At 38.9% G+C, this 223,022-nt stretch overlaps 1 protein-coding gene across 2 annotated transcripts; it reads left to right on the top strand.

The window, feature by feature from the left end:
* The first annotated feature begins 6,986 nt into the window (after window positions 1-6,986).
* On the top strand, window positions 6,987-171,357 carry PLD5 (phospholipase D family member 5). 2 transcript variants are annotated; one of them, XM_041404405.1, is made up of 10 exons: window positions 6,987-7,172; window positions 74,334-74,470; window positions 112,964-113,132; window positions 121,075-121,189; window positions 143,052-143,179; window positions 161,055-161,252; window positions 164,385-164,524; window positions 166,290-166,455; window positions 169,733-169,847; window positions 171,122-171,357. In XM_041404405.1, exons 1-10 carry the CDS (start codon window positions 6,987-6,989, stop codon window positions 171,355-171,357), a joined length of 1,590 nt encoding a protein of 529 aa, XP_041260339.1. The 2 variants fall into 2 exon arrangements, with proteins under 2 accessions (XP_041260339.1, XP_041260340.1); XM_041404406.1 differs by lacking the exon at window positions 6,987-7,172 and having other exon boundaries at window positions 74,334-74,477.
* The last annotated feature ends 51,665 nt before the right edge of the window (window positions 171,358-223,022 follow it).

Genomic DNA, 223,022 nt, shown 5'->3' on the forward strand with positions numbered 1-223,022 from the left:
TGTGTTAAAAAAGTTAGGATTATTTGAAAGTATACTTTTTATGGTATAAAAATATTTTGTAAGTAAAAAATGTCTTATATGTCTTTGGATAGTTCCTGTTTTAATACCTTTTGTGCTGAAAATTTTGCTGAGTAAGTGGAAACATACACTACAGAGATACTCTGCTATTTAAAAAAAAAAAAAAGAGAAGTCTTTGTGCTATTTTGTTCTTTTTGAAATACATTTCTTTCTTTGCACCGTATTAATCCTTGTGAGAATATACTTATATGAGATTTCAGAGAGTTAATGTTAGAGCCTGTTCTTTCCTTACACTGCCCTACCCATCCATCCTCAAAAGAATATTCACTAATGTTTCCTTCTCTTTGTTTTACTTTCCCCATACCCTAATTGAAGTTTCTTTATTTTCTCTACATACTTTTTTTTAAAATTTATGTAGTAGCATTCAGGCATTGGGACAGACTGCTCAGGGAAGTGGCAGAATCACCATACCTGGAAGTATTCAAAAGGCGTGTGGATGGGACACTTGGGGATATAGTTAATTGGTGAACAAAGTGTTAAAGGTTTGATTCAATTATTTTAGAGATCTTTTCCAACCTTAATGATTCTATGATTCTAAGGTTGTTCAATTTTTTCTCTCCTGTTCCTCCCTACATCTCAAATTATGCAGATGTAGAGAATATATCCCTTGTTATCAACAAAAAATTATGTATGTGTTGAAAATAGAAGGGAAAAAGCATTCCTCTATCCCTGAACAATTGTTAAAAACATTGTCCTTTACAGTTTTTTGTCTGCTGACTGCCACTTCTCTGGAACAATTTCAACAACTCACTTCAGAGCAAGACTCCTTGAGAGCTCCGATCTTGTCAGAATTCTGCTTATTGCACTTAGCTGCACCAACCAGATAAATTCAGCATGAAAAACCCAAGCTGAGATAGATGTGAACCTGCCCAGTAAACAGACAAAAAAAAAAAAAACAGGACCCTTCCCACAAATGTAAAGAGTCTCATTCTCCCGGTAAGTGAGCACCTATTACTTGCTGGAGATTTATTTTAAACAAATGTAGGCCAAATTTTGCCCCTTGGTCACAGGTTCATTATACAATTATTTTTGTTTCATGACTCCGGTGGGGACATAGAGGTGGAATAGAGGACAGAATTCGGCCCAGTTAGTAAGTATACCACTAATGAATATTATTTTAAGGTGCAAAATGAAATCTTGTCTGGATAAGATTATTGAGGCCCAGAACTGAAAGTGTTCTTCAGCAATGTATGTTTGGGTGTGGGGGAAGGGATGAAGGAGAGTGGAAAGGGCAAAGGCAGAATTTGGTTTGAGATAGAAGATATATATTATCTCACAATCCCTAGTGAAAGTGAGAGTGTCCCAGTCCATGCTGGTATCCATGCAGCTCATGACAGATCCAAGGGACCAGTTTAGCAGCCTCTTAAGTTAGATGGAGATAAAAGGAGGCCACAGGAGAAACATTCTAGGCTTGGTGTTCTAGGTGAAGTGGATATTTTGATGATACTTACAGAATAACATTTGTTTCAAATGGAAGATGGATTAGTTGATGCCTCAGGTATTTTTTATTTGGTTTCTAAAGCAAACAAAGTTTATGTAATTCTACTATTTGTCTATCAATCCCAGACTGTGTTCTGGGACATGCTTTATTTCAACTAAATCTGACAGACAAGAGATGTCTCAAGACTAAAGACGTTCCTAACACATGGTTGTTATGTGTTAGGGTTTGTTATGTTTGTTATGTGTGGTTTTTTGTGGGGGTTTTGTTGTGTTTGTTTGGGGTTTAGGATTTTTTTGTTTGTTGCTGATTTTTGTTTATTTTGAATGAGAGATCATGAAAAGAAGAAAGAGTTTGAGGTTAAAATTTCATGCAAGAGACACAGAAGAGTTTGGTTAATAGTTGAATTCAGAAAGGGAGGGCTAAAGCAGGGAACATTATCAGTATTAGATGATGTTTCCATGTTATTTCTGAGGTAGGTGTCTGATGTGTTCATAACCTGAAATCTGAAGCACCTCCAACTCCAAAATTTCCCCTTAACTTTTGATTTGACCCTCCCATTTCATACTTCTAGCTGCAGTTCTTGTCCAAAAATTGAAGATAAAGGTATAAAGGTTTCATATTGTGCTGCATAGGATTTGACAAAGAAACAATGCACAAATTATTTATAAATCTCAATGTAGCAGTATAGCTTTTTTCTTACTTTTTTCCTACTGCACATCTAGTGACTTTTACTATTCTGACCTTGTGCTTGGCTCAGTAGGGCATTGCACTATAGGGGGAAAAAAAAAATCTCTTTTTTCTTTCTTTTATTTTCCCCTCTCTGGTCCTTCCCTTTTGCAAACCCATGTGTCAATGATAGGCAGCTGCTTCCAGGATGTAGTAGCAGATAGGCTTGGAGACATGGCCAGTATATCAGCATAGAGAAAACAGCTTGCTGCAATGGGTTTTTCTTTGTAGGCTGATGAATTAGGGGAGCTAGGAAGGAGCTGGTGTTTTGGTAAGTCTAAAAACTGTTTGAAAGATGATTAATTTAATCTGTAACAGGCCAGTGTTACTGGGAGGTTAAAAAGATCTGCCCATTTGAGTGTTTTTGTCAATACCTAGATGAGAAAGCAAATTAGGCTGAGCTGGGTAAGCAGGTGACAGTTCCCTTCCCACCTGGCTGCCTGGCCCAGCACTGCTACTGGAGCTGGTGTCAGTCACAGCCCTCTGACTGGACAGCAGCTGAAGCCTGCAAGGCAATTCCTGCCTGCTGTTTTGGTCAGGTGTGGTACATTCTAAAAAGTGGGTCAGTGCTTGTGTGCAGCCCAGCTCTGCATTAGAAATTAGTACTTTGTAAGGAGGCTTTGAATCTATTACAGGTGCATGCATGCAAGTATTGCTATGCAACAAAAATAAAGTTTTGCTATAGGAGTTTTTATAGTTTTAAGTATATGCCATTTGCTGATAAAATGTCTAAGGTTCTTGTAAATATGTTGAATTGCTAGAACCCCTTCATTTAAAAAAAAATGTGTTTAAAAAGCTGGAGCACAGGGAAGAGGTCCTTTAAAACTTATCTAGATAAGACTTTTGGAAGAAATAGAAGCTGTCTTTTTAAAAAAGTAAATCTGTTGAAGCCCTACCTACATGTTTCCACTTATATCCTAATTTTCTTTGTATTGGCCTGAGTTAACTCTGCCCCCTACAGCATTCATCCTGTTGGTATAGAAAATGGAAAATTCTGTAGATTGCTTTAAATGAGTTCCTCTGAATCTTGATAAGATGGGCAGCGAATTGAAGAAAACTGTAGCCTGAACCATGGTAAGGTAAAATCATATAATGAATGATACGCATGACTTGCATCTATTGCTAATTATATAAGTGTGATGTTTGTAATTTCAGTCATCCTTGCTGCTGTAGTCATCTGGGCATGGAAGCAAAGGGCCTTGACAGGAGCAGGTGTTTGGATAATTCTGAAAATTGCGTGGAAGAGAAAGACAGCAGTTTAATCCAGCTCATACAGCCAATTGGAATTGCTTATCTACTACAGAACTGATTGAATTTTAATGAGTTGAATTATCTTTGAATTAAGTTGGTTGATATGCTTGTGGTTGTTTGAACAAAACTGGGGGGGGGGATTGCATAGATCTAACCTGGAAATAAACTGGAATGCGAAATCTGGAAAACAGTTCTTTACTCTTTTCAAATTAGATTAATGACCATGTATTCACTAGGGACTGACATTGTATTCTTAGCTTATTACTTTGCCTGAGTAAAATTTTTATGAAAACACAATAATTTACAGTCATTAGATTATGTTTTCCCACTAGAAATCTTTTCTGCTTGGGGTCAGCAAGCAAGAAAGGCTTAGCAAGCATAGCTTGTTCGCACGATTTTAACAGACTTTTTCCAGGCTTCTTTTTTTGCCTTTTCTCTCTTATTCCTAGTGAGAGTAGGACTGAGATAATAATAATGTTGGCAGTAGTAGTAGTAGAAAGCAGCACACCTACATGTCAAAGAGGGTGTTTGGAAAGAGGAGCAAACTCTCTCTTTATAGCCTAGAGACTAAAAGCAACTTTAGAACTCCATTATCTGGCTGTCCTGGATAGGCAGAAAGACGTTCCTCTGGCAGTTGAGAAGGTCTGCTGGTAGTGCAGCTAGGGAAGGTAGGATAAATTAACCCTACCCAATAGCTAACTAAAAAGCCTTAATGCAGTACATATGGGGGAATAAGACAATGCCTTGTACTCAAGTACAGTGGCACATTGATTCTGTTACAGTATTAAGGGATGGGGGGCAAAGCAGGTGGCAACTTCAAAGCGACATTAACAACTTCTTTATGAATATTTGCAAGGAGCAAAACTAAGAAAGATCAGAAGGATGAAGAAAAGGTTGAAGTGCTTCATGTACTGCTAGAGAAACAATGTGAAAATTCTTACCCAAAAGCAGCATAAAGCAGGCTCTCCTGATTTATTGCACATGCAGTTTTCTAAGAACGCTGTATATACATGTATGTATACGTACACCTGTTGGGATATTATATATTTGAAGAAACAAAGAGGATCTTTTGTTTTCCCTTCTTTTCCTTTCTTCTGACTGAATGTATGCATTTATTCCAGTCCTTTGGGAATAGGTGCATGTATGAGCATACAGAATTCCTAAATGGGCATCTGCAGCTCAAGTTCAGTTCAGCAGATCTCTAATCAAGTTATTCTGCGTGAGCTTAAAACTGCTGCAGCTGAGATGTGCCATACATTAAATCTCAGTGCCTTCCAGTGTGTCCTGCATGCAGCAGGATCACATAGGTCTCTTTCTTGATCCAGGTGTTTTGAGGCTGTATTGACAATCCTGGAAATACCTACATTTCCTAACTGAAGAAACTAGAAAGTTAATAGAAAGAAAACTACAAGTCCTTTATACTGGTGAGTGAAAAGTATATAATATTGATGGTTCTGGTTGTTAGCATTTTGTTACATTCATTTTTGTAGTATTATTTAGGTAAGGATTTTGAAATTGTGTTTCTAGTTTTAGAGGAAGATGCTGTAATTTATGTTCCTATCAAACCTCTGCTACTGTTGAGTTTATTTTTCCAGTATTTCACAAATATACTACTATTATCTATTATAAATAATCCTCAATTATGAGTTGTGATGTGAGTTTTGCCTTATCTTTAGAATCTTGACAGGAAAAAAATTAATTATCTGTCTGGTTTCTGGTTGTTATTTTACAGTAATAAACCTTAAATCTAATCATAAGGATATTTTAAATTTACTTTTTCATCAGATGGAAGTAGCACTCTGTAGATCAAGTGATTAGCAGAGGGCTCCTCTGTAATTTTCGCAGAAATTTGTCTGGTTGAACTTCTTTACCATTCAAAAGCTATTATCAGTTAACTGCATTCGAGTGTAGACCTCTAGTTCAGCATCCCTTTATCAGAATAGCGACATCAGTGTAGTTGTGTAGCAGGGGGAAAAAAAAAATCTGCAGATGCTGATGTATCAGTCATACATACTCAGAGTCACTTATTTCCAAAAGACTGGAATATATGCAAACACTTGCCCCATGACAAATATTGACCAGGAAACTGAAATGTTGTTCTGAGCTCCAGTAAATATTTCTTGATACGCAGTGTGAGAAAGTTTTCTTGTCTATACCTAATATAGCTTTACAGAGTGTGTGGGCAGTTAGCGAGGTGGCTTTTCATAGTGTGAAAAAGGAAAGTCCTTTTTTCTGCTGAAACACGTTTGAGCTAAATAGCAACACACATCAACTTCTACTAAAAGAGGTGGCAGCGGACTATAGAAACCACCCTAGAAGGTCTTTTTATTTTATGAGAGAAATCCTAGATGCCAGGGATCTACGAATGTGGGCATCCCAGCGACCCTGTCCATCGGGACCACAGAAGAGGTTCGATTCCTGAGGTCTGGTGCCGGCTGAGCCGCTGCGGCGGCGGGGGCTTCCAAGCGGGACTCGGACCCGGACCGGAGCCGAGCCAGGGCTTTCTCCTTCTGGTCAGGCGAAGTGCGCTCCTGGCTGCCCCGGCGAAAGGGCCGGCAGCTCGGTCTGGTTACGCCCGAGAGAACCGTGAGCCCCTGCCCAGGGAGGGAGGGGACGCGGTGACGGCGAGGTGCTGCGGGAGAGGCCCGGCGGTGGCCCCGGCGGCCGCAGCCCCGCATCCCCCGCTGGCCGCGGCGGGGCCGGGCGGCGTGAGGGGCACAGCCCACCCCGGGATGGGCTGGGCAGGGCAGCGGGCGGCGGCCCCGGGAGCTCCGCCGTGGGGAGATCGGACAAAGGCTTCCAGGAGAGGGAGTGGCAAGCGGCCGCCCAGCCCTCGGCGGGCTGCGGGCGGGTCGGTGCCGCCGGGACGAGGGGAGAGCAGACGAGACAACTTCCCCAGGGGTACGGGGGGCCCCAGGAGGGCGGCGGCAGCTCCTGTCAAAAGGAAGGGGCTCTCCCGTGCCGCTGGCTGCTCCCCCGAAGGTGGCTGCGGGGAGGGGAGGCGGGGGAGGAGCCGGGCTCATCCCCAGGCGGGCGGCGGCCCCTCCACTGCGCCAACCTGCAGGCGGGCTGGAGGCGGCAGCCCCGCCCGGCCTCGGCTGCCGGGGCCGCGCCGCCCCTCGCCTCCGTCCCGGGCAGAGCCGCAGGCTGCCGCTTCCCGCTGCGTCGGTCCTGGACTGCAGCTTCCTGGCGGCCAGGGCAACAAGCAGCGGCATCTTGGAGCGTCTTCTTTCCCGAGTGCCCCTTCATCTCTCCCCAGCCCGCTCCTCTCTCGTACCTGCAGCCTTCCTTTCTTTCTCCCTCCACTCCTACCTTATCTCTGCTTGTCTCCCCCTTCTCTTACCATTTTCTGGTTTTAAGGGTTTTTTTGATTTCCTTCTCTTTCTTCTTCTCCCATTCTGTCCCTTTTTGGACCATCTTCGTTTAGTACCTCTTAATTTCTTGATTTCTTCTGATTTTTTCCCCTTGGACTTTGCCTTGTCATGTCAAGATGGAAGTCAGGCATGACTGGCTCTCCTCATCCCCCCATGAGGGCTTCGAGCAGATGAGGCTGAAGAGCAGACCCAGGGAGCCTTCCCCAAGCCTCACCAGAGTAGGTGCGAACTTCTACAGCACTGTCAAGCAGCAGGACTACAGTGCCAGTGTCTGGCTGAGGAGGAAAGACAAACTGGAGCACGTAAGCCAGCTTCTTTATCCCCCCACTTTTTAAGATTTTTTTATTATTATTTTTATTTCTGGACCTCTGTCTATGTACTCTGTTAGGCTATCTGTCAGCTGGGACTCCAGAAGAAAAGTGTTGCTCCAGTAGTTGGGCATGGCATTTCCCAAATGATAGAGAAAGGAGCTATTTAGAGGTCCCATAGTGGTCAGATCTGGGATAAATGGGATGTCAGTACTGTTCCAAGCTACTTACAAGTATCCTTCTAACTGGAAATATTTTTTAACATTCTTGGATGATTCCTTCTTCTACTCCAGCAAATTCAGCACTGATGTGGGAGGAAAAAGATTGGGATGGTGCAGATGGAGGTTAGAACATTTATCTCACGGTGATTATAATGCAGTTCTAGAATAGCTAAAAGAACTGGTGGTTGGGTTTTTGTTTGTTTGTTTTGTTTTTAATTTTAGATGTGATTTTCATCCTCCCCCTCCCCCATCTTTTCCTTCTCCATGCATGGGACTTTGAACATGCTCTACCTATGTGGGGTAGAGATTTCCTTCAAGACTTTTCTTGCTGCAGCAGTAGTACATGACTTAACTGTGTTTGAGGCCACAATAAGACTGATATTGTGGATAGCTCTAGTGAATATTTTATGAGAATTTAAGGTGCTTCAAAGTGTTCCTGTCTCAGATGATGTTTGAAAGCATTCTTCATGTTACTTGTAACAGCAAGGAAATGGATTGAGATGACCTGCATGCTATGTAAGTTTCCTGAATAGCTTATTAGGTGAAACCCATTGTTAGAGTGTACAGTACAATCAAGACAGGGAAGTAGCTGCATTTACAGGGATGCAAAAGAATGTGGATGGGCTTGCATAATGCAACAGTCTGCTGTTCTTTACATTAGTGAGTAATTTGCAATCACAGTCACATTGACTTCAAGAGGTACAGGAAAATATTTCTTCTGGTACAGCCACCTCAAGTCTCTTTGAATAGAAATGGTCTGATAAGAAGGATAAATTGTCTTTATTACATGAAAATCCTAGATGGCATAGTAGAGTCCTTTGTAGAGGAAACCTGAAAGAAGGTCCTTTACCAAGTAGTTCATAGACTGTAACCCTCTCTTCCCCCTAACCTGCAGAGAGTATTTTATCCCTCTTAGTGAAATCTCAAACTTGACTTGTTTATACTTCCGGGGAAATGACAAGAACTGATGGTCTTTTGGAAAGATCACATTTCAAATGTTGAGGAAGGTACTGAATTCTGTCTGCCTTTTAACACAATTTTGTGATTCTTCACACTGACAAGGCTTCAGTAGTAAGCTTGTAGTTGAAGTATTCTCCCATTGTCAATCAAGAATAAAGGTCAGTGCCTTATCTTTGTACAACTAAAACATCGAAAGCACAGAAATCTGAGCTGTGTCTTTTGTAACAGATTTTAACATGTTGATATCTGTGATCAAATGAATAATTATTAATTGCAGGGTGGATTAATCTGTCAACAGTTTGATATCTGGTAGCTGAATGGTCAGATACCTTTATATTAAACCTTACCACAATATTAGCAGGAAGAAAGAAAATAGCCTTTAACTTGCCTGAAGATTGAAAGTGCAAAACCTTTATTTTGTGTGTGGTTTTGTTGCCTTTTTTTTTTTTTTTTTTGGTTGTTGTTGTTCCTGGGGGTTATTATTATTTTTATTAAGTCAGTATTTTGTCACAAGAGTAGTCTTCAATATCCCTGCAGCATTTGTGTGAAAAGCTTTCTCTGTAATCTGTAATGCATGTTCTTCTGGGGGTTTCCCTCTCATTGATCCAGTTATTTTTACTCCCACAGCCTATTTAAACAATGCAAAGTGAAACAAATTGGAGCATTGATATCCCTTGCTTCCAATAAAATATTTATTTAATTTACATTTATTTTGGCTACCCCAAAGTACACTGATATGCTAATGGTAGATACATGAAAATACTTTTTTTATGGTTTAAGGCAACTGCATTACTCATGAGTGTTTAACAGATAGGCTATTGCATGAATATAAATGAAATGTCTATTTAATTATAAATTCTATTTTGCTTATACAGTTTTAGAGCAAGGTTGTTATTTTTTGTATTCAGATGAAATTTTGAGAGTTTTGAGTGTTCTCTTGCAAGAGAAGTTATTTCCTACACTCCACTCTTCCACTCCAGGAGACAAACCAATTACTTTGAGATGCTTCATTTTGAATGGGATACTCATTGGCATACCATCGCTTATGGCCAATAATGAAGATATTCATATCCTCCATCCACCTCACAAAGTTTGCATAACATTTCATTACAGCTCCCTCTGAGATAATCATGTTACTTGAAACTTACAAAGAAAATCAAAATCCAGGGAGTGAGCATTCATGGAGGCACTGAATTTAAAAGTATGTAATCACAGACTTGATGCTGTACAATGACAGGCTAGGCAGAAGAGGGGTATAGAGTATCTAGTGAGTGCAAGTCAAGGTACACATGAACAGATTTTGAAATTTCACATGTACTCTTTCAGTATTGTGGAGGGGATTGAGTTTTGCTTCATTGAAATGATTTCTTAAATTGATTTCTGTTGAAGCAGGGATGAAATTGGGCCAGCACATTTTGTTCATTACTTACAGTAAGACCTTGTAGGCCACTGTAGGTATTTTATACTGACTTTTTGTAGAAGTGAATATCCTAACTTAATCATGTGCAACACTTACTAATCCATATCCAGTTTGATGAGTTAAAAAACATCTTCTGAAGCCAATTTGTATCAAATTATGTAAAAAGATTCTCAAATATAGAAACAGTTTGTTTCCGGATCTCAACACTGTAGCAAAGTTGTGGGGTTTGGTGTTGTGGTTTTTGGTTTGTTTTAGGCTTTTTCTTATACAGATGTCAAGTTGAGGACTGTGATAAAGAGATTCAAGAGTATGGTAAAGAGGTTCAAAATTCAACTGTTTTATCTCTTCTGAAAGCACAGGACGAGTTCAGATGCACAAATATGATCTGGTTTCTGTAAAACTGATCAATATTTAATTATTGGCTGACCATAGAGGAAGTAAAAATCTGTAACATCCTACTGGTGTCTTGCTAATTAATTGTTCTTCAAATGGATCTTAATATAGTGTGGCTCATTGGCTAGCTGATTTTGTAGGGTTTTCTTTTTCCAAGTGGCAGCAACACAGCTTGTACTATAAAAGATTTGAACACAACCCACCTCTGTTCTTTTGAGAACTCAGATGCTGAATTTAAGATTAAATTAATTTGCTGCAACATGTTTGAAGGCCCAGTGAGGAGTTTTTGCTGAAGTGAAGCCTCAGGTACATGCATGCTGTACCCAGTGTGCTGAAGAGCCATACTGTTAATGGAGGAATTTACAAGAGATGTGGGGAACTCCAACTGTAGATGTGGCCTTAGTGATGTTTGCCTGAAATTCCTGCAGAGCTGAAATTGTTCAGATTCCATGTATTTGCTTCAACTAGTTCCTTGTGCCTCTTAGTAAAATTGTTTCCCTGGTATTGGAAGTGTTGGAGAAAACAGATGAGTGAAATATTCTTAAATTCTTCTTTGCATAGTGGGTTTTTTAAAATTTGTTTGTTTCTTTCTCTTTGTCTGGTGCCTTTTTAAATTAATTGTGAATTCATTAAGAGTAAAAGGAGGAGGTAGGGATTGGGAAAAAGTAGCTCATGTGGTAAGCTTTGGCTGATAGGAGTTATTGGGTCTGGTTTAATTTGCAGCAGCTCTCCATCATGTCCCTGCATCCCACAGTAATGACAGTTATTGAATAGCTGCTTTCCTGGTACCTCAGCAAAGAATTATAGAGAACTTAATTTTAGATAATAAAAGGTTCAAACTGAACAGATTTCTTTCTAAGGTACAAGAGAAATGCTTCAAGCATATATTTGTTTTTTACAAATACAAGTATTCATTCTCAAGGATGTAGTGGTAGTCTTTCTCTAATAATGTCTAAATTTAATTATTTGCTTAATTATGGTAAAAGATTTAAAAAATTCTCTTTTAAGAAACTGGTCCAAAACTAACTTCTGGGGAGACCTGACATTAGGACAGTGTTATTTCCTGGCAATCCTCAGTCTGTTATTTTTGAAGAATCACAATTAAGAGAAGTTATTGACAATTATTGCATAATTTTTTGGGTTTTTTAAATTGAGGATCTGATCAGCACCAAGGGCAATGTTGGGATTTTCCGATTCTAAGTGCTCTTGCTGTTATTTGACCAGTTGATGCTGTTGGACAGCACACTGCTATGCCTTTGGCAGCATTGCTGCCCAGGGAGAAAAGTGGCCATGAGGTACAGGGATAGCAGTGTCACTTGGCAGCAGAGGCAGATATCTAATATGCAAGTGTTAGGCTTAAGACAGTTTACAAAAATGCCTGACAAGCGTAGCCAGAATATTTTTCAGAGGTGCACAAGCAAATAATAAATAAAATACAGCTTTAATTCACCTGTCATAATACCTTTATAAAAGTTGAAATTCTAAATCCCATTTTGCCAATTAATTTTTATTATTCAAAAATTAGTAAGTCTGCTAGGCAGCTTTTGCTTTTCTCTTCTTTTTTTTATGATATTGGAAATCCTTAACAAAAGCTTTATTGGACAGTTTCCAAGTGCATTTCTGCTCCTGCATTAAAATTATCACTAATGTTAAATGTCAGAAGACAAATTTGTAATCTCCAGAAGGATGCAGAAGACACTGTGTGCATAGCTATAGTCTTCAATACCTAAACAAAGAAGGTGGACATAGCTTGATATAAAGCACATAGCAGGAGTAGAACCCAGTGAAGCCAAATCAGTTGCTGGACAGTGGCAGTGGCTTCAGTTTAAGGAAGAATAATGCAAGGTTATAAATCAGAATTCAAAAAACATTCCCATATTCCCAAAACAGCCCTAGTCTTGAAGTAAATGCAAACACGTCTTCTTTTGAGTTAAATGAGTTCATAGAATCACAGACTATCCTGATTTGGAAGAGATTCACAGGAATCATCTATGAGTCCCACTCCTGGTCCAGCATAGGACACCCCAAGGATCACACCAAGTACCTGAGAGTGTTGTCCAAACACTTGTAGAACTCTGTCAGGCTGGTGCTGTGACCACTTCCCTGGGGAGCCAGTTCCAGTCCAGCCACCCTCTGGGAGAAGAACCTTTATCTAATATCCAACCTAAACCTTCCCTGACACAACTTCCGGCCATTCCCTCAGGTCCTGTTGCTGGTCACCAGAGAAAAGAGCTTGCTCCTCTGCTTTCTCTCATGAGGAATTTGTAGATGACTGTGGGGTCTCTCCTCAGTCTTCTCCAGGCTGGACAATCAAGCAACGTCAGCCACTTTTTTATGGCTTTCCCTCCAGGCCTTTCACCATGTTTGTTGCCCTCCTTTGGACTCACTTTAGGAGCTTTATTTCTTTCTTATATTGTGGCACCCAGAGCTGCACACAGCACTCGAGGTCAGGCTGCAGCACAATCCCCTGCCTCCCTGACCAGCGATGCTGTGCTTGGTGCAGTTGTCAGATCTTTTGCAATAGGCAAGTATAAATAATTTGTCATCTGCAATAATGTTAGATACCAAAGTGCATGGCTTGTGCCATGTAGGAAGGTACATAGATGGGGACAATTCAGAGGGTTCTACACAGTTAGTTTTCAATATTTGAAGCTTTTTGGTGGTGTGGTTGCAGATTATAATTCCAAATGTCTGTCTGGTCCTGGAGATGGATATCTATATTTAGGTTTTGTCATTAAAACCAAAGGAACAAACTCAATTGAGTTAGAGGGATTTGGGCTTTTTCTCAACAGGAGACTGGTATGTGGATTGCCTGCCTGGAGCAGTGGTACTTAGCATGAGTTGTGACTCTTGCTGAAGTAGTAGCATGCAGTTTACTTCACTGCTGACAGACTGTGTGTGGAGGGGAATTTTTATGTTCAAATGCTGATTTCCTTGCAGGTGTCTTTCTCCAGTAATGTTTTGTAGACAAACATAATTAGAGAAAATAAATGTTCAGAAAAGTGGAAAAAGGGGACCAAAATAATTGAGCAGTGTTGGGAGATACTGAATAACATTTTAGAGAGAAAAAATATAAAATGTTTTCTTTTGAAAAGGAAGGGGAATTTCAAATGTTATGTAATTTGTTACTGTAGTTACCACACAAAAAAGTAATTTTGTATTGCAAAGCAGTGAAAATATGATACTTAATAGTTTTTTTTTCTCTTTTTAGTCACAGTGGGTTAACCTTGGTTTTCTGCCAGCTGCCCACCAAGCCACTCTCTCCCCCTCCTCAACAGGACAGGAGGAGAACATGAGATAAAAAATCTTGTAGCTTGAGATAAAGATGAAGAGATGACCAATTACTGTTGCAGGCAAAACACCCAACTTAGGGAAAATTAATTTCATCTCTTTCAATTCAAGATAGGATAGGATAGGATAGTGAGAAACAAGGATAAGACTAAAATCGCCTTCTCTCCTCCCCATATTTTTCCAGGCTCAGCTTCAGTCCTTTGTTCCTGAATCTTCAACCTCTTTCCCCTCAATCCCCTAAGTGGCACAGAGTATTGGGAAATGGGGGCTGTAGTCAGTTCATAACACTTTGTCACTCCTTCTTCTTCACAGTTCCCTGATGTGGTGGGGGATCCCTGCCATGGGATATAGTCCCTCTCAAATTATTCCAGTGTGGGTCCTCCACACAAGCTGTAGCTCTTCAAAAACTACCAGTGTGGGTCCTCTCTATGGGGTGCACTCCAGGAATTAACTGCCCCAGCATGGGCCCTCCCATGGGCTGCACTACACTTCCTGCTCCTTTGTGGGTTCTCCACTGGCTACAGCTTCCTTCAGAGCACATCCACCTGCTCTGGCAGGGGCTGCAGTGCGTAGCTGCTCTACCTGCTCTGGTGTGGCTCTCCATGGACTGCAGGGGGACAGCCTGCTCTCTTTGTGGGCAGCAGCAGAATCTCTGCTGCAGCACCTGGTGTGCCTCCTTGCTGTTCTCCTTCACTGACCTTGGTATCTGCAGAACTGTTTCTCTCACATTTTTCTTGCTCCTCTCCCATAGCTCCTAGACAGCAGGTTTTTTTTTTTTTTTTTTAACTCATATGTGTTGTCAACAGAGGCACCAGCCTGTCCTATTGATGGGTCCAGCTTTGGCAAAGAGCAGGTTTGTCATGGAGCCAGCTGGAACTGGCAGTGGCCTGCATGGGGCAGCCAGTGGTCTCACAGAGGCCACCTCTGCAGTGTCTCCTCGCCCCCCAAAACCTAGCCATGTAAACCAAATACACTAATCCTAGGAGCAGCTCTTCTTTTTCTGGTGTATGAGAAAACCATTCAACATTGCATTAATTTAACGCATTAGTTCTGATGATTTCAACATCAGTCACTTTCAAAGTCCAAATCTCTAAAGCTAAATTTAAAATATTTGAGAGGCTCATTGGCTGTAACAAGCTTAATTTATAGTGTCTGACTATGTTGTTGCACAGGAATACACAATAAAGTTTCAAAGTTGCTCTTAAAATTAATTTCTATATGCATAAGGAAATTAATTTATATTTCAGTTCAGCCCATTCAAGACTTCTTAGAAATGAAGATTTCTGGTTTCTGAAAAAAACCCCATATATCTTAGTCTACAGTTCTTCCAGATGTTAACTTCAGTGTATGTATAGGAAAGGTGCTTTCCCCTACTTTGCTTGTCCTAATGCTACCAGAATTAAGGAAAATCCAAATTAGTTTTTTGCTACTGTCATTGTTTATTTTAACAGCATTTACCATCCTTGTTTAAGCATTTTGAAAAAGGAGCTGCAGAAACTTGCAGCTTAATCTCCTTGTCTGTTACACAACTAAATACTCTGCAGTCTTCAGTGATTTGGTCTTGTAGCTGACCATTGACTGTAACACACCTAAGGGTAGTGGCAGTATTTATAACACTGGGCAAATTATGCTTCATGAATATCTCCTCACAGATGCTATCAGTTCACCGTCTGTAGACGATGCCAAAGAAGCTACGTGCTATGACTGGTTGTGTGTTTAGCTTAGACTTTCTTCCATTCCATAAGCAGGAATGCTAAAATACTGAAGGTAAGATAACTTTACCAGACTATCAAAAGGATGGAAACAACTGGCCAGCTCATGCCAGTGATTAATAAACCTTGCTTTATTGCTGTTCGCAATGGGAAATAATGTACTCTTCATTGTTCCTGAACAAGTCCTGCATTGGCAGTAGACTCTCTAGATCTATCTCCCCTGATGGAATGTTTTCTTGAGGCACAAGAAGTGGGTTTCTAACAGCCCACCTCTTGCTTTGCTTTTTTTGTAACATTATTTCAGGTCTGATTTCCATGCCTTTTTATAGTTTTATTACTGAGAGGAAAAAAATAGGCACCCTGCTAATGTCATACAAGGTCCATATATCTATATACACCAAATAGCTCCTCTATTGTATTTCAGAGTCTGAAAAGAGGTTTCTTAAAATGAAATTTGGATGCAATTTTTAAAGATTTTGCACTCCTAGGTGACAGCTGGTAGAGTGAAAAAGTGTAACATTCATTTTCCCATGCAGTGACAGTCCTCTAATATCTGTAAGATTGTGTAGTCTGAGTGGACAATCAAGTTGTTTTCAACTTGCCCCTCACAGTTTCTGGGAACAAAAGTAGATTGCCTGAGGATCTATCTCTGCTAGACAATAAGTGTCTTCTGGGATCCATGTTCCCTGGGCAGCCAAATCCAGCACTTGTGCTGCTGCTTGCTTGAGATCTCCCTGCCCATGTGGCAGAAATGAGCTGGGTGTGTACCTAGGTGCTCCCTTGCCTGGTGGGGATGCAGCTATCCATTCATTGAGAAATGAGGTGCTCACAGATTCCCTGGTCATTTATGTTTCAAGGGAAGGCAGTTAACCCACTGTCACCTCAAGTGACAAATGCTGGGCTTCTTGCGGTTGCTTGTGGGCAGAGTGGCCACTCAGCTAAAAAATGTGTGGAGGGAGTTGGGAGAAGCTCAGAAATTCAGGAGGGAGAAGAGAGGAAATGAGTGATACATTGGTGCCTCTTAAGTGAACTGATTTAATCAGAAAATATTTTTTATTAGATTAGAAAATTATTCCTAGGGTTTGCTGGAGTGCTTATCCATCAAAAGTTAGTTTAATTTTTTTTTTCTTAATAGGATTTTCTCCTCAGAATTCTTTAACTTTTATAAAGGCTTTCCAAATATAATATAGGATTTGAATATTTTTATAGGGATTTGTCTTCTTTTGTTTTGATCAATGCACTGTGAATTTGACTGTGTAGATAGTATCTAGCCCTGGACAAAGAAATATCAGAGTGGTATTTTTAGTAATTCTACTTTGGCTTGCTCTCTGAAGATGAAAAAAATTTCCCAACTTTTCCCCACTTTTGCACAACAGGTAAAATCCACTATGTGCAGTATTTGTAGGTGAATAAAGTGCATTTTGTTAATTTCTCATCTTAAAACCAAGATTTTGAGAGAGCTTAGTAAGTTTCATTTTTGGCTGCATGATGTCAACATAATCAGCAGCTTATTTTGTAACTGATAAAGTTGTTGCAGCTCATAAATACCAGTCATTCTATTTTTATTTTTGTTGCTATTCATGTATGTTTATTTACAGTTGTAATTAAATGTTTAATGGAATAATAAAGCTTATGTATTTGAGAATTGCTGCTAATAAAACAAATAGTGATTTAGATAATTCCTGGCATTCTGATACATTAAATAGGCTGGATTTTCCCAAGGCATTTTTAACTGTTTGGGGCAGAACCAAATGTGGAGCAGTGACAAGATAGTGATACTGACCAACTTAAAGATCATGATCCTGTTGTTACTGCAGGACAGGCATATGTACTTGGGGTTGTACTCTAACTTAGTTTTCTAAAAGCCAGTTTATGCTGTAAAAAGCCTGCCATAATGAGCAGATTTGTATTTGTTTTGAAAGACAGGAATGTGTAAAAGTTAATAAGGTCTTCAGCAGTTCCAGACACAATAAACATGCCTTACTCTGCTTTTCATGTTACAGAAATTCTGCTGCTGTCCATTAACTTTCATGACTGATCTTTTCTAGGCAGGGTTTTATTTTGTTAAGGGAATATGCTTTATGGGCTGAACAAACTTCAGGCGTTACCTCAGCTGAGGCTATTTGCTTCTGAGAATGGTGTTTAAGGTGACACTATTTCCTAAATGCAGCTTGTGCACTTCTGTTTGATCTTCTTCCAAAACCATGATCCATTGACTTCATTACTATGGATTCAAGTTGTATATGAGCTCCTTGAGAGAAGACTGTAAAGACTACATCAGCTCAGCTGTCATGGATTTGGAGCTAAAAACCAAGCTCAGTATCTCATGCTAAGCAGCTGGAGGAAAAATATGTCTTGGAATCTTCACTTTTTCTTGAGATTTAAGTCTCAGGATCATCAGGCTGATTGCTGTATAAATTATTTGAGAACACTTTGCAGTTAGCACAGGGCCATCAGAAGAACAGAAGTTATCCTAATAGAACAGAAAGGATGTAAAAAACTGGAATATCTATGGGAATATGAAAAAAATACCCCGTGCTGCCCATTTGCTATTGCCTTTGGAACAAAGTGTTTCAAAGGTTTCAAGCCAATGGATTGGCAGGCAGCACACTGTTTTCTTTCTTGCCCTGAATCAGTACATTCCATAACTTCTTCCTGCTTATTAAAGAATTGTCTTAGGCCTGCAGCTGTGTGTTTAGTCCTATATGCTCTAATACTGAAGGCAGCTTTCTACTTACTTTGTGATCTTGAATGCCTTGTGGAAAAGTAGTTTCCCCGAGTTTTCAACAGGATACGTGGTGCTAAATTCAGGTAGGATAGTGATACTCTTTGTATCATTTAGACATGGCTTCAGTCATGGTTTGAAGTGTTTGCTAAACTGTACAAATTCTCTATGTATCTTTTCTTGGAAAACCAGTGAGATAGTGTGACATCTGACTTTTGCTATTGTCTAGGTAGAGTTGCTCTGAGTCATGCATGCAATCCTGTACATAAGTGCTGCTTAGAACAATATTGGATAAAGTATATTCAATTCTGCTTCTCTGTTGGAACTGTGCTTTTTAGATCCTTGAAAAGATGTATCTTTTGAGTAACTCCTGTTACATCAATAAAGACTACATACTTCCCCTGGTTAGTGCAATGGATGAGATGGTTGTAAGAAATGATGACTTGGAAATGAATTACTTAAAACATGGAGACAAAAAGATCATTGATAAATGAAAGCCAAACAATTTTGAAATTATTTGCAATTTTAAACTATTTTTTGAGTGACTTATTTGTAGAATGTGAACCAAATCTTTGATGCTGAAGACTGATTGGTGCTTATTTGGAATGTTGCGAGCATCAAAATACATCAATACACCAAATGCTGTTTTCAGGCTTTTACAGTGTAAACAATTTATTGTTTGAATAACAATTCCTTTGTGTCTAGCATGAAACAAAACCCTTAAGTGTTTTGGAAAACGTTACCCTTTTGAACAATGCAATTTCCTTTGCCAGCGTGAGCTGTTGTCCCTGCAGACTTTTCTTTCAATTCCCCATTGGGCTTGTGGTGGGCAGCTAACCCCTTCTGTGTTACTTTATCCCATTTTCTGCAATATTGTTCTCTTTAAGCCTTTTTGTCATGGCTTAGCAGCATCAAACTCCTGCTGCAGAAAGCTGGAATGTGCCACACTGTATTCTCTGGCTCTGTCTATATGATCTTAATGCACATCAGCCTAAATCAGTTTGTTTCTGCTACCATATGACAGCTGAGACCTTAGTCTGCTGGAAATTTCAATTTTTAAAAATACTTTTTTTTCCAGTTTGTTCACTTTCTTCCTCTAGTGTGTGTCTGTGCTAGGGCTCTTGCAGGCGTTCTGTTTGTATTTGCTCCTATCCATTTTTTACAAGACACTGTGTTGCACAACTGTTTCCCTTTTTACTTCTCCAAGGTTGGGTTTACCTACCCAAGGCCCTTGGTTTTTAATTTTTTTCCTATTTATATAATCTCATAAATTCTTTCATGATGCTTATTTTTAAATAATGTTTTCTTTATTCCCTTGTCCCCGTGCTCTTGCTCTGTCATCTCAAACTCCTCTAACAAATCCACAGCCTTGTTTTGATATTGCATGCCATGTTCTGCAATGCACCTTGTGTGAAACACCCAGGGAAAATATGGTGAGCAAAATATATGTAGGATTTGCAAGAATGTGCTTCTCTTACAATGTTTATACATAATTTTTGTTCTGGCAGGGCAACACTTTCTGAAGTTCATAAGTGATTTAAACTCATAAATCCCAAATATGCACTTCTGAAAACCCTGAAGTTGCAAGGAAGATGGAAGTTTGAGTGAGTGTGAGTTGGCTGACAGCCTTGCAAGTGTGGTCTATGGATCCTGTAATATAAAGGGCAATGATTACATGAAGAGTAATAAAACTTTTCACCACCAGTGTGACTTCATTGTGTCAGCCAACAGCATGTTCTTTCAGAATGTCTTTTAAGTAAATAAGGGTTCTGAATTTTTTTTTACATGCAGAGAAATACAAGCAATTGTACCATTGTGTCTTGAAAGGGATGAAAAAGCTGTTTCTTTTTCTTATGGAATCTGTTTTTCAAGTGATTGCACATTTATTTCTGTTTTTCAGGAATAGAAAACTGAGAGTGCATCTTTTCAAGTTAGTTTGTGCAGGTAGTAAATTTTTCTCTGGTCAAGTGAGCAATTTGTAGCAGATGTAGAAATACCTGTTTATTATGGAAGTACCACTGTATAGTAATACCTTCTGATTTACAGGCCACAGTACCTAAGACACACATGAAGTACTTGAAATTTTTGTATGTTTTAGCTCTCAGGTTATGACTGTATGTTGTATTTTTGTTGTTTTGGGCTTTTAAAATATATTGCTTAAATAAGGGGGGGGGGGGGGGGGGGGGGGGGGGGGGTGAGTGGTGTGGGTTTTTTGAAAGGCTGTAAGATCCCTTCCTGTTTGGACTAAATCTGGTTGTTCTATTTAAGCTGATGCTTTCTATGATTTCTTTTTTTGCTAAAAGTCTCTCCCTAACAGCTGTTTGCATTTTGGGTTTTTTTAAATGTGTGTTTCTCCAGTATTTGCAAGATTAAAAATATTTTATAAGAACCTTTGGGAATACTTGTTGCTTTGTTTATTTACTTAATGATTCTGTGTGGCATCAAATGTTCTCAGTTTATTTCTGGGCATTATTAATTTTTGATAACATATCTGGCTAATTTATTCATGCTCATAATGTGGAATTCCTGACTTGAGTAGAACAGCTTGATGAGGAGTCAGTTACTGATGGTTGTTCAATTGTTACCACCATGAAGGAAACACTTTCCCAAAACACCATTCTAGATAATAATTGCATGTCTAATTTGAGATATGATGATGGCAATGTAGTCTGAAAACAGCAAAACTACTGGCAGTGGCCTCTCTTCTGTGAGTTACTTTGGTTTTACAATAGCTTGTTCTAGATCTACTTAATTAAATTTAATTTCTATATATGTGCATACTTTTAATTATTGAGTATGATATTGTAACAGTTAGCTTTTTTTAGTTGTATTTATTGCACATTTACTATTCATTGTGTTGCTTTCTTCTTTAAAAAAAAAAAAAAAAACAAAAAAACCAAAAAACCAAAAACCGAAATTGATGGCTTGGCAGCAGAAGAAAGGTTCTCTTGTTGTATTGTCCTGGCTGCTCTGCTGTGAAGGGAGAGATGAGTGATTTTTGGAAACAACTGAGCCATGAGGCTCAGAGAAGCTTTTAAGGTGGAGGTGGGGCAAGCAGAGAGGGAGAGGAACAATGAAGCTTGAATAAAAAAAGGGAAACCACAGGCTGGAAGATTGCTGAAAGGAGCAGAGAACTTGCTTGTAGGAGTACACAGAAAGATGGAAGCTCTTTTAGGGTTCTGGAGTAGAAAACATGATTGTTCAACTCAGCCTTTGGAAGTTTTGACTTGGATAGCCAAGTCAGAGGAAAAGACCAGCTGTGCAAGATGAAAGGGCCAAAATGTGGGTTTTTTCAGATTTTTCCATGCAGTAGATTTTAGTTCTGGATTCCGTTTTAGGTTAGTACACTTGGGGAAGCAATTACAAATAGAGTTGTGTAGGTTTGTTTTTTGTTTTTTTCTTCCTGCTGTTTGGTTTTGTCTGTTCTTTTGCTATCCTCACAGTGGCAGACTCACTGATTTCTCCTGAAGACTCTGTCTGAAACTCCACCATTAATCTCCACATACAAACTGGCCAAATATTGCAACAAGACAAGAAGAGTAAAAGCGATTTTTGTGATTGACTCCTTGGAATAGTGGGTTCCAAAAACATACATGGATGTTGATGTAGAGATTGATTTTCTTTTTTCAATGTATTGGTATAATGGACACTAGTATTTTCCTGAGACATGTGGATTCATTGGTTCATTGAACTAACTTCTGTTGCATACTTTTAAGTGAAGGATGTGGAAGCTACAGAAACCACCAAAAAGTGGTTAGGTATTTGGAGTTAATAGAGGTCACTCTTATTTTCTACAAGCTGGAGATATTCTAATTGTGAGTTAATTTTATCAAAGTCATAATGCATCTGACAAGTTCTTTAGGATTTTCTGTTGGTTTAAATTATTTATTTGCAGTTTGCTGTGTATGACTGGACACAAATAATGCTGTCTTCACCTTGCTCTCTATTTTTTTTTTTTATTTTCTGTTTGCAGAGAAGGCACATGAGTAATTTCTAGATGGCCATAGGAATGCTTTAGACATAAGTCTTTGCAAATATACATTTGTACAAACATTTCTGAGGTGAGGTCTTTTTTCAACCCCAAAAAACCTTATTCCAAAGTTTGTATGTACATATGTCACCGAAAACAGGTAAAACATAATGGTCTCACCTGATTTATTTAAATGTTCTTATTCTGATATACAGGGTTTTTGGTTTCTTACTGTGGTCTTTATGTCAGGTAAGTTGTCATTTATTTATGTAAAGATTCAATCAGTTTTTATACCACTTTGCAAAGAAAAACTACATTAAAAGTAAAATTCCTTCCTGAGGACTCTAAAGCAAAGATTACAGAAATTAAATAATATTTTTTCTTTGTTATTGCCTACCATATAGTCTGTAAGGTTGTTGGTCTACTTGAAACACGTAGGGAGAACAATACAGTCACTTCAGTCATGATTTTTTTCATGTCAATAACCCATTACATGCTATGACTAGTCTCCATTTGTCATTTCAGTGACAACACTTTCTGAGCGTTGAAATGCCTTCCTTCCTATGGTGTTTCATGAGCACTTTCACTTGATAAGGGAAACAGTAGTTGATGCTGATATTTCAGATAATCAGAAAGCTTTTATTTTCTTCCTTCCTCTCCTATATGTTGTGGGAAGAAGGATATAAAGAGTACAGATAAGAACATCAGGTCTGATGGGGAAATGTGTTTTATGACCTAGACTTGCCTCCAAACACAGTATCAATGCCACATATGTCAATAGCAAGAGTTTCAATTCTTACATTGCTTTCACGAAGTTTGCATTTGCAACAAAATTGTTGGTTGCAGATAAAAGGCATTGGATTGTTGCAAGTTTGAAATAATACCAGTTCTTTCATTTTCTCTCAATCCTGAATTCCTGACTGTGTATGCATCCTAATGGACTAATTTCAGAGGGAGGGGAAGTCCAACCTGTTTGCAAAAAGTTCTTCGACACTCTTAGGAAGCTGTGTTTTCCCCTATGTAATAAGGTTTGAGGGAATAAAGGTGTGCATTTTAAACTGGCCTTTTCCTTTTGTCTTGTCTTTTGGGATCTTAAACATAGGACTAGTTTATTTTCTTTCATACTCCAGAGGCAGACTATCTTATTCTTGCAGACCTCAAGAGAAGTTATATACCACTTAGAAAACTTGTTCCTGAGATTTTTTTAAAGTTTTTGTTATCTGATTTAATTTGGTGTGACTTTTAGTGTCTATGGTGTTGTTACACCACTGCAACCTTTTTATACTCGTTGGATTGTATGGGAGACTGCCATAAGCCTTGCCAGTGTCCAGCAATGCAATATGATTGCTTTCCTTTTGTCCATGGAGTTCAGAGTCATATCACACAGAGGGCATTCAGGTTAGTTGAATACAATTTGCTCTTGGTAAATCTAGGTGACGTCCACATAATCTTCCTCACTTGTTGCCTTCTCTCTTCAAGTATGAAAAGTCTGGCCTCTCAGTCTGACCAATTCAGTCTGGCCAATTCCTGAGCTTGACCTCACTTTGAATGTGGGCAATTTTTTTGCCATTTCCAACTCTAATAAAGAAGTGGGTATAATTTCTCCCCTGCACCTGCTCTTAAGTGCACCTGGCTATTACCTTTCTGAGATTACTCCCAAGGCAAGCTGTCTGCATTTAGGCTGACTTTAACTTTGCTTGAGAGATTTCAGAACATATTTGAGACTAATTCTTTTTGTAGTAGAGAAAAAGAGTATCTAATAGTAGAAGTACTTATTTGGGAATCTGTGGGATCTCAGCACATCACTGTGGATGTGCAGAGACACCAGGGGAGCCCCTGGGGGGCTCGGAAACCCTGGAATGATGCCAAAAGGGTTTGGTGGTTGGATTTCGACCCATCAAAAGGAGAAGAACCTGTGACGGAGGAAATGAGAACTTCTTGGGTGTGAATGATACCTTTATGGAGGGAAATATAAATTTTAGAAAAATAGGTACAGGGGGGGTCATGAAGGCAAGATGGAGGATTCAGGGCGTGGTCCTGTGTTCTTCTTTCTTCTTCATGTCTTCCATTTTGTGTGGTGATGTTGGCACTTGGAGATTGGTTCGTAGTGAAAGTGCACTTGTCTATAAGGATGAATAGTGTTGGGAAATGAAGGTAAATATGTCACACGTAATTTTTACTATAAAAGACACAACCACCCTGTGGGCGGGGGAGAGTGCACTCGACTGTCCTGCTGAGCGGACCTCGGCTGGGCAAAGAGAAAACTTTGTAGATAAGAGATAATAAACAGAACTGAAGACCGAGAATTTGAGAGTCCAGACTCATCCTTCGCAATCGCGGCCGCCCAGAACCACCTTTCCCTGTGTCGGGGCAGAGACACATAACAGCGGACCTCGACAAGAATCAAAATGTTGACCCAGTTTCCTTATATGCCAGAAGTTTCTTCTGTTGCAAAGTTAGCTTTGCTTAGCTTCCTGCATTTTCCAGGAAAATGGCTAGCCTTTGAAAGAGTGATGGAAATGAGCAGAGAAAGTATTACTTAATTTTCACTTCATTATGCTTTTATATTCAGTTTCTGGATTCAGTCTCTTGAAGTTGGCCTAGTGTAAAGAAACGTTTTGGGCATAGACAGGGAATAAAATCTCAGGATAGTATCTCAGGACTACTCCTTTTAAGGACAGAATGGAAACAGGTTTTGTGTTTTTCTTGTGACCTTGGACAAGGTACCATACTCTTACTGCAACTTCTTCCTCTCTATGTATAATGGACTAATAGCATTGCTCAGCTTTCTGTAAGGGTTCTGGGGATGTGTCCAGTAAAGATGATAAAATATACACATGGACAAGTTGTAAACCATGTGAATAGTTACCAGCTTACCAGAATAGGTAATTTTAGATGCAATTCTAAGTATGTTTAGATGCAATTCTAAGCATGTCTCCTCTGTGGGTTGATAGTGAAATGGGGTTAGCCACATTTCTTGTGTTGCTGCTGGTGATCTTGTGACCAGAGGCTAAGATGATCAACTTGCTGATTTTTATCAAAAGTTTAATTCATTTTTTTGCCAAATGGAATTGCTTCCTTTATTTCAGATGGGTGAAATGATGTAGCATTCATGTTGCTGAAGAGTGAGCAAATTTGATGAAAAGAAAGGAGCAGGAATGTGAGAATATAAGAGGAACTGATCATAAACCTCCCTTTTGATGGTTGGTTGAAATGCAAAGCAATTTGGCATCTTTAGAGATATGTTTGAATTCATCTTGGCCTCACACAGAGAATGCTTTTTGGTGTCTTTTTTTTCAGAGTAGGAACCTGGATGGATGGCTCTGGCAGGCTGTTGCAGTACACAATGATATTCGAGGACAAATTACTTCAATTACTTGTTTGCTCCATGTCAATATGAACATTAGCCATTAAGCAGTTAGCTTTCATAAAGTGAAATTTGACTTACCCTAATCCAAAGCATAAAAGGTAAAATATTTCCCAAAGTGACAGGACTAGGTTATTTTTGTAGATCTGCCTACTGACTTTTGAGGTAGGGCTCTGTGCTTGGGACTTCTTGAATTTACAAGATGTGTCCTCACTGCATTGAGGAACTTGGGCCTAAGAGCAAATTGAAGCATATAATTGTGTTCTGACAGGTGGAAACTTAACTGCTATCATAGTACATTTTAGCATTTTGCTAGGGCTCCTTCTTAGGCTTATTTATCTGAGCAAGGGCTTTTGTTTGGCTTCAGGGTAAAGGACAGTCTAGGTCCTAGTTTTGAAAGGCAATATTAATATGAACAATTCTTAATAACAGCTGCTTCAGAGCGCCTTAATATGATGTTATGCAAATTCAAATTTCTTGTCTTCTAGCATACTGATTTAGCTATTGTTTCTTTTCAGGAAGGGTAAAACTTTGAGGCATGTGTTATTAGACTTTTTTGATTAAACTTGCATTGCTAGTACAAATTCATAATATTACTTACCAGTCAATTTCCCACATAAAGTTCTTCTTATCTGTCTCCTTTGAAGAGTGCACTTATTAAAACTCAGGCACACAGGACACCCACGCTCCAATAACTTTGATAGCATTTATTAGTATTTGCATACTCTATGTGGCCATAGCTTCACACAGGTTGGAGAGCTTATCCTCAAATACTTGGATAAACAGTGCAAGATGTCACTGGACACCACTGATAACTCTGTGTCCATTGTCTTTACATCTGCTTCTCTTCAGACATTTTTACATACTGATAAATTCCCTTAACTATCTTCTTCATGGCCCTTTGCTTGACTCTCTCCAGCAGCCCCATATTTCTGGGGAGCCCAGGACTGGACACAGCACTGCAGCTGTGGCCTCACCAGGGCTGAGTAGAGGGGGAAAGATCCCCTCTCTTGACCTGCCAGCAATGCCCCTTCTGATGTAGCCCAGGATACTGCTGGTCCTGTTGGCCACAAGGGTATCTTGGTGTCTATCAGCATCCCCAGGGCCTCTTCTGCAAAGCGGCTTTCCAGCTGCCTGCCCCCAGCACATACTGACACAGAAACTGCTGAGGTTGTCCCTCTTCAGGCACAGGAATTTGCAGTTCCTTTTGTTGAACTTCTTGGGGTTCCTCCAGGCTGTCAGTGTTCCTCTGGATGGCAGCACAACCCTCAGGCATCTCAGCCACTCCTCCCAATTCTGTATCATTGCAGACTTGCTGAGGCATACTCTGCTCTGTTATCCACCACCACTCTCTGGGCCTGACCCTTCAGCCACTTTTCAGTCCTCACTGAAAAGTCTGCTCATCCAGCCCATATTTAATCAGATTCCCTATGAGGATCTTGCAGGAGACTTTGAAAGATCAAGCACCAAAGCATGTTTATTCTTGAACAGATCTGTAAAATGGAAACAAATTACCAGCTCATTTCATTTTTCTCAAGTCATTGGAGTAATTTAAACAAACAGGTGGTCTTTAAGAGATAATTATTAAAATATTTAGTTACATTTCTCTGTAATTTTATAAAATACATTTTTTTCATTAAATTGTAACCTACATATGCAAACAGTGTGGCACAGAAACCTATTAACTATTAAGCTGTTGCACTGATAAAAGATCAGTGCAACAGCTGATCAAACTCAACAAAAATACATGTAATAGGTGTATTTTCTGAGAATATAAAGGTTGCTTTGCTGGGAAATGGAAAAGAAGAAAAATTGCATAATAAGATAATGTATATACTTTATGTCAACTTTTACAGTCGTGTATGTTTTATAATTGGATTGCTGGAAGCATGCCCATGAAATATCTCCCTGTTTTAAGTAAATCATAAAAACAAGACTGAAAGGAAGATTGGCACTCACAGAGTTCATGCTTATACCTCTGGAATACATTAGCTATAACTCAGTGTAATACTGAATGATGGATAAGATTATATTTTATCATCAGTGTAAAGACTTAATCATCAGGTTAAAGACTTAAAATAGTAGTTTCCTGTAAAAAAGTATTTAGAACTTGGTATTCTTGCATTTTTGCCAGAGTTATGACTAATGTATCTAATATTTTTCATTACAGTTAATATAAAAATGGTGATATTTTGTTCTTTGCTTACAAAATTACCAAGTCCCCGTAGGTTATAATACATTTATTATTACTTTTTATGTTTGGTTTTATTGTTTTATCTTGAAATAAGCTGAAGATCTTCAGTTCAAAGTAACTGCTGCCTCTTGCATGCAAATGTAGCCTGCAGTATAATTGTATTAGAATTTTGAAATAAAGCAGGTGTGCAAATTGTTTCTCAGGAAATAAGTAAGCTCATTCTTACTGTTAATGTGTTTTTCTGTTAGCTTGTCTTATATTCCAGTCGACTTGTGCCTGCTTATTTCTCTAGGACATAATCCAAAGCCATTGAAAACTCTGCTAATTCCAATGAACTTGAGATCAAGGCCTTAAAATTATCCATTTTAGACTCTGTGGGAAGAAATGTTGATGGCTTACGTGGTGCTAATTACTGTGGAGCCCTTGTCTTGAGGGCTTTAGGCTGTGTTTCATTTCTAAGTTTATATTCAGCACAGACACTGACTTGGTCTTTAATTTGTCATAGTTTGAAATGGAGTCCTTTTCTTTGTAAGTGTGTTGCATTACATTTAGGAGTTGGGGCTTTGGTCGTGGTATGCTTTTTGCATTTGTTTGTTGGTTTCTTTTCTTGCTATTTGAACAAGAATGAGTAACTCTGTTCTTAAAGTATACCTTCCCCCCTCTATTAAAACACTTTAATAATAACAGAAACCTGACATAATTACATTACCATTTTTTCAGAAAATGAATGTTACCTTTATTTCATTTTTTAAAATGGTGCAAGTAGGGCATATAGTTTTAAGTACTTTTACACTTCTGTGAGTCTGTATGCTAAAGCAAGCAAGTACTAGTTTGTGATTTTAAAAAATAAAATTTAAATATATAACAAGATCACTTGTCCTGCCTGCCTAACACCTACCTTGAGCTCTTCAGGTGATTTATAACCTGTTTACATTCTGCACTGTTTGCAATCTGGAGTCCCAGTGTTTCCAGTTCCTACAGGTTTGGAGTACTGCAGAGTAGGGTCATGGTGCAGTAGGTGAGGGACTGTATAAATCAGGCAGTATTCAAAGAATCTTTATGGTGGCTGCACTCCTATTCTTCAGAGAGATAATTCTGTTTATTAAATTTTTCAGAAAACTGAGTCATTCAGTCACTTTTTAGTAAGATGGAATTTGAAAAAGCAGCTTGGTAAAAATGTGTTGCTATCAATCAGCAACTGTAGTTTTTGTCTAAGTAAAAAAAGATAGAGACTAGGTAAAAATGCATGAGTACAATAATTCAAAGAATGATTGACTGTCTTGAGTTACAGGCTGCAACAAATATGCTTTGCTTACAAAGTGTATCAGACAACACCTGTTTTATGTTCATTATTATCAAACTTCTATTACAGAAAGTGTGGTTTTTCACTTTTGTTGTTGGGATTTATTCATTGAAAAATAGTGATTTGTTGTACACCTCTGTGAAGGCACATATGCCAGTTAAAACAAAAAACAACCATTCCTGTCTCGTTTGATAATGCTGTCAGACTACTTCAGGTTGCCAACTTCCTTATTCTTCCCTGCTTATTAAGGCTATATTTTCACCTTTTTTTTTTTTTTTTTTTTTTTTTTTTTTTTTTTTAGTTAATGCCTGTGCAGTAACACAGAGTTTGACAGTTTTTTACATTGCTACAGATTTGCCCATGTTGTGGTGGATGTCCAAAGGATAATGTTACAAATAAAGGCAGAAAAGTATGAAAACCATGCCTTTATTTTGGATAGAAGGAGAATCTGAACAATTTCGGATGATTCACTTTATCTTCACATTAAGAAAAGCCCCATAGCTCAGGAGACTGTGATAGCCACTTAATATAATATTTAGTATGTATTCAGTGCTTTGAAAATGTTCAGGTTACCATTGAAGCATCTGTCTATTCTGTGAAATTGTTATCTGTTTTTTATTCAACTGCAAATGTTGCTTTGGTTCAAACTGAGTAGTAAACCTGCATCTAACTCTACAAATTTGAAGATATGTAGACATCTGTCATCAATTTTGCAGTTCTAGTAGCAGTGAAGATGGAGAGATTTGGAACTGGGATTATCTTTAGAACACATTCAGAGATTTGGACTGGCTTCACAGGTCATAGCAACAAAGTTGGACAGGTTCCAGGCTCACTGTATGACACAATCTTAATTTATGAACATATGGATCCTAATCTCACAGAAACAGAATTGTGTAAAAGCATGTAGAGAAAGTTGGAGGTCACCTTTATATTTTCAACAGCATATTGTATAATGTGGATTAGCATTCTGTACCAAGATTAGGGCCTTTTATGCAGCATGCTGTGCAAATGCCATGAGGCCTTGTCAGGAAGGCTGAGGAGGTGAAATAAAGGCAGAGAATGGCAATTTGTCTCAGTTTGTTTGGTTTGGATTTAAATTAGCTCTCTAACTCCTAGATTAATGTCCTAGCCACTATATTTCAGTTTTGGGCTTGTCTTTTTTTATTGTGCCTGTAAGGAGAGGCACACTGCCCTCACTTTTCATCTAGCCCTGGCATTTGCAGACTTATGTCTACAATCACAAATAGTACAGAAGCAATATAAAATTCTAATTAAGGTACACTCATCATTTAGCTAAAAATAAACTCTTCAGGAAAACAAAGGGTTTGCATTTGCATAACATATCTTACAATTTCAGCTCGTAGGATTGAAGCTCTGGTCTTTGGATTGGGGAGGATATGGTTTTGGATTTTTCCCCAGAAATATATTCTGTTTTCTTCTTAGATCAGGACTGAGTTAGCTGGAGATTCTCCTGTGTTCAGAGGGCTCAATAAAGTTTTGAAAGCAGCCTACTGAAAAGTGGGCAGAAGCGATTTCCAATGGGAATATGTTGAAGTATAACTTTCTTCTCTGAGAGACTGGTTTTCATGAAGTAATGAACTACCTTGTTTTGAGAGAAAGAGATAGAATGTAAAACTGGTATCAACAATTCCCTTCAGGTTATAAGAGATTAGAATATAATCCAAATGTAGTTAGTTTATTTGTAAAGATATAGCAAAGAAAAAATTCAAGTATTTAGATCTGTGGGAAGAAATTTATAACTCTGACTAGTCTGATTTGTGGTTTTTAATAGTTCCAGTAAACTGTGTTCATGCTGTGGCTTTTTCTCCAATTAGTGGTCAAATTATTTATAGCAGATTCAAAGGCTGATACTGTCTTAAGGAAATTCATATGTACAGGAAGCTTTATTTTGTTGGCTACATAAACATTGTAGTTCTTGTAAATAATGAAAATTATTACATTTCCCTCTCTCTCCTGCCCAAAAAAGACTTATCAAGATAGGAAGTATTATATATATATATCATACAGAGGATTTTAATTGATTTTAAAATTAAGTCTGAGCGTTGGATCTTTGAAGTTCTTTATTCAAGAAGATGCCTTTAAAGACAGGCTTCTCTCTTCTGTAAAGCAATGTGTACAGCAACCAGGTGCAATGTGGATGTATTTCCAATCACGCTTTTACTATTCAGATGTCTGACTTGTGGGTTCTTCAACCCCTTGTGTGAGGTATTTGGATCTGCTCCCATTGATGCTTATCCAGTAGAAGCTGAAAAGACAACATTAAACAAATGTAATATGGAGAGCACTGCTGGATGCTACTTTAGTATGCTGTTAAATTTAGTAGTCATAGTTTTTGCACGTCATCAGGGCAGAATCTTCCAATACTTTGGAAGTAGTGGTGGTATTGCTCTTGCAATGTGTGCCATCCTCTCTGTATATTTCTCAGTCCTCAGTTATGCAAAGATTATTTTTGTTTTCCTGGCAGGTCACTCTCAATCTCGCCACACCATATTTTTCAGCTGTGTAAAAAATTGGGACATAGCAACAAGTAAAACACAGTTGAAACTACTGAGACTGTATATGCCCTGTGGCAGCAAAGAATTGGGCCAGGAAGAATACCTAGGCCTTAATTACCTCTGGATGCCTTAAAATCATTAGATGATTAAGCTATTAATGAACTTAAGCTGTGCCTTCAGTTCAGCTTGACCAGTAATAAGTTCATTAAGTTACTCATCACTCGACGTTAAATTTCAGCTACACTGCTAAAAAGTGGCTTTAATTTAAATTACTATAAATGCATATTATTCCTTTATTCCTCTGCCAGTACAGTGTAATGATTATATGCATCAGGCACAGTATATTCTTGTTTTTGCACATTCTTTATTTGTCTCATGCTGCACTGCAAAATTTTTTTACTTTGCTACTCAACCACTATTCCACTGTCTAGTCACTTCCTGCTAGCCTGAAAAACACGGCTTTACAAGCAGTGATCACTTTTCATCTGGAAGATATGTCCAGAGAAGTCAAGCAGCCTTGATTTTGGCTTTGGGATTTTTGCTGCCTTATTGATCACTTTTCTTTCTCATTTTTCTTTCCTAACTGAAGCTCTTACATCATCCTACCAGCTGACTCCAGAGAAGCACTAGACACATTTCATTTGAGAAGTAAGCAATGCTTTGGCGACAAAGAGCAAGTCTGTGACTGTTCATGTGTGAAGTTATATCTGATTTAATAATTTATTTCTCCATAGAGTCTTTTGAGTTGGACACTAACTCCATCTATGGTGGCTTCAGGCAGGTTGCAACATTCTCTCTTTGTTAAGACCTGTCTAACACGAAGTTCTCCATATTATTCACATTGCTCTCTTTTTCTGGTTGCCTGTCCTGACAATCAGCTTTCTTGCAAAATAGTTGTACTGTGTCCGCCTGGGATGTAATTAATTTTTTTCACAGTGCTGTGTGTTACTGTGTTTTGGATATATAGCTAAAACAGCGCTGATAGTGTACTAATTGGCTATTGCTGAAGAGTGTTTGCACAGCAGAGGTCTTTGTTTCTCCATCTCCCCTCAAATTCAGTAGTAAAGTAGGGGAGAAGGCTGGGATGGGCTACAGCTATGACTGCTTACTTGGCAATAGAAACTGGGGGTAAAAGAAGGAGGGTGTGGGGGCGTGTGAGTGTTTCCCTGGTGGTTGTTGCTTGAAGGGTATCCACACTTGTGGGAGGTAGTGAGTGTCTTCAAGTCACTTGCTGCTTTGGAGGTGGTGTGTCCCCTCTTTCCTTAACCTGTTAAGCTGTCTTTATTTGATCCACAAGTTTCCTTGCTTTGTTCTTCGTTTTGTTTCCTGTGTGCCACAGAGAGGGGTGAAGTGAGTGAACAGCAGTATGGGTGTTGATCTTCTGACCAGGGTCATCCCCCCACAGTAGTTTATGTAAGCATAAACCATTTGCAGGCCTGGTTGGAGCAGTGTTGCTCCCCTGTCTTTTGTGACTGTTAGGCCAAGAGTATCTGTGTATAAGCAGATGGTCACTCTGATCTGTGTGGGTCTGTACTTTGAAGTTCTTGGCTGTTAGGCTGGCAGCTCTGTGCATCAGCCTCCAGAGTGAGATAACCTGTTCTTTCTCAGCAACTTATTTTGTTTAAAAACATAGATTTACAGAGTTTATTGTAAGACTCTTGACTTCATTTTTTCATAGGTCAGAGCCTCTTACCTCTCAGGACATGGAATAATCCATCTTGTGATCCTATGTGAAATGGACAGGTTTTAAGCTTGGTCAAATGAGTGAAAGAATTGGTCTGTTGATCTCAACTGTATTTGGCCTTAATTAGTTTAGGGTAAAGCCATAATAACTCACTATTCCTCTATCTTTTAAGCCAGCGGTCCACCCCTTAAATCAGTTTTCTCCTTTTTGCAACATGGATAATATTTTGGTGAAAGAATTCAGAAGCTTGTGCAGAGTTCTTAGAATCTTTTGAAAGACCTTGCAACTAAAATCAGCTCTTCCCTATTCTTCCTTCTTGCATTCTTAGCACAAGTGGGCCAGGTTGTCATCCACTGCTATGATCAGATTTTCAAATGATCTGTCATTTCCAGAGCTTGTTTCTGTTCAGCTGTCTGGCTACTTGCTGTGCCTTTTCACAAAATGCTATCAGGTAAGGGGGATATGGAGCTTGCATATGTCTTTCAGCACTGTGCAGGTCCATTTTTTGCTCAGCCTGTGCTGGAGATGCATATTGTGTACACCTACACTTCGCAAGTTTTCACAAATCTGTAGCAGTCATTTGCCTGCTTGATTTCTGCTCATGACTCTTCATTTGGAAGTAGGTTTAAATCAGCATCACCTGCTTCATAGTATCTGGTACCTGAGCAAGTGCTGGTGCTGTTTCAATTTCTTTCTTAAGACTCGTTCCTTCCCTGAGAACCACTTGTGCAGACTCACGTGTTGCTTTTCAAAGTAGGTTATAGCTGTTACTGAGCTTCTTACACTGGAATAGTTTGGCACTCTCCTGGCCCTGTTGCTTGGGACTTGCCATGTCTGACAGGCACTGTGTCACACAGGAATATGAGCCCTAGACATCCAGTTCCTTTCTGAGCATTTTCTCGTCCATATGACCCTGCAGTAGTACTCTGCTCTGCCTCCCATTCCATCTGGAGTTTTCCAGAGCCATCCATCTCTAGCATGTGTGTCAGGCATTTGCTTTCTTGGGACAATTTTGGAGAGGTGCCATGGTCAAGGAAGTCCAACAGATATAGGTCACCTTTATCTATAGTATTCCTGAGGTCACAGAAAGCCCTGAAAATCTCCTTGGAGGCTGCTCCATTTTCTCCGCTTCTGTATTTGACTGTTTTCAACTTAGTGGTAGCACCTTTTCTCTTTCTGCCATTTCGTCCCTCTTCTACCAAAGTTTGAGACTGGCATTAGTCAGAGTATTGCAGCAGAATGAAACGTCTTTTATGATCCAGTAAAATCATATTAAGTATAATTTCACATGGAAACAAAAGGTAATTACATCAACACAGCTAATGTTGTTTCATGGGAGGCCAAATACTAATTGGCTATTTTTAGTGTCTGCATTACGTAGGCTCTTTCCATAAAAACGCTGCCTTCCTAAGTACTCGCGGCAGCCTCTGTACCGACCGCTCTTGCCCGGGCTGCTGGAGCGAGCTCGGGTGCGCGCCGCCGGTGCCGCCGCGGGCCCGCGCTCGCCTCTCCCGCCGCCGGCAGCGCGCCCGCGGTGCTGCACCGCCCCCCGGCGGCCGCGGGCCGAGGCGCGCCTCTGCTTCCCGCCCGGAGTTCGGGCACGGACCCCTGCGGCCTTGGAAGTTTGTAAGGGAAACGCTGTCCTGGCAACCTTATTTCTCAGTGACCGAAATGAATTGTTTGCTGAGTTACGCTGATTGTACTCTCGGTATTTAAAGGCTGTGTCCGATCTTCACTGATGATGAAAAAAAGCAAATTTTTGTTTCCTTTTGACAAAAATAATAGGATCATGCTCTTTGTACTTGGCTTTTTTTTTTTTTTTTTTGTAGAAACGTCTCTTGAGCTACTTTGTGATGGAAGGATTGCTGCAAACTTGCAAAATAGTGATTTCTGATTCGTGCTCAAAATACCATATACTTCTTTAAATGGAACTCCTTCAACATCTGCTTTTGGCTTTAAAATGTCATTGCAGTGTGTGCTAATTTCAGTGGTTAGATCAAGAAATGCTGTGCTGCTCTGAGTAGTTTGGCTGCAGCCTGCAGAGAAATAGTAGCATCGCCTCTTTTGACACTGATGACAGAAAGTGGAAGCTGCCACCGCTCAGAGCAGCTCTGCATCTCGCTCTGTGCCCCGTGTCCCCCAGCATCTCCCTGGAGTGAAGTGGCTCTTGTAGCCCACCTGGCTGCTCCAGGGGAAGGAGTGGTGGGAGACCGAGTCTCTGTGCAGCATTCTCAGGAGCTGTGCAGAGAGGGGGTCTATTAACTCCATTTTCCTTTATGAGATTTTGAGGACAGGGATTCATGTGCATATGAGAGAAAGAGATGAATACAGCTCTGTTTTTAAGTTGATACCTGTCTCTGCTGTTTAGGCAATACACAGGCCCAAATCTGTGTGAAACTTGAGCTGGGGTGGTGTGACCCCTCAGAACAGTGGCAGAAAGAGGTTGTAATTATTGTTTTCGGCCCTTGGAGATTTTCTTGGCCACTGAATCACTGTAAAAATAGAAAGACTTGTTCCAGGCAGCTGGACTCTGGGAGGCAGCACTCATATGTTTTTTCAGCTGCATCAGATAGATAAGGAGGCTTTCTATTTCTCTGTCTCTTTTTTGTCTTTTTTTTTTTTAATGCAATGGACATTATTTTGCAACTGTTCTTACCTTTAACTCACACCTTCAGCTCCTCAAAAATAAAGGGAAAATATTTCTTTGAAACAAGTAAGCATTGTGTGTGCTTGATGGCAATGACAGCCCATCATCCTCTGTATATTGATACTGCTCATTTAAGTAGCTGCCATCTGCTCCAGTTGTGACCTGTGAGCTGGCACATCATTTTAGGACTGGGTAATGTTAAACATCCAGGGCCATGTTTTAATCTTTGGTTACTGCTTGAGCAGAGTTGAATTGGTAGGGAGCCTCTTCTATTCTGTAGATGCTGTACCAATTTCCTAAGATCTGAATGTATTCCTGCTGTGTGATGTCCAAATCTCTACAAGCAGAATTTTGCATAAAAGTTTTCTTTCCTGCAAGGCCAGTCGAGCATCTTAATCTTTTTTCTGCTTCAGAACATTATTTGAAGTATTTGAGGCTGTGCTTTTATAGGTCCTCTTGAAGAACAGGATTTTACCACTGGAAAGTTTCATTGATATTCATATATGAATTGTGAGCAAGTGATTTCAGGATGTAGCTTATATCTGAGATTTTGGTAAAGCTTCTTGCAAGGTGAAATACTGCTGTGTTTGTGAAAGAGTAGCAGAGTAGATGGGGATATCAGTCTTTGATTTTTAGTGTTGTTGGTTGTTTTCTGAGCTAGCTATTTATTTGTAGATCTACCAAGTCTTGAAGATGAGATACTGTGAAGTTCTGCCCCTCTATGCACCCTACCCTGCCCCTGCCAACTCTCTTCTTCTGTCTTTCTGCTTTCTCTCTCTTTCTTTCCCACTTTTTTTCCTGCAAATCCTGTTGCTTTTCGATGTTGCGAATGAAACTGATGAACAATGAAGAGCTGATAATGGCATTTATCGTTGTATCATTTGGTTTTGGAGTTCTTGTTCTAGTTAGATTTTTGGAGGCATGGAGAATGTTTGTGTTTGGTTGACTTTTTTAGCCCATAGAATTACAGCATTTTACCAATTTACACTCAGAGTGCACTTTGGACATATTTATTCTCAGCAAAAAAAAAAATCATCAAAGTCTTTTATTGATAAATTTCATGTTTTGTCTGGCTGTCTTTGAAGTTTTGTATCTGTTTTGGTTTGCTGATTTTTAGAATTTCTACAGACATATATAATCTCGTTTGTTTTCATTTTGTGATGCCAAATAATGTTACATGGTTTTGTCGTATTACTTACCGAGCTGTGGTTTATTTTTATCTATTTACAACAAATTGTTCATAGATACTTTCATTATTTTTTACAACTTATGGGGAGAGAAAATTCTTCATAACTCTAAGGACAATTTGGACAGACTTACAGAGTGCCCCAAGAGAGCCGTAATTGTATGTCCCCGACGCTTTGTGGCATCTCAAACAAATCCAAAACAACTCAACAATTGTGCATTTTAATTTATAAGGATTTTTCATTTAATGAAAAACAGAATTTTTTTTTAAACTCTTCTCTCCAGACAACAATCAAATGCCAAAATAAAAGAAATTCTATCGGGACAAAAATTCAATTCTTTGATCAGTTGCTTTATGTTTGGTACCAGTTAGTGCAACCATTCACTTGTTGCTGATTGAGGGCTCTAGTCTGAGTGGTGACATGTTGCAAAGAACACTTGTGAAATAACTTGTATTGCCATATCTAACCTATTTTCATCACAAAAGATAGATTACTTTTAATCCAACTTAACTTTTTTCAGCTTTGTTACGTATTCCTTGATCATTTAGAACATTCAAGGGCATCCTTATGTCATCTAAATAAGTGTTTAAATTATGTGGCCTGCTAACTACATTTCTACAGGGACCTAAAGAATGTATCAAATGCCTTTGAGAGCTTTATTTTTATTTTTGAAATAGCCTCCAAAGCAAGGAGCTCATGTTGGCAATTAATATGGTGAGAGGGGTGAAGTCTGGCAATAGGGTTGTAACCAGTCAGCAAGGATTAAATTACAGATTTTAATACAAACTTAGGAAGGAATTGGTTTCCTCATAAAAAGGACAAAATCTGGACCTGTCTGGAAAATTTAAGCTCCCATTGCTTGTGAATCTTTCAAGAATTGAAGGGAGAAAAAAAAAATCTTTAAGGCTTATAGATGTAGAAGTGGGAGTTCACATTGAAACTTTTGCAGTTATATCAGTACATAACTCTTTCCCTTGGTGGTCACTTCTTTTTCTGTATTAGAAGGAGTTCAAAGTAAATGGAAAAGGCGGCTTTGTTTTGAAGCAGGTGTGCTAATGCTGAAGTTAGTCAACGTGAATTTTTTTTTCTGCCTGTATAGGTGCATGATAGCATTTTTTCTGTATAGAAATATCTTTTAGTTGAATTCAGGAGGTGATATCTGTGCTTGAATTTGGGAGGTATGTGTTTTAAATGTGAGAAGACTGTGACAGAATTCATTCTGAAATTTGTATGCATTCAATAATTGAATTAAAATTTTGTCTGATGCAAAATTAAATTTTTTGTTAAAAAATTGAAGTATTCTGGCTTCATTGACTGAAAGGCAGAGTTGTTGCGTGTATGGATAGGGCCATGCTACCCTGTCCCATACACATTTTGTGTAGAAACATGCAGGAGCACTAACTGGCTGCATGTATTCATCTGCATCTGATCACTATCCCAGCGGATATCTTTGTGATCATAAGGGTTTCATAAATTTCAAGGATTACAGGAAAGGTTTCTGTAGACTAATAAGATGACTGAAAACTTTCTGATGGAAAAGTTTTTACTTCTGTAGCCAGATTGATTGCGATCAAATTGTTTCACAGAATTCCCTGTTGGGTCTCAGTGAATTGTTTATGGACACTGCCCGAGTTCTGGTGTGGCACTGGGCACTGACCAATCCGTGCATCTTCTGCTCCTTCCATGCTGCTGATACTGCTCAAGACAAGGTATCTGTAGACAGCTTTCTGGTCAAACAATGAAACTACGGCTGTCTACTGATTTTCTTTGTCCTGTAACCTATCTTGTATACTGCTGTCCATCTTTCTTCCTGAAATTTTGTCTCTCTTGGTTTCATAGAACCTGGTTTGCTTGTTTTTTCCCCCTTCTATCTTCTTAATCAGCCTTTCAGTACCTCTTTCCACTTCATCTTGCTATTTTTCTTAGGGATTGAGCTGTGGTCCTTTTATTTGCATCAGACAAGTTCATCTGTAAATACAAGTCAAATTCATCTTTGCCATGATGCCTTGCCATGCAAATGTTTTTTTTTAGCTCTGGCTGAAGAAGAAGGGCCTGGAATAAAGAGAGCTTCTTTTGGCTGTTCAGCTAGATATCAACAGCTCAACATGGCTGAAACAGGCCTCCTGCAGACTCCCCTCCTGCTGCTTCCTTGTCACTCTAGAAAACAACCTAATCTTTCCATGGTGTTCATAACACGTGTCATTTATTACTTTGTTCTTTCTCTAAGTGCAGAAACTACACTGTCAGTGTTATTGATGATTAAATCTTATTTTTTAATGTAATTTCTTAAAGTAAGTTCATTGCTGTTTCCACAAACATTTGAATTTTCCATCCAGCTCTTCTTCACCTATTAAACAGGCTTGCCAATTAGTCCAGCATCCTTTTCCTTGCATTCTTCAGGTCAGTCCTGCACTTCCATACCCATTCAGATTCAGTGAAAATCATTATTGTTTCCTTTTGCAAACAATAGAAAAAACCCACAGATATCTCTTCTGAATTTATTTTCCCTCCTTGCACAGAACATGGTCTTCACTTTTCTAGAGCTTTATAAACTCTCTGTTGTTGCAGAAACTTCACACCATCCTCTTTCATTATTCATTAAAATTTCAGGCTCAGTTTTACACTCTCTTAGTACAATAACATGCTTTCTTCTTGAGAGCATCTCCAAGGTGGTCTCCATAGCCTTTTGATAATCCTTTCTTTAAAATGCCTTTGTTGTGAGGTCCAAAAAGCTTGGGAATTATTCTAAGTACTTGTTAAACTAGCCAGTAATCTGACTTGGTTCCCTTTGCCTCCTTCTTAGTCACCTCTTACTGTGAGGTGGTATTTGATAACACCATGGAGTCAGGACTGCCTGTTCAGTTAACTTTTGGGTTTTTATGGGTTTTTATAGATTTTTTGTTTGTTTGTTTGCTTGCTTTGGTTTTGTTTTGTTTGGACTTTTTCAAATTTTATTTTATTACACAAAACACAGAAGCATCCTGAGCTACCACTGAGGACATTAAGATGGTTATAATGTTAACTGAGTAATTAATCATAGTTGTAGCATTGCAGGGAAATATGCTGTGAAATATGCTGTGTGAAATTTGTTCTTGAGAGGAGTGGCAGTAGAAGTGCCAGTTGATCGTTTCATCCCTTTGGAACTTACCACCTTATCTTTCCCAGGGAAAAAAGTGTTAAAAAAAAAAAAAAAGCCAACAAAGAGCAACCACATTGCAAATAAAAGATGCTCTTAGCTAATCTGAAGGGGCATTTGGCTGCCTCACAAAAACACTGTGTATTTTGGCAGTTAGGAGCTTTGGCTTAGGAAGATCCATGTTTGGAATAACAGGGTGTGTTGCAAGTCAAAATTCAGGTATCTTGGCTGAGATGTATGCGTAATCTGGCATGATGCCTTTCTGCACTGTGCCTGGCTATAGCAAATGCCAAAGTCCCTTGTGAACAATATATGAATCTCATTTTAGGGGAGAAAAAAGAGAAGAAGGGAAAAGGGAGCCAGGATTTATTTTAACATTTAGTGGATATTAAAAAAAACAAGTATCAAGAAGCAAAACATTTCCATGAAGCATTCACTGTGGAAATTCTGCAACTTCTTGTTGCAAACCTCTTTATCACTTGGATTGGCTGATTTCCAGAGCATCAAGGCTAGGAATTGAGGGACTGAAATATAATCAGTGGTGATACATTTTAACCACATAAAACATTCTCTGCTTCCAAAGCCTCCAGTGTCTCTAGTAAGCAGTGCAACAGCAACAGCTCCTTGCTGCTGAACTCCAGAGACGTGGAAAATACTGGATCAGGATGGTAAGAAGCTCTTTACTTTTTCATCACATCAAGGTTATTGCTCTTTAAAAAATGTTTATAAGATGATGAAATTAGTAAAGGTCAGTATTTAAAACAAAAAAAAAATCCAATATGTAAGATGCAAAGGAATTATGATTTTTTCTGCAAGACAACAGCAATGCAAGTTGGTGACAAATATATCTGGCACTGAACGTGTTGTGCAGCTTATATAAAATCTTTTAAGACTGGGAAAGATTGCTGATGAGTATTTGATGTAAATTGTAAGTCTGTCAACTTGGTTTATTTCAGAAGGACAGCTGTATGGGCTTTTTAAATGATTTTGGATTAATAATCTCTGACACTTTATGCATAAAAATATAAATGAACCTATGCCAATCACTCATGCAGGCTGTATGTTTATATGGTTTCTTTCATAGGGGTTTTGGGGTTTTGTTTTTTATAAAGAAGCAGATCTGCTCAGTACATGTCTTTGACTTTTAGAGAGCTATGAAGTTTTTATTTTTCTGGGTTTTCAAACCATGAAAACCTGTTAATTACATTGTTTCTCTAGTGCTTTTATTTGGTGGGAAAGATAACCAGGGAAAAGTTTTCAGAATAATGATTTTATTATTTGTACCAATTTAAATATTCTGGTCTAAACATTAAAACAATAGAAGTAGAATATAAAGCACATAAATATGGGATCTAAATATAGTGTAAGTTGATACCAATACTATTAATGGTTTTAAAAATGCCTGAGTAGAATAAAAATATGCACATTAGCATTTTTCTACGTATTAAAGTATTGGAGGGAGGAAGCATATCTTGGGAGTGTTTACTCCCAAGACTCGTCAAGACTGTTTTGTTGGGATTTTTTGGGGGTTGGGGGTGGGTGTTGACTGAAATAAACATCAAGCCCAGTGTCCTGTATGGAAATTCAGCCGTTCATTTTAAGGGCATAATAAGTCCAGGAATTTTTTGATTAGGACATTACAGTACGTCAGAGAGAAAGGTAAACAAATTACTAAATAAGTCTGAAGAGCCCTGAAATACATTTACTTGACAGTCCAGCTTGATGTGTAGGGAATTATTCTCTTTGTGATTCAAATGGAAGAGAGAAGATTTTTTCCAGAATAACTATGAGAGTTTGAAAAGTGTACAGCAAATGTGAAACAACATTAGATTTATATTTTCTGTCTTTGTTGTGTATTTTGTTCTTTCTCAGCAGTACAAAAATTTAAAAACCTTAAGACTATCACTAAATTCTTTCTGATCTTTTCCTTTTCTAAGTGGTTTCACTGATATAAAAGTCATGAAGCCAATCATGTTATCGTAGCCTATATGTTTCATGTTAGACCTTGCACTTTGATGTGTTAAAAATTTATGGTTTTCCTCCTCAGTATGCAGAATAGATTGCAAAATCAATAATTCAATGGCAAGCAGGCTGTAAGGTTCTTGGAAAGATGTTTAGTGTGAATCTACATGTGGTGGTTATTGTTGTTATAATTATTAATATTGGTTGTTGTTGCTGTTAATATTACTGTTGCTTTTTTTTGGACAAAAATCCCCTATGCTGAGTAACCATTAAACAGTACTGTTTTACTGAAGAGACTTGAATATACTGTTGTTTCTTGTTAGAGAAGACTGTGCCCATAGTTACTTTTATCTTGCATCTAAATTTTCTTACAGGAAAATGCTGGAGGTAGGAGTTCAGGCTTAATTTGCCTATTGTGATCATAGAACATAATTAATAACAAATGATGTTACATATATTTCCACTTTTGTGGTTCTCTAGTTGCTACATAAGTCAAATGCAGATTATGCTTCTGTACCAGCAAGTTAATAAAAATATTTCCTTCTAGAAAAATAACGTTCGTGTACTGCCACATACTTGCTGTTAATAAAGTTTTAGCCAATGTAAACTTACATTGTGTCTTGTTTGACATGGATTAGTTCAGTAACTAAAGCAGTGAGTTCACAAGGGATCTATTTCTTTCAATTTGGATGGCCTGGGAAAGGGTCTTGCATAAGTTACTGAAGGAAAAAAAAAAAAGTAAAAAAAGAAAAGAAACCTACACCACACACATCTCCCAAAGGTGTACCCTTAATAGTAGTCAGCAATGTAATAAATTACATTACTAGTCCAGAGGGAACAGCCTCTCACTTAAAATTTTTAGATGATATGATGTCTTGTAGAATGTAAATAGTAAATGGTCTTAAAGAAGCCCAAATTGCAAGCTGTCAAATGCATTAGATATCAGGTTTAATTATTCAAAGTGTTTTTTCTAGTTAGTCTAAAGAACAAAAATAAAATTATAAATAATGTATTGGCTTTACCAGAAAAACTAAAAAGTTATAGACATGACTAGCACAGTTCTATATAAACTGTATAAATTCTAATAAAGTAGAATTAGTGAAAGGGATATGTTTGGTATGGCAAAGTTCATTTGCCGTGTCTTCCTGGTGCAGAATTTAAAAAAGCTTATTTAACAATTGGATGTATTATTCCTCCAGATGGATTTAGGCTAAACATTTTTTTTTTCATTTCAGTTACTAAATTGAAGTCTGATAATCTGTGCCTGAAAATGTAATCCTTATTTAAAGAGGTATATTATAAATATATAAGCTGTGGACTTTATATGTAATATAAAATATGTTTAAGGAAAGGGAATATAGCTTTGCATCTGCTATGAACTTGATTCAAGACTAAATAATATTCTCAGGTTTTGTTCTTTTATGTTATTCTGCCAGTTTTCTGGTAAAAAATAAGTTTGTTCATTCAGAAGTACTCATGCTGACAGTAGTCAGAAGGAATCTGCTGCACTATAACTTTGTGCATGTGTTTGGTATTAACTAACATGTCCCAAGTAACTGTTGGCACAGTTTGGTTTAGGTTAAAAAACTGCATATCAGGCAATTTACCATGCCATTAAGTCTGGCACTCTTCTAGAGTGAAGTACACTCTTGCATGCTCCATAAATATTGTTTGTGAAAGATGAAAATAAACCATGTTGAACTTTTATTGAAATATAATGTTGAAATATCTCCAGATATATCTATATATGTGTTAGCATTTACATGTAATGAAATAAGTTTGTATTTTAAAATCTCAGCATCCATGTTTATGGAGCCTGAATAATTTCAGTGAATAAAATATGTCAGCAGGCAAGTTTTATGCAAGAAGAGTATTTTTTTAGGTGATGGGGGATTATGTTTTTAAGCCATTTGCCTTTTGATTCTACAATCAACCTACTATGCAGATCAGGTTTTGCTCACTGAAATCCATCTTTTAAGCTGTGCCATTACACTGGTAGTATAACTTAAAATTAGTTGCTCTCAGGAAGTTATAAATTATTTGCTGTGTTTTGCATAATGTATTGGCATGCCTGCTGCATCTGTGCTCAAGACAGGGTTTTATTCCTTCAGCCATGGGATATATGAAAAACTGTTTAAAATGGATGCTTATAGCATTAGTCTATCCTTTTGGCTTTGATCTGGTTGTGCCATCAGAAATGAAGTTGATGAAAATGAAGGCAGGGAAAAGGTCATTCTGGTCTCTAGGTGAAATAATTGATGGGAGCAGCTTCCAGAGGAATACAGCTTTAATGAAAAGGTGGCTGGATATTTTTCTGCATCTGCTTAATGTTTGCATTGTGGCGTTTGCAGTGTTTTGAAATATCAGGACAGAATTATGTTTCCCATATATCTTAGGACCCTCATAGCAACATGGTGTTTTGCCTCACATAATTGTTCTTGTCCTTCATGACTATACTGAGAATACTGAAAACAATTAAGGTTGAGACTTACCATGGACCTTGTATGTAAAAGAAGTCTAGGGAAGAAAAAAAGGTACTGACAACTTTATACCCACCTGATACTGTGCAGATGCAGGAAGAGCAAGTTATGGAGTTGTGCTCTGAAGGATATGTTCCAGTGCTTGTATAAGGAGTGTGCTCTAAGCAGAGCTGAGGATGGGTAATATGTAGTGATGGGTAATATGTAGTGGTGGGAGACATGGTGCAGTTTGGGTAGATTTTTTGGTTTGCTTCCCTACACAGAGTGCTGATGAGAAGCTGCCATTTCTAAAGGAATTCTCTAGATGTTGTACTAGAGTTTTCAGTCTACTGTAAATCTGTTGTTATAAATATTTCATTTAGATGTTTTTCAGTGTTGTGGTGTGGCCTGGGGATACACAGCCCATAGGCAGCTCTATTGTATCTTTTGATTATGAAGTTTCAGCTTGGAGACGAGAGCTGTCTACTCCCCTGGCCCTGTGCTGGGACACCACTCTTCTCACCAATATACACCTTGCATATCTGACTAGAGGTTTCGAATTCATAAAGATTTTTGGAACCCACAGCAGAAGGTTGGTAATCTCTGCTGTTGGTCCTTATTCAGTCAAAGGTGGTAGATAAATCTGGTGGTGAATCCCCAAGACTTCTGACTCCATTACCATAATAGGGTCCTTTTTTTAAATAACCATGGCTTTAACTTCATAGTGCTAACCTTTTGAATAGCTCAGAGAATTTGAGATCTTGTGTTGCAGCCTTTAGCCTTTTTTCCTCTTATGTGATGTGGCTTTCATGACAGGACTTCTGTGATAATTTTCCCTGTCATAGGATAGGAGGTGTGGTGCATGTGTGTCAGGTTACCAGACTAAAGGCTCTAAGGTTGCTGACATGTTCTTCCTGTTAACTGGACATACACATGTCTAGTAACAGGGAGAACTCTGTCTTAGCCATATAATGGGGATTTATTTGGTCAGGTAATGACTAAGACTACCTAGTCATTTGGAAGAAATGGCAAGTAAGAAGATGTTATAAGACTACACCTCTGATTTAGCTTCTTTTCCTGCAAATACCTACTTTTAGCAGGTTTTGTTGTGGTTCTTCCTTTTCAGAAAGAAAAAAAATCTATCTGATGTGGTAAAGATTTTACCAGCAGTAATTCTAGAGATTAAGTTTTGAAAAATATGTACTTGATTTGGGACAAACATGTTGTCTGGGCCATTTGGTCTTGAGTAACTAAAGAGGTACTGCAGACCTCTAAATCATTCACATAAAAATGATCTTCCAACAACTCAAACTGGCCTACAAAATTTATGTCAGATAAGGAAATGTTCCTCATGTATTTTTTCTTTTAATTGAAGAAATAGAAGGGACTAATTTTAGAGAGTGCTTGATAACTTAAGGTCTTTTAAGTCAAATAAACTTTTAGATTCTCTTCTGACTAAACTTGTTGTGTGCATTAATGTTAATTTTCCTATTTTTCTCTTTGAAGGATTGTCAAAAGTATTAGGCGTGTTTAAAAAAAATTTTTTTTGTACTACTCCTCATTCCACTATTACAGAGTGGAATCTATCACAAAATCAGCACTTGCATCTAATAATTCCTCTGCTATGGCACAGGTGGAAGAAAAATGGTTTCCTTGTACATGCAAAGCATGAAAAAGTGAGTTCTGTGTGAAGGATGAATACAGCACACTAGGGATGTTTTAGGCAGAATATATGAAGGTCTCTCCTAACATTTGTTTGCTGCAGAGATTGTAATGAAATGATACTTGTAGCTGGCTGTTACCTCTTTGTGCACCGGGGCTGCTTGTAGCCTGCATGTCCTCTGCTCATCAATGCTGGTGTGGTCCTGTAGTCAGCAAGTGGAGTTCCCTTTACTCCAGCTGTGCCTTTTGTTTTCAAGGTCATTCATGTATTCATCATCCAAAGCCAACTGCTTCATTTGGTCTTCTAGGAAGTTGAAGAAGAGCTTGAAAGACTGAGTCCCACAAGAGTTTTCTGTCTTAGTGATCCTGGTGGGTTTGACAGGTTTGAGATTGACAGCTAATTGCCGTGTTGCTAGGTTCCGAGAAAGGCGGCAGTCATAATTCTGGGTTTAAGTGTGTTAAAACAAACAAAAAACTACTAGGAAACTGTTATTGTGGATGTAGTTTTGTATAGTGTGGATTGAGAACACATGCTGTAGGGTGGCAGCAGTTTAATCCTTTGATGCTTGCAATTAACAGCATTTGTTGTGTGCCATAGAACAAATATCTTGCGTGTTCTTTCCTTTTGAAGATAATAAAAACAAAACACATCCATGAGTTTAATATTTGTAACTTTCACCAAATGTGTATTTATGTATTTTACTTACATAAAATAGGGATAGGGATAGGGAGTAGTTCCACAGCCTAATAAGACACATTAATTTAGAGTGACTTGCTTGGAAAAACATAAACAGATTTAAGAGTGTACCAGCATAAACATGAATCCTTCTACTGCATCATTTTCAGAACTCCTTGAAGTCATGGCAAATGCAAGCCAAGTGAATAAAACAGTTTTAATGTAGTGCATCATAACGTGGAACATGCAATTTATAAACTGTTATAGAAAGAAGTTTATTATACAATATTTTAAAATTTCATATGACTTTGTGAAACATTCGTTTTTGTAGCAGATTTTGTTGTCAGCATATCACAAGTTCCCAAAATGCTACACCTCTTTTATAAATTTACTAACAGAGTTGGCTTCACTGTTGATTAAGTCTCTTTTTAGTAAAAAGAAATGTAAAAATATTTGTGGGAGAATCTAAAAGGTGGAAAAAGGCTAAAATACTTTAAATTCTTATTCTATTCCTGTAGAGTGACCTTAATAGTTTTACTGGTTGTTTCAGCCTCATGGATTTTCTAGTCCAGGTTCATGGAAGTCATGCATTTGCTGTGGATCATTTTAATGCTCCAGTGAAATATTCTCTCTGATCTGTGTCAGTGGGGGTAGGGAAGCACATAAAATATAAGCTTCCAGTCAGTGATGAGAGAGTAGGAGGATTTTTCATGAACAATATAATTAAATTCATGCATGTAAAAGATACCTGCAAGGTGCTGCTTGAGAAACTACTTTATAGCAATAGATAATTACAGGGAAAAAATTACTTTCCTGGAATAATAGTACATAATACTAATTTATCAGTGGTATAAAGGTTTTCTAAGCAGTTTGTTTCCCATCTGTAACACAACATTTTTTTTTTTCTGATAATCTTTGTCTTCAGCAAAATAATTTTTGATCAAAATTTTTGTTGAACATATTATACTGGAATTTTAATACAGCCCTAATATAGGCCACTGTTGTAAACATTTGTTTCATAGCTTAAAAGTTATTTGCTCTTCCAGAAGTATGAGAACCATGGAAATTCTCCAAAGTCTAGATTTTCCTGTATGTTTAATACAGTTTTAATTACGTGCATATTTGCCGCTGCTGTGGATCATATCCATGTTTGTTTAAAGGTATCCAGAAGAGGTGATGATATTAATTCACCTGCTGCTAAATACTCTCCTACTTAGAAAGTAACTCGGCAGTGACTCAGACTTAAGAAATGAAAACAGAGTCAGTTGCTTAGGGCAAGTGCTCACTCCTTGGTGTGATGTGTTGAGAGGTTTCTGGGATTAATTGCATTCTAAGCCAACCAAAAAAGTGTTCAGTTCTCCTCCTCCTCCCCACTGTTTCTTCATTTTCTGTGGGAAGAAAAAGGCTTCAGTAGATTTTGTTTTAGCAGTCTCCAAACGAAGCTGTAGGCAGTGTGTGTGGTAACATTTGTTTGTAAGAATGGGCATCTTAGATACACCTGGAAATTCTTGGTCAAAAATACATGTTATGGGCGGTGCTCTTAGTGTTGCCCAAAGAAATCCTTGTCGTGAGAAGCTGGAGTCTCCTGGGGATGCTGCGTGATGCACTGACCCTCATCTAGGAGCTCTGACAGGAGATCAGGGGCCAAGGCTGCCACTCTCTGCCCTGACCTGCCTGGGACCATGGCTGGGGCATCTTCACTAAGAGTTCACTGTGGAACATTTTGGTTCTAGGCCTGATTGAAGTGCTGTGGAGAGTATATAGTGAAAAGTAATTGGCACAGCAGTTAATCTTTGGGGAAGGTTAATTGAAAGATGGTACTTTGAGTCAGCATTAATTTCAAGGAGGAATCCTGACCAAAACCATGAAGCTGATTTTTTTCAGGAATTAAGAGGCCATCTCAGCTTAAAAAAGTCAGTGCTGTTAGTTTTAATGGTCAAAGTGAGACCCACAACTGAATATGGCAAACTTGCAGAATCTCTTCTATTTTCATAGTGGCATGTATATTTTCTCCTGAGTCTCTGATCTCAGACGATGTTGTGTAAATGCAAATGTATTTTTTTAAAATCAAAAGCACAATTTCTGAATGGACAGGGTAGTCTGAGGAAATAGACTACAGGAAATAGCAGAAGGAAATAGCAGAAGACCATGCTTAGCTTAAGATTTTTACTATCTTTAGGGCCTGACACTCACTAGGCTGCAGAGAGAAGCATATTATTTTTTGTTATAAACACCCTTCTCTGTTAAATTCTAAAATAGTTGTTTCCCGGAGGAGGTTTGGAATAGAAACTGATGTACCTGATAGTTAATTAAAATTCAGTGTTGTTTGTTCTTGCTTAAATTAGTGAAAAAACCCCAAACCTTGCAGGAAACACCACAGAGAATAACATTCTGACATTTCAAATTATTTTTAAAGATGAGAATTCCCATGGCTCAATTCTTTAAAGAGTTGGAACATAATTCAAGTTCTTCTTTGCCACCTGCCACTTTTTTTTTTTTTTTTTCATTTTTAGCATGTGTATTTTCTCTCATAGGAAAATAAAGGGAATGAACACCTCATTTCCCTTTTTACACAGGTTTTTTTCTGAATCCTAGTTACTGAACTACATGCACACATCACTTCTATTATATCACTGTAAACCACCTGCACAAATGCATACCTAGCAGGAGACCAATTGTTTCATTAAGTTACACCAGAATCTGGCTGGTATTGTTGTCCAAACCAGAGAAAACCATGCGTAACTGGTTTTGTTTGTAATGTGAAGTTACTGATTAGCCAGCTAATATTTTCTTTCCCATGCTCACAGCCTCCCACAACAGAAAGATGCAAAAAACTAGTATAAAAATAAGGTTTTAAGCTACGACAATGAGATCTCCAGATGTCTGATTCCTTGGTTTAGAAAACTGCACAAGAGCTTATCTATTCTTGAAATAAAGATGATTTAGATAGTCCAAATCGTCTTTCACAATCTCCCATCTGCTAGGCTGTGCATTTCATTTTCATGTAAATAAAATTTCTAAGTAATTCTTCAAATCCTTGCTGCACAGTTCATTACAGAGATCTCTTGCTTGCTAATACTTACTGCCAGAAGGCAAAAGGACTGATAAACCATGTGGAGCACTCATTGGAGGCTTGCAAGGCAGGAACTCTCTCATGAAGAGGGGAATGTTACAGTGGATTTATGTCTAGCATTAACCACTTCACCTGTATTATTTCCCTGTTGTCCCTTTCAAGAAATGCAGATACCTAATGAGGGGGATGGTAAAGGAAATTTTCCAAGCTTCATTTTTTGATTTCTGCCACGAATTTCACTGCTAAGTCAGACCATTGGATTTTAGGCTGTCCTTTCATGTCATGTACTCTCTCACAGTGGACTGGATTCATACCTGTGTTTAGGTAGGCAGACCTCTAGTCTTAATGCTTAAATTGAGAGTCTTACATTGTGATCTTTGCTTTCACTTCAGTCTGACATTTTATGGGTACTGACATGTTGGCAAATCAAGCCCTTTTTGTACTTTATACCGAAGTCACAACTGGAGAAGAGGAAGAATCATACTGACTTACATTTCCAAAACTTGACTGACTTGCTTACTTCACTAGAGGTGCAGTTAATCAAAACAGATGCAACTCAGAACACCTGGAAGTTGTGCAACTCTTAAATGTCTAAATGTAGATTTTAAGAATCTAATTTTAAGCAGGCAGATTTGATCAGTTTGCCCCATCGTTACCCAGGAAACCACTTAATTACTATGCCTTTGCTTCAGCCCTCTGCATGTAGCTTTTAAAACATTTTGTTATAATTTTTCTTTTCTTTTGTCTTAAGCTAGTGTTTGTAGAAAGGGCTGGCTTGACAGCTCTGGCAAATGAAATAGTCTGCCTGCCCACGGAATATGTGCTCCCTAGACAGTGGCAGTCCAAACTTCCACATGCTGTTTTTTCAGTGTGCTACAACTATCCTTGGGGGAGTGGAGATAGGAGAGAGGAAGTAGGGTCCTTTTACATTCAGGTCTGTGCCACCAAAATGTGCAAGTGTTGTCAGGAAAAATGGCCTGTATTTTCCTTCTAGCACAGAAAACAGGCAGCTCAAAAATGGATGAGCTCAAGCTTTGGAAAACCCATAAGTAGTCTGTAAGCTATCATCAAGATCACAAATTCAATCCTGTTGTGTTGCAGTTAGCACTGATGACAGATGATCTCGTGAACTGAACAGAGTTTTCCTTGCTCAGTGCCAAGACAAAAGGATTTTTAAAGAGTTCTGAGTTCTGCTGAGCCTTCAACAAAAACTCCAGGAAAGATATTTGCGTGGATGTGGGAAATAGAGGAATTTAAAATATTAAGACTGCATCTTCTTGTGTTTCCCTTTAAGAATGCTGTTCTTAGCACATACAGTTCATTACTTCAGTTTGTCTTGCGGATGACTTTTTTTGAGATACATGTATTAGATGAACTATGATAGCTGCAAATCACCTAGTGTCCCAAGAGACAGTCAGTCTTTTCAGCACAGGACTGTGTATTTGATTTGAAAATGGTTTACAGGCCTCCTGGTTCATTTAGCTAGTAGCCTGAAAATCATGGAAGACCACTGACAGAATCATATGGATGTTCTTTAGTGATCAATGTGAATTCACAAATGTTTCAACAAAACTGGCAAGGCAGCACAAATTTAACATATCCATGACATCTTTCAATTTCAGAAATCTTTGCTCTGCTATGACTGAAAATGGAAATACAGAAGGACCATTTACATCATCCAAAATAAAGTGTCTGGCTGAAATAGCTACAATACTTCATAATCACAGTTGTTCTCTGTAGTTACACAAGAGGTTATCCAGGAATTTGTCAATACCACCTCTACTCAAAGCAGCTGAATGCTCCAGGCTCATGTTGCTGCCATGCCCCAGGCCATGCAACCCCATCCTTTTCTCCAGCCAATGTCATCACTTGTAATGAACTAATTCCAGGAGTTGCTTGCTTGAAAAATAACCATGAGGTTTGGACTTTTGAGGTGAAAGACATTGTCTGCTGTGAGGGAGAGTTTTGCAGACTTTGATTTGGCAAGGAATCTGTGATTGGGCTTGTAAAGGCGAGAGCATTGCTAAGCAGAAATGAAAATGACAGTATGTTAAGACTGTGAAAGCACAAAATAAATGGAATTTACTCTCTGGTCATGAAAGTCACTTGGGGTACTTTTGTTCTCTGAATGCTGTTTTGACTTAGAGAATCATTTCTCATAGCTTTTTGTGTCAGACTGTGCTATCAGTCTGAGAAACAGATGGAAATTCTACTGGATTTCCTTCTGCAGACTGTAAAACAAAGATGTTTAAATTACTGCTACTCTGAACTAATGAACCTTTTCAGCATCTAAGATTCATTGTTGTTTTTAATGTTACTTTGAGAAATTCATGGTTCATTTATATAACTTTAACTGTGCTATCAGCATTGGTCTTGTACATACTGCTCTCCTTTAAATGAAGAGAAGCAGGGACAGTGCATAGGAGAAAATGGAACACATCTCACTCATCATCTGGATTATACAATTCCTACCTGAAGAATGAATATTTTACAAAGCAAAGAGCACTATGCTTTGCTGTCTTGATGCCTACATATTGTTCTTAAGTTTTAGAAAGCAGTAATCCAGAAAAGAACTAGAGAGTAAGTTTGCATTTGAAGGTATAAAGAATATGGTTCTGTTGTGGATATGTTAGAATGTATTTATAAATTGGAAATGAGATCCTGCTTCATAACACTAAAATTTTTAATTTTTCAAACCTAATAAGCCCTTTGTGTGTATGTGTATGTGTGTGTAACTGATTTTTAAATTTAAATTTGTTACTTTTCTCCTATTTAAATAGCTTCCTTTTTTACTGGTTCTCTGATTCTAAAATTGTGGCCAGATAAACTCTGAATTATTCACAGATTTGATGTAGATTGTATGTTTTTACTGCTAAGTGGTTTGTCTACTGGAAGTACCCCTCATATCTGAACAAGGAAGAAAGAGACTAGATTTAGAGCATGGGAGTGCTGAAAAAATGCAGAATAGTCTAGAATATCTTCTTCGCTTTGTTGATATTGGCTTAAGAAATAGCCAGAAAATGCCCAGCTGCAATGGATTGCCTGTATTTATTTCTCCTCTGTGTTGGTCAACCATCAGCAGATGCATTTTACCGAGCCATAAGATGGTGATGACAGTTTTCTTCTCTAGGCAGTTTATTAGTTGCTAATTCTGTTTAGTAGGAACTTGGATCAATTACAGCCTTGTCAAGTTTCCAGTGGGACTAGCAGATCTTTTTCATTCACTTTAATGATATTGACATAGTGAATTTTGTGCCAGTTCCATTAATTTCAGTGAAACTTGCTTTGCCCACTGACATTGAGTGTGTGTTTTTTCCTATTTGCTGAGACATTTACAAGCCTGTCATAATTATGCCAACTTAAGGAGCTTGAAACCTATCCTTTTAACTGTTCTTTCCCAGTAGAGATGAGTATATCTTCCTTTTGTTGTAACCAGAATCTATTCAAAATGAGCAAAAGCTGAGTTTGTGTTATAGGCAAAATAGAGATAATAAAGACTTCTCAGGTGGCTTGATGGAGTACTGCCAAAATTAATTAATCTTCTGTTATTATTTGGGAAAGGAGAGCAGGCCATATAGCCAAAGTACACAGTACCTTTGTGCATGCAGTTATTGAGACTCATTTGCATTGCTGCTTGTGTTTATATGAAAGGTTTATATAAATCACATAAATCCATAGATATAAGAGCTCTTCATATAGTGGACAAGCACTACTTTTTCTAGATAAACTTAATTCTTAAAGTAGAAAGCAAGGAGAATTCAGTCTGCTGTCTTCATGAATCTAATGTATTTGCTAGCTGGAAGCTGAGTTTTGGCACAGAACACGTGGCAGTGTGTGGCACTGGGGAGCTCCAAGGTCCTGTACAATAATAAAAAAAAGTGTCCTCTGAAGGCTAGGACTAATACATTAGTAGCTGGATTTAGATTGATACCATTTCTTCTTTCATAGATATTATCAGATGTTGTTTGCATTACATCAGTGTTAACTCTAGCTTTATTTTTTAACATTTGAGCCATTTTGTTGAATTCATGTTGGTGCTGTTTGTAGGTAGTTGTAATTGCTGTTGTTTTCATTGAAGTCATAAACTTTAATGAACCCATACAACTCTTGTCATAAATTAGATACAAATGGTTTTAAATTTTGACAGATTTATGTAAAGGACTTTCTCTGTCTTTCTTCTCTTCCTATGTCACAAATAAAATCTACTGATCAGCCCTAAGGTTTAATTTTTTATGCGAGTATTACCTCTCCTTTGTAATGGTGACTGGATAAAGCTGACAAGTGAAAGTTAATGTTCACTGTACTATGATGTGCAGGAAGAAAGTAATCTTGAAAATGTTCTTCAGAATAGTTATGCTGGAGGCTATGAGAAGATATTTCCATGAAAGCCTCCTGGACAGTGATACTTCAGGCTCACTAAAAGCTTAACACACTGATCCCTAATGAACACTCTGAAATTGTGAGAAATGCAAGACAGTTCAGTTAAACATTTTTTGCCATTTATTCCAATCTTATGGCATAGAAGGAGTGTGACTTCATTGATGTGTTTAAGGCAAATGATTACAGAATTAGATTGTATGGTCATTCTTCATGTAAAATATTAGGGCAGCTTACATGTCATCACTCAGCAGTGAGATCTCTGGATCCCTAAAGCAGGAGCAGCTGAGACCTCACTGTCACCCATCACAGCCTGTGTGCAGTGCAGTAACCTCTTCCTTGTGCCTGCAAGAGGGTGTCCTCTGGTGCAGATTTTGAGGGATCAGTGACTGCATTGCCTTGCTGTGGGAGGCGTAGGCTGCTTTGTGCAGTGGGCCCTACTGGCCAGAGTGCCACATGTGCCAGGGGCACCCCTGGGAAGCAGAGTCCAGCAGGAATGGGGCTCTTACTGGTGGGGGTCTGTCAGGGCAGGGCCCCTCTCACCAGCCCAGCCAGGGAGGAGGGCACCTGGGGGCAGCCCTGGTGCTCCACGTTGTGCTGCAGGCAGCCCTGGCTCAGCAGTGCCAGGGCAGGGCAGGGCTGTGGGGAGCTGCAGACCAGCCCTGCTGGGGCAGGGTCTGACATCTCTGGTAGCTGACATGGGCTCCTGGAACGTGGGCTGGTAGGAGGAGACGTGGGGTCTGTCTGGGACCTGTAATGTTCTGTTACGTTCCTTGAAGCTCTTGAATGCAAATTCTAGAAAATTCAGTGTTTGTATTTTTTGCCATAAGTGACTGTGTTACTAATATTGAGTGAGCAGTGTGTCTTACAACAATATTGCCCTGAAATACAGTCTTGGAGTGTTTAGCCAGAGTTGTTCTCCAGGAAAGGACTACCAAGGACCTCAACAGTAGCTGTGTTGTTCAGGCTAAACATCTGGCCAGCCTTGTATCCTATCTTTGACAGGACCCTGGCAAAGTGGGGAGAATATAGACCAAATCATGTATTTTCCAGTTTCTAGAGTTGGCATTTCTCTTCACTGCATCCCAGGGCTTTTCTCCATGAAGAAAACCCATAAATACTCGCTTCCAAATCTGTGTAAGCTTCTCTCACCTGTGTGTCTTGTGACATAGTGTTCTACAGCTTAACAATGCCTTGAGTACCCTTTTTTTGTTTGTTCATTCAAACTTGCCAACAAAATTAATTTAATGCCCTCTAATGTGTTTATTGGAAGAGACAGTGAATAACTCTTTCATAGTCATCTTTTCCATGCTGCTTATGAATTTGTAGTTCTGTCACATTCCTCTGTTAGTCATGTCTTTTTCCAAGATGAAGATTACCAGTTTATTTAATCTTTCTTTATATAGAAACATTGTATGCTTTGATTGTCCTTTTTACCTATTTCTATACCTCTTCCAGTTGTTCTGTGATTTTTGAAATGAGTGAACCAGAACTTTGTGACTTTCAGGGTTTAGGTCCACAAATGTACAAAAATTCACAATGTGAAGAAATTTTCTTTGGTGTTCTGCTCCCTCTCTAGTAAATTCAGCTTGCCTTTTTTACCTCCAGACACTAATTTGATGTTTCCATAAGTTTACATGCTAAATCTGTCATCTTGCTTCTAACCATCTATGGATGGTTATAGTTTAAAAATAATTTAGTGGTTATAGTTTAAAAATAATTTTGAGGCAAATAAAATCAGAAATGTGTGCATTTTTCTGCACTATAAGTAGCATAGAGTGTTTCAATATTGGACTGTTATTTTGGAATTAGGTGTCACTGCTGCATAGGTTTTTATATGTTATTATAGATGGAATAAGTTGTAAGAGCCATAAGAGCTGTGGTCATGGACTGGGACATGCTGAAACTATTGGAAGTTTCCAGGTGTTTATTAAAAATGACAATCTAAAATGGTAGATGGAAATTGCTTATGCTACTCCTCCAGTTTTGGCACTGTCCTGTATTCTTAGGGGACTTTGATGTTGTTTTCTGACACTTCTGACAGCAGTCAAAAGATTTTTGTAGAACATACTGAAGCCTTCCAGGCTATTTGAGTGAAGGTGTTGAGGCATGCTACAAAGCCTCAATGCATCTTTATTCTCCTGTGCAAATATATCTTTTCAAAGATGAGACAGGGAACTTGCTGGAATTGAGGGAGAATCAGTGAGTGGTAGCAAAAAGTTAATAACATTGCAGAAGAAATAGCAAAATTTACTGTGATTGTGATATTCCAATATGAAAATATGGGAATTTATTCCTTGGTTGTACCAGACACTTATGAAGGGATACCTTCTGAAGATATATTTATAGAGGTATACCATACACAGATAAACAGGGGAAAATAGATAAAAGAAATTTCTGCATAGCTCCTTTGTGGAAGAATTCTTTGAATATCAGACGCACCATGACAGGATTTTTTTTCCTTCATTATGCTATATGTTCCAACATCAAGGCCATGGAGAGTGAGCACGGTTACAGTAGTTCCTGTGATAGTGCTGAAGCCCTCATCCTGGGCATCCTTGGGGATATGAGCATGTGGCTTCAGATCTTTTGCTAGATTTGCCTGAAAGTCAATATATCATCTTCAGGGAAATTCAGCAACAAATACAAGTAATATTTTTGTAGTGTTCATCTTTTCACTTTTCTAAAGGTAGTTCTTTAAATTTACTTGTCTTATCACTATAGTCAGTGATATGCATATAACAATCCAACTTTTGTCTTCCTTTTCTTTTCTCCTCAATCGCATAGACTTGCCTCATTCTAATCCACAGGTCAGAGAGGCTGAAAAGGATGGGTTGGGACCTGTAATATTACATACGGGAACCACATTCTTAATTTTTCTGGCTCTGTGTGTACATTGGAGAAACAAATAATAAAGATTTTTCAATTTTTTTTCTTAGCAGCACTGGTTGTTGCAGACAGCCCACTACCTCCCATCTCAGTTTTAATCACCTCATAGAATAAGCTAAGATTACTGTTCAGAAAGATGGCCTTAAATGACTTCATTATCCTAAACTGCCTTTGGAATGCCATCATCCTAGTGAACATTAATTCACTTTGATGGCATTTTGGTGTTGCCCTAAAGACGTTCCAGCTCTTTGAATAATGATTAGGCAGGGCTGTTCTCTTCCCCTGTCTTACCACAGCAGTGCACCTTGGTTTGTCTACACATTAGGTACCCTCCCTGAAGTAGCCCTGTGAGCTTTATGACAGCTCAGCATAGAGGCTGGAGAGGCTTGCTTTTCAGGAAGGGTGCCATCCAAATAATTAGTTAAATTTTTAAACAACTGTTGGACCACATGCTGTGTTGAGTCCTGTGATTAACTAAAGCAAGATGACTGCAATTTTTTCAAACTGTTTCTTGTTTTTGTATTTTTTTTAATTCTGTTGAAGGTTTTTTTAACCTTCAGAAAGTTTCTTTTCTCTCTCAAACGTGTAGATCTTCATTTCAGTTGAGAAGGTTACCTGGGTGCTTTCTTTCTGCTTGTGATTCTTCAGAGTCTAACAGAGTACTGGAAAATTCTTGCATCAAGCCAAAAAACCTGAGATGCTTTTAGTCAAGTAATCATTTACAGTCTCTGAGTCCATTCTTACATAGCAAAGAGATAAATTGCCAGTCTTGCCATCTACAAAGCAATTTGCACAGCTACAAAACATCAGAAAGGGAATATATTAATTTCTGCAGATATAGCAAATAGATGCAATGTCCTTGAAGGGATCTCTGGATAAGCATGAGCATATTTATTGAATTTATAAATTGCTAGGTAATTTCCTTTAGTTTGAATTATTGTGGCTTTGATGGAAACTAATTATTTTCCCCCTCATGTTTAATAAAATAGTTTATATACTTCTCAGGCAGGGCTGCTAAGCTTTATAATAACCTTTTGCAAACTAGTTCAGTTTATTATTAATATGTAGTTGAGATAGCAAGCTTAGTTAGCTTCCAGTTTACCCTTTTTTAATGTAAGAATTGAGCTGAAGGCCATGCAAGAAGCAGATAGATCAGAATGACATGTATTTAAATGTTTTCATCTTCACTAAATAACTGTCTAGAAGTTGCAGCCATGAAGGAGCTAAGAAGAACAAGGGCTGAAATCTGTTCATGTTTATATTAGCACAAGTTTTGAAGAAAGTCCATGAACTTTGTAAGGTTATTATGGCAGTACCTATATGATAGCAGTACACAGTTGCAAACTGAAAAAGAAGTTATTGTAACACTTTATTGTTCAGGTTGTTCACTTAGTAACTCAGCAGCTGAGTGCAAAGCTAATGTTCAGAAAGAAATTGAACCTTGCAGTCCTAGCAGACAAAGGATGTTGTTTTGCCATTTGGTGTTTCCCCAAGAGGAGCAAAGTTGTCACAAGAAAACAATATCTAAAACTTTTGCATGTTGTGGAAAGTTTCCTAAAGAATATAGAGAAGAAAGGGACAAAGAAAACTATAAACATGTTAAAAAGTCTTAGCAGCAAAGGAAAATGAAATTGCAATCTATTCTTGGTAATATGTCATAGGGTAAATATGTAATAGGGTAGTATCTAAATATTCCATGAAATGCCAGATGCTTTGAAGCATCAATTAAATTTTGGTCAAGTCTTTTGTATTCAAAGTATAAATCAAGCTGATGACTGTACACCATATCTTTATATATTTAGTGTAATCTCAAAATGGGATCAAGAGGTTTGTCTAGCAGAGAGCCATGTTAAACAGGAGTGCTTGAGCTATGAGTGTGCTACCTGCCTGTACAATATGAATGTGCCAAAATGAATGTGGTAGATCATAGCCACAATTTCATGTCCTTGGAAAAATCTGAATTTGAGCTCAGTGACATGGATGAGTTTTAGCTTGGGCATATATCTAATTGTACACTTAGGGCCTCAGGGAAAACGAGTTTTCTTCCAGAAAACTGGAAAACTGTTCATAGACAGATAGAATAGACAAAAGGCAAAGAATTTAAACAATGAATTGCATATTACCCCTGAAAAAGTTGTTTTGACTGAGTGACTTTTATGTGATCATAGTCTGCATTTTAATGCCCCTGAAAAAGAAAGGCCACCGTTTGATTATTTGAAGGAAATTTATCACATTTTTATAGTGTATTTATGGCTTTTGCAATATAAATCCAGCTGTATTCTTTCTGAAGGTTAAGCTTAGCCTTGTTCCTTTTGAAGACAGTGGCAAAATTGTTATTATACACGGAGGCTTTTTCAAAGCCAATAGCAAATTCAATACAGAAGAAAGGTGGGTAGCCAAGAAAGGCAGGAGCAGATGGGCAGTTTGCCATCAGTATAACAATGGGGAACGTGAGAAATGTCATAGATCATGGCTCATACTGTGAATTAAATCTGCCTTGGGGGAGTGCTAGCAAGCGTGGTGGCTATTTAGTAGGTAAAGACAGCCTTTCAGAGCAACCCTCTCGCCAGTGACTCCTTGCTGAATGTAACCAGTGTGGTGAGCTTACTGCAAAGCGTCATTTTTAGTGATAGAATGTTTTGGTGCATTTGTGGACATTTCTGTCTGTAATGCATGCACATGCACATTTTTAGGTCAAAGCTGCTACAAAATTTTGTCCTTTGCTGTATATTTAGAATACATATTCCAAGCATCTCTGCTGTGTGTTTGCAGAGTTAGGTTGTAATGAGGTCTGTGCATCTTCCCCATATCTCTCCATAGATAGAAGAAAAGGGAATTTTGACCACAGATCATTAATTTCTCTCTGTGAAATTTGTTTGGATGTAGTCTGGACAGCACTGATGACTTACAAAAGCTATTGTAAGTGATCTGTAGATGAGCCCCTGAACTGTATTAAATATTACTGCTTACTTGACTTTCATTGCAATTACAATTTTTTGGATTAAAAAAAAAAATAGTTGTGGGTTTCCATTGTAGCTCTTGATGTCTGGCAAGGTTTCAGTGACCAAGAAATTTTGGGAACTATTACATGCTTTTGATATACAATGACATTTGCCCAGAAATAAGCTCTGTAGGAAATATATGATATGTGTACACATGCATATCTCTTACAAATGCCAACAAAGATATCTATTGATTTGCATGGCTACCAGGAGTTCAGTGCATGTCAGTCCACAAAATGAAAATTTTTTTAGTTTATGCGCCAAGGCTTTCTGTGTAACTGTTTTTGTGGAAATCTCTTAATAGATTAATATGGGAATAAATTCCTATAATTAAAAAGTAATCTCTACATAGACGTGAACATGGAGTATCAATCTGCTGATAATATGAGCACATGTGGCCTTTCATACAGCTTCTGCTCCTGTTCAAATGTTGTCTATTATCTCAGAAAAAAATAATAATAGTTTATTTTCAATGTGCTGTGGAAGAACCACATACCTAGTGTGTCTATACCACTGGAGATTTTATTAATTTTTTTTTATAAATAGCTAGGAAACTAAGAAAAGCAATTAGTTACATTTCCTATACCGAGGGAATCTGGATGTGAAGAATTATGGGAATCACTGTTGTCTCAACAAGTGTGTACAGGGACACATGGTGACACAGAGTAATCTGGAAATGTTACCAGTTTATACTGAGTTTGCTATTTTTGAGAAGTAGAGTATCTATGTACATTGCTTAAAATTATACTTGTTAAAATATTGCACATTCAGAAAACAAATATGGACCCAATTTTACTTGAATTTCATAGGTTATTTTACCAGAATACACAGTAAACACTGTATTGATTTTTATTCATGTGGAATATATTTAAGCCTTAAGCAACACATGCAAAAATTATTAGGACTAAGCAGTTTTTTGTAAGTACAATGTGCATGTGTTACACAGCTATTGCTTTCAGCAAATAACTTAAAATGCAAATTAATATGACAATGTAAGATCTGCATATCTCCAATTACTTCCAAAATGCTAGAAATTAGTTTGCATTTTGCTGCTTTCTGAGAAGTGAGGAAACTTCCATATTTTGAGACCTCTTTGAACATTATTTTATGAACATTTCTGATAGTGTGGGAAAATAAATGCAGATGTCTGTGTAAATTTTATAGAACTTAACAAAATGGCTGTTTTCTTCAGTGAGAGCTTCTAATAAACTGTTGCTACTACTTCTAGACTGGGAATGAGTCTGTCACCCTGAGACTGAAATTTCACAGATAAATCTCGTTACCTTCCTCTGGGTGCTTTGCAATTTTATGGCTTCATACTGTATTGAAAACTTAAGCTGCACTTTATTTTTCAGTTTAGAAAGGGCTTGTAAAGTATTGTAAGACAAACCTGTGCCCATAACAATTTGCATCAGTTGATAGCCTGCCATAAGAGGCTTTTGTTCCAAAACATTTAGTTTCTTTTCCTCCTAAGAAAGTATTCCTGAAGAAAGTTTGTTGTCAAAAAAAAAAAAAAAATACTGGACTTCAGAGTAGGATGAAAGGTGATAATGGTTAGTGGCACTCTTTGGCAGGCAGTCACTCTTTCCTGGAACTCTGTCTGGTCCATCATCATCTCTGTTGGAGAGGTGCAATACACCTCCTCTTGCTTTCAGGAGCATTGAATCTTTACTGAGGTATTTGTACCACCACCATGTCAAACTGCAGTGTGGCTGTTTTATATTCAAGGTTCATCTTCATCTCTCTCACTATTTTTACTTTTTTGGGATTCTCTGCTACAGAACTGAGAATAAGAAGACAGAATTTCACTGTACCTTCATTCCATGTTTTATTTTACAGAATAATTAAAATTCAAAACTGGCAATCATTAAAAAATTTGTAGTGATTGCCTACTTTAAAACAATAATAAAACTGGACACACATTCAGCTAAGCCAGAACGTTTTATGGTTTTCATGGAGACAGCCATGTCCCTGGATAGATATTTTAATTAATTTATTTTTAACCAGTAATGTATATTGGATATTGTATTTAATCTCTAAGATTGTCTTCCTATTGAACTGAGACTTTTGTGGTCATGGCTGCACATGTAAATATGTGTATTCATGTGAATTCATAGTTTTTCTTCTGAATAGCTTCTAAATTCATAGGTTGACTTAAATATTATGTAATACAAAGGAGGAGTTCTTCCGTTTTCAAGTCAGATATCATGATATTTGAAAGTGAGATGAGGGAAAGATATTCTCTGCCACCTAGTAATGGGAAATGTTTTACATAACTGGGCTCTGTTTTATCTAGTTTTTTGATTACTTGAATGCAAAAAACATTGAAGGACAAATAGAAAATATAGGAAGCCAAGTTAACATTTTTTTTGTTTGCCCAGTCAGTTATAATATTGATAGATTGCCCTTCTATATCTTGTTGAGGAGATTTTTATTTTTAAAAATTATTTTATTTATCCTATAAACAGACTAAGAAAATAAAAATAAATATTTTGGCTCAGTAGTAGAACAATAGGCAATGAGCCCAATTCAGTAGAATGCTACAGTAATACATTAAACAAAGAAAAGAATAGGACAAAGCCTTTTCCACAAAGGTAGCAAATGAGAAAAACATCTGTGAAATCAAACCTGACAAAATGCCGTAAATCAGGACACCTTGATATCTCAGCATATCAGAAGGAGTCTGACCTTATTAATATGGAAATAAGGCAGCACAGGAAGGGCAAACAGCAGGGAGCATTGCTGCTGGTAGAAGAGGTATCTGGTAATTCCAATGAGAGTGAAAAGTTAATCAGAGTACAGTAGTTTTTACTCTGCTGCTGCAGGAACCTGGTTGCAGCTCTCTCTAGAAAAATAATCTCTTTGATCCTTCAAAACTAGGTCCTGCTGATGCTGATTTTTTCATTTCTCCCCTCAAGATATCCATTATCTTCTGCTGGTTCTGAATCCTGGTGTCGATGTTGTGCAGCTTTTGTCTGCACTGTATGAAGGCAGAATCGTGTAAGATGGCAGAATAGAGTGGGGGCTGGTTAGCTGGAGTGAGACAATGACAGTGATTAATTGGTTTTTGTTGTTTGGTGAAACAGAGAAAGGGGAAAGGATTAATATAGTTGATATAGTGAAAAAAGAAAACATCCAGGAGCAATTTACTTTGCCCAGTTAACTTGATTCTCTTACCTTTATCTCCTCCACCCATAATGGTGTGTGTTTACTCCACTAGGAGTAGAAAAAATACTTCTACAATGAGTACAGATGGTAGAGGGAAGTAGAAGATGGAGGTCTTAAATGCCTGCTGCTGTTTGTTTCTTGTCTTTATTTCTCTTGGTGTTCTTTTTTGTTTGATTGCTTGGTATATATTTGTGTGTGCTTATAAAATTATTGTATTTGTAAATATCCAAATATTTGTTCATTTCTTGCGATTCAGGGAAGCTGAAGTCAACATGGCAGTCCCATCTTTACTCATAATATTACATATTACTCAGCCAGTAAAGAATTTTCTGTCAAGTAGAGTTACTTAAAATATAGTATGAACACTGTCATTTAATTCAAATACAGAATTCTGTAGGATAAAAACCACAGTGCCTAAATTACCTCTTGAGTCTTTCACAGGAAAGAAACCATAGATCGGATACACTTAATCACTATAATTAACTAGTTTACCTTTATATCTCTGATTAGCTGCAGATCATAAGCCTCTGTTTTCCTTTATCTCTCTTTACAGTAGAATATAATTCCTATTGTGAATGTCACATTGGTTGTGCTCTCTGTGACAATGAAATTAACTTCTTGGCCAGATGGCAAATCTATTAGTTCAACATGTACTTGCAGTGTAGTTAAAAATTCAGAATGAGCTAAAATTAAATGCTTCCCATATGAGATAATTTCTTTTCCTGAACTTGTTTTAATTTATAACAGAGTTAACAGAACTTTTTCTTTAAGTGTATCTTGTCAGAATGAGTGACAGAAAACTTTAAAAAAAAATTAATCTGAAATATTCTCAATTTGCTGTTTATACTTTATGAAAGATAAACCGGTAATTTGTGATTTATGTACCAAAATTCGTTAGTATGTCCAGGTTCAGTTGCACCACCTGCCTTTGACTGTAGAATTATTGCTTTATAGGAACTTAATGTGATAATGCTGTAATTGATGGTAGATATATTCTTAGCCTTTTCCAATTGCAGGATTAAATGCTAAAATCTCATTGCAAAGCTTTAACGTAATGTATTTTGCCCTGTCAATTTGGGTAAGAAGACACATGCTCCAGGTAGAGTGATGAATTTGTAATTCTACAGAACTGCACTTGAGCTCAAATTTGTGTCTAACAACCTCCCTGATGGAGTCTATGTGCCAGTAGCCACAACTTTTTATTTTTAGTCTTTTTTTTTTTGTCTTGTCTCATTTTGAAAGTATCTTAGCAAAACAAAGCTGTGTGTATGAAGCTTGAGCAGACTGTACATATGATCATTTAATGTGCCAAAAAGGATGGATGCAAATACTGTGAATAAACTTTCTTCATTGCTTTAAAATCTTCCTTACTTTCTCTTAAAGCTTTATTAGCAGCACTGTTATATAAAACACTTTCTTGAAAGAAAGTGACTTCTAGTTGAAGCTGTACTGTCAGTGTCTTACATTACTTAACTGAGTACATTACTAGAATTTTTTTTTTTAGTTACTAATCATACAAAAGTAAATTATAATTAATTTTGAACATAACAGAGGCATTGCCATTTGTAAATTGGAGTATTGTAATGTAGTGTAATTGTAATGTAAATTAGTGTAAATCAGTGTATTCATCTATATATAGTCTGGTCTGCCTTCATGCTGCTACTTTGCACTGCCTACTTCTAATTTGTCTTTGTGGTTTAGAGACAGATTTATGTTGGATGTTTATGGTCATTATTACATCTCTGTGTGTATAAATATACATATTTAAGAATATTGATATATACACAGACACACACACACAGATTAATAACTGTTCTGCAACAAGAATCTACATTACAAATGCTGATTTCAGGAACCATGGCACACACGTGGGTAAGACGCGCACAGATGTTTTGCTGCTTTTTGGATGCTTCATTGATGTGGAGTGATCTGTCACAGACATGCTTCCACTGATACTGTTAGGTTTACTGTATTTTCTTTTAAAAAGGTCCTTAACACATAAAAAATTATTTATCCTGTGCTCAGAAAATAGCTGCCCAACATTTTGCTGATCTCCTTTGTCAGGGAGTCTGAAACTCTTTGATGTTGTAATGGTAGATACTATAGTTTGCCAGAGTACACCCTGTCCTGTCCTCTGCTCCCAAATGCTTCCTGTCCTGTATTCAACCTGTTAAAATATACTGAATGTCTGGATGTTGCCATCTAAATAAACTGCCTTTAGTCTGGAATGTGCCTTAATAGCATGGCAGGGTTATCATTAAAATTTAGAACAATTATAGCTGTTATATATGGCTCCTTTAGGATCCTTACCTGAAAACCTAAAGCTGTCTTAGTTATTGTAATCCTGCCTAGTCTGGTGCAGAATTATGCTGCCAGAACAACATATGTTAGACTGATCCAGGGGAATTGGGATGAAATCACTCTGGAATCATTGTAGCCAGTGGACACTGTGTGTCCACTGTGTGGACAAAGTGTTCTAGCTCACTTTTGTATTCAAAAGCAACCAGATGAAAATAAAATCTGAAATAAAACTTGAAATAACAAGCATGACTTCAAGTACTTCAAATGTGGGATGTCCTCACTTTTTTGATGAGACATTTAAAATTAGTCTGAAATATCTAAGAGGAAAAGTTTTGAGCCTGTTTAACCAGCAACTAAGAAAAAAATTACAATTTTTCCCTTCTTTTTAACTTAAAACATTCCATTTAAATTTCATAGAAATATAATTCATCTTTAGATTAAAAGTTGAACACGTACAATAAACAATTAATTCCACAAGAGATTTAATAAATTCTTGAGTCAAGGTTAGTACAAAAATGTGATTTTGATGAATACAAGCAAAGTATTGTTGGCTAGGGACAGATGCAATATGGTAAGTTACTGCAACTCCTTGTTTTGTGTCCATGGAAGATTCTAATTTATAGAGATTCTGATATTCCTGTCTAGTTTTTCATCAGGAATTAAGACTTTCAGCATCAAAATTAAACTGAGTGTTGAGAGAAGTAGGCCTACATTTCAGAGTAGGGCTTTTTAACTGCTTGGTTTGCATGCTGTAGACACCAGATACACAAAGGGTGTAAAATTTTAAAGAGCATTTTCTGCTAGAAAATGGACTTCTACACTCTAGGCCAGTCTTTTTATCATCTGTTATATACCCCCCAGCCAGTTGTAGTCTGATGATTGTAATTGATTTTAAATGGACTGTTCTGCAATATATTAATGGTTTGCTTCTTCGTGTAGTTATTAATTTCATTCTTTCTCAAAATACTGCCTTATGGGATCCAGATTTTGATGGGAAATAATAGACCAAATGTTTGTTTGCTCAGTTATTAGTTGCTGGGTTTCACCTGATTTTTGAAGAGTTCAGTTTTTAATTATATTTGTGAAATGAAGTTGTACATAGAAAGTCTATCTGTACATAAAAGATGTAATATATTAAAGTACTGTATGTGGAACACAATTTTTTGGTGCTTTTTTTGTTTGGTTTTGTCCTGGTTGTAATGGCTGTAATGCTAGCTGTGGTAGGAGCCTTTATTTAGAGGATCCAGGTTTAAAGATGCACAAAGAGATATTGGAATATAGAAATCTTACTCACATTGTTTTTTCATACTAATGAAGTATTAATATTCTTCTGAGTTGGCTGTTCAAGCCAGGTTCAGATTGTTCAATACAATTGAACAGATTGTTCAATACAATTGTTATTTATTTTTCTCTTTTCAGGAGACAATAGATTTGAGTAGAATGTTATTTTTAGGGTAGACAATGGCTTTTTTTTTAATGTTGCCAAATTATAATACTGCCTTACATTATGCTGAAGGCTGAGTCGATATATCATGAATGAGAAGTCAGGGCCCAATTTTGGGAAAATAGCACATGAACTCAGGCTTTTCACCCCTTCTCGTATTCTAGTTTTGGTTGACAAATTGCATCAGAGGTTAGTTGGTTATGTGCTGGAAACCTTTTTTTCTTACAGACATCACATTCTGAATGTTAATATCCTTCTGCAGTACAGAACTCTGTGTGGAGGAGGTCCAGATAAGTAACCTCTGAGACCTTGGATTTCTTCCAAAGTAGTTTATTGGTTTTCTATTTATAGCCTGTCCATGTGTTATGTGCCTGAGCTGTTGGATCAAAGGTTTGTTCAGAGAGCAGTGAAGCCAAAGCAGCTGCCTCACTGAGTGTGTGCTCAGGGACCACAGCCCCGTGCCCAGGGCAGGGATTCCTCCTACCCCTGTTCCACAAGGCTGCTTGCTGCTGAGCCCTGGTTGTGAGGGAAGGCAAAACTTTGGACTGTCTTTCCCTTGGTAGAGGCACTTATTTGTGTCTTTCTCAGCCAAATCTACCTGCATATGTATCGTCAAAGATTTCTGAGATAATTATATTATTTTAATCCTTCTGTATTAATCTGATTCAAAAGTAACTGGGCAGACAGGGAGACAAAGGCCAGTGTACATTCTTGTTTGCTTGGAAACCACATTAAAGGATGTGTTGTTTGGAGAATCAGTTAGTGATTCTCTTTTTTCTGTGGGTAACTATAGGACTAAATATTTACTGTTGACTCTGCTTTAAACTGTCTGCATTCAGTCTTGAAAGGCAAACAAAATATGCCAACTTGAAGTGGAAGCTGAGTATTTTTGCCTTGCATGCAGTTCAGGCATCATAGCAGGATATAGAAATCGAAGTCAACACAATGTGACATGATGTGACATGACCAGGTTGTTCTCTGCTATAATTCTTGATTCCTTCTGCAGAAAAATAAAACTATTTAAGAATGTAGAAAATACATTCTGCAGCTCGCACTCACAGCATGTCTAGTCCTGTACTGTGTGCCTACCAGTGGGCAATGTCATGATTCCCATCATCTCTGGCAGAGGGCACATCCCAGCCTGTTTTCTCTAGCATCTGATGAGGATGTATTTTTGAAAGCTTTGTCTAATCTCTTTTTAAACCTCCTGCTGCTGTTTGCTTTCACGGCCTCCCGTGGCAACAAATTCCAGATGCTTAATATCATCTTCATAAAAAAGTACTTTATCTTTTTGAAACTTAACTCCTGAAGTTTGAATAAACATCCACTATTTCTGGAATTGTAGTACTTGGTGGATAATTCTGCCTTCACTATACCTGATGTTCATGTGTAAATATTGTACCCCCTGGTCATATTTCTTCTTCTCTCCAAACTATGAACTCCTACTCTTTTTTGGCCTGCCTTCCTAAACATCTGTTCCAGCCTGTTAATAGTTTTGGTTATTCTTTTTCCTGGTGGTTTCTCCATTCCTGTATATATTGCAACTGCTTGATCCTACCTGCTTCTAGCTCTTTTCTCTTCCTTTATTGAAATTTATCATATTTTTGTTGACATACTCTTTAAAGAGTCAAGAACATTTTTAAATTCTAATCTGGTCTTCAATTTGTACTGCTTTGGTTTCGATTGAAAACTTAATAAGCACTTTCCATTTCTATTCCAGAATTTAGATTGTTAATGGAGGCATGAGCAAAACCAGATACAAAGCAGAATCCTCTGAATCCATTCTAAATGCACAATCCATTCTAAAATGTCCTCCCATTTTTTCAATGAGCTTGATTTTTCAACCAGCTTTATACCTCTCCTGTGATAATCTGGAAATAGTTGCTCTGGTTTGTAAGAAAGTTTTTAATAAAGGTGAGAGTATACATTATTTTCAGCTTCTCCATTAGGACAATAGGGCTTGTGACTAGGAAAGATATAAGTCAGGCTTGATCAATATGACTTTTGCATGACAAAGCTTCTTACCTGCTAGACATCTATGTATTTTCTAGAGACTGAAGCTAGAATAACTATTGTTTCCCAACCTCTACTGCCTGATCACCATTTTTTCTTGAATATGGGTAACACTTTTGCTTTTTCCAGGCTTCTGATACTTCACTCAGGCTTGTGAGTTTTCAGAGGTGAGTCCTAAAGGTTCTGTTAGTTTCAGCTACTACCTTCAATATCCAAGGTTGAAACCAACTAGGTCCAGCCAGTTTTAAAATATTTAACTTACCTTAGCAATCTGTTCCTTTTAAAGAGGATTTTAAGTGTTGATTGGCATTAATCATACTAGCTGGGAGAATCAAGGCTGCAATGAAGATTATTAGTGTATGCAGATTCCAGATTAAGGGGAAATATAATATAGTATAGTAATGTTAATAGTAATACTGACATAATGGTAATAATGTTATAGTAATGTTATTAATAGTAATAGTAATGTTTTTCTCTAATAAACGCACATGACCAAGGCTAATCAGGAATGATTGCTAATTCTTCAAGTCCAGTTCCTTGCTGTCTTTGGCAGGTGTATTGCATCACCCCATAGAACCTGACTCATAAACAGCTCGTTAAGGGCTATCAAACAGTCATGGGTGTTGCAGATGAGTGCTTTTGGTGTCACATTTGTGTTCACGTGTGTTGCAGAAAAGAGCAGACTAATGAAATGACCAAAGATGCGAAAGCTGCCTCTTAGAGCCTGTATTATTGTGGTGTATAAGTATTGCTTCTTCAGTCTGTAAATGGGTGTAAAAAAATGAAGCACAAGTTCAAAGCCATGACAAGTTTTGTTATGTAGTCAGTTTTATCAGTAGACACAGCATTGCAATTTCATGGCTCCTTTTTTTTGGGAGAAGACATTCTTGTACTGCATTGGAGGAAGCATAAATTCCTGATTTAAATTTCAGTCTCAAAGAAATGCCTGTTGTTTGTGAAGAAACTGAAAGCTTCAGGAGCCAGTGTAGTGTTCTTAACAGCTTTTGAGCAATGTGAGTACAGTAAAGATGGAGACCTTTTTCTTGCTCTTATTCTCAATTCTGCATGGGTATCACAGGCTCTGATAAGCTTAATTGACATAGGCTATCCTTTTTCATAATAATAAACAAGCAGGTCCTTCCCAGATTAAACTTTAGTCTGAATAGTACTGTACTGAATAACCATTGTGCAGCTTTTGGCTTTTCTTCTCACTCTCTCCCTAGATGTATAACAGCATGAAAAAATTCCCATGCTCTGTTTTAGTAATGCAGTGTTTTGGTGGATTTATTTTAACTTAGGTATTGTTTAAGTTAGTTGAGCCAGGTGAAAGAAACACATTTGACTCACAGTATTTTTGATAGTCTTTGTTCCTGCAGTAGTTTCTTTCCCAATCTTCCTTAAGCCCTGAACAAATCTTTCTTTCATGCAATAGAATTTCTGGGCTTGCCCATCAGTACCGTCAAACTTGTAGGGGGTCTGGCCCTGGGCCTCTTAGCATCTATAACAGCCTTTAAATATGTAAAAGAGAATTAAATGCTCTGTTCACTCTTTTCCATGAGTACAGGAAGGAAAAAAAGTATTGTTGCAGCATAAAAGACTTAAGTTTGGCATCAGTCAGGTGCTTATATATGGGATGGGGTTGCCTGAAAAGACTACAGGATCTTTTTCAACTCTAGATTTTTAAGGACAGGCTAAACAAATATCTGTTGGAATTAATATTTGTACAAATTAACCATGTATATGGATAGAAGGACTGCATAAGTTTTAGAGATCCCTGTGTTCTGTAATTAAGTGTTGAAGACTGAAAGCTTGAATGCTGGGGCATTTACTGGAGGAAACAGAAGGACAGGTCTCATAAGTTCAGATGGATCCCAATTGCCAAGGGGATGTGCAACAAGACAGAACCAAACACTCTGCCCAAGCCCACTGACACAGGGGTCTGCTCAGGCAGCCTAGCAGGTCCCTTCTAGTGTGTCAGTGGTGTGAGCGCTTTGATTTTGGATTCTTTCATGATGCCTGCTATTCCTTGCACGTAGACGCACACAGATGATGGTATAATAGATCAGGGATATGGTCTACCCTAATCTGTTTCAGTTGGGAAAAGGTTATTTGAAAATGGTCAGCATTGTGGCAAAGCGTGTGAAAATAAAGTCTTATTACCGTTGTGAAAAGATAGGCTCAGAAGGCTGATTTGATGGAAGTAGCTGTTTTTTCTTCATTCTTTTCTAGTATAAATATGAATTTTAGTATAAACAATTTCCAAACATTAATTTATAATGTAATATATGCAATGACAAACCCACCACTCAGCAGGAGTAAGTTCAACATGAACTGTGAAACTTTTTTAAATCTTCTTTACTCTCTTTAAATTTTTTTTACTTGCCTTTACTTGACCCTTCTGACCTGTGGCTGAAAACATAGAGTTAGGAGGATGACAAATTTGGAATCTTTGCTTTATGTTATTTACTATTTTGTGCTGTTTTGAGTTCAAAGAAAAACTACTGTCATCACAGGGGGTTTTTTGAATTTTGATTTAAAAGGTTCCCTATGCTATTTGTAACCATACAGTTAAGCTGGTATTTAAGAAAAAGTGAGATAATTAATCCATTATCATTGTCAAAGACAACTGCATAATATAAAGGATCTGTGAAATAAGAGCAGTAAAATAGGTTTGTGTGGTTCTGTCTTTATTTTAGTGCTGGTAGAATAGCAGTGTTCTTACTAATGGTACTAAGCTTGTGCTGCTTGCAGTGAGCAGTACTTACAAAATGCGGAGCTTGACAAGCTGTATCCATGAAAGAACAGGGATTTAAACTTCATACAATTTTCAGCTATGACACAGAAGTCAGGAAACCTTGAATATGTTCCCCAAAATTATGTGGAATGGAAATTAAAGTTAGATTAGGAGGATCCATTCAGAATTATTTTGACTTTCCCTTTCCATAGCGCTTTAACATGAGCACCTAGAAATTGCTGCCATAGGATTTCCTGGTATTTAACTTTAAGCATCTGTTGCAGCTGCCCATTTTCCCCCACAACCCCTCCTCCTTGTGATACCATGTTATTGTTGGTTCTCTGTAGTTTTATATTGATTTGGCCTTCAAGCTTTAAGCAGGCTGAGAGGTTTCCAGAGGTGTGTTGTGACTTACAACACTGTGGCCATCTTTCAGTGAAGCATCTCCTGCTGTCTCTGTGAGTACTGGCCCAGCCTTGGAGGCTGATGCGGTCCCTGCTGGTCCAGTGATCCCAGTACTCTCTGTGGTTGTTGTGCAGCTTGCATGGAAGCATAACAAGAAGATAGGAGTTACTCCCTGGAGCAATAGCATGAAGTCTTTCACACAGTGTGGCAGCTAGGATGCTTGTGCTACAAATTTATCCAGAGTAACTCAAAATTAGTCCCAGGATGTAGAATGGCAGCATTTAGCCTGACTTGGGAGGAAAAAGAGTCCTGTGGTTGTGAGCCCTCCTGGGTCACATCCTGTGCTCCTGGGGATTAGAAAACAAGCCCGGGCTCTTTTTGGTTTGCTGGTTATGGGAGTAGCTTTGCTGTCTTGCTGCCATGGGATACGTTCAGCACGTGGAGGAACCTGTATCAAAGAATTTATGTGAATGCACTTGCAGTACTGCAGAAACCTGCATGAGACAATGGTCATCCTAACAGCAGGCTGAAGTGTCCTGATGAAGAAATGGCATAGAGCCGTGTCCCAGACCTGAATACCTACTTTTCTTCGGCACTTCTTAGTTTTTCTTGCTAGTAGTATGAGGCAATGAGAGTGTTTAACAATTTTTTCCTAAGTCCCACTGTGCAGACTTAGTTCTGGACATCCAGGTGCAGTAATTTACATTTCTTTTCAAATGTTGCCATGATTCTACTTAGCAGCAGGAAAAAAAAAACTTTCCAAATTTTCTTTCATGAGTTGTCTTTGTTATGGCTGAAGAACATTTTTTATGCTGCATTCTGGTAAGATTTTAGTTAATATAATAGAAATACAGATTTAAATATATATTTGAAATGTATAAAAGTGTCTAATATGCATTGCATTTAAAATATGCTTATAACCTGAACCACACATTTGGTATTACTGTTAAAAGCTACATTTGTCACTAAATTTTGGATTAGATTTTCCTGTTTGTCTGAAGAAGTTGTTTGCTGTGTTTTGTATTTTCACAGACTGAAATAAAATCTTTATATCTTATTTATTCTGAAATGAAACATGAACATGTTTTTCCTGAGAAGTGCACTAGCTGGAAAGTATTGGAATTTTTTTATTTAAAATAAAAGTTAGACCTTTTCTTTAGGTGTATGGGAAAATATTCTTATTACTCTGAAACTTATTGCCTCTTAAACAAAAATAAGGAACAATGGATATACTGTGAAATTGGTTATCAGCTGCAATGTTTTTTCCTTTCCCTTACATTTTTCATGCTTTCCTGCTTTCCCATTCCTTTATGAGGCCTTTTCCTCCATGTGACATTTTAATTATGGAGCAATAATGAAAATTAAGAAAATTACTGTTGCAACAGAAGTTAGACGTTGATGTTTTTATATATATGGGTGTGGTCTTGTTTAAATTTACTTCAGCAGGAAAAAGCACAGTATATTTGTTTGAACATTTGGTTTCAGAATAGAATATACTTTGTGTTTATGCAGCTATGTAAATTGCATGTCAAGAGACTGTCTTTAGGAGGTTTCACATTTATCTAGGGTGCTACCAGATGCATCTGATTTATTACTACAAGATTTCATAAGGTACTGCTATGCCATGTTTTAATATTTAATCTGAGATGTGGAAGGCATTGCCTATTGTACTGGGCAACAGCCTTCCATTGTTTCCTTGAATCCCATTTATCATCTGTGAATTTGTGTTCATTATATTATACATATTGTGGGGCAAGGACTTTCCAAAGTGTCTGAGTGGCTGTGACAGTCATAATGACAATGTCGGGTACTTTTGTAGCGATAGGAAAAAAAAGACTTTGCTCTTCAGTCTTCTTGCAATGACATGTTTTATTTCAACCAAACACAACAAAACTTTTAAGTGCCATCCCGAGTGTGTACTTTACCTGTGAGCCACAATCAGAAAATACGTTGTTAATGTAGGAGTCATTATTTTAATGCGTAATGCTTTCCTTGTGGTACAAACAGAAAGCAGTTTAAATTATGAATATTATTTGTGATATGAATTATTAAACAGTGTCTGAGAGATTTAAAATACATCTCAAGGTGATACATGAAGGGCAGTTTTGAGAGTGTTTTCATCTTGAGGTGTGTTTCATGTTGACAGCTATTGCAGTAAGGTCTTCAAAGAAATTTAGATCTTACGTAAAAGTTTCAGAGTCGCAAGTCGTTGACTAGAATGTGCTCATGGCATTAAAACTTTTTTTAATCTTAATCTCTTTCAGTCCCAGCAAAGATGCATTGTGATCTTTGCACTGGTATGCTGCTTTGCAATTCTGGTTGCACTGATATTTTCGGCAGTGGATATTATGGGAGAAGATGAGGATGGACTCTCAGAAAAGAACTGTCAAAATAACTGTCGGTAAGAGGTAACAAACAAAACTTCTCTTTCGGGGTGGAAAGGAACATATGTGTGTTATATAAGGTCATGAAGTAATTGCTATGGTCCTGTGGTGTTATTGGGAAGAGCGCCTAACAGGAAGAAATGGTTTCTCATTTTGGAGGTTAGTTAAACAAAGCACACTTTTTGAAGTTATTTTTTGTGGTATGTTTTGAGCAAGACCCTTATGTTAGATCAATTATTTTGAAAGCCTGAGCCAAAGCCCATTATGTTTCAGTAATTGAGTACTGAGGTGGATCACATAGTTCCCAATTCTTTCATGTCTATTTCTCATCAAGACTGCCTCTTTCTTTCTTTCCCCAGAAAGGTCACTGATGCCTTTTGACCTAAGATTGCTGTCCCTTCTGTGTAGGAGGAGATTTTCTATTTCCTGTTTGATGCATTCCTGTTATAGACACAGTGGCTTACCTATGAACTGTAAAGGAAACTAGTGATATTATCAGAAAGATGAGTGTTGAAAGTGTTGGATTAAGATTTGCCTCAGGCACCTGCCATGGCTGTGTATATCTTTTAACTCTTGGTCCTGTTAGTTTTAAGTAGGTGATTAGTTTTTCGGACCTTTCATTTCCTGATTGTGAATTTCATTTTGCTGCTCCTCACTGTCAGCTTCCTCCATTAATCAGTTCATTAGTGATGACCAGTGCTTTTCCTGGATCGTCTTCTGGGCCTTTTCTGTCCACCAAGATGATGTAAAAAACATTTGTAGGCTTTATTCCCAGTTGTATTCTGTTTGGGATTTTATCAAAACTTTTAATTTCATACAGAGCACCCACTCTGATCCACTGTGCGAAAAAACCCATCATAGTTAAATAACTTCACAGAAATCCATTCTAATCTTATCATGGAATTGCTGGAGTGGGAGAGGCCTCTGGGCATCCTCCAGTCCATGACCCCACTCAGAACAGTCAGCTCCAGCAGGTTGCTCAGACATGTGCACAGTCATGCTCCAAGGATGGACTCCACAGCCTTTCTGGACAGCCTGTTCCAGTGTTTGTGCAGAACCTACCTGCCAATGGTTGGATATACATTGGGTAGGAGCTAATTGACATTGGAATTTTAAAATAATTTAATGAAAGATTAATGTTTATTTGAGCTTTTGATCCTTATTTCTGTTATTCTTTGTTCATTTTGTGTGAAGACTCTTTTGAGATAGTACCTTTTTATGCTGCACCTGTTACATTGCAGAAAGCACTAATTCAGAATCCAGAAAACTTTGTAATTTTTTTTTTAATTATAATGGGGTTTTTTAATATTATTTGCATGCTGTTTAAGAAGAAGAAAAAAAAAAAAAAAAAAAAAAAAAAAAAAACCAAGAGGATTCTTTAAATCTGTATCTCCTTCCAAACAGAATATACTTGCAGCATCAGGTAGCTTTGTCCTGAAACCAACTGTCCATCTGGCCCTTCTTGCCATAATTGTTTTTAGGTTTGGTTTTGTTCACTTCATTGTATTCCTACAGATCTGGACAGGCTTCTGATGTCTTCTCTGAATTTTCTAGAGTTCAGCCAGCTTTCTTTTCCCCATCACAGGCTTAAGTGTCTTTTACCATGAGGGGTTGCCTTCCAAAATTTTTGAAGTTACTGCATGTGTCACCTCTACACCCACTGTCTCAATGTGTGAATCCTTGACAGAACTAGATCAGATCAGGGGAATGTCTTTCTGCTCATTGGCTTCAGTGTGCTGCACACGACTTCAACACAGTCAGAAACTACTACACCGTGTTTCCTCTTAGTTGGATCAACTAATGTTTCCCATTCTGTTCTGGGTAGCTATGTAGGCCTGGCCAAGGAAAGACTTCACCTTCGTCACTTTTTGTTCTTCAAAGGAGAAAAAAATCAGAGTAAAAGTAATACATAGTACTAAGAAAAAATGGGGATATTAATTTTTTTCCATGTGAGAGATTGATTTCTTCTGTCTGTTTGTATGGGTTACAGCAATCTGCCTTTCCAAAGAATGCTTACCTTTGCTCAGTGTTCTGTTGGTTCACATGTGTCGGTCTTGTCCCTGCCTGGATTGTGTTCGAGGAACGTGAGACTAAATTCAGCACTTTGACTTTAAACATAATAATCAATTAAACTGCTCTGCACTTACAGGGCTAAAAGTGAACCCAGACCCCAGCTCTATTTTAAGGCGCCTTTCACTGAGTGATTCAAGTGTGTGATCTAGCTACTAATGCCTGAACTAGAAGGCACATAAATGCTGTGCGTATAAACTGCCGAAACCAGTTCTAATAACAGTATCCAAAGTGCTGGCAGCTGCTACCTGCTACCATTGAGTCTTTTCTACATGATGAAACTGGAGTCCTTTATGTGTTAAATACGTCACAGAGTTAGCTGAAGTGTCACAAATCAATTGCTGCCATAGGCATATATTTAGTACTTGGGCTAAGCACTTTTAATAAGACAAGAGTTTCTTACATTTTGGCTGTGTGAGTACTTTCCCTGACATTCAGGAAGAGGTGCTTACATTTGTAGGATGTGCTGAGACAGAAATGGTAATAGATGATTTCTTAACTTTTTTTTAATGAAATGTTTGTCAAATATAAGTCTATATGCATGAGGCTATAACTCGTTTTTTGGTTTTAACTGATTGAATTTGTGAAGAATGTTGATGGGAAAGGATGCTGTGGATTTGAGAAGAACTTTGATGATGGTTTTTAATGGTTATGTTCTTTGGAAAATTTAATTTCTGTGGTTTTTGTTTTAAAGGAAAATACACCTGAAATAGCACTGTGGTCTAGAAAAGTTCTCTAGCTAGAAAGTTTTGGAGCTTGTGTGAAAAAATAGAATTTTTAAGAGAAAGAAAGAGAATGTAAAAAGACTTTTTAGAATCTAAAACTTTTGCAAGTGGTGTTTTCCAGTAAAGCTTACATATCTCTTTGTTGTTGTGATTGGATTGTTCAGGAACACAAATGCAGCTTTTCTGATCTGCTTGTAATTCATCATGAGGCTCCTCTTCTATAAACCATTCCGTAAGCACTTATTACATGGGGAATACTTACTGCATATGTTCCCAGAATGACCTTACTCTTTATTGGTGTATTTACTTCTCCTGGGGGCTTTGTAACAAAAATAAGTCAGGGAATGGGAAATCAAGCTTTTTTGCATATCTTCTCTGATTGCTGGAGAGACTGATGCTACCCATCCTATTAAAAGGAATGTCAACTGATTGAAATTAAAGGAAAAAAAGTAGCAGTGACTGTGAAAAGTTGAGGCTTTGCTGTTTGTGCTCGGTTAGTGATGGAAATTATTCTCTTGAGGAATGATGTTCAGCAGCCCTGATGGATGAGACTGGTTAAGAGGATATGCTTAGCAGTCTGGGAATGTTGCCTGTCTTGCTGTGGGTCCATTAGACAGTGAATCTATAAAACTTGATTATTGTAATTTGAAAATAGTACATTTTAATGGCTGATCTATTGTGAATAAATCTTGGCTAGCCTCTGATGTAACTCTGTGCAGTTAAGACTTACTTGACTTTGTTGGAATTGATTGATAAACTCTAAAAACAGCAATTTGGGAAACTGAAGAAATTACAACTATTAAGAGATTGTCTCTGCTACCCAAACTATTTGAACCAATATTTGGATTTATTAACGGTAACTTGAGCTGTTCAAGGCTCAACTTGAGCCTCTTCTCCTGCTTGTTGGTGCTGATAGCCACGCTAGGGATCCTGGAGAGTTTTCACATGCCCTTAGTTATCCTCGTCTCACTGGCTTTTCCAATATCTGTTGAAGCAGTTGTAGCAGCTGGCATAGCTCCTACCTCTGGCTGTGGGTTTAGCCCTGTCTCTTGAGGGGAACTACAGAACAAGGAAAAAGGGGAAGCAATGGTGGCTACTTTCCATATTTACCAAGCCAAAACTAAAACTGTTGTCATGATATTTTTTTCAATATTGCCTTTCTCTGATGATAATTGGAAGGATTTTCTTACTTTCTGTTTTTGTGTGTTTTCATGGCAGATTCTGTCTTGCATTCTGTTCCAGTGATCCTGTTTTGATAATTTCTCTTCTCCTCAGAATCATATATAATGAAGGCACTTGCTCTTTTGTGTTTGGATTTGTGTTGGAAGAATTTGCTGTTGTTTATAACAGGAGTGGCAAAGCCTATTTAGTTCACTTTTTGATTGTATGGAGGCTTTAACCAGTGCTGCCCTATCACAAGTAGACGATGATACCTGAGCAATGTTTGTGATTTCTTTAGATATTGTTTGGATTGTTTTGGATGAGGATTGGTATCCTGTTTGGATAAGAATTGGTAGCAGGAGTTGAATCTTCCTGTTGACGTGCAAAGCTTTAGAATTCAACAGTACCCTGCAACGCTGAATTTTAGAGATTAAATCTAGTTGTATACAATAATTACTTATATTGAACAATTACTGTGTGTTGCATGCATTGCTTTCAATTTCATTAGGTGATTATTCTCTAGTTGTGAAAGAGGGCCCACAATTGATTTTTTTCTGTTGCTTTATAAATCTTTCTTTCAACTACTCTGCTATTTCACTAAGTAGGGTTTTGCAGCACTGTTAAATAAGCATGCTGCAGCACAGGCTTACATTCATTTACCTTGGAAGTGCTTTGCCCCTGGCTTATTGTGGAGGAGATTTTCTCTGTGCTGCGTGGGTTCTGAACATAGCAAGGTTTATATTGACTGGTTTCTATTTAATAAACAAGCTATGACAAGCATAATAGTTAAATGTCTAAACAGAACAAGATGCTGAGATTTTGAAAAGCCTGTTAAAGAGCAACTGAAGATTTCTATTTACAAAACAACTACTCCACTTGGCATAAAAATGCTTTCTGTCAACATGATGGACTAGAGGATCAAGTCTACCATCAGTCAGTTTGCAGGCACACTGATTTGAGCAGGAGTGTTGATCTTCTGGAGGCTCTGCAGGGGAATCTGGAGAGGCTGGATCAATGGGCCAAGGCCAAAGGTATGAAGTTCACTAAGGCAAAGTGCTGGATCCTGCCCTTGGGTCACAACAACTCCTTGCAGCACCACAGGCTGGGGCAGAGTGGCTGGAAAGCTGCCCAGCGGCAAAGGACCTGGGAGTGCTGGTTTACAGCAGCTGAACATGAGCCATTGTCTGCCAAGGGGGCCAAGAAGGCCGATGGCATCCTGGCCTGGACCAGCAGTAGTGTGGCCAGCAGGACCAGGACAGGGATTGTCCCCCTGTACTCGGCACAGGTCAGGCCTCACCTTGAATCCAGTGCTCAGTTCTGGGCCCCTCACTACAAGAAGGACATTGAGGTGCTGGAGATGGTCCAGGAGAGGGTTACAGGGCTGGTGTAGGGTCTGGAGTACCAGCTCTTGTGAGGAATGGCTGAGGGAGCTGGGGTTGCTTAGTCTGGAGAACAGGAGGCTCAGGGCTGACCTTACTGCTCTGTTCAACCACCTGAAACAGGCTGCAGCCAGGTGAAGGTCAGTCTCTTCTCCCACATGGCAAGTGGTAGAGGAAATGGCTTCAGGTTGTGTTAGGGAAGGTTCAGATGGGATCTTAAAAACTATTTCTTCACCAAAAAGGTTATGAAGCATTGAAACAAGTTGCTCAGGAAAGTGGGAGAATCATCATCCCTGCAGGTATCTAAAAGAGATATAAATACGGGGCTCAGGAATGTGGTTTAGTGGTGAATAGGGTTAACAGTGGTGCTGGATTAATGGTTGGACTTAGTGATTTTAAGATCTTTTCCAACCCTAATAATTCTAGATGACTGTTTTCTTCTTGGTTTTGGGTGATACAGAGAATGAGCTATAAAACCTCCTAATTTTTCAGATGATCTCTATTTGTAGTAATTTTTAATTTTGCATCCAAAGAAGGAATACTCTTTGAATTGAAGTTTCTTGGCTGGGCACTGCAAAGGTCTGGTGCCTGATGTACCTCCTGCAAGTCCATTCAACATCTGAAGCCAGGGAGGGAAATCAAAAATTCAACTTGCACAAGAAGTTCTACTTATTCTACCTTTTATTTTTCATTTTTTGAAATGCATTTCAATGGAAAAGATAGTGTATTAACAGTACAGTACCTGTACAAAGTACAATTTTTTTCCTGTGTTTCAGCACAAAATACAAAAAAAAAGGGGGTTTTTTTGTTTTGTTTTGCATTTACTTTCAGCTATAGAGAGTGTCTTCACAGATAAAAAATAAGTGACAAAACTCATGATCTGTGTAGATAGTTTTCTGTCTGCATTACTCCCAGTAGATAGTTCATGGTTTATTACATTGGATTAAATAGGTCTGGGCTTCCACTCATTTTATTCAAACATACAAACCTAATATTTTTCCTACTCTTAGTTCCATTAAATCAAATTATTTTCTGTGGAGTTCAGGACAGAGGGCTTTAGAGTCTCCTTAAGGCAGCTTTTCCTGCCATGATACATGTTTTTTAGGATGTAAGACAGAGATTAACATATTTTGTGTTCTTGAAGTTACCTTTTAAAGTATGTGCTTATTTCTCCTTTTATGACTTACAATTTGTGAATTGATACCAGAGAAAATGTTCCAAGCTAATAGAAATCAAATTCCTATTACTTTAAGGTTCCTAGATAATGCAGGTGGGATAAAGGAGCAATTCATGTGTTAGAGTATCCTATCTTCTGTGTAGTTTGCTGGAGCTTCTCTGTGATTAAATCTTTCTATTTTCTCTTTTTTTCCCTCTCTTTCTCCCTTCTCAGCTTAATTTGTTCTTTTCTCTTTTCATGTTAATGTCTTCAGAAGACTGACATTACTTCATCCGAGCAGCACTCAAAAGATTTCTGAGGTCATTTTCTATACCAAATTGTAAGGCTATATTAACAGAGCTATTAAATCTAAAATTACTGGTCATTCTCATGATCTTGAAAACTGATTTATACATTTCAGAGAGGTTTTTATTCTGCCTGGTGAGAGTAGCCACCCAGCTTAATAAAGCTCCCTGTTAAATCGTTCTTCCTTTTGCTCGTGGGAAAGGCATTGAAGGTAGCTAAAAATCGTAGTAGAGTCTCTCTGAATTCATACTCCATTTCAGGGTGACTTGTTCGTTCAGCCAGAGCTGACTTTGCATCAGATCCTGGCAAGCACCTGTTCCAGTGACACCATTTATTTTTAATTGCTTCTCCACCCTCAGAGCAGGATATGAAAAAGATACTTATTATCCTGTCAGGTTACATTAGATGTATTGGGTTCTGCAGCTAATCCTAGGGCTGCACTGAGTGTCCTCTGGGCTAGCATGATTTGATACTCCTCAGGAGTGTAGTGTGCTGGATGATTTTTGTGACTTGCTGAGTAGGTGGCTGAGCCTGCCTTTCCGAGCACCGGGGCAGTGTTGTGTTCAAGAGGAAGCAGGTGTGGTGCCTGCTGAAGCCCAAAGCCTTGTGCAGAGCTGGTGGGCCTGGTGGCCTTGAGCTGACTCTGCTGTTCAGCCACGTGCAGCTCACTTTGCTGTGCTGGCCCTGAGGTTGCACCCCGCGGGCAGTGGCTCCTGGTGTTAGTGCCCTGCTGGGAGGCATCAGGGAGAGCTGGTGGTTGCTGTTTGTTGGGGCTGTTTTTTCCCAAAGCTCTTTACATGTACAGGAACACAGCATTTGGGGAAATGTTTGGGGTTTTTCTTTGTTGTTCTGAAGATTCTCTTCCTGGTTTATTTTCCTCTGAACACATTGGTAAAATCTAGGTGAAGCCAGAGTCACCTCTCAGTGGTCTGTGATATGGTGTCCATATGTCCATGTCTCTCTAGTTAGTCAGAGCATCATTGTGAGTAACACTTCAGATACAGGTTACTCTTGCATGCTGGGCAAGATGTCAATTGCCTGTGTTAATTAGGAAGGTATGAGTTTGCTTCCTTTATTCAACTTACCAGCATGCAATTGTCTTGACCAAGGGTAAAAAATGCACTGGAGTAATGTTTCATTAGCGTTAGAATTTTCTCATTTTATGTTTTAGGGGCTTTTTTTCCATAATTAATTTGCTTCCTGTCAACCAGACTTAAAGCAAAAAAAAAAAGAAAATAACACACAAAACCAGCTTTGGCATGTGCCAGATGCAGATCTGTCATTTGTTCTCTATTTAACGACCAGTCCTTTCCAAATAAGATTATTTCAAAATTATTATACAGCTGAGAGTTCTTATGACTGACAGCATCACAATGTGGTGAGTTTAAAGCTGATTTCTTTACATACTAAGTGTTGAAATGGCTCTTCTGAGAACCATCAGTGATTTACATGCCTTCTGACATGAGGGGGAGGATTCATCTTGCCTCAGACTAAACTTTTCATGGATATTTGATAGCATATTGGAAGCGTTGGCTTTGACTTTTTACTCTAGATCTGATTGTAACTCTTGGAATAAGTATGTGACATTCATATATACGACCACATATGGTATCTGGTATCTTCTGTCAGTTTGGCAGGTATATTAATTGATTTTAAGTAATTTATCAAAATTACTTAAAATCAATTAATATATTAATTAATCAGTTAATTGATTTTCAGTAATTTATCAAAATATTTCTTTAAAGAACCTGTTGGGGAAATAAAGTGATTTTTAAGAATTTTCTTTGTTGTCATTTATGAAATAGCTCCTCAAGTTAGCTGGGCTTGAATAAGAATATTTTTTAGAACTCTTCTACTGGCTCAGTATTGGAGAAAAATGCATTTTTACCAGTAGTTTAGTAAAATATGAACATGCATAAGCTTCATTACTGCTCATGACACTTTAAGGCAAGATGAATGTGTCACCAGCATCAGGCAGGCAGCCGTGATTTGGATTTTGTTCAAACACTGTCAGAAACCCTAGTCCTTTTCTCAGCCAGTTTTGGATCACTTGTATCAGCTTGGCAGTGCATGTTTTACAGTTCATTGCAGATGCTGGTGGAGAGTATGGTTCAATAAATGCATTAGAAGACACTTGAGGTGATGTATTTGGGCCAGTGGAGACGGAAGTGCTGGACTAGTGGAAGTGTCTCCTCAAAGATGCAGCCAGTGCCAGTGGGACAGTGACAGACTGCAAGAGCTGCCCCATCTGCTCTGTTTCATAAATGCATGTGAGCCACCTCAAAGATATCCCCATACACCTTCCAGTTTTGGGCCAAGACAGGCTGCCAAAACTGGAGGCAGTCCCATCACTACAGCAGCTTTGGAGAACAGTGTGGGAAAGCAGTAGAGATATAACCTGTGTATGACAACAGACAATCTGTTATTTTCCTTACTGGCACATCTGTTTCCATGTGAAAAGACTTCTTCAGGACTGACTAGAGAGGAGACAACAGTGAATTTTTCAATTTGCTCTTGAGAAGAGTCACGCAAATACCTAAACTGGGCAGCCAACTGATCCTGTGTCAGAGGCACTGCTCTGGCCATGTACGCATGGTAGAATTTACGGAGAAAAATGTGCTTCTGATATTTGAGGGGGTTTTATGTTTCCAGGCCTTTTTTGAGAGTCAGGATTTTGCTATTAAAATGTACTCTGTAGGGTAAATACCAATAAATCAGTTAATGCTTTCTATTAAGACCTAAAGAGGTGTTTGGTTTAGTTTTTTTTTCCCCCACTGTCCCCCACTTTGGTGTTCTTAAAACACTGCTTTATCAATCTAGATAGCTTGTGTCTGTTAGGGGAAGAGGTTCCTGACTTTGTTCATCTTGGCCAGAAAGATACCCATCAATTTTCCTTTCCTCCCACCTCCTGGTTTTGACTTGAATGCAACAAGTTTTAAAGATGCATTTTTAATCAGATGCCATTCTAGATGGACCTAACTTAATTACCATTTAAAACAACCACAACAAACAAACAAACTCCACAACCAAAACCAAAATTAAACAAACAACAAAAGAGAAATACAAATAGATACCACATAAAACCATCTGACAGTAGTTAAACCTATCTTAGTACTCCTAAGGTGTCCTGGAACGTTTCCATAGATTCTTGCCTCTGTAATTTGAGCATTGCAGTGTCCTTTGGGAATGGATACTTTAGGTACTTTATTCTTTTCATCTGTGGATTTTTATTACTGTTCCTACCTTGACTATATCTGCTGAATTTGCAGTGCTGATTTCAAATAGTTGCTGACTATAGTTTTTACCTTCAATTTTCCTTTGTCGTTTTGCAAAGCAGTTTTGTTTGTTCTTGCTGGAGAGGAAGGGCTTTAATTAAGTTTAGGGTATTGTTGGATTGTGTAAATGCCAACATCATAGAATATAATTTAATTTCTGTTCTGGATAAGAGAGCTCTTACTTAGAAAATTCTCATTCAATTATTAACACCATAAAATCATGCTTATTTTTGAGCAAAAAGAATATTTTGATTCTTGATTGGTTTCTACAAACATAAGCTAACACATTTATCCATTTCAAGTCACACCAAGATAATCAGGGCCTTTTAGAAAGATGCATGGGCCAAGTGAAAAATAGTAGCAATCAAATTCCTGCTTCTTGTGTATTGATATGTGATTATTCAGTCCGAATTAATGTTGCTCTTTGCAGTTACAAAATGCCCATATGAGAAGATCAGAGGTTGTATAGAAGGAAATAAAAAAGCAACACAAATTCTGTTATTAAAAAAAAAAAAGGCCTAGTTTTGTCTGTAATTATTTGGCATATTCAAGGCTCATAAAAAGGTTTAATATGAACATAGTCACAAAGTGAATGTAGAAATAAAATAAAAACATCTGGTTAACTAATTAATGTATATGAGAGGGACTATTTATACAATATTTGTTGTTCTTCTGAGAGGCTTTTTAAAGTTGTTATGTTAGGATATTTTAGTGTATTTTACAGATGGGTGAACAGTGAATAGGCTGCTGCCTAAAAGAGCTAAATAGGCATAACAGCTGATGAGGGGCTCATGTGGCTGCTATATGGCTTTGTACAGGACTGACTAAATACCTCAGCTGTTGAGTTTTACATAATTTGAAAGTCACGGTAGTGGTATTTACTCAAGACTTAAACATCATACAAACAAAGGAAACAGGCTGATATTTTTTTCAGTGACTGAACAGGTACCAAGTGAACACTTACTGTTGTGCTGGGAAGTCTCAGCTCCTGATTCCTGACTGATGCATACGCAGGGTGTTCCCTGAAGTGTGCAGCTGGCTTTCCTTAGCCATTTCAGGGGCAAGAGTGGCTTCACCTAAGGAAGGCAGCGTTGCTGTCCTCATTTCTGTAAGGAAGGAAGCTGCATGCCGTGGGCTGGGGGCAGAGCTTCCCCAGCTGCTGTTTAGGCGCATTGCCTGGAGGAAACAGGCACTTCATATGGGCCAAACTGCTGTATGTTATGTATTTGAAAGACTTTTTCTATAACATTTGTAGATAGTGAATCTTGAAAACAGCTCAGAATTAAGAATTCATGAACAAATAAGATGTTGAGAAAACAAACTTGGTAGTACAAGGGTTTTTTTGTGTATAAACTGAGGATATGTTAGAACTGTGGCATCAAAATGAAGATATTTAGAAGTATAGGAATAAAACTAGGCCAGTCTTTCCATGTTCATGGTAAGGGGTCAGAAATCTAATGGGCAAAAAGAGATTAAATAAAATGGAAATTGGATGGTCCTTTCTCAAAACTAAGGAGAAAGTGGGAGGAGAAAAATAGTGTGTTTAGTAACCAAAACTGGGGTTTAAAAAAAGTTTCTGTTCTGATGGTGTCCTTGTCCTTTTATGTCTAAAGATTAAACATGAACTTTAGAAAGATGTAGACAACGCAATTGTGTGGGTTTTTTGATAAGCATATCCTGGAGATCTTCAATTACAGTATGGTAGTGAACAGAGAAAACTAAATGTTGTAGTGCCTCTTGGTTAATGGTATATATGGCTTCTAGATAATAAACAGACATGACAGATAGATTTCTTATTCTAAGTCCAACAGAATTGGGTCACTGTTTTTTGGGTTTTTTTTAGTAGAAGTTTTGCAAAATGCACTTTATCTTTTTTCATTTCAATTCACTTCAGATCTTCAGGATCCTCATGTTTTTGTAGTTTATCCTTCAATGTAGCACCTAGCTGTCTACAATGTGATAATGTGAGCTGCAGATCTGCTTTTTACAAGGGTAAGGTTTTAATTTTTTTTAAGCACTGAGTGATGTAGCACCTTGATGTTATGAAAACGACAGAGGCACTGTGGCTGTCACATAGGCAGGATACTGGCAAGCCTGAATGCTATTCCTCTCATTAACATCAAACCTGAGAGGCAAGCTGGATTTCAAGAACTTTCATGTGAGTGTGGATGTTTTGAATAATGAATGGTGGTGTGTTAAATTGTTAATGCTTTATCTACAAACTCTGACTTGAAGTAGTTCATCTTACTGCTTGTGTGTACTTCATTTTTCGTGACTTACACACTGATTAAATCTTGCCATGCAATAAAGGTGTTTCCTCATTGCTTTCTTACTTGCACTTTTTAAAATTTACTTTTCTTCTCCTTGACAGACATCTGCAACTTGTTTTCCTTCTCTCCTTCTTTACCTTGTTATTTGGGTTTGGCTTTGAGAGATTCTGGGGGTGTGCTTGCCCTTCCCTTGGGCTTTTCATTACAGGCCTCTTTGTGGTCTTTCCCTATCCCCACTGGTTTAGAAAGTGGCATATACTCCATTCCTTGGAATGTTTCCAGACTCCCTCCCACACACATGCGTGTTCCCTGCCTAGATGAGCTATCTTGCGTCTATATTTGGAGATTGAGAGTGTCTGGAGGATAAATCTGTGTTGGCCACAGTACTGCAAATATCAAACGAATTCACAGTTTTAAGTATTATGTTAAGACAAGAATTTGGCTAATTAGTTTTGGTGTAATTATTAGAAACCTGTGTCATAAGATAGTTAATATGTGATGCCAGTTTTAATAGACTTGAAATCAAAATATATCAGCTCTTTTTACACCTGAGAAGGATTATATTTTGTGACAGCAATTAGTAGGATTTAATAAGGTGCACTGACTGAAACAAGACAGATTCATCTTGGGTTGGCCAAGGGATGTCTTTTGGGGTGAAATGCGTAGGATTAGTGTTTAACTAAGAGACACTGTGGAGAAGAGGTGCTATTCTGCTTCAAGCAGAGGGAATTGTGTTTAACCTGCAGTCAGACTTGGATTCCTGAACTTAATTCACACTTTGAAAGTGGGCATCCAGATGCTGGGTAACTCCCCTGTGGAATGGTAGCTCCTGGTACTGCAATACTCTTCTGGCTCAGCATGAAGCTCTACCAGAGAGATTCCATGTGCTGATTAGTTCCTGACACTGCTGCTGCCTCTCACTTGTACATTTAAGTAATGTCCTTTGAAGAAGCACCCTTAAGTCAGCCACGTTGCTGTTCCCATCCCCAGGAGAAACTTGGGACCCTGTGGTTCTCTGATTTTGCTCTTACTTGCAGTACTTACTGGGATCTGTGACTTAAATCCCATATACTAGGTGCAGCTTATGGGAGTTGAAGTTGCAATTGGCTATGTTTTTGTTCTTTCATGAGTTCCTACAGAAAGCTGCTTAGTTTGTTAAGAGCAAGGGGGGGAAAAAAAGTAAGGACTTTAATGTTCCTTGCTACACAGAGCCCATGGATCAGGAAGACCTTTGGGTATACTCATTGGAAGTGAAAGGTGCTGTTTGGATTTTCTGTGGAGTGTGAAGACTGGTCAGGTCAGCTGGTTTCTCCTGCCTCAGCACCTTCAGGCACTTGTCTCTCAGCAGTCTGCAATAAGAATCCGCTGACCAGCTCTCAATTCTCCCCACAGCTGCAAAACCCATTAAAATGTTGTAGTGCTGACAGGCAGAAATGCTGTAAAAATGCAAATTTTCTTGTGCTGAAGGGCAAGATGCCAAGAAATGCTTTTCAAAATGTTTCCCTGCTGCATAAGGATTTGGTGTAGTTGATACAGCTGGAATGCTAAGTTTGAAGAAATGGGAGGGAAGCTTTTACCATTAGTAAGTTCAATAGTATTTTGGATCTTCAGTCACCTGAGGACTTTGGTGCAAAGGGTTTGGTTTATGTCCTTTGTTTTTTTTCAGTTTTATTTTTAAAGAGAAAATAATGGGCTAAGAGGTGATGTTCTGCTCTGCTGGTGCACAAAGAAAGGACTGTTTCCTAGGCTCACAAATGGCACTGAGGTCACCTGCCTACATGCAGTACTTAGAAGTTCTGTAGAAGAGCCCAGGATCGAGGGGTCTGCTGTATTTCAGCAGATAATTTAGGTGCTTGAACCCACTGATGTTCTGTAGAGCAGTGGCCAAGTCAAATGCACACAGTGGTGCCCATGACTCAGTCAGTAGAGTACTGAGCCAGGAAAATTGTTTTTTCTTTAAAAGCAAGATGCTTTAACTAAGATAATTGTGTCTTCTGTTGCAAAAGAAAGTAGTGGTGAGTGCTTCGTGAAGATTTTAAAAACGGCAGTGACAAATTGGAAAATTTAAAAATTATTTTTCCTTCATCTCTCATCTGAAATAATCAACAGCTGTGTAACAGTTGACTATGAAGACTGTTTCAAAGGATGTTGTTTTCTTCCCTTAACCATGGTTTAAAAAAAGGGAGGAGTTGATGATATTTCTGCTTTTTTCCACTGTGGTAATGTACTTTCTATTGAAACAATACAATAATTTCCTCCTCTGGTAGTCCTCCTTTGCCCTGAATGAGCTATTCAGGCATAATGTGCATGATAAATTTTCTCTGAAGTGCAGTCATCTGCATTGATGTGCTGTATCTGTGTTGCTGTATTTATGTTGCTGAATTTTGTCTTTGCTCTCAGTTTTACATTAGATGATGCATAACAAGGACAGGTAGGATTTGGAAAGGTCTAGTTTGCAGTTCAGCAAATTACTTTTCTGAAGATTACCACCTTCAGAATGCTTTACACAAGTGTAAATAATAAGCCAAAATAATGTCTTTTCTGTGTACTTTCTTATAACACTACTGAGGTGCATACTGAGTGTTTAAAGAGCATGTCTTGATTCAGCAATATCAAGAAACAGGAGGTCTTTGTAGTGAAGTTTCTGTAGTCATCTCAACAGTACACTAATGTGGGATTAATATGTACACCTCAGTATTGTCTAATTTTAATCTGAATAGTCAGAAAAGGGGCATACAAGATTCTCAAGTTACTCAGAAAAATGTGGGTTGCATAGAGCTGTTTGCAGTGTTCCGTGCACAGTGTGGAAGTCCCATTGATATGAACAAAATATGAAGAAGGTAGAAAAAATTTTACCCTCCCACAGGGGAATGAAACTGAAAAATGCTAAATGTGGGATGTTTAACGCTGTTTGAGAAGCTCAGTGGTGTTGGCACAAACGTACCCTGAAGGCGTGCACTAATTACAAAAGAGTAGGTTGGCTTTTTTTGATCTCAGCAACCACAGACTTGCTTATTTTTTTGTAATCCTTTGGTAATCAAAGACCTATCAGCTGGATTATCTGTTGCTATACCAAACTTGTTTACCCTTAAGCTTATCTGAGAACCCATATTGCAAGATAGAGGAGTTATCAGTGGTCCTGACTGAAGTTTAATTAGCTGTCTTATGGTATTAAAGTTATATGCATTATTGTCACCCTCATTTTTTTGTGGAGTATTTGTGTGTTACAATTAAAAAAAAAACAAAAAATTCTTTAAGTTTTCCCTATTTATATTGACCTAGTGTGCTATTAGGTAAATAACATATGTGTACCAATTCTAAGAATGAGTTAGTTGTAGATTCTTTACAGAAAACTTAGGTTTTCATTGTTTCTATGGTATCTTTCATCTGGAAGTGAACTGGAACAGCTGTGTCTAGAGCCTTAACTCACAAATTCTGACTTTATTGTTTTTAGTTATAACCAAGATGAGTTTATTTAAAAGAAAATACTAAAGTTAATAAAGGCATTTAGTCAAATTCAAAGACTTATCTACAAACAACAAATGGTTTGCTTTTAATTTCTTTGGGAGGCACATATGTGCAGTGTTTAAACAGTAACAAAATCAGAGTAAACATCCATTTTCTAAATGCAACATTTTATTTGGAACTAATTTATTACATGTGGAAAGTAAATTGTCCTCAAAACAATCTTTGTTGTTGTTGCATCTTCTCTTTTCCTCTCCTTTGCTCTCCAGATCCAGCAACCCATCATGATAATGGTATGTACCTTTTTTCCCTTCTTCCAGGTTTCAGGTAATTCCATTCTTTGAACTCATTCTGTTGCTAATAATGTGACAATGAAGAGGAACATTTGTTTGACGTATTCAAGCTTAATGTACTTCCTATGTGTCTTGCCATCTAGCAAGGCAAGAATTCTGATTGGACTTTTATTAATAATGACTCTATTGTGGGATACTCTTCCTACACATAAGTGACAAATTAGGAATACAAAATAGCTGGAGTTGGAGTGGAAAAACAACTAACCTTTGGTTGTTGTTCCTCAGTCCTCAGGAAATATTCTGTGTTAGGCTTTGTTCAAGGTCAAAAGCAGTGGCAAAGCATTGAGCTCTCCTATCCATCTCTCTTTTTTATAATGAGGTGTGTTGTAAATATCATTGTAGAGTTTAGTGTGAGTGTTTTAGAAAGCTAATACTAGAAGGTCATTATATTGCATGCACAGTGGCCAGACTTGAAATTGTGCAGAATGCCTGATTGCATGAAATGTAGTTAAATAAAAATTACCCAGCTCTGTAACAGAATCAGAAAAAGATAAAGAAAGGATCTTTGCTTATTTTCTGAGAAACAAATTCCCAGCAGGGATTTTTTTACTTTTATAATTAGTTAAAAATCCAAGAAGGCTCTTTTCTGTTGGGTAAGCAGCTCAAGTTAAGTGTTCTAAAAGCAAAGCACTGCTCACCTCACTCTGGCTTGGTGTGATGTTGGACCCATACTGGTACTGATGAAAGTAGTTAGGTTAGTAATCAATGGGAGCAGAGCACTGAGATGGAGAAACTGATTCTCTATCACATTGCTAATGAGGCAGTCATGGTTGTTTATGTCCCTCTTGAGCCTTTAAATTTTACTGCCAGGCATTTTGGGAAACTGTGGTCATTCCCTTCTTTGGGAAACTGTGGTCACCTCTTTCCTAAAGTACTTCTCACAGCTCCCCTCCGTCAGATCCCATGGGTAGGAAAGGATCCTGACTGTAGGAAAACGTGCTGTGACCACTGCTCGCACCAGCAATGAGTTGGAGCGCCTTGTCTCCATCTCCACCCTTTGGGTGCTTATTTCTTGTCTCTGAGTCTCTCTGCTGGAGTATTGCTAATTACCTGATTCTGGAATTGCCATGTTTGAATGCAGTGGCTCCTGAGTTGAAAGCTGAAAATACTGCTGCAAGTCTGAACTGGAGTAGAGTTTCTGCTTGGTCTCTCATTTGAAGAGAGTCTACATCACAAACTACTTCCAAATTAGTTTAAGACACCTATGTTACCAGATGTTTTCATTGTTTGAAGAGTTAATCTCTTAAATTTACTTTTTCCCCCCGCATCCCCAAATTTACCTTATTTTAAATACTTAGCTGCTGCTTTTTTTGGGTTTTTTAATTAATATGAGAGTGAAATGAATATTTTTAATAACAGCATTTTTCTAATTAAGACTAAAATTCAGTTTAATTTAGGATTTATTTAATATGAAAAGCATTTCTAGTAAATTCAGCACTACTTGGAAGTCTGTATTTTGTCATGGCACTAAAGTAGTGCAACAATAACACAAATTTTCCTATTTCATTGATTATTCAGTGGCTTTTTAAAAAACACATTCCATTTGCAGTGAAAAAGAAACAATTTGAGATAATAAAAGAGAAAGCATTTTCAAGCTACTGAAACTTTACTCTGCATTTGAAGACAACAATGGGAAAAGTGGTATTCATTACAGATGCCATTATTTTGTGTATGACTACTAACTAGCAGCAAAAAGCTTCTGCTAATGCTTAGCATATCTTGCTGAAAAATTGCAGTAATTTTCTTTTATTCATGTGTGTTCATTCATGATCTTTTTGCTTCTTGTACTACAGTAAAGTCCAAACTCCAGGTAGTTAATAATTCAGTTATTCAGGGTGTGTACAAGAAGGTATGGGATTTGTGGATTGGGGTCTTGATAGTTTTTTGATAGAAAAATGTCTTCCGATGTCTTCTACCTACAACTTCTTCTTTTTTTTATTTATTATATCCTCATGGAATGCTTGGGAGCAAAAGCACCGAAAAACCCTTGGTCAGTCAGTCAACCAAGTGCAGCTCAAGTAGTCTTGATGTCTCACCAAAACAGAATTAAACTATAAGACTGATGAAAGGTCCCCATTTTAATTTGTACAGAGCTTGTTGTTTTGAGGGTGGTATGGGGGGGAGGTGTTCAGAGTAGATTATTATGTCAGCAAGGCTTCTTAGTTTTTTTTGTTGTTGATGAGGCTTTTGTGTTTGTCTGGTTTTTTGCAATAAACAACTATTGTTCTAATCCTCATTTTAGTTGCTTGTTGTCTTTTAGTTATTTGACTTGTAGTAGCAAGCTTGCAATGGCAGAACGTGTTTGCTTTTCATACAGTCCCACCCTCATGGGACAGTCTGTTTATGTGCTGAGGAGAAGACAACAATGCTTATTTTTGGCTTTCATATGCTTTGAAGCTGAAGTAATTTCTTTTTCATGTGATCATTCTGTTATGGCTCACTGATACACTTCATAACAACAGTGTAATTATAAGTTATGTGGCTATTGCTTCTTGGTTTTAGTAGATGAAATGACAAAATATAATGATGAGTAAATTTTTCATGTTCCCATATTTTAACAAAGATGGATTTACACTTAGCAATGTCATTCTCATGTATTCCAGTTCAGACTCTCTAGGGCTGAAAACTTACTAAAACTTGCCTTTATATTATGCAAGCTACATTGTTATTTTAATTAATTAACATATTACTTCTTTGACCAAAGCTCTCAAAATTACAATTGCAATGCTTTTATTAAATACAGAATTAAAATTTAGAAATAATGAAGGAGCTAAGGAAGAACAGTCTAGAAGATATATAGAGTTAATAAATGTAAAATAGTTATTATGAACTTTAGTTAATACTGAAAACTACTTTTCCATATCAGGAGCAGGGGAATAATACATTAAAATGTAAAAACAAATTACATTTAAAAAATCAAACTAAAATGCTTTATAATTTTTTCATTTAATTTGCCACAAACACTACACCTGAGTTCTGTTACTTAATTTTTTCTAGATTAAATGTCATATATTTTTTAAAATCAAATAATAACCTACAATATTTGGAATTAATTTGATTAAAATATATAAAATCCTTCTTTGATCTCATGCATGAGGCCTACAGAAAATCTTGATAAGCATGCTATGTTTTCTTTGAAACAAAGACTAGAATTACTGAGATTTCTTTTACCTAGCAAAATTATTTTTAAACTGTCTTTTCACTATTTTATTCTGCCATTCTCAGGTTTGGTAGTGTTATGCTATACTCTTAAGTTTTATGTTTGATAGAGCATAGATGCGTTCTTCCTTTTTGGGTTATTAGAGGATTATTTATTGGAATCTGAGCAATTTTAGGGACGTTCAGTGTCTGTGCTAAGCTGTGCTCAGTTGTGTCTAAAAGACACAACCTCACTTTCGTGCTACTGAAGACCATTTCTATTTTTTTTTTTGTACTGGAGTCTATTTGCTACTGAAAGAGTACTGCATTTTTAAAGTATTTTTTTGACAAAATGTGCACCACTGTGTCATGCTGTTCACAGTGCTACTGTCTTGAGTGTGCCTCTGATATTCCTCTGCTTTCTTTGACGCTGCAGAGTGGAGAGTAACAGGAATAATCCAAATCCATTTCTAAGTCTCAGCACCTAAAAGGTCAGTCCTGAACTTGAAAGCTTGAATGCACCATGGCAATTGGGAGTGCACCTCTGGCTTCTTATGCATTTTGCCTGTGGGTTTTTTTGTGGGGGCGGAAGGATGATGACAGTGTTTGCTTCAGATCTGTCCAGCTTGCCCTGCTTTTTGTTTTAGTAACCTCCACTGGAATTTGTAATTTTGTAGTTTTCATTGATCTTATTGAAAAGACATACTTACATGGTGACCTTTTTTTGAGTTTCATACTTACTTTAACTTTGTTCTTCCAGAGATCATAGTGGTTTCCCAAAGATTTAGTTATTTTCCAGACATGCAATTTATAGACTGATAGCTATTTTAGTGTTTATGTTTGTAAGGTGTCAAAAAAAACCCTTTCTGTTAAAAATAGGCCTGTGGTAAAAATTGTATTTTTCTGATTGTATTTGAGATTGTGGCAAATAAAACAGTGATTTTATTAATCTAGTTATTCTTTGAAGCCAGATAGAAGGAAAAAATATAGAAAGTATAAAATAAGAATAATTTAAATTGTTTATATCTATTCTCTAAGTGACAGTAATGATTGTGTTATTATCCAAGTGCATTTTTTGCCCAGGATAGATTTCTAGAATGAACTTTCAAAACCTGGATAATCAAATAAAGCAGTGAGAATGTGCCAACCTAAACTTCTGAAACTGAGTTTGTGACTTAATGTGTATTTGAGATTCTGTCAGCCAAGACCTGAAGGATTAAGAAAAATTGGGAAAGGAAGTTATGTTGCAACATACCTGGGGAGAAAAGGCAAAACCATTATTTGGCAAAGACATGTAACTTTATATTGAAAGAATTCTTTTATGAATTCTCTGTAAGGTAAATAAAGTATTGACAAGCATTCATCATAAAAATTGTGATGAGTTGAGTCAGAGTAAACAGGGAGAGGGCAAATAGGATAGAAACTGTCCAGACAAAGCAGTATCGGAAGTTATTTCTTTCTCATCTCTGCAGTACTCAGAACATGGACAACCCTAATTACCTAAGACTTGGTCATGATGATTTTTGTTATAAATTTCCCCAGGCACAAGAGTAAGTCCTGTCCTGAACAACTCTTTCAGCTCAATTAGAATATATTCTTTTCAGTATTGTTTTTTGAAGTTTTTACTCCTGTGGCCAAGAAGTTTTTCACCATTTGATAATGCCAGAATCAGACCAGACAGTATGCTGTGGTGGGTTGGCCTTGGCTGGATTCCAGGTGCCCACCAAGGGTTTTATCACTCGTCTCCTCAGCTGGGTGAGGGAGTGGGAATGAGACTGTAACACTCGTGGGTGAAGATAGGAACAGGGAGAGATCACCCACTGATTACTGTCATGGGCCAAACTGACTCTACTTGGGGGAATCAGTTTAATTTATCACCAATCAAATCAAAGTACGATAATGGGAAATAAACCCAAAGTTTAAGAACACCTTTCCCCCACCCCTCCCTTCTTCTCAGGCTCATCTTCACTCACAGGTTCTCTACCTCCTTCTCCCCATTGGTGCTGGAGAGTGGGAAGGGGCTGTGGCCCGCTCATCCCACGTTATCTCTGTCATTCATTCTTCCTCAAGGGGAGGACTTCTCACTCTCTTCCTCTGCTCCACTGTGGGTCTCATGGGGTCACAAATCCTGGCAGCAAAGCTGCTGCAGCGTGGACCTCCTCTTTCCACAGGTTCACAGGTCCTGCAAGGAGCCTGCGGGGTCACAAATCCTGGCAGGTTCACAGGTCCTGCAAGGAGCCTGCTCCACAGGGTAACAGTCTCCTTCAGGCACATCCACCTGCTTTTCCCTAAGGTCCTCCATGGGCTGCAGGTGGATCTCTGCTCCCTTGTGGGTCACGATGGGCTGCAGAGGGACAGCTGCTTCATCATGGGCTGCAAGGGAATCTCACCCTGTGGCGCCTGGAGCATCTCCTCCCACTTCGTCTCCACTGACACTGGTGTCTGCAGGGCTGTTTGTCTCACATATTCTCACTCCTCTCCCCATCTGCAATCACTCTTGCACAATAGTTTTTGCCCCCCTTCTTAACTGTGTTACCCTGGAGGTGTTACTGCCATTGCCTTGGCTAGTGTTGAGTCCATCTTGGAGCTGACTGGCGTTGGTTCCACATCCCAAACCACACCTTGTGTACTGAAATGCATATTTTGCAGAAATTAGGAGCTGAAGCCCAGAGTATAATCTATGTTAGTGAGTTTTTTTGGTTTTTTTTAATCTATTAAAAAATTGCTCTAATGAAAAATGCACCCCAAACAGGTGAGGTTTCTTGTACGCTGTATTTCTAACACTGCTGCCTTTTTAGCAGATGTCCCCATCTTGTCCTTCAGCAAAATTGGGTTTCCCAATTAAAATATTCCTCTGGGTAGTTACTGATCTAGGAGATATGCTCAGATAAAACCAAACAGAGCTCACACCACTGAGCTCATGAACACTGAGCTTGAGGATGTGTGTGCCTGTCTTTAGAGAGTGAGCAGTAGATGGAAAGCAGATGAGCTGAGCTGTAAGCTTTTCTCTGCATGTCCCCTTCTGGATGGGTGTCTTAATCACCATATCAGGGGTGTAGCCAGGTGTGTGTGTGTGTTGTGGTGTGTTTTGTGCTGTTTGTGGAAACTGTGGATAGGAAATAAGGCAGAGTTCACAGGACCTGTAGAATGAGCAGCTGTGTAAAGAGCAAGTGTGTGATTTATTAAATTTTGGGTGTTGTGTTTGTGGGCCCACTGATGAGGCTGCTCCTAAGTGGATCCTGTCCCTTACAGCAGATATTACACAGCCTCAAATGGCTTTTTTTCTACAATGCTTTTGATTATCAATAACCATTTAAACTAGATTGTTAAAAGCATTCACTTGCAACTTGAATTCCTTGCAAACTGAACATTTGTAATCCTTCTACATACTAATTATTTAGTCTTTTTCTTGTATGCATAAAATCATGAGGCACATAAAATTGCTGGGCAAGAATTAACTAAAGTTTATTATTAATGAGACCAAACAGGCAGTTAATGGATTTGAAAAGTGAACTACTACAGAATTCTTTATGTATATTTCCTGGAGGTTATTTAAAATGAGTAAGTGTGAGCTAAGTTCTGTTCCAAATGAAGCGTTAGGCATTTTGTTATTCACTTTAGGAAGCCTAGATTTTAATTTGTTTTGCTTCATCACAATCCACCATCTGCCTCCTCAGGTGAGGGACACATGAGGGATCTGTGAACAGTTTCCATAAACAGTTGGCTTGCACCTGGGAGGGCTGAAGGAAACCTATCACTTTTGTGAGAAGTTTTTGCTTGCCAATGGACAAATAGGAGAGACAAAGAGGTGATATTGTGTTACCATTTTTCTTTCTTCCATCACCATTACTATAAAGTTTTTAGAGTCTCTTTTTCTCTGTGGTTTTGTCTCCATGTCTGTCTTTGGAGCATCACTAAGGAGGGCTTTGTTTCAAAGGTGCTGTGCAGGTTATCAATAATTTGTGTTATTTATTGGTAGTCACTGAGACCAAGGGACAGAGACATACTTTGAGACATTTTTCCTGCCATAGCATCTCCCTTGATGGGCATAGTTTGATTAAAGAGAGTCATCAAAATTCTTCCTTCAGGACAGATATTATTAAAACACTTATAATCAGTTATAAGTAGCTGAAGTAGCAGCTCACAGAAACAAACTCCCCTGCTCCTTCTCAGCCCTGAGTTTTCTCTGAGTTTGGGAACAGAGATGCAAAGTCTTCAGAACAATATCCTCTTTCCAAAACATCTTCCATAGTGGTAGACTGGGGAAGTAGCTTAAAAAGATTGTGTGATAAGGTGGTAGGCATCTACTCTGAATTGTAGGGTTTTTGTTGAGGCTCCAGGTGTTTTTACCAGTAAGGCCTATGAACAATAAATTAATCGATTTGTAACCTATTGTTTTTGTCTGTCCTTTCATCTGTCTTTCTATCTTGACATAGTCCTACGTCCATTATTGCCTATGGTGTGCAATGTATTCTTGTCCAGGATATGTTAGACACTGCACAAAACCAGGAATGACACTATCTATACCTGACAGGACTTAGTCTTGAACTTGTGAGAGTGTTGGATGCAATAACCTTTCATTATTCCTCTGGTGGATACTTAACAGCTAGAGTGAATATAGCTCCTGAGAAGATTGGCATGGAGCTGGGCAATTCGTACCTCAAAGTGTTGAGTTTTCATCACATATTTCTATTTTACAGTGGAAAAGTAAAATTTCAGCAATGTAGACTTGTCAGTCTTTATTCTTTGAGTAAGCCTGGATAAATAGTTTACTGCAAGATTGTACAGCACATAGCTTATGAGAAGTATTAGAGACAGAATAAGAGAATGAGTGGTAGTTTAGTCTATATGGGTACTGCAGGCAGTCCTGATGAACTTGCCATGAATTGTGTTAAATGAGAAACTTTAGGTCCACAAAATACCAGAAATGGCAAAATTAAATAATACTGAGGGTTTTTTATAGGAAAAGGATTAGCCTGAGTAATGAGTAACCAATAAATGTGGAGGTTTTTTCTCTTTTTGAATCAAAGTAAGATGTTTTCATTTCTAATCACTTTGTATTAGGCAAAATAGTAGGATATTTTATGTTACTGTGATCTTGAACCTATTTTTGTATAGAGATTTCTAGTTGTGAATGTCTAAATTAATTTATAAACATAAATGCTGGACTAGAGTGTGTTAAGGAATATTTCTGCTTTACAACTTAGTGTTCCTATTGAAGTTCCTTTGAAAGAAGCTTTATTTTTGGTTTTATGTATCAACCTTTCTTGTCTTACAGTTGGTTTTGTTCTGTAATAATTTAATTAATCATCTTCATACATCTCATTTGCTGTCGCAAGTGAATTTTCTACATCCCATCTGTATTGCTTTAATTTACTGATTATAATTTGCTCATTATAATCTATGATTAAGTCAAGAAAAATTCTTTCATCTGTTGTGATGAAAGTCTGGTCTCTTTGAAATAGGTTGCTTGAAATTTTATGCTTCCCCAGGTAGTGTTTTTAAGTTAGCATATATTCTGCTTTAAAAAAAAAAAGAAAAAAACCCAGCCTGTAAATTGTATTTCACTGTTATACAATACTTTAATGCAGATATTGGAAAGAGGGATAAAAATTCCCTTTATTTTGTATGTGGTAGGTCCTACCAGACTAATGTATTTCCAGTGATAAGGTAATTACTTTAGCAAGGTAAGGTACATCTAGTGATGTACTCTGAATCAGTCTGAGCAAACATTTTGGTGGGTGAGAAATTACCACAAGGGAGGGCAGCAATGGCACTGTAGCATCATGAACAGGGAACATACAGCAGGATTTTTTGAGAATCAGTCATGCTCACTGTTGCATATAGGCAAAGCCTTATGAAATTACAAAATAAGGGCCTTGTTACCCTTGTAAAATCATAGCTTAGGCCTGCTGCTTCGGCTAAGTAGAAGAGGACTCTAGGAAAGTGACTCAGCTGGGTTAGAGGTAGAAAATCAAGTTATATAACCATTATGTGTTCACATCATGGTATATAGTAGTTGGTTGGATTCTATTTGTTATGATTTAAAGCTATGTAACTGATAAAGACCTAACTGCTTTAAAAGGCCTGGTTTTTGCAATAAAGCAGTTCACCTTTGTACTGCCTGAGGACTTTGAGTTGCTCTGCGTCATGCAGCTCACTATCAATACCATTTCATATTCTAATGAGTGTATTTTGTGCTCAAGGATTAGGATGAGAAATATTATGACTGTTTGGAGGAATTTGGGAGTTCAGGAAAATATCATAGAAGGTAAGAGGTGATCTTATGGTCTGAAGTTACAGAAAAGTCACTTATTACTGCAAATCGCAAAATCGTTCATTTGCAGATGAAAAGCAAGGATAGGGATTAGAACAAGGCATCTTACTTTATTGTTGACACAGGTTCTTTGACTTTTCATCTACTGAGATTGAATGAAGAGCCTTACTCAATTTCTTGGATTGCTGGAAATTGCTGTAAAACATTAGCCTTTATCATAGAATCATGTTCTTAAATTTAAATTTTTCTCCATTGTTAGTGTTAAATATCAAAACAGGCACCCAGAGAGGATTGTGTAATCTCCATCCTTGGAGATACCAAAAACTTTACTAGACAAAGTCATGAGCAACCTGTTCTAAGAGGACCCGCTTTGAGCAGGAGGTTAGACGGAATGACCTCCAGGGGTGTCATCTAACCTGAATTATTTAATAATACTGTCTGCTGTTTTGTTTGCTGGATTGCCAGTTGGAGCTCATTATTCTCTTCTGCAGTGGTATTCTTCCTTACAGTCATGTGAGCTTTTTGTGTGCATTCTTTGAGGAGTGTTTGCCTTCCCTACAGTTCAGTATGACAGAGGTGATTCTGGCAGTCGTTAATCTCCTATTAAGGATTAATCCTGGATCTTTTCAGCACAATTTCTTAATTTTTTTTTTCCTCAGATTCCATCATGTAATTTCTTATTGCATGGACTGGGTTAACATCTCAAAATTGTTCTTCACAGATTTTCTGTATTTTTATCTTCTTTTTGTTGTCCCTGCTTAACAGCGTCTCCTGTTTCATATTTTGTGGAGTTTATCAATCCTGAAGTTCTGAGGTCAGTCTGATCTTGAATTAGATGAAAATAATAATAAACATTCTCAGAAGCAACTTGGAGAAAAGCTACTTCAAGTGTCAGCTGTTTTTTTTGGAACGTGTTTCTTCCAGTTTTAAAACAGGGTTATAGAAAGATTTTTCTCTTATGCCTGTTACACATCTCAGTATCATCTGGCTTTTAGTTGGTTTACTTCTTTAGTCTTGGTACCTTTTTACTTTATTTTTCCCTTTGAAATTTACAAATTACAGCAGTCATGCAGAAGCAGGAAATGACAATAGTAGGGAATGGCAGCTAATTGTGGAGCTTCCTAAAGATACATCTCCCTATAGAGATCATTAGAATTAAATTTGAACAACAAATATTTTTTTTCTGAAAGCAGAAAATAATTGAATGATCAAAAAATGCCCTTTCCTCATGCTGATTGTAGAAAAATACTTTATTCAAATTGTTGATTTGAAAATACATATTCTGGTTTCTCATGGGGATGTAAGTACTACTTTGGTTAACAGTTCAATTTTTGTCACTCCCAAGCAGTAGTCCAACTGAAATTTTACTAGATTTTACATCTTACTGCTGTTTAAGGGAAACAATTCCTTAGGGAAACTGTAATAAAAGTAGATAGCATTGCTTAGGGATAGATGCAATATATTAATATCCGGCAAGAAAAGTGCCAAGTATTTAATGCCATTTTGAAATGCGTCAGTGATTTTAATCTGGACTATTATGTGTAACTGACCATGGGTAATCAAGAAAGTTGAACTCATGCTTAGTAGAAGGTTCTAGAAGTGAAAAGTTGCTTTAATAAGAAAGATGCTAAAAGCACTTGGCTGTGTGGGGTGAAAGCTAAAAAGGGAAATTATTGTTGTCCATGAAAATAGCACAGGAGAGAGAAATTGCAGGATGGGATCTCAGTTATTGAGGATAAAAGCTAGAGCAGGTAAAAGGATACGAAATGAGGCAGATTTCTGCCTAGGAAAGCAGCAAGATAAGAATATTCCAGTATGACAAGTGGTGGTAAAAACTCTTGCTTGTACTATTGTCTTTTCCTCGTCTGGATGTCAAGGTCATGGATTCAATCCCTATAGAGGCCATTCACTTAAAGAGTTGGACTTTATGATCCTTGTAGGCCCCTAACAACTCAGAATATTCTGTGATAATTTAAGAATAAAAGCTTATGAAACATTGCCTGAAGTAGCAAGGAGAGAGACTTGATCACTCAGGAAACCTTCTCCATTTGAGTTTGGAATACCTACTTAAGGTCCTACACACTGTCCACACGTTCCATTTTTAAAGCTATATATCTGGTTTTGTATTTGCTGCAGATAAAGGAAAGTTGCAGGAAACTTCCAAAGAGTTATCATTAGAAATAGAAATTAGAAGTCTTAGTTGTTACTACTGTGTTTCATGTAATTTGGAAGCTGCCAAGTTATCTGCAAACCCCCTTAAAAAAACCAAAACAAAACAAAGAAAAAGCCATACACAAAAACCTGTCACCCAAAACAGTAAGCCAGATTAAACTTGCATGAGGCATTTTATGTAAAGAATTGAATGATGACAATTTAGGTAGCAGTACTTAAAAGTATGTCCCTGGGTAATGTTTATTGTCAGCAGAGTTTTTCAGAAGCCTGTGCCCTTCCTTCTAATGTAGTCACTCCTAGGAATTTGCCAAAATTTAGTCCTACTTTGTCACTACTGCTTGAGTAACAAGTGCCACTAATAGAAGCTTTCAGTCTACCTGAACAAATCAGATGTGTCGGGGAATCAGAATAGAATGCACAGATGTGTCCTGCAGATTTAATAACAGTATTATGTTTTCTCATTTGGAAGAAATTTATTGAGAGGAAGACTAACTGGATGGAACAAAACAAAAGAGGTCATCTAGGCTTTAATACATGAAAGAGGGGGACAAGGGGAGAAGGAGCCATGAGAGTGGTAGAGTTCAAAACAGGATGCATCTAGAGCAAAAGATGGTGGGGGAAAAAAAAAGATGGCACATGGTTGGAGCAAGCTTCTTTGATGCAGAGAATGCCCAGGAAAAAATACAAGAGTAGGCCTATTGTCTTTAGAAAACCCAATGATCCCTACGAAAGGACTTTGCTGATTCCATTCTTGCTTCCTCTCAGCAGTTCTTTTCTCAAGAGCAAGAAGAAAGAAAATCTCATAAGAATGAACAGTTCATTCAAAGGGATGCATTTTGAGCACTTACCAAGAAAGTTTATATTCATTGTATAAAACATCATCACGGTGAAGGATAACCATGAGAGAAATTGCCTTTGTTCCCTCTCACAAAGTGCTCCACAAGGAGCTGGAATGAATAAGCATCTGGGGACAAAAATGAGAGAATTGCTGAGAAATATGGGAGCTGAAGAATGAAATAGTCATAGAGAAGCTGCTTAAGCTACTTGAAGTTTGACAGAGCAGATTTGAGCTCCTGAAGTGCTGTTGTGACCCCAGATAAATTTCCGTCATATGCAAACGTTGATATGACATCCTTCATCAGTGATGAATTTTTTTAATAAGATCAAAATGCAAGCTGTTTTCCCTCTGTTGTTTTTAAACACTATTGTGAATTCACAGTCTGAAAGGAAGTTATTCTGACCTGTGATAAGGTGCTGAAGAGTTTTGTAGCACGTTTTAGACATGATGAGGACAGGGGTGTATCACAGACAAATTTTAGAGCTTCTTGTCGTGATTCGTCATAGCCTAACAATAGCCTAATGGAAGTGTCTTACAGAAATTCCAAATATATATGAGGAACAGATGGCAGTTTCTGTTCTTAGTCTGTGTCCATTAAATAGATTTCACACATATCCCCAAGGCTTATATCTGTTGTGCATAAAGAGAGCCATGAGCAGAACACTGCAGCGTTTGACCTCTGTATTGTGCCTTCTTGTATGTGAAATTCAGCTACAGCATGCTCTGAAATGGACGATGATTAGTGTCTAGAGATACTATTGCTTTCTTTGACATAAAAGTGCCTTGATGTTTCATTTGAAAAAAAAAAAAATAGAGTAATTCAAACAGGAGGTTGTGAAATAAGATTTACTTGAACCTTATGAAATTTTTTTCTGATGAAAATATAGGCATTATTCCATTTTAAAAGGGTGCAAATCAAAGCTCTGACAGCAACCAAAGAATTGCATGAATCTAGAAATATGGTGTATGCTGTCTTTCCTATTGATTTGATGAATTTTCAAAGGTCAACTTCCATCAGAACATGGGGAAAGTGTGATGATGGCTGTGCCAGTTTGGTTCAAATAATGTCTTTTTGACATTTCTTGTGGCCTTATCAAACTTTTCATTATGATGTTTAGTAAATGTACTTATCTTTGCACTGAACTTTTAGGTAAAATATGAAAGTTGTGGTATGCTTCAGCACTGATTACTGACTAAATAGCACAGTGGGGTTTCAAGAACTGCCAACACAGGCTGGATTTAGATAGTAATGATCAAATGCTCATCAGTTCCTGCAAGATTTCACCTGAAGTTAAATGATTAGATACAACTCTGAATGTTTCCTAAAATGGAAATCCATTCTGTGTCTTGGAAATTCAAATGTTGTTGTCACTATTGCAGCCCTGGTTGTCACTATAACAGTAGTTCTTCCCTCATGGAATAAGGCACTGACTCTCATAGATGAAGATAGGAAAGCTGGGACAATAAAGCATAGTGTTGGAATAGTGTAGTGGTTTTCCAGTCAAATCAGCCTTAACTAAGTCTGTGGTTAATCTGTTGTTAATTTCAGGTATTGAGTAATTTTATTCTTCATTAATTTATATACAGAATTAAAATTAAGATCAACACTAGATCTCTATTATGTAGATTTTAGCTTTATTATATTTTTACTCTTGTGTTTATTAAATGTAGCTATGCTTGTTTCTGGTTTGATGGCTTGGCTGCTCAGCTTTAAAATGTAATTTTCCTTAGCTGGTGTCAAAAAAAATCTATCCAAGTCATAAACAATGCAATATTTATAATTATTCCATAAAATACTTATATGTTCTGGCATACAAGGTCTTGATCTGTTTGATCTGTTTATATCTAAATAGTTACAGAAGGTATAAAAAAGAGGATAAATTGTTGTGAGATTTCTATGTTCAGAACCTGGGAAAAAACTTCTTTTACTGAATTGGTGAGAAATGCCAGACTGAAGTCTAGAAGACTAAACTCTGCATCCTGTCATCTCAGTAAATTAAAAGTCAATTCAGTAAACTAAAGACTTCTTTGGTTCTCTGCATTCTTATGATGATAATTCTACCAGTTAGAGATTTCAGTCTCAGCTGTTGATACTTTTAGTGATTACTAGTTCTCAGATTTATTTTGCTTGTATCTGTAGACTTTAACAATCAGACAAGTTAATTTGCTTTTGAAATAATTTTAAAATATCTAATATATTTAGGTATTCTTAGACAGGAATGCTAGTGCTATGGTTCAGGCATAACAGAGCTAGAAACCTGAAGCAAAACCACACAGTATTTTATTACAAAATGGTCTTTATATGTATTTTTTCGATCCCTTTTGATTAGATTCTGATTTTTTTTCTTCTTCTGTGAGGGGTTTTTATTGAGTCCTAATGATGCTAAATAGTTTTATACAATGGAAACAACAATTATATTTTGACATCCTTGTGTCAACGTTTATAGAGCAAAGGACAGTTGGTGAGATTTATTTTGGTATGCACCTGGATATGTAAAAGTGTAGGAAAAAGATCAGTATTGAGTGGATTGTTCTGCATAATTCACAAGAAATCCTAAGTCTGCACAAACCACATGAAAAGTCCTAAGGCTACTTAAGGCTCTGTGCTCATTGTACTTTATTTATATGTTTTTTTGAACTGAGGCAAGTATCAGTCATGTAAGTAAAATAAATGAATATCTTTAATGTTTGCTATTCATTCTTTCTTGTGCTCCTTTTTCATTTGATATTTTATATGACTGCTATCTAGGTTCCAGTATTAAAATGATCTTGGCAGGCTAGATTGAATTTCCAACTAAGGTTCAGATTTGCTTTGACTCCAGGGAAATACTGTTCCCAGTAGGGTGAAGTGACATTGTGAAACATCTGGTCAATTCTTTCCCTCTTTTGCATGCAGTTTTGCCTTTGGGAACTGAAAATTGCATCTGAAATGCAACTGTGAAAATTTAATTTTATCACCTAAAATGTGTTTAATTAGAAATCATTCAGAAGTTTAAGCTTGGATGGCTGGTGAATTTGTATAGTGGATCCTTCTTTTAAAACTTTTGTCCTTATGGTGTGTTACAACACAGCTACTGTGTTATTCATCACAGAAGGACTTTATTATTGGTGCGTTCTTCTGAAGATGATAGTATCAGAGGGAGGGTATCATCCTTTTCACACATCCATGGGACAATCCAAAGAGAAGAGGTATTCTGGGAGTGTTTCTAGTTATTTGTTCTATAGAACTACAGAACTGAGTCTAATCTTTAAGTGGTAAAAACCAATATTGTTCCACTGACTGAAAAATCTTATTTTCTATATTGTACCAACCAAGAGTGTGGGACATAAAATCTGCCAAGATTAATGGATGTGCTGTGCGTGTCCACATGCTGTATTTGTCTTCCAGACATTGTGATGAGTGGGCACAAAAACAATTATGTAGACCCAGCAGTAACAAAGTGATCTTCAAGTTGATTACAAACAACATAAAAAGGCCTAAGTGGTGAGGAGTTAAAATATGTTTTGAAATATAATTATCATGCTTCAATTGTTTCTGTGGACCAGTAAGAAAAAAAGCTAAGTGCAAAGAAGAGGCAGCTGTAGAAGGGGAAGGTATAAGTTCTAAATACAGGAATTAACTGCTGTGCTTAAGGCTGGACTTCAGTGAATACTTGAAGTTGGCAGGGCTTTTTATTCTCACTCTTGTACTACAGACACTTTCTGCAGCTGCATGTTTAAAAGGATCAAGCCACTCACATGACTGAAGAGGCCTGTGTCTTCTGAGTCCAGTCCTTTTTGTGGTGTAAAGTGCTGGGACCCTTTCTTACATCAGGGTACCCTGGTACCATGCTAGCCCACGTGAGCAGTGTGAGTGAGGAGTCACTGACTGGTTCCTGTGATGGAGAGCAGAAACCCAGGACCAGTGTTCCCTCTTTGGCTTAAGGCAGCACAGCCTTTCATTTTAAACATCATTCTAGTCCGCTCTACCACATACTTGGAGATGTTGAAATGAGACTTTGTACCTTGCATGTATGCAGAAAAATATATTTAATATCATAAACCTGAATTTATCCTCATTCACCACAGATCTAATTCGAAGAATAATCTTGAACTAAGCATTCATCATCCCAAGATTTTGTCTCTGGACATCAAGGTCTTCATGACTAAAATTCAAAAAGCTGACATGTAAATGCCATCAAAGAGCTTTCATATTTTGCATGTGCTCAGGCACTTGCACACATGCAAATGCAAACACACACACACACGCGCTGCACCAGTTGAGACTGTCATTGTTAAAGCACTGTTACAGAACTCATGGTATGTTCTCAGATGCTAATAGTCCAGGTGCTTTTGAGTACTGAGCTTGAGCTCACAGCCATTTGTAAATTCTATCTTAGTTGCTTTGTATTTCACTTTTAGCTCTGGTATTCTGTCTTGAATTCCTTATAATGGGTCAAAAGTATTTTATTTAAAATTGAAATTCATAGCAAAAGTATGTGATAGCACATTTTGTAACTTCTCATACTGGAAGAATTAGATGTAATTGATTACAAAGTAAATATTACGTGGAATACGCAGTTTGATTTTTCTTTACTGGATATACCATGTAATTATCCAAATATACTGGATACTTTTATTTTTCCTTTCTTATCTCAAAGCAAACTTACTGCACTTGATCATCCAAATCATTACCATTGTCTTTCAGTAGAATATCCAAATACAGTTGTGCTATACTTTCCCTATTTTTTTAGGATATTTTCTCTGTGAACCCAGAAAAGAGAGTTTGTTTTGCTTGTTTTTGAAGTTGTAACTGTACCCTGTCTAGAAGAGCATTTCTTAATCTCCTTCAGAATCAAGAGCTGAGGCTGTGGTTCAGTTGAGAACTGAAGAGAAGGTGCTCTTGGCCAGGATGACAGCTAATTATTAGATCTGAGGGGGAAGAGTGGTAGAAGGGATATGATGAAGTATGTGAAGGGTTTGAAAGAGACATGGTGAAAACTTTAATTGAAAGCACTGATCTGAGAAAGATGGTAAGTTTTGAATAAACATTAAGACTCTGGCATTATAAGCAGAACTGGAACTCTGTGAGTAGATGTGGTCCTTCAGGCCAGGGGATAGTGATTCCAGGGCTTCTGGGTTAAGAAAGAAAGAAAAAGGGGTCACAAGAGGGTGTCTTTAAATAGGACCATAGTGTAGGGATAGAACTCACGTGCCTTTCTCAATTATCTTCTTTTTTTTTTTTTCTGTCCCTTGTCTGAAATAGAGCAGCCTTATGTCAAAGTCTTTGTTCATCTTTTGTTTCTTTATTGTCTCCTACAAATCATTGCAGTGTTTTCTTACTAAGTTTCTTCCCTTTAACGGTGAGTAAATTCAGATGATGTAGAGATGCTTAAGTGCATATGACTTGAGTTTTCTTTAGTGGATGACTGTGGATTGAGATAAACCAAAGTGAATAATGTTCCAGAGTTTATTGTTTTAATATGGTGCGAACCATCAAAAAATATTCCCTTTATACTAGTAGAATTGTCAGAGCTAAATTTTCTGACAGAGCTATAAATTTCTGCCAATAGCCCCAGATTTTTTCAAGAGACAGACATATAGCATCTGCCTACTTTCACTGTCCTAGCCCTCTCTGCTTTAATTAACCCATGTGCTAAATTAAGAAGCCCTGTTTCCTTCTGAGGAGCAAATGGGTGTGACATCAGAAACAAACCTTCTTGCTTTCTGACCAAAGAACTGTCAAAGATGAGCAAGAATCCTTAACTGCATACAGAATTCACTTGGAATTGCTAAATGCAAGTCATAGCTGAGCTCAGAAGAGTCTTATTATTGAGGTCATGGTCTGTTCTGTGGTAGGCATTAAATACCATTCTGTTGCCCTATTTCTGTAAACTGAGAGGAGCTTGGATCTCACTCTGACCCTCGTCTCTGTGTCTAACTTCATGGAAATTGTGTAACATTACTTTCTCAGTCTGTGTGAGGTAGTTTTGAGGATACTCAGCCGTAAAACTGAAGACACAAGACTATGTTGGCATTATCACATGAAACAGAGCACCAGGAAATCAGAGAGGGGATGAACATCTTCATTCAGCAGGTGTAAGGTTATCTGCTAATGATTTTGAGGATAGGAAAAACCTCTTTTAATCACCATGGTACAGTTGTGTTTTGCTTCGTTAATATGCCATTTTTTCAGAATAAATTATGTCACTATGCCTAACTTTCCTCAAGGTCTGTGAGTGACCTTCTCTCCTGGAAGTTTTTGTAATACCACATTTGAAGAACACTTCTTTGTGGGTCATATTGGAACAAAAATGAAAGCTAAATTTAGCTTATATTGATGGAATTGGGGCTTGCAAACTCAAATTTTTGCACAGAAGTTTAATTAAACTCATCTTGACTAAGCACTGGAACTTTGCTGTTGTGCCAAAGAAAAAGGGAATATTATAAAGGCAAAATCACTTATTATAAAACCTTGGTGCTTGGCTTTTTGTTGTACTTCTGAGCTTGGTGTTGGGTTTTAAAACTGGAATTTTATGGCAGAATCAATTCATTATTAAAGAGAAATCTACACTCTGAAAACAACATTTTAACTTGTGCCCTAGCTAGATGAATTATCTTTTTTTTTTTTTGGTCTTTAATTTTTTATTCATTTTTGCTAAAGAACACAAGGTAGAATCATAGAATACGATGAGTTGGAAGGGCCCCATCAGGATCATTGAGTCCAGCTCCTGTCCCTGCACAGGACATCCCAAGAATCACATCATGTTCCTGAGAGCATTGTCCAAACCCTTCCTGGACTCAGGCTTGGTGCTGTGACCACTTCCCTGTACTTGCTATTTGGTAAAATGGAAGAGTAGGAAAAATATTTCCAGATAGTGTCTGTTCTGAATAACACTTCTGTTAACTGGAATGCATTTGGCTTCTACTGGACAAGCAAACCCAAATTATATAATGGCAGGAGCTGTGCAGTCATGTGTGTTATTTAGTGCTGGTCCCACAGCCTGGTGAATGCTGTGCAGATTTAGAAGTTGTGAGATGTTCTCCCAGTGAAGAGCAAGTTCATTCCAATAGTCGGGACAAATATTCTTGCAAAGAGGCACCTTGTCCTTGGCAAGGGCCCTTTTAGGAGGGGTTGAATTCCTTATTGCCCAGTAAATTTTCCTTGCTAATTTCTTTGAAAAAGTAAAAGGTTTTATCCCATGACAAATGAGGAAGAGCCCAACTTTTGTGCATATCTTGATGGTATGTGTAACAAAATGTATGTGAAAAGCAATGACCCACAACTCTTCCTGCATTATAGCTTAATGCGCAGCTAAATAATGAGAAGTCAGAAATTAACTTGTATGTATTTGGCTGTGTCAGGTCCGCCATTTCAAATATGATGAGTTTTGGGTTTGGAGATACTGGAGATATACAAAAACCTGACTGGATAGTGTCCTGATCAACCTGTTGGCATTGGCCCTCCTTTAACAAGGAGGGTTAAGCTACATGACCTCCAGATCATCCTAGCCCTTCTGTGGCAGAGTTAGGTTTTTGGCAGCTCTCAACTTGGCAGAGAAAGAGACAGGAGAAGTGGAAATTAAGCTAATGTTTTCGAGTGAGACACAAGTACAGCCCATAGGAAACACTACTAAAAGCCATTGGAAGTGACTGTGACAGATTAATTCCTATCACTTATTTTGTGGGCTCTTATGTAATTAATTTGCATGGGTTCACTAGAAAACACTGTGTATGTCAGGCAATATTCTGATGTTGGGCAATTTTGGTCACTACTTGTTCAAGGAAGTGATGCACACTTTTAAATTCTAGGTAAATCAGAACTGCATTTGCCATTATTTTATTTTTGAAAAATTATTTGGTATTAAGAATGTATTTGAAGCATATTCATAATAACTCTTTACTGTATCTAGATGTGATTGAGTTGGGGATGGAAGATTTCAGAAAGAGGTGCATTCATTTCTGATCTTTGCAACTGGATTATGAGGGGGGTTTCATGTCCTTGTAGAGATCACTTTATCTTCTCAGCTTCAATTTCTTGCTCTTTGTAGGTGGCCATCATACAACTCTCCATAAAAAAGTTCTGGAAACATGGGCATGCTAAGAGCTGCAATATGATTTGTAATTTTAACTATTGAAAAAGAACAAGCGAGGCTTTCAAGGGATCTAACCAAAGTTTTATGAAGTTGTGTAACAGGATTATTGGCAAAAAAAAAAGGCTGAACATCTGAGTGTTAGAGTAAAATAGTTTATTTTTAAATATTTTTAAAAGGGCTCTCAATTTTAGAGCACTAGTTATTTCAGAAAGTTTGCAAACAAGGAAGGTAGAATGTTTTAGAATAAAATATACTTTAAAGACATTTAAAAATCTAGTTGTGTTTTTTACATTTTACAGCTTATTTGCTGATTTCCAATTCCATTACTGCAATGTAGCTATGTTAAATGTTAATAAATAGAATAGTGTGTTCAAAGTAAGTTGTGGAGAGTGTCATTGGTAATTGCAGCTTAGTGACATTGTTTGACAGATTTGGGGGAATAAGAGAACACCCAGGAGGAGCTGTGCTGTTCTGGTTTGAGTGGAGGGATTTTTTGCCAGGCCAGGAGATTGTGATAATGACCATGGGTTTACTTTATCACAATTCCTGCTGGGTTTTCTTAACATTGTTTAAGAGAACCAATCTTCAGTCTTTTAATGGGTTCTCTTTACAAACATGTTTGATATTCTAAAATAGCTCTAAAAGTTTCCATGTGAACCCTCTAGGATGAACTGAATTAATAGTATATACTGCACTAATCTGTTTTTCTAAGAGTCAAAACATGTACAAATCCCTTTTACCCTGGAATTTTGTAATAATGATTTACTTAAAGTTTACAAATTATATTCATATTACTGGAGTTGATAATTAATGCTATTGACAAGTACAAAACCAGTGTGGAAATGCTTGATGTACTTGTATATAGTAGAGGAGTGTTTTCCAAGTTCCTATTACAGCTTTCCTACATCTGGTTTGTATCATTCACAGTAGAAGTGGCAGATGTTGGAGGCATTTATATGAAAATTTATTCTCTTTACCTAAAGACAGAATTGAAGAACTTGTTTGACTTTATTTCATTTTAAAATTCCTCTACTGAGCGTAGAAAGAAGCTTTACCTGCTGCAGTTTAAGGAAATCTAGCAGTGGGGTGCTGAATGAAACACATCATTTCCCTGAAGCAGAGGAGCATGTTTTGAGCTGACAGTTTGCTACAATGCTTGTTTGGCTTCCTGGGTGTGATTGTATCCAAATGAATTTGTGTACTCTAATTTGAAAATGTTTTGAAAACTGTAGACAGTAAGAACAAAGAGCTTTCCAAAAAGAGCAAGAAACTAAAGGGTCATAATTCTTTTTTTAACCACCGGGTCCCAGTTAGAGCCTTACACAGGTAAACAAAAGCAGTAAAATTGGGTAGCTTAGAGCAGTTGGAAAGGGAGAATTCATGTTTAGAGACATCAGTGTAATAAAATGTCAGCTGTAAAAGCAGACCTAAGAGAATGCCAGGGAGTGTGAATCTTGCCACATTCCTTAGAGAGAAGAAAACATATTCAGAGATGAGAGTGGCAAAGCAAGAGATCATTTCATTCTTCCCATGCTCACCTTAAGGACTAGTTCCCACTTACTGTGTTGTAAGAAATAACCTTTTCCCTGTGTAAGCTATTTTTGCAGAGCTTTGAAAGCTTGATTGGCTTTGCTGCATTAGCAGTAGGTCATTTCTGCACTTCATTGTTCTGGGAAGTGTGGAGCATGACAGTCAGATGCTTCAGAGTTACAGGGTGGCAAACTGCTGAGAGCCTCTGGGAGCAGATGTTCAACCCCAGGCCCAAAATCTGAAGTTCTTTACAATTTGGAGCCTTCTAATGAAGAAAAGTACTTTTGTTAAGTGGTTATTTTTTCCTTATCTATTCTCAGGGTTGCTCTCGTGGAAAATATTCCTGAAGGGATCAACTATTCAGACAGTGCACCATCCCATTTGTCTCTTTTCCAAGGCTGGATGAATTTGCTTAATATGGCTGAAAAGTCTGTTGACATAGTATCTTCCCAGTGGGACCTCAATCACAGTCATCCATCAGCATGCCAGGTATGTTCTAGCCTAACAAGAGTGGGACCTTAACAGTCTGTTCTTGTTGTCAAACTTAATTTTACAGAACTGAAACCCTTCCCTGCAGCAGAACTATTTGTTTGGGTAGTCTAAAAATAATTTTCTTATGGGGATTTTCCTGCCAACACAAAAGTTTCTAAGAGCAGTGGTGTGCTTGGACTAGGTAACATTCAACATATACTTATAGCACTTCCATCTTAGGAAAGAAAGACATTGTGTGACCTTAAGAAAGTTGTCAAATTGTATCTATATTAGCACATCCACCTATTTGGTAACATTCATAAATCTATACAATTATTTTTTATTTGGTGCTACTGATTAAATAAAAAGGCAAGCATTTGGTTTAATTCTCCAGCCAAATAGATGGATAGAATTACACTTACAAAGAACAATATTGTATCAGATGATTCATAGGTTTTCAAAATTAGTCTTGCAAAGGAGCAGTGTTCAGGACTTCTGCAATTAAAAACAGCATGAAAAATCATAAATCATGGTGAATAAGGCAGACATGCATTGCAGTGATGCTGTGCCAACAAACACTTCATTCTTGAGAGCAATCCTCTTAGAAATATGGTCAGGAAAAGTTTCCATTTAGCATCACTTGTGAAACCAAGAACCAAAGAAGGGATAGGCTGAGAGTATCTTCTCTTTTCCACTAGATAGTTTGCTGAAAGGAGCCACTCAGCTGACATGAAATGGTGCTAAAATGACAGCCAGCTAGCTGTAAGGAATCGACTCTGTTCTACCATGGCATAAATCTTGGCTTTCCTCACTAGTTCTGTTGGTGCGGTGCTGTAGGAAAATGCCTTTTGGTAGATGATAGGCAAATCCTGGTATTCTCACCAACTATATTCTGCTTCTTTTGAAATAGACTGTAGCCTAGTTGAGCAGCATGCATTAAATTTTCTTCAGAAAAAGTTTGCTGCGTGTCCATTTAAAATACTGAAAATATACGGTGAGCAGATGAATAGAAAATGTAATGCAAATCCTACATTTTAGAATGTTTATAAATATCGGAATGTGGCTTGTGAATAAATTTATGTGGAATATCAAAATATTGACTTTTTCACAATGTAATTGTGCAGCTAAGCTTTATTTAAATTTATTGCCTAAGAAGCTTCAAACCCATGTACTGTCATTCAAGCAGATGAATTCAAGGAGATAGGGCCTTAGATGTTTCTAGAATGTGCATGAATTGATATGTGCATGAATCTTTCAAAAATATTTTGTCTGAAAAAAATTCAGCATGTCATTTGCTTCAAAACTGGCAGAGCCTAACAAATCCCAAACAGAGGATATAAAATAGCAAAATTGAAATTGGGATTCCAGTGTTTAAGCATCAAATCCATTCCCTTTTCCACATTCGCATTGCAAAGCAAAAACTCTAAGATACCATTCAGCAGGGAAAGGAAGAAGAGATGTCTAAGAAGTGGATTTGGTCTTTTGTCCTCAAATGCACAGTTGAAGCCAGAAAAATGAAACATTTTTCATAATACTCTATTCTAGCTATCTTTTTCTACCTGCTAGTAGTCTTACAAAAATGAGTAATTACTTCTGTTTAAAAGCAATTAATATTCCAGTCATTTTCTCATTTGTACAGCAGCGTGGGCTGAACAGCTGATAGATCTTTCTGTCAAGCCTGTCTATTCATGCTAAAACACTGTATTGTTACTGGCCAGTCTGATTGCTAAAAAATCGCCAAGAAGCAGTGTTTTTTAACAAATTGCTGCCCCAGAGAATGTACACAAAGCTCACTCTGTGAAAGGGAAGGGAGAAAATTTGTATCGTTACATCTGCTTTCTCCACTCCATGAAGTGGAAGTGAAATTTCAGAGAAGTTTCAATAACTATAATCTAGTAATTGTTTGAAGAATAAGTCCAATGCTCTCAAGTCTTTACAATCTGAGTTTGAGGAAATTTGCCCAGCATAGCAGAAGCCTTATGAAAGGTAAGGGGATGAGATGCAAAACTCCCAGGTAGTAGAGTGCTTAGTGGATGAGTTCTAGTTGTTCCTTGAAGGAGTGTTGTTTTTAGAAATTAAGGACATAACCATTTTCCATATGGACCCACATCCTGCTACATAATTAGCAATTTCCATTGTATGAATATTCAAGTTGTATTGGAGAGCAAGGTTCTCCACAAAAGCACTTGAATAGACATGGGTTTTTGAAGGAGAAAAGCTAGAGTTGGCTAGCTTTCTTTTTCACAATTAGTTACAATGTTTAATTACATTCTCTATATACATCTGTGTAGTCCCATGCATAGATGCATGAGTACATGTACACACACATATTGGCAATATACATATTGAATAAAAATACATAGTATTTACATAGCAGGAAATTCTGCAACTTTGTATGCACACATACAAATATATGCCCAATATATGTGTTATCTGTATGTATACATATTGTCTGTCTTGTCCAAATGTATATTGGACATACATAGATATGTATACACTTGCATATATAAAATTGCAAACTTCCTGCTGTATTTTTCTGTATTTTTGTTTGTGGGTATGTTACCTGGTGTCCTTGACTCTTGCTTGTCTGTGTTTTGTTGTTACAAATCTAAATAAACATTCATTAACAACTGAGCTGTCCAGGTCACAACAGCCATGCTCAGTCATCTGGGTTGATGAGCTTTGCTAAATTGGATTCCGTAAAGACAGACACATGATGAAACAGTGTTTCTGTGCTTCAACATATAAAGCAGTTAAATAAACAAGTATTTGCTTGGCAAATAGTGAGTTCTCTCTATGCTACTTGTCTCATTCAGAAAAAAATCCACCTATTTTGGGAAGTTTGTATTGTCGTATATGTGTTTTCAAATAGCAGAGTGATTGTCATGTAGCAGCACTGAGGTTTTTGTGAAATATGAGTATGTGGCTCTTCCTGTGGTAATCTATGTTTAGAGATAGTAGAGGAAAAGGGAAACTTTTTTTTTTGAGGGTGGCTTTTGATTCACTTTCAGTACAAAGAGAGGTGAATACAAGATTCTTCCAGTTCACAATTTTCACAGTTCATTTCCTCTGGGTCATCTTATGTTTTGAAACTTTAATTTAGAATGACCTTTTAGATTTCCAGCAAGTCCTTCACAAACTTCAGTTTGTTTTTCACAGATCAGAATCAATGCCATCATGACTTATTGGTATTGCCATGTGTATGACCCAGTTGGCCCTGGATAGATATTTGGATAAACATAAGATGATCAAGGGCAGATCTGGGTCTGATTTTTACAAGTATCACATAAAAAATACATACTTCTGATTTTATTCACCAAGCTACTATGCATTTTCTATATGGCTTGATGGGAGAAGTCCCATCCATCTGATACTGATGTAAGGCAGCTGTCCAGCTTTGTAATGAATCTCTGGTGAGATGCCATGAGTCACTCATACATGCATTGCCCAAGGAGCTTAAGTGATTTGTTTGGTAGAACAAATGTTAGTGCAAGAACTTGTTTCCTTCCTTGAAAATTATTAAAAAATAAATACAAAAAAGTATATTTCCAAATCTAGCAGCTCCCAGTGGAAATTGGATAGGATCAGCTATAGAGGTATACAAGCTTGTCTTTACATAAACATCTCTCCTCTTCAGGTGGTGGTGTTTCCCTTACTGACTGAGGCGTAGAAAATAAATTCAGTGAAAGGAAGGTTTTTAAAATGAAAGCATATTCCTTTCTTTTGCATTAGCTGTTTGATTAGAAGAACTGAGGAAAGCATTAAAGTTTCTTTGTTCTTTATTAAATACCAGCTGTAAAAGTTAGGATTTCTTGATTTATTTGCTCTGTTGGTTTCTGCCAGAATGCTATGGTTTTTAGTGGTGTTTTAGAAATACACCCAGAGGCTGGATTATGGGAAAACTTGGAAAAAATAGTAGAAATATATACATAAAACCAGAAGAAAAGTCTATGAGATAACCAGGCTTTTTGTGTGGGATTAAAAAGATAAGTGTTTTCTAAACTGCAGGAATTTATCTTACTGAGGAATACAATAATACAATTTGAGTCCTTCAGTAAATACAGCAGTTTGTATCTCCCCATTTTATTTCTAATGAGGAACCTATGGTGACAGAGACAAGAGCAGACAAGGGAAATCAGCCAGGGTGCAGTCAACCTGTCTAGATTCTGCTAATAAATTGCTTTGGGGGAAATTTCAGGACCTTTTGGTATTGACAGCTTTGGGGTTATTTTAATTCACCAGTTTTCTGTGGCAGGTACAGTTCAAACTGATGTTTGAGATTTATGTTGGTTTAAAGCCACCATGCAAAAGTAATTTTTTTCATGTGATAAATACTTACTACATTCTATTTTGTCACTTTTGGTGTTTTTCAAACAGGCCAGCAAAAAGTGTAAGAGAATATTTTATCAGGATAAGCAGATTTCTGGTGGTATTGTTTGTTAAAATGCAGATTTTGCTACAAGGTAGCCACAGTTTCATAGCACTTGGCTGCTCCTATTCTCAGTCCTCCCAAGCTGGGTTTATAGCAGTGCTTCTGATCACTGTCACGTAGTGGTGCAGCAGCCTGGTGTTGTCTCACAAAGGGAATGTGGTCTGAATGACAGCATAAGGGTTTGTATTCAACAGAAGCATTTCAAATGTTCTGACAGCAGTAACAAAACATTTCAGACCTTCTGTCCCATCTTTTTTCCTTTTCATAGAACAAACCAGTAAAATTGCAAGTAAACATGTCAGAAAGTGTAGAAACTGAGTTTCAAATTAATATTAATGGAGAAGTAGTCTAGGTTCTTCAGCAGTGTGGGAAGAATTTCTAGTAGCCCTATTTACTGGAGTATGTACTTGCTTTTAAAAGCAAGTTGTGAATTTTTCATAGTTTGGTTCATCAACCTTAAGCCTTGGGGGTGTGAATGCCTGCTGAGGGATGATGCAGTGACAGGTGAGACAAAGGGAATTCTTTCCAATTTTGTAACAGGTGGTGGTTTTTATGTACCTGTATAAACACAAATATTTGTGGCATGTGCACTCCTGGTTTTAACCATCATACTTAGAGATGCTTTAAATGTTGAATCAATCTGAGGTTTTACCATTCATAAATATGATTGAAAAAAAATGCCATAATTGGATAGCTTGTGGTGTCCCTGATGGGAAAACAGATGCATTTCCAGAGGGGACGGTTTCATTGAAATGCAGGGCTGCACTCCAGGCAATCTATGAACCCATAGGATGGGCTGTTCAGAAGGCAGCATGGCCTGTAGGAGACAGCTGTGTTGGTTACATCAGGAAAAACTCAGGAGGTGCTGCCAAATTCTTTTTTGTCCAAACTGCAATTAATACAGAATGTCCAGGCTTGTTTGTCAAAGCTTTTATAAATTGTACGTGAATATAGTCTCCTGCAGGTGGAAGTGACAATAATATCCAAAAATAACTACTGTAGTTCCCTATATTAAATTAGGAGCCATCCCCTGAAGCAATTTATTTTATCAGTTTTAGACATTAACTTTCTAAGCATTTCTTTGTCAGAACAGTTAACCTATTAATTTGTATTGATAATTATAATAATTTTCCATCTAATTTATGAATGCATTTTCCATGTTTATTTCTGTATGCCAGAGTTTTCTGCTGTTCTTCTAGACAAAATCAGTTTTTACAGATAACCTAAACAAAAATGGTGTTTATCTGTCTATCTAGTAAATGGAATCAACACATAGAACCTGAATACCTTTTCTACTTGCATGTATATTAGTTAGTATGCATAATGCAAACCTTTTAATCCTTGAATTTCCCAGCTGACTTTTGCAAAGATGTAGCTAATGAAAACCAAATGGGCTGTAATATTTGAAGCATATCCAAAGGCTGGCTGAGCTCTGACATGCCAGAGCCTGATGCTTCAGGGTAGCTGGGGGATGGGGCAAAGCAAGGATTGGGAATTCAGCAGACAGCAGGACAGCCATGGCTGTTCCCAGATTTGATTGGAGTCTAGCAGTGCCAGACAGTAGCAGTTGCATGAGAAACCCTCTTGGAGGGAGCAGGGCACTCAGGAACACCAGCCAGTGCACCTCTGCTCCTCCAGAATCATGCTGGAGCAGCTGCATGACTCTATATGGAGCATCCATCTCCTCCACACTCTTATCTCATTAATTCTTAAATTCTCTAGCATCTGCTCTTTTTCTTAAAAAGACCAAACACAATCTCTGGTGTAACAATTAAGGACTTTTTTTAGCTTGATGAGGTATGTGAGGGAAAGCCACTCCTTAAACTAAAAGAGCAGCTCAGGACTCTGGGGTGTGTGAGTTAAAATCATGGATGGTATTTCTTACATATGGAACCACCTAGTCATCTTGAGAAATGCTGAATCTGAGTAAAAGAAGCATTTGGAACTTCATGCAAGGAATGTTTTTGTTTTCTGTTCTCTTAGCTATTCTTTAATGCTTTCACTATAGCAGCATTGTGTTGACTGTGAGGTTCTTGTGAGCCCTAGGATGAGCAGGGAGCTGTACTATGGATTTGAGTGAGCAAGCAGGCATACATTACAAAAGTAAAACAAGCAGCAGTTCTGTTTCCATTGCAGCCTCTGGAGCATTGGTAATTTTGAGAAAGCTATATTTTAGGGGGATGGTATTTTTATTTTGCCACATATATTCAAAATAAATGGATATTAAAAAATAGGTCTGTACTTTAAACAGGGGAAGCACTACTTTCTGTGACTGCATAATGCTTAAAGCCCAGCAAAGCTCAAAGTATCAATCTGTCTAGGCAATTACAGGGCAAATTTCTAGGCTTTCCACTCTCTGCTGCTAGTTTTCAGAGTGAGGGGAGGGCCTTTGTCTGAGGTTTTGTTGGTCCATGCTGCATCGTATTATATCAGCCTGAACTGCTCTTGGTTGGGTCATTTTTGTTGAATGGAAGGATCATTTTAAGATTCTTAGTTTGTACAGAGAGTTATGTAACATGTTTCTGTGAAGAGCTTTATCTTCTACCTGTTTGTTTGAAAGATGATGTGTAGCTATTGCTTTTTTGTTTTTTGTTCACCCTGGGACAAACAATGCATTGAATCTCAAGTGAACTGTGTAGGTGGGGAAGGCATTTTGTCAGGTGCATAAGCCCAAAGTATTCTACTGCTAATTGAATGTGGTGTCTGCAGTACTAGGTTAGAATAGCATCAAGGAAGTGAGCTCTGGTTGTAAGTGTAGTAACAGCACAGGAGTTTATTCTTCACATGGTCTAGTTGGATGTTACTAAAATTTTTAATTTAATTTAAAATATTCAACCTAAAATTTAAACATTTACAATGCAATCAGAAGTTTCACTCCTAGTTTTTTTTTTCTTGGATATGGAAAAACATGATGAACAATTTTTTTTTTATATGAAATTTCTGTTTTGACATGTATCCGGCTCAGTATGACTTTCCTTTTCTTGTTCTGTGTTAGAAATAGGGTTTAAAAAGTAAAAGTTTACAGCAGCATAAAAATTAAATGCTCATAAAATACCTATAGGTAATTATTTTCCTTCTTGGTATAACTCATCTGAAGACAAGCATGCAACTACTTGGAAATGTGTTGTACTGTGTTTAGAACCACTTGCAAAAATATCACTCAATACAGAAAAAAATGTAATAAACTGTTTTCCTTGAGCTTTTAATACTAAGTCAATAGACTGTGATTATTTAGAAGAAAGTTAATGTCAAAATGTGCTTATGCAGCATAAAACCCCTGGACACTTCATTTTCTGCCTAACACCTGTCACCTTGTCAATATTGCACATTCCGGGAAAAGTAAGAAACTTTATTGGCCTTCAAGAACAGTATTTCTCCAAGAAAATGAAATTGAGTTGCAAAGCTTTAGGGTAGGTTAGGTGTTGTTTATAATTTTTTTTGTTTTAACATGCTTTTTTAATTTGTTGATATGCAATTTGATCAATTCTGTGTCTAAAAGCTTCTGCTTTTCTTTAATGTCCTTCCCAGGGTCTGCGTCTATTTGAAAAACTGCTTGAACTGGCGTCCCGAAATATTGAGATAAAACTAGTGAGCGATAAACTGCCCGTGGAATCAAAGGTATTAAACGACTTGAAAACAAAGGGTAAGACCAAGGCCCTTATGTCGTTCTGCCATTGTCTGTTGTGTGACGCTCCTGTTATTTAAAATGCAGACTTGGTGCATAAAATGCACAATACTGGTACTGCACTATGACCTTCCCCACACTCTGAAATCCTTCAGCTTTCTCTGGTTCACAGGTGTCAGAACTCCGAAACTGTTACTGTAGCTGATGATTGCAGTTTGCAAGCAAACAAAAAGGCAGTGTGTTAGAGAGGTGTTTAAATTCCCTGTGCTCATTTTAACAGTAGACAACATAACCTGAGAGTCTGCACTAATACCTTGTGGGACAAGATGCTTTTCCTCTTTTGAACAATAGCAAAGAAAATTAATAAACCAACATGTGTATGGTACTGATGATCCTGAAGCACTGGAAAATAGACCATTGGTCAGATTTAACCAGCTGACAAGGTTCTTTGTGTTATTTATATTTCTTTGGTCTCTACTTTCCTAATTGTTATTTTCAGGCTCAAAAATCCCTATCCAAAGAGGGATTGCACATTGGCACTACATGAATGAACTTGCTTTATGTAAAACTGTGTGGAAAAATAGTAAAGGGAATTCAAGAGTTGCTGAAAGAAATTAGTCTCTCTTGGGTGTTCCAGCAATCTCATACACTCTTAGTTATCTATATCTGAGAAAAGCATGATTTTAAGGGTAAGATACACTTTTCAAAGATCAAAAAGAATGTGTTTTGATGGTGATCATTTTTGACAAGGATACCTGTATGGGTCACAAAGGGAACTCTAAAAAATTTAATTAGGCAAAGGAGTTGATCTGTGTAGTAGCACCCTAACATAGCATGACTGCTCATGGTGAAGAATAAAGGGCACCCTCTTCCCACAAAACTCAATCTATATTTGTTTAAATTCCTTGTAATCTCCTCACTGCACAAGCAAAAGAATATTATTAATGGAAGTCCTTATCTCTGAGGGAAATCAGCTTTTAATCAAGATTGACATATTATTTAAATTTAATAAACTTAAATTTAATTAAATAATAAGTATAAATCCTCCTCATTTCATGACACTACCTATCCAGGGATTTGATGATATGTGCTACATAACCAAAAGAGATATTGATCCTTTGATAACCAGTAAGAATATATCAAATACTTTGTCAGATATATGTGGAATGTCTTTTTCTGATGTGTTCAAAAGGAAACAGGTATTTTAATGTCAATGTCAGTGAAATTATCTTTTGAAAAGTTGATTCTTTTCCCTGTGATTCTAATATCCCAATTTCCTATGAGTCAGAGAATAGGAGAGGTAGGCCTATACATTCATATCACTGTACTGGCAACAGATATTTTAAGTATCATTTATTAAAAATACCCAATACCAAAAATAATTATATTTAATAAAAAAAAAGAAGAGAAATTTTGAGCTAGAAAAGGAGGAGTAATATTTTAACACTTCCTTCTATTTATGTGGGAATTAATCTAACCTGTGAGCTTAAAAAAATCCCAGAACACAGGCTTTTACAATTTTGCTAGCTTCAGTTTCCCTTATGACTTTTTTAGATTTCTGAGACGGGAAATCTTACAGTATTTAAATGAAATTATCAATATGTTTGTGCTCTACACATATAAATATACAAACAAAGGATTGGAGAAAGTTGCTAGTAATTCTTGTGAGTTTTGTTGTCATCATCTTCGAACTCTAGAATTGTATATATCATTGTGTACTATTGGCCTTTCTCAAACATCAATGTTGCAACTTCTAGATTTTCCCTCTATGATTTTTTTTCTCATTCCATGTTTTGGTCTGCTAATTTCTGCGCTGATATTTTTTATTAGAATGTCTTGGTTATGGCAAGGTGATTGCCAGCTCTGTTGCAATTCCTTCACTCATTTAGGTTTGCTGTTTGTTTTTTATCTCCATGGAAGTTAGATAAATCTTTCTTTGGTTTCGCATTCCTGAAAAGAAATAAATTCATTTTGATTCAGTCAGATTTAGTTGTCTTAATTTTATGTTGAAATGAGTAGACCTTGTATGAGCAGTTTATGGTATGTCCTGTTTGTGTCAAATAGAAGCTAAGTGTGAGGCTAACTTAAAAAGAAACCTAGATAACATTAATCTTTGCTATGCTGTCCTGGAAAAGCTATCTACTAAAATTATTAATCTTTTAGTTTGTGAGGGGCTGGCCACCTGCATCCTCTGAAATCTGTCAGAACTGATCATTGGAAGGGAATTGTGCATTATCACTTGGACTTATATTCATGAAGACAACTCTTTTTTTTTTTTTTTCCCTGCAACTGGTTGGATTTGTCTTTAAAATATGCCATGCACCCTTTTTAACACCCTTGACCCTTCTCTTGGTGAAGAAAGGAGTAAAAAAAAGTCAGTGGCTCAGCCAAGCTGTGAAGCATCTCAGGATGGAGAACCAAAATACATTTGTCTGAGCAGACCCAAACCCCGACTTGTGGTGTCAGTCTGAATTAGGCAGCACAGACCAAGCACTACTCTGGGGTTCCTCAGCTGATAAATGACTCTGATTGATCCTAAGCAGCAAACATGCTTGGCACCCAAGCCATGGGCAGTATGGACAGAAAGCACATACACAGCCACTGGGACTCTGGGAATTTCACGCCTGTCTGAGTCTGCCTTCACCTTGATAGGTGGGCATAGGTTTGGCTCTTCTTTCCAAGGCAGATTGTATGCACAAGTCAGACTGTCTCCAAACTGTTCTACTGAATATGAGAGAGAATTCCTATTGCATGAAGAGGGTGGAAGAGTTTTGCCTTTCTTTTCAACAGAGTGATCAGAACCCCTGGGCAGTGCCCTCATGTGGTGCAGACTGGTTCCTAGGGCCGGGACGAGGGATAATTTGGCTGTTGGCCATGGATATACCTGTTAATATATTGCCCAGGAACCTCAAGGGAATCTTCAGGTAGCATGCCCTAGCTGCTTTAAGCAGCCTCAGCAAAGCAGAATCAGTTTAAATACATGGGATTGCTTGAAGAGCAGTACTTTGTCATCCATATGTTTTCATGCAGTTCTGGCTTTTTTGTACAAGGAACCATGGTAGGCTCCTGTACTGCTGCATCTTAACACAGGTCTTGAGACTATTTCTGCCAGACATATTATTTCAGCACATCTTTCCTTTTACTGGACAGTCATGCATTGAGTCCCCTTGCCTCTTCTCCCTATTTCTGAAGAACTGTAGAAAGATGTTTTTATAGATCTTTTCCGCCACAACAGTGCATCCTACCTAAAGTCCTCTCCACACATCCTTCCTATGAAGCAGCTGTCCCTATTGATTAATAGAGGAGAAGGTTGAAATCTGACTTCAAATGTGGGCTGGTGGGGTAAGATAAATTACTTATGTGGAGGGGGAGCAGAACTGAACTGATGTGGAGTGAAATAAAATTAGTAATTCACAGTTGCAATGCTAGTGCAGACATCTGAGCTAGCTGTGAACCTGCAGGTTTTTCATCACTCCAGTAATTTTTTTTGCCCTGTCTATGCTCTCCTGACTTACTTGAGGTAGCTGTAAAGCAGGGGAGCTTGATTACAGGAGTCTAGTGGCTGCAGTGTGAAACACGGATTGATTTATTGTGCTAACACATACCATACTGTGTCAGCTGTGGTGGCAGGATTCTCTGACTGCTGAGATAATGTACATTTGCCAATAATTGCTGGACTGTGGGAGTGTTATTTAGTTGCAAAACTAAGCATGAAAAAATAAGGAAATACTAATCCCATATCATATATTTATGATAGACTTCAATTATGTTATCAGATTCTGTATTTTGCACAGAATACCTGGCTGGTACTTGTGGTAATATTAGCATATTAATCAGAGGGTTTTCCCTTATATTGAATGAGAATACATCAAACATTTAATGCCTAAGGCAACTGATGTTCATTCAGGGGATATTATTTCTGCTGGTAATGGCTAGAATCTTTTTTTATCTTCATATTTAATGTATGTCTCTAGGCTTTCTTCATTGCACATCTGCCAGATCCTGCACTGAATGCAGAATGATTAATTTCCTCATACGCCTTTCTGTGCTGTTTCTCACTGTGGTATCTGAGTGCTCTGCAAATACAGTATTAATGAATTTCTTTTTACAACATCCCTGTTACATGAGGTTTCTTGCTTTTTCTATCTCTTGAGGATAGAAACCAGTGATTATTAATGGCAACACAGGCACCAGAAGCCAGATCTGAGCATTTGTTTTCTGTAGTCACAATTAAATTTTAAAGAAGCATATTAGTAATTAAAAACAAATAATCATATGTAAGTTCCCCCAGCTCACGTTTTCAAAATTACAAACTGTGATGATATTTTTATAGGACATATGTGTATCCATACTATGTATATCTGTATACGACTCTCTCGTGAAAGGTAGGTCTGTCTTTAGACAAAAATTGAGCTCATTGTGTAAACAAACATGTTCTTCTTTATCCTCTTTGTACAGTGACAGTAGTTTATTAATGCTTGTTTTCATGGTTATTGTTTTAGCTTTTCCTCAGCTGGGGCTCAGTCTACTAGACTGAAGCGTTTCTTGTAACCTCCCCCTCCTTTCACATAATTATGTACCAGTCTTTGTTCATCAGTAACATTTGAATAGCACTGTCTCCAATTAGCAGGTTGTTGTATTATTTCTCACGTGTACGGAATCTAAATCCCTTCCTAATTGTTTTCTTATTTTAGCTGATAGTGTTCATGCTTTTTAAGACATACCAATGGATTTTCCTGCTTCAATTTGCATTGCTTTCTTTCTTTTCTATTTATTTTTTACTCCAGTACTCCTTTTTCATGAAGCATTTTTCATGTATTTGCAAGGAATATTTTGTCTTTTGTCTGTGGTGGCTGAGACAGACAAGAAAAGAATCTGTCCATGTCACAGAGTGATTTTAGGAAAAAATATCCTCTATGTCAACTAATGACTTTTGTGTATTAGCAAGAAAACCAGAGAATAATAGGGAGTCATAGTCATAGGGCAGGATCCAATCACTAGATCACATGTGCAGCTGTTATTCACTGAGCAGGTCATGCACATTTGCCTAGGATGACAGTCTTTCCTCATCAGATACAACCAAGACAAAGAAACTAAAAACTTATATTGCAGTTGCAGGGTAAAAATAATATGAGTAGATGGTAAAGCTCTAGAAAAGATAGTACATAAGTAAATAAATGAGTAGATAGTAAAGCTTTAGAAATTTTTTCTGCATTAAATTGTTCCCTTTAGATTACAAATACTAGCAGATACCATTCCATGACAAATTAAATCAGGTTATATCTGGGCAGCTGCATGATCACAGCTTCCTCTTTGCTCTCCCCACCATATGTTGTCTCTGCCTTCTTCCTTGCACCAGTGATCATGTGGTGAGACAGTTCAGGGGGCTGATTTTGCTGCTTTTTTTTTTTACACACTGCTTTTTTTTTTTTTTTTTTTGGCTAGCTTAATTGTCCTTTGCATTAGATTTCTGCATTACTCAGTGTGTGATCGCACAGGCTGGGGGCAACACAGAGAAAGGAAACACGTAGCTGGGGTGGACAAGGGAGGAAGGACTATGGGAACTTGGTTGCAACAGGTTCAATCTGCCATGGCACCAGAAAGCTCAAGCTCATGTAATGTCAAGGGACTTTGAGAAGTTTGAGTGTTTCCTGTACTTTTCTGTACAGTCTGAACGTAAGTGTAGCACAATGGACAGCAATGGTAAATATGGTTTATATAAATGATGAAATATGTTTAATTCCATATTCTGTCTGCTTCTGTTGGCACACTTAAGGTACTGTACAGTATTAGAGCTGGGGGGTGTGAGTTTTTACTGTTGGCCACAATCATGTTCTCTTTCCCTCTCTTCTTGTGGGGGAAGGGAAGAAATAAATTTTAACATACTGCTGAAGAATTGAAAGACATTTGTTATGTCATATAAAAGATGGAGATTATCTGGGAATATCAGAACATTTTTTTCTTATGAAATAAACAGTGAATTTGGTGCTTTTTTTGAACTAGAGCCTTTGTATACTGCAAGCCCTAGGAATGTGAAATTGACCATTCTGGAGAAACTGGTATTTTTTCTGGAAAAGATAAAATTATAAGACTAAGAGAGAACATTTCCTGATTAGTTTCCTTGGTCCTAAAACTGTTTAGGGTCTGGGTGACTGAAGTTTTTTGACAGCCGTTGCTAGGGTAAATCATGATGGCATGGATTTATATTGAGCCCAAAATAATTGGTTTCAGTATTATTAAAAAAAACTGTTCAAAATATTGGGGCAGTGGTCTGTAAAGATTTTAGACAAGAACTACCACTGGCAATTTTAAGAATAAAATAGACAAGCCTCTGTTAGGAATGGCCTCATAGATCTGGTGCATGGGAATGGCCTAGATTGATTTCAAACTGGGTTTAATCATTCTGTAATGATTTGGAAGGAGAACATAAACGTATGTGCTTAAGGACATTTATTTCAAGATAAGATGGAATTTTTTTTTTCAGTAAGAACAGTCATTCGCTAGAACAACCTTCCTCAGGGACGTATTAGAGCCTCCATTACTGGAGGTTTCCAAGATGTTGTTGCTGGACAGGGTGCTGAATAATCTCACATAGGCTTCCTTTTTCCACAAAAAAAATGGGTCAGACGATCTTCTGAGGGCCCTTTTAACCTGGGATTTTCTGATTCTAATTAAGTCTAGTTCCTCTTCATGTGAAGATAATGTTGGGAATCAATGTAAATACTCTGCAAAGACTAAAAAGAAAATACATTCCTTTCATATAATGGGAAGCTGGAATTTTGAAGGTGGATCTTGAAGAGATTTGTGCCTGTCCAGATGGCCAGTTTTTTGCACAATGTACCATAAGAATAATATCATCTTATGCATGTTCCATTGGAGTGTAAAGACTGCTCTTGACAGCTGATGTTCAGTGGATGGTTTCGCATAAGGCATTGAATGGATCTGTAGCTCCATTGCTTTCTTCATGCATTTCCTAGGCTGGATTCTCCAAGAGTGTGTGTGAGGGAAGGATGTTAAGATGCAGGAAGTTCCTGCAGCAGTACCAAAAGCAGACTGGTTTTTCCCTATGATTTTTCATGAAGAAGTAAGGAGGATTTTTTGAGGGGTGAGTCTTCCTGAAGAAAGCAAGTAGTTTGGATCTGAGTTTCACAGAGTTAAATAAAGGTGAATATAAAGAGAGGGCAAGAAATCTCTTCCATTCCTTTCAAATCATAAATATTAACATTTTTCTAAAACTCTAAGTCACACTTGAAAATATGGGAGTGTACAAAAGGCACTTAATGAAAGTTCCACTGACAACACCTTTGACATCTGATTTTAAAATTAATTTTTATATTTTGATTTATTATGAATCATGCCTTGTTCAGTTTTTATTATTAATTTAGACAACTCGGGTACAACAAAATAGTAGATGCATGATTTGATTTGTCTTTTATCAGTTGCTATTGGTGAATGTTTCCTGATATTTTCTCAAAAACTTTAAGCCTGTGGCAAGCAATCTTAAAGCCACTTACCAGATGGAAGATCTCATAATGTTCTTTGCCTCTTAAAAGGCATATGTAACTTTGACTGAGCTCTATGTAGTGAGAATTACCAAGCTGAATTTCCAAAGCTAGCTGCATCCCATCTTAAAGGAAAGAAGCAGATACTAGTTTTGCATCAGCGATTCAAGCATTCATACCTAACATCTCAGCAATACTAGCATGCAGAAACTAGGTTTGTTTTTGGAGAAACATCTTTCTGTTTAGGCACTTAAACTGTCTTACCTCGGTTTATGTTGCACAGTGTGCATACATCCACAAACATCTTGATCACAAGTTCAGTGCTGGTTTTATGCCTAAATCACATGAGAACTCATATGCAATGTTTCTTATTTGTTTCAGCAGGGGAGCTGGGTCCTGCAATGTAAAATAAGCCACATCCAACTTTATGAAACATGACTGAAAAGTGCAGGTGGGGACTATTTTTGTTACATCTATGTCAATAACCAAACATCTTCAACACAGAACATCAGCCTGAGTTGCAGATGATGTTGAAAATCTTGCTCTGTCTGAAAGTTTCTAAACTGCTGGTTTTTACCTTACAGCTGTCTGCTTTACCAGGCACCTGACAGAAGCAAGTCGCTTAAGCTAGTATCGCAAAAGCTAGTATTGAACATCTTAAACTTCTTAAAACTGAGCTTGCAATTACCAGGATTTAGGATGAGCAGGAGGTGTTTTGTGGTGTTGCTCCCTTGGTCCTTCCTGTTTGAGATCTAACAGCTTGTAGAAAATCTTTTTATCTGTTTGTATTTAAAGATGGCTGTAGTAGTCACACATTCATTTTGGGTAGAAGAAACCTGGCTTCTAGCCCCTACTCTGCTTCTGCTCCTTCTATTGCCTCCAGACATATTTTGAAAGAAATGTCTTACCCTTAATAGTAACAGTATTATTTTAAGGTTCTGATTGTAGGACAGAATTTTTAAACTTCATTGGAGAATCCATCCTTCTGTGCAATTCCAAGTGAGGAACTGACATAAATAACACACTTTCCATCAGCATTGCCTGCTGCCTAGTTTGGATGTTTTTTAGCTCAAAAATACAATAAACTAGTGATAATCCAATTTTTATTATAAGTTTTATAGGAAACTAGATGCCTAATCTGGGAATTAAACTTCCCCTGGATACACAAATATTCTCATTTTAGGGACCATAATAGTTCATAATGTGAACAGCTTACTTTCTCTTGTGAGCCTGAAGCACACTAATTTTAAAAAGATTTAGGCATAGCCTGACTTACAGAACTTTCTAGCAGGAAAGCATTATCAGTATGAGGCTGTCACATCCACAGTCGATAGAGGGAGAAAAAAACCAAAAACAGAGTTCACAATAATTTAAATTCTGAGGGCAGCCAGGACCTTAGGTTGTACTGGCTTGTTTTGCAAAGAGGAAGGGGGAAAAGGTTCACTTAAGCCAAAAATTCTGTCTTTTAGAGCCAGATATGTAAGCAATAAATCCTGATTCTAAGCTCTACAGCTTCTGTGTCTGTAGACTTAGAAATGTGTACCTTTGCTGAGAGAAATGGCTGTGTACCCAAAGACAGTACCCTCTCATTGGTAACATGTACTTTAGCGTTATGAAATGCCAGTCGTGCTTTCCAGTATCTGTAGTCTCCTTTTCAAAGATGCATATGTAAATAATAATACATTCATTTAAATAATTTTCTTAATTAATCAAAGACAGATGTACTCTGACATGTATTTTTTAGGGACAGATGTAGTATGAGGCATATTTAAGATGTTAGGTGTTCAGTAGAAACAATATCATAATTCTTCTGCTTTGAAATTTGTAATTGAAAAGGGCTTTCATGGTAGATGATCAGTATTTTTGTACATAATTTCAGTTTGCAAATACTGCACTCAAGTCTGATACTAAAGTGTGTGTATTCATGGATTTAGCAGCAGTGGGCATTTTTCTATTTAATAAGCTCCAGCACAACTATGAGCATTTGCAATCCAGCCATCTTGTGAAGAGCCAAAGAGCTCTTGTCAGCTAGGACCTAGTAAGGTCCAACATAGGAGCTTGTGCCACAGGGATCATCTTCAAATCTTGCTTGGTGGTTCACATGCTGGAATGGATTCTTCCCTTATGGCACTAGCTGCTTTGAATTGCTGACACTCTTTAGCACAGAGGAACCAATAACGGATGGCATTAGCAGAAATTAGTTGTGACATTTTTAAAACATATGGATAGCATGCAAGTTCCTACCTACAGCTACTGAAAGAGTTGGTAAGAGCTGCCAGGGCCATCTGAGCTCAGAAATCATTTGTTAAGTAGCTGTGCTCCCTTTGCAGAAATTTTGGCATCCCATGCTTTCTCTTGTATGCAATAACACTAACATTATCCTGAAAAGACATGAAGGCTAATGGTCCTAAAAGGGATCCAAGGAAAAAAATTTAATTTTGGTTTGTCCATTAATGTGATTTTCACATACTTAAATGTTCACTGGAAGCCTGTTTTCTTAGAACGATACCTTGGTCAGTCAAAACTGTGTTGCTGGCATGATTTGGTGTATTTTTGATTGCTACTGTTTTGCAAGCAGGCTTCAGCCTTCTCAGCAGGGCTGAGAGCTTTGTCTCTTGTCCCTTGTTCAAGTTTTGTATGTCATCTAGACTGAAGTGTAACTTCAAACCTGGGCAGCTCTGAGAAGACCTTCACCTGAAGTGACATGACATGGACACTTGTATTATGTTCTTTTAGCTCCTTTGCTGCTAACTCAATTTCTGCTTCAAACCTGCTCAAAGTTATATAAGAAGCATTAACAAATGCCCAAACCCAACTGGCACTCTGACCAACACCACTTCGTTTTCATTTGATGAACACTTTGGAAAGGCTACTCCGCTTGGGTTATTGTGTACAGCACACTGTAGTATAAAGTAAACCCATGTAACCAAATCTTGCTGGTTTATACAACATTAGTTACCAAGCCTGATCTTTCTAACAAGGATTTGCCACTGCAATACTGATCTTTCTGGTAATCTCCTGTAGCAGTTTTCAAGTTAACCTTTGTTTCTGCAGCACTTTGGTGTGTTATGAATATTTACACAGCCTAATGGTTGGAAAGCAAATTACATTAAGATCCTTCTGAAGTTATTCAACCAGAAGCAAAGTTCTCAGAGTGATATCTCTGTGTTACTCTCCATCTTTTCCATCTCTTTCTGCATGTCCTTACAGAACAGTTGTCTCTAATGTTTACCCTTGAGAACATGTTTATCCTTGAGAACAGAGTGATTTCAGCCCCTTTTCCATCCTTTGGACAAAATATTAACTTTCTACAGTGTGCAAGTATTAGTAATTATGTAGTACCAAAATTGACAGTAATTTCAGTGACTCAAAGCAAAACAGATCCCTGCACTTGAAGCTTTTAATCTCAATAGTCTTGTTAGCATTAAAGTGATGGACAAAAGTGCCAGCAGTTATAGGACTACATAATAATGATACTAAGCTTCAAAACCACTACAAAAGATCATTGTGATGATTGCAATGAGAAGCTTTCAAAAATAACAGTTCCTAAACAAAGAGCAGCTGTTCTCAGCCATAAAACAAAGGATTAGAACCCAGTCCATTATTTGATATTGGGACTTGAAGTGCCTGTGCTGCCTTCTGGTCTTGCTTTCATAGAGATCCCAGTAGTCAGCTGCAAGCAGTCCAGTTCCACAGCCCCTGTCCTTTACACTACTGTCATCCCAACTGAACTGGTCCATCTCTGTCTCTTATTGTCCTCAAGCTAATTCTGTCTGTCGTGTATGGTTTGGAGTAGAAAAAGAAGTCCTACAGACCTGGTTATCCACCAGTTCAAAATGTCACAGGGGAGTAATATACCTATATTCCTGTCCTTCACAGGATGTTGTTGATGTTTACACTGGAGAAATGAAACAATATTTGTGATCTAGTCCCTCTGTGGTGCTAAAATCCTCTGTGATTTCAGTGTGCAGTTACTTTTATTGGCTGTATTATTGTGTGTCCTTCACTCAGATAATAAGATAGAATCTGTGGAGTTGTGGCTTCCTTTGTTTTGCTTTCTACATTTCAAATAGGCTGTTTGGAAGAAAGTCAATCCATGTTAAAAATCTGCTAACTGACAAGCTATTGATTTGTATCCCCTATGTATTTCCTCAAATCAACACATTTTTCCCCATACACCTTTTATTTTTTATCAGTCCACTGTCTGGAGTTTTCCAATTTTGACATCAGGGCGTGTCCATTTTTTTCTCTTTAAAATGCCTCCACTTAAATAAATTAATGAAGGACCAAGCCAGAATAATGAAGACCTCAAAAATGCATTTGACAGACTAGTTAGAACAATAGAAAATCAAGTGTGATACTCTTCATTCTGCTACAGCAGAGCTGCAGTGTCTCCTGTACGCGCTTACTTTGATAAAAGAAGAGGCCATAGAAGTGTCTTGTTCTTTCAAGAACCTAAGATTCTTGGTAATCAAAAGCTCAGCTTCAGTTATTGTTTGGACTAAGAAAGCAAGAAAAAATTCCCTGAGTCCTAAATTGCAATAACCGTCAGAAATCTATGTTTATTTTGGCATGTATATATTGAGTTAATACCTGTGGAAGTCCTAGCACATGTAATTAAAGTAAAATTAGGACCAATCTGGGTATCCCAAAGACATGGTTAGCCTTAGAACTCGTAAGAAAATGTATATTTTCCTTTCCACAAATTTATTTTCAAAGGCTTGAAGAATATACCATACTGCATATGTAGTTATAAAATAAAATATGTTCCTCAAGTAGCTGGAGCGAGAGGGACTGAATGAATAACTGGATGAATATATAAGATAAATGAAACAATGTAAGAGTAGGCAAGGGCAAGAGTGAAATTATGAACTGAGTATGAAATGAAAGAGAGTGAAGGAGAGGGAGGATGAATGATGTTGGGGGGAAATAGTGGGGAAAGTGAAATAAGAGGGAGGAATGAAGCAGATAAAACCATCGGTCAGAAAGTGAAAACTGAGTAATTAATTTAGGAGAAGATCTGAACAGAATGTTGTCAAAAGGTGAAGCATGTTATTGGTGGACTTGTGACAACATGGAGAAAAAATAATTGCCATTGAAATAGAAATAACCTGAAAAAAATGTAGAAAAGTCAAAGGCTGACTCAGCAAGATAACAAGATAGAATCAAAGGAAGGAGATGGGGAAAATTGCTTAGAGACAAAGGAGAAGTAGTGAAAGGAAATGTCTGTGCCACTGGCAGACCCAGATTACTTCTGGCTGTGTCTCTGCTCTTCTTGTGTGGCCACTGCCAGGTCAGCTGGTGCTCTTGGCTATTGGTAGCCTGCAGATAACACTCTGGTATCTCAGAGGCTGCTCAGAGAATCATCTAATGAAAGTTCAGGGGAAAAAATATGTTATACCTGTTATGAAGGTATTGTAAAAATTAAAAGCAGTAGCCACTCAAGGAGGCAAACTCTGCCCTCAACTCTTTGCCTGCCCTGCAGTATCTCACTTTCCAGAACTGAGATTTATTTCTCATTCTGGAGAAGGAAACTGGCAGAACCCAAAGCAGAGTTCCAGATGTCTGAGGAGCACATTTTGAGAATAATGCACAAGTGTTGTTACTGCTAGTCAGCATATTTAGAAGAGACTGTTGCCAATACTGATGATTTTGGAATATATAAATATCAGAATGAAATCATGTTGCTAAGTTAAAAAGAGAGATAGGGATAAATAGTTACTGCATTTTTCTTGGTAGAGATTTAGCCTTGTTCATTCATAAAAGGTTGTGATCCTAATTCCTCATACATTAGGATGAAAAAATGTCATTGAATTCTTGGATGTTTCATCCAAGAAGTATATATATAAATATAGTGGTTCATAATGCTAATCCAAGTAAAGAAAAGTCTTCTCAAGGAAGTGGGATAAGCAGTGTGCAAGTTTACTAATCACTCTATTATATTTTAAATGGCTTTCTTTTATAGTAAAAACATATGCAATTATACTTAGGCAAAGAAAGAAAGCCAGAATCCAGCTTTAATAATGCTTTTACTGATTGTATTATAGTCTTCCTTTAAGTGGTAATATGCTTTGTCGCCTGAATCAACTAAGTAAGAAAATTACTTTTTCCAATCTCCAAAGCAATCACTTTTACAGCTTTGTCTAGTAAATGAGCAGTCTACTCTCCAATAATGAAGGGCAAGAAAAGATGTGGATTTTTTTTTAATATACTAGCAAACTTTGTTGTATATGAGTTCTCTTACAGGCTCTACTGAATCATCAGACTCTCAGAAAAGATTTGTACTAAGAAAATGCTATTTAAAGGAATGCTGAGTTCTGCTAAGGGTAAAGAATTGAACTGATCATCAATTCTCTCATTATTCAAAATTTTATTCAAAATTTTCTATGACTTGATATGAAATACTTCAAAGAGCTCAAAAAGAAGTAAAAATTGCTGTAAAAATACTGATATCAGAGTCAAGGCAGTAAAAAATGAGGATTTTTCTCAGGTTTGCTACATCAAGCAGCAGCACTTGTTAGAAGAGGCAGAAACGTTTGCTACTTTTGATAAAATTACTAGGTGGAAAGGAAAAGCTGTTTGGAGCTTTTTAAATTGCACTAAATTCTTTGGCACAGGCTCAATTAATTTTTTTTAAAGACAGACTAAAAGGAGAGACCTTAGTTTTGGCCCAAACAGTAAGAGATTTTTTAGCAAATGCAGTATCCCTGGCTTCAGAGGCCACATCTAGGTTGGAAAGTATACAGTTGACCCTGTCCTTTCCTGTCTTGTTCTATGTAGTGAGCTATACTGTTGGGTGCTGGCATTTTCTACTGGGTGGCAGCAAATGCCTCTCAAGGGCATGCTGATTTCCATCATGGCAAAGACCAGAGATCTGTAGTTAGATGAGCTTATTCCTTCTTTGCAGTCTAAAATTCTGTTTGTAGGTTAAGTAAACACATCCATGCCTGATTTATCAGCTGTGAGGGTGGTGAGGCATTGGAAAAGGTTGTCCGGAGAAGTTGTTGATGCTCCATCACTGGAACTGTTCGATGCCAGTTTGGATGGAGCTTTGAGCAACCTGGTCTTCCATCTGCTGGAAGGTGTTCCTGCCCATGGTAGATGGTTTGGAGCTAGATGACCTTTGAGTTCTCTTCCAGCCCAAGCCATTGTATGGTTCCATTCATGGGGAAGGTAAAGTGTTCTCCTGCTGTGTTTATTCTGTGGGTAAAGAGGGGAATCTCTGTCTCTGTGCTGTTATATTTGTGATGGACCACTGGCTGTTTGCTGGTGAATCAGAAGTTGGGTGTACCTGGGTGAGTAAGTATTACAAAGAAACACCGTCAGGCCTCTCTTTTGTCTGACCTGTGAGATGGGATGGGAAGCACTCTGGTTATATTTCTGGGATTTTTCTGCTGAGTAAATCAAAAGGGCCCAGCAGGCAGCACAAAATTCACGTGGGGGAGAGCTGTAACTCTCCCACGCTGAACTCTAGCTACAGTTGGGTACTTAGCTGAGAAATCAGTGTTTTGATTACTTGGGCCAGCAACAAAAGCCAACATTTGATTTCTTCAAAGCCAGTGTAAGGGTATATTTAGATAAATGTTACTTTGGGAACTAACTAGCTCCCAAGATGCAGTTGAAGTTAAATCAGCAATTGCAAGAAATTAATTCTGACCTTTCCTTTGTTCTCAAAAATCTGCCATCCTGTATCCTGTCAGCAAACTCTGCACACATGGTCCCTGATGGGTCTTTTCTTGATTTTCTGTGTCACTGTGGACCCCTGTGTAAGCACGTGGAGAATGCCAACCTAATCAAATGCTAGCATTGCATTCTTATCTGCTTTGCACAAGACAAATGATTATGCAAGATAAAAGGCAAATGAATTCTGGAGCTTGCCACCTGAAATTACTGAGGCCTGATTTTGAGAGGAACGGAGGCTGAGAATGTGTAGGTGTACTTTTAAATGGCAGCAGTGCCATAAGCAGTTCCTGCATCTTGTTGCACTCAGCCATAGCACATAGTGCAAGATTCATTCGACACTTGCTCTGTGCCTTCAGCTGTGCTTGAAAAAATTGTTTACTGCCACGTGGTGAGCTGGACTAGTGAATTGTTCTACAATTGAAATAACTTTCTTATTTTTATTTATGTTTAACCTGCATCCATTTTCTGATCCAACTGATTCCCTGAAAAAGCTCCTTCGGTGCAGCTGAGGAGGAAGTGGAGGGATGGAGAAGGGTTGTTGAAGACGAGATGTGTTCATGCTACTGGGGTAATTTGTGTTGGCTTTTGGAGTTAGGGTTTTTTTCCCTTTTTTAAACATGCCATTTGTAATTCTGTAATACTTTGGTTTCAGTTACAGAGCTGGGTTTTGTAATGCTCATTTGTCACTATATTCCTTTTTCTTCCTGCTCTTTCCTGTCCACATTCTCAGCTCTTGGCTTCCACAGCTGTGTGGCTGGAGCAGTTTCTGGGGCTGTACCACCTCACAGAAATTATTTCAACCCGCTGACTGAGTAAAAAACAAAGCAAAAAACCAGTGGTGAGTGTGGAGGATATTTGCTCCCCTGATCATCCAGGGCAGAGCCCATCAGCATGTTGCAGTCTGCTGGGGAGGGAAAGGAGCCAGGAAGAAGCTGGCACAGGGCCTGGAGAGGGGGCTGGGAAGTCAGACGGCAGCAATGGAGACCTCTCTTCTCATGTCCTCAGCTCCACAGGGAGATCCTTGACTGCAGCCTGTCTGCTTAGGAGAGCTCTCTTGTAGCAGCCTGTCTTCCAAGCTCCAGCCAGACAGGGACACGTGAGCTGGCTGGGAGCGTGCCAGTGGAGATGAACAGCAGCAGCACACAGGAGGCAGAGTGACTGCGTGTTGTCCCCGAACCACCCACCCTGCAGCCCAGAGCATGTGAGCCCTTCCACTGCAATTCTAGTGAGTGCTGCAGGCACCTGTGTCTTTCCAGAGAGAGAGCAGAGGGGCTCATGGAGCTTTGGTCACAGATTCCTCTCCTGGGCTTTGATTTCCTCAAAATTATCTTTGTGTCAGTGACCTCAGATGCTGTAAAACAAGATAGTATGCATTACATTAAATTTTTGTGAAAAATACCTACATCAGAAACAGTCCAGTTTTCCTAAAGGCAGTTTTGAGAAGATACATGTGCACACAACTTATGGCTGATTGTACATTGGGAGTGTTTCTTATGCAGGTAGGATTGAGTCTAAGACAGGCCAGGATGGCATGAATGTAAATATTATTGCAAAAGCTTTCTGGAGATTACTTGGACTTGTGCTAGAATGTAACTTCTTTGAGTAATTATGATTTCATTTTTTGCATGTGTGACAGCTGAATATAGAGCTGCTAGAGAAAAGACAGCAAGGTTTTGATTCTAGGCTGCTTCTTTTTTAAATTACTCTGTCTTTAGATTGATGAATAGCACATAATCCTAGAGTGACAGGATTCAGTCCTGGTAGTTTTAAAAAGGACAGGGGGATGTGTGTTAGAAAGAGAGAAGCAGAGGACAATGTAAACTAAACAGCTGATTCAAAGTTAAGGTATTACCATCAGAGATTTCCCTAAAAGTCCTTGAGTGTTCTCTTTTAAAATAAATCTGAATCATTAATCTTTCTGGACCAGGCAGACTTTTAAATTGAATTTCAAATCCAATATTCCATGAAGAGCACAGAAATAGTAAATAGTCTAGTATGTCTTTTAATCATTCAGAGACTTAGTAAAAATAACTTTGTTTTCAAGTTGTGCATTCTTCTGCTTTTGTACTTGTCCTATTCTGAGTGGTGGCAGGTCACACTAATAGGGCTTCTGGAAGAAGTCCATACTTTTTACAATCGGTTGAGAAAAAGCTTGAAAATTCATGGGGGGATGATCCTCCACCTGGGTTACTTGTGTCTACCCCAAATGAGACAGCTACTCCATCACTTGTGACCAATTGTGTTGAAAACTCTGAACTTTGTCTCAGTAGAACAAAACTTATATTTATTCATGGGGGTACTTTGTGCTAAAGGTTATTATCAAAAGCTAATAAATGAAGTTAAAGCATATATTGCAAAATATAGAGAAAGAGACATTTGTATCTGTACAGACTTCCCAGGTAACTCTGGCTCTCCTTTTACTCCTAAAGTTCTCCCCCTTATTTTCAAAAACACTGTAGTTAAAGTAAGAAAGTTGTGAAGACAGAAGACCAATTTTAGGCATGCTACAAGCAAATGCAGCTTCTGTTTCTTGGGCGTTATGTTTGCTAACTCCAGAGTGAGTTTAGCTTGTAAGTGGTACTGCTGAAAACTGTGGCAAGCAGAATTTGCATGTTTGCTTTCAAGGCAGCTGTGATAATAGCAGCCTAAATAGTTGCTCTTTCTGGGTCTTCCTTACAAAAATTATTTACTGCATCCACCAGTGAGGGGATTTGGCATAATGATGTTGCCTCAGTACAAGCACAATATCCTAAGCTGCTCACAGGTGTTGGATCCAAAGCCTGAAGAAAGTGAAGGCTTCAAAAGAAGATGCACCTTCTCCAGACTGTTGCATAAACTTGATGTGGAGGCCAAGTGGCAGCCCTGACTTGTGAGTTCTGACCTCCTGCCGTCTCTCCCCCAAAAGAAGAATCTCCCAGTGTAGCTGTCTGGTGACCTTGCTTGAGCAGCAGGAAAATCCACAACACAGCTGCGCCAGGAATGTGTCTGACACAGGTTTTCATGACAGCGTGTATGCAATGAGCTCCTGATCAAAGAGTCGTGCTTAGAGTTTAGTGCTTTGCCTCAAATATGTAAAAAATGTCCTAGCTTTAGGTTCATAAAATCATTAAATGGCTTGGGTAGAAAGGGACCTTAAAGATCACCTAGTTCCAGCCCCGCTGCCATGGGCAGGGAGAGCTTCTAGTAGACCAGGTTGCTTAGAGCCCCATTAAACATGACCTTGAGCACTTCCAGGGATAGCACATCCTCAACTTCTCTGGGCAGCCTGTTCCACTGCCTCACCACCCTCACAGTAAGGAGTTTGCTTCTAATATCTAATATAAACTTACCCTCTTTCAGTTTGAATTCATTCCCCTTTGTCCTTTGTGCTTTCCAACATACCCTTGGAAAAAGTCCACCTCCATCCTCTTGTAGGCTCCCTTCAGGCACTGGAAGGCCACAGTTAGGTCACCATGAAGCATTCTCTCCAGGCTGAATAATCCCAATTCTCTTCAAGTTCCTATTCTTGAAGTCAAGCTTGCCCTGTAGCTTTCAGACATTGTTAGTGAGGTATCTGAGAGCAGGCAGCTAGACCAAACAGGATGTTGCAAAGCTAGAAATTGTAAATGACATTTGCTTGGCCATCCCTCTTCTTTGGGATTACTTTGAGAGTTGGATTTTTAATTTTTTTTTTAGTGGATGAAAAGTCAATCTTTCTTGCAATACTACTGATACTTTCTGTGTATTCCTCTGTTGTGAGACAAAGCTAGAGGCTAAGTTGCTGTCTGGCACTTCCAGGGGCTGTGTTCACATCACATGCAGAAGGTCCAGGCTCTCAATGGCAGGATCCACTCTATGCATCCCAGACTGCATCAGTCATCTACCTTATACAGTGTGAAAAAATTCCCCACCTAGAAGAAAAAGTACTCAGATAAATGTCTGTTACTTACAACATGCTTTGTTTCCTACAGTGTCTCTTTTTTTGTGGGCTTTTTTACTGCAGAAAATGTGTAACCTGTCCCAGCGCTTAAAATGTACAATTTTAGGGAACAGACAAATCCACTTGAGTTTTAAGTGACAGCACTGGTTTTCTCTAAGTTCTCATCCTGAATTTTAATCTCCAGTGAAACAAAATAGTTAGATTTATTTGGCATGTTTATTAGCAATCAAGCCTACAAATGTGCCCTTCTGGTTGTAGAACTCAGTAGACTCACAGCTTCTTGTAATTGAGACTGCAGCATGACAGAGAGCTCTGTTATGGCTTCACATATTGATCCGTCCAATTTAATTTCCTCATGGGACCTGAACCACGCTAGGGATGGTGGATTGTGTTGAAGGCTTGATAAGCCTGTTTTAACAAAGCATCTCAAGGGCTCTGGAACAGAGCCAATTATCAATACTGATACACGTTTCCTTTCTTCAAAAGGTAAGGGCTCATTAATAGTCTGCACAACAGCTGCTGTTTGCAACAAATGACTTTTTTATTAATTAACTTGGAGATACTGCTTCCTCACCTGTTCACTTACTAGTTGGCTGTTTCCAAAAGGAGAAGAAATTGGGTTCCAGGTTTTGATCTTACTTGTATATGTGATAGCACTATCTTCTGCACTGCTATATTCACTATTTTGGTAATTGAAGCCTAGCTTATATCTTAGAGTAATAGTCCCATCCCACTGCTTCTGCCCATGTCTGAACAACCCACGCCAACAAATTCTGGTGTTTTACAACTTTTGAATTTTGTGTCAAGTTACTGATGATGTCTGCTATTTTTAATGTTACTATTACTGGTTAAATAGTCTCCTGTTATAGCTTTGGTACTCAGCATTTTTGTTTGTCCCTAATATTTCAAAAATGGTTTTAAATTGTCATTCTTTATACTCTCAGTTATGGGAAGGAAACCCATTGTTACTTCCTATTGTTTTGTGTTTACTATGCAAAAATCCTAACATTTCATTTATAATCTGTTTGGTGTAGGTGTGTTGTGGGTGTTAAATTCATACTGCTCTTTAATGCTGCAAATTGGATGTACGGAAAGAAAACATCATGAAGGCAAACTGCTTTGTTAAACCTGATTTTAAACACAGTTTTTGGATCACTAGCTGGAAGTTTAGTGCCTTACAGCACGGTCATCCTTAGCTAATAGCAGTTGCTTTTGTTTTGTTTATTCACCAGGAAACAATTTAAACCATTTAATAGCTGCTATAGTGTTTTCTGTTTTCTTTTCCATTTCACACTCATTTTCTCAATAATTAGCACAGTTCTGCTCGTTAATGCATGAATTGAAAGTAGCAGCAATATGTTGCAAGGAAATTGGAAAAAATCTTTGTTTCTAAGCGTAGATGAGTGTGGGTATGTGAAACACACAAAAAATTGGAAAAGTAGCTGGGTTGCACGAAATGCAATTGACCAATGAGCCAAAGTCTGTAATGTGCTCAATATGTTATTTTGCATGTTTACTGCCTCATGGTAAGTGGCACCTTTACCTGCTTTTTCTTCTTTTCTTGATGTCTGAACTTTTAGAATAATTTTTTCAAGGAAAGTTGCTGTTCTCATAATAATAAAGAAATATTTAGCACTGCTAGCTGTTGCCTAAAATTGCAAGTCAAATGTCTCTTAGGAGATCAAAAATCAGAAATTTGATGAAAAAATATACATTTAGTTCTCTGTCTATCTTGGAATTCTTTTTAAATTGTGAGTCATTTTCAACCATTACTGGAATTCGTGGTACTGGAGGCCCCATGAGTGTTTAATAGGAGGTGGCTGGTACCATCACTGTCCCCCAGGCTGCTGTTTACTGTCAGTTCTCTTCCCTGGTTAGTCATGACTGAAATGTGTAGATGAGTGGGTTATTGTAAAATGCCTTCAGCAATGATTAATTCAGATTAATCACCTAATTTTGCAAACACCAGAGCACTGAAAGAACAGCAATGGTGTGAGAAATCCCCTAAACTTACCCAATATTAAATATATGCTGGATTTAGTTCTGCAGACATACAGATGGGGCCAATTCAGACATTCCTAGTGATGCAATGGAGCCAACAAGAAGCTCCTTTGATTTCAGGGGCCTATAGTCATTAATAAAACTGTGCTATTCAGAGTGGTAGGTTGAATATCACAGATTAGTAGGATTAAGAGCAGTTTCAACATAATTTATTTAAGCCTTTGCTTACTTCCTTAATTCTCCACCCACGTTCCTCTTGTTGGGGTCTGTTACATGTCACAACCACTGCAGATACCTGCTCAAACCATTGCACAGGGCAGGAGGAGCAGAGCAGAATCTGCTTTTTAGACAGAGGTTTTAATTGTGTTCATATTTTAAAGATCATTACTGCAATATGGGGTTTATGCTATGGAATAGAAATTTAGAAATGAACTATTTTTAGGAACATAGAGTGCTGGAAAAAAAAGGATTATTTGATTCTAAAGTGGAAGGAAATTATGTAAACATTATAACACATGGGAATGTTCCCTATTCTTGGGACATGCATTACATAAATATTTCTTCATATGACTGAAATAAATGTTAATTAAAGTCATAAATATTGGGACAGTAACAATGTTTATCGTTGCTTTTAAACCTTAATGGTATGTTTCATTATGCCTCTCACTAATTTTGGAAACTGAGGCCGTGAAATGTGAAGTCATTTTCTCTTTTAATAATGTAAATTATCTTGTATTACGTAATGCCATTTCTTATTTTATCCTTAAATCTCTAGGTGCTGAAGTGTTGTATATGAACATGTCAGCATATAATGAAGGTCGGCTTCAGTCTTCGTTCTGGATTGTTGATAAGCAGCACGTATACATTGGAAGTGCCAGCCTGGACTGGAGATCGTTGGGACAGGTAATTTAATTGAAAATCTAATCCTATAACCTTTGAGTGTATAATGAAAAAAAAAAAAGTAACGTTTTGAGGACTCTTGGATAGCTCTGTTTTCTGATAGTTTGCTGGCAAAAGTGCTGGCATCAAAAACTGTACTGTCACAGTTCTGATGACTCTTCTGTATTGGCAACAATGTACTACTATAAATTTTGCTTCCTTTCGTTATAACAGCTGTCTTCCATGGTTACGCTTAAATTTTAAATATTTGATTGTTTTTATTGAGTTCTGTGATGGTCATTGATTGTTCCAGTTTACTTATTAAAAAAAGGGGGAGCAAACCCATTGGTAAACAAACCACTATGGAAACTCTATAGTAAGATCATGGGCAAGTCATAGTCCCTCTGATCTGCCATTTAAAAAAGCAAACCCCAAATTTGGAAAGACTTCCAAAAGGATAGTGGGTATTATACTGGAATACCCACTACCTTTTGGGGAGGGTCAGATTTGTGGGTACAGAAAGTCAAACAGCATAACGCTTTTGAAGGCTGAATGCATTAGAGAGAATTCCACATTTTTATTCCTCATAAACATGACAATTGAAGCAGTGCTAAGAACTCTGTGCAGTCTGTGACCATTTTCAGGAATTTGTCAGTAACACAGCTTATTTGCCTTTTTGTAGGTGTGTGTGCCTTTTTTTATTTCTGCAGCAGTCTCAGGATTATTAGTGGCGGTCATGTTCATTTTTGCTACATACCACTGACTGTGTGAGGCTGCTGTGAGCCACACCTATGGAGTGAAACCTGTTCTTTGAGATCTCAGTAACTGTAAAGCACAACAGAGAGGGAAAAGCAGCAGTCCTAGGTAGTTATTAGTTGCTATAAAAAGCTTGCTTTCTAAATATGAGCAGAATCTCAGAAACACAATAGTAACTTTGAACATGATGATGTTCTAATGATTTTGTAAACAAGAACGTGTGTCTTGGTTGTGCTGAACTTTTTAATATTTGTTTTCAGCTAAGACTGGAAGTCTGACTAAAAGCAAATTAGCCAATTTAGTACAGAAAGTGAATAAATGCATATTTGTTCTTCTTACTATATTAATTTACTTAAAAGGTATGTTTACAAAGGAATCTGGAACAGTGGTAGAAAAAACAATGCTGTTAGAGAAAGTCTTGGAAAAGAGAATGTTGTATTTTCAGTCAATGCAAGAAAATACAGTTTGGGCTTTTGGACAGTTCAGAAAATGTTTTTACATTATCTCTGCCTCATGAGCTAAACTCTTCTGTCATAACAAAATAGCTCTTCATAGGATTTATTTGGCTTATAAATAGCTTGTCTTTGAAGCCTCTTCTATTTGGGGGTTTGAGTACCAGTGAAAATAATGAATGTGGGGAAAAGAAGCACATTTACCACACAGATTATTAGATTATTTATATATTGCTTATGTATTTATGATTTTCATCACAGATTATACGATTCCATATAGGCTTGCTCTTCTCATGCTGAAGTAAATCTTAAATCTTGTAACATACCTGTGTTAAACTTTGATGCCAGTTACTTGTAGGCCAGTGTTTCAAAAGTGATGTTAATTTTATCACTCGTTTCTGTGTGCATTTGGACTTGTTTTAATCTTATTGTCATATGACAGCATATTTTTTATATATAGTTGTAAGATGAAACTCTGAAGATTATTTGTACAATGCAAAAAGAAATCTCTGTGTTATGGAAAAAGCGAATCTGCTTTCAGTTAGTTGAGAAATGTATGCTGCAGTTTCAGAAGAGCCAAAGGAAATTAGATGCTTGGCTCCTGTTGATGCCAGATCTGAGTGTCTGATTCCCTTACCCCAGAGCTGCAGGTTAATAAATCAGGGCAACTGTCAAAGACATCTGATATGCTGTCCTAAAATAATAATCTGTCTTGAACTTTCTTTTCCACATAAGAAGCAAAATAAGCACAAAACTCTGTAATTTTATTTTGAGTCCTTTCCTCAAGCAAAATGCTTTGCACATGTGTGGGACCTAATCTTAAAACCCACGGTGAGCTGAGCCCTCACTGGGGAAATGTATCTCCCACGGGTTCTCATTATCAGAGTCTCAGTATAGCTGCAAATGAGGGATCAGCTCCCTCTCCTTCTCCCTCTCCCTTTCCTCTATTGTCTCTTTGCCTGTTATTAAAAACAACCAAAAAGACAAACCAAGTCTCTTATAGCATCATTTGTCTCTTAGGAGGCTAAATCTAAAGCTGAAACAATAATTTTACTTTTAACAGCTCCTTGGAAAACATCACCAGGACATAAATGCTTTGGGTTTGCAGTATTTGTGGAGAATTCTGTGTTTATAAGCTGGATACCAGAAATCAATCACATAGGAAGCTTATTTAGTTTTGTTGCCATTTTCTCGACTTGCCAGCACTGACAAGAAGCAATAAGAGTATTTTCTTAAAAGTAAATTTTCTACATCAAGGAGAGATTTTCATATGCTGCCGACATTACTTAAGAATAGCCTTTAAAGTTCCAGATATCCTGTGCCTCTGCTGGCAAAGTTTTAATACTCACCAGAGTCTCAGCTTTGAAATTATGAGCAAGGCTAAGAGCACATCATTACTTTTCAAGTAAAACTGTGTTTCAGTTAAATTGAAAGTTTAGCAAGACTAGTAATTCTGGCTGAAATCATCTATGCCAGCTATCTGCTTCAGTCTGAAATCAAACCCCCCAGGGAAATGTTAAGTACCGTTTAGAGTTCCTGCAGGCAGGATTTTACAAAAATGGGATTTTTTTTGTTCATAGTGGAATATTTTGAATTTTTCTTTGTACAAGTCTAGATTTTTTTGCATCTTTTTCTATTGTTATCAAAATATCCAAATATTACCCAGTTACATAACCCATTGAAAACTGATGATTATGAACAATCAGAGCTTTGCCACTTTCTTAGATACAGTAAGCTCTGTAAGATTTTACCAGTGAAATCATCTAGCTTCTTGCTGATAAATTTATGCATACTGAGAAACAACTAAAAAATGAGTCATTCAAACATGCCTAAAAGTGTGTATGTATACTGATTAATTTTTTCCTGTGGCTTGCACCAATAGCAATCAAGATGGCCATGGTGCTGTATTTTAGTTTCTAGTCCTTGACCCAGTAGCATATTATTACTTAGTAAAAGAAAATGGTTATATAAAAATGGTTATAATCCATCAGCTAACAAAACTTATCATATATTTCTTTTATTCCATGACTCCCGCCAATAATTGCAGCAAAGCTTGAAAATTTATTTATCTCCTTAATTCTGTTATGGAGCATGATTTTTTAATCTTAGCTGTGTAAAAACTGCTTGCAGAGGATTTTTGTTTCTAAGATGTCTTTTAATCCCATGTATTTTCTGGATTGTTCATTCTTCTGATCATTTAAATTCAGATAAATTTAAGCTAAATGGCTGCTAGACTTAATTTTTTTAAGTACCAAAAACAATCAGTCTGTAAAAATCACGGGATAAATCACAGGATTTTTTTTATCCTTTTAAAGAATTAAAAAATCCAACCAGGCTGGGAAACATACTTCTTTAAAGACAAAAAAAAACCCATGTGATCTTTTTCTCATTTTCCTGTTAATTTTGTGTCTCTGTTGGATTATTTGTTTCACCAGTATAAGACTTCAGAATGGCATTTGATTATTCTTAATCTTAAAAATCCATCAGGATTTCCTTGTCAGTCAGTTTCCTCTCCATTGTCCTCTTACAAACTGCTAATTTCATCTACATAATTTAAGGCAACTGGGAAATTAGATAAACTGTCCCAACAGTTTTTGTCAGGTTGGAAACAGAGTTTAATCTGAGGAGTTAGGTTTTTATTTGATGCATCTAAGATGGTAAATAAATACCCAGGGGGGCAAAAGTACTGTAGAAGGTGAGATGTGACAGTGTGTGAATGAGAAACTCTCTGTGAACTGTTTTTTCCTTATGGTTATTAGTATTTAAAACATACTTGTCTCATTAGTATTGAGTCCTGCAGCACATGAAAGTTGTAGCAATTATGAATTTTTCAGTTACATTTGAAGGATAAAGTTGCCCCATTCATTTATTCTCTTAATAATTCAGTTGAATCAACAGTCAAATTAGCTGAGATGGAGAGCTATGAGAATTATTCAGAAAAAGCTCTATTAAGCATCTGTAGATACAGTAGATAAGTTTTGTCTTTTATGATAAATACGAATAATCAAGTGCATACATACAGCGAAAGTATATTGGATTCTAAAATTTGTGAAATCAATAAACCTATACTCACTAGGAAAACAAACAAAAAGGCAGGGTGAAAAAGGGAGGGAGTAAACCCCCCAAACTTAGGTTGATCAAAGGATAGACATTTTCTGTGTGTCCACTTTAAGTAAAAACTGATGAGCTAATATTTGATTTGGTTTTGTATGAGTCTGTTTTTTGAACTAAGCTGTAGGAACGCTTACATCAGGAAGTCTCCAAACGTGCTTGGAATATGTCTGCTTGTCTTGCCTGTTATCACCAGACAGGACAGAACTAGTTTGAGAAATAATGGGGGTTTCAGTTGAGTTGTTCAGGCTGTCCTTCCTGAAATAGAAAAAAGGAGACAAAAGCCGCAGTCTGAATTCATCTGTACCATCTTCTCCTCTAATCTTTTGTGACAAAAAGACTGATAAAGCCCAAACTCTTTTCCATCCTACTCTGAAATGACAAAAGTTGGTAAATGATGGTATTTCAGGTATTAATAGCTGCATCTGAAGGGGCAGGTTTAGAGCTATTTATGTTTCTGGGAGTCTCAGAGGAGCAACCTTTTCATTGATTGTGGTGGGTAAAATCAAGTGGAAGCAATCCACATGGTTCCTTACTCAAAACTCTCATCCCAATTATATTGATGATACTCATAAGGAGGAGATATAGCTCAAAGGCCACACTTACCAGGGACAAAACTCACCTCAGAATTATCCCTTCTCTTGGTCTTCCTTTCTGGGGATATGGATTCTAATGAAAACTTACCCAAAATTCAAGAATCTCTGGAATGCTTCCAGGAGCAAATGCAAGCTGTGTTTCTTTTTATGTATCTCTCCTAGGAAAGGGGAATTATGATTTCCTCAAATTATATCATCAAACACTGTATTTTCTATTTATTTGTGGGGAAAATATTGTCCTCCAATAAAACCAATATGTAATAAACACTGGATTTCTATATATCTCAAAAATACATCATGATGATCTTATTTGTTTCCAGCTTCCCCAAAATCTTGCCATAGCAGAGCCACCTCTCAAAACTGACCACTGAGACAAGATCTGCACATTTGCAATTTCTATTGATGTTTACAGAGCTCATAGAGCAAAAGCAGTCTATAATCAGTCAGTGGTTTCTCTGAATTTTATCTGAATCTCTTGAAGTTATGTAATGGTGCATCTGGTCCTTTTGAGATAAGATATTTTGTCTGACAGTAGAATTGCATCTTTTCAGTCAAGCCAGTTATATTGAGAGTTTCCATTTGATACCATGTTGCGCTAGTATGAATTACAGATTTGTCCCTAATGTGCACTTTGTCAGTTTTTCCCATCTTCTTCTAATAATTTGCTTAATTTTCTTACTATCCCAGTGGTGTTCAGTATCATATTGCTATTAGTAAATTGAACAGAGTCTCAAGTGTCCTATAACATGAAACGAGGCTCTTTCAACCTCATTGTCCACTGAGGCTCCATCAAGCTCAGATGGGTAAATACTAGGCTGAAAGTACAGGCAAGATAATACTGGTGTATTCCATCTAAATTTGTATTTCTGGGTTAATAAATGTCTCTTACATAAGACAGAGAATATCTCTTCTAAAAAGTTTTTATGTGCTGTTATCCATGTGATCCAATCCTTAAAAAAAATCTTCACGGGTTTTCTGTCTATGCAATCATTTCCTGAGCTAGCTAATATTTTAAAGATAACATAAAAGTGCAGCCCAGATCTTCAAGCATAGGTAAATGTGGCAATATGGGTAGAAAGCAGGCACAGGGAGATATTACAGAGCTGTATTGACAATTACTTTTTTAGTCATTTTTTATTTAGACTATTTATTACTTTTTTCTATTTCCTGCTGCACAGAAGTCTAGTTGTATTTTCAGAACTTTGCTATGATGCTATTGCAGCTTGTCCTTCAAAGGACAAGTTGAAAGTACTTCTATTATTTTCACTAAGAGCTTTTGGCCAGAGTTTTTATCTTTGACCAAATCTAAAGCACTTCAGTGGCTGATACATATCTCCAAAATTGCAGCTTTTCTGTTTTCTTTTCTCTTTTTCTTTTTCTTTTTCCTTGTCCCCCAGAAGTTAGGGGACTGGGAGACGATACTCTTGTAAATGTGCAGGTCTTACAGCATGCATTTATCATGGTGAAAAGCTTGCAATTTTGGAAGTAGAATGTTTTGTTTGATTCTTTAACTGAGACAGGCTGCTTTTTCTTGGTTACATCCAATAAATCAGGACAGTGTTGCCCATTATGCTTACTCTGCTTGAAATTTATTACCTATGCAACCAGTATTTACAAATAAATATCAGTGAAGCAAAAGGACTGTTTGTCTCCTGCTCACTATTGCTGTGCACTGCTCACAGGGGGCTGGTTAAAACTGGACAGGAAGGCGGTAATGTGGCTGCTCCACTTGCGCCATGTATGTGCTTCATTGCTGCCTGGTACTGCCATTAGTTCCTCCTTACTGCTGTGGCCTTCTGGTTTTGTGATTTACTGACTGAAAACAGCATGGGAGCTATATCTTCACCTTGCAGTTGGAGCCAGAAAGTCCTCTCATCTTGGCTAGTTTCTCTCGGTGCAGTGCTGATTCCCAGCTCTGAGGAACTTGGAAATTATTCCCGTTTGTCATACTTCTCCCACTGTTGTGCTCCATTCTCACATGCACCAGTGAATCATCTGCATTATGTGTCTGTATTTAGTGTAGGAGAGGGCAAAATACATCAACACCTTGTTGCATGTTTTTATTTGATTTCTGTTGACTGTAGGAATATGCTTATCACTGTTTTGACCTTTGAATTACAGATCTTGTCTTTTTGATTTTTTGTCTATTTGTTCATTTGCTCTGAAAGTTCTGTGAAACAGGTTTATCTACTGTTGAAATAATCAATAATAAATTGTAAATCAGTAAGTAATAAACCTTCAGAGCAAAATGATGGAATATTTGGTTTGAACAGATAAACTGACTTCCTTCCAGAGCAGCATGGCATATTCAGGTAGCTGGGTACCTGAATATTGCTGAATACCAGGTTTAGTGTGAGTAGATTTCAATTGGATTTTAGGAAGAAATTCTGCACTGTGAGGGTAGCAAGGCACTGGAACAGGTTGGCCCAGAGAAATTGTGAATACTACATCCATGGAAATGTTTAAGGACAGGTTGGATGGGACCCTGAGCAATCTGGTCTAGTGAATGGCATCCCTGCCTATAGCAGGAGGGTTGGAACTAGATGATCTTTGTGGACATTTTCAATGCAAATCATTCTATGATTATATTTTCTTTTTTTTTTTTTTTTTTTTTTTTTTTTTTTTTTTTTTGTACTGTGGAAGTCCTGTGAACAGGTTTACCTGCTGTTGGAGTAATCAAGAATAGATTGTAAATCAGAGCAAAATTATGCAGAGCAAAATTTGCAGAGCAAAATTATGGAATATCAATTTTGAATTGATAGACTGACTCCTTTCCAAAGTAGCATGGCATAATCAGGTAGTTGGATCTCCAAACCCCAAAGGAAAATAGAAGGTTCTTTCTCCAGTAAAACTAACCTCATAATAATTTGTTTACCTTTTAATGCATACCATTACTATGTCTTAATTAAGAGTCATGGATATTGCAAAGAGAGAGCGATTGGTTCTGGCTTATTACTGGTCCCTCAGATAATTGACAAATAATATCAGTTTACTAGCATTATCAGACTTGAGAATTTTAGATGGGTTCTAAAAGTGTTTAAGGAACTGGAGGCATGCAGGAATTTGCTGCCAGAACACAAACTGTACACCACTGCACACAGGATAGAAAATCATCCATAAAAGTGCATGCAAAAAAGGAGACAGCTTTTAAAACCTCTTCTGCTATCTCGAAGCAACTACTGGTGAATAGACAGCACTGGTGAGGTGTGGTTGCATGAGTCTATGGCCTAGGGATAAGGCACAGCACTCTAAGAGTTAAGCTGTTGAAATTTATCAAAACTGATTAGGAGGATCTCCCAGAAACTGCATCACAAATAGCTCACCTGTATGTTGTCTTGCCTTTAAAAAAAAAAAAATAAATAAGACATTGGTCACAGAGACAAAAATTGTTTCTAGGCACATCTCTGCAGTGATCTACCTAGGGGTAGTCTGAAATAACCAGTAAACTTACATGGATATTAAAAAAAGGCAGTAAATCCACCATTTTCCAAAAAATTTGATTTATGTTAGGCTGAAAGAAAACTTGTTTGTTTAACCCAAGCTGAATCTCTGATGGGGGAGCTAATGCACCGCAATCTATTCTGTCATCTTCCACAAGAATTTGCTGGCAACTAATCTTGGTCAGCAATGTTAACAAATGGAGACAGATTCCTCTCAGAGGGATTTAGTTATTAGCATACCCCATCAGATCAATCTTGTTCAACTAAACAATTAAAATAACAACATTAAAATAATCATGCAAGTGTATTCCCAATATGTGATTCCACCCACGCACACACACTTTGATATTGCACAGATGACAGTTCCCCCCTAGAAAAATGTCTTCATTCAGAACTGCCTCAACTCCAAAAGGTTCCCAGATGGAGTCCAGTCACCTTCTGCTTGAAAGTTTGAATCCTTTCATGGAAAACTGGATTTGGTATTGTCCTGTGAAAAAGACACACAGTAAATCAGGCTGAAATACCATGGCATAAATCTCCATGAGTCAGGGTAAGGAAGGACAATAATTTCAGTCATTTTATAAAAGACAAATGATTCTGCAGTTCAGAATAAAAACTCATCTTTCTATACCCATAAGTCATCAAGCAGAAAAAAATAGATTCTGACAAAGCATTCCTTCCATATGAATGTGCAGCATTAATGTCATCACTAACCTTTTCAGATTTTTATACTGTCGTCATAAGCATAAGGCCTGGTTTAGAAGTCATCATGCAGTCACCTTTCTTAACTTTTCTAAGTAAACAGCAGTCATCAAAACAGAGAGGTCATTGATGTTTCGCTGGAACTGCTCAGTGGAAAACTATTAATCCCAGCATGAGGCAGGTGTATTGGGCAGGCAGCCCCTGCAAACAGAATTGCTAAGTGTGTCTTCAGAAAACTGTGGAAGTCATAGGAATTGTGATACTGGACAGGCAACTTTTTCAAATCAGTAAGATGAATTACTAGGCATTTCTTTCAAATGTAGTGCTAGAGCACCTCACAAGAAGTAGCTGAGGAAACTCACCCTGTTTAGCCTGGTGAAGAGATGATTGAGAGGGGATTTCATCAATGTCTGTATCTCAAGGAAGGGTGTTGAGGATGGAGCCAGATTCTGTGTGGTGGTGCCAAGCAATAGGACAAGAGGCAATGGCCAGAAACTGATGCACAGGAAGAACTTTTCTGTGTGGGTGTCTGTGCAGTGGAACAGATTGTCCAGAGAGGTTGTGGTGTCTCCATCACTGGAGGTGTTCAAGAACTGTCTGGGTGCCATCCTGTGCAATATGCTCTAGGATGACCCTGGTAGGAGGGAGGCTAGACCAGATAACCTCCAGTGGGTCCTTCCAGCCTTATACAGTCTGTCATTCTGTGTTCCCACTTGTGCTGTTAGAGTCAGGAGGCAGAAATATGATGTATTATTTAACTGCCAGTTTTCTTCCTAAGGGCCTTTATCGGGATTGTATCTTTACAAGAGAAATTGCTTCCATGTTGAAGCAGCAGAAACCTCACAAATATCTAAGATGGTTACTCAAGAAAAAAGGACAGAGAGCACAGTGGATTTCTAAAATAGATTTTCATATTGACTAGCCATTGTTCTGGGGCTGCCTGTGTACCATTTGGCTAAATTGTGTTATATGTCTAAACTGCTTGGATTTCTAGTTTACCTCAAGGTCCTGTACACTGAATTTAATCAAGGCTCAGTCAAAAATTAATTGGTGCTTTCGGCCCTCTGCTTACACCAAGAAAATATGTTTCTTATTCTGATCAGGTCGTCTGGCAAAGCTCAACAGTTACAGCAATAATTCATATGCAAGGTCATTGTCCCGGTTTGTGTCCCCAGCATGCCTGCTACCAATCTCTATTCAGTTTGCAAAAGGAAAACCCACTCTGTGTGTCAGTAACACTATAAATAATGCATCCAATTAGTCAACTACATGCTGTTGCATTTCCCTGAAGGCCATGGATCTAAAAGCCCCAAAGAAACTGTGTGCTTTGAGAGAAATGTTTAGATATAAATACTGCCCTTACTCTGAGATGAGCCCTCTGCACTCTCCTCTCTCTGTTGCACAGCAGAAGACGTGTGCAGGCTGCCCTTTGCAGCATTGCATAGGATGAGAACAAATGCTAAGGGCTCGTGCTGTGATTTCCTGCTGCGTGAAGAGACTGTGAGATAAGGGCTGACAGGACAGGCTCTGGTGCAGGGAAGATGGAAAGAGGCTTCAGGGAGGTACACACATGTACCTGGTGAAGGAGAGTCCAGCCCTTTTCAGATGTTAGCAGGATCTTTCACTTCACCTGTTAGTTTTCTTGTGGTTCTGCTGGAGAAGGGAATTTTTAATGTCATGTGAATGACACAAAGACTGAAATGTGATGCAGCTTGCCAGCTGCAAGCTGAGAAGGGAGGCCAACACAACATGATCCTTTTCTTTCCAGCCTGCACTTTTCTTTGACAAAAGGAAGAAAATTTTTCAAAAGAGAAATAGAATCAAATTAGAATTCACATTAATTAAATTTCATGCAGTAAAATAAGAAATAAATCAAAAATGATCTTGGAAAAATGTTTTCTTTCAGTTGCAAGTTTCCATTTCCCCTAAAGAAGACACTTATGCCTGCTTTGAGGGGGTAATGAAACTGTAAACTGAAAATTCGTTTGAAAATTATAAAAGAAGCTGTGATTATGGCAAGTGATATTAATTATGCTGATATATTATATGGCAACGAATTTTTAACTGATTCAGTTCTGCCTTCTGGCTTGCTCTGACAATTAGCCATGTGTCAGGCTTGGTTTGTTAGTGAGCTTAAGCAACAGCAGTAAAAAGCCTAAACTTGCACTCACAATTCTGTGGTAGGGTCTATGTAAACATCATCCCAGAGTGGTCCGTGATTTAAACAAACTCTATTTGATTTTTTCTGCAAACAAATTTATTTTTGATGAGTTTTTCGTATCAATAGAACAGATGGCTGAAAAAGAAAAATCATGATGGGGCTTCTTTCTAATGTGATGAGGACACGGGGGATTTCTGCTTTTCTGCTTTGAATATGCATTGCTACCTCTTCATCACAAAATTCTTTTTAAACCACACCATTTTAAAACAAACTCTCTTCTGCCTGGGTGCCTAACTTGCTTTGTGTCTCAGCAGCAGTACTTTTTCAGCAGAAATGAAATGCTAAGCCTATCTTTTTTTTCTCAGCATGATTTCCTTAAGAGCAGGGTGCAATGAAAAATAATGGTGCAGCTGAAGTGAAGTGGAAATGAGCAGAGCATCACAATGCAGTTTTGTATTCTTTGCCTATGGACCACTGAAAAAAGGAAGGGAATACAAAAATTAGCAGCTCATTAAAGATCTTCTCTGCCTTATCAGAGCAGCTTTTTGTCATTAGGTAATATTAGTAAAAATAACATATGAAGTTGTAACTTCTTGGGACTTCTGCATGATCTACAGCTCCAAATCTATCAAGTGTACTTTCTAAAGGTGAGAATTAAAGACAGCTGGACTGCTGGTGGCTGACAATTCAAATTTATCAGCCTCAGTGGTAAAGTCAGTCCACTTATACCACTTCCTTTCCTTTGGTGAAAACTTGTCATGGTTTTATAGTGACATTCAGTACAAATGCTGGGTATGCTCTCTATCAAAGGCATCACCTTTTCTTGGTCACATGCTAACATTTATTTCCAGCACAGTGGCTTGAGTGACAGTTTTCCATTTTCGGTGATGAGATTGAGTTCCTCGCTCATGTTGAAATTTCATTTTTTTGTCAAGTGGAAGGGCTTTTTTTCTAGTTCATCAGAAATTCTACCTGGCAATTATTTTTAAATTACTTAAAACCTACATGATAGAAAATTAACCTTTAGCTTTAGATGACAGAAATGTAAAACCTGCAAAACTGTAGTACATAGGCCAGGCATGAGAGAGATCCAAGTGCAAGATTCACAAGGTAATTAATTTGAGAATGGTTGAGAGCTGAATGTAAGATTTTAAAAATACCGTTTATTCAATGAAATTGTCTTTAGAAAACAGGAAAGTTGCACAATTAAACACTGAAATAGGTAGTCTCAAAAATTAATATGTTTGAATTCTGTAAGTAATATTCTAAGGCAATTTGTGGCTGTCAAAATAACAGGGAATTCAAGTAAAAGCATTTATTGTCCTCTAGATGATTTCTGACATCCAAAGATGCTGTTAATTTAGATTTATTCACTTTCTGATACTTTAAGCTAGACCGAGTTTTATTAACTTCCTAGGAAAATAGTGCTTTCCCATTTGCATTAATGTTTTCTGCTTAGTATTTTCCAATATCAATGTAGCTCCCATGTTCCTAGCAAAGGAAAAGTGGAACATGGAGCAGAAGCAGGACTGTGCTGGATTTGGATTTCACTGAATTACTTTTGATTTTAATGTAACAAAGTGTGAAGTCTCTGTACTGTATTACTAGCCAAGCATTGAAGGAGGATTTTTGTCTCAGGAAAGTAAGGGTAGGTTTCAGTTTCTAGTGAAGTGTTAGCTGAGGCACATCCTTTTGCTGTTGTGGGGGAGGTAATTCCTGCAGAGGTTTTGTGAGAGAGGTGCCAAGCAGTGCTACAGTCTTCTCAGCATGTTCAGCATCAGGTTCCACGTTTGGTTTACATCAAAACGAGGTCTGCCTGAATGGGGTCGTTACACCGGGTGCATTTGTGATGAGCACTGCTCCTGTCAGCCTCCTCCAGCAAAGTGTGCTACAGCAGTCACAGCAAACAACTCTGCACAGAGAAACACTTCTTACCTTTCTCAAATCTCTGACTCTCTCTGTTGATGGTCATCCCCACCAGAATGCCCTTCTCCTCCTGCACTGCTACCAGAGACCACCCCTGGGCTGTCACCTGTGCCTGGCATGGGATGGGCATGCATATCTGCTCAGCAGATATATTGGTATATGTTGGTAAAGAGAGATAAAGAATAACTGCACAGAGGCAGCCTTCAGTGTGCTATGTATGACTGGGGAATATTCACTCAGTATTAAAGGATAACACATGAAAACATAAAGGAGGTCTGCAGTAAGGATCAGGTAAGCCTGATAATGAAAAAGAAAGTGTGTTTGGAGTGCTGGGTAACTGGATAATTAGAGGATATTTTATAAAAAGATTAGCGTAAATATCTGTGATTTGTCTTAAACTGACAATGAATATATTGTATATTACTTTCCTTTAGAAGCTATTGAAATCGTAGGCTTTAGTAATTGATTTACCAGTATGGAGTGCTTTTTGTTATTCCATTAGTTTACCCTGTTGTGATTCTGGCTTTGGTCAGTCATTTATTTAGAAACTGGTCATTTTAAAAAAATCAGAGGCTCAAATGTACAATTAAATACATTTTCAAACACAGGCAAATGACAGATGCATACACTATCCCGTATACCAAAAGTCTACTTTAGTAAATTTTGTGTGCAATAGGCTCCCTGTAGTTAATCCAGAGTTTCTGTAGCACAGGCAATGGATTCCTGGCGTCTGCCAGTGGCCAGAGCTTTTGGGCAAGTGGCAATTCCTGCCTGAGGAGAGCTGCCTGTTGTTTCCAGGATCAGGTTTGGGTGTGAACAACTGCTAAAAACTTTTTCTTTAAGCAAGGGGTTTTCTAAAGCTTCCTGCTACATTTGCCACAACTCAGATATTGCAAGCTGTGAACCAGATTGTGTCACTCTTATGTAGGTCAAATAGTACCTTGCCTACACAGCGGGGTTGTCTCTCAGAGTGTAGCTCAAGGTAAATATAAAATGAGCTGTCTCGTCTGCACAGGGCAGGGTAAGGACACATCGAACACCCTCTCTTGCCCGTGACCCAAACGGACCAAAAAAGTCCTGCTCACTCTGTTTCTCAGGGTAGGAATCTTACAGTGCTCTGTGTTCACAGCCTGCATTGTTCAGGTTCTTCTCCCATGTTTTTTCTTCCTTTTGCAGAGGATGCCTATGAATGCACATGAAAAAAGAATAAGTAAGAATTCCTGTTTGTGAAATGCTGGTTTTTGTCCAATTTAGCAAGGAATTCCTCCTCTTGTCATAAAAATTACTATTTTTCTATCTAAGCCATATTTATTGCTTTTCATAGCTTAACTGAGTTCTGTAGTTAGAGTATCATTGTACAGTGGGAGGAAACTACATTTCTTAATCCAGGTATGATTATTCACTCTTCTGGTGCTTTAAGAAAGCCCTTATTGGCAAGGAAGTCAAACAGTCTGGTAGTCTTTAATAGCTGCTCTACACAAATGTAAATGGCATGGGGAAAAACAAGGAAAACCAGCTCCCATATTTTTCATTCTGTGATTGGAGCATGCATGGTAATTCTTAACAAAGAGGAGAAGAAACCTGCTTAAGAGAGGACACAAAATTCTCTGTGTAGATAACCATTCCTTTCCCCAGTCCCTGGCACATGCCCTGCAAATGTTACTCACAAGCAACTGTAAAACTTTATCTTCCAAAAACTTTTGTTCCATTTTGAGGTAATCAATTTATTACTCCATATTTTCATTTCACATTTATCTTCCTTAGTTTCATTAAGCTTTTGATTTTTTGAGATCTTCTTCACTTTAATTTTTAGTGACATTTTCATTACTGTATTAATTGCTCTTAAAACGCAGGATGAAGAAATACTTCCCTTGCCTGAAGAGCTCCTGCCCTGAAGGGTTTTACCTTAACAGATACCTCAAATGATGCTTACCTGAAGGTTTCCATGATGACAAGTCAGGAAGCAACACTCATATTTTGATTCTTACAATATAGATTTTTTTTCTGCTTCTCCTCTGAGACTACAAAAGAAAAGTCTGTAATGACAGCAGCTCTCAAACAGAAGAGGAAGTCTTTTTCCTTATCTAGATGTCATACCACTTCATACTAAATCTGTCACTACCAGATTCCTGCTGCCCCCTATGCCTCCAGGATTATAAGGTTTCATGATTAATAGGAAGAAGAGCAGTTTCTCCTCACCTCAGAGTATGGGAGTAAAACTACGCTCAGTGTAGAAGGTGCTTCTGAAACAGGTTTTTTTTTTTTTCTCCAAACTTACCGGGGCTGTTACACAAGAAAGGAGACAGGTGGGGTTTTACTACAGACATGTATTGTTTGCATTTCAAGGGGATGTATCACGCCTAAGCTGAGAGGGTCACAAAGTGACAGGCTGACATCGAAACCGGTTCCTTACGAAAATTTGGTTTGTGCAACAACCATCAGAGTCGCTGTCTGCCCTCTGCCTGTAGCTTTGAATCTACTGTTCAGGTTGAGTTAAATTTGAACCTAAGCTTATAAAAGCTTGATGAAAACAGGCAGCAGAGAATATCTGTGTTTTCCCAGCGAGGGAGAGGAGCCCTCCCTCTATCATGTATTAGGGAATCCCCGTGGGGAAAAGCTTCAGAAACAAGAAAAGCTTTGATCAGTTCTTTGAGAAGCCAGCTGCAAGACGCAACACCTTGGGAAGGCAGCGTTCATTACTGCGCTGTACCCACATCTCTGAGTAGCTCCATTGCAGCCCGCGCTCTGAGCCTGTTCCCTGCGGGCGGCGGAGCGGCCGCGCCCCAGCCCGGCATTCCCGCGGGAGCGGCTCCGCGAGCGCCAGGCCCTGCGCCCCCCGTGCGCTCCTGCTCCTGGGGAGAGGCTGGCGCTAAGGCGTGCCTAATGCTTCGCTTGGCACTCCGGCCGGCTGGTGATCTGTGAAAGTGGCATTTAACAAAACCCATTAGTGCCCCTGGCTTCCTCCCTATCTCTACGAGAGGAACCACTTAGGCAGAAGGACAGTCTCTTAATTCTCGGGGAGGGGCCGCACTGCAGGCGCTCCTGTTGCGAGGAGAGTTGCTCGTGCAGATGCAATCCTGGCAGCTTCTGGTGTGCATTGAGGACCCTTTCATCTTTACTTTTAATAGAATGGATAAAGTGGAATGGTAATAATGGACTGATAAATGAAAGGAAAACTGTAACCACATAATTATGTCAGAATCAACTAACAGCCATGAAAAGCCGATTAAACCACATTATGCAGATAGATGTAACAGAGTACTATTAGCAAGTCCTCTGCAATGGCATGCCTGGCAATTAAGAGAGCTGTATTGGCAGCACACAGTGAAAACAGTGCTAATGTATAGTTAAAAATATTTGGAGACAAATAGTGCCCAGACTATGGGGACAGCCTAGAGCTGAATACAGGAGCATCCTCGAAGATACCAGCACCCAGGGGAAAAATTAAAGAAGTTATTCCAAATAGATTTTTCAGCTAGGATGTTGGTCATATTTATATTTAGCATAAAAATTAATTTACTGGCTTATCCAGAAATGAAAGGCTGCAGTGCAGTATGTCTGTTTTTTTCAATTCTCTGCAAATTTCAGGTTGTGCAGGTTAACAGATCAAAGAAGCTTGCAGAATATTCTGATTTAAGTAGCAATAATATTGGGTCTTCTTCCTGTGGTTACAACTATTTGGCAAATATTTAGGAACGAGATACCTCAGTGTTGTGTATTCTTAGGGATGTGGTATTTCCAGGTCGGGGACATGAAGAATGTGTCACCCATAGAATTTCCTTCTCACTGGAGTATTGTGTTCACCCACCACACAGAGAGTCAAGGTTCAGTTCTATCCTTCGCTTTCTCTCTGCCCGCTCCTGCAGAGTGATTCTCATCTGCAGTCAGGGAGAAGAATTGCACTGGAACAAGCTCTGAGATATCATCAGTGCGGGGTTCAGAGTTCCCACAGGCTTTACAGAAAGACGCTTTTACCAGAAACTAGTCTGTGTAACTCTGGAGATCTCATCTAAGGGAATAACATCAGTGGGAATATTTTGGAGTGAAAGGGTAAGCATGCTGGAGAGTTCATATCACCCTTGTTTTCTTCATCATGCCAGGCAGACTTTGCAGAGAGTTTGCCTGCAAAAAAACAGCATGGATCCTTTAAATATTTATTATACAAATGGTTTTCCAACAGATACATGCAGATTTTCTTCTTCCTTTGTTTTAGAAGATGGCTGAACTATTATTAAATACAGGTAGTGAGAGGTCAATAGCATCCAGACCCACACCAGTCCTTTCTTGAGCTGTTCTAAAGCAAAGGAAGGGGAGAGAGTGAACATGTGGTTACACTTTGATTACAAAAGCCAGACAATACATTTAGCATGAAATTCTGTCAACAATTTAGCTACTAGGGGTGTAAAATTAATGAAATCTCTGCCAAGACAAGATTTATGATTCAGAAGACATGCCTTCACCTAAATGAGAAGTGGGATTGTGCCTGTTGAAGGCTAAAGAATTTAATTGTACTCTGTTGTCTGTATTTACTTGAACTATTTTTCCTCATAATTTATATGTGAGAATGTTGATGCTTGTTATGCTTACAGAGTACTCTCTGTGAGAGAAAGGTATCATTATCTTCCTTTTAACATGTGAAGAAACTGACACCCAGAAAGCTGGGGTACCCGAGGTGAGGTTTTTGTGTTCTTGCTGCATACTTCCACAGATCCATCAGTGAAAATATCACTAATGATCCAACTTTTAATTTCACAGATGAAGGAACTTGGCGTCATCGTATACAACTGTAGCTGCCTGGTCCTGGATTTACAAAGGATATTTGCCCTGTATAGCTCATTAAGGTATAAGAATAAAATACCTCCGAGTTGGTCTAAGAGACTCTATGGAGTGTACGATACTCAAAATAAACTGACACTGCAGCTGAACGAGACAAAATCAGAAGCTTTTGTGTCGGTAAGTTCTGAAATGAGTTCCAGGGGGCGGTGGGGGAAGTGTACTTAACCCACAAGATCTTTGAAAGACCTGGAAATTTGAAAAATCACAATTTTTATTTTTTGTTTAATTCTGGTTTCTATGATATGCAGTTTGTCAGGACTTTAGATGCTGCAGGATTTCATTTGAAATTCCCTTTCTTTGCAATGTTCAACACCTTTCCAGTCATGTTCACAAAACAATACAGAGACCCTTCAATTTAAATAATTTTATTTATACTAATAGATAGAATGTGAATGACTTGGGAGTAACTGAACAATTAATCAGACATAGAAAATAATACAGAATAAGCAGAGTTTGCATTTTAATCAATGTAATTTATAAGAAATCACCTATTGCAAAGCATTTGTACTTCTGTACAAGATCATCTACTTCATTTTTATTTTTAAATGACATTTTAAAACTTCTAAAATCCAAGCAGTGATCCCCATGGAAGCACTGTCTGTGCATATATTTTTAATGGAGAGAAACGGAATCCTCCATCTCATCAGTGATGTAGCAAAACTGGAAAAAAGTACCCAGTGAGATAGAGATGATGGAAGATGTGGAGTGTCATTCATTTTAGGGGTAATTACGTGAGTGTAAACTGCCCCTTCAAAATCAGGAATATGGATGAAGTTGCTGAGAGTAATTTTCCATTCTCTATAAAACAAGGGCAAAACTGCCATTGCTTTATATCCACTTTTAAGTTGTACAGCCACTGGCACCAGACAGTGCAGATGAATGGTTGTACAGGGCAGGGTTCCCCTTCACCTGCTGGGCACCAGGCAATGTTCTGCTGTCCAGGATTTTTCCTACTCCTGCAATCAGGGGACAGACAGAAAACTATTTTGGAGTGAAAATGTGGAAGTGCCTAGGACAGCCAGAATAAATAGTGGTTTGAAAAAATAGACACTTCCATTGATTCTGGAGAATCTTAAGGACTAGCTTAAATGAGAGACAGTTTTGGACAGTTTGCTAATGCACTGTGAAATGCAAACCTACTCCTTTCTAAGAAATCTGTAAGAAATTGAGAAATCCTGCTGAAAGTCGATCCTGGAGGGGAACACAGAATTGAAAGCTTGTTAAGGCCCAGATTAAGGAATCTGGGATCCTAGGCAAAGGCAAATGGAGAGAGACTCTACCTTTTTTTTCAGTTTGCAGAGTGTTCCCTTTCTCTGTGATTTTTTCCTTTCCTGTACGCTTGGTATTTCACTTCAGAAAATAAAAGGAAGGGCTCAGTGGTACTCAGGAGCTCAGATCACTGAAGTCCAACTCCAAGAGCTACCTAAATTTGTATCCACAGCCACTTGGGACTTGCCCCTCTTCAGTGCAGTCCTGGAGTTGCTTGAGGCTGACTTAGTGGACCAAATGTTAATGCTGTTGTGTGTTCCTGAGCTAATGATCAGAAGGAGCTTCCCAAGAGCCAGGCAGTTCCCTTGCTGCCGTGGCAATCCTGCCTGGGGCAGAGACAGGCTGCTGCCTCCCTGTGGGTTCGGGATAGCACACCCCCCAGCAGGGGCATGGAAAGGTGCTGTTCCCAGCCGGAATAAAGGCCTGTTCCTCACAGGTGAAGAGGAGGAGGAACAGGTGGGTGCTTGATCAGAACGGCAAGTGCTGCACAACATGGAGACGAGTCCTAAGCCAGTCTATGGCTGTGGGGCAGGGATCAGCTGTGCCACGGAGTAACAAGTGGAATGCCAAAGCACAGTGCTACAGTGAGGGTTTTTGCTGAGGCTTTTCTCCTAATTATCTTCAGGAAGTCTTTCACTTTCAGATATTTGTATTGAATGCATCTGAAGAAAACAAATGCATGACAATTTCTTTCTTCAGCTGTTCTGTAACTTAAAAGTTCAAGAAAATAATAAAAAGTGTTAAGAATAACATATTGGAGCAATTACCTCCAAAAAGTGTCAGATAATTGAAATAAATTGTATTTAATATTTTAAGTATATTTAAATCATTTTACAGTTTTTTCTTGAGTTAAAATTAATTTTTTGAAAACTTATTTCAATGTTTGTGCTATATAAAACAAGCATAATACGCAGTCATTGAATTTTTTTGTTATACTTGGGAATCATAGCTTAGTGTTGCTTAGCAACAAACTCATCTTCCAGGCTGGCTGAAAAAGTGTAAAAGGTTTTGGTTTTTTAGTGTTCAGGAATGGATGTGGAATATTGGTCTTGAAATCTTGCTACAGTTAATTTTCTAGTATTTTCTGTACTTAGTTCTAGTAAATCCTTAAGAACACCAGTCAGTAATAAGAAAACACTGTGACAGTCAGTGTACTGAAATTAAGGAAGACTAATAAAACCTCTGGGATCTTTCCCTAAAGGAAAGATGCCCATCTGGATGTCAGCTGCAACCCAAGCAAGTAACAAAGGTGAGAAGGTGATACAGTGGCAGGAAAATACATGTTCCAGCTGGGTTAAAGTGCCTTCCACAACCTCTGTCCCAGGAATGAAGTCATTGCCTGCAAGCAGCTTGAAAGGGGGACTCTCTTTTCTCTCCCTACTTGTGCAGCAGAATGAAAAGTCCTGGGCACATCTGCCACAGATGAGCAATTTCCACTGGCTTCACCTTGCCTTTGACAGCCCCAGAGGATTGCAGAAAAGCTGCAACCTGGGCTTGTACCAGCTCTGTACTGGGAAATTCATACCTGAAGCTTTGTTTTAAAGATAAGTTTCTTGCAAAACTGCAGTGTCTCCCTGCAACTGACATAAAACACTTAATTCCTGCTCACAAGTGAAGGATCATGCTCATGTGGCAAGAACATATGAACACTCCATCTAATAGAAACCAGTTCTGGGGCTCTTTGGAACAAAATTCTCTGAAATTTGACTTCAATTACAGCTTCTTTCATGCTAGTGGATGTTTTGAAGTCTGTGTCTTTTGCATTTTACCGACAGTTACACCTAAATGGTGAGGCTTTTGAGGGCCAAGTAAGCAAGTAGCTTCCCTTTGTAGCTTTGAGTATTCTAGCAGGAGCAGGACAGATGAAGGTATTAGTTAATAATCTCTGCTAAAATAATGGATGCTACTTCTCATCTCAAGACTGAGGGGGAGAGAAAATAAATAGTTTTTAATGCCATATTTGAACTTTTCCTTTCACAGAACTCACCTAAACTCTTCTGCCCCAAGGACAGAGTCCTGGATATCGAAGCTATCTACAGTGTTATTGACGATGCCAAACAGTTTGTGTACATTGCTGTCATGGACTACTTGCCCATTGTCATCGACACCAATGCTAAACGGTGAGTGTCCAGGTCCAGCTGGTTCCCACAATGCCAGCAGGGTCTGCTGGAGAAAATGAACCCACAGGAGGTTAGTTACTACTGTGCACCAGTTTCTTGGGGCCCAATTCTGCTCTTATTGAAATCAGTGAGAGTCCTACCATTGACTTAAATGGGAGCAGAATTGGGACCTAAGAGGACTTTTCCAGTTCTGGGTCCTAAGCTTTGGATCTGCCTGTTGAAGGAGATCAGAAATTGTCTAGTCTGACCATCTGCATGAGACTGGGACCCAGGAATATAAGTCTGCTTATACAATAATCCTATTTCTTGCACTATTATATTGACTATTCTGAGCCCACAACTACTGGATATTATGAGTATCATGCAGATATTCAACATGACAGAGTGTGTGTGTGTGTGTGTGTGTGTGTGTGTGTGTGTTAAGAGAGAAATAACGTGTATACTTGTATACAGTGTGGGAAATGTCATTATCTTACTGGCATACACATATAAATGAAAATTCCCAGTTCAGAATAGATTACATTTGAATGATTTCACAGTTTGGTTAACTGAGAGGTGCTAAAACCAAACAAAACTACATAATGTTCGAACAGCCAGTTTGTATGGACCATTAAAAAGCATTCATGGGCCCAACACTGGAGCCAGAGTGCATCAAAACCATCCAGCTCAGGAGGCAAGTATCCACTGGTCCCTCCTACTCTTGATAATGCTCACAATGAATATAGAACCTAGCAAAGCCTGCTGTTCCATCTTTGCATTTTATTTGAACACAGTTAAGCCAAACCAAGCATGTGGTTATGTACTCTTTTCTATTTAGAGCTGTTCTGTTCAAAATTTTCAAAAAATAATTATTATGTAACTGATACCAAGCATAAACTGTTTTAAGACTATGAGAGAGTTTTTCCAATAAACTCATTATGTACAGCCTCCATCACAGGGAAAGAATCATGGGCAGTGCTGCAGGAACCACAGTCTCATGTTATGTATCCCTCCTACTTCTCCTTTATCTTGGAAAGCATCTTAGTATGTAGAACCATTACAGTGTTGTATGTTATCTCCCATACTCCTTCTTACTTTATTCTCATGGTGGAAGAATTCAGAAATCTACTGGGTTAGGGACATGCAGGGAAGCACCTGTGTGAATTCTTCAACGTTTTTCCTTCATCGTGGCTTTGTGTTTGAGGCACTGCCCCTGCATCTCTACCTTGCCAACTCCCAGTTCGTGCTTCTAAGTTATTTTCTGGCATGGTAGAGCTCAGGTTTCATTAGCCCAGATGTTTTGATACTGCTGGAATGTAGAAAACATGCATTTTTCTTTGTTTAATTCTCCCTGCCCTGACCTGCTCCCACCAAAAGACAGGAATACAAAGCTTACTGTCAATTGTGAGAATAGCACCGTGGAAGCCACCATCCCATTCCTGGCAGAATTTCTGCACTCCTCATCACATAGCATCCTCCTTAAGCGGCCCATCTCACCTGCTGCTCCTGAAGGACACAGGCACCCTGCACAGCAGCTCTGTTTCCCAAGGAGAAATTCCGGTCCCCCAGCCTGCCCTGGCCCGGTGCTCAGGGGCTGAACAAGGGATGCCAGCCAGGGATGCGGTGTTCCAGTTCCATGACCTGTGCCAGCAGGGAAATGCTCTGTGGCCGTGTCTGGGCTGGCCAGCAGCGCCCTCTGGCAGCGGCTCTCCGGCACGGGAGCGGCTCTCCCTAATGTTTTAAAGCTTTAAAAGTTCTCTGCAAATGTTGTCTTCTTTCTCCACAGGTACTGGCCGTATTTAGATGGGAAGATAAGAGAAGCATTAGTTTTACGAAGTATTAAAGTGCGACTTCTCATAAGTTTCTCAAGAGACACAGATCCCCTTACTTTCAACTTTGTTTCATCTCTGAAAGCTATTTGCACTGAAGTTCCAAGCTGTAGTTTGAAAGTTGTAAGTATAATTCATATTACTTTAAAATATAATTTATTCCCCAACCCCCCCAAAAAAAGAATCAAGAAAATATAACAACTGAGAATTTTTTCTGTTTTTATCAAAGTCTTTAAATTCAATTAAGTATCAATAAATGTAAAATATTGAACAAATAATTTAGTCCTAGTACTAACAGAATTTGAAATTAAGACAGAAAAATACCTTGGTGCCAAAAACCAGTCAGTGTGGTGGACAGCCCGTGCAAAACACCTCGTGGTCTCACAGTGGAGCCAACAGAGCGAACTGTAGCCACTGGTCATATTTATACTGTGAGATAAGAGTCAACCTGACAAAAATATGATTTAGTCTGCATTCACATAACCTTACTGTTAAGATGTGTAAGCATCTCCTTTATCTTCAGTCAAGTGAAAAGTACAAGAAAAAATAATGAAGATTTTACATTAAATTCAGACTAAAAACTCAAAATTGTGGAGACAGAAACACCACTCTGGGGCCACATTAGACATGCAGTACAGGAAAGTGAGAAATACCGTACAACTGTATTAGAGAACAGAATGTATGGTAAGTGCTATTTCCAGTGTGACACACTTCACTTTTATGAAATGAAGCACACTGGAAATCAGCCACCTTGGATCTTTGAGGGGGAGGGGTTGTGGGTTTATTTGGCTTTGTTTTGGTTTTTTTCAGGTAAAAGTTCTAAATAATCTGCTGAATTATTTTGATTTCCTAACTTGATAATCCCGTAAATTCTTCTGGTGGTTTGAAAATTGACAACAATTCTAAAAAGGAAGTACTATTTCTTATACACACAATAAGTGGTATTATGTATATCTAGAAATAGGGATTTTTGCTATCATGTATGTTGTTATTATAAGTTTCCTCAGTAAAAAAGTAGCATAAAGTGTGGTTTTAAGTCAAAAACCCCCATACATAGCTGACTCTTTTTAAGCCACTTCAATTTTAAATAACTTCTAGCTTTTTCCATGTTTATCATCAAAATTCTATTTACATATTCAAAATTTTTTTGCAAAGTGGTACCTAATATCCATTAGCATCTATTTACAGCAGGAAAAATCTTTTGTACAGATTTTATCTTGTCAAGAACTAAATGATAAAAGGAATAAAACTTGCTCCTAAACATCTCTTCTAAATAGTCCAGGTAGAGTCCTGGTAAATAGTCCAGGTAGAGTCTCTGCAGTTAGAAAATACAAAAACAACTGTCAGGAAAAAAATCAGCTGTAGAGAGTTGTAAAGGTACAACACTAAGTCAGTTAGCTCTGTGCTGTGCATCACATTTCCCAGTCTGGGTGAACCACTGCCTTAAATAAACTTTGGTATGAATAATAGCCCAAGGGTCAGAGTTTGCTGTTATCAACTTGATTTTGGCTGACAACAGTGCCATAGGCTCCATCTCAGTTCTCTTTTAATTTAAAAAGTATGTCAGATGAGCAACTGCTTTTTAAAGATGCATTTCTTCTGTATTCATCCATTACAGCCAGGATCAAAGTGAAACAAAACGATGTGTGTGTATGGAGGAGAAAGAATAGGTTAAAAAAAGTAAAAAACTAAGTTACCTTTTGAACTATTGAAAACACTGCTTTTCCCTCTTGCAAAATGCCACACACACCTGCACCACATGACCTCCTATCCCTGTGTTGTCCTGTTCTTTTGGGGATCCTACAAAGCATACTCAGTAACTTCTTATTTTTCATTCAGCTTTCGATCCTTGTGATATGCATTGTCTTGATTGTTTTCTTTTTTTTTTCCTTATCCCTATGGAAAGACCAGTTTGGCTTGAAAGTTTGCAGTGAGTGCCAATGGCTGGCTGCAGCTGCAGGGTGCACTGATTTGCCAATGGCCATCCTGGAGAAGGAGATGCAGATGTAATTTCTCTGTTGGATGGGAATCTCCTCCTGGTTTCTCCTGACCAGGCTATTGCAAATTCTGGTGTTGCCTAACTGCAAGTATAGAGTTAGGGCATTGCAACCCTGTTACACCTGGCATTTGCAGCATCTCCGAGTCTCATTCACAGAAGCATTAATGATTACTGGTTTCAACTGAAACTGTTTTGAGAATGCAAGCTCAATACAAGTACTCTGAAGAAAATGATCACTGGAAGAACTTGCACCTAGAAAGCTTTGTTTGAGGACTAACTAAATGCTATAAGCTCACAGCCATAGGGCAAGGAGTAACCTGCATCTCAAACTGCTGCTGAAGCAGGGAGCTCTGTCCTATGCAGATGTGGTCATGAAGTTAAAGTTTGAATCAGAAAGGGCAGACTCAAGGTGAAGAGCTCACCACTGTGCTTCTTGGGACCTTAATTCCTGTATTCCTTAAATTTTGTGTACTTGACCCTGTAAATGCATCCTGAGTGTGCGAATGCCTGCTCTAACTCTGAAAGGAGCAGCAGGAAGGGGCCAGCTCTGTTGGGTGCAGTGCTAAACAGAGGAAGGTGTGTGCTTTGAAAGGGCCTGAAGAAGTTATGACCTAGAACAAAATTGTCTCTAGACAACTGGAAAACACAAAGGAGTGCCAAGGAACATCTATCTACAGCCAAGTTATTCTTGAGCATCCATGTGAATCTATTTTTGAGTTGTGCAGGTGTATTCTTGCTCATTTTTGTCTGTTACTGATCAGATGAGGAGTGCATATAGCTCTAAATTTATAAATAGAGAAACCAACAAACAAACAAATAAATAAATCTTGCTCATACTTCACTCTCCAGGGTAAAACATTTTCCTCTTTTTGCCTGGAAAATTTGATCTCTTTATACCAAATTCAATCCTGACAAGCTTCTACATTTCTGAAATCGTAAGTTTCCTGTTGGAAATTATGCAATGTGTGATTGCAGAGGTATTAATTCAGCTGTTGTTGTGTCGCTGATCCCAATCCTGAAGCAGACTTCAAACCCCAGTGTCCCTTGAAAAATGAGGAAATTAGTTTAAAAAAAGTTACTGGCTCTTACCATGGAGAACAGAATTTTTTTTTTTTTTTTTCATTTTACAGCCTTTACTACCTGGCACTGTATTGCTTTTAGCATGCAGTAGCCATACACTTTATATAGTTCAGAATGCCAAGGCAGGATTATCACAAACTATGACAATTTAATTAGAAATACAATGGTGCAGCATTTTATTAAAGGTAATGCTTGGCAATAAAAACTCAAGCTGTTCTGTAGCACCAACTAATTTTCAATAAAGATTAGAGAACAGACTGTATTTTTTCTCTCTCTTGTAGAGCAATCCTCATTAACGTGTTTCCTTCTATTTTATGGCAGAAATTCTTTGACCTTGAGGAAGAGAGTGCCTGCTTTCTTAAAGAACAGAAGAACACTTCCCTTCCCAAACTGAATCGTAACAAATACATGGTGACTGATGGAGCTGCGTATATTGGTAAGTAACCACATCTCAAGAAATTCTAGTTTGTATCCACAACCTTTTGTAGAGGAGCAATCTGCAGCTGATATGTTCTTTAAGTGAAGATAATAGTTCTTTTCTTTGGGAACCTGGATGATGACTGAACTTTCTCATCTAAAACTCTTTTTTCCCCTCTGAATCAGTTTCTCGAGACCAGCATTCTGCATTCAGTATCCTAAAACAGACTGAAAGCACAAATACAACACAATTTATGAAGCAGGTATAATTATTAGCATATTCTCTTGTTCTGCAATCCAATGAAGAAGGAGTGTTCTCCTTTCCCCATGTTATTACTAGAGCTATGGTCAATCCTGGCAAACACTGCACAGATGCTCTTCATCCTCATCATCCAAAGCCTTACTCCATTTATTACAATGGCATTTCAGACACCTTCCTAACACTAAGTACATATCTAACTGGTATTTTGGGTTAAAAGTGTATTTAACTAAAATTGCTGTGTGGCACCCCATAAAAGTTGGTTTTTTTTTTTTGTTTTTTTTTTTTTACTTTTAGCATAGGAAAAATTGTCCATTGTGATGAGGTTCCAATTTACCATCCTTGATAACTTTAGAATTCTTAACATTTCCTGGTGAAGTAACAGCCCTGTTTGTCCAAAATACTGCATGTGTTTTAAGTGTATAATTTGAAATACTTACAGTTTTAGTGGAATAAAAAAAAAGTAGCTGAAGCACTTGATTTACCTGTTTTCCATTAGTCCAATTAACCTTTTTGCCCTGATATCCCCAGGATTCAAAGTGCTTACTTGTTACCTTAGATTTCCACAAAGATTGTAATAACTGGCATAAACCAGTAAAACCTATTTTTCTTTCCTCAAATAGTATCTGTTAACAGGTAAGTTGTAAAATATCTACTGTTTTGGAACTTTGAATTGTTTATACAGAAAAAAAAATCATTTTTAGCACTGAAAAGGCCAGTGAGGAAAGTAAATGGAGTAATAACGTAATAGATGTAAAAAGAAGAGCAAATTAGTTTTGAATAAATAGAAGAATCTCTTTTCACTTCTGAAGACTTAGAGCTGTTAAAACTTCCAGAAACAATCTTCACTACGCATGGTATGTATTGGAGCTTTTTTTCCTGCTGCTATTAAAAAAAAAACTAACTTATTTCCATCTCTGAACTGGGGAAAATGGTAGTGCTTCATCCTGGATTGTCTTGAAGGAGATTGGTTTTTTATTTGGTTCTTTTTTTAATGTTAGAAACTCACTGTCTATTCCTGCCTTTGCTTGCAGGTAATTTTGATTGGGTAGGAAATGCTTTTACGCAGAATGCTGGAGCTGGCCTTGTTATCAACCAAGCAGACGCGGGGAACAGCACAAGCATCATTAAGCAACTCAAGGCTGTTTTTGAAAGGGACTGGTATTCACATTATGCCAAAAGTTTACAACCAACAAAAATCCCAAACTGCTTTAACCACAAACTCAATAAAGGAACTTCAAATAAGACTTCCATGAGCAATGTGAATTAGAAAGACTATTTTACCATTTAGTATGGCAATGAAGAATTATGTTGGGGTGTAGCCTTCTTTCATATTTACAGACAAAAGACTTAAAGAAAAAGAAAAAAAAAAAAAAGAAGTTTGGTTTGGGGGGGGTGTTTTTAGGAAAAAGCACACTTATATTAAATCTGTCTAACCTATATTCTCTATATGGATTATTTAAGACTCAAATTTGTTACTTCTGACACTGAATGTCATTTCCACTTCCATGTAAATTTTAATGTTCCACATTTAAATTTATCAGCATGTGTCAATGTTTCTGTTTTAGGACTTTCCCCAATTGCCAACCTGGCTAGAGCAAACCTTGAGGCAAAATGAAGATTTGAGCTATGAAATGGCATTCTAAGATCAGTTATTATCGACATAGAGATAGATGGTAGGTTTACTGTAATAGAAAATGTAAAGGAATTAGCAAAGTTTCACCCATATAAATAATTCCCTTTGAATAACTACCCTGTCATAAAAATACTTACTGGTTTTGAGCGTTTACTTTGAGTATCACTATTCCATGTCTTCTAACTAGCCTTAAAATACATTGGAGTTACAGGACTGGTAATTCTTTTGTCTCCTAACAGTATGAGAAATTTTTGAGGGGTTGGGGTTGGCCTCATCAAGTTTGTCATATTCCGTAAAGCCTCTCAGATTTTTTATCAAAGTACTGTGGATTCCTTTCAACAGAATAGTTATTTCCAATTACATGCATTTCATCTAACAGTGAAAATCTCTGGGTTAATAGCTAAAACCTAGAACTGATTTTTTTTTTATGTTTTTGTAATCTGAAGAAAATTTCTTCCCCAAGTTAAATATTTGTCACGTGTGAGTCAGCAGATATGTGATGACTCATTATTAAACCAATGCACATCTCAAAATCAAATACTGCTTTTTAGAAAGGCCAAGGGTTATGCAAAATCATGCAATAATTGTTGTTAAATGATCATACAGTAATGTTGTTGATTTTTACACCTGAAGAATTTGCTTTCCTAACTTCTACTTTAAAAAGAAATAAAAATTGTGAAGTGACATTTTTTTGTTAAAACATCATCCATATAGTTAAATACATCTGCATGGACTGAAAGTGTTGCCTTCATTTAGACCACTGTTTTTGTTGGTGTCAAAAGTGTGCCTCTACAATCACAACGCAGTTGCACCAAAAAGCAACTGTTCTATAAAAGTGTGAATTTGCTCTTTGAAGAAGTGCACACAAATGTTTGATGACAGATTTTTCTCCAGTCAGAGATGTAATAGCAGAGTTTCATAATAAAAATATTTCACTACTATGCCTCTGCTTCCATTGAAGAAACCCAGCCATGAAAGCAAACTGCATTCTGTGTTTTGTTAAATATTCGCAGAACGTTTTCTGTGAATTTTCTGTGAAATGATGACTTTTCTTCTCATCTCCTGAAGGCACACTTCAAAAGCAGAGGGCAAAAAGAGAAAGAAACCCAACCACATTCCAATGTATAAATCTTACAATGAAGTTAAAAATGCACCTTGACTTTCAAAACATAGCTTACACTTATAAGGTGAAAAAATTCAAATTTATTTCACATTGAGCACAGCTTAGGAAATTCTAATAAATTAACATATGCACAACTTCAAATTGTCAGCTAGAGATACCCCACAAGACTAATTATGACCCCAAAAGGCACACTTTTGACAAAGATTTTTTTGTTTATTTTGCAATTGCAAAGATTTACATCATCTTACTGAAAATGACAAATCAAAAAAACTTTTAAGATTGTCAGCTTTTACAGAAAATATTTTGCACAACTCCAATAGTCAGTAACATTTTCTGATATTCAGATGAACACATGGCATGTATTAGTCTCTCACACGCATAGAAAAGCATATAATCTGACATACTGATAAGAAAAAGGTTTTTTAAAATAAAATGGTTTCCTGTGTTGCTATGAGGAAAGATCTTTGTGAGTAGAAATTTCTGGATTTTCTTCCTTCTGTATTTAATTTAGAGTATGTATAGCGTATATGGGAGAGAGATTCCCAGAACTTAACTTACTTGTTGGGGAATGTTTGTTTTGTTTAAGAAATGAGTATTAGTCCAGATTAATTACTGATGAAAATTTCAGCTGAGTTGTACCACCAACAACTTTAGTCTTGTGACTCAAAAACCCACAAAATGAACAAACAAAAAGCCCACCACATTTTTAAAAGCTGGTTGAGATAGTTGTACAGTTTCTGAGGTCCCTATGGATAGGTGACCTTAAAGTTTGAGATAAACTTAATACCATGACCTTACATAAAACACAAAATAATTCATGCAAACAAAAAAAGCCCACTGCCTGGAGTTGTTATATGTAGCACCTAATGGCAATAATATACAGTAATCAATCAATGTAAGGGGGTTTTTTCCCCTCTTGCATTATGGATACTGCAAATGTATTAAGTTTTTTAAATGACATCTTGTATAAAAAAATGGAGGATCTGAGTGGAACACAAATTTGTCAGATGACAAAGCTAAGTTGCTTACCAAGCAGGGTTTATTGATGAAATCAGACTGACCATTGATTTATTTGGTATAACAAATGAGTGGTAAAATAGTTTTACTGGACAGATCCTAGGAAAATGCAGATCATGAATATTAACAAGGTCTGCTGGTTTGCAAATATTTTCTTATTGGCTAGATAAACAGATTCTTGGTGCTTCAATGACCCCCTCAAATAGCAGATACATAAAAGTATTTTTTAAAAGTGGTAGTATATTTTGGTTTTATGAATGGAAGAATTGGGGTGGTTTTGAACAACTTTCAACTCAAGATACTGGCCAGCCATCCTATAAATGGAATGGCAGACTCAAATTCCATTTGGTATAAAGTGTGGATCAATACTATAATAACTGTTTAGAATGGCATCAGCTCCAAAGTAGTACATAAGGCCTTGACCTATTACATTAGCCAAAAGACAAAGTGCATCCCTGAACTTCAGCAAATAGGAAATTTAAAATACCAGATTATTTTTTGAAACCATATAAGGGGATTATTGCCAATTCTTTGGCTTGGGCCAGTGCTGTTACTGTTTAACTAGATTTGCTAAAGCAGCCTCAGTTTTGGCTTCAGATCCTTCTACCACTGTAATAAATCAGAAGCAGATCCATTACAGTGATTTCACACTAGTTTAGCAGGGATCACAATCTAAACCAGTTGCCTCTTGCTTCCAATCTCCTGAGTATCACCACTGCACAGGCTGTTTCCTAATGTAACAGGGATTTGCATTCAGGGGTTTCTTACAGACCTCACAGGCATAACCCAAAAGATGCACTTTCTCTAGGCCCTTCTAACTGGCAATGGTAACTCTGTAATATTAAAGGCAATTTCCTAAACAGAACGGTTTTATTCTTAAAGAATATAGACTGTAATTGTTGTTTGCTGCAAACATTTACTAGTGCCTTATTCATACAAGTTTTTGTTTAACTGTTCCTCACATGAAGTCCTGCTAAAGATCCTGTACCTAGTGCTGAGGCATAGAGCAAACTTCCTAAGTAAGAAGACATTGTGATGTTTACAGTTTAGCACCTAAAACTAGAGTCACAAAAAGACAAAAAGTGACTGCAAGATGTTGGTCCAAACCACAAGCACATCTAAACTGGAGCATTTTTATCCAATCCCAGTTCAAGAACTAAATTTCACAACTTACTCCTGGCTTCTTTATCCAATAATCTAAAACACAGTTGAATTATTCTGTCCTGCCAAGGTATAAAATCTGAATTCCCCCAACATCTGGCTGCTATCAATACCATAATCACAGAAATTTCCATAAGCACAGGTTGAAGCCCAAATATCATACAGTGGCTACTTTCCAGATCTTGCATGTTAACTCTCAAGTTGTTTTGGGCCAGCTACTTTTTCTGCCTGAAGCATGAACTAGTATCCACAGCTACTCTCACCTCTTGTTTGAAGACCAGAAAGGCATGGATTGTGTGCTACAGCACAATGGCTGTAGCTGTACCCTAACAGGAAAATATTTCAGCTTTCCCATTGTAGGGCGAGGTATTCTTCCCAGTAAATCCAGGCTGTGCTGGTGGTTCAGAAGAGAGCTTGAGAAACAAGTAGAAAAGCCTCCAAATGCTATTTTTAACACCTACCAATTATTTGCTATACTACCAGCTGCCTAAATTCTACTACTTTGCTGATATTTGCACACATAAAAACTGAACAAATAAGTTCTGTTATCTGCCAGTTAACCCTAATCTAATAAAAAATCCAGAAAATTTATAGGGGTTTTTTGTGACTTTAGCATGTACTTACTGGAAAGAGTGATGAGAGTGCACTCTCATCAAGATGGTAAAGACATCAGCTGGCTCTTTAGTCTGAAGTTCTAAATATCCCTGTCTCAGATGATTATACACTTGACTCTTGAGAATGGCCTCATAGAGTACACTAAGTTATCTTCAAACCTTTCTGGTCTTCAAAATTAACTCATCATTTTAATACAAATATACTGACTAAATGTTTAGTATGTTTCCAGATGGTACTTTCTGGTGCTGTGTTTTTCTTCCACTCTTACCCTTTCTCTCTCTACAGCTATCATACATTCATGGTTTTTCAGTCATCATTATTCCAATGCAATCTATGTAAAGAAACCAGAATGAATCCTTGGTGTGTTTAAAATTCACAATGATGCCTCCGAGTTAAAGGTACCACTTCTAACATTGCAAGGTATAGCAGCTCAACTGATGCTGTAGGAGATTGCTTTTCTTAAGCTGTAGTTTTTCACTTTAATTACTGCTGGATGTTATTTATGAATTTCTCAGTATTGAATCAGGTTGCTCTTGGATCATCACTTTGCACAAATGCCTTAGAAGCTTGCCAAACTAGCATGTAAAAGAGACCTCATTCAAAATAGTTTAGACAAGAAAAGAACTCATGTGCTTTACACTCTTAAGGGTGCTGAAGTCAATGGATAAACTCTGGTCCTATAATAAAGTGGAACTTTCTATTGTACCTTCAGTTTAGATTAATTCTGCATGGGCTTCCAGGAAAGTCTGTGAGAATTGTTTGTTTGAGTTACCTTGCAATCAGGAATTTACAGAGAATCTGAAAATAATCCAGCCGTATTGAGTGGTTCAACAGAGCAACTCAAACTGGGTTGTCATGAAAACACATTTATATTCTATATCCATATGATTCAAACTGCATTAACATGCTAATGTCAGGTTTTTCCCTACAGTTTAAAAACATGTAGGACAAAAATCAAGCTACAGCAGCCTATTTCTGAAAACATTGTTAAAAATAGATTTTAAGAGCTTAATTCAACTCTGGCTGCAAATTATTCTGCTATAGTAATGTAGTCAGCTCTATTTTGTTCACAACAAATTCTACACTGAGATTTTACAGGAAGACTCAATAACTTTTTAACCCTGTAAAATAATCATGTTCATTCTCCCTTTAAGAACAGAAAGAAGGTTGATGGCCAATTCAGGCTACAGAACATAACAAAATATAATAAAATGGCTGCCAACTGCAGTATTCCAGAGGGTTATTTTGTGTTGCATGGCCACAACAATAAACAATATGAATTACATGTATCACAGTGGTGTTGTGTGAACACATGGTGGACATTGAATCTCATACAGTAAAATCTATCCCTCTTATAAAATGCAGTAAGGGTAGAGAGGAAGGGGCAAAAAGAGCCAGAGACAAACTAACTTGGATCAGCTTGAGTTAATGGACTGGATGCTGATATAAAAGCTCTGGATTGCATTTTTATTTTGTTCCTTTCTCTGCAAAATCCTGTGTTTCTTATGCATTCTCCTTGCTCATCTTGATACAAGTGAAATCCCATGATTGTTTTCAGAATGAGGAAAGAACTTTTAACAACCACGAATTTATGCTTAACAGAAAGAAATCAGCACAAATAAAAGTCCATTGATTCCTCTTTAGTAGGTAGCAAGTAGTAAAGCACTATTTGAAATGGGACTCCTCCTTGAACATCAGAAGTTTCTAGTACAATATAAGCAAAAATTGACAACATAGCACACGCCTGCAAATTTCACATCGCACGCAGCATTTGCTTGTGGTTTGCTTGTTCTCTCAATGTACAAATACAGTCATCAGACAGATACCATTCTGAACTATGGATAAACTGGTGAAAACTAAGCACAAGTATCAGGCAATCCAACTTGACACACTCAAATGAGGAAAAGGAATCCTCGCAGAAGAGCTAACTGTATAAGTTTGTAAGTCACTTAGAAGCTAGAATTATTTTCAAATGTAACTTTGAGGGACTTAATGGGGGTTTTAATAGGGAAGGAATCTTTCTGTTAAAGATTAAAGGCATGCACTGTTATGTGTAGTGTCTAAGCAAAACAGCATATAAAATGTAAAACAAGAAGCTCTTCAAATGGAAATATGTAGACCAACTTTTTATGGACTGACCTGCTAACAAGTATTTTCTAGTAGATTTCAATCTAGTAGATCTCAAAGTTTAATTACTTCACAATAATATCTTAAATTACTCTGCAAGTATTCCCTATTTTTATTTCTTCAAGTTACACTGCACTTGTATTCAGTGTTTTACTTGGAACTTGACAAAAAAGCAGGATGCTTCTGGAAGCGATAGCTGTTTCTTTCTAAAGTTCAGAGGACTTCCTCTCATCTAACTTGTTCTCTTATTGTCTCCTACTTCTTCAGCAACCCAGTCCAGGCTTACATTTGTCATGGCCTGAGTAGCAAAGGAAATGAAGCACTTTTAGTCACCTGCTCTTTGTGAAAACTGTTTGTTGTTCAACATGTTCATGCCCTTTGAGAGATCCCTCATCTAATGAGATAGTAGAAGTATAATAAAGGAGGCCAAGCATATAATTCCAGGTGCCTCGCATAATTCTTGACCTGGAAAGACACATATGCAGAATCTGGGAAAAGAGATGGAAGGCGGGGGTGGGGAAAGTGCTTGGCTGGCTTTAAATGAGGTAGATGGTCTTCTGATTATATAAATACCTCTTCTGGTGTGCTTGCTTAATTCTAGAATAAACAATTCTTTACCACACAGCCAAATTTGCAATGACTGAAATGTGTGGCTAACTTTAGCATGAAAAGGTGAGAGGTCAAATGCCCCTTATCTTTATGAACTAATTTCTTCACTATGTGAGAGGTGGAAGAAGCAGGTAACATTCCCTCTTCTGAGGGAACAGGCCAGGTTGCTACTAGAAATAGAGCTGATAAGGTTTCTAAAAGAAGCAAAGATCTTACACATCTGACTTCTATTAATTCTCACAAGATGGTGCTTCTCTCTGAGAACTTGGGGTTCACAGCTTTTGTACCAATTTCTTTGTGGCAAACTGTCAGACTTCTCAGGAGAGCTCCTTTTCCTCCTTCTCACTATGCTCAAGACAGTTGTGACATCTGCTTTTAACAATCTCCAGATTCTTCAAAGACATTTCTAAACTAGGCTGTAAGAATTTTCCCTGTGAAAAGGAAAAATGAAGGGCAGCTTCAGTGAGGAATCCAAAGAACCTAGTACAAATATTAAAATACACAAGAATCAGGATCAAAACCACAAGGCATTCTCATTTTTACCAGCAAATGAGACTTGGGAGGGTAAATGAAAGGCTATGCAGTACCTCAGATTAATGGGACTGGAATTTATAAACCAAAACTCTTACTTTTATGGACAGTCCCCATATCTGAACTGCTGCTCTCAGTATGCAGAAAATGCAGTGAAGAATCAGAGAACTGCTTTGATGTGCTGTATAAAGGTTTCAGCATTCTAAGTCTTATGTCCATTTCTCAATGTATGCAGCTTAAAAGGTAGGCTAAAAAATGGGATTCTGTGTATATTTATACAGATCTTACTGCCAAATAATCATTGAAAACCAGTCACTTCTCACAGCAGTTGTGTCTTCAGATGTCACCACAGAGATCTTATGGAACACGTCTGGAGAAAGACAGAAAAGCAACATCTGTGACAGCAAGTAAGCCAACCAAAAAAAGCTGCAAGCCCATTTCCAAGTGCTAGTTGATAAAATAAAAGCATTTAAGTTCCCCCATCCAGATCAGATTCCAAATGTCCTTGTATCAGATTCCAAATACAGACTTGAGGCTCCTCACACACATACACTCAGAGACGTATCCTCAAAGGAAAAATTAGTATCTTTGCTAGAAGAGCTTGGAACATCTCTAGCACTTGCTCCACTCCTGTCCTACTCTTAAATCAGGCTGACAGGAAATAGTACAGCTTTCTGGAAAGGGCCACATATCCTTTACTAGAAAATGTAAATATGCACACAGAGACTCAAAATAATGAGTTACCAAAGTGGACTCCTGGCTGCAGCACAGAGGGACATCAGTGTCACCATTTCTGATAGCACACACCAAACCCATCTACTCACCTTGTCATTCCCACACTGCATGTGGGCCAAAAAAAGCTCAGTTTAAAAAAAAAAAAATACAAAGGGCAGTGTTTCTCTCTGAAAGAAACATTCCAGAGAGGATTATACCTTTTTTTTTTTTTTTTTTTTTTAAATAGAACAGCAATCACTGCCCCACTTTTCTTCCCTTTCCACACTCCACTTTGCAAATTAGCAAATATTCCATCATCTGTGCCTCATCTGTCTTTTTTCCTTTTCAAGCTATTTCCTGAATGCTGTTTCTGAATCCTTTGCTGCTGCTTTGTACACAAGGATGAATCCCTGCAACTTGCATTGGTGGTGCTGTAACACCCTACACGGTTACTTCCACTAGCTTTACCTGAAGTGCTCAGAAGAAGGAAGTGCATGCACACACTGTTTAAAGGCACACAATTTACTATGTATGAAGACAAGGTGAAGTCAGGGCAAAAGCAGAATGCAGGCACTACTGAAAAAATACCTGGACAGGGAAAGGGTCTAAAGTCATACTCCTCAGTCCGATTTCACCTTGCCACGCTCAAAACCTGTATCAGGATCTAGAGCTCAATTTTGCAAACCTTGCACAACTAACACAAGCCTTGCCTCCAGGTATTCTGTTTGCTATTGGCCTGGAGTCACACTCCAGGTTAACCTGCCAAGCTAGGCAATAACATAAGCGAGTCAAAACCACAGACAACTTCAAGCCACGTGACCTCACCTTTATCCTCCAGATGTCATTTGGCCACAGAGGGGGTCTAACCTGGGTACTTGTCATCTTGTGACAGTTAAGATGATCCAAACTCACCATCATATATAACACCACCACATTCAAAAGAGCAAATGAAGAAAGATATCTCTCTGCAAATGTATTTTAAATCTCTGAGTGTGACTTTGGCACTGCATTGTATTTCCCAACACAATCTAAAAGTATCAGGAGTCCTGTGTAGAGTTTGCAGAGCAAAAATGATGTGTACTATATGTTTCCTACTATACCTCTTCTGATGGAATAAATATCAAATAGAAAAATTTGTCTAAACTTATTTTGAAAACTGCATGGCCAGCTTATGCAGTAGCTAGATATGTGGCAAGGTTACAGCATTACTCTCTAAGGAGAATACAATTAATATGCGTATATATTTTGTTCAATTCAAGCACTGTGTAGTCTCCAAGTTCTGCTGTGAGAAGTACGGATCACTTCTCATTATCCTTCCTATTCCAAAACACAGTATTTATCACAGGTGTGTACAATGCAGCGGCATAGCTTAGGCCTGTTATATAGGTCAGTATCTGCAATGCACATGAGAACATAGTTTGCCACTGCAAAGGAGAGTGGCTGCAGAATCTATTTTGGATAATCCAATTTATATTTGAGGAAATCAATGTGTGGTCATTTCTAGAACTGTGAATATAAGGCAACTGCTGCATGCTTGTATATTTGATAAGTTTTATTATACTATATCCTTATATGAATGCCTATGCAGTGTAAATGCTTTAATATAAGATACTGAATGTTTTTTACACATTATTTTATAAACAATGTTACATTTTACTGCATGTTTATTCATCTTTTTGTGTTGGTACAAAGTGCAAGCTACAAGACACATGATTTTAATAACTTGCACAGCAGCTATTCAAATCCATTATAAAAACATGTTCTTATGTAAAGACTTAATTTGGCAAGAAATGTGCTTCCTTTAGACAATGGGCTTGGTTCACAGCAATACCTGTGTACTTAATGTTTATTTATTAAAAAAAAAAAAACAAAAAAACCATTATCCCTGAATCCGTAAATGGGGCCATTGAGTCTGCTGCAAACCACTGTGTTGGTATGGTTTCGTACCTTTGAAAATGTAAATCTGCATTTACTAGGAAAACAGATGATCTGACCTGATTGCAAGGTGTAATTGAAAAAATCCAATCCTGAGCAGCCACTGTCTTTGGTGCTGCAGGATGACAATGTAGCAATCTTTTTTTTCCTTTAAACAGTACTTAAAGTTCGTACTCATGACCTTAATATAGATAGTTCATGTTACTTGATTGTGAACTGGGCCCACTGTTTACAGTATTACTATTCATAACCAAAGTTCAATGCAATTAACAAAATTGATCAAATTCATTTGCTTGGAATAAAAAAGAGACGAGGCTGATTTTGCTGATGTTTTGGAGAGCTGGCTTGGTACAGAGTGTTGCTTCTGTACCAATGCATTTGAAATGTAAGGAAATCACTGGCTGAAAGACTGATGGCTAAGACAGCATTGTCGGTGGTAATATACTGCTGGAAACTAAGTTACCAATAACATAACATAAATCAAGCTAGTAATTTATTAATTTAAAGATATGTAAATACTGATTTTAATGCTGCAGCATCATAGAGATCATTTTTCACTGCTTTGATATCCAAGGATTCCTAGTACTACACAAACGTATTTTATCTGCTCCATTTTTTAGGTTCGGTACTTTCATTCAAAGCAAAGTAATCCCCATTTCTTTGTACTGCACTGAAATAAACAATCTCGTTTCAGTACATAATGCTTTTCTTATTCTCTCTGGTCTGTTTGTTTCTATGAGCACAAAATCCCAGATATTAGCCCCTTCTGTCCAGCTCCCAGTCCTCTGTACAGCCCACCCCAAAGGCAGACCAGGTAACACGGACAGAGCACCTGGTGCCTCTGTGCTGGGCTCTGCAGAGCCTGAGCAGCGCTGGCACTGCTGCCAGACCACTGGGACTTCTGCAACAGGATCCTCTTTCCTAGTAGATTTGCATTAAAGTTCTGGTTGGAATCTGGGAAAGCAGGCACTACCCTGGATTTCTCATTTCTCAGGAGACACACAGAGTCATTGTGATTTTCTATTGCCAGGACTGCTGTCACATTCTGTTAAGACTACAGGAGTCCTAACCAAATGAACATAAATTCCCCTCTGATTTGCATCTGAAAAGCTGCTACCAGGTTTAGAATTTACCAAATTCTAAATAACTCACTCTATGGAGACTCATGTTCCAAGTAGTTTGGAAATGAGAACACTCAGCAGCAAATAATACTCAAAACAAAAAGGTGAAGACTGACAGGGGATGGGAGGAAGCTGGATTTCCCAAGATAAGCACCAGCCTCAGTAGCATGTGCTTTTTTGAGAGCTGTTTTATGTTGCACCAGGAAGGCAGGTTTTGACTGCACAGGTCCCAGTGGGGTGAGCAAGAGCTGCTGCCCTGTTACCCACAGAGTTTCAAATACAACACCTGAACAGATTTCAGGTGCAGCAGGAGTGGTGAGGGCAGAACAAGGAGAAGGAATCAATTCCCATGAAGAGAGGCTTTACCTTCGTTCCCAAGCTACTTATGTCCCTGTTTGTTGGGGTTTTTTTGACAATATCAGAGCACCTCACTTTCACATTTTGCATGCTTTTTGCAAGACAGTTATTCTACTTGATTATTATTTTAGCACCCATTTCCATGAAAAATGACGTATACGTCTAACGAAAATATGCATTTAGGAACTCAATATTCTTTTCACATATGCAGCTTCACAACAATCATATGAAGGAGGAAACAAAATATCAGTCCTGTTTACAGACAATTAGCAACTATAATTGCTTACTGTGCACTGTATCACTACAATTAGTCTGCAAAATACACAATATTTAAATTCAGCTGCTGACATCTATTTTCAAGATAAATTTCCTTTTCAAATATGCATTTTCTCTGGAAATATGCTTGGAAATGTTCAGATGCATTCCATAAGAAGACAAAAAAAATTTGAATCCCAGTAGCTGAAAAGAAATCAGCTGCAACGTCACAGCTACAGTGCAGGCCACTGCCACTGGACCGATTCACAGAGAAGGAAGGGATTTTATCCTATTCCCTGCCTTTGATCACAGCAGGATTTGTGCTCCTGTGGAATGAGATGATCATGGTGCAATGGGTGGGTCTCCTCTCCATTCAGAATCACATGCACTAGAAAGGTCACCTTTCAAGTAAAGCAGACAATGCTTCCTTACAATACTATAATGTTTTTCATAGGACACATCCTTTTCAGACTTGATATCCACCTCCAAGGCAGCACATACATTTTATCAATTAATGTAGGGCACTGATCCCAAAGATGTTGACATCTCCAATAACTTTACAGTTTCCTACAAAAAAAGAAGCCCTCCCCACCCCTGATTCTTTTTTGAGTACCAATATTCATTTCTCATGGAGTGCCACATGTATTCAAGCAATGCTGCATTGAAAGAACCCAGCAAGGGGCAGCACCTGTACCCCAGTAGGAGCAACACCAAATCAGCTGTGCTATGCTCTTGGACTTTGCTAACCCCTTTGGTGCCAAGTGACAAAACAAAAAGTAGAAAAGCCATTTTCTTTCACATATGGGTTTCTTAGCAGTACTGCCATGGTTTAACCCCAGCCAGGAGCCAGGCCCCAGCCAGCCCCTCACTCACTCCCCCACCAGCAGGGCCAGGGAGAGAATGGGAAGGGTAAAAGCTGGAGAACTCGTGGATTGAGATAAAGAGAGTTTAACAGGGAAAACAAAAGCCACACACACAGGCAAAGCCAGACAGGGAATTACTTCACCAGTTCCCATGGGCAGGCTGGTGTTCAGTCATCCCTAGGAGAGCAGGGCCCCATCACAGGTGCCAGTGACTTGGGAAGACAAATGCCTTCACTGCAAATGTCCCCCTGCTTTCCTCCTCCTTCCCCCCCCTTTATATCCTGAGCAGGATCTCATATGGGCTGGAATATCCTTTTGGTCAATTGGGTCACCAGTCCCAGCTGTGTCCCCTCCCAATATCCCAAATTCCTTGTCAGCCATGGCAGCACGGACAGCAGAAAAGGCCTAAGCTCTGTGTAAGCACTCCTCAAAAATAACAAAAACATCTCTATGGTATCAGCCCTGTGTTCAGCACAAATCCAAAACACAACTTCTGGGAAGAAAATGAACCCTACCCCAGCCACAACCAGCACAAGCATGCTCTCTAATGTAGCTGAAGTGCATAACAACACTAGTAGTGTGCTGAGACTGACTGTCCCAGGTTAAATAACTCCTGAACAACCTATATTTGTTGTCCCAGCACAAAACTCCAGCCCACTTAGAGAATTCTGCTAAATGTAAGCCAGGTTTTGGAAATGTATTATAGACAGAAGAAAAAATGTTTAGAACAGGTATTTTGCTCACTGCAAGAAATCTTGCAAATCACTTCATTCCTGTTGTCCTACAACCAATGGTGGAAAAGTGCCATCAAAATGATGCAGAGGAAGTCTGAAATCAGAGGGCAGAGAAATCATTAAACAGCAATAACCCACTTTTCAGGCTCCCATGTCTCAATTTTATCTCTGAACCAAGTCCTGTTTTGAGACAGAGAAGGGATGTCTTTCTTCAAGCCTTGCACAGCCTTCTGCAGCCTGCAGTTTTAAATACATTCATGGTGCTAGAGAGCACAAAGATGAAAGCACAAATCATGGCTCGGTACCAAAGAGTCATGTTCCAGTCCCTTCCCTCTATCCTTTCTATGGATATAGCCACTAATGAACCAATATGGCAGTAAGCCCTTAGGTAAATTTTACTGCTGGTGTAATATAATATTCCCAAAGACTGTGTTCAGCCTGCCAACAGCATGCCAACACATCCCCAAGCTCCCAGAAAGGTCATGTCTTCCATAGCAGAACCAGCTAAGTGAGCTCTGTTTTAAACGTTTATTTAAAGCCAAAGGATCAGCACATTCATTTTTGTTCATATTGACACAGAATTTAAAGAGTTGAAAATACTGAGAACTACTGGGATGGCCCTTTCAAAATGGGCCCTGGTTGTATTAGAATCACAGCAAATACTTTACAGATAACCAGAGCAGCAAAGTCTACATCCAGTGGTTTTCAGACCAGACATACTCTCTTGAACCCCTTCAATTAAAAAAAATAAAAAAAAATTTAAAAAAAATTCTCATCTACAAGCAGAGGAAAGAGAGATGAGTCAGGCTGTGGCATCAACTTAAAAAAAAAAAAAAAAAAAAAAAAAAGGCAACATAGGCCTTTTTCATATAGGCAATGAAAATAGCATCCCACACTGTGGCTACCATCCTGGAAAGCCTGGTCCCCAGCTCTAAGTATCAAACTCTCAGCAGAATAATCTTTCAAAAATACCATGTTTTCAATCACCTGACTTGGAGAAAAAAGTTGTTCTGACTCAATACAGTGGATTCACCCATGTCATGGGACACCCAAAATAGACAGAGTGCTGCAGCCTGACCTCCTTAGGTCTGTACATCAGCGCTTGCAAGGAAATGGAGCAGAAGAGTCAAAGTCTGTACCTCATCACTGATCCATACTCTGACCTAAGTATACAGCAAAAGTCAGTTTTCACACTGAAGGGTGAAATTTATCTCAAGGCCTCACGTTTTTTCTGTTACAATGCCTTGTCAGAATTAATGCCTGCACAATGGTTATGGTATATGTATGATGGAGGGAGCTACTTGACAAGCAACCTTCTTTCTGGTGACTTGATAAAAGTCACTCACACAAGTAAAAACCCTGCAGGTTACAGGGCAAGAAACACATTACACTGTAGTGAATGAGTAATCCAAGAAAATAAACCGAATTCTACACTGCAACATAGGTGCAAGGGGGATGGCAGGATAACAAACAGGAAAGTGTAACAAAAGTAACAAAATCCAAAGAAAAAGTTGAAAAACACTTCCAGGTATTCACTCTGCCATGAGGTTTCAGTCCCAACATGCTTGGAGTCCTAAGTCTTCTCCAGGTCTGAAAGCCCCTTAACTAAAACATTTTGTGGAATGAGCCGAGTAAGAAACAGGCATCAATAGAAAACTACTTTTCAAGTATAACCTTACATGCAATACAACAAAAGATAAAGTAGAGACTTAAAATTTTGATAAGGATGGAACCCTTTGAAGATTTTGGCTTATCTACCTTTAAGGAAGCAAATGAAAAGTTCAGAACAGCTGCTAAATAGTATGCTTTACAGGAAAATGTTTTCAAATTATCTGTTTTTCCCGTGAATTTTAGGTAAAAATACATTAGAATAATCTAAAAATAAAAGAACAAGGAACAAAATGGTAAGATTATGATCTTTAGTACTCAAAGCCTGTATTGTCAGGAATTCACATTGCTGCCTTTGGCACACAGTAGCCAGACACATCACATTAATAATAAATGCCAGGACTAGAAGTTCATACAAATTGGAACTTGTTCCATTGCCATTTCTGTAAGAAGGAAGCAGAAAAGCTTTATTCATATATCCTATAAAACTGTTTATTTGCAATTCCAACGAGTTCGAGTTTTATTAGCCTGTTTTGCATTTCATAGGTTAATAACATGGGAGAGGTGTTTACTATCATTATGGCTTCTGGAATGTCTACAGGAATTGAACATGGATTATATTAACAACAAAGAAATTAATGAGAGAATCAGGAGCTCCAATCTGGAAGTGAGAAGCATTAATTTAAGCTACTACCCAAGTGATCCCTCTTGGTCTTCTGCCCACCTGATTCTCTGCACCTGCTGTACACAAGAGTCTCCTTTAGAATAAAGCAGATTTTGTAACAAAACCAGGACTCTGAAGAAGGAAGTGCACAGATTCATCCTGACATAAGTCAGCATTCCCACAGGACCTGTACAAGTTTACAAGCAATGAAGGACATTCTCTGCAAGGACCAGAAAGGTTTCACTTGCCAGAGTCAGGTATCACAGTTCAGTTTTGGATGGGTGCTCAAGAGTCCCCAGGTATGGTGGCAAAGGGCCTCAGGGGATCTGATTGCAGCCTGGCCAGTGGCCATTAGACCAGTTTTGGTGCTAAATGCTCAGAGCCCCATCAGACACATTCCTCTACAGGCAGAGGCAGTCAGTAATGGCCTCTTCCAGGGGCAGAACCTCGTCCTCCTGCAGCAAAGGTGTCTGGTAGCAATTTGAAACAATTTATGTACTCCACATATATTTAATATCCCTCTCTTTATCTCCATTAGTGATATTTTCCTCAAAACTGCATGCAGGCTTCCTGACTCCACAGGCAGTGTGCCCATAATTAGGCCTGTCTGATTTCATAGCTAGAAATTTGTAGCAAAAGAAACCATTTTAACATTTTAGCCTTCCTCTGAGGTCAAGCCAAAGATCTTTGGAGCACCTGTTGATCAAACTCAAGTCCCAGTTGCCCAATGACCTAAACACTGTGCACAGTAACTGCAAGCCCCAATGAGGTTGTGTGTCATCCTGCTGGATGAGGAATTCTTTGCTCTTCAGAGTAACACTTGAGGGATTACCAAAGATCAGTTCTGTCACAGCTCAAAGGAACAGCAGCTTGCATCAGGAATTTGTATGTTGGTCTGCCATCACTAGAGTACTCAGTGACAAAAGTCTGAATAAATTCACTGCACATCCTTTAATTTATTTATCTGGGCTATGGTAGGTCATAAAAAGCATGAGACCAGATCCCAGTCAAAAAATTACTACACCTTAGAGTACCAGTCATTAAAGGTCTGACTGTAATTAGACAGAGGGAAACAGAGAGCAGGTTTTTACTGCTCATTCAGTCTCTCTCAAGAATACTTCAAGAAACTGTTTCTTCATTGATATAACAAAAATATATGCTTGTACACTGTGAAAAGGGAATTATAAAATGGTGTCATCAGAAAAATAAACAACTTTTGTTGTAGCAGCAGCGTGTGTAAAGTATTTCTAAGATGTCGTGGCTGATACTGACAGCTTTCTCTGGCATGCTGAAGTATTCAGGTACTCCCAGATGGCACAAAGATATTCTTACGTATTTTTATTTGCCCTGGAACTAGATAAAGTGTTTTATCTCATTTCAATCTCTCCTCAACTTGCCATAGCAGGGGATACCACTTTTCTGCCAGGTGTCCTAGACTTGCACACAGCTAGTAAAGCTCTTTTCCTCAAATTTGCTGGTGTTCTCAGATGAGCAAACCTATAGGTAACCAAAATTACTTTGTACCTACAGCATCATGGGTGATGAGCAGGTGATGAGTAGAAAAAGTGCAAAGCCAATAAATCTATGAAGTATAAATGACCTAATATACCATGAAGTCCTTAACAGGTCTTTTTCTTGCCTCCATGGCAGAGAACTACCTCACTTCTCACCAGAGCTTCAATTCAAATCCCACAAGATCTGCTAAGACACTTTCAGTTTCCAAACACACATTGTCCTGTTCCAATGCTTTCCCTCCCTATAGCAACAATGGAAAAATATGGGGAATTTGATAAAAAGAAACCTGCCAATTTGAGAAGGATTACGTCACAAGCTGGCAATGTGTTTTAATATTGCTTTGCTTTACACAAGGTCCAATCTTAAGCAAAGAAAAACACCTATTGTCAGCATTGTATGGTGCTTTTCAGCTCACATGCCAGCACACCTCCACTGGCCTGCCTTAGGGGCTAGGGCCAGCATCAAAATGAACAATGTTAGTAAGTGCTGCTCCTCAACATTTTAAAACTCTTAGCTCCTGAGACAAAGAGAAGTGCCAATAAAGAAACAAAGGTATGCTCTGACTCAAGATGTTTTCTGATCACAGTTACCACATAAGGGCACCAGACAGAATGTGCCTACAAATGAAAAAGGTCTGGAAGTCACTTCATGTAGCATCATTCTCCTGAGCCTTTGTATGTCTCCATGAAAGGATGTTACCATTTCATTTGACTACAAACCCATTTAAAAACCAAATAAATCTTTAGAAGAGGGACCACACACAAAAAGTCACAGCCCACGCTGGCATCCCACCATGTGTGGGTGCTGAAAGGGGAGCAGGCGAGTCCAGCGGCTTCTCAGGTATTTCCTGTCAAAAAATGCAGGTATAGTAGTTCTATAGAAGAATAAGTAGTTCTCAAGCCAAATGAAAAACTAGGCAGGTGCCACCCTTCTGCCAAGCTGCTGAAAAATGACAGAAAACAGCAGAAGCTTTGTGTGGAAAATGAACAATTCTCCCAGCACAGTTATTTGCTGTGCAGAAGAGCAGCCTGTGCAGTCCACCGGCCTGGGTACACATCACTGTGACAAAGAAATCCATGCTGTGGGAAAGCCTGGTATCTGAAACGTAAAGAAAGGAGAAAGCTACGTAAAGCTGATGTTCCAAAGGGCAGCAGTGCTTTCTGCTTGATGTCAGGAGGGCCGTGGTCACATTGCTCCCGTGCTCCTCCCGTGCCCAGGAGGGAACAGAGAGCAAGGCACGCTCACTTTGCCTTTCATACCCGGGTCTCTCACAGTCTGGAGCTGCTCCCAGTCCTCTTGGAGAGGGACAGAACGCTGTCATTTCTGGGATAGGTTCCTTTGTTTCTGGCGAAGATATATTCATATTTCATTTCTCTGGGAATGAACAAAGACAGTTTCTCTGCAGGGTTTTAATTTTAGATCTTTTCAGTCCCCAGACTTGCTCAGGCTATTGCTCTGGGCAACAAACTAGTCTATTGAAAAGAGTGTAATGAAAATCTGGCATTGGTGAGGTCTGTTACAACAAGCAGGAGGCTCTGGAGAAATTTAACAAACATGAACAAAGCACAGGAAAAACACTGAAGGGAAAAAATCCTTTGCTGTCCAAGCTGACACCATATGTCATTTGCCCTTAAAAACCTGTGGCCTGTGCAGACCTGAAGCCACAGGGGATAACATCATAGTAATTCTGGAAGGCAATTCAATAGGTTATCTAGGGCATTCTTCTCCTTTGTAGGATTTAAAGTCCCTTTAAATCACATGTGCCAGGTCAGCACTCACTACCCCTTCTTATACCACAAAAGTAACCAAACAAATCCCTGTTTATTCACACCCCTCAGTCTTGATTGAGACAATCTGAAAGATTTAACAGAAACTGGAGTGAATTTGTTTCATTAAGTAATTGCAGAAAGTTCAAACCGAGTTTGCAAACCCCTTTAATGATGCTAATCACCTTCTTATTTCTGTCTGTGTTTACTTGTTTTGCTTATCATTTAAATGCACAGAGTGCCTTGCCTCTAAGTGAAGTTCAAGCCTGCACAGAGCATGCCTTAAACCAAAGAACAAGCCTGCAAAAATGATGAATCCTCACACATTGCTACTAACTAGGTGCAACCTTGCTGTGCATTCACTGCAGCTCCCTGGGGACAGTTAGAGGTCAAGGGGCTCAGTGCCAGCTTTACTCTATGCAAGAATCTTCATGAAGCTAGATGCCCTTTTTGCTATCCAAAGAAGGAAGCCCAGAAGTCCTGAATTATTTTCTTCCATGTATATGTTTTGTCCTGCCTTGAAAATAGCTAAGTGTTAGGGTATTTGCAGAACCAACTTCAGATGGTGCCATTTTTAAATTTCAGAGCAAGATCACTCCAACTGACTGAGCTGACTCGTATTTCATCCTCCTCAAGCATCTGAAATGGCTTTTCTACCTGGAACGTATGCATGTCCTACAAGGGGCAAAACAAAGGCTCCTACCATTATGCAATTTTGGGTTGGGGTTAACACATTAAAAAGAAGAAAGCTGTCCATGAGATATAAGAGTTTTCCCTTGGCAGTAGGTCTTTTCACTTAACCTTTTGTGCTTTTGTGCAGTGCTTCTGTTCACACAGATGCAGGGAGACCCACAGATGGTCACGGTGCTGCTGTGATACAGACCATAGCCAGCAGAAAAATTAGCTCTCAGAGAGTGTTCACTGCAAACCTGTGCTGTGTTATGTGTAACTCTCTGCAAATGACCCTTAATAGTCATGGAAATTAGTTCCATTTGGCATGAATCACAGAAGCTGCCAAGTGAAGGCCTCTAAAATGGGCCTGTTAGGAAAGAGAAATGCTGAGCTGTTGTACTCTTTTTTTAGCATTCATAAAGTGGGACAGCTGCTGTTTAACAGTTAACTGCAGGAAAATAAATGCCAAAAGTCATAGATACTGCAGGTAAGGAAGGCTACCTGCCCTGTATCTGAGCAGTTTGCATATCAGACTTGAACCACAGCAAAAGGTTGGTATTTTTTGTAAACCATCTCTTAGTGACAGCTATCAGGTATGGCCATTATCACGAAGGTAGAAAATGCATCACGTTAAAATCCTCAAAAGGTGTCATTGAGAATTTCCAGCCAAGCACAGTAGTACTAAGGAAGCATGTCATGTGCCATTTCAGATCCAAGATAATCACCATGGCTGGAACCTCTGGAGTGAGAGCCCTTAAAGCATATGTGACATGCAGCTCATAATCCCTTACCACACATCCCATGGCCACAGGAAGCTTCTGCTGCAGGTGGACAAACACTGCACCTTACTGCTGTCATTGGAAGTAGCTCTGAGTGCTACTGGGAATTGCCTCCCTTACCTCCTTGGCAAATAATGAACAGAAAGCTGATTATCAGATATCAGCTCACAAGTCCCTGCTACAGGAGAGGCAGGAGCTGTGGTTTAAATCCTTGTGGGCAAGGGCAAGAACAAGAGCCAGATCTCAGCTGCTTATGTCCTGAACATCAGGGTCCTGGATTACAGCATGAGGGAAAAGGCAGAATTTCCCTCCCAGCAGCTGTTAACAGAAGCAGCAGGAGTACTGTTCCATGGGAAACCACATGCACATGGTGTGATCTGAGCATCCTTTCTAGAAGAGCACCTCATTTGAGATGTTTGTAGGTGTGCAGTAATGACTAAGCTACTCCTCCCTAGCAGACTCAGGCAGATGAGGCAACAGGTTGCCTAAAACCATGCCTCCTCAGTGAAAAAAAAAAAAAAAAAAAAAAAAAAAAATTGAAAAATACAACAACATCTGCACTCAGGGGAATTTCTTCCAAGTGTGTTGTCATCAAACAAAATATATATGAAGAAACCTCTCATGGGAACAGCTTGGGAAAGCTCCCAGTTCCTCATCTGTCCCCAGGTTACATGGCAGTTTTGTGTTAGGATAGGATTTGGACTCAGAGGAGTCTGGCACTTGCATCTTACACTTCTAATCATATAAGTGATCTCAACTCAACTAGCAAATGTGTATCACAAACCAATATGCTTCTGGGATCATACCTTTGGGAATTGTGGTGAGTAGGAAATCCTACTTGCTAGTCAGAACATCAATTTCATAGACAAGTCTATCCTATCACTGTCTATCCACTGCAGGAATGACAAATGCACTGTTTAATGCTCCCTGGACTTACAAATGACACAGCAGTGAACCCAGAAAGTCTCAATTGCTCTTTAATGATACCACATCTTTGGTTTTCACTGCAGAGGGAAAAGCTTACAGCAGCAATAGCCAGTCTGAATGTAGCACAGGATGTATATACACTGTCATACTCCGTGGCAATGTGTGAGACAGTAAGGAATGAAAAATCTCTAAAACCTGCTTCTATTAAACCATATGTAGTAGCTAACTGCAAATGTAATCTCAGTCAGTCTGTGCTGACATGGCTGTGGGGCTGCAGGTGTTTTCTAGCTCTGCTGGACTTGCATCCCAAGTTTGTTTGCACTGCCTCCTCTGCCAGAGCGAGGCCCAGGAGATGGCATTATGTTACAAGGAAACATTACCCTGGTGCCAGTTGCCTTCCCCTCTGCTCTACAAGTTCAGAGGGGAAATCTCTTTGCTTGGGCATATCCCTGGCTGCTTCTTGCTCCCATTGTTTTGCCAAGCCTAGCATTGAGTTATGACATTTCAGCTGAGCATAAATACAAAGGAACAAAGCCAGAAAGCGATAGGAAAGTTTTATGTTACTGTCACCTTCATTCTTTTAGCTCTGTTTCAAAATTGCTCATGTCCTTGCACTCTTTGACGCCAGAATAATCTTCATGTCAGCCCCAGCACAGTATACAACAGGCTGATAATAACTGTTGTCTCTCTTGATATTCTGTAGTGTCTTTTCTAAGAGCCAGACACTAAGCAAGAGTAAACTCAATGCTGAAATGCCTCTGAATTCAGATGCCATTGAGACATAAAAGGTTTAATCACAGGCAGGTACAGCAGCCCCTCAGAACTGGTGCAACAGCGAGCACTGGTACTCAGTTCATCCTCATCTGCCCTTCCCTCCATTTCACCAGTTCCCTGCTGATCCAGCTCTTCTTTGTCTTCAGGACTTCTGCATGGCTAGCTTTGTTCCTAAGACTAGAAACCATCTCATGCAGATGGAGCAAAATGCTGCTGTGATTCAAGCTACAGAGGTTACATCAGCTCACTCCATGCTCCTGCCTGCTACTGAGCCACACTGAACTGGTGTGCCCAAGCACAAGAAGCTGGACTTACCATGATAAAAACCTGGTGGTAACTCCTGTGACCCAGCAGTTGTTCAGCACCACACAAAGACACAAGGGTCTGCCACTGTGAGATTTAATTCCCTCATCTTTATTAGACAGCTGATGGCCATGAAGGATCGAGCTCCCTAAGGACTGCAAAATCTGTGAGTATAATGCATCAGCAAAGGACTGGACTAAACAGAATAATTTAAAAAGGAAGATATTTCAGTGCAATCAATCTGCTCAACTGTGAGGATACATGGAAGCAATGAGATCAGGTTAGTTCTGGCTCACTAGATAGAGCTTCCTCAGCATCCACTTTGCTTAGTACCCTGCTAGGTTGCTGTAAGGCCCCCAAAAACTTGCCCAATGAGGCTCTCAAAAGGGCTTACATTTATTTATGTACTCTGAGTTAGATGCAGGGAGAAATACTGACAAGATCTTCTCAATAGGTCAAAACAGCAAAAAACTTTACTGGCAACTTTAGAAAATCAGAGAACTTCAGCAAAAGGTTTAGAGAAGCATTCAATCAACATAAAGCATTTCACAAAGTATTAACTTAGTCCATTCAACTTAGTAAACTACAAGCCTGTCTGATTTTAAACTACTGGAAACTCTAAGAAGAAAGAATTAGAAGAAGAGAGAGAGAGACAGAAACACTATAGAAAAGAACAAGTATAGCTACCACTCCTAGTTCCAGCAGTGTTCAGCTCAGAGAAGTTCTGAGAGGAGGTAGAGCCAAGACTGGTGCTTGCCTCACGCCGCAGTTTCAGTGCCCTTTGGCTTTCCTGGGCTGCTCCCCCAGGTGGGACTTGCTGTCACCTGGCCATTCTGGGGCAGGTGGGAGCTCCAGAGGCAGGTGAGGAGCATTGCCTGAGTGTGCCAGGGATTGGCAGCCACCAGAGCAAGGCCCCCCCTGCCCCTTTCCCTCACACCCAGCCACCTGAGATGTTTTGATCCAGCAATCTCCTCCAGCTGCATGCCCTGCTGAATTAATGCCTCAAGTTCAGATGCTTGTCTGATACATATTGAAACCTTCTAAGCACCAATAATTGTAAAATGCTAAACAATCATAAGAACATAGTTGAATTTACAGTAGAAGGAAACATGAATTTTAAAATTCAATCATGAGAGAAATTAACAAATTAACAAACTTTGAATTAACTGCTGCTTTTCCAATGGTTATATTCTCCTAGGAACAGCCCACTTAACTTAGCACTACAGACTTGATTTTGTAGAAAGAAAACATGCACATTCACATTACTTGCATGTCCATCACACAACTCTACTGCATTTTTTAGCCTTCCTAAATATAAAGAATACAGTGAATTTTGCTTCCATAACTGAAGAAGTTCTACTACTTAACTTACAAAAAGAAATGTAATAAGGATGAGTTCAGTGACCCTCTGCTTAGGGTCATGAAAATTAAACTTTCAGAGTCCTTTTATCTAGCAAAAATAAATAAATTGAAAAATAAAATTGTATTTCCTCCTCATCTAGGCTGTACCTTCTGCATTTATGATGCATACATCAAGATGTAATCACATAATTCAAGGACTTTAATCAGGAATAATTAGAAATAATTACATCAATTGTTAACAAGTTATTTGAATAATTGATTGCACATATAGGAGTGAGGCCTTCTATAGAAGCAGATTGTAAATCAAACTTTTTCTTTTGCTTTATCTGATGAGTGGGTTGTTTGGTTTTTTTCACTCCTAGTTTTATGGGTTTTTGCTACATCCGGCATTGTGATATGATAAATCTAGGACCGGTCTTCTGACCCAGAAATTTTCTCAGAATCTTAGAAAACAAAAAGTTTCAGAAACCCAGAGACATAGCAATTAAAATGAAATTTAAAAAAAAAAAATTAAAAGTAAGAGAAAAGGTTTATAGCTTTGACATAGAGCTGGCTCTTTTTCTGCAAATCCTTTCACTGGGGTTATTTGGGTACATTTTTCATCTTCAGTGTCTGTGACATGCTGTGTCACTGGGGTATTTCCTAACTGATTAGCAAGTTCCCAAATCAATGTGAAAAAGACAGAGAGAAGGTTGATATCAAAACCTTCTCTCCCTTCTCCAGGTTGTGAGCAGGTAAGAAACACAACCTTCCAGTTTGCAGCCTCCTTACCACAAGAACAGTCACAGTAATTCAGTAGAGAAAACCCTGCTATTTCTTTCCTCTCCCTTCTCCTCAAAGCAATTTTTTGGCGAAGTCATAAGGTCATGAGTGATTACAAGGGGACAGATACCACATGCTGCAGGGGAGGAGAGCTGCACCAAGCTTACAAAGGTTGTAACAAAGTGGTTTTCAAGAATCCTCAGCAATTCCCTGACATGTCCCCCTTTCTGATATATGACAGATTGGACTGAGCTTTGGGTAGCACCAAAGGACAAAATTCAGTGTTCCAGGATTTAAGAGGCAATGCTACAGGAAGGGTATTAGTTAAAGGAATATGCAGCAGCTGAGAGGTAACAGAAGTACTGGTACAGTGGAGGGACAAGCCACTTTCTTTGAGAAGGAATTATGTACAGATCATTTTGTCCCACAATACATTCCTCCCTCCTACATACACAAACATTTGTACATGATTTGAACACCTGGCACCAGCCAAGGCCAAACCACTACAGTCCTTTTTGGCTGTAGAACTTGGAGCAGTGCGTGGTTTGGTGTGGTGGTGCCGTGCACTGCAAGACCACAGATGATGCTCTTTGGAGTCCCAGCCATTCCTTCTCAGCTGCCAGACCCTGGCCAGGAGTCCACAGCTACAGAAAAGACAGCCTGGAATGGAGGAGCCTCCCTAGAGGGCTGGCCAGGAATCCCCCTGGGGATCCACAGCAGAGTGAGGCTGTGAGGGGTGGCAGAGCACTGGAACACGCTGCCAAGGGAGGTCATGGGGGTCTCCCTTTCTGGAGATGTTTAGAACCCACCTGGATGATGCTGTAATCCTACCAGATTGCCTTGCCTTCCCTTGTGGGGCCAGCACAGGTGTGCCCAGGGTTCATTACTCACCTCTGCCACAGGGCTTGGCTTTGCCCTCACTCCTGACCAATTGCTGCTGCAATTCCAGCCTGGCACCTGCACTCTGGCTCTTATGGCAACTAAATCTCACTGCTTTGTTCCATTCCCCCAGCCCACACCAGATAGGGAGGCTGGGATTTGACCCCAAACCACGGACCTGAGGAGGGGTTCTGGCCCTACACAGCCCCGTGGGCAGCATTGAGGGGTAGAAGCTGCCAGGGAAGCAGGGGGTGTTACACAGCAGGGCCTGATGCCAGCAGGAAATCCACCAAGAAATCCCTGCTGGTTGGGAGGGCCCTGTGCTTTTCCACTGTTGGAGACTGGGGATATCCAGGAAATTGCCACCATGGGCATGGCCTTTTCTCAAATTATTCTTGAGCTTCCCCTCTGGCCACTGACAGAGGCAGGGACTGGGCTAGAAGGACCAATTTCATGTGTGTGATACATTTGCATCCAAAATAAGGAAGCTTGAAACATGAACTTTAGTAATTTTGGTGGGTTCTCTTAGGACACTTTGCTGTCTCCATCTATGGAGAAGATAGGACAATGGTGGGTCTCAGTCATAAAAATTAAATTGTGAGACTGCTTCAGATGGAAAAGATTTCTGTCCATAAACTCTAAGTAATAGGGGAATCTGTGCTGCCTAATTCCTAAGTTGGAGGTTCTGCTTTGCAGTCAGTGAGTTTTAAGGTAAAAGAAGAAAAATTGATTTATCACAGGGTTTTGGGGTTGTTTTTTTTTAAGTGCATAAATAAGGACATTTTAAGGCATGTGAATCTAGTAATTCCTTTTTGCAGTTGAATTGGGGACCTTGAGATCCATGACACAAGTGGTTTTCTCTCAGACTTGAGGACTGACAAAATTACACAACCAAGGCCACTGCTGTACATTAAGATGTGCACTGTAAGGTACAATTCAATACATTTATCATCAGTGTGGCTTGCTGCTATTTACCATCCATAAAATGTTGGAATTGAGACTCTTGGGTTTTTCCAGTGCTGGTAAACAAGCTCAGTCTACTGGTGGTTGTGCATGATAAAGAGTTAGGACTGAAGACATTATTCATTTTCAACCACATGATGATAAAGCTAAAAATACTGGCATAAAATATATTGGAAAAAATTAAATCGTTTAAGATTGTGAAGTATTTTCTGAAGGTTTAAAATATTGTGCTGATAATCCTGCCCCCAAAATTCTGAGGAAAACTGTAGCCAGGGAAATGGAATTGTTGCAATGTCTTTGCTGTGCTTCAGTCCAGGAATAGCTGCCTTTTACTGCAGAGGACATGATTCCTCTCAGTGTGCAATGCTTGGAGTCCCACCACCAGTGAGCTCTGTGATGATTAGGTCTTGTACTGCTGTGAGTTCATATGCAGCCACTGTGCCATCCCAAAGAGCCACCAGCAAGAAAAGTTTGCAAATCCTTCACCCAGCTGAAGTTCAACTTACTGGTACACTATAGCTATTTTTGATCATGGCTACTCTTTGGATTACTTAGCTTTAACATTGTATTTCCCAAACAAAATTCAGCACTCTTGAGTCTTCTGTGTATTTAACAAACAAACATTGTATTTAACATTTAACATTGTATTTCCCAAACAAAATTCAGCACTCTTGAGTCTTCTGGGAAGATGGTATATCTAACTGCAGAGGCACTGCAGTTAGAAGACTAGAGAATTATTAGCAACTAGAGGAAAGAATTGCAGCCCATGTGGAAGGTAGCTGAGGACCCTGCAAGGTGCCAAGGTACAACAGGCTGTGATGTTTCCAGGGGACCACAGCAAAACTCTTACATTCATACAAGACCATTACAAAATTCTTACTCAGCACCAGGAAAAAGCATAAAGGCTGGGGGAAGAAGGTCTGGCCTAAACATCTTAGAGTGAAATTATCTGTACAAGGAATGTGTGAAAAGAGCCAAAAGAGCTAGTTCATGCTGCAGAGAAAAGATACCGGTTGCTGCTCTCTGAAAGATTCTGAGAATCAGAAGACCTTTTACCTCGGATTTAAGGGATCACACTAAGGCCATTAATGCCCTGGGGCTAAAAGGCAACAAACTGCCACTGATAAATCTGAAATAGCTGAGATATCAGGATCCCGTCTATGTACATGCAAGGAATGTGCAGGAATTTTGTGGGAGCTCTGCTGGACAAGGTCCTAGAAAAAAAATCCTGCTCTGGGATGCTGCAGCAGATTGTCTCGTGGAAAACAATATTTTATTTCCCTCTCTCTTACAACCTCTAGTGGCCAAAATGCACAAATCCAGGCAAAAACTACTTGCTGGAGTTCGCAAGTCTGCTTTCCGCTGGATTTGATTCACGTGCCGTAAGTGGAAAGGGGAATCCCACAGGAAAGGAACTGCTCAAATGTCTCAGAGCATCTCCTTGTACTGGAGCAGGACCCCTTAGCGAAATATGTCTCAGCAAATGTGTTTTTAAAAAGCCTCCTTGGAGCACTGTTGGAAAGTTTTCTGCCTCTGTCACGCTGCTGTGATTTCCTGGTGTAGCTGCTCCTCTGGAATGGGAAGACCCCAACAATAAGAAGAAAAATAACAAAATAACCAGGATAGAGAACAATATTTGATGTACTGTATCTTATTATTGCAGCTCCACCTAAACTTTCAGTTCTTCAGTTGTTGCCATCCTGTAGTCTCTTTCCAACTGGTGTAATGTTATAAGGGGATTTAATATGTTTCCATTGCACAAGTCACATACTAACAGAGAGCTTGTTTCCTATGTTTTTGTATCGCTCTTGTCACTGATCTGCAGGATTACCCCTGCAGCAATGACAAAAAATGTGCACATGGAACTGCATAAAGTATTTTTTCAGCTGGTTTAGCAGCTGGATATGAGCAGGAAGAGCCAAACACAACATAACCTGCCAGCTCTCCCAGGACCATTCACTGCTGCTGGAAAAAGCACTCAAAGGCCATGCAGGAGTTCTGCAAAATGCTGGGTGCTCACTAGTGGGAGAGAGTAGCTCACAGTAGCATAATTCCTTTTTCTTTTTTTTTTTTTTTTTTTTTTTTTTTTTTTTTTTTTTTACTTTTCTTCTTTCTCATTTCCAGTTGCATATAATCTAATCCATAAAGCTCCATAAATACTATTAATACCAAAACCTGAGACAGAAGAAGGAAAGCTGGTAGTTTCTGGTTATGAAATGAGCTCAAAAACACGGGTAAGAGTGGACCACAAAAGCTTCAAGCACAGCTCTTTTATAACCTGAGATGCTGTTGCAACTCAGAAATTATTATTTTGACCTTTGAAGTCATTGCAATGCCCCCACTGCATGTTATGGCCCTGGCTGCAACGTGCTGGTCTTCATCTTACAGCTTGAATGCTTTGCTGCATGATTTTTTTTATTTTTTTTTTTAATGCACAAAATCAAGTCCACAGTCTTAAGTGACCAGGGAGCAGATGGTGTTCAGAACAGGGGATCTTTATGAATAGCAGGGACGAGCTCACCTGGTGAGTGGCCACTACCAGTGAGCTGCTGGCCAGCGGCATTGCAGGGCATGGTGATGGCTGAAAATTTAAGAACTCCCCTCTGCTCCTCCAGGCTTCTGCAACCCTGCTTGCCTCATGATTTCACTTTGAACTTCACCTTCTTCCTTTGCTTTTAAGGAAGGTCCTTAAGGCTGACAAGGCTTTCCTTTGCTTCACTGGATATTTGTTCCCACAGTCCAGAGATACTGAATGATGCATTTTGCTGCATAACTTCTGAAGGGGGACGGTCCCCAAGGTCCAGTGGGTCCAAGCTGGGAGTGTCCATACTCCCACAGAAATCTTCTCAATTGGTATTGTATGAAAAAAGCCCTGCCCCGAAATGGAACTGCATGGGAAAAATCAGAGAGCTTAGCAAATGTTGCTGTGTCCTGGGGATTAAGGAATAGCCCCAAGCACATCACCATACCGTCAATGGACGAGAAAAGTGTTCCCCCTCCTTGTAAGGTCACAGGACATTCAGCTGGTTCGTGAGAGACTTGTTTTGCACCCAACTCTACTCCAGTGCTGAATGGCAGGCTCTGTCCTCAGCCTCAGTGATCACATCCTCAGAGGAAACACTGAGCTCCTAAGCACTTCCAAGCTGTTAATTCCTGAATCTTATTAACAAGAGCCAGCTCAAACATCTGAGAGCAGATCGCAGCAATGCCTCGCTCCTGTCTCCACCAGCAGCCAGCCCACGAGGCCTCCGTGTTTCTCCACGGTGTTTTACATAAAACTCAGGCAGCAGGAGCAATGGACAACTCTCAATGGATAATCTCTCTCACTCCCTCCTCCCCTTCACAAATGCTCTTTTCTTGCCTAGAAAGTTCTCATAATTTCTACAGGTACCTTCCCTCCAAGAGTTTCTCTTCAGTCCTCTGTTCTGCACTGCAAGTTGAATAGAAGTTAATGTTTTCCCAACTGGGAACGGCCCCTTCTCTGCATCCCTTATTGTCACGAGACCTCACAAATGTTTCACTGCTACCTCCAGGACTGGCCCCTTCTGTTGCTAATTAGGGCGCTCAGAGGCTCCCCCAGGCACTTCCCAGTGAAACCGAGCCCATTAAATCAATGGCAAGCACCATCTCTGGGGGTGGGGAGCCGAGTTACACAACAGCTGTTTGGAAACAGGCGGTTTGTTACGTGTGCTGGACTTAGAGACGTGGCATCATTAAAAACAAAGGCAACTTTCAAGTCCAAACCAGTGCATTTAGGTCGGTGATAGCCCAGAGATAATCTCAGGGGTACTGGTGATGGGAGGCAGGCAGCAGGCGCCGGGAGCTCGGGCTCAGCACCGGGAGTGCAGCAGGCGATGATCCCAGCTGTGCGCGCAGCCATGCACTGACAGCCGGGTGTGCAGGTCCTTCCTGCGCTCCGGACACGGATCCTGCTGTTCGGCACACAAAGAGTGCTAATCCTGGAGCAAAAGGGGAGGCAGAGCCCTCTTGGGCCTGGACACATTGCTGCCATTTTGGGAAGCGTGGTGGAGGCTTGCGGGCTTGTGCACTAGCTAACCCCGGTGCACAGCAGCCTGGACACAAGGAATTGCTTAAATAGAAGGAAACTCCATCCAATCAGCAGAGAAACAAATTTAAACCCTGGTCAGTTTTGCCGTTTTTGTTGTCTTATTGTCTTAGCAGGGCACAGTGTATCCCCTGAAACCATTGCTCCAAGCCATCTAAAAAGTACCATCTTGCAAAGAAAGCAAAAATCATTAAAACACATAACGCCACTGGTCAAATGCACTTGAGGGAAGGGCTAATCCTAAAATCTGTACAACAGTACAGCTATACATTTCTTATGGAAAAGAATATCCTGGGTGATTTTTTCATTATTGTAGTGACAGAAGTATTGGTGGCAGAAACAAAGGCCGTGTCTTCAACAAAGGGTTGCTGATCAATCAGTATGTATAGAGGGTCTATACTCAATAATTTATATAATTTGCAAATAAAATTTAAAAAACCAATTGTCATATTGGGCTGAGTCAAAAAGAAGCAGCAGAGAATGACTGCCATCCTTCTCAAAGGGAATTACTGCTGCTGAGGATCCCTTAATAGTAACTGTTATCACTGGCCAGATCCCAAGTTCCTTTTCTCCATCCTGATCTTGGCAAACTCCAGATGTGGCTTTTGGTGAGCATCAGTGGGATTTGTGGGATGTGAGGGATAGGTGCATTTCAGGAGAGAGCCAGGTTCTCCATCCTTTTGCTGTGCCATAGCTCCTCATAGGCAGCTCCCAAAACTAGCCCTTACAAAGAAGGGCTTCAGAGGGGAAAGGAGAAGCCCAGATTTAAGCACGGTTTTGCATTGAGCATTAGGCACCCACAGAGCTCCCAAAATTGGTTTGGGAGGCTGCCAAGGGGCTGCTGGAGCGTGAGTTCCCTTTGCAGGCCTGAGGAAATGCACAAGAGAACATGTGTTTTGAGAAGTCGGTCTCATGATCTGTTCATTTAAATGGAAATTTTGGACACTTTTCTGCTCCAATTCTGTGCATTATTTCCTCCCCTTTTGGGAACCGCACTAGCTATCTGGAAATGCTTCTGTGGTCTTCTTTCTGAGTAATTATTTATTCTTTCTGTGGTAGCCCTGCTGCCCATTATTAGTTGTTATGCCAACATTGTATAACAACAACAACAACAACAGTAATGTGAAGAAACCCTTCAGGTCCAGAGGCATTAAGAAAATGAAGACTGAGTCAGCTGAACTTCTAACATAAGGATATGATTTTCCTTTTTCATTAAAAACAGCTAGTCTGGAAAACCAGGCATGTTTGAGTATAATGTAATAACAGCACTGCAGACATCTCACCTAAAGAAAATAGCACTATGGACCCTGAGTCCTATTTGAGGACCCAAAATACAGTGGGAAAATAGGTAGGGATTGTTTTTTTAAAGTATCTTTTTACTGTATTACTGAATACAGTAAACAAGACACTATCAACAAGACTGTAAGCATATTTTTTTCCCTTCATCTTTTCAGCATTCCTGCAAAGACTTAGCTAAGTCAAATCCCAGCATAAATAACTGGCCCTTCAAAAAAGGTACAAGGATAAAGCCCTTTGCAAGTGGCTCTTAAGAAAACTTGGCAACAACGGCTTGCAGGATGAATCCTTGCCAAAGATTAATAATCAGTTCCACAAGGAGCGGAACTAATGAAGCCTCTTTTTCTACATGTATTTGCAAAATGCAGCTACTATTTGCAAACACAAAGACTTTGTATTTTGCAAGTACAAACACAAAAACTTTGTAATAGAGTTTTTCTAAGACTTTGTTTTCTCTAGGTGTGTATATAAAATTCCCCCTGCACCTCCCAAAACCATCAGTTTTCATGAAACGTGTAGAAACATCTTTCAGAACTATTTTTTAAATCTCTGCTTGCTGAAGTTGTTGAAATTGGCAAACAGATCAAGACATTGCTAGGAGGACACACCTATAGACACACCAAGTGATTGTACAAGCATTGGTTCTGTGGGAAGCAAGGAACTAAAGGGAGATTGTGAAAGAAAGAACGGAAGAAAGCATCCATTTCTCAGCACTTACAGATTGATGGGATTTGCAAGGCAACTCCCATGATCAGGGCTGAGACAGAGTAGCCAAGAATGATCCAGTTCCTTTGGCTTCAATGGCAAAATCTTTGGTGCCATTAGGGAGATTAGAGTTACTTTTGTGCCACATTCAAAGGTTGAATTGTTCAGTGAGGTGACCAAATCTATGTAAGATAGGAATGATTGGTAAAACCTTCCATAGGCTCTAGTAAATGCCACTCCTTTTAAACCAAGTGAGAGTTTTGGCATTTGCCTTCAGTGGGAATGAACCGAAAGTTAAATAAGTGGGACAAAGTGATGGCAGATGGAGCTCTCTGTGTGGCAGTATAAGTTAAGGGAAGGTAGAAAATTGTATTTCAGTTACCTAATATTTAAATGAAAAAAATCGGGGTTAGAGCTGATGTGCAGGAAAAGCTCTGGGCACCTCTGTGGAGAATAGTGCAGTGTGGAGAGAGGATGTTCAGTGCAGAGCAAGATAAAACCAGAGCAGATCGTCAATTATTAAGTGGGTCAGGAATGTATACACTACCACAAGAACCTCTAAACAAATCAGCTGTGTATCTCTATGTTGAAATCAGTGACAGGCATGATCACTTCCCTAACAAAGGGGCAGAGAGGAATAGAAAAGGCTGGAAAAAAATAATCAATACCATAATCATTGAGACAGTGGAGGCTGTGATGGGAGAAGGGAATGAGTGAGAATTATGGTTTAGCTTTGTGAAGAAATGGGTCAGGGAAGAGATAGCATGATTAGTTTCTAATTAGACCTTTAGCAAAGTCTCTTGTCACCTTCTGGCACCTTACATGAATTTATGTGAATTATAATCTAGGAATTACACAACACCTGGTGCAATAAAGAAAGGAAATCTATGATGCATAGAGTTTTGAGACAAAAAGAATTACTGAAAAGTCTCACCAAGACAAGAAGCTATAGTGATAAAATTAGTATTAATAAAGCTGTTGATGGTGAAAGTCTCTCAGTTCTTGTGCCTCTTGTCATAGGATTCCCTTTCAGCTTTGTGTAGCTCACCAAAGCTGAGCTTCTTCCTGATGCTCTTTAAGCACAGCAGCATCCACATCAGGAAATACATTTAAAATGCAGAGAACTGGATGAGGATTAGAAAAAGCCAGGGTAGTTCTGGTTTCTTTGCAAAGGCCCCACTTCAGAGCACAGAGTTACCCTTTCCACAGATCCTGTGCTGTTACAAATCTGCCCTGAAATAGCAAAGGTTTTTTTTCAGGCTGCATTTTCTCTCTGGAGTAACCACCTGAGGGCAACATCACACACACAATGGGACATGCAGGGCTCCTGTGGCTGGAATATTGCACTCATTGGAATACTGCTCTCATTTTGAGGAATCCCATTTACCAGAAAAATCATGACAAATGAGAAACAAATAAAAAAACAGCAACAAAGATGATTAGGAGGCTGGAGATCCCATGCAGAAAAACATTCCAAAAGTAAAATCTAGTTTGCCTAAGTCTAGTTTGATTAGGAGCAGAATCCTGGCCTCCAAGTATTTGAAGAGTGATGAGAAATTATTCAGCATTATATAGGAAGAGAGAACTGAGTAATTGGTGGCAACAAAGCAAGAAAAATGTGTGTGGTTTTTCCCTTGTACTTTGCCTTCATGTGGGATATGAGGCTGTGAATGGGAGGTATTCACATTCTGCTTCTCTAATGAAAGATCAAGGCTCTGTCAGAGTAAGCACAGTATGGGCCAGGAATAGAAAGTCTTGGTCAAGAGGAGCAGCTCATAGTATATTTGACTGTCAGGAGGTGACTGGTGGGTAAAGGAATCCTGAGACATAGTTCAGGGGGGTGGTTCTAGAGCAACACTGACTTCACATGAGGGCTGCTTTTCCACTTTCCAGTGCTGGTGTTTGAGCCCTTGGTTGGAGCAGTCCGTGGGACACATCACCATTTGCTCTGATTCTGGAGAATTATTTTTCTGGTGAGGAAGGGAGCCGAGTTCCCTTCATGGATTTGGGATTCATTATCTTAAAAGTGTAGAGATATAAAATCTTCATTATGATCTGAGGCCACTGGAGAGCCCTGGAAAGCCTGTCCAGTGTGCAGAATGGCACATTATACCAGGACTTTGTGGAGAGATCCACAATATGTTCCTTTTTAAAATGCAGTTGGAGAAGAGAATGGTGCACTGGCAGACTCATCTAACTCCAAGTAGTCAGGATGTCAACAGCAGTCAAGCTGCAGCAGTGTGGTCTAACAATCTTGCTCAAGCTCCTGACTGGACTTGACAGGCCTCCCTGGACGTCTGTCTTGCTGTTATTTCATCCCTGTTGGAGTTTATATGCAGTTGCTATGCTGCAATTAAACACTGATGCTGGGGTAGGCATGCCTTGTGTGTGACAGAGCCTGAGAATCTGGGAAGCAAAGCAAATTTAAGTAACTAAATTGCATCCAAACACAAAGAAATAAAAGACAGCAATGCCTCCTTCCCTTCTTAGACCCATATTTAAGAAAGAAAATCCGAATTCTTCTAACAGTACCATTATGGGCCTGAACTATATCAATAATCACAGGTCTTAAAAAAAAGAAAAATAGAGGGAAAATCTATTGTCTTCTCTCAGAGAGATTATTTGCCAACACAGCTAACCAGACACCTTTCCTACAGTCTGAAGCAATATTTTTTCCCCTGAGTTTGAGAAGTCAACACTCAAATACATCAGCCTGTATCTCAGATCCTGGAGGCACTAATGCACCATCTCTAGTACAGCATTATCCCCACAGTCCACTGTTTACAGGTTTCTGTTAAAGATTAATAATCAAAGAACAAACAGCTTTTGTTTTGACTCTAATACTGATTCAAGCCTTCTGTTTAAGCAAAAGCAAATCAAGTGAGGGTTCACTTGTTCTGAGAACTGCTGATTCCCAGGAAAGAGGACAAATTTCTCTTTATGTCCTTTGGATTGCTAGTGTGGGCAGCTCTGTGCCCAAAAGGCTTTCATGCCTCCATGGCACAGGAGCTAGGACACAGAGCAAGTAAGTCCATATGACATGTCCCTAACCTGCAAAGTTAGAAGCAATTGTTAGGAAAAAAAAAGGCAAAGTGATTTTCCAATAGAGAGTACTAATTCATGGCCTTTCTGGTAAGTTAAAGCCCCATCTGTTCTTTATCAGCATCCTCTGCAGGTTCCCAAACTGGCTATCTCTCAGGGGAGAATGAGAAGCAGGAAGGAGCAACCAGTACTGAAGTGCTCATTGCTCTGTGTTTGTTTCTCCTAATTTTACATTCTACTCTTGCAAAGAAACATCCAAAGGGTGTCTGGCATCCAAGTACCTGATCTGTGCAGAGACATGGAGTAGGAGATACAAGCTGTTCTGTTAAGGAAGACATGGCAGAGGTTTCCCTAGATGGAGGGGAAGTCACTGCTAAGAGACTGTTTTGTTTTTCCTGGCAGTTCCTTCTGGCTTTGTAGGGTCCTTGCCCATAGGCTGTTTTCCTGGGAGGAGCAATCAGAGAGGTTCACTTGATGTCATCATATCCTGTTTTCACTGGCTTCTGGAAAATGAAGATATCATGAGCATGAAAGAAAAATCCAAAGGGTTGAGCCCTTGAACACCACCCATGGAACAACAATAGCTTCCATAGCTATGTGTGCTCCCCAGCCATCACAGGCTCCCTGCTGTGCAGATCCCAAGGGAGGAGGTGTGAGGAAGTCCAGTGTCCTCTGCCCAGCACAGAGATGGGGACAGGAAAAGGTGCCCAGATATCCACTGGTGCATCGTCAACAGGTCACAGCCACCACTGGCTCCTGCCTCTTGGATGTGTGAGCAGGTGTCCTGGTTCAACTTCGTGTAGGTGAGAAACCTTGTGGGTTGAGGTAAAGGCAGTTTAATAGGGAAAGAAAAAGTCACACCCACAAGCAAAGCAAAACAAGGAATTCATTCACTGTTTCCCATGGGCAGGCAGGTGCTCAGCCATCCCCAGGAAAGCAGGGCTCCATTGTGCACAATGGTGCCTTGGGAAGGTGAAACACAGCAACTCAAAATGTCTGCACTTCCTCCTTCTTCCCCCAGCTTTATATACTGAGCACGATGCTGTATGGTGGGGAATGGTCCCTTTGGCCAGATGTCCTGGCTGTGTCCCCATCCAACTTTGTATACACCCCCAGCCCCACTGCTGGTGGCAGGGGATTGAGGATCAGGAAGGACCTCAATGCTGTGCAAGCCCTCAGCAATAAAGAAAACATCCCAGTGTTATCAACACTGTTTCCACCACAAATCCAAAACACAGCCCCATACTAATTACTATGAAGAAAATTAACTTTATTCCTGCCAAAACCAGCACAGCAGGGCAAGCAGCTCAACTTTCCATGTCTTTTCTTGCTCCCTTTCCTCTTCTGACTTCAAGAGGAGAACACATCCACCCAAGCAGACATGCTGGGCTGAGTAATGTTGGTTTGGAAAATTTGGAAGCCAGCAGCTCCCTCTGCTTAGGTCCTCAAGCTTTATTTATCATTCCTTGCTCTGAGTTTTGGGACTATAGATCCAGCCAGTTTTGTCTTAGAGCTGGACATGGAAAAGGGTCATTTCACAATCCTTTGGAGCTGCTCTAGGTTACTACCCTCCAATATCTGTCCCACTGTGTATTCCTGACATCTCTTTACCATCTGAACTACTCTTCCATGTGCGATACTGCCATCACTACTACTCCTGACTGCAGTGTGCAGTCATGCAGAAGCTGGTGCCTCACTACTTAAGCTAAGTTCAGTGCTGTGTATGTTTCTCTTGCTGGTGATTTCCTGGATGACAAACATTTGTAAGGATCCCAGCCCTCATGTTTCAAAAGGCTCAGAGGTGGAAGACGATTAATATTATCCCTATATATATATAAGGATATATATATATATATATATATACATATATATATATATATATATATCCTGCTTCCCAACCTGGAGGAGTTGCAGGCACACCACTAAACACCAAGGCAGAAGGAAATTATCTGGAATTTCATACATTGCTTGGAGAGGAAAAGCCTCCCCTCCTGAACTCTGTCTAAACCCTTTGTTTCACAAGGAGCCATCACCCTCCAGGCTGCTGCTTTGAGAGTTCCTTCAGGAAGGGGGTAAATGGAGAAATATCCCACAGAGTATCTGTGACCACTCTTCTCATCAAAAAACCATCTTTAGCTCCATTACCAGGGTCCCAGTAAACTTTCTGAAGCAATGGTGGAAGCTGAGAAAGTACAAGGCCTTTGTGGAAGATGAAAATGTACTCTTAGTACATTATTTCCTTCCCATTCCTCCTAAAGCGACTGAGTGTGTTCAGTGGCACCCACACAAAGTGAAAAGCACCGGTGGCTCCAGGAGAGTGGACCTTGCAGGTGCTCTCCTTGCAGACACAGCATAACAGGGTGTGCATGAAAGGAAGCCCTGAACACTGTCCTGACTTGCACCCCTTGTAATCAAAACAACTGGAAGCAGTGACATGAAGGGGAACCAACTTTCATGGTTCAGCCTCTTCCCGATGGGGTCTGGTGAGCCCTGGGAATCCTGCCAAGCCCAGGGGGCAGGAGGAGCTGGGCCATCAGAAACACACTGGAGACTGTAGCCTGCACCACCTCCTAACACATACCAGCCTCTGAGCTCTGGCAGCACTGCCTGCTCGAGGAACAACCATCCAGGACAGTGGCTGGGGATGTGCCAGAGCATGCAATTTATTATGCACAAAAGAACGACACCAAAACATAAAGAAACATAATTGATTAAAGGGGAACAGATGTTGGCTGATCTTGTCCACCCTGCTCCTGGGAGGCAGCCCAGTGCAGCTGCTGTCTGCCCCAGGCTCTGCTAGATCAGGGTAGCAGGGCTGGGATCCTTGCAGCCTTGCACTGCTCCTTGAGTGACAGTACTGATTGTAGCCCTGCTGGTACCCTTTTCTGGTGTGGCAGCTTGTTTCATATCCTTCTTGTGAAAATTCATTTAAATGATCCCCCACCATCACTGTGGGATGCTGTGCCCCACTGAGGTGAAATGCCAAATCCATCATGGCAAAAGAAATCTGAACCTCTGGGTCACTAGTCCCATACCACGTTAAACCAGGCATGATGCAAAGCGTGGCATTAGAAAAGCCAGAAAATGCTACTGACACTGCTTGTCTGTATACACAGTTCTGCTGCCAAAACTCCTATTTCTCACTTAATGCATGAACTATTATTCCCCATTTTTGTATCATTTTCTCCTGTCTTCCTTTCATTGTTCACAGCTTTTCTTTCAATACTTGATCTATCGCTGCCTCCCTTATTTTACACTCTGCTGTTTCCACTCAGTGGTGAACTTGGCAGTGCTGGGTTAACAGTTGGTCTCAGTAATCTTAGAGGTCTTTCCAACATAAATGATTCTATGGTTCTATATAATGTCTTGACTCCCTGTCCTCATATCCTCCTTGCTGACTCTCATGTTTCCTAAATCCTCAGGGAAATGCTGCCACCAACACTGACATCTCTGAGGGATTTTTGAAGGTGTCTCAGCCAAATCTGGAGAACCTACTACGCCATCCTGTCACTTAAACTGTACAAAAAGGCCCAGTTTTCAGTCATTTAAATTTCTTTCTTTATGGTCCTGTTGGAGAAGGATGAAAAAAAACCTAACCTAGAAGAATCCCAAACTGAACAGTTTATCCTTTTCAGAATATTCTCCCTCAGTGTGTCTAAGCCTTTTCTACTGTTTACTAATCCCTCCCTTCTGCCAGTCCCCACCACTGGGAGCTATTGTCCAGCTAATGCAGAGCAGACCATGCCAGTAAGCTCCAGCCAAATTCAAACCATTACTTGTAATGTGTCTACCACTAAAGTATCTGCAAATAGCTGTGAAATCCCAGAGAATTAAGCTTGAACACTAAACATCAGAAACTGGCCTCCTGATTTTTATTTGCATATAATGGCTCACTCAAACACATCTGATAACTGAGGAACTGCAGCTGTAACTGTGCAGCAGAGCTCAGAGCCTTCCAGCCCCTGACAGCATCTTCCCCACAAGTGTGTCCTGCATCCCACCTTCCCTGTTCCCATCAGAAAAAGGAGCAGGGGCCAACCTTGCTGGTGCACCTCTTGGACTGTCACTTGACCCCCAATATTGCACTCACAGGGCTCTGCTGAAAGCCCAGTGACACAGCTACAACTCTGAGGTGGCACTGTGCCTTCCCCACGAGAGCACCTTAACAGCTCACCATGTACCCCTGCTCACAGCTGGGCCTTCCCCAGCACCCAACACTTCCAACAGCACCTTTCCTGCGTCTCTCCTGATACAGCATCAGAAGCTACCTGATCCTTGAAAAAAAGAACATCTTTCTCAGCAGGTGTCCTGAGCCCCCCAGGAAGTGTTTGCTGTTCTCTGTTTGCAGATCTCTTCCCATTTATCAGGCCAGCCTGGTCACTCATCACCTCCTGATGTTAATGCTGGAAGATAGGGCCACTGAGTGCAAGAGTGGCAAAGCTGTCATGCTCCAGCTGGGCAAAAGTGGAGCCTCACTCAGTAAATATTGACATGTCTGCAAGCAAACAGAAAGCAGCTTTCAGCAAGCAGCTCTCAGGCTCCCTGAGCTGATGCTGGACCAAGGATGCCTGATGCTTTGTGGCTATGAGCTGCTGTTTACAGAGGGCAGGATATAGGAATGGATGTCCAGCAGCTGTGATGACAGTGGCAAATTGATGGGCTCACAGGAGCCACCAGCTGCATGCCCACTGCCCACCTGCAACACAACAAGTGGCTGCAACCACTTCAGCTTCTGGAAAAACAAGCTGTCTTTTCCATCCCTCAGCAGCTTCCAGACAGGCTTTCTTCATGAGGATATTCAAGACAGTCTTCATTAAAAAATAGATAGCTCAAACCAGATTTTTGTTCCAAGTCTTTAGTTCCCCCGCTTTTCTGCCCTAAAACACTGCCGTTGGTATTCAGGTGATTGCACATTCTGTAAGTTGTCAGATTTAGGCAAGTCACAGGTGCAAGTGAGTATAATCAGAGTCCTTCTCATGGATCTATGGAATTGAGTAGCCAGTCATTAGTAGCATTAGCTCTTACCCCTTACAAAAACTACAATTTAACCTGCATCCTAAACTGGGAGTGTTATGCTCCCATTCAGACTATTGTCTGGTAGCTATATGACCACATTCCCTGCACAGGTGGAGCAGAGCCCTTATTTAAAGAAGAGATGGGATTGCAAGAAAAGGCTAATGATGGATTGGGTTCATTTCCTGACCCACTCTCTCTATGACTTTGAGCAAGTTATTTGATCTCTTAATGCTCTAGTTCCCATACATGAAAAGGAAGTGATAATGCTTTCTTCTCTTCAGGTCTTTTTTAAAAATCTTCTTAGACTTGAAAAAATTTTTTACTTTTTTTTTTTTCTGTGCTTCTGTGTTTTCTGTTTGTTTGTATTCCTGAAACAATTAGATTCTGATACACAGCACAAGTTCCCTAGTACAGCAGTAAATGCAAATAATTGTCTGTTCTCATTTGGAGTCTGTGGGCACCATGAACAGGCAATAAACAAATGGATGACGCAGATCCTTAACTGACGCTGTATGGATCTTAGATACAGGACTAAGGAGTGGAACAGTAAGTTCACAAGTAAATTCCAGGAGTCACCATGCATTTAATTCCTTTCAGCTTTCATGAATGTGCAAGTTAATTCTTCACAATACTTTTCCACTCCCTGGTTTGTTCCTACTACCTGCTGCTTGCCCATGGAGTAAAGACAACAGCTAATCCCCAGCTCCTCTCCCCTGCATGAAAAAAACACTCCAGGCTGTGCTCTGGGGAGAGGGCAGGTGTCTGCCGTGGAGCACATCTCTTCTCTTCTTCCTCCCATTTTTCACTTCTAAATCAAGCTGACAATTTCTTAGAGGAGGGATGTTGTCTGTGTGAGGCATCAAGCACAGTGTATCTGTAGCACAGCCATATGCTTGACAGGCCATTGGTGTGGCAGAGTTTCTCATTTATTAATTACCTAGAATATGTCAGTCACACAGAGTTTTCTGCCAGATAGCTTCTCTGCTGAGCCAGGTGTTGGGTGACAACAAGAACCAAAAGCATGTAAGAGATGGGTGGAAACCATAGCCTAAGGATAATGGAAGGGAGACCAAGGGTTTGGATGGTGCAGGACTGGATGTCTCACTGCTACAACAGCTGCAGCCCCAAGCAGGGCCAGAGGGCACCTAAGTGCTGCTTCATCAGCACTGCTCTTCTGCTCCAAACCTCAGCTTAGACAAAGAAACTATTTGGTAGCAAATAATTTCAGCAGTCCCTCTCCTTTGGTCACCCCTGCTCTGTCGGGCCTCTGCAGAGCCCTATAAGGAAACCCACAGCTCCAGGCTGGGGTCAGTTCTTTCGCCAAGATCACTGAAGGTCACATCAAAGCCAGTGCCAAAACTTCTGTGTGCCTCCAGGCCTGGCAAGCCCAACAGTACAAATGAATTGCACGGAACAAACATTACAGAGCACATTTCTGGAGAACCATGGGAAGGACAGAGAAAGAAGAGAGAAACACAGCAAAGGATGAACAGAAAAAGAAAGGGACATAGTAGACACAAAATGGACCCATGGGTTAATAGAAGCACAAACTGGTGATATTGACTTTTGTCAAATATTCATTGAAGAATGGTTTGCACAATCACAACCAGAGGCAACATTAACAGCTGGCACTGAAACACTGCTGGCAAGCTGCATTCTTCTTCTAAAAGCCACCCATCCCCACCACTGCAGAAGAATCAGCAGAGCTGTCAGTATATGCAATGCAGAAAATTATTCCAGGAAAGTTTTCCCTACAAACTGCTTCCATTATACACAGGTAGAGAAAGTACACCATATGCCACCTATGCATTGAAGACAAAATGCACAATCCTTTTATTTGGTCACTGGTCTCTCCCCTCAACACTGTAAAAAGTGGGCCTGGACTGCACCTTTGCCTTCAGAAGAAGATGAGCAGTAAATAATTTATTTGGAGGCTTTTTCTGGCACAGATAGATGTGTACAGACAGAGAAGGGAAACACTGCTTGTTGAAAGGTCAGCAGATACTGATTATGAGCAGGGGAATGTTCTCACAGGAAACACTGAAGACTGTGCAGAAGTAAACATACCTCCAGTGCGGAGTGGAGTGGCGTGGTGATCCAGCTGAGTCCCCCTCTGGGGACTAGCTTCCCAAGGATGATGCACAAGGCCCTTGGGGTATTTACACAGCCTGTTTTCTAAAGACCAGCTGCCACTCAGCAGAGTTTATCTTCTTTTCCTGATTATTCAATCTGTGTTTTCTTTGCTCCTTCTGGCTGCCTTTTCCTCCAGTTCCTGGAACTGTGAGCAGCTGAGGCCTCAGTAGCACCTGTGTGTGCGCCAGGCACGGCAGCTGCCGCATCCACGGATGTGCAGTCTGTCCAGCACACACACTCCCACACCACAGGGCAACAGGCTACTTTCAGATCCTTCCCATGCAGATTTGTTTCTAACTCAGAAACTTTATGTTTTCTTGGAGTGTGAAAACTCTTAGCTTCTGGTATGTCTGCATTTTGTGTTTCTTTCAATGAGGAGGGCTTCCGAAAAGACCCATCCTCTCGTTGCTACCAAAATTAGGAGAGGAGAGGCATTTCCAGCTTGTGACAAGCCTGGCTGAACTCTAGCAGAGGCAGAGAATGTAACAAGCGAGGATCTCACTGGATCCTTGCATTTGGGTCCCTCAAATGCTCCAAACTTCAAGAGCCTTTCAACAGAAAGAGCATTTGAAGCAAACACAGTGCTGATGCTCCTACAGAGGGTCAAAGCCCCTCTTCTGCTGGCAAAGGCTTGTGTGTCCATGTCTGACAGATCTCCCTGCAGGGACACAAACGTCTAAGCTCAGATATTTGTTGCAGTCTCTGCTTTGGCCTGAAGGAGCCCTGACTTGCACAGCATTTCCAAACACACAAAGATTGAGGAGGCCAAGTCGAACGGCTGGCATCCCTTCCACACAGATCTTAGCTAGAATTTTGCTTATTTCTTGCAACAAGGTTCAGAGTGATGCACTCTTCTCTGTGGAACAAAGAGGGCACTGTGTACCAAGCTTTTGCTGGACAAAATCAGTTCAGTGAAATTCCCATTTGCCGTTTGCCTGCTCCTAGGCTGCTCAAAAGGCCTGCTCTTCACTACCTCCACTATTTTTTGATCCAACAACTGAAACAATAAAAGACGTCAACAAGTTACCCATAGAACACAATTCACATCTGGTTTTGAACACAGTACCTGAGAGAGAGATAATTTTGCATCCGCTCCAGAACTTTTCTAGCCATAACCTTGCAAAGAAAAAATTTTAAAAAGCACTTACTAAACAAACAAACAAACAAAAGCTTCCCTTGCTACCTTCAGGTTGTATTAGCATTAAATTTTCTGCTTAAAAACAGTGGAGGGGAAGAGAAATAGTAATGTTACTTACTATTCATGATTGTTCAGAGTACCCAAGGAGATGTTTAAACTAAACAATAAGAGATTTCTTTTATTCTGCCTTCTTCCAAACCACTTCCTATAGGGTAGGAATGACTGCTTGATGTTCCTACTACTGAGGAAGCAGGGGGCTGCTCTGGTGGGTGCAAAGCCTGTGAATATTTACCAGGTTGGATTTCTACAACATACAAGGGAGTTCATCCTCAGCCAAGGTTACTTCTAGCTTAAGCAATCAGTTCAATGGACTTTAGTATTGTTATACAATTGTAACCAGAAGTCCTCTGGGAGTTTGAACCATGCTGTTGTGCTCTCACAAGTAATTTGTGAGGAATCTCTCCCCTTAGGAGTCTGCTTTAGTCAGTAATGGGAGACAGCTGTGAGTTTTCTTTGGGAGAGAGAATCTCTCAGAGGCCAGAGCCCAGAGCCCAGGCCGTGCTCTAATCAGCTCCCATGATGTTACCTTACAGCTTCTCTTCAGAACAAGTAGACACCTCAAAACCACTTTTAACTTTCTCATCAAGTTCATACTGTAGGTTTGTAATTTTGTTTCTCCATATGAAACATTGACCACAGCTGCTTTACTTCTCTTTCTGCAACTGCAGTTCCATTGACTCTGCATTTGCACTCTCCAGATGAGATCGTGATCCAACAAAATCAATGAAAGCTTTGACACTGACTTCTGCTGGACCCAGGCTTCAACCAATAGTCTCTGGCTGCTGTTAAACTGGTATTTTAACCTACTCCTGATTTCAGGTTTTTTTTCACAGCACTATTCTTCCAACCAGTCAGCAATGCACACGTCTAACAGCATACTTGGGATCCTATTTCTCTTTACATCCAGTAGATGATGTTTAGAAAATGGCTGCAGCCTTCACCTTCCCTCATCCAACTCCATACAGCTGTGGCCCATAATTTCTAAGAAAATTATCTCAAGCTGAAAGGATGTGATTCTGGGTTAACAGGGGCAAAAATAAAGCTGTGGTCAAATGAAAAGGAAAGTTCAGGTGGTTTTGTATTTTAAAATTGATTAAGCATTTGCACACAGACTCACTGAAGTCCTAGAACTAGGCAGATTGGTCAGAATTGACCCTAACAGCCCTCTCCCAAAACAATTATACCTTAGCTCATCCCTACTGGTAATGGTAGCTGTAAAACAAAGAATGCTTGAGGACACCTTGTGGTGGTCGGAAAGGAAATTTGGTTCAAAAGCACTACCACAGTCCCAGTCTATGGGTCTTAGGTGCTCAGAAGCCAGCAATAGCCCATCCCACAGCGATTCTATCATGCCAGGTCAAGATTTGCAATGTGTTGTTATTAGTCTGAGGTGAACTGTGTGAAATTCTGAGGCAGTCTAAACCAGGAGTCCACCACACCACACACCCTCCTGCCCTCAATCTGCTTTCTTTCCAATGGAAAGCTGGAAGCATGGGAGGGAGGAGAAAGAAGAGAGAGCAGACAATTACACACCCGGGCTGCATCCTGACAAACAAGCAGCATGTGACTGCAGTGCACATCTGGGCCTCCAAGCTGGAAAACAGCCCCAGGCCTCACAGTTCAGATGCACCTCTACGCCTCACAAGTTGTTTTAAGCAGGAAATTGCCCTGTGGCTGGCTATGAAGCCCAAACGACTGGCTGTGAGAGACCCACACCATCTTTCATGGGCATGCTCTGTGCTGCTGCATGGGCAAACTCACAGGGGGGACTTGGGCATGTGGTTTCTCTTATTGTCATAAGGAAACTTCCGTGGCTCAGATCTGCAATGACCTCCAGACCTCACTGGCCAAGGTCACTCTGCTGCAGGAAATTCTGAGGTGGAGGCTGGTGGAAGCAAAGGCAAATGTAACAGGAAAGCAAGCTGGTACTTATTACTGTGACACCACTTGTAATCCCACACAGACTAAAGGCCAGACTAGGAGGAGGATTCATTCTGCAAGGTGCCCAGCAAACCCAGAGTGACCTCCACCCTTGCAGTTGTGAGCTGGGCTCAGGTAAAGGAAAGCCTCCAAAGCTGCAGCATTTACTTGTTCACTTTTTTTGTTTTGCTATCAATTGTTTAAAGATCAAAGAACTGGAAAATAGATGAAGCCAAGAAAGGCAGGAACCTGAAAAGAATGTGGCTCAGGCCTACAAATTATGATTTTATAGAGTAGATCAGATTTTGGGAGTGATGCAGACAATGACAAACAACTCTAGACAAGAAGGACAGAGGTAGGAAATAAATTTTAGGGGATTAGGACTCCGGATCAGGTTATTCAGAAGAGTCTTTAGGCATGCCCATGACACCAAAGATTGCATTCTCTCTTTAGACCAAATAGAAGCCTCTATGCAGACAAGAAGGAAAAATACCAGAGCTCTGTAAATAAAGAAATGTCAATAAAGGTCCAGTTGTTAAAGCAATTTCCCAATGCAGAGAACAAAATACTTTTTACATGGTGGTCTATTACTTCTTTCAGTGACAACCCTATCATCTCAGTTTAAAATTATTACTTAGCTTTTCAATAATAGCTATGTTGGAGGCACATATCCATTTAACATTTGGAATTTTTCACATGTAATTCCCTTATGAATGGGAAATGTGTGTTTAAGATTACTAAATGAATAGAGACAAATTCTGCCCTTTGAAAATTTGAATGTAAAGTATCTGCTCTAATATAGATTTACACTTGTAGTTAAATCAGAGTAAATGAGAATAAATTTCGGCCTCATGATATTCAGCACAGTGGTAGGAATGTAACACAAGAAATGGTTACAAGAAAGGATTTAAGGCAGATAAATAAATAATAATAAGCCTCTGTTTCTGAAAGGAGATATTCAGTCTACCCAAAGCACCATCCAAGTCATTAAAGGATTCCCAGGTGCCAGCATTTGGAAAGGGTATTATCTATTCAAACAGTTTAGGCAGAGGTCTCTGCTGCTCTCTCTCCTGGGTCATCTCAGATTTCCTCAATCTCTGCCCAGAGCTGCACTGAGGCAGGAAAGAAAAGCTGGAAATTTCAGAGGAGTAACGTTTTCTCCTGAATTAGACAGAACATATTTTTCAGTCTTGCAGTAAAAATGAGGAAACCCCTCCTTTGTTAGTGCAGCTGCAAGGCTGCCTGGGTGAGGGCCACACACTGCATGTGGAGGAACAGCCTCTGCAGCAGATGCTGTGCAAAGAACCCTCTTTTCCTTCCCCTTTTTGGACATAATTTACCTGGCTCATCTCTATTACTGGGAATAGAAACTACATATAAATGTCAGCACAATGCAACTGGGTTTTTGAAACAAAGTAATTCAGCAGCAGGTGGAAGAGTGAATCCACACAAAGGCAAAAGTCTTGCTGAGGAGATGGCCAAGCTTTGGTGGCAAGAGTCAGTGCCCCAAAGATGGGAATGCAAACACCTCTCTGGATGTTTGAGGCTTGGAGGACACAGACGGTTATCTGAAGCTGCACACCCCACCTGAGCTGGTCTCAGGCTCCTGTGCATTTTTAAAGGTTAAAAGACATAAGCAGGTGCCTCAGACTGAGTAGAAATTACATATTGGGAGGTATTTTCTGTGGGGGAAAAAACCAAACTGTTGAAAACAGCAATCACTGTAGAAAGTGACACTGAGAAAAGGCCAGTGATCTCTGACTATCTGGCAAAGAAAGACACGCAGATGTCTCCAACAGGAATAAGCTCTGCCTGGATAAAAACCAAGACTACTACAAGAAGAATATTTTCTGGAAACCTTATCTTTAGTTAATGAGGTCTGCCCCATTAATCGTTCTGATCCCAGAGCTCCCTGCATGCACTTCCTTACTTCTGCTCTGGGCTCTCAGGTGCTAGGCCAGAAACACCCATCCTATCATCAGCTTGCCACATGCATCAAGCATCACTGCAGTCTTCACTGCTTTTTTTGCTTAAACACTTTAGAGGGAATCTGCCTGGAACCACCTGAAAGCTTCAGACTTGTTGAGCTCTCTTCCAAGGACAAGATGATTAAACCTTGTTACACCAAGACTGTGGTTACTGCTGGCTGCTGATTCATTCTGATGTGTGATGTGCAGTTTTGGTCATGGCTCTGAAAAGCCTAAATCAGTCAGGTCCCTGCATTATAAGGAATGCTCTTCTACCATTTTGCTGGAGCAACTGCAGTTTGTAGAGTTGAGTGTCAGTCCTAAAAATTGAACTTACAAAGACCAGGGAATGTCATCAGCAGGTTGCTTCCAGGAAATCACCAAGACAATTTAGCAATATTCCATGCACAGACCATCCTTGCAGGATGTCTGGAAACCCCTCTATTAGTTATTTGTAAATACATTAAATCCTAGTGCCAAGGCACTAAAATGACAGGTTGGATAATACCCATACCAATGTGGATAACACCTATACCAATGCATTAAATCCTCCTGAAGCCTAACCACAGTCAGAACTACACAGACAAAGCAATTTCTCCCTGTGCTGTTCTGACTTTCACAGGATTTCACAACAGCACCTTCCTGCTCAGGCTGTCAGCAGTCCAACTGGCAGCATGGTATGTGCAAAGTCACAGGGCTACATCTCACCCCTCCGGGTACCTGAAAAACAACCAAGACAGATGTGTGCTCAGCTGTCACCTAGAAGCATCACAGCAACTCGAGTGATGCCCAGGCAGGATGATGTAATCAGCACATTGGTATTTCTTACCCCAGTAAACTCTCCCTGCCCCCTGTGCCAAGAGCAGTCAGTATGATAGATGCTATTAGGGGAGTGATGAAAAGCAGGAAACAAACCTTAAAGACATAGAAAATTTCATGTCACAAAATGACAAAGCTCTTTGGCTCTCATGCTTGTCTTTTCCTGAGTAAGGCAGGATAACCACTTTTTTTGGGCATATTGCCTGCCCAGGATTATGCCAAAGAGAATCTCCAGGGAAGGTTTGTGACAGTCATCCTGCAGATTTTCTCTGTATCTCAGCACAGCTGCTCCTATCCTGACCTACTAGCCAAATTTCTTGCTGAGTTGTTACTGAGAGCTACTGCAGAAGTGGAGGAGTCCAGCTCATGGCACACACACTGCATTTTCACCCCCTCCCCTCTGTGTCTCCCCATGACTGCACACAGCTAGCTCAAGTCCCACTAATGGAGAAAATGGCATTGGTCCTGGACAAGCCAAAAGACCCACACTTTTTTCCTTTGAACAGTGTGCAGTCAAAATATTTCCAGCATTTTTCCCTGTTTAGTACAATCTCCAAGACAGAGGAAAGTGTCTGTACTATATCAGGTAGGAACACTCCTGTTCCCTTCTGTTGCTGTTAAACCATCACTTGGCTCTAGTTCCTCACTTTTTATGCTCAGTATAGCTCAAGGCTTCACTTTGCAGTTCTTGAAGTTTGTTCAGCTGTTTGTTATCCACAGTCTCCTCCTTTTCTGACAAGCAGCCATCTATCTTTCCTTCCTTATTGAGAAAAACCCCACACTTTCCTCTCTTGCTTACTATCTTTTACTATCCTTAGCAGTAATGACTTACAAGCAGGAAAATTATTCAAAGCTGAAATGTTTATGAAGTCAGAGACAGTCTGAACTTTTGAGATGATTTGAAGGAAAATGAGATTTTATATTCAACACACCTGGGAGTAATAACCCTTGTCCATTTTTTTTCTGCATCAGAACCAACTGCGGATTTGTCCCCACCACACAAAAAAGCAGGTGATGGATAGCACTATACCTTGTGATCAGTGTCAGCCCAATGGATGCCCAGGATAGTGCAAGAGTTGTTCTGCAAGGGGGTTTTGAGGACAGCCTTATCAATTTGTACCAGCAGAAACAGAAGTGACATAGCTATTTTTCTTTCTGTGGAGATGAGGTATACTAAAGGACATGTAGGAAGATGAGTTCACTTCACTACATCACTAAAAGTGTTTTCAAATGTTTTGTGGAAGGTGTGCAAGCATCCAGGAGCCACCGTGCACACAGCAGCAACTCACGTGTATGTCAAGATGCTCAGTTCTCTAAACTTTGCTACCTTGCCTGGGATGAGTGGAAGGGAGCCTGAGACTGTTTTCTCTCCCAAAAGGATGCCAGCTCTAAAGGGTGGAGCTGGGAGAAGTAGAAGCTGCTTGGCACACAGGTATGTGCATGCTCTGTGCAAAGGCAGGATAACTCAGTCCTCTGATGGGAGCTGCTGGACTGTGGACCTTCCCTTGCTGAAGCAGGCATCTCAGAAATGCCACCTAGCCAGCTTCCAGCTGAATGATGCCTGGTGCCTCTCTTCCCTCCTATCTGCCCGGTGCTGAGAAGCTCCTTGTTTCAGCCTGGGATGGCAAGGAATGGGAGAAACTGCTTTCGAACTGTTTAATAACAGTGATGGTAACCTTTGACCTTACTGAATAGCAGTGCTTTTGACCTTTCATTTGTTAAATAATGCAACCACTTACTTCCCGATCCTTATCAGTGTTTAGTAATTGGGGTCAAGACAAAGGGGAGCAGAGTTACCCACTACACTTTACTGAACCAGGAAGAATTTCCTTAAGCTATAGATATTCTTTTTGATAATCTTCAGTCAGGGCAGGCAAAGACTAGAGACTAGGTGGCTTGGAAGATCCATAACAGGCTAAAGAGCCTCTCAGCTGTTAGCATCTGGTTTGAATCCAGCTGTGGTTGACAGTGGCAGAAATTCATTAGGATCTTGGGTTGCCTCTCTGACTCATGTGAAATGAGTCTGGCTTGCAGTTCTGCTGTTCACTGGACAATCATAGCCCTAACATAAAATACTAACAACACTCCTAGAGAAATCAGTGATTAAATGAGTCTACAAAGCCTGAAAATTCCTATTTCACTGAGCAAATCAGGCACAGGTAGGTGGCAACGTGGACAAATGTCTGCGGTCACTCCTGTGTGTCCTGCCTGATTCCGGTCAAAGAGAAGGTGGTTAATCTTCAGGAATCTGAGTTGCCTTTTGTACAGGGTAAGTAAAGCTAATGGGTCAGCTTGTGTGCTGTACAGCCCATTAAACAGCTCACTTGACAAAAAATCAGGTGACAACTGTTACAGGCAGCGGTCCCGGGATCAGTGGTTTTTTTAGAAGTGAACAGGAAACTGAAGAAAAAGAAAGAATTTATGACTTTACAATGGATTTAAATGTAAGTGCATGCACGTATTTATTTATATAACACACATATATAAAAGCTCAAATTTCCTGAAGACGTCAAACAGAAATTCTATTTGTCTAAGCAGCTGCACAATCTCATTACTTATTTATTGTATTTTGTGTTAAGCTAGACTGCAAGATTTTTAGGGCAGGAGCTGTTTCCTGGATGTCTGTGATTCAGCAAAATAAGCTGCCAAAGAGCAATCCAAATGCTGTAATTTATAAATAAGCCATTTATTTATAGAGGTACATGAGCTAGATAAGATCACAGAATCATGGAATGTTAAGGGATTGGAACAGACCTTAAAGCTCATCTAGTCCAAACACCCCCTGCTATGGGCAGGGGCACCTCCCACTAGACCGGGTTGCTCAAGGCCTTACCCAACCTTTTCCAACACTGCCAGGGTTGGGGCTTCCACAGCCTCCCTGGGCAACCTGTTCCAGTGTCTTACCATGCTGACAGTAAAGAATTTCTTCTTAATATCTAACCTAAATTTCCTTTCTCTCAGTTTGTACCTGACACCCCTTATCCTATCACTACAGTTCCAG

Source organism: Onychostruthus taczanowskii, unplaced genomic scaffold (assembly GCF_017590055.1).
Source record: "Onychostruthus taczanowskii isolate IOZ18803 unplaced genomic scaffold, ASM1759005v1 scaffold21, whole genome shotgun sequence".
Classification (NCBI taxonomy): Eukaryota; Metazoa; Chordata; class Aves; order Passeriformes; family Passeridae; genus Onychostruthus; species Onychostruthus taczanowskii.

Coding starts and splice junctions, on each gene's coding strand:
- PLD5 (XM_041404405.1), top strand. CDS start 6,987: ATGGAAGTCAGGCATGACTGGCTCTCCTCATCCCCCCATGAGGGCTTC. Junction 164,525..166,289: donor ATCGACACCAATGCTAAACG/GTGAGTGTCCAG, acceptor CTTTCTCCACAG/GTACTGGCCGTATTTAGATG. Junction 169,848..171,121: donor TGATGGAGCTGCGTATATTG/GTAAGTAACCAC, acceptor CTTTGCTTGCAG/GTAATTTTGATTGGGTAGGA.